This window comes from Onychostruthus taczanowskii, unplaced genomic scaffold (genome assembly GCF_017590055.1).
Source record: "Onychostruthus taczanowskii isolate IOZ18803 unplaced genomic scaffold, ASM1759005v1 scaffold49, whole genome shotgun sequence".
Taxonomy (NCBI): domain Eukaryota; kingdom Metazoa; phylum Chordata; class Aves; order Passeriformes; family Passeridae; genus Onychostruthus; species Onychostruthus taczanowskii.
In genome coordinates, this window is record NW_024502458.1 from 1,767,369 (window position 1) to 2,044,037 (window position 276,669).

The 276,669-nt window shown below is 42.2% G+C and overlaps 4 protein-coding genes and 2 non-coding genes across 19 annotated transcripts; all 6 read right to left on the bottom strand.

The window, feature by feature from the left end:
- Positions 1–10,781: 10,781 nt before the first annotated feature.
- NAP1L4 (nucleosome assembly protein 1 like 4) lies at positions 10,782–38,817 on the bottom strand. 8 transcript variants are annotated; one of them, XR_005953434.1, is made up of 16 exons: positions 38,695–38,817; positions 34,843–34,874; positions 33,760–33,821; positions 32,196–32,295; positions 31,126–31,267; positions 30,933–31,019; positions 29,294–29,413; positions 28,603–28,674; positions 24,730–24,869; positions 22,684–22,829; positions 20,841–20,863; positions 20,105–20,224; positions 19,788–19,817; positions 18,496–18,573; positions 17,325–17,362; positions 10,782–12,064 (listed from the first exon to the last, which is right to left on the bottom strand). XR_005953434.1 is itself a non-coding variant. In XM_041415019.1 (15 exons), exons 2-15 carry the CDS (start codon positions 34,854–34,856, stop codon positions 12,026–12,028), a joined length of 1,152 nt encoding a protein of 383 aa, XP_041270953.1. In that variant the 5' UTR covers positions 34,857–34,874; positions 38,695–38,817; the 3' UTR covers positions 10,782–12,025. The 8 variants fall into 8 exon arrangements, 4 of the variants coding, with proteins under 4 accessions (XP_041270953.1, XP_041270952.1, XP_041270956.1 ...); XR_005953431.1 differs by lacking the exon at positions 34,843–34,874 and having other exon boundaries at positions 32,196–32,297; positions 33,761–33,821; positions 38,695–38,803; XM_041415019.1 differs by lacking the exon at positions 17,325–17,362 and having other exon boundaries at positions 18,496–18,552.
- Positions 27,222–27,342, bottom strand: LOC121341594. Its single transcript, XR_005953454.1, has one exon. It is a non-coding gene; the product is annotated as a small nucleolar RNA SNORA54 (small nucleolar RNA).
- Positions 30,611–30,738, bottom strand: LOC121341595. Its single transcript, XR_005953455.1, has one exon. It is a non-coding gene; the product is annotated as a small nucleolar RNA SNORA54 (small nucleolar RNA).
- Positions 38,818–42,957: 4,140 nt separating the features above from the next.
- Positions 42,958–76,148, bottom strand: CARS1 (cysteinyl-tRNA synthetase 1). Of its 2 annotated transcripts, XM_041415026.1 has the most exons (23): positions 76,046–76,148; positions 71,107–71,352; positions 68,156–68,247; positions 67,236–67,324; positions 66,841–66,937; positions 66,284–66,382; positions 65,183–65,332; positions 63,823–63,963; positions 63,037–63,125; positions 62,318–62,439; positions 61,049–61,161; positions 60,413–60,541; positions 60,077–60,206; positions 59,676–59,779; positions 58,667–58,764; positions 57,014–57,203; positions 56,413–56,481; positions 52,790–52,871; positions 48,820–48,900; positions 48,298–48,365; positions 46,871–46,930; positions 45,572–45,655; positions 42,958–44,471 (listed from the first exon to the last, which is right to left on the bottom strand). In XM_041415026.1, exons 1-23 carry the CDS (start codon positions 76,071–76,073, stop codon positions 44,337–44,339), a joined length of 2,496 nt encoding a protein of 831 aa, XP_041270960.1. In that variant the 5' UTR covers positions 76,074–76,148; the 3' UTR covers positions 42,958–44,336. The 2 variants fall into 2 exon arrangements, with proteins under 2 accessions (XP_041270960.1, XP_041270961.1); XM_041415027.1 differs by lacking the exon at positions 71,107–71,352 and having other exon boundaries at positions 76,046–76,143.
- A 270-nt stretch (positions 76,149–76,418) lies between these two features.
- Positions 76,419–87,147, bottom strand: LOC121341503 (tumor necrosis factor receptor superfamily member 26-like). The gene is made up of 9 exons (XM_041415028.1): positions 87,113–87,147; positions 85,820–85,910; positions 84,924–85,055; positions 84,675–84,786; positions 84,016–84,083; positions 83,284–83,388; positions 82,284–82,318; positions 77,877–77,913; positions 76,419–77,089 (listed from the first exon to the last, which is right to left on the bottom strand). The coding sequence occupies exons 1-9, from the start codon at positions 87,143–87,145 to the stop codon at positions 76,953–76,955; spliced, it is 750 nt and encodes a 249-aa protein (XP_041270962.1). The 5' UTR covers positions 87,146–87,147; the 3' UTR covers positions 76,419–76,952.
- Positions 87,148–88,774: 1,627 nt separating this feature from the next.
- Positions 88,775–224,629, bottom strand: OSBPL5 (oxysterol binding protein like 5). 6 transcript variants are annotated; one of them, XM_041415034.1, is made up of 23 exons: positions 224,443–224,629; positions 149,871–150,027; positions 144,137–144,210; positions 143,024–143,086; positions 134,714–134,794; positions 133,956–134,057; positions 132,128–132,331; positions 126,278–126,362; positions 117,373–117,544; positions 112,061–112,280; positions 108,275–108,459; positions 106,778–106,859; positions 106,052–106,150; positions 105,077–105,173; positions 103,438–103,536; positions 102,165–102,262; positions 100,093–100,182; positions 97,878–98,014; positions 93,739–93,924; positions 93,073–93,211; positions 91,786–91,903; positions 91,105–91,207; positions 88,775–90,112 (listed from the first exon to the last, which is right to left on the bottom strand). In XM_041415034.1, exons 2-23 carry the CDS (start codon positions 150,004–150,006, stop codon positions 89,977–89,979), a joined length of 2,706 nt encoding a protein of 901 aa, XP_041270968.1. In that variant the 5' UTR covers positions 150,007–150,027; positions 224,443–224,629; the 3' UTR covers positions 88,775–89,976. The 6 variants fall into 6 exon arrangements, with proteins under 6 accessions (XP_041270968.1, XP_041270967.1, XP_041270963.1 ...); XM_041415033.1 differs by lacking the exon at positions 224,443–224,629 and adding an exon at positions 223,808–223,964; XM_041415029.1 differs by lacking the exon at positions 224,443–224,629 and adding an exon at positions 223,305–223,441.
- Positions 224,630–276,669: the final 52,040 nt, after the last annotated feature.

The window sequence follows — 276,669 nt, forward strand, 5'->3', positions numbered from 1 at the left end:
CAGTGCTGACAAGTGGCAGGATGTCCTGTGTCACACAGGCCAGTGTGACCCGTGTCCTCACCTGGCTGTCCTCACAGCACTGCATTGAGCTCCCTGGTGGCGCATCCTCCTGCCCCTGCATTCTGAATTTTGCCTGTGGTTTTTTTTAACAGTGTATAAACATTTAGAGTAAACACTGAAAAGGATCACAGGACTGCCTAACCACAACATCAGCAAACTTTAGGGAGTCGGGGGGAATATAAGGTCATGGTACTGTCCAGCTTTGGGATGTTTCCTGTCTCCAGGAGGGCTGGGAAGACATCAAAAAGAAACTCCTCCAGTGCATCATTCCCAGAAATGGCCAGGCTGTGGGAAGTAGCTGGAGGGGAAAGAGCATCCTTTCCCTCCTGGACAGCTGGGGTGTGTGTGGCAGGCCAGGTGGTAGAGCTGATATTGTGTTTCACATTGTGCTTTGGCTGCCAATTTTTCTTTTGAAGCTGGGACACTGCGCTGTGGCAGGTGTGAAGGGAAGCAGTGAAATGAGGGTTGAAGATTTTTTTTCTGTCTATCCTCTCCTGAGGCTTTTACCTCCTTGCCAGTGTTTCCACTGCTGTGATCTTTACCTGCTACCATTATCCTTCTTTTCCCTCACTAAACCTGTACCCATGGCCAGATTTCTGCTGGTGCAGGCAGCGGGAGCTGAGGATGCTCTGCTGCCTGGCTGGCAGTGCTCAGGAAGGCTGGAGGGAAACAGGGGTCTCATAGTGGATTAAAATGCAAAAAATACTCTCTAGGCATAAACTTCAGGTCATTCAGTGACATCTGAAAGCCACAGGGGAGAAAAAAAATCCTGAAAACATTAGATGAAATGGAAAATGGAAAACATCAATGTGTATTTTTTCCGGTTCTGATTGGTTTTTCCAGATCTCACCTATTGCTAATTTGTCTCCCCATTCCGACCACCAAATAAATGAAAGGGTTTGGGGTGAGTCCAGTAGTCCTGAGCTGTGGATGTCAGTGTTCATAAGCTCCACGTGCCTCCCAATTTGTACCTGTCCTTTGCCTCGTGGCTCGTGTGGCGGGGAATAGCAGGAGTCCACTTGCTCCTCGAGTTAATATTTGCTAATGGGGCTAAAATGTAAAATCAAACTTTCTTCTTTCCTGCTGGTTACTCAGCCCACCTCATACTCAAACACCTGGCCCCACCTGGGCAAATATTTGCAATGAGTAGCACAGGGCATGTCCCACCAGGCTGAGGGCTGGGGCTGGGCAAGCATCAGTGATGCTCTTATTCTCCTCCTGGTGGTCCCTGTGCTGCTTGGCTGAGCCAGAAGGTGTGAAAGGGAAATCCTAGGCCATAAAAAGCAGATGATTTCTTTTATTTTTTTTTTCCTGCTCTGTTAGAGAAACTACAATTTGATGGCATGGAGAAGTGGGTTTGAGGAGACCTCTGTGTCCTTTGTGGAGGGAGCAAAAAGCCAGTGTTTTAGGAGATGGGTTTGAGCCTGGTGGCTTGGTGGCCCTGGGCAGTGTGGGAGCCCAGTGACTGCAGCAATTTACGAGTGGAAAAAAAGATGAAGGGAGAAAGTTTGTGATAAAGCAGGGAGGCAGTTAAGAGGAGGAAATGAGGGTGCTTGGCACGTAACCTTGGCCAGCTCTGCTCCCCCGGACAAGCCAAAAATAGATTTCCCTGGAGGCAGGGCAGCCCAGGTTAAAGTGGAATGATGAACAGGGGATGCAGCCACGGCATAGAGGAGCAGGGGGAGCAGGACAGAGATGGGCTCAGCCAAGGGTGTCCTGCTGCTTTATTTGGGGCAGTTTTGTTCCCAGGGGTCTCCCCTGGAACCTGGCTCCCGTACTTTCCCCATTGCATGTCCTCTGTCAGTGGGGCTCCATCCCAGCCTCTGGTACCGCTGCAGGGGTGGGGAGGAAGTTATTTGCATTGATCTGAAAACTCAGGACCTCTCTTACACTGATAATACTGTGACAGCTTAAAACACAGAAACCCCTTTCCTGTGGGGTAATTGCTGAGAGCAGGCTGGGACAAATATCACAAAATCTTAGCAATTAGTCCCAAATTACTGGTGTCCTTTAGAAGAGGGATCTTTTCTTCAGCCGAGGACAGGCGGCACTGACTGGCATTTACCACCCAGGATGGGTTTAGCTGAGCTTCTCTGGAGGTGTTGTAACCAGGGTTGCTACATCAGGGATAAACTGCTTTAAATTCCTTGTTTCCTCATTATCGGCTATCAGACATTTGAAGTGTGGAGCCCTGCTGGCCTTTGGAGCCCGGAAATAACCTCCAACTGGAGCAAAACGAGTTAAATGGCTTGGCAGGCAGCCAGGATGACTAAGTCATTCTTCCAGCCTTACTGGAGCAGGAGTCAGGCATGGAACCGGACACATTTCCCATAATTGGAAACCCCTGGTCAGAACTGCGGGATCCGGGGCTGCAGCAAAAGCCCTCGTGGGCTGTGAGCGGCCGGGGAGGCCACGGGCAGGGCACTCCAGAGGGGACACGCATGTCCATGACTGTGCCTGTTTGCAGGAGCAGTAACCCAAGGACACAAATAGCAAATCACACATTTGGCCAAAATACTGGAAAACGAGGCTGGAGTTTCCTACACAGATGCTGCCAGCCTCCTTTCACTGCCAAGGCTTTTCTAAAAGCCTTTCTGGACTCCCACAGGCACATGGGAGTGTGCACATGGCACATCTCCAGCTTTGACTTTCCTCATGAGACCTTGAAGTGAGAACGGAGTCTGTCTATGTGAGAGCAGGAGGAAAAACATTTGATTTCAGTGAGAACACCTCTTTTCTTCCTGCCATGGAGGACAGGACTTATCTGTGGGCACTGCAGCAACATGTGACAACAGCCAAGCACCCCGTGGGAGCTGTGTGGGTGCTCCAGCACCCACAGCTCACTGCACCACCCATTCAGCCACCCTGTCGGTGCCACTTAGCCCATGGCACCGCTGAAACCCATCATCACCACCGGATGCTGCTGGGAAATGGGCAGTGGAAGAAGAAAACCAGCACCCCTGGGCTGCTCCCCTGGGCGGAGGTGTCCATGGCACTGGGATTTTTGGCTCTGGCTGGCCTCTGAGCACATTTCTTTGCAGCACACCCAGCCACAGCCTCTCCCATGGCTGATAACGAGCTTGACCTTTATCTTTGGTGACTCACGGCTGCTCCTGTTTCACTTGCCTGTCAAGGGCCGGTTGTCTCCTCCATGGGAAAACTCTCTTGAGTGTTGACCAGGGGCAAGAGAAGCACAACCACACCTGCAGCCAGGAATCCCCTTTAGCCACAGCCATTCCACCACTTGTCATCCTTTGGTGCCTCACTCACTGCTTCTGCTTCTGGTGTGAAGCCAGGCTCTAACAGTGATGGCTGCTCACAGATGGATGAGGATGAGGATGAGGATGGAGGATGATCATGAGCATGAGCATGAGGATGAGGATGAGGATGAGGCTGCCCCAAGGGAAGGGCGCTCTGTTCCCCAGCCTGAACTGCAGGAAGGCGGTTTTCATTCTCTGTGAGCAGTTGCTGCATGTCATCTTGGATCAAGTGATTTCTCATCCAGCAGTAATGAGGGAAGAAAGGGGGAAAAGGCCTTCATCTCGTGAGAAAGCTGGGTACTGGGATGGAGAAGCAGCTGTCTCTGTGGGAGCAGACCACATTTCTCTGGGAGATGACAGGTTGTGGGTCACTGTAAAGCAGTCCCCTCCACAAACCATGCTGTGATCGATGATTGCTGCGGGTAGTGAGGGCGACGAGCTTTTGTGGAGCATCTGGGACCCCAGGGCAAAGGAAGTGGGAAGGCAGGGAGGAGGTTTGTGCTTGCAGGGGGCTGGCACGGAGCCTGCAGCGGAATCTCAGCCCCAACCTTCAAAGGGAGGAGGCTGCTGGCTCAGTGCTGACTGTCCCAGATCCCACCTGGGTGTTTAAAAAGGCAGGTTTCACTTCTCCCTGCTTAAAGGCGACCTTGTTCTCCCATCTGGCGCGGGGCTGGGGCGGCTGGCCGGCAGCAGGGGTGACTCAGCCTGCCCACGCAGAGCCGCCAGCCAGCTCCAGCTCTATTTGACGAGCAGGTGAACTGATCGTAGCTCACAAGGCCCTTGGACCTTGCCCTCTTTCCCTTTTCTCCCCTTTTCTCTGGCGCTTGCCCTCCCTGGGGCTGCTGTCACAGCGCGGGCCTGGCCACCTTCCTGCCTGTGCCCGCTGCTCGGGGGCAGCGCTGCCCTTGGCCATCCCGGCCGTGCCTGGCAGCAGCTCCGTGGTCCCGGGGCCACCTGGCCCTGCAAGCCAAGGCAGGGGTGGCCGGGCAGAAGGAGCGCCCGGGGCACAGGGCAGCCCCAGAGCCGCCAGCTTTGCTTCTTAATGATTTTTTATCTCTGCCGAGAGGAAGTCGTAAAGTGATTACCTTTTATTGAAACAAGATGAGGGAGGACATCCCAGCACATGGAACCAAGTCAAGGCCAAAGCTCCGGCTGCCTGGCTGCCAGAGAGAGCAATAAAGCAGAGAGACTCAGCCAGCAGCTCGGGCCCTGCAATTATCACTGCTTCCCAAGGGACATTTCTACCACATGACCCCATTTTTCCCTCTCCAGTCATTCTTTAGCATAGGTGGTGTCTTTAGACAAGGTGGTGTCTACAGGAAAAATGAACACATGAGCTGGGTGGGTCAGTCCCACCTTGGTGCTCACTGTGCGGGGTCATAGGGAAGGTGTTTCTACCACAGGCCAGCTGCCTTCTGCTTGGCATAAAAAATGGGAAGGGAAGGGAAGGGAAGGGAAGGGAAGGGAAGGGATAAAATATAAAATAAAAATACATTAAAAAAAATTCAGCTGCCTGTTGTGGCTCTGCTTTAGCTTTCCCACCCCAGCAGCTCCTCCTGCCAACATGCACCCAGTACTTTATCCAGGAGGTGTTTCTGGCTGGTGCAGTGTGTGGGGAGAGCTTGGTTTGGCTTGAGAGGGTTTTTTTGGGTTTCGTTGTTTGGGTTTTTTTTTGGTTTTTGCTTTGTTTTTGGTTTTTTTAAAGCTATTTACCCCTTTGATCTGCTGGCTCTGGCACAAAAAGAAAAAAAGAAAGAAAGGAAAAAAAAGAGAAAAAGAGCTGATTGCAGCGGGCCTGGGGGTGCTGGGGCCAGATCTACAATTGCCAGCGGTGTGGCTGGGAGGCATCTGGCTTCCATCTGCTCCTGCCAGTCAGCCCAGAGCCCCCAGAGCCCGCCCAGCCCAGGGGGTGAGGGAGGAGCCCCCCGAAAACCCCACTGCACCATACCCTGATATCTCCCTTTGTGCCACTGACAAGCTCGAAGGGGGTCGCCCCCCCTCCCCTGCACCAACGCCCCCTTTAATTAAAAATTGAAATCATGTAATTGCCTCTTCATTAAAGCCAATTAAAGCCCGGCTGACAAGGGAGGAGGCGGCACATTTTGCAACTCGCCGCGGAGATGAGAAAGCGCGCACCGCAATTACGGTGTCTGTTTGCTCTGCCTTCCCCATCGTCTTCATCAGGGCTGCCTTTGAAATCGGAGCCGCGCTGGGACGGGGCTGCCTCGCACCCGGCACACCCCGCGCACTGCTGGGAATGCTGCCGCACACCGCGCTGGGGAAGGGAGGCCGGGCTGCCTCCCCTTCTTCCTCTGCCTCCCCTCCTTCCTCTGCCTCCCCTCCTTCCTCTGCCTCCCCTCCTTCCTCTGCCTCCTCTCCTTCCTCTGCCTCCCCTCCTTCCTCTGCCTGGTGAAGCCAGGTGTGGAGGAAGGATGCTCAGGGGGATGAGGGGCTGAGAACAAGACAGGGGGCAGCATTCCTTGTGCCAGGCTGTGCCAGGGGTTTGCTGGAGCTGGGCGCCTACTGCAGCTTTGCAGTTTGGTCTCCATCTCCTAGGGATGCTGCAAAGGTCATGGATGGCTCTTTTCCAGGCCAGGAGCACCAACAGGGGTGATCCTCACCCCTGCTTGGATTCGGTGCTGACCTCACACTGTGAGGTGGGGTGAATGTTCAGAGCGCTGCCGGTTTGCTGTCCCCAGCCGAAACAGAATCACTTCCCAGGGGTTCAGCCCAGGGTATTTATGTACAGCCTCTTTGGCCTCATTGGGCAAAAGGGACTGAAACACCTGCTCCCCAGAAGGCACAAGATGAAGCTGGGGGTGGAGGGAAAGAGGGCTCCATCCCCTCTTCTCCTTGGCCAGGAGATCCCCAAACCAGCCAGGCCATCTGTGTGACCGCAGGAGTTTCCAGCCGAAGCAGCTCCCGCGAGTCTGAGTCTGCACTCCGAGCGCGGAGCGGAGCACGCGTGGAATGCCGCGCTGCTGCTGCTGCTGCTCCAGATGCCGGCTCCGTGATTTCCCCTCCCGCTGCCCGGCTTGGAAACGCCTGAGCAAGCAGCCCTTGCAAACGCTTTATTGCACACACGCACTTGCCTACGTTTTGACCTGAACTGCGCTTATTAACCTCTTTTTTTTTTTAATGTAATAACAGTCCGGTGTTCTTTGTAGGCAATCTGTCTTCAAAGATCTCCTTTTTGATCTTTTCATACGCTAAGCAACAATTCAGCCTATATAAATCTCAGATTGAAAGTACATAATTTGTTTTTCCCTGATTTTTTGAAGCGGTAAGAGATGAAACGGCTCAGGGGAATGTCAGCAGCAGTTGTATCTTAATTGTTTTTTCTCTGCTTCAAAACGCCTTGAACTATTTAGTCGTGTGCAGGAGCTCTGCATGACCTCTGCAGCAAGCGCTGTAACTCCCCTAACAAGTTGTGTCCCATCGCTGACTCCAGCAGTTGGCTTTGGTAGGAGCTCCAATACTCATTTTTCACCCAACCTTCATTCTCTCATGCTCTTTCTGTTCAGGCAAATCAAAGAGTTTGGAATGTGCCTTAAGTCAGGAGCATGAAAAGGAAGGAGGAAGACCAGATAATTGGGTTAAGTAAAAGAACAATATTAAAAAAAAAAAAAAAAAAGAAAAAAGAAAAAAAAAACCCCAATCTCCTTCCTAAGTGTGGCCTTACAGTTTTTATCAAATAGACATTAATTAACTAAGCAAGTTCTTATTTATCCCTAAAAGGTGGACTCAAAAACCAGAGTGAATTTGCTGTGTAAAAAAAAACCCCAACAATTTAACAGCTCACAAGGAATATTTGCACAGTGCAAAAACTTTCATTAGTGATAGATCAGACCATCCTGTGCTGTTTGGTTTCTGTGCCAAACAGGGGCAAATTATTATTTTTTTGTTCCACCCTTTAGGTCGTGATGAATGATGAGTAAATTCCTTTCCCTAGTGTTACCCTTCTCTTCAGCCCTTTTTCTCAAGCTGGGTTGGGTCTGGTGCAGGTTATGTCCACCCTGCAGATGCTGAGGGCAAGCAAGGAGGCAGGGGCGAGCCAGCAAGAGGCCACAGCATCACTGCTGATTTTTGGGGAAAGGAAACTTTACTGGGAGGGATCTTTTTTGCAGTGGGGGACTGTTTCCAGGGAGGCTCACAGGAGCCATGAGGCTTCTCTGTGGAGCAGAGCTGGCAGCTGCAGCACAAGCTCACTGGGTTGTGTTAACCTGCTCTGGCATCCCCACACGGTGTCCAAATTCCCACGGTAAAATCTGGAGGGTAAGGCAGCTTGTGCAAGAGGCGAGTGCTGCTGGGTGGAGCCAGCGTTCTCGCTTGTGTAATGGAGAGGTGAACCAGCAGAGAGCAAAGCCAGTCTGGAAACAAAAGCTGGCACTTGACAAACTGCTCAGTCTTCATTCACATGATGCCTCATTAACAGCGCACAGGCTTGGATTTTTTAAATGTTTTTTTTCCCTTTTCTTTTTCTTGGATGCTTTTCAAACCAGAGTGACTTAGGGCATCTATTGTTTAGGATTCATGGCCCTGGCCCGTGAGAGGCTGGTGGGATTTAGGACATCAATATGAGCAAATGGAAAAAAAAAATTTTTCTTCCTGCTATTAGTGTGATAAACCATTTGGGAAAGGGAGGATGTAAGTTTTTCCATGCATAGGTCACAGCTACTGCAACAGAGTTGTTTGCACACTGATTTGCAGTGAAAAACGTGGACAGCAAAGGTAAAAACTGTGAGGACTTCAGCTTCAGGGAAGGAGTCCTGAACAGATATTGACAGAAAATCAATTTCCTGTGGATTTTAGTTGGGGAATGATATAGGTATTTGTCCTTGGGAAAAGGCAAGAGAATAAAGAAACATTAATGCAGAACTCCTACTTTTTGTATACATTGCCATTTGTCATGGACTCAGAATTGTTTGTGTGGGAAGGGACCTTAAAGCACATCTCGTTCCAACCCCCCTGCTATGAGCAGGGGCACCTTTCACTAGACCGGGTTATTCAGAGCCCCATCCAACCTAGTCTTAAACACTGCCAGGGATGGGACATCCACAGTTTCTCTGGGCAACCCGTGCCAGTGCCACACCACTCTCATAATAAAGAATTTCTTCCTAATATCTAATCTAAACCTGCTGTGGTTCAGTTTGGAGCCTCCTTGTCCTGTGAGTATATGTCCTCTAAATAGTCTCTCTGCATCTTTCCTGTCAGCTCAGGTGGGAAAGATGTTTCCTGAGCTAGAGTTGTTTCCAGCAGGGCTGGAGCAAAGATGCTTCAGAAGAAGGTGCACATTTCAAGCCCAAGTTCCTAAGGTGGTGCTATCTCAATGCAACGTCAGGCAGCGGGGCCATGTCTCACATCTTGAACTCACCTCTGCATGCTGAGCTCGCAGGGAGCGAGCGATTTCCTCGTGCTGAACTAGCCTGACCTCTTCTTACGTGTCCCTCTGCAGCGTGGGGCTCCTCCGGCCTGTGCTGAGCTGAGCTGAGCTGGCTTCCCAGCCAGACCTCATTTGCTTGAGGAACTGCCAGCAAGGCAGCATTTAACTGAGCATGAATCTATTACCAGTCTCCTTTATTCTAAAACAGGAAAAGCTCGTTTAATGAGGAGTGGAAACACACAGAGACCATCTTAATTTTTCCAGGTACCACAGATCCTAACCAAACAGCAAACCCCAAATAACTGAACATACTGGAACTGAACCGAAAGCTCTGTTATCCCAAACACCAAATTTCCAGGAAGGTACCCTGATGCTGTGCTGGACTCCTGAGAAACCACAGGCTCTCCTGAGTTTCAGCTGGCAGCAGAGCATTTGCCCTTTGTTCCTGTATCAGATAGGGCAGCAGGGCAGTACCTCCAAGGCTCTCTTCCTAGACAACCCAGGCACTGAGAGGCTGTTAATCATGATGCATCTCAAACAGGTGACATGCCAGATGAATTCCTCTTGGAGTGCTTCCAGCTGCTTCAACTTTCAGGCCCAGAACTGGAGTTTTTTCCTCCCTCAGATGAGAAGCCACAAACATAAAGGCTGCATCACCAAAGTGCATTCCCACACACTAAACTTCTTTTGCTGAGATGACAATCAGGCATGGATGCACACAGACTTTTCGCTATCACCTCACCATTTAAAAAACTTTCAACTAGCTTTACATAGTGCATTCCTTTGTTTGTCTCAGGGCCCAGTCTTCAAAACACAGGAATATTAAAAAAGGAAATAAATTCATTCAAACAATAACTTGTGGGTTTTTGCACACCCACACTCCATCAAGCCTGGATTTACAATTCAGCCTGGATTTATCTGGCCATGACATTCTGCCTACCACCTCATCAGTTCTTCATACTGTTAGAGAAAGGAGGTGCACAGGTACCAGTTCATTTCCTGTAGACAAAAGTCTGTAAGTGAAAACAGAGAAGTGTAAGAACTGCTCATCTCTGCCATTATTGGTGAGATCTGCAATGGCAAGAGCACAGCTGGGCTTTGACAAGATCTGTTTTCTATTAGGCTGTGTCAACCGGCATTAACTCCACTTGAATGAATCCCAGGTCAGCTTTCCCATCGCTTTCCCTAGGATGAGCATCTTGCTAGGCAGCTTCATTACCACCCATCTCATTTGGCTCCCTAGGTGCTGGCACATTTGCTCCACATGTTCTGGAATTTCCCGTTTTCTCAAAATTAAAGTCAGCCTTTCAGGATCCATGCACATAAATTACTTTGGTGTGCTAATTTGCAGATGTTTATCTCCAGGTAGCAGCACTCCCGTTTAACCATGTAGTGGAAAGTACTGCTAGAGGATGGGGAACTATTTCTCTAACTAAAGAGAAACAAACCAGGTCAAATCTCTCTATTTGATGTACCTTGCACTGTGCTGAGCCAGTCTGCACACGGGCATGCTCCCTTTGTTATTCCTGTCCTTGTCAGAAATGCCTTCACACTGCTCTCCATGCCTGCTGGAGTGCACTGCAGTCAGACTAGGTGACAAAACCTAATTTTTTAAAATAAAGGCCAGAACCCATCCCTGTTCCTGCCTTCTTTCCTCATTCCTGCCTTAACACTACGGCACCTGAGCAGCAGCGTTACATTTTCTGACTGCGAGGTCAGCTGTGGGAGCACCTTAACATTCATAAACCAGTTTGGCCCCCAGCACCTCATTCAGCCCGTGACCAAAGTGCACGGATCATGCAGAATCTTGTAATGACTCTGCCTCCCTAAAAACCCCAACTCCTACAAGATTCCAGACTGTTTGCTTGCAAATTGAGCAAGTTTGTTCTGATTTACATCAAAGAACTGTACACTGCTATATTTACAAGGGCTCCCGTTTTGGCTTCTGGCAAAGGCACATGTTGAGCCAGGAGCTCTTTGGCCAAACAGCTGGAAGGTGCTGTGTTTAACACTCCACCATTCACAAGGGGATGCTCATTTCTCCTAGGAAGCATTAGGGACCAGACAGGCACCACCAATCATGTTTCACAACTTTAATAGAATATTCTATCTATTCTGTACAAATTGAAAACACCGTATTAAGTTACAAATGTGTAAGGTAAGGCTGGAGCACTCTACATGCCTGGTCACAGTGTTGATACAGCTGCTATTCAACTGCTGCCAGAGGTTGGTAATGGATGCTGAAACTGGAAACGTGTACTTTAAGTGCCACACAACAACAAAACGTAGTTTTGCAGACTTCAGAACTTGAAATAAAACAAATTGTGGAATGGAATAATTTCAGTGTTGCAAGTAAGACACCCAAACTTCAGATTTATTGAACTGACTCATTTTGATAGATTTCTGTGTTCATAGTGAAAGGTCCTTTCATGCTGGACACTAAGCAAGAAGACTACTGGAAATTGTCTGGTTCTTTGGCTGCAACCCACTTCCACCAACAGCAACAGTTTGGCCTTTGCATTTTGATCTTCATCCAGAAGAGTTGTCATTTTGATGCGAGTTTGTTTCTTCTGTCTAGACTACTACATTGAGACCACTTTGAATTACCTGTTTTACAAGTACCCATAGTGTATGCAAAAGAGGAAGAAGAGTTTTCAAGTATATTAAAAACTATTAAAAAGCACTAATTCTGTCAAAGTACTTACAAACAAGAATAAATAAATAGTAAGGTGAACAACTAAGTCTCAAATATGACACCCTCTTCAATGAAGTAAAATTACTTCAACTCAACTGGTTGTACTGAGATAATAAATATGACATTTAAAGCTGCTCAAGCACTAGTTCAATTTGTAGGTTGCAAGAAACATTAAAAAAGGGGGGAGGGAACTAGCAAAAAAGTCATATTGCTCTATCTGTTTCAGCTACCATACATGTAATCCATTTACTTTAGCTTCTCTGCACATTGCTATTCCACGATTTTCAATGTTGAGCAAGAAAATGGATAATCCTCACATGGTAGTCTGGACTATTCCCCTATGCATAGGGCAAAAGGCTCTAAAGGCCTATTGACATACTTAGCTACAGTGTACCAACGGCTGTAGAGTGTGCTTTATTTAAACCTCATATTTCCCAAATGCATTGAAGTTGCCACTGTACATGTTAAGCAATAAAGTTAGTGAAAATCATGCATTTTAAAACAAATTAATTTTAAGCATTGTTAATAAGATTGTGCTGCAGCGATAGAATATCCTGAACTGCAGGCCAGGTATCCAACTATTTGTTACAAGTTGTTCAAATATCACTTCCAAGTGGTATTTCCTTATTACTGTTGTTTGCATTCAGCAGGTTGGCTGGACTCTTTCTGCATAAAGGGAAAAAGAGAAAATAAAAAGTTAAAAATCAAATTGGCATAAAAGAAAACAATTCAACAAATACAGACAAACTGGCTATGCAGTTCTGAATTAACTAGTTATCACTAGCATGTACAAAAATGCTACATAAAAACTTAAGCTACATCATAAAGGTCCAACAGAGTCACCACATTTACTGGGTTTCCCCTTGTCCCCAGCTGCTTGGTATCCCATAATTTTTATCTATTTTTGTGCTCTTAACACTGCATCCTGTAGGCCAAGGTTCACACAACCAAGAAAGCAAACCATCACCTACTCCCCTCAACCACAGGCTCTATTTGACTTCCAGCCCTATTAAGCAATTTTAACAATAAACTGCCACCTCCTCCAGCTCTGAGGAGGGAGGAAGGCAGGGCAGGCTGCTTATTCTGCAGCACGTCTGAGTTTTTCCTTAGGAGCCTTTCCCTTTCTGCTAAGGTGATAAAAATGTAATTAATGTGTTGATTTCTTCTAGGTTCTGCATCACCAGCAGGTAACTATTCAACAATTTAACACTGGGCAAGAAGTCCATATGTAAATCTGAATATGTAAAAGCAGAAACACCTCATTACATTAGGTAGTTAAACAACTTCCCCTTTGGCAAAAGGAAGTGTATTTGGGAATGAGAACAAGTACTCAAACACCTAAGAACTTCAGCTTTACACTGCACTTCTTGCCTTTTTTCCATTGTAAAATAGCATTCGTAGAAAGCAGAATTTATTCAGTGAATTTCCACTTTGCTTCTCCCCTTACCATTCTTAATATAGTTTATTATACACAAACAGCAGTCACAGAAACCTGCTGCAGTCTAGTAAAGAAAAATACAGGTATAAAGCACAACACCCTGAACCTCACTGATGCAAAGTAAAATGCTTCTTAGTTACTATCCTAAAGAGGTTTATGTGTTACAAAATATGTACCCATGCCAAGTTCAGTGTACATCAAGAGCTAAGACAACTGAAGCATTTTGCCTCTAGTAAGGAAGAATAGGTGCAACTAATTTAAGCCTACTTATCATTAAGTTTTGCCCCCGATAACTTAAAACTGCTTTACAGTCACAGTGGTCACTAATTCTCACAGCAATTCAGCATGAGAGCCAAATGCACAGATGTGCCAGAGATCTTTAAGACTTCTTCCTTGTGGTATTCCTCACCCAGCACACCTTTGTTCCCCCTCATCTGCCTGAAGTTCCAAGTAACACTGATGTGAATTAAATTGCACTGACTGGGGACTAAATACAGGAAAAGGGGTATGTTTACACAAAACACAAAATTAGCATTCTTGCTCTTAAAATAAAAATGTAACTGCCACTGGTAGTATATTGCATGCTACTCCTTTTTATTGAGGGGCAGCCAAAATGCAGCAGCATTTTTATCTTAAGTTTTCTAAAGTTTGCATTCTCCTTTAAACTGTTTGGTATGTGAACATGGCCAGAGTAGTGTGCAGGCAGCATCACTTCCTCTCCTCTTTGACTTCTGGATAAGAGCCATGATAAAATAACAAATCTGCTATTTAAAAAGTACTTAAAAAAAATCTTCCCATCTCCCTCCTTCCTTCCTTCCTAGTCACCTGCTGTATTTAGATCAAGACACACCTAGGTTGACCGCTGCAACCATTTCCGCCAAATTTTAATGATCAACCAAAACACTTTTATATTTTCTAATAAACTCCATTATCTTTTCCTTATTTCTGTAAACACTTAAATCATATTTACTGCATATAACTGTTTATCCTGTAAAAAATGAGTCAGAGATCACAAAGTTCTTTTTAAAGAACCTTTCAGTGTTGATTACTGCTCTCAGACAAAAAAAAAAAAAAAGAGAAATAAATACAGTTTGAGGGGTTCCTGGATCTGAGTCAGTTGTTGGAGGATTCTGAGACAAATACTGCTATTTTTAGGTTACACTTGAGGATGTACCGGTGTTGGCCCTATAAACAGAATGTTTAAGCAGGCCCTAAGTATCAAGGCAGTATTTCAGATCCAGACTCCAACATAATCCATGCTCTCCCACCACTTTAACACACAACACTGCCCTTGCTGAGGAAGCCAGCATGTGAGCTCCACGCTGCCCTCAGCTACCCTCAGCCTCATGCAAGGCATCTCACAGCCTAATCCCAGAGGACACCAGCACAGGGACCACAATTCCCTTGCAGTTACAGCTGCTCCAGCAGGCACATGCACATTGAAACTCCTCTCTGGCCTTTGCTGGCTCCTGTAAGATCAGGGTGCAGACTCCAAGCTGTGAGTGGGATGGAGAGCCAACATCCACACTCCCTCAGGCTGGGCTTTAAAGGCTGAGCCTGCTCTTCCTGCAGAGCCCAGACCTGGTGACACTGGGTCAGCCAACCACTACCACTGATCTGCCTTGGCCCCTGTGCTGTTTATCACCCCATTCTGGCAAGGTTTCCATTCATGCTCTATTTCCCTAAATTAACTTCCCATGGCATCTTAGAAAGGTAGTGAAGTGCACTGGCCAGGCAATAAAGACCAGAGAGATTTGAACTGGCAAACATAAGGAGGAATTACGTTGTATTTAAAAATAAATTTAGCAGTAAACACACTTACTCAAGATCACTACCAGGGCTACAGAGACAAGAGTTCTTCTGGTTGTAAACAGATTCTTTACAGTAACCATAAGCAGACTTAAGTTCATCTAAGAATTGGTAAGATTTAAATTTTTTTGTATCTTAAAAGTATTTAATATTCACTTATTCTGCAAGGAGTTTAAACTGCTCTGGGCCTTTAATTTCAGTTTGAAATACCATTCCAATGGATATGACCAAGCTGAGTGAGATTCCCACCTATTTTTTCCTCTTTTGCTAACAAAGATCAATACCTAGCTTTTTGTTACTGCCACTCACTTACTGCACCACTTTCTCAGAATTAAAAATTGCACCTAAAATATGCAGGAACATAGAGCTAAAACAGAGAAGAAAGTAGGTCTGAGTTAATGCAGCTTTCTTGACTTTCCTACACAAACCCCACTGTGTCTGCCCGTCCAGTTCAACTGGTGCCCTAGGGGCTGGGGACATAAGCCCAAAATTTCCATGCTTTTTATTTTAGCAAAAGACATCCTCAAGGAAACACTGAATTTCTGTTAGTCTTCAGTGTTTAAACACACTAGGCAAGATACATTCCTAGGTGATTCAAAGAGCAATCAAGTCTTTATCTCCTTACTTTTCCAATTCACTTTTTGGGAAGCTTCCCATCTGCTAAGGTGGCCATGCAGGAACAGGCAGATCAACAAGATCTCACCTGACTCCCCATGAACTCTGCTGCCAACAGCACTATCAAGGCAGGCAGCAGCCACTAAATATGATGTCCTTTCCAATGGAGAAGGTAGAAAGCCTTTCTGAAACATCTTCAATGGAGTAGTCCAATTATGGGTCCTAAAGCTGAATCTTGTATTTATTTCCTACTCTACATTACTGAAGGAGAAAAAGCAAGGATATCAGAATGCAAACCCAGAGCTAGCTGGAGTTAAAGAAGCAACCCTAACCCAAACTGCCTGCCTCTGCAACAGGTTCTGGAAATGGATTTGCTGCTGACAGGTGCTGCCACTATAACCCAAAAGACAAAGCATCTTGAAGCCCATGCAGTCTCTCACACACAGAGCAGCTCTTTTGCTCATGATTCAAACCAGTACTCTGCATTGCCCTGTCAGCTACTTCTCAATTCAAGCACAGCCTCAGCAAGGTGAAATAAGGCAGCTAAAGGAATGGGACATAAAAGCACACAGAAAAATGCACTAGACACAACCAGCTACATTATCCAGTTTTGTAGCATCTTCTGCAGCTACCTTCAATCATCTCACTGCTCAGTCTTCCAAAGCCACAACTTATACATGGCACAAGTACTTTGTGTAAGAGATAATAATGATGTGGTTGTATCTGAACAACTCAAATGTACTTAAAACTCACAGGAAGGAAGGAGGAAAAGTTTACAAAGCAGAAAGTGTTGACATGCAGCAGATGTACGACAACAATAAAGGAGGAGGTAATAGGGAAATGACTGAAAAGGAGAAACTGGATTTGAAAGGAAAACAGACCAATTATTTTTGTGTACATGGAAAAGAAAACTATTCTAGATAAGAAAAGCAGGGAGTGGGAACTGGAAGGCAAAGAAAGGCAAGAAACAGGGAAAAAAGAGGACCAGAAAAGGTATGAACAGGAGAAAGAATGGAAAACAGGACAGAACTGGGGTATCAGTGTCAGAAAACAAAATAATTCCAAGCTGACTTGAAAAATTGGAGCCAGTGGCTGACAATTTTAACTAACTGTAGGGAGGGAACACAGCTGTGTAACAGACTGCAACAGGACAAGTGACAACAGATGTTCTACTGCTGCAGGTGAACCACCAGTGCATGTATGCTGAGGCCAAAAACCAACACAGAAGCACAGCTCAATTTTGAGTTTAAGAAAGGCAAGGAAGGGCATTATCTATGCAGAGGGAGTGAGCTGGAAGGATTATAGCTTCCTCTAAATAATTAAAATAAAAAACCACAAGCCTAAAATACAGGGAGGGAAGAAGTATGGAGGCTGTTGCAGGCATTGTTCTCTGTGAGGAATGGGATGAAAGGTGAAAGATGACAGTATACAACAGAAGGAAATTTTTCTTTCTTCTTTTAAGTAGAGAGACAGATGAGCAGAAGAACAATACCTGTGCAGAATCATGAGAGATCAAGAAAAGGCTTCTAAGAGTGACAGCCTGCCTTTGTCAGGCAGCATAAATAAGATGCTGGAAAAGGCATACTAAGTAAGCTGATGACTTAGAAGAGTTTAGGAAGAGCAGAAAAGATATTTAAGAAAGAATTTGCAAGTGCATTAGAAACAGTAAAGAGATGTAACATCAAACCAGAAACAAGGAAAAATATTCTGACAAGTCTCAGTATCTTTTATTGTGTGTATATGAAATGCAGCTTGATTGCTACAAAGGCAAAGCAGGAAGTGTGCCAGGAAGGCAGAGTCATTCTGAAAAATCTACTTTAATTACAAGGATTTAAAGGCACTCATCCCTACACCCATTTCTTTCTATTTTTTACTAATAAAACCTAAACTCTGAAATTACCATTCCCCCATTTATTCCCCATACAAGGAAAAAAAAAGAAAAAAGAAAAAAAACAAACAAACAAACAAAAAAAAACCAAAACAGAAAACCCTAGAAAACAAACCACATTGCATGACTACAAATGGGATTCTTGGAAGTTAGGTATGAATGGAATTCCACCTTACCTAGAAATGTATGAATGAATAACAGACTTATATTACACCTAAATGGGAAAAAATTGAAAGGAACTGTCAGCATGGATGAAAAGTGAAATGTACAAAATAATACAGGAGGCAACAACCATAACCTTCCAAGATAACTTCAGCTTTTTTTCCCCTACAGAATACCAAATCCTCTAGAAGGATACTTCACACAAACATGTGTTGATGTAGAACTAGAACTGTTTCTCAGCTGTCCAACTTTTTCCCATTACAGGTACACCACTGCATCTGAATCCACAGAGCAGTCAGAATACTGATTTTTGCCACTCTTACCCTGTTTGATTGATCTTTGTACAAGACAGACTTTCTTTATACAGAATTTCTCATTAAAGAAAAACAAACTTGACTCTTGATAGCAACAAAAACCATTTACTAATGATAGGATGATGTATAAACTATACCAGAAGAGTGACATGTCAAGCTGCTGTTAACACTTTTATCCAAAGATCAAGCAGTTTTGCATGCCTTTCACTTTTTTATCTGTCTTTTAAAAAACTGAAAGCTTTTATGATGTTTTAAGAACTACATGAACACAAGTCTGTCATCACTGCCCCAGCTTCACTAAATATAAGCATTTACCATGACTGAAGAACTGAAAAATACCTATCAGAAGGAACACTAACCCTCAAGGCTGAATTTTAAGCCAGGTATCATAAAGTGTAAAATTCAAAGTTGAGGACTGACTTTTTTTTTGATTTCTAACCAAGTACAGACATGTAGAGTCTAACCTGCAGCCATCAGGACAATGATAAAGAACAATTCTAAGGAAAATAACATAAACAAACAAGCTAGTTGAGATTTGTCAGACTAATTCTAGCTTGAAGTCCAGCCAAAGAACATGTGAATATGACCCTTCTGAAGGAAAACTATATCAGCATTACACAGAGATGATTAAGAATCAAAGGCACACAGATTGGAAATCATCTTAGTGCATGCTGGAAACAAAAACCTGCATCTTCTCAACTGATGGAAACATTAACTTCTCTTCGAAGAGCAATTTGAGTGCTGGAGATAATAAAAACATTGCAGTCAGAAGCTAGGGTGTTTTTGTGATTGATCTTTTCACAAACTATCATACATTTAACTACATTGCTCATGATTACAACCTTTTATGACTAAGCACACAAGTCCTTACCTTAGGATCAGTCTCTGCATCTTCCTCCTCTTCTCCCTCCTCTTCCCCCTCCAACTCCTATGACAAAATAGAGATAAACTAACAGAAATTAAAATAGGTTAAAAGTGCAACTTTTTGTAATGGAGAAAAAGCAAACTAGCAAATTAAATTACCACTGTATTCCAGAGTGTTCCAGATGTCAGCATTGGGCTGATTTAAAAGAATTCAGCATCTTACAATTTTTAAATACAAAATCTTTAAAACATGATATAAAGGTCTTAGTACGGCTTAAGGTAACCTTCCTATGTACACTGCTGCTGCAGTCCCACAGCAATTTTTCAACTTCTGCCTAACAAATTACTTGGAATTTTAGTTCTGGGAATAGGTATACATGCCTGATTTTGTTCTTTAGTTCAGTCTCCCTCCAAAGTGCCACTTTATTTAGATTACTGTGGACAGGCTATGCATTCCTGTACAGGATTTTTGCACTCAGTTTTACACACAACTACATCCAAGTGATAACATCTGGCACTGGAAACCAATTAAAAATACACATCCACACTTCTATCAATACCCAGCTTAAAAAAAGAAAAATATGAAAATGTTTAGCCACTCAACTGCCTAAGCACAGAGATAAAAAAAAGACTGCATGCTGAAGGCTGCCAGCTCACATCAGATCAGCTTGATAGCCTCTGATGTACTCTGCTATGCTGAAGCTGACAACAATCAGGGATGCACCTTCGACAAATTAGCAAGAACAGCACAGTAAAAGAAATAAAGCAAAAATGTAAAGGATATATTAAGTGTGGTAACATTTAGTGGTTTTGTGCAAAGCCTTTTTAGTGTGTTTGTGTTCATACAACATTATTGCAAATAGACCAGAGCCAGCCTAAATTATTTATGGTGAGCAGTTGCATACTTCCCCTTTTTCACTTTGCATTTGGTAAGACCCAGTCTTAAAGCTTATGACAACTAAAAGCTGACAGCTGAAATTCCACTACCACCTAAGGAACAGATATTTACCATGCAGCACTCTAGAAAAATAAAAAGCTTGTCTTTAATTTTTGACTCATGTCAGAAAACAGCTTTCAAAATACTAGATAAAAAAAGGATATATGCTCTTGCAGAAAGTACTTTTATGAAAAGAAAAAACAGGCACAATTTTGCAAGTCATGAATGCTGAACTCTTCTTGAAAGAAATACCATGCACAAGAGCATTTATGAACAACTGTTTTCTGCTCCACATAAAATTATTCCTGGCACTGGAATGAAATAGGTAATCAGTAATCTATAAAAAATAGTGTGCATCTCACCTCCTCTTCACCTTCTTCATCTTCTTCAAACTGAAAAACAAACCCAAGGTTTAATTAGCTCTGCTAGTAACTGCTTAAAAACTTCTGCAGTAATAGGTGTAGCATATTCAAACACTGTAAGTGAAACTAAACCCCTTCCAGAACAGATTAACAACTTATAGCAAGCCAAATAACCCTTCCCTATCCCCAAGTAGCAGGAATCTCTTCAGGGCTTTTTTTATTCTCATGTAATTAATACTTCACCCTAGTCTAATCAGAAAAGGAGAAGTGTATTTCTATGTGCTGACTAATAAACAAATTGCTAATTGCATACATACATTATCATCATCCTCTATAGCTTCCCCAGTGAAATACAGCACAGCACGAGGGACTATCCTTTCACGGAAGAAGTGTCCAATTTCAAAATCTGCTGCTAAAGTGAATTCTGAATCTTCATCCTGTAAGACAAATCAGTCTGAGCTTTCTATTGCAAATGTGATGTGATACACAGATAAAAATATTTCAATTAACAGGTTTGGGAAAACATCACACTGTCATCACCAATCTTCAGGTCACAGGTACTTTCAGTATACTTAACTTAGTAACAATAAAATCTAAATCTAGATTTGCAGAATTGAGATTTTCTGTACAAGCTTCCCACTTTCTACACACAGGTCAGCGTTCTGCTGAGGCACCTTTTATTAAAAAGGTCATACAGACTTGGCTGGCTCTGGCATCTGACATTGCAGCACTGCTCAGAATGTTCCAGACTGATTTTTCAAGTCAGGTACCAGCCACACAGTACTGCTGAGTGGGCAGGGAAAATAATGGCTTCCCCAACAGCGACCACTGGAGATGTCTTGGATCAGCAAGCTGTGTAACAGTGAACTGTCAGTGGATTACTTGGAGAAGTCGACAGTATCTTTCACTTTATCAAGGTGAAGCCCAGCTTTGTCAAAAGCAAAAGTAACAATCAAAATACACAGTACTGAATAAAAGAACCCTATAGTCACTGTACAGTGACTTGGCAAAAAGGATGTGGCAAAGAGCAACTGTGCTGTTTCAGAAACTTACCAGTGACTCTCCATCACCAGATACTGCAAAAAGAAAAGACAACAGATTTAAGAAATGCCTGTATAGTCTCACCCACCTCAATATTCAAGATGACAAAACACAGTATAAAGACGTTCTCAGACCAAAAAACACTGAAGTTATAAAGGCTTCACAAGGTAGCTATTAAAACTATGACAATTCAAAATAGTATTAAGTTAAACCTACAGAAATCATAAGAATTTCATGTGTTGAGTTAAAGCATCAAAGCTGCCATTTGGATGTCAAAGATTTTTGCACAGGAAATACTCTTTCTACAAGGATGGGTTCAGAGGACATGTGGATCAACATATTTGGTTTCTCTATTAATGCTGTAATTACAGTAACTTCATTTGGCTGGAACACTACAAATCACCTCCTCTCCCCCAAAACAACTGGAACTAAACAGATGAACATTTTGACACCAATCTGCAAAGCACTGTTGAGAAGAGGCCCAGTACTGTAACCAGCATGGAACAGGGTGGGTTTTTGTTTGTTTAAAGAAAGAAACAACCAACTAACCAATGACAAAAAAGTAAAAAAAAAAAATAAAAATCAAATCAATGCAGAAAACCCCAACACAAATCAAAACGTATTTCCCTTCTCTATGTGACCATGTGATCTACTGTGACAGTGATAATTTGGCTCAGTTCTCAAGTTGAGAATGCAAGAATCCATTGCCAGCAGATTGTCTTATCTTATACCTCCAATTCCGAAGTGTACCCTTTGAGTATTCAAAAGAAAAGGAGACCAATCTCCATGCTTTCCTCAAAGTAGCCACAAAAATTAAAGGACATTTCTGTACCAAACTATCCCCAACTTTAGAAACATATCCCATGTTGCTTAACCCACATATATGGGCATTTGCAGTAGTAATTAGGAGGGACAGGTGGTTCATAAAGGCCCACAACAGAATCAAGAACCATTTTGTTCAGTACACCTCTGGACTCACAGAACAGTTTGGGCTGGAAGGGGCCTTGAATATCACTAAGTTTCAACCCCTCTGCCCTGGGCAGGGACACCTTTCACGAGAAAGGTGCTGAAAACCCCATCCAGTCTGGCCATGAACACTTCCAAGAATGCCCAGAGAAGTTAAGGATGCCCCAAACTGTTCCACTGTCCCATCACTTTCACATTCAAAAATTTCTTCCCAATATCTAACGTAAACCTTCCTCTTTTGGCCTAAAGCTGTTCCACTTGTCCTGTCACTACACACCCTTCCAAAAAGTCCCTCAACACCTTTCTTGTAGGACCCCTTTAGTCCCCAAAATAAACCACTTCCCTCATCTATGTTTGCAGAAGAGGACAATGAAAGATGGACCAAGAAAAAAATAATGGTTTGGGAATCCATCTGAATTGTTTAAAATGTGGGTACACATCTAACATTAGACTAGGAAAATGAGAAAATTATGTATGGAGCATCAGGGATCACTAATTAATCCCAGAAGAAACGACAGAGTTCTGTCACTTGACAGAGGGGCTTCAATGAAACCGCTATGCTGTAACTTGACCAACAATGAAACACAGTTCTTTTGCATGTTAGAAACAAACTGATGCATGGAGCCATCCTGTGGTAAAACATGTCAATTTCTTTAAGAGAGTCTACAAGAGACTCTTTCCATACTATGAATCCTGTTTATGCTGGTCAGTTTCTACAGAATAACAACAGAACAAAATCATCTGTTTGGATGGGCAAGACTTTGCAATCTTCCTCTAGTAAGCACTTCACAATGCAGCAGCATAACCAGTTTGAATGTTTAAATCACATAAATATAAATATATATAAACATATTTTAAGGATCCTAAATTCTTCAATTTCCAAGCTTACCCTTTATTGGGCTGAAGAAGTTAAAAAATGAATCATTAGGTACTTGTTTAGTAATTGTCCGAACTGTGCCTCGGCCCTTGTGTTTCTGTTTCTTCTTGATTGTTTTAACTGTAACATTTTTTCCTTTCTTCCAGTCAATGGTACACCTAGAGACAGCAGGTGAGAAACAGCATTTTAACACAGGCACCAGGGAAAAGAAGGAACTGAGCAGCAGAGCAGCAACATCAAGGCCAAGATGGTTTATCACTCTCTAAAGCTGCTTGACAAGATATGAAGTGGATCATAGTTCTAGAGATGATGTGTATGTTGGACAGGTCAAGTATTTTCCTAAATGAAAAAGCTACACAAGTTTGTCTTGGCAGAGTAATCACTGCCCTCACTCCACCTGTAATTCAATACCTCTAGCCCAACAACTGGACTTCTGTAACCAAGGACAGGATTAAGCTATTCCAGAAAAAAACTCAGCAGTCAGACTGTTAGAAAACATGATATCCTTTAACTACAGGTCAAGGCAGAGTCCATATACCCTAAAAATGCATGTCCAAAGAGTGGCCAGGGAGAGGGATGCTTGAGCTGTCCAAAGAGCAGTGCTCAGACTGACCTGGCAGCCCAGCACATCAAGCTGAAAAGAGACTCATTTCCAGTTCCATTCTGCTGCTGTACAAAACGACACTCAATGAAAAGTTTCTTTCCATTCAAACAGGTTTTACCCAAAGCTGCACATGGCAAATAGTGAGGGGCAAACACAGCTAATTCTCCTATAATGGAAGTAATGGTGTCACAGTAACCCTTAAATGCCTCAAAAGCACCTTGTCCTATAGACAGATGACCAAAGTCACCAGTTTTATACTTAAGCTGTATAACAAGGCACAGACACATCTTCCTGCTCTACTTGTACCATATCCAACACCTTCCTCAGGAAACATCAACTGAAATCAAAGTTTTGACAAATCAGCAATCGAGGAAAGCATTCCTTTATAATACTTAAACAAAAAAATATTTTGCTGTAATGAACTAAAGTTTTCTTCAAAAAGGAGTAGTCTGTCACTTAGGCACAACTTTCACTCAATATCCAAGAAGACATTTTGCCTCACTGCAGGTGAATGCTGGATTCAACAACATGTAGAACTAAAAGTCAAGAGGCTTTGAGGTTGTCAGCATGCCTTCACAAAACCAAGTATTTGGCATATCTTAAATGTGAGTTAAAAAAACCCCAAAACCAAATCACCAAAATGTATCCTTGAAGGGGTAGAAAAAAAACCCTAAAAACCAAATAATCACCAACAGAAAAAAATACTTAGACACTAAGCAAAATAGGGTAAAAAAGTCACTTTTCATTTGTGTCAGCTCTGCTCTGGTACTGGAATTTGGTTATAGAGCAGAGATCATGGATAGTAAGACAAAGGGTTCACTTAGATGGAATGATCCTTTTACCCCCAAGAAACTCTAATGTGCTGTTGAACTCAACAGACTTCCAGAACAGACATGGGAATTCACGATCCACAGCTGTTTTCTGAACATGTGTTGCAAACACAATAAAAATAAAATTTAAAAAAATTGCTGCATTAGCCACAGCTGCCAGGATCAATCTGCTTAACCTTTATGTTCCAGCCTCAAAACAGGCTCAAAGAACACCTGATAAACATCACCTATTCCTGCTGGCATTAAAATTGCTGAGGAGATGACAAGAATCCAAGAGAGTCCAAGGCTACTTATCAGACTGAGGAGGGGGGGTAGTCTGTGAGAAGTAATGACTAAAAATAATTTATCCAGTTATCTGGAAATAAAAGGTTTGTTACCTCAATTAGAGAACTATTAAATTCGAATGGTGTTCAATTTAAAATGTACACAGTGTTAAAATATATCTCCATCTATGCATCTGTTACTTTTGCATGCTCAGACTAACGTCATCATCATCATCCCTACAAACATTCCCAGTTCTGAAATCAGTAACAATTTTATCTTTACTAATTATTATCACAATAAGCAAAAAAAAAAAAAAGCATTTTTACTTCAGAAGCTTTTTTGAATTTCAGTTTTCCTTACCCCTCACAATCAACTATTTCAGGTCCTTCAAATGAAAAGGGATCTGTCTTGTCTGGCTCCGACTTCATCTTGTATGTTTTTGTCAGGACTGAATTAGAAAAGTAGTCATTGGGCCCAAAGTGGAACTCTAATGAGAAAGACTGGAAGAAATTTTATGTTACCACTAACTTTCATGTATGAAATAGTGCATAAACATAATTATCATTAATTAAACTCTGAAAATAGGAAAAAAATAATTTGATGGCAAACATATTTGAAACTACAGCAGAAGCAGGAAATTATGAATGACAATGAATTTCAAATGTGCAAGAAGCTACAACAACCTTGGCTTGGATTCAAATTATAAACTGGTAATTAGTGCATTTCATTCACCTTCACATAAAGCACTGCTGTCTTGAAAGCAACCTTAGAAGTATTTTGAGAAAAGTCTTGACTTCATTTCCTATGGAAGCCTCTTATCATCCTTGCTCTAGTGGTGAAGTTGTTATTCTGAAGTAATTTTAACATTGTAACAACACCATGTGGTTCTATTGCTCCCCCAAGTCTGATCAAGATCATGATGTTAAGAGAGGAATCAGACTTTATTTCCAATTAAAGTACAATTTACATTGCAAGAGTCTATGTAAATAGCACAGTCCCCCAGGAACCAGAGGGTGTTTCCCATTTGATAACAGAAAATCCTGCAAAGGAACACTGATTTCATAAACTGAGTCCTGCAACCAACATGTTTCAACAGCCTGAAGCAGGTGTTTCTGGTTATGTTTGAACCTCCTCTGGCACCCAAAAATTGTTTGCAGAGGTTCAGTTTCTTACATGGAGAACAAAAGACTCATTATAGAAAACCACAGCATCCATGATACATCAATTTTCAGTGAAGGTTTCTAAACTGCCTGCACAACTTTGCACCCAGGAACAGCTATGAACATTTTAAAGTACACTAAAACTCAAGCTGTCTTGGAAAGGGGAAACAAAGAATTAAGGTTTTTGGCAGCATTGATTTAGTGGCTTGAAGGGGGAAAAAGTCTGCAAATCAGTTCAGCACAACAGAAGGACTGAAAGCCAAAGCTCCCAACACCACTGCCCAGCCACAGCATGTGTAATAGTTACCTTAAATATCTGATTTACTCTCCCAGTAATATGCATTACGAATTAGCCCTAATCTGCATACAAAACAGATTACATAACTGCCAAAAAACTGGCCCTGAATGCACTTCCCCAGGCATTCTTCAGACTGAGGCCAGAAGAGTGCCTGTTATCACCAAGTCTGCCTTGCCATCCTTTTTCTCAAGGCTATTCATGCATGGACAAGAGAAATAACTTGGGACAGTTATTTAATAATAGCCTGTTCATGGCAGATATTTATCCCTCCCTCATCTCCCAAAGGCCCCTAATCTTCCTAAGACCCCACGAATCTCCTCACATGACTCATGCCGGCTGAGAGAGTGGCCAGGGAGTGATGGAGACCAATGGCAACAGCAGCCTTCCCAACCCCCGTGCTCCCTGTTTAAGGACAGGAAGCCACTGGGACCCAGCAGTACACTGGAATATCACACTGGCTATTTCAGCTTTACTTCCCTTTAAAGCACTTCAAGACAGCTGCATGGTTTGGAGCTGTCTTCAGCTAAGGCTAATCTCTCTCTGGCAAACATCCTCAGGGGAAGAGTTACAAACTTAGCTTATCCACTACCAGTGACGAACACTCATACCCAAATAATCCCATAAACCATCACTGGGGCTATAAATAACCAACCAGTGGCACTATTTAGCATGCAGGATCCCAAGGGCTAGCAAGACAAAAATATCTGCATAGACTGCATTTCAGCATCTCAGTGTATACCTGCTAATCAGGAGACAAGAAGCTCCAAGCTCCACCTAATATTTCAAGTGTTGTAATAACCTTTCCAATACTCTTTATGTGGACATCTCTGGGTTTTTTTTATCAAATATGTGCTCATGAAGTTCAAAAAAAAGAAACTGCCTTTTTTTAAGCTACTTCAGTTATACCTAGAAGCATCATCTAGGTCTGAATATGCTAGCTAAGGATCCTGACGTCCAAATAAATATGTAAATATAAACTATAACTATAAAATACATACAAATTTATCCATATGGTTATAAATAAGTGAAAGTAAATAGCAATGGAGTCACTTATGCTTCATGCAGATAAAAGTTTCTATGTGCAGGCCATAACAAACAGGACTTTGAAGCACTTTAATTGCAGTCACGTAAATTCACTTTTGGAGTGCCATAACTATGATTAATTGTTTTGGATCAACAGTAAATCAGAAAATTCCTAATTATCATGTATTTCTTGATCAGCAAAACCTAATCCCCAGCAGAATTAGTGTATCTATGACACTGGTTATGTGAAGTTCATACAGTACAAAGCTACCACTGCTGCACCAATTCTCAACAAAGAACAGCAGATTTTGTTGAAAGACAGTCACACACAGCTGCAGAACAGGTTTCACTGAAGCAGTCAGGAACACATCCTTTGTCTCCAAATACAGAAGGGACATGGAGTTTGTCAGCCTTCCATTACTGGATTTAATGTAGCACTGGAATGGAACCTATTTGCAGAAAAACGCTGTCAAAAGGTTACGAACAGTGCGAGACCAGATAAATCCAGTGTGTAAAGAGCTCTCCAGCTTGAAGTACTATAAAACAAAGCTGAATGAGAACACAAAAATGATGTAGGCAAAAAAACCCTATTCCCATCTCATCCAAATGCCACTGACTAGATATGCTTCAAGACAAAACAGGCAACTTGTTAGAATACCTTACTTTGTGCTTAGACAATTCATTTTCTTCCCAAAACCCATATCCTCTCCCTAAGCCCTATCAATCTTTAGGAACTTAATTCTCAGTTTTTCTCTGCCATACTCCTTTCTTGGCAATTCTCAGCTTGAGTGTTTCAGTACTAGTAGAATGAAGACAACAAGGAATTAAAAAAACCCCAAAGAGCCCCAAACCAACTTGCTATTAACCATTAAAAGCTATTCTGAGAAAGTCCTTCCACCTTTCTTATGTGAATCTTCAATGATGGCTGTCTTGCATTTCTTACAGGCATTATCAGAAGACCATGGCTCCATAAGGCAAAACAAAAAATACCAAATATAAGAAAAAAGCCAGAATGACAAAATTTGAAGAAAGTATGTATAGGCTCAAATTCCATCCTTCTCCCTGCCTCCCCTTCAAAGGGAGTTCAAGGAATAAGTGTAGTGTGCATAAAGTGAATAAGCAGCAGAGCAACTTCTTTTCAACAGAGCAACTTCTTTTCAACAAACACAGTACCTGTTTCTGTACATCAAATGTAAACAAAAAAAAATTTCCAAAATTAAAAAAACATGAAGCAGTACTTTAAAAAATACTCATGAGGTACCCTCTTAAAATACTATCTAATATATTTTCTATTCTTTTCAACAGGCACTGTATCTAAAATCATTGTCTTTGATTAGTATTACCAAGTCATATCACTTTTGATATAATATTTGACACCCAGAATTTTTCCCACAATTGAATTTCAAATCAAAAGCAGCGATGCAATTGTATTACTAAGAGCAGCTACACTTGAATTTGAGAGAGAAAAAGAAAGGAAAAAGTAGACAGATCTCAGCCAGAATTTTAATCTGGAAACTACAATAATTAGTAGTTTCCTGATTACTAGGAAATCAGTCCTAATCCAGGCTAAGAATGAAAGAGCAAAGAGACAGGAAAGCTGAAGATAAATATTTCAAAGGCAATGCATGAAAATAACAACTGAGAAAGAAACCTCCCCCACACACAACAGCCAAAGAGAGCTGAATGAGTATTTTGGAATGCTGCTCACTTCATTACTACAATCTTCATGAGAAACAAGCAGAGAAAACTCACCATAGGCTGTCCTGGTTCAGAAAACTTAACTTTAATATCCTGCAGATGTTTCAAGATAGGTTCATCATATTCCTAAGCAGAAAAAAGTAAAATCCAATTCAGCAGGCAATACTCAGCAAAACAGTCTCTCCTTAATGCAGAAGCAAACCTTGTAACAAACTCAACTATTTCAGTTAAAGTAAAGATCTGGATGCAAATTTCTTAATCATAGTTGTAAATTCTATATGCCAAATTCCCAGTCATTTTAGGGCTGACCTTCAATAAACAAAGCTGCTGGGCTGTATTACTGAACATCTATGTATTACAGTAACATTCATCTTATCTTAGAGATAAGATAAATCCTCCAGGGTATTTATTACCAGTGAGATTCAGAGGCAGACACACTCCAGGGAACAATTCTTTAACAGCATTAAAAGCCACCAATACAAGTGCAGGCATACTACCTAAGCTATTTAACATGAATTCAACCAATCCAAGGTATTCTTATAACCTTGCAAAAGTAATCCTTTATGGATTAAACTAAAAATGCTTGTTCATCATCTTAAGCATCTTCAGGGATTCCAAAGACTCAAAAGATTTGGTGTCTTACACCAAAGGATTGACTCACAATCCACAAGGACTGACTATTAACAGGAAAAGCAGCAATTCATTTAACACAGCAGAAGTTGTTCATTTCAGAGTAAAAACTTACTTGTACTAATTCACTTAGCATATCTACATTCCTAAAGATAGTAAACCAGAAGTCTGGAATTCCTTTGACATTTGTCTCTTCTGCTTTTTCATCTATTACCACTGCATTTTTCAGGTCTCCCTGGGAAAGAAATACAGAAACAGCTGAGAAATTAAATTGTGATTTCTTTGTATATTTAATAAACAAGAGACAGAAGAACAAAGCAATTGCCATCTCTGAAGCTGTGTTTAAGGAACACTTGAAATCTGCTTTTTTTTCTCTGCAAATTAAGTTAAGAAATACAAGGTTTATTTACACAATTGAACACATACACAATTCAGATTTACTTTCAACTCATTTACAATTCTTTTACATGAAGACTAAAATAGACCAAGTGTCTGCTTCATTGATTTGACACAACAGAAATAATTAAAACACTACCTTTCTAGAAACAGAAAAAAATATAAATGCATTTCTGTTTTTCTATTAATCTCATTTTTGTACCTCCATAAGCCACCTACAGCGTTTCATCTAAAAATGTAAAATTTAACTTTGTCCTCTGAAATGCTGTTTTAGCTTGCCCATTTTTCAGAATACTTGTAAAGTTGTTTTTTACAGTTGTTTTTTCATTATTATGCTGTGTGTAATTATTACTATTTTGGCAATCAGGATGCCCTCCACATAACTGATGTGAAATGTTATAAAAAAGAAGAATGAGGAAGTCATTTCTCAATCCTAAACAACCCTGGGAATTCAGCCTGAATTAGCTGCACCTTTCCTTTTACACCACTAGATAGCAGCAGATATTTGAGATGTTTCTGGCAGTTACTTGGGTTATGGCGTGCTAAGAATCCAGAGCTGCAATTTATTTCCCATGTAGACACGTTTCTGATTTTATTGTGTGGAATATGGCCTGTCAATGCTGTATTTACACAGAGCCCAAGGAACGGTTTTTGCTCATGCAAATGGAGCACTGTGTCATGCTAAATCTCAGGAGATCAGTAAAAACAAAGAGAACAATTCACTTTGAATACAGAAAAAAAAAAAACAAGAAGAAGTCAGGCTAAGGGGAAAATGCAAAGAAAACCTGACAGAATGGCAAACAGAGTTTTCTAAGTAGGTCACTTTTCTGAGACAAAGCCTGAGCACACATCTCCAGAAATGATGCTGGGAAAGTAACAGGCAGCCCACAGACTATATTATGCCTCCTAAATCTAGACAGCTCCTACTCAACAGGCAAGTAGGAATCCAGCAGCCGAGCAGACATTTTATGAGCTCGATTCTGTTTTACGACTGTATGACAAGTGTCTCACCTGTATTTATGAAAATGAAAGCTAAAGATGTCCCCCAAAATAATGGAGCCAGGCAGAGAACCAACCAGTCCTTTATTATCTTAGGGTTTCATGTAGCACTGGAATGGAACCCATCAGCAGGAAGGTGCTGTTAACAGGTTACGAACAGTGCCAAAGGCAACTCCTCAATTCCTCCAGTCACAAATTCAAAAAAGGCTAAACTAACGGTGTAGAAGCTTTCACTGGCCATAACAGTGTATTCATCACAAGAACACATCACTGACACTCAAGTCCTTTCAATGGCAAGAATGAGAATTTAACTCTGACAATCCAATATATCCACAGTAGAAGACCCAGCTTATACTCACAGCCAGTTTTTCTTCATCCTCATTTTCACTGTGCCATTCTGACTCTGCATCTGTGGGTTCAGCTTCTCCATTAATAAACTCTCTTCTCTGTGATAAAATAATCCAAAAACGTAATTGAAGATGTAAAATTATATATATGTAACCAAAACTGACAGGAACAAATAAATAAAAATTATATACATAATTTTCCTACCTTATCAAAAAGAGGTTGATAGAGTGCTGCATATTTTCTCTCTAAGTCATGTACTTCTTCATAGAATTTAGCTTCTATATGAGCACATTTCACCTGGAGCTTTTTCAAGGCATCAATTCTTCTTATCACTGCTTTTGGAAAGCTAAAAATCAAAATTATTTAAGGTTAAAAGTTAGTTGCCTCAGCATTATTTCACATATTACTGACAAATAGGTTGCTTATAACTACATGCAATTTTAAAATAAAAGGCTTATGTCAAACATATATGTTTCTCCAAAACCTATTTCAAAGAGTTGAAAGAATCCTCTCCTACCCAAGTTGTTCTCAAAGGTGTTATCTTCTGTTCCATTCCCTGGGGCCACTACCCTCCCCGTGTAGTTCAGAGATCTGAAATTAATACCTTTGTTTACACCTAAACTTTGAGACTAGATTTGTGTTGATCCATCTATGAAAAATAAGAACTGTGCATTCCACAGGAGAAAGCTCTGATTCATGGGTCATACAAGGCACACACTGCCCATCTGCACTTTAAATTGTTAAACATTTAGACATAGTCATGTAAAGTGATCTCTTTAGAGAACTTAGGTTTTTTTTCTAAAAAGATGTCTACAACCTGCTATTCTCAGTCAAGAAATAAAAGCACAAGTATTTACTAAAGGCAGCATTTAAATCTATTTACAGTCAATATAAAACTAAGCTTCAAACTAGGGATATACAGGTCCTGAACTTCCCATTACATCCAGGACAGCAATCTTATAGAAATTATGAGTCAGTGTAGCACATACCCTGTCAGAATAAGGGTCACAGAAGGAAACAAAGAAGGGAGGGATTTATTTCTATCCAAAACAAGAAATGGCCATGGCAAATACTGAACTGGACAAAATTCTGTTTGCAAGTTTGCATGAGGTAAAACTTCACTTTTTTTCCAGAAGTAAGATACTATGAATCACAGGTTAAGTAAACCATTTTTCTTAGTGAATAATTTATTCTAATTTTCTATCTTAATGACACAGTAATAATATTCTTTTATGCCTTCAGTCTTTCAGTGTTTTATCATGCCCAGTACTTACGTTTCAATGTAACTTGAAGGAGTAACTGATGTGTTGTCAAGACGTTCCTGAAGAGCTGCCAGGACCTGTGGATTTTGCATCACTTGGTCTGCCAGCTTTTCTATGAAGACAGAAAACCCCTTTTAAACAAATTTGCATTGATTTATAGTGCTTTTGTCACACGGTGTCTTACAGCAGTCACAGTAAAAACACTACTTTCACATCTCAAATAACACCACTGTTATTTGAGGTGTGAATATAGTGAGTATTTTACTACTAACACAGTTACTTCAGAACCACATTTCAGGAATATAAAATTGGATAATGATAGAAAAAGCACTCTTCTCTTTGCACATCTATCAGTTGCTTTTAGAAGCAAGTAGTACATTGACAACATAAGTAAATTTCCTGTTTTCCCCTCATGTAAGAAAGTGCATACAGAAGTCTCTATCCTTCTGTACTAGCTGTACCTTAAAAGCCACATATAAATTTTCAGGAGAACCACTGAACTTTACTTTCAAGACACCTATTTTCCAGTTAGTGTGACTCCTGCAAAAACCCTTCCAACTCTGTGTACTGTACAATAAGCAGCATAGCACTGTGACCTTGACAACTACTTATTTTTTACTTCAAGAAGATTTTACAATCTGTAAGATTCCTCAACCATCACAACACTTCCCAGAAGACTACTTTTACAGGAGATCAGATCTAAAATGCTTCTGGTTAGGTGTTAAAAACCCTTACTAATAACCATGCACCGTGTCATGGTGTGAAGGCTTTTGCTTTTCACATCTTTCCACTCTTTCTCAGTGCTCTTTTCCCCAGACATTAAAACCCAATAAATTGCACAGCACACACTAACATGGTGAAGCTTTTATGTGCTTGCATTTGTGTGCTGCTTTGTTTTTCTTATTTATTTGAAATTGTTTTTTCTCAAGCAACTTGGCTTTAAAAGTTATTCAGTATCTACCAGTTCTCATGAGATTTTCAACTGCCAGTCACAAAGGACTTACTAAAAAAAAAAAAAAGGTAATGAGGGAGACCTAAAGAACATTCATGTATATGAAACAAATTTCCAAATTTCACTACAACTTACAAATTTGAGTATCTGAAGAAGTAATGGAACTGTAGCTTTTCTGCACTCACAAACAATTTGAAAAACACTACTCAGCAGTTATCTGTACACCTTACTAATGGAGAATAAAAACTTCAGAGACATTTTCTGAAGATGCACTTTCTGAGAAACAAGACAGTAAAGAACTAGCACACAAACAGAACTGCCCATTTTAGTAATTATGCTGACAAAGAATACATGTTGTTAGAAGCCAGTCTTTGCAGGCCTTATTGCAAGGGTCTAGAGGGTCATTTCAGGCAATGGTAAAGCACCACAGTCACAACACATACAAAAATACAGCCTTCACTCTGGCTTTGGCTGCAATAAACATGGAATACATCAGAAAGTGAACAGTTATCCTAATAACCATTGTTTTCATTGTTTTGCTTTCAGCTGTGAACACATCTTCAGTTTTGAATGTAAAGGCTTGTTACACTCCTGTAACCTCACCTACTACTATGTATTTCATACCTTTTTTGTTGCTTGCATTTTTAGCAGCCTCCAGAGACTCTGAAGCAGTATCTTCTGTTTTACTGAAAGAATTCAAAGGGTAACATATTAAAGTAGCATCACATTACACAAATGTCAGCATTTAAGCACTTTGGTTTACTACAGACATGTTTTACAAACAAGTATGCCAATAAAAGACATATTTATGTCTTCAAGCTTGTGAAAACTAAAAAGAAACAAACCAACCTCAAAAGAAAACATAACAAGTCCAAAACAAAAACCTCAGACAGATAAATTCATCTCATTAAATGAATGGCTGGCCGTTCATGTGTATGATTCAGTCTGCAAATCACATGGCCATTCACTCTGCACAGGAAGGTGTTATTACTCACAGATGAAAATATGAGACACTTGTAGTGTAAGTGGTGAAGAAAAACATGAGAAAGGATGCAGGTATGAAAGGAAGATGAACAAGAGATAAAAGCTCCGTTTCCAACTTCTCTAACAAGCTGTTTTGATAAAAACATTCACTTCCTATTCCAAAAGACATGTCCCTGGCCTCCCCACCTCCTGCTGCAAGGTTTTCCATCTCACTTCCCGTGCTGGAGAAGGAGAGGGCTCAGCATGAGTCAACATCCAGCCAGGAGCCCCGTGCTCCCTGCCAGTTTAGAGGTCACAAAACGCACACTGGACAGCGCTGACACTAACCCTAACTCACACACAAAACCAGACGAGATATCACACGTGCACATGGGTGTTATCAGGCACAGGACAGACCAGCTCAGCCAGCACTGCAAGCCTCAGAAGAGCAGCAGCACATATGGATTTGCAACAGTTCCATAAAAGTAATGTATGGTCAAAAAACACTACATAAGCTAGAAAAAAAAAGGTGCCTTTTGCATGCTTAAATTACACAGATTAGAGAAACACTAAGGCTCTTCAGTTCTTTAGAGCATTTAGAAAAATATTATCATTTTATGCTTATCTAAGTCTGGTAATCCACTCTCCACAGGTCAAAAAACCCAAAACCTCTCCTGTAGAACACCAGATATACACTTGGCTCTAACTACCTTGATTTAATTTCAGGAAAACATCCCAACATACCTGTTATCTGCCATCTGTGTGCCTGTGTCCACCTGCAAGTTGAAAAGTAGTGTTTAAAAATACTTGAACAGTAATTTGTTTACCTCAACAGAAGATGAAAATAGAACAGGTCATTGTTTAAAACCTCAATGCAAATTAACAGCTACTGTTTTTTTCTGTGAAATTCATCATGCGTAATCCCTCCCAGTAAACTAAACAGCTACCACAATACCCAAGTCAAAATGAAACTTGCTCAGGTTTTGAAGTCTGTCAGGTAGTTTAACACTCCTAGAACTTATTTGCTCTGTTACATACTCCAGATACTAGTGAATTTCTACCCAACCATGGGTCTTCAGTCTGAAGGTAAGTGCCACAGTTTCTTAGATTAGCTCAGGATTCTATTAAAAAAAAAAAAAAGCCAAAGAATGCAACATAAAAGTATTATTTTCTAATTCCTTGACAGCATCATAGTAAATAATGAAGCTTAATCTCTGCCTATATAGCATACTTGAGCAAAAAACAATGAAAGTTCAACCAAATTAATTACAATAACTTCCGAATCACTTTTTTCTTTTATCACCCAAGCAGAAAAATATGTTTCACATGTCTGTCTAATCAGGATTATTTTTGTGAGTAGCTGCTTCTGCTGCTCTACAATGTCCCTAAAACTGTTGCTAGATAAAAAGAACGCCAAAGAGAAGAAAATTATGTAGCAAGAGAAGGGGTTTTGACCCGTTTTTTATACAGAATCCCCTGTATAAAGATTTGCTCCTTATTTATCAAGTGTCAGAAAATGAAGAGGCAGGAGAGAATTTAAAGTCTTGTTATTGACAATGACTGGAACCAAGTTTAGCACAGCTACCCCAGCCCCCAGTATCTAAATCAGCTCTCCTGAGAAACCAGAGGAAGCCAGATTGTCCAACTTATTCTGCTGTCCTTTCTTTTCTGGGGTGAAATAGCCCAGCCTGCACGTGTATTTCAGCAACAGAGATTGGGGTTACTATTGGGGTTTTTTACCCCCACTTAAAAAGCTGATGATGAATTCCAGTAATCACTACCTGCCACAGAGAAGCACAGGGGGTGTTTTCCACCACCAAGCTTTCACAAAAGCAGACACTGGCCTGTGAGTCAAATTCAAAACAAAAAGCAGCTTCAATCATTCATCAGAGTTGACAGGTCTGCTTTCTCCAGCTCCATGAAGGCCAAACAGGCTGACCTCAGGCCCAGCTTCCAACAGAGGGCTACCAAAGAAGAACCTGAGCGCTCATGCCAACTTGAGCGGCAGCCCAGAGATTGCACGCACTCTTCCATCTGGAAAATGCTGAATCCTGCTCTCAGCTGCAAAAGCAACACTTGCACAACCATTCCAAACAGAACTGAAAAGCTCTGTTAGTTTTCAGCAGTACTAACAGCGTACTTCACATTATTCCACAGCAAGTTGTCCACATCTCCCATATAAGCCTGGAAGCCCACCCTACAGATTAGGCCCAGGAACAAAACAGAGGGGCTTCTGGCAGAGCAGGTGTTCCACCAGCTCAGGCTGATTTACTCCCAAACGCTCCCTCTTGCCTTACACGTAACAGGAGAAAGTGGCAATGGCAGCAAGCACCTGCTAGAGCAAAACAGATTTTTACAACCTCACAGCTGAAGAAATAAAGGAGCATAAATGTATATTTCCTTCCACAGCAACAGAAGGCAGGGGATAAAAATACACAATTAAAAAGGTAAAGCAGAGCAAACTGACCTAATACCAGAGTTCAGCCTGCAAGTTATATGATGCCAGTCACTATTAGAGGAGGCAATAGTAGGCAACTAAAAATGCAGACTGGCAGTACTTAAAAATTACCCTCCGAGACTTGTGGCTTCCAGCCTCGGCCCAGCAACCGAGCTAATGGAACAGACCCTACTCCACATGAAATTCCTCTGCTCAGCTGTTTGTGCTGTATTTCCTGCAGGGAACCGCTTCCCAAGGGAAAACCAGATCCTCACCTGTGTTTAGGAAACACGGAATAATGTTTGAATAGCAGTGGCAAGCAGTTCTTGCCACTGGAACAGGCAAGAATTGGGCATGTTCTGACAAAAGCCACTCACCAAGGAACATGCAAGAACAAAAAAAGGAAAAAAGGAGAAAGACACCATTCCCTGGTGCAAATACATACTTCAAGCCTTATTTCACCCCTAGAGTTGTGCCTTTGGCAAATGGAAAATAAAAAGAAGTATATAAATAAATAATTAGATGCATCTTTCTTAGAAGACAGCTTGTGATTCCCAGTTCCATTCCAGCTGCCTTGCACGGACTTGGCTGCCACAGCAACAGTTTGGGACAAGCTGGTGAGGGCAGTGGAGGGGAGGGAAAGGTAATTTTAGAGACAGAGTTCAGCACTCACCAGTTGAAAAAACCAGAACCAAAGCACTGAGCCCTCATGACCCCTGTCTTCATTGCTTTCCAAGCAACGTGACAGGCAATGAAGGCACGAAAAAGCAACCAGAACCCGAGGAAATAACAAGAGAAGGAATCATTATTATTGCTGCCACCGCCATGAAGAGGCCAAATGAGTGCCTCGTTTCTCCTGGAGTTCCCTGCTTCCACATGACTCTGGGCAGATGAAGCTCTGGGGATGGAGATCAGATGGAGGCCCTGTCCTACAAGGCAGGCTATTGTCTGGCACCAATGTCACACACCAGCAATCCCTTAAAGCTGCAGGAAACTGTAAACTGCACGCACACCATGATAGGAAGAGTTCATTACAGAGACAATATCCTCAAGGATGCAAATTCAAGGAAAAAAAAGCTACACGCTGGCGAGATGTACTCATAAATAGAGGTGCACACAGAATAAATCTTCTCTGCCTTGCAGAAACCTTCTAAACATAACTGAAGGACAAAACAGGAAACTGAAGGGCTCCTGAACTCACAGGAAGACTCCTGCCCACAGCTGCTAAGTGTTTTCCGTAACTACAACAAATCAGAAGAGAAAGTACAGCTTCCGTTTCAGAGGCACTGAGCTGTAACCCCGCGGGAAGCCACAAACAAACAGTCGGACGCTTTCTGTAAGGATAATAAGGGATCATGAAAAATTATTTGAGGAACAAACTCATTCACCTGTTCCACAAGTCCCGAATAGCAGCAATACTTAGATCACCTATGAAGTTTTGTGAAAGGAACACTATTTTGTTTGGAGATGACCTCATAGAACGTTTCCTAGTAATTCTGGTTCCACCTGTAACTCCCACACACGCGCCCCTACCTTTATATTTGAAAGCCTCGTGTGCAGATGCTACAGGAAAGGAACCTGACAAATCCTACGGGCACCGGCATTGTGTGCAGTAAACAATCGCAGCACCAAAGAAAATCTCAAACAGGCCCTTGACTGGCAGACAAGGAACCCGAAATGCAAAACCGAGCCGCGACACCGTGGCTGAGACCAGGCGAAAGCATCGCACCGCAGCCCAGCAGCGCAGGCCTTGACTCAACCGGAGCGCGGCGGCGTGCGAGCGCCGGGGGCAGCGCTCACCGCCGGCAGCCCCGCCGCCCTCCTCCGCCCCGCTCCCGCGGGAGGCGGGGACAGGGCGGGCGCGCTGCCAGCCAGCGCGGCCATACATGCGGCCGGAACCGCCGCGTTCCCCGCCGCCAGGCGCGGAGCAACGCGGGACCCGTTCCGCGGGCCCCAACTTCTGGAACCGCCCTTAAAATGGAACCGCGGCAGGCCGGGCGCAAACCCCTCCGCGCCGGGCGGCTGCGGTCGCCGCCGTGCTCCGCCCCTGAGCGGGCCCAGAGAGAATCGCCGGTCCCGATCCCGGCTCCGCTCGGCCCGTCCGCGGTCCCCGCCGGGTGCCCGGGGCGCGGAGCCCGGGGCCGCCCGCCCTCACCTACCCGCGCCCCTCACGCCGCAGAGGCCGCAGCGCCGCCGGGCTCCTCGCAGCCTCCTCGCTCGGGCAGCGCCGCCGTTAACAAAGACGCGTCCCATTGGCCGCGGCGCGGGCCCCTCCCTCAGCAAGGGCGCCGCCGATTGGCCCCGGCGGCGCCGCGGCCGCCACGCCGCACGCGGGCCATGTTGACTGTTCGGCGGTGCGGCGCTCGGCCAATCAGGGCGGAGGCGAGCGCGTGATGCGGGGCGGGGCGGGGCCGAAGGGGACGGCGCGTGCCCGCGCCCTTAAAGTGACAGCAGCACGCCTTTGCTGCTCGGCTCCTCCGGCGAAGTTCTCGTCGGTAACCTGCAGGAGCCTCCCGGCTGTGTGCGCCGGGCCGTCCGGCAAATACCAGGGGCTTGGAGAACCGGGGCCTGTGGGCCTGAGGCTGTGGGCCTGTCCTAAGCGCCCACAACGGTGTCACAGTCTCGGCCCTTAATTCCGATCAGAAACCCTCAGCTCGTTCTTGGCCCCCGGGCAGAATTAGAGCAACTCCACCACCTCGCCTCGCTGACCTGTCCTCAGAAGGACGCAGCCATCCATGGCAGCATTCCAGTTGGGTGGGCTCTCCCGCCATGTCAGCAATGGCATCCATCTCAGGAACTGCCGTTTGCCATTAAGACGATCCGGGCAGTTTCTGAGGCACCGTGCCTGGCCTGAGGAATGTGCTGCTGCTGCTGCTGCGGCCTTACAGCTCCTCCGCAGCAGAGGGGCCGTGGCAGTGCCCATCTCCGCTCGGACACAATTCCCTGCTAGGGCAAGCCAGGAAAAGCCCACTGTCGGCCCAGTCTGCGTGCACGGCAGCCTGAAAGCACGGGGCAATTTCAGCACCTGGAGCCACTTCCAGAGTTTTAGTCATCTTTCACTCAATTGGAAAAAAAACTCTAATCCTTTTCTCCTGTCAGGGAGTTCCTTTCTTCTAAAAAGTTTTCTCCAGGTCTGCAGCTTGGATTTCTGTAACAACTAGTGTTTGGAAGCAATGAGATCAATACTTAATAAAAACTAGTCAATATATTAATGTTGGATTATATAATTTACAGTAGGAATTTAAGTTACAGGAAAAACCAATGAATCATTGATTAGATACCAATATTGTAATTAAAAAATGAGATGATTTTGAAAGAACTGCAGGCATGTTATAGCCAGTTGCACAAACAAGCAGATTTGGTGGGCCAGAGGACATGTTCAGTGGAATGCTCCCCTTCTTTACATTGCTTCCAGCTCCCTTTCCCTGCTTCTGCAAACCAGACCTTTTTCTAACATGAGCAGATTAACAGCCTCTTCATATTCCCATTAATCCTTAATTTTGGGACAACCTTATTCATGGTAGTGACTTTTTAAGGTCATGTATGCATGTATGCATTCATGGTAGTGATTTTGCTTGATTCTCAGTGTTCCAAAGAAGAGCATTATGAACTCAGAGAAGGGCTTATCTGAAGGCATTCCTACTCCACACTTCTGTGCTTGCTGCTGGCTCACAGCTATCAAGTATTCTTTTAAGATTTTTCTGTCAATCTCCATTTTGCTAGAAGCCACTCAGATGCTGAGTACAAACTCCAAATTTTGTCTCCTACGAAGATGCAAGACGGGTGTGAGATCTAGCTGCACCTTTCTATGCTTGTATACCAAGGCAGACACACATTTCAATCACCTTACACCTCTGGATTTTTAGTGCCTGTCTCCAAAGGCATTAAATCTCCCATGGTCAGTGAGGGATTTTTGCTGACTGCTGTCTAATCTCTCGTAGCACAGTGCTAGGCTCCATGACTGTGGATAAAGCACAATCTGTGGAGTCATCTTGCTGTCAGGTGCTGCTCCCCTGCAGGGAGCTGCAAAGGGAGGGATATCTGCTGCATCACCCTGGCTCGATTTAAGCACCCAGCCTCACATGCAAGAGCTTGGAGAACCGAGGAGGGAAGGGATTGTGCCAGAGCTGCCAAACAGATGCACTTGACACTGGAGAGCAAGCTTAGGCTGAGATCTGTAAGTGGCATTAAAACTGTCTGTGTCTTCTGCCCTTGGGTGGGTATTAATGGAAACTGCTCTCACTGGCTGAGATGCCAGACATTCACAGCCTCATCTGAGATATAAGATTTCCTCTGTCAATGACTTTTCCTGCAGGGGAGGAAGAAGTTTGATCATTGCTAAGCAGAGTCTTGGCACTAAATAGCTGACGTGCTTCTTAATTAATGTGTTCTGTCTCGAGGCATGTTAAGTACTATGCGTGTGGTACATATAGAAATTGCTTTGTGAAATCAGAGCGGAGCAAAATTCCTTCCCATATTTGTGTGGTAGAAGTTGTGTAACAAAGAGGTAGCTAAAGCTGGTCCAACAGCTACCACCAGCTGAGAATGCTCAAACTTACCTTCAACTTCTTTCTCTACATTTCAAGCTATGCACTGTATGTGGCAGTGAATTCCTTATTGGCACACTTAAAATGTACCAGAGCCCCTGTGCAACAGGAGACAGCAAATAAAAATGTTAGGATAAACAGGTCAAAGAGAATGTCATAAATGGAATCAGCACTCATCAGTTGTAGGTCTTTGGAAAGATTGGTGGCATCAAGTTCACTCTGAACAATTCACAGATTTTTCTACCAGTATCTGAGCAAACTGAGTGATGGGAGGAATTTGTTCTCCTGAGTGGAGCAGTATTCACATTTGACGTTAATGGGAATTTTCACATCAGAAATGCTGAAAGGCACACTCTGAGCAAGAGACAAACAAAATTTGCTGCTGCCAAGTTTAGGCTTCAGCCAAGGGTGCAATTTAAAACAGAAACACCACTCTTTTATCTTCCCTTGCCATCTCTGAATAAATTCTTTGATAAGTGGGAAATGAAAAGCTCCATGTTGTCTGAGCAAGATGAAGTCTCTGTACCATAAAATTAAAATATTTTAAAATGCTAAGATTTTGCTATAAGGATTTTCATAATTTTTCATAATTTTCATAATGCTTAGAAAATAATATTTCAGACTGGCTTCCTTGAGAATGTGTATGCATACATGACCTTAAAAAAAAAAGCACATACAAAAAACCCACCCCCCCAAAAAAAACCCACTAAAAAATTAAAATACTGTGTAGTCTATCCTCTTCCTTTTTCTGGCCGAGTGAGACAGATGACTAAGACACTGCAGACCATTGCTGTTGCATTCCCTTCTGCTTGCCAGGTCTCTCTCACAAAGCAAGTGCAGTGGAATTCATTTAAGTGCCACCTTGAGGGATTGCCAGGGAATAGGTATTGTCTGTGCAATTTAGTAATCCCACAGATCAACTGGCACACCCACACTGAAAAAGTCATCTTAAGCAGTGTGCCTCCAAGCCTGGCTGCAGCATTCTTTGTTTGCCACCAAGTTTTCCTTCAGCAGGATTTTACAAGTACTGAATTTAAAAAATCATACTGAGGGAGGAAGCAGTGTGTGCATGTGGGAAGCATACAGAAAGACCGGAAAATAACCTTTGGAAAAAGTGAGTCTGAAATGCTCCCAAGATCCCTGCAAGGAGAGTTGTCCCAGAAACAAAATGAAGCATTTAGGAAAGAAAAAAGGCATTTAAAAAAACCCCATTCTTCTACATTGATATAATAATGGAATTGGATTAGGTTCTATTAAAAACATAGGAGGAAGAGAAAAAACAAAATGTGGGGGCAAAAGCCACAATTTTATCATGGCGATGTCATAAACTACAGCCCAGGACAGCCACGGATCAACAGCATTTTCTCCACAGTTAAATACTAACTCACTTCAAGTAAGTGCTAACTCAGATCACCAAAAACAGTTTCTGTATTCAAATTCCTGGCACTATCTGACATTAAGTTGCAACTTCAGAAACAGCATAGGCATGTCCCATCCTTTCAAAAATGTCCTGAGTGCACGTGCATCTTCAGGGAGCATGCTGGGAAGAAAATGATGAGCTGATAATGCCAAAGGGAGTTGGGATCTAAAATGCTGCCCAAAATGTAATTGAACCTTTCTTCTTCCCATACCAAAGGATGGAGAAGTTGCCCTAATGGCCATGGCTCGCTATTTAAAGTATCATTGTGCAGTTTAAACATGCATTTATAAAATTGATTAGAAATCAGCAGAATAATCAAATATTGAATGCAAAATTAATTAAATTAGTAATAGCAAGCTAAAGAAAAAGCTCTGTAAACCACATTTCAAGAAGATAGTTGTGGAATAAAGATAAGCTCAATAGTCCCCTCACTACACAAAGTTCACATACAAGTATTTCACAACAGATTTTATTTTCTGCACACAAGATGCGCCTGCTTTACTGACCTTAACATTATGTATATTTCCAAAGGCAAATACAGACAAATTAGAAAAAACCCTACTAGACCTTTCTGTGGCTCCAAATAATGTGTTCATTTCTCAGAAGGAGGAATATAAATATAAAAATATCAAGGAAAAGCAAAGATGTTTAAAGTCTTAATTAAGAAAAGGAACATAGCCTGATCACTGTAGCATGAACCTAGGAGCTGAGAAAACAGAGGTGTCACAGTATGACTTTCTGCAAGTCACCTTGAGAATACTGAATGAATATAGTTCTGCAAATCAGACACTTGGCTGTTCTGTGCAGCTGTGAAGTAGGTGAGATATTTTTTAGGATTTCATGAACTTTAGTTCATTTAGTAGCTTCTGCCAGTGAAATGCATTGTTAGACAACAAAGAACTCTCCCTGAAGTATAGTGTGACCATACTACATCAGAAAGCCTTTTATCTCAGGGTTAAATCATCATGTTAAAAACATCAGTCTTGACTACAGGGCAATGTCTAGCTGTATTCCTTAACTGCAAATCAATCCACAAACTGTGTATCAATAGGAAACCCTCTGTTAATTCTCCATGGCTCTGAACTGGTAATTAGGTACTGAGTACTTTGGGCAATCAGGTACTTTGGCATGGCTTCTGTTTCCTTGAAGGAATAGCTCCAAGAACACACCACCTCTGCCATCAGCCCTTCATGTCTTTCCCACCTGTTTGTTCAGTGCAGGTACATTTGCCTTGTACTTACCCACTTGACTGCAATTGCAGGCTGATGATCTGTTCCCTTTTGCAACAAAGGGACTGTTAACTTCTAGTATGCAAAGTGTTCTGGGTATACTTACCAGAGTTTTTAATAACAGCAGCTAGAATAAGTATCATAGTGGAACTACCCACTTTTCCTGCTTATGTAAAGATACTAAAGTCATCTGGAAAATACTGTTCTTACTGTGGGGCAAATTACTCAGCTCCCTTTTAGCAATAAATTTTTCTGACTGTAACATTGGGTATTAGATAGAGATCAGTATGCAGAACAAATTAACCAAAGCCTGAACAGCTAGAATTAACAAGAATCCTTATGTGGATTTGCTGACTGAGCAGCACCTTCACAAACAGAACTGGCAACCACATTTGCTATCATTGAGAAGAAACTTCTTACATGTTGGCTTTTTTTTTAAATGATGGATTTTTATTACATTTCCAGATGACATTATTAACCCACGTAAACAGGAATTTTTCTTTGCACATAACAGAAAGTGTAAACAGAAATTTGAGCATCAGTATATGCTCACTTCTTCAATGGGAACCCAGCACTCGCCTTCTAAATAAAAAGTCCTGTTGTTTTCAATTTGCACTTCCATTCTGAACCATTTGTAGATACTCCTTGTGTAGCTTCTCTTGGGTTTCATAAAGTTTCTTTAGCTTCTTAATTTGTCCTTTGCTAAGTTCTTTGCCTTCTGTATCATGGGTGGGAAATCCCTGAAATATATTTAAAAAAAAGAGAGTATTTAAGATAAGTTCTTGGATTGCTTTTGTTCTTTATGGAATCATGTTTTAATAAGATAGGGAGATAATGTCATAATGACAGGCTGTCAGGAAGGGGTGTATCTTGGCTAATTTTAGTCACCTAGAAGTTTGACAGCTAACTTTGCCTATTTCTGAATGTTCCTTTCCTAGCAAATCAAGAGGCATAAGGGTGTATTTATCTTCTGTCCTGAACCACATAAGGCAAGCTTAGACTACTAACTTCTACATGGTTTTAGTTAAGAGAATAATGACTAATTCCTGAACAGATGGTTAAAATAATCTTTTAATCATACTAGCAGATTGAATTCAAGGCTTAAAGCAAAAGCAGTAAGATATTTATATTCTTGATGGAGCAAGTATGATCAGCATTTTTATGGACATTCTCCTTGGCTTGCAGGGTTATTTTCCAGTATTTATCCTCTCCATTCTGACTTGTCCCCAGGACTTGAATTTGTGTAGGTGAAGGGCAGAGGCAGAAGCAGGATCAATGACCCAAATCAAGTATAAGTGAAGAAACAATGCTTTATGTTTTCCAGGTAACCCTTTTATCCCCAAGGGGAGCAATCAAGAGCAAAGTTATGCACACAGCCCCTTCAGGAAGCCTTTGCCACGAGACAGCAAAACAGTGGGCATAAGGGAATGGGAAACACAGGACCTCTCAAACAAACATAAGTTCTGGAAGAGTTGGGGAGTTTGTACTTGCAAATGAATACCCTGCCTTGCACCAGATAATAAATATGTGAATGAACATCATACACATTCCTACCCACAATATATATTTTGCTTTGCAGTAAGGGGAGCCAAAAGAAATGTACAATCAACGTACAAAGGAACGTAGAAGGAAAATACCCTTGAAATGATGGCTAACAGAGACCTTGCTCCCCCGTGCACAATAAAATTCATGTATCACCTCTTCCTTGTCTCCTTCCCTCCTCTTGCTGCATTAATAGCACCGCCCTGGAGGTTTGGGACAATATTGCTATAAACATATACAAGTAAGTATGCACAACTGGGGAAGAAACCCCCTCCCTGTATGAAGAGAAGTCGCTTACATTTTCATCAAACATGGAATATTTGTCAAGTTCCAATTTAAACATTTCATGTGGTGGAATCTTCATTTTTTCCAGTTTTGCTGCCTGTAATATAAAACACGCATATCACAGTTAATTACTGACAACCTGTCACATATGTAAAAGTACATTATAATTTCAAAATCAAGGAGCATTCAATTCATAATTGTTTATTAAGTGAAAAGAAACTTGAAATGAGAAACAACTCAGTAGGGTCTTAGCTGTGCTTGTCTGGAGGAAAAACTGGTTTAAACCTGTAGAGAAGCACTTTCTAAAAGAGATGCATTGCAGAAACTCAAAATAATTTGCTTATATACTACAAAAACTGTATCTGACTCTTGCTAACTTGTTCTTTAGTCAAGACAAAGTGAAGAGCTGCTACCATAAAGCATATTTGGCAATTAACTCACTGCAAAGGTAACCACCTTTACCAAGTTTCTTGCTGACAAGCTAAGGTTTCTATGCAGGTCACAGAAGAATCAGATGCAGTAATTGCACTGAAAACAAACTGAACTCTCCCTTATCTGTAAACAAGCACATCTCAGAATCTTTTCCATGTAATTTTTGCCCTATGCAAGGGAATCACCTTTTTAAAGAAATGAAAAAAGGTACTTGAATTTGTGGATGATAAGTGCTATTTATCTTGTTTTGTGTCTGTACCTGGTGCTCTCTAAAAGTTTTCTTCCTCTTTTAACACAGGAATGTATTTCCTGTACTGTTAAAGTCATCAGCATAGCAAACAATATTTTTTCTTATGAGTTCATCTCCTCTGTTTACTCCCCATCCAAAGCCCAAAACCTTTGAGCTATCTGAATTTCAATCACAGACATAAAACATTTCTCTGCTCAGTTATAAGGAACAGGGGATTTCTTACAGAGAAAAAGAAAAGAAGGAGAAAAATAAACCCTTTCACATGTACCTATGATATTAGAAAGGAAATCACATAACAAACAACACAAGCGAAATCTCTAACACTAACAAGCATGTAAGATACTACTTTGTCAATTAGGTAATACTGTTTATAGACTGAAATTTAAGTGCTACAAGTTCTTCTGTAGTAAGTTTTTGCAGGCTTTAATTGTGTTTTCAGAAATGGCTTCTCTATCAGAATTGAAATTCCAAGCCTGAACTGCAAGCCAAAGGCATTCTGAGCAGGAAATTGTAAACAAAAAAAAGAAATGGAGACCTGGTTAAGGCTGGGCAGAGAGCCTGTGTTCTAATGGTCTTTCCTGCACGTGACTACTGCTGCCTACACTTTTCCTTCAAAATGAGGTTACTTACTTCCTGCTGTTGTTTTTTCCTGGCTGCTTCTTCTTTCTTCCTTTTTTTCTCTTCTTCTATCTGTGAGAGGCAGTTTTAGTGAGTAAAAGGTAATGCACGATTTTCATTTGGTTGTTTTCTACAAACCTGAGCCAGCTCTCCTGGATATCTAATTACAGACAGAACTGGCAGCATGACCTGCAGCAAACCCACCATGCCTTATAATTAGGATTGTCTGATACTTCCCACTCCATGACTTTGATTTAATTTGCTTTTATTCACAGTTAAACAAGTTGTAAATGTTCAGAATGCATTTTGCATGCAAAATGGATACCTATAATAGAATACCTAAAATAAATTGTCCTATCATTTTAGGGGGAAAAAAACTGTTTTGCAAATGACTTTTAAAAAAGACTGTATTTCAATGATATTTTAAGCTCTTGCCTCAAACTGCAAAGATATCACAGTTCCTCAAGCAGCAGTTGTATCACTTGATGTTCCTAGGGAAACAACCATCCAAATTTAGCCAACTTGCTAAAAATCCCTTCTTGCACTTGCCTGGGAGAGACCTGTCAGTTCTCTAAGGGTTCTGCCAGTACTGAACATAATGCTGTTTCCAGGGAAAAGGGACTCTGGCTGCAGATCCTACCCAGCAGCTATAAACAAACTGCCTTCAAATGCCACTCTGACAAAAACATCTGGAATTGACTAAAATGACTTCTCCCTTTTCTAAAAAACATCAGCATGGAAGGAGAAATGTTGCAAAGTCTTTCAAAGATTTCTAGTCATGACAGAATTTTATTATTTGGTAAAACTGGAGACGGACAAGTTGAATTGTTAATTATGTTAATTGAAGCGTTAATTTAAATATTACAAAGTCAAATATTAATGCTAGGAAGTGCCAAAAGCAGGGTTCCTTGTGCATGTGAATTCAAATTCAAAAGCTTTATAATGTATCATGAATTCTTGCCCCACGTCCTGAATATCTCGCTAATCCATACTATATTAATTAAGACTTAGCCAGTAAATTTTTTCCTCATGTATCAGATGAATACAGACTAGTTCTATGGAAAATGTTGACTTCATTTGTAAAAACAAAAGAAGTCCAAATTAGATTCTCATTGGAATTGTTCTTCCAGAGAGATAATACAGTTTGAATGCAATACTGAACATCCCTTAGTTATATAAAGATCTTAAAAAGCAAACAAATAAAAAATCTTTGAGGTATTCACTAGGTCCCATACAAAGTTTCAAGTTTTCAAGAAGCTGTTTCGAAAAATTTTTTTTTTTCAAACATACTTAAATTTTCTGTATCAATTCTCTTATGTCATCTTCCGTGTTGCTAGTCTGCTATGATTTTTCTTATGAATTATGAAAGAAATGCAAAAATATCCATAGCTTACACATTACTTTAAATTTTAGAAGCATAGGATGGTTAAAATAATTACCCTTTTCTTTTCTTCTCTTTCTTTCAATAATGTGTCCTTATCCACTAATTTAACCACAGTTGGAAGTCCTAAAGAAGCAAAAAAAAAAAAAAAGGATTAATTTCTTGATTAGTCTAAGATAAATGTATTCACCCTGTGATAACTGTTTTATTTTTGCATGCTAAATGCAAATACAACTCAGTGGCTACTCAAAAGTGACTAAGAAATTAGGTGCTATACAAAAAGGTGAAAAATATTGCAATGTATGGGTTTTTTTAATTCTGTACATATATTGTAATATACAGTTCTATAATATATATTTATATATATATATATATATACACACCATTATATATAATACATATTATGTGCCATTATATACAGTACATATGAAATATATATATTTATGGTGCACATATGATATGCTATAGCTCTGCAATACTTGAGTTTACTGAATTATTCTAAATTTGTTTTCCCACTTCTTAGGAAAACATCAGGATTATAAAAACAGCTGCTACAAAATTTCAAGAGATAACTGGGTACCTTCATGATCTTCAAATCGAACTCCAAGTTCAGGCAGGATGTCATCCCGAAGAGCATCACTCAACTGCAGCACTTCAGTTACTACAGAGCATGAAAAATACTTTCAGTGAAGTAAAATTTGGCCAAAGTATAGTTTTATACAGCTACCTAGTTACTTAAGTACAATTAAGAAATTGCCACTCTCTCATCGAGAGAGAAAGTTATCACTTGACAAGACAAGACCTAAGTCCTGCCTTATTTCAGCCACATAGAGAAGCAGCACGTTTCTTTGCAGGGACTTGAAAATTATGATTTTCTTCCAAGATACCCTCACTGTTCCTGAAGGGGAACAGAAAGAAAATCCAATGCAATTTGGAAATGATGCAACAATTCTGCCAGAGTATGGTGAAAGGGTGTATGACTCAGGAAGATCCTAATGGTTTCTATAGGATGTGCAATAAGAAAGGTTAAAAACTAATTTTAGAAAATCACAAATTAACATATCATGTCCTAAATCTAACAGTGCCCTTTGAAGGACTATGATTTTGTTGATTTGATAACTACACATACATTTGTCAGAGGAACTGTAATCCCAACACCCTCTTTTTATTTCAAGCAATCTATTTACAGCAGAACAGAGAATTTTCGTTTGGCTTTCTGCACAGTGACCAGGACATCATGGCTAATATTTTTTTCCCTTGCAAACTTACCAAAGAGCCTTTGATGACAGCAAGGAGTTAAGAACTTAGGATTTAGCTGAAATATATGCTATTTTAAGGGGAAAACAAATCTTCATACAAGATAATTTTTTGGATAAGAAATTGTATCAATTGAGATACAGCAGAACAGTTAAGAGGGACTAAATTCATCAAAGAGACCCAGTATGCTGCTGTTGTGAAGTCAGTGGCATTTTTTATAGGCAGTCTGGTATTTGGGAGGAACACTTAGCAAGTATAACAAGACAGATACTTGGGTTAGATGTGCTTATAATTAACAGGTGTTCTCCCTTTCAGCAATTCTTAGCTGGTTAAACCTAAGAAGTACTCAGGGTCTCAAAGTTATTATTTCAGGCAGTGGAAGCTTCCATCCAGGCAGTTTCCTAAACACTGCACATTGTGGTAGATAGAAGTACCATCCCTGAGCCTTCATCTCTTCCACAGCTCTCAGAGAGCTGCAAGTGAACAGCACTGAGTATCCTAAAAGCATAAGAAGGAACACCCTGTTTCAGTGCATGGCTGTGTTCTGTGGCTCTCTTTGCACAGGAAACCACTGCAGTGTACAGAACCTCTTTTGTCTGCTGTAAACAGAGTGGCTGTTTCTCCTGATCCACAGCAGTCACACACAGTGAACCACAGTCATGTTTGATGCAACTCTAAATCAGCCATTAAGATAAACCAGGGATCAGATTCCCTCACTGGCTGTTGACACTAAAAGGTGTTGGCTCTATCAAGACTTCACCAGAAACACCTACTGCTTATTCACCAAAACAGCATCTGCACAGTTATAGATGTTCACTTATCTAAAATCATGAATAGTTGAAAGCTGAAGAAGAAATCAAGGAGAAACATATAATGAAACATACTATTTGTGAGAGGACACATCCTCTGATCAATCCTGTCATGCAGAGGAGTTAGCACCACACTTCTTAGGGCTGAGATGTGCCTGCTCTTTGCATGTGGCACCTCCAGAGCAAATATGTTTAGGACTGGGTAGGGGGTTGTTTGTGGCCTGCCGCAGGACATAAGGAGGCTTTCACTGAGGACAGTGACCAGGAAACCAGAGGGACAATGCCTTATCAGCAGTGCCCATCAACACCCCAGCAGATGGACACTCCTTGGGCCTGTGACTACTCCCCAGACCTCTTCACGTTTTCTGTCAGTTTCAAGCCAAAGAGTATCAGATGTGAAACAGATGCTGAGATGTTGTGAATCAGAACACTGCGATGGGAAGGAAAAAGAGGAGCTTGAAAAGCATCTAGAGAATGCTGGATATAAAGACTGGCAGCAAAAGACAAGAGCAGGCAATGCTACCATGAGAGAGTTTGCCCCAGTTCTGGTCAACTCCTGACATATTTGGAAGAGGGCAGAAGGTGCAGAGGGCACTGTGGGAATTATTAAGTCCACATTTGAATGCTACCCATTCTGGATGATGGTAACATTTTTGCAGAGTACATATATTTTGATTATTACTAAAAACCGTAGCTTTAGAAACGGCTATTCTGTGAAATGCTTTGTATATACATTTTGAAAGTGCATGTGTGTGGATGGGGGATATTTGTAATAGTCTGCAGGTTTTACAGAGCCACATGCTTTTTATTTAACATCTGAGAATACTTAAAGCAATACTGATTGTTTTAAATAATATTTAACACAACCCTGCCAGCAACAGGCTATGATGGGGAAACTCCCTTTGCCTACAGCCATGCAGAGGCACTATCTCCAGCCACTAATCAGAATAACTTTTACAGTAATTTAATGCTTCCTGCAAGCAACAATTTAATGGGTAAAGGGAAAGAAATCTGCAGTATGTCAGTGCAGGTCCTGCCAACCACCACTCAGCTTCCATATATCAAATAGTTTAAAAGAAAGGTGCCTCCCTGGTCAAATTGCAGAGTGCTCCATACCCCAACCAAGCAGCAACTAGATCCAGTCTGACTCTCACTGTCCAGTGTATTTCAGGCAAAAAAAATCACTGCCTTCCAAGCAGGAAATTCAAGTGCCAGTAAGCGCTTGAGCCAAGTGTGTTCTAAAAATGATCCCTCTGATATTTAAACCTTACCACTGCTAAAAGCAATGATCAATTTAGCTCAACCATCATAAAGCAAGGGGAAAAAAAAGCTTCATATAAACAAGTTTGTTAAATACCAAAAGACTAAAGCTCACATTTTTGGCTGCGGATAAACACTCTTTAATTAATTCAAGTTAGAGAAAATATTTACTATTGGAACTGTTGGAACTTATTACTAAGCCTGTTTCTCAGCATCAATTAGTCCTATAAGAGTTTGACAATAATAGCAAATAGCAAACAGAGTAGTCACAATAGCAAATACAGTTTAGTGCTTTTAATGTAGACTTCTCAGTTTTAGAAGAACTCCAAAGAGTAGCAGAATGAGAGTTCAGAGTCTTTTCCAGCTGAATAGGTTACCAGACACAACAAGTAATTTTATGTTTCTGTGTAATATATGGGTTACTTGTATGTTTTTTGCATTAAAAAATGCTCTGTTTTGCCTTCAAGTACAAATCCCAGTGTCAAAGTTTTAAGAAAACAAGAATCAAACACATGTTGAAGACATGCAAAATTCCACAGGGAACAGCAGAAAATAGTAAGAGCTCCTCCATTAGGAAATATTAGTAAAATCAAAGAATGCCTAATGTAACAACCTTTTTAACACTCTATAGTTCTGCTGCCAACACACAGAGCATGATCAAAGCTTTTCAGAGGGATTAAAAAAGGCACCTGAAACTTCTAGCAAACTCCCAGATGAATTCTCCAAATAGAGCACTCAATTACCATCAGGGGAGCTACAACTCCAGCTATTCTAACAAATAAGAGTGAACATCTCAGGCTATTTAAATGCAGACACTATTATTGTGTAGCAATCTACACTTTTAAGAAAATGCAAGCTCCCCAGGGAAGAGATCATGGGTACTTTCATACCTAGAAAAAAGGGAGCACCCTAACCTAGAAAACAGCAGCCACACCTCATCATTCCAGAACTATTAGATGCTTTAGGAAACAAAATTTAGTTTAGCAGCCTAAAAAGATTCCCAAATTAAAGAGACAGGCAGAGGAGATGCAAAAATTCAAAGCAGCTCTCATTTAAAGATGCCTTACTTTTATTCTCTAGACAAGGAGTGACTATCAGCTGCCTCACACCCACACCTCCAACCTGTCCCCCAGTTTCATTCCTCTGACCTCCAAGTCTCATGTGCAGGAAAAAGTACAGGAAAGTACAGAAAAGTCTCATGTACAGGAAAAAGCGAACTCTCACCTTTCTTCTCTCTGGCGATTTGTCGCACTCCTTCTCTGAACTCAGAAAGAACTTGGAGGTATGGCATCACTGTAGACTCAATCTGCAGGATCATTATTTCCACAGTTAGCTAATCATCATTTAGATATAAAATATGTCCCTACCCACTTCATATTTATGTGCTGTTGGATGGAACCTGACCCTCAGAGCAGATCTGTATCAATAAAAATTGTCATTGCTCTATTGATGTCAAAGGATAGATGAAAATTTGCATTAGCTATCAATTTTACTCTTGTGCAGATAAAATCATCCTGTCAAGTTCAACCTCTCCCCATTCCTTTTTCACCTCCTTTCAGTTAGATCCATCACTTCCACAGGGTTATGCCACAATCCAGCTAACTATAATGCAGTGCAGGGATAAGAACAGCAATCAGATGAATTTGCTCCTTGATGTACTGTGTTGTCTTAGGCCCAGCCATTTATCAGATAATGATACCATATCAAACAGTTATTAGGACTAATTTTCATTAGAACCCAGATCTGTTGCTTAGATTTTAGCTTATGCTAATTGTATAGACAGTGCAATTCTCTATATTCCTCATACAATTCCCTCTCCCATAAAAAGTGGGAAAGATTACTGTTGAATTATTTCAGGTGTAAGTAAACACTAGCTACGAAATCTCAGAGAAAAGGTCCTGTGAGTCTGGTCTCAATAGCAGTGAATAGCAGCAGCAAGCAGTTAGTGAACAGCTACAAGAACACCTACAGATCAGCTACAAAAACAACTACAGATCAGTGTCTGCAAACACTTCTCCAGAATCCCGAGAGGAAAAGCCAGGCCCCTGGGGGAAAGCCTAAATTAAAAGTTTAATTACTTTGGAGGGTGGGAAAGAGAAAAAAAAATTGCAAACTTTTGTCTCTTCTACAATTTCCACGTCTTTCCTGTCTGTTTAATCTTCGTGACAAATTTCTGCACAATTAAGGGCCAAGACAGTCTGTCATGATGTAAAAGTGCCCCTACGAAAAGAACCGAGGAGTTCTGTTAAAACCTTTTATAAATGTGAATATTGTAATCGGCTTCATGAACCAGTGCTGACAAGTTTGGCCCAAGGAACAGACTGGAAAGTAAGGAAGAGTCACATCTCCACTCCCTCACTGCACTGCAAATACCTCTTCATGGAAACCAAGTGGTATGGGGAAACAGGCACTGTCACTACTTTATCAGTCATTTCAAGATGAAAGATTTTTGTTTCCACAACAACTAACTTGAGAGAAATGCTGAATTCACTTTGAAAACGATATTACGGAACAGAGGTTTTCTGACTTCAAATCTCTTGTATCCACTTCTCAAATAAATTACTGACCCATGGTAATTAAGCTAGTTTTTCTTTCAGTACTTTTGAACTGGATTATGCTTTTTTTGGAGATATTGACTCAATTGGTTCTTTCATCTCTAATTTAAACAGGGGAACAATTGGCCTTACCCAAAGCCTTTTGTAATTAATGAGCAGTTTTTGAACCTTGAAAGTTCCCCTCCTTTAATTTGTGTTAAAATAAATAAGAATTTGCATGGAGGACTGAAAGTATGATATTTAGTGAAACAGCCAAAATATTTGTGATATTATGCATTTTTATATTATAATGCTTAACACTAGGAATGATCTAGGTGATAAAAACAAAAGCTTCTTGAATGTAAGAAATGTTAGCACAAGATTCTTCTGACCACTGTGCTAACAGTGTTGCAAAATGTGGAATGTGTCAAACTTTCTTTAGAAAGGATATTCTTTAATGTTTACTTTTTGTATCCTTTCAAGCCAAATCAACAAGAAGGGAGATGTAATTCCTGAAACAGACAGCAGCTAACAAGCAAGCTCTAAGTGATGCCCAGGCCTTAGAAAAACAAACCACTTGTTGGTAGAATTTCCTCGTTAAGGTTTAGGGCTGGACATGCTACAATGGTCTCAGACCTTAGGGGAGGTTAACAAAACTTGGGCAGAAGGATGGACCACTGATAGTGGACACAAAGAATACCACGAAGAATTTACAGGCCACAGGGACACTTGGCAGAACTCCCAAGATAAGGAGGAAACTCATGAAGCCAACTCAGCAACTGTGCTGAATCAGCTCCCACTGGGTAAAAGGTAATTTCAAACACCAACTCAGGGACCAACAACTCAAAAGAACAGAAGGACTGAGCATGCAGACTAATTAGCATGGGAAGCAAGAAATTATTAACCAAGAGAAGCTAGAATACACATTAATAAGAGAATTACATAACTTGTAGCCAATGAACACTAGCTGCTTTTTTGCTAAAATGCATAAAATAATAAAAAGTTTTGATAGTTTGTGTGCTTGATTTGTGGAATACCACTGAGCACCCAGGTTTGCACAACTCTGAAACAAATAATCAATGCTGCTCTTGAGGGTGTAATTACTGGCTTGCACATGGGTAACAAATCCAATTTTTTTGGACATGTGTTAGCACAGGATTTTTGTTTTTTTTTTGCACAAGATTCTTCTCACTCTACTACCCTTGGCAGTGCTATTTTAAAAGAGTGAAAGGACTTAGCTTCAAGCTATCACCAATCCTTCCATAAAGCATATTTATTGGAAACACTGCCTAAAGTGTTAAATACAAATTTAATTTTCATTTTCCCTTAAAAGGTAAGTGTTAAAGTTTTACCTTTCTTCTGAAATTCAAAAGAATTCTGAGCTAAATTTAAAAATCACTATTGATGGGCTTTGTAGGCAATACAGAACATCTTCCTTATTATATCATTAATGGAAATTTCCACAGCACGCAAATGTAAGTATTAAATTGGGAATGAACACTCATCCCATAATTGCCATTCTTCCAACCACAAGCAAGCTTGCCAACTCCTTTGATGAATAAGAAGTTAAGCTTTTTTTTATACCAGAAATGTTTCATTTATTCCTCCTAAGGAGGAACAGAAAGGTGCATGGTCGCACTTTTAATGCAGAAAAATACGTGAAAAACAGCACTGATGTGTCCACAAGAGATTTTTGGCACAAACAAAGTGTTGATAGCTCTCACACAGAGTTATTTCTCCTGCCTGCACCAGCACTTTCATCAGGTACCCCTCAGGTATTTCCAGAAAAATTCTGCATCGCAGCAAAACTGCTGGGTGACTAAAGCAAAACAGCCTTTGAAAGCCACATAAAAACTGTGGCTGCAAATGAGATCAGAAGAAAAGATTGAAATGTGGATAGAACTCCAGCTGCCTCCAGGCTGGTTTCTGGTGTACCACAAAGAAGTTTAATCAGTATAATTACATTTTTGAAACTACTTAGCATACAAATACTTGTAATGAGTCTTCAGACTGTAACATGTGCTGCCTGTAGTTCACATGTGGTTTAGGAAACAGACTCATCATTCAGAAGACAAGATAATTCTTCTTCTGGTTGCTATACAATTTGTCTGTCATTAAATCAAACAAACCTATAAAAACCCCAGCTCTTGTAAAAGAAAAATCCTGCTTCCTAAGCCAATTAATTACATCAGATTCAAAAGCTAAAAGCAAAAAGAATGTAATTCAGCTACATATCAGTAATGTCATCACTTTAACCTAAGCTCTCAAAGGATACAGAGTAATTTTGTTTAGTGCATTTTGTCCTTCACTTACATTTATGTTTTGACTAGTCCCTCCAACAGGAAAACCAATTGCATCATCACTTTCTATGGCACCAAAAATCTGGTAAAGGAAAAAGAAAGATTGTACACATTAACTCACAGGTATGTGCAAACTAAGCAAAATCACATATACTAGGCTTTTGAATAGCTCTCATTCAACCCAGAATTCACACCTTTATTAAGATGATGTTCTGATTTGTAATTGATACATACCAATTGATGTTCTATGGATGATCTGTAATCGATACATACGTACACCATACAAAGCATTGGCTTTCAGATTTAGCTTTAAACATGTCAGATTTGTCATTCTGACTTCATATTTTTTCTACTATCTAATTTTTCTTGAATGTATTAGTGGCACTCCACTATTCAACAAAACATTAGCTGAAAACATAATGCAATATGGAGGACTGAGAATTGTTCCTGCTGCAGCACACACTGCAGTTTGGGCTGTTTTGGCTGCGGGATGTGTGGAAGATCTCTAGTTTCCTGTAAAATTTAAACAAAGACTGTACAGATCCTTCCATACTTGAAAATACAAGTTATAACTGCACAGTGCAATAGCAACATTACTCCTTGCTGTTACATACCTTTAGCATTTGAGTGAGATAGGAGCTGATGTTTTCTAAAAGAAGTCTGTTTGGCATCTGTCTGGAGGATTTCTTTGCAGCAATATAGGAGTTACTCTGGCTGACCAACGAGCGCATTTCTTCTAAGACCGAGCGGGTGTCAACATTGTCACACAGTGCTTCATGAATTGCTGCTTTCTTCTCGTAAAAGCTGAGACAAAAAAGATTCTTTTTAACTACTCATGCCAAAAACCCTGCATTGTACTCTGAAGAGTCTCTGGTAGAAGAGAGTAAGGGGACCTAAAAGTAAGGGAACTATTTGCTGGTTGTAGTTTATGTTTGAAGGAAAAACAGATGAGCAAGATAAAAGGCACTATCATGATGCTGCTGTTTTACTGCTTGGAAAAAGGCAGGCAGGATAATCTAATTGGCAACAACTACCCAAACAAACTATCAAACAATTTTTCAGCAACTGGCCTCTTCATGCAAGTTTTTTTAAATTTTTTTTTAAAGCAGTACAAATTGCTTATTTAAGATCTTCTTTTTATTATTTTTTTTTTCATAGTATTGCTCTCCTATCCCTGTGTACCAGCCAGGTTCTGTTTAGTATCTTTCCAGGAAGGAGCACCAATTTGGAAGTTAATTTAACAGAAAGTGAATTGTTATGAAGATATTACAAGTAGACAAAAGGAATGAATTCATGCAAACCTTTGTCACGTTAGTGAGATGTTAGTAGGTCTAATAAATAATACAATATTTTACAATACTAGTTCATCACATGAAGGTTTTATGGTTTCAAACAGTGTACTTTTTCCAAGAAAAAAGAAGTGGTAGAAGAAAGAGGACAAAACCAAATATCTATGAAGCGTATCTTCTATTCCTCCCACTTCTTTATCCCTTCATTTTGACCTCTCTATTACTTTTTATCTCCCACCTTTTTAAATAAAGGAACCTCAAGTTGAAGATCAAATTTTCAGAGCATATCACTACACAGAAACATCTGCACTCAATCCTTCAATAGTAACATTAGTGACCACAACAGTGAACTGAACTATGAAACAATTTTAGCACTGCCATGCAAGATACTTCTATTTAAAATTTCAGACAAAAAAAGGAAGTCATTTAGGAAGCTATCTGCATAACAAATAATAATGGTAGTTTTGTTCTAAAAGTCAAAATACTGCAAAATTGGTATCACTGCCTCGGCAACGTATTTTCAAACACTGGCAGTGATCTTTCGTGGTTTTAGTCAGGTCATTTAACTTCTGTTTGCCTCAGATAGCCTACCATACTTTGAAATATGTAAAATACTGGTTTTCCAGTATAATATTTCTAGTTTGTAGACACTATGAATCATTGGTCGCTTCTCAGAGAGAAGACAAGATTTCACATAGTGAAGAAAATGACAGTTAACAAGTAAGTTCTCTTTCCCTTCACAAACATGGCAATGAGGCATGCCAGTGTACTTAACATAAACAAAAAGGAAATTAACAATTTCATCTATCCTTCATAAAGCTGTCCCAAGATTAAAATGATTGCTTGTGAAGAATTGGGATGTTAAGTGGGAATGCTACAGACATAAATATCACTGTTCACATTGTAAGTGATGTTGTAAGGAAAAAAGAATCAAAGATGAAGCGACACAATTCAGAGAAGTAGGAATGCTCCACTCACTTTTTGTTCAGCTCTACTTCTTGATTTTCCCATTTCTGAAACTGGCCTGTCACATCAGTGGGAGCTCGAAGAATATCCTTCACATTCAAAAAAAACTCCTGTAAAAGAAGAATGTAACTAGAAGTTGGTTTCAATTACACATAACCGATACTTACTATGAAAGGGGGCATTATTTTTTAATGAGACTCCTAAACTTTATGGGTTCAACACTGCTTCAGCCAGAATCTAATGATGTTTCTCAAGACAATAAAACCCAATAAAATAATTTTGCATAACTCTGTCAATCACAGTTGGACTGCAATTCATTTTTATCTCTTGCTCTGTTACTACATGGTACCCTATGATATTCTATTCTAACACCAAGCTGCTCACACAAAAAGTCTTTTAAAAATGTTTAGGCAACAGTTCTTATGGCAGATTTTTAAGCGTGTTGCTAGCAATGGAAGCTGAAGAATAAAATGGCTTTATAACAAGGATCTGTTTTAAATGGGCATCCAGCTTAGCAAAAAGTCATTTTAACCTAATCCGTGGCCCAAACCAAACATTTTACATAAAAAGCAGAACACCTTCAGTTAGAGAGACCAAGATCAACAATCTCAAACTGCTGTACAGGGTCCTTGTGGGAAATGTGAGTTTAAATTGTAGCTCCAAACTGACCAGGGACAGGAGCTGTGCCTAACCTCTCACACACCTGCAAGGCACAGAGGCAAAGGCTCCATGTTTGTGGTGAGGATACAAAAGGGGAACAATATTCCTTCTTCCCCTTTGGCTACATTTGTGTAGAGCCTGACATGGTAGAAATGTTAGAGTGTGTCTGCTGGACTGAGTTCTATAAGCAAATGAGAAATTGATCTTGTGTGTAAGTGCCAAGCTGCTCAGAGATGTCAAAACTTGGAGAGAGCACCCAGCTGCAGAATATGGCCTACATATCCTTGGAGTTCTGTTCCTTGAAACATGCATGGCAACACAAAGATTAGAGAGCTGGAGAAGAATTGGAAAACTTACTTACATTCATAAACTTCTCATATTGAATAGCTGACTCCATGGTATTACTTGAATAATCCAGTGTATCCTTCCAAGAGTGCATGAGGAAAGCCAGCCGTAACTGTCGTGCTAGTAGGAGGTTTAAAATAAACAAGGAAAGTTTTTATAAGCTGAAACATTTTCATGGACTCCAATACTACAGTGGCTAAGAACATAATCTTTAAATTTCTTACTATCACTACATCCACCAAACAAGCAAAACCACTATCATCCATACTGATAAAAACCAACAAGAATGAGAAGAAAAGGAAGCTGTTCCAAAGTTAGCAAAGAAGAAAGCACCTGAAGTTACCCTGAATACAAAAAATTATCACCGTCACCACTCAAAGTACATCAAAAACATTCCCATTCCAAAATAATTTTTACCTGTGTGTTTCTTCAGTGCATCTTTTATGGTAATGAAATTCTTCAAAGATTTGGACATTTTACAGCCAGCAATTGTTAAGTGACCAGTATGCAGAAAATACCGAACCCAGTGATCATTTTCGAAATATGCCTGCAGGAGAAAAACAAAACTCAAAGACCCAATGCTGTTTACATACAAATGAAGTAGGAAAACTTAGAGAATAAAATCCTGAGAACCAAAACTAATTTTTACACAAAACACACATCAAGCTGAAAAAACTGAATTACGGATTTGTGTAAGCTGCACTCAAAGCAAAGCATGTTGCTCTATCATTGCAGGAAGGTCAGTTCATTCACCTCAGACTGGGCCAGTTCATTGTCATGGTGAGGAAATCTGAGATCAAAGCCTCCTCCATGAATGTCCATGGACTCTCCTAGAACGGATCCACCCATGGCAGAACATTCAATGTGCCAACCTGGACGACCCTGTTAACAAAAAGGCATTACTTGGTTACTAGTGACCGTCTTCCTCTTCTGCCCCTGTCTCATTTCCTCATGCTGTTACTAAGAGTGATCCTCAATCTCAGTTTCACAAAAGGAAACTGATTTAAAGATCTAAGCTGGCAATACATCTGTAATGTTCTGATTATCTTGCTTACTGTTCTTTTAAAAACTACATTAATATCTTTTATCACAAGGGGGGAAAAAAGGAAACAGAATTTACTACAGATAAAGTTTGTCAATTAACAGAGGACAAATGACAAGTAACAGCCATGCTGAGCCTGCTTGCAAACTTCTGCTTAAAATGTATCAAACAGACTGATGCACATTCCAGATTATTAAATGAACATTAACCACAGAATCTTATGACTGAATACATAATCTCCACAATTTATGCAGTGTTAATATGAGGTGAAGCAAAAGAACGTGTGTAACTGTGCTACTTAAATAAGTGAAGAAAATCCAAATCCTGATTATAATGTCCTTCCTTACCTTTCCCCATGGAGAGTCCCATGAGGGCTCTCCTGGCTTGGAGGACTTCCACAAAGCAAAATCATTTGGAGAACGCTTCTCACTTAAGCGATCAGCTGAGATGCTCAGGTCACCTTTCAAAAGAGAAAATGTAAATGCATACATCTTATACCAGCATTACTGATTTTTGGCCTTGCTGTATCTCACAAAAAGATAACCTTAAAAAAAATTTTAAAAACTCCAAAACACAAACCCCTAAATAACTGAACCCTCAAAAATCCTCATTATTAACCTTGATAATCCTTTGGGGTTTTGGTTAACGTTTGGCTGACAAGTATCTGACAAGTATCAGCTGCACTGGTTTCTAAGTTTTGATATGAGATTCATCTACATTCTCTTACCAGGCACAACTCCTATATTGCAGTTATAGAAAAAGAAATACAGAAAGAAAAAAACCCATACTCAGAGACAAGTAAGACTGCAGAATCAATTTATTCCAAAGCTAGATGGATCTAAATTGAGACTATGATTGTCTTAATCTGCACATACAATGTGATCATAGAATATTTCTTCCCTAATCTCAGCTGCTGCACAGAATGATTGGTATTTGTTCCATAGCTACATTTACTCCTCTGTTACCTACTGCTCTATGAGTGTCCTGATTTCACCTGGTATGAGGATTATATTAAAACCTTTTAATATTCTTTTTATAGACTTTCTGCATGATTTGCAAAAACTATACAACTTTAGAAGCAGATAACTAATGAGTCCCATTTACTGAGCATTTTAAGTTACTCCTCTATTATAGCTCTATTCAAAAAAATCTATATTTGGATTTGGTTCAACACAACAAAGTTAAAGTAAGAGCTCTCGGTAGGAAAGAGGAACCCAAATATTTGTCATGAAATAAGCCCAGCCTGATATGGAAAACTTGTACCTGGCATGTGGAAGATCCAGGTTCAAGTCTTTGCTCCTACTCTGAGCCAGACAAATGGACAAATAACTGAGCTATGGCCAAAAGACTGAATTATTCACAATTCTGACCAAAAAACCCCTCACAAACAAACAAAAAGCAACCCAAACCATCCTAGGATTATTAAAATTTCTTGGTATTTTCCAATTAAATCTTAAAGTACTGTCTCAAGCTACGGAACTTTGGCAAAGAAACTGGTAAAGGGAGTGCAGCAGGTAAATCATTAAACTCTGACTGTGACTGATCCAAATGTCAGTAAAACCAGTTGAAGAGAGCAATACATCATCAGTTTCTTCAGCAACTGAGCAAATCTTTACCTTCCCCCTCTTGAAGAGCTTTCTGATCACCTACAGCTTCAGGCACCAACTTAGCATAGGAGTGTTTTTCACTGGCATCAAACTTCATAGTATCAAAGTATACAGATCCATTGGACACATACCTGAAAAGTTAAAGATAATTATTTAGCTAACTTTCTATCACAACTGAATTTTTATCCCCAAAATCACTCCCATAAGTTTTCTAGTAACTCCAGTCGCATGATGATACTGCTCAGTATTGTAAATATGACTTAGGTGAGCCTAAGTTATAAGGCCTTACCATATGAAGATTTGGGACAAATCATTGGAAGTTATAATAAAATTAACTGAAGAGAAAATAGAAGCAAGCTATTGTTAAACTTTTGAGAGGTATCAGGAAACAGTCACAAGAACTACCATTTTTTAAAATTTATGTTATTTGCAACTGATTTCTAACTGTCACATGTCAATTTTTGATGATTTTTGATGAAGACCAGGAATCAAACACAGTTCAAGTGAATGGGACTTTGACTTTATCTTAATGAACAAGGATTTCACCCTACAGTATATCATAAAAAGTATATCAGGTGAAAAATAACAGCTCTTTTGCAAACAAACCTAAAATTTCTTTATTTGATGAAAAACTGCTACTGACAACTACTGTTGCAGATGAAAACAGAGAAAACAGCTCACAGCTAAATGCTGAAAGCAATCATTCTGACATCCAGTAGCAAACTTACCCATAACCATTATCCACAATCTTCTTCACAAAATCCACAATTTCTGGCACATATTCACTAACCCGTGTCAAAACATCTGGAGGTAATACCTAGAGATAAAAAGTAGAATTATATATATGGAAATATGCACTAAACATATATCTCATGTATTGGTTACAATTTTGCTCAAAAGCAAGTGATAATAAAATCTAACACTCCTATTTCAAGCTTTCTGCTCTGAACCAATGTGCTATGGCCACTTTTTCCTCAGTCTTAAAGGGGATTCCAGATTTTCTGACAGAAGAGGCAGCAAGTCCCTCTGATTTGCAGATAAATAAATCAGCCTTCACAGATCTGAACCACTACCTCACACAGCATTTCATCTGTAACAGACAAATCTCTTCTTGATGATTACCATCACATAATTTCTTAATGGCTGAAGACTCTTAAGTAGGTAGTCTAAATGCTGAGGTTGGCAGGGATCTCTGCAGCCAACTGGTTCCAGCTCAAACTTTTTTGGACCAGTTTATGGTTATTTGCCCATGTTACAGCAGGGGGATGGCAAAGAGAGCACACATCAAACCTGATCACCAATTAAGTTATGTGCAACAACAACAACAGATTTAAGATTGCTGGGATGGAAACAGAGCAAGTGCTAATTTAACACCTATCTATTAATATTAATTACTTTATTGATAAGGTTGAAATATGAGATTCTTGAAAGCTAATAAGGAGCTAAACTGTCTTCTGGGTACCATAAGGCATGGCACATATATTTTTAGAAGAGAAAACAGTTCATTTACTTACGTTGAGTGCTTCCATATCTTTATGAAATTCCCCTTCCCAGAATTTGGGGAGCTTTGAGAATATAGAATTGTCAGTCACCCGACTGCCAAATCTTGTGTCCAGCCAGTCAGACAGCAAATCTTTGGCTTCTTCCAACAGTGTCTAGAAAACAATAATCATAACAGCAACTGATCCAAGACTTACTCCGTTTAAATTTTACAGAAAGATCTTGTTCTGAACAGAGACAGAGAAATAAGGAATAAGACATTTGTAATGAGACACTTAATTGTGAATACAGAGTAATCCAGGTTTCTACCATATTTTTATTATATTGCTCTTCATAGATATAGATGAAACAACAAGAGCAAGGAAGATAAACTGTTAAATGGTATCTGTTTTGATACTGATCTTGATACTTCGATAGGCATCTGGAGCTTATGCTGTAAACACCAGATGGGACCTGCAGTTGCATTACATTTTCTGTTCCCCCATTGCTACTGAACAATCTAACAGAAGCCTTACTGTGCACATTGCTAAAAAGTGTCTGAAAGACTAATTTGGACATCAGCAAGGACACCTTTTAGTCTTATATTAAAGGATTTCTATTTCTGACACTAGGATATAATGCAGAAAGCATGATTGCTTAGATTTTAAGGGTTTTTAAATGCCATTAGGTTAGTATACACTTCTATAAAAGCTCTTGATATTAGAATATCTGGGCTTTAAAAAAAAAAAAAAAAACATAACTTAGAGACAGGGTCTTCTCAAGAATGGAGCACATAACCATGTGTACCCCACAGTACTTATCACAAATAATCTGAAAGCAAGAGAAGATGAAAATGGAAAATTTACAAAAAGACAGTAACTACTAAAAATAGTTATACTGACTGACTTGATTACTGGACAGAACCAATGAAGTCAATATGAATATTTGTCACTAAATGTAATTGTTTTTAATAAAAATAATCCTGAGCACAATTTTGGGGGAGGTATTTTCCTCTCTGATCAGAGACAGAAACACTTGTGTGGAAAACTACCACCAGTATTGGAACATCATTATAGTAACCTATAATGAAATTAATTGATCAAGACAAAAAAGTCAAAGAAAAAGTCTAAATACAAACAAGAGGAAAATCCTCATTGGAAAGGTTAAAAAAAATTATTGACAAAAACAGCATCCAAAAACTCTGTAGCTGAACTGAAGAATCAAAGTCCCTGTATTAAATGCAAAGTACTAAAAAATTCTCAGTCCCACAATTTCTCTTCTTATGAATTAAAGGTTCCATACTGTCTCAGGGCATTACTATGAGCTACACATTCTTTTTAAATGTCCTAACAATTATAAACCAAATATAAAATATAAAAAGGAGCTGAAACTTACCTCACGGCGTCTGTTGATCTCTTCAGCAGGGAGCTTGGCTTGGAGAGCTTCTTGTAGAGGGTCAAAAGCAGACTTCACTGCATTTTGAATTCTTTCCAACATTTGCTTCTTATCTGGGTCTGTTGTTTCATTTAGTTTAACTGAAAAGAGCTACAATTAAAAATAAAAAAAAAAATTAGAAAGCCAGCTGCAGTACAGCAGCACCATGTTCCATACACAGAATATTATCTTAGCCACATAGTACCTTGCTAGTGATGAGTAAGACATTATGCCACAGAAAAAGCTTTGACATCAACTACTGAAACATGAAATATGCTCCTCATCAGAAATAATGGTGCAATCACAAGACTTTAGTTTGCATCCAAATTCATTTTTCCAGAAAGACTTCATAAATCACTAAATCATCATCATCATTACTGCTGCTTTCATTTTCTGTGCAGCTGATCGCCTTAATTGCGCAGTTGATTACCACGAATTTGAAAAGGACAAGCTTTAATGTTAAACAGGGAGAGAATAAATGCAAAGTTAAGGCAGTATGTCAGGCAAAGACAGTTGGGCAAAATTTCCAGGCCTCCTATTTCCTGTATTCAATTCATTAGAATGATAATCTCTTTGTGATCTGTAGTTCTAAAAACTACCAGAGAATCACCTTCCCCACCTTCAGTCCTGAATACACAATTTATTAAATCCTTAAAGCTTTCCAGCCTTTTCCTTCCAAGGTCATCAACGGTACAAAGGAGAAACCTCCCAAGCTTTAGAGAATTATGGAGAGACCACTGTCCAAAAAGTCTTTTAAGGGATTATTTTAAAAGTTTGAATTCTAACACACAAACATTCAAATGCTGCTTGAGCAATACATGCACTCACAAATAAGTGCTAAGATCACAGAAATCAGGAATGCCTTTTAAAGAATTTGTCAGCTCTAAAACAATGTAAAAACCAAAGTGATGTGCAGTTCAAGTAACATTTCTAACATGTGCAGTACCAGAACGAAAAGAAGCAGAAAGTTTAAGGAGGCAGCAAAGTCTGAAGCATTCTTTAGATGCTTTCCTACATTATTGAGTGAGAACCTAAAACACAAGCAGAGATTACCACACCCACCTCTGAGGCAGTTCTAACATCTTCAAGCAGCAGATCTGGTGTTGATTTGCTCTCTCTATATCGTTCAAAAAGGTGATTTTGCCTTGCTCTCTTGATGATCTAAAAATCAAAACATGAAAATATTCCTGTGAAGTGACACATAGTTATACAAGGTGCAGATAAAATCTGTTATGTACCAAAAGCATTTCCCTATAAATTTAACAAGCTACAAGAATAATGTGCAATAATACAAATCAATCACACCATACACAGTTAATGGACTACCTCAACAGAGCAAATTAATTACTTCATCAGGCAAATAAAATATATTATCTATTTAAAATACTGAGTCTCCTTTTTTTGTGACACCATTCATTATTATACAACACTAAAGGGTTTGCTACCATAGGAGTGCTACAAAACGGAGAAAATCAATGCTTTTGTGCACAAAATATACATCTCAGTTACCAAGTATATGATTTAGCTTGCCTTATCAAGTGGCAATTATGTGTGACTGACTTCCATTCTAAAAGTTGAGCACTTTAGATTGCAATTAAAAAAAAAACAACAAACCTTACCTTGTCATCAATATCTGTAATATTCATACAATAGAAAACGTCATACTTAAAATAATCCCTCAAGACTCTTCTCAGGATATCAAATGAGATGTAAGACCTAAAACCAAAAAGATACAGTGGTGTTTTTAGTGAACACCTTTACCTATTCTGTGCACAAACTATTTTAACCTCAATCAATAACTGTGCAGCAGTTTTACTTCGCCCCAATCTATTAGAAAGTTTTTAATCCCACAATGATAAAATATGATAAGGTGCTTTTAATCTTAAATTGCAAACATTAAGTTGAAAGAGACCATTTTCTAGCAATACACTCATCTGAATAATACCTTCTTCTAATAGCCTTTTGCTTCCACTAGGCACTGTTATCACCTATATCAAAGTAAGGAATGCAGTACCTGGCATGTCCCATGTGAGAAGCATCATAAACTGTTGGACCACAGCAATACCACAAGACCTTTTTTCCATTCTGAGGCTGAAAGACTTCCTTAATTGAAAGGGAAGGTGCAATGGTCAGAAGAAATTGAAGACATGACCTCAGAGCAGTAACACTCCATTTGGAGATTAGAACATGAAAACGTGGATTATAATTACAAAAACCAAGTAGTGATTCCATTCCCAGCTTTACCATAACTAAACATCACCACTAGCTTTATCCTGTGAGAGAGATGGTGTGGCTGCTTATGTTCTATGCATTCTAATCAATCAAGATATCAGGTTACAACAACTTGGACTAAGCAGGGTACTATTCAAACTGTTTATAAAAGTTTTCTTTTGCATTGAAAAAGGTTACACCCTATAATCAGTTCACAGATACTTGAATACTACATCCCATGTAAAATAAATATTTTTAATATTTCCTCGTTCCCAAAGGACTTTCAAACAAGACCACAAGAAGTTTTATAAAAGTTACACTTTTTATATTGCAACTATATAATTTGTGAGACTGTTTTTACACAGACAACGTCTGAATAAAGAAACTGTGATTTTATTCTGCTCACACTGCCTACACTTCTGTGTCTTACAGTTGAATGCCTGGCTACTTTGCATGACAGCTTAAAACTGGGAACTGAATATTATGCAATATGCACAAAAAGACACACACTTGTAGTGTATATATATTAATGTATACAGTATTACACTTGCCCAGCAAATGCAATTGACTGGCACAGAGCTCCTGGCCCGTGCTTTTTAATATTCTACAAAATACAACCCAGAGACCTGACTATTGACAGGGCAAACACTTCAGAAACAAGGACTTGATGACTGCTCTATTTGTGTTTTTAGGGAAATCCCCACTTCCCTTTCATTTACTCACCTTACTGCGGGTCAGGCTGTTGTAGAGGCAGAGCCTGGAATGTTTTGTCCCTTCAGGGGGAGACCAGGGGGGCTGCACACGTTTGCCTTTACCTAGGAGAAAAGGTAGTTCAAAGAAAGTTTAAAAGACACTTTCCACAAACAGATTTGCAATATAACATTTTCTCCTTATCACATCATCATTTCAGAAGGAAAAAAGCCCCACATCTAAATGGAGAAAAGAGCTTCAATCCTAGTAATGCAGCTACTTCTGTTAGAGACTCCTACAAAGCCACCAAAACCAAAGTAAATTATTGCAATCTAGTTTATTTTCTACACTCTAAATTGCCATTTCTATTAGTTTTTGATCCAAGTAGCAGTGAGGAAGAGGGTGCAAAAGCAAGAGCGTGCAATTCAGGTAAAAGTATTACCATGAGTTTTGAAACTCAATGAATCATTAATGAAGTGTTATGGCAGTCCTGGGCTATTTGCAACGCCGGTGATTTTACTGTGATGGCACATCACAGATCTCACACAGAATTTGCAAAATATCTCCAGAGTCCAGAGGTGGTCTCTAGAGCCAATATTGACAGAGTTTGTGCACTCAGGGTGAGAGGGAGAGCTGACAGAAAGGCTTAGACAGAACCCCAGCTTTTTATCATGCATTGTTGCTAAGTACACAAGGCGTTTCTAAACACACTCATTTACCACAAATATACTCCAGTTCAGCAAGAGGCTACATTTTGCCATTAAAGAGAGCAGATAAAACCCAGGATAACATTAATGACAATATTCTTGCATCTGTTTTCTTCTGAATTTGTAAGAAGCAACATAGCTGTTAAACTCATGGGGTTTTTTCAAAGAGAAGTATGGGCATGTGATTTGTCAAAGAGTTGCAGTTTGCTGTGTACTGGGCTGCTTACAACTGTAATGATGTTAAACCAATTATCACATTAACTAGGAATGAAAGCAAACCAAGACATTCAAAAATACAGCAAGTTTGCCAGCTTAATATACACAGCACTATGCTTAGGAATTCTCATGGTATGCATTTTAACTGCAAGTAAAATATTATACAAAATATTTGTTTTGACAACAAAATTGGTTTTTTTTTATACTGTGTCTCAGGGTGCTCTTCATTAACTCTGTTTCTCTCAGTATCTTCATATGCATATTTTGGCTGAAAACCTTCAAGTAACATAAACATTCATAGTATAAAAAATGTAATCTCTTCATCTTGATTTTTTGAGTAATTGCCCAAATAAGAAAAAAATATGTTAAGTGTAGTATTCTGCTTCACTTCATGGAACTTCATTTAACTTCCATGCTATGAATCCATGGAAATATGTGTCCATCCTAAATATTTCATTGCATGAAATTCTCCTGAACAGAACACCTCAAGTTCAAGAGCAGTCTCTCCATAACATAGGTCATACACCAAGGTATGGATTTGTTTACTCTCTGATTTACAAAGATTACTCTGGCATGCTTAATTGTGGCCAACGCTTCCCTCAGGGAAAGAAGCCTATGTGGGTTAGCCTAATAAAAGATAAATCTGTAAAGCTTTCTTCAGTTACAACCACATGAACATAAGGAAAAACCCAGATACTGCACCCCATATTCTCAGCTTGCGAGTTAGGTGTCACATTTTACCCACTACATAGAGGCCAAGGGCAAAGTAAAAGGCTGGTAAAATATTGGTTAGTCTGGTCAAATACACCTCTGCCAGACTACAGCCTTTCCCCTGGTGGAACTGAAGTTCACTTGCTCTAATCCACCATGGAATTTTCTGCCACACCAAAAAAACAAAAAGGAAGTATTGAAGGTCTAAGAAGCATGGCAGATTTGCGTGTTATTTTCATGGTGAACACTGCAGAACATCATTCTAGGATTCCTGAAACACATAGTGAAGATATAACCCTTCAGAAAGAGAGGTTTAACAGTAAAGATTTCATGGTCAGGAAAATGGAAACCTTTTCTGTTTCTGCTCCACCCTGATCCATGGAAGTCTACAGACAATCTGACGTTAGTGGACAGATCTGCTATCAGAGCCAGGGGTGCAGCTGAGATCCCTTCTCTGCTGGAAGGAAATAATAACCAGCACAAACACTTGCAGGCACACACAACACGCAGAATTTACTCACAGCAGTTTGATTTTAACTGCTGCTCTGTTAGGAATTGAGAACACAAATGGGGAGAGGTTGTGAGAAGATGGCATTGGAGCAATACTAGTTAACAACCATCAGCAAGAATGACAGACATGCATTCATTTGTAGGTATTGCAAGCACTACACGACAGCTCTGCGTTGTTATTTTTCATTATTTCATGACTCCCTGAGCAAGGATCTCACTATAAAGCAGTTAAATTAGACTAGCTCATTGGGAAACAACTCAGGAGAGTGATACAGCTCCCAAAAATGCCTGCCCATGCTTACACAATGACCTAGATTAACCAGTTAATACTTCCTCAAATCATCAGCATGCCTAAATTACCTAGGTTAAAAAAGAACCCCAGACATTCTTTGTGAAGTTCAGTGTCAATAAAGAGTAAGTATTCAGTTTATTTTATTGTGGATTTGTATATTACACAACTATTTGGTAAACCTTGCAAGGAAATAAGTAGACTGAGCAAATCTTGGTATTTCCAGGAAAAAGCCCAAACCCACACATTCTTTTACAAACCAGAAGATAGCCAGCTTTTTAAAGAAAATACACATAATCAAATTCTGTATGCTGAGGAATTTTAACTTAAAAAAAAAAAAGTAACAGCTTTTACATCCAAATAGGTCAGGATCTATCAACTGCACAGTAATTGTATGCAAGAATAATGTTATGACTTTGAATACAAACTGATACTGTAAATCTTAAGGCCTGCAAGAGAGTATGAAAGGGAACTTCTCAGAATTCTCAGCAATAACAACCAATACAATGTCAGCTAGTCTATAACCTGCCCACCAGTTTCATATTACTCACTTGTTTGAAGTTTACAAGGCTCATTTTTGTCACTGCTGCCATCATAGATTGCTTCTATGTGTCTGTACCACCGGACAACATGGATATACTGGTCCACAGGTGGCCCCGAAAACTTTCTGAACACCTCCACATCTGCATGTGAAAATGTGAACCCCTGGATATAACTACGAGTGCTCAGGTACTCGTTCAGAGCCTTCACCCTGGCTTCCTCTTCACTAATGCTCAGAATAAAACTGTAGCTGGAAGCTGTAAAGAGAGGCACAGGACATTTGGTCAGCATTAAAAGAAGGAGATCCCATGACCAAAATATATCCTTATAATACACATCTCCCCCTGTAAATTAGCTCTGGCAACTGGTAAAAAATTTGAGAAAATTAGATTTAATACAAGCTACTAAATAACTGTGCATTTCCTGTTAACAGGATTATGTTCATGCTGCCATAAGTTTTTGAAGACATCCTTCAAAGAGTAGTATGAACAAGAACACAGGTTTTTTCATTAAGAATATAATCTACTGAAATTGGAGAAAATCCTTCACACAGAGCAAACCTAATCAGTCACTCTTTCCATGCTGCTAAAACACTCATCCTGCCAATATTTAAATATGATTCATTTTATGCACTGTGGAAAGGCTGTGAATATGTCTGCTGAACTTGAGCATGTAGTTACATCTTTGCAGCGGTGTTGCCTGCACACAGACTCCCAGCACCATGCTCAGTACTTCCTAATTGCTCCAGAAACTCAGAACTTCAGCTGCTCTTGTATATTCCCATACTTCCCCCATACCCCTTTCTCTCCTCAGGCACATGAATAAGATTTAAAATGAGTAAGACCTATACAAACGAGCAGAAAGGATATCAGATCATGCTCCTCTCTCACAATTTTTTAATTCTGTGACTTCTTTGGTACATAGGCAAAGCAGGTTCAGTTATGTCTCCTCTGGACAAACGCAGGGACACAGAGGAAAGCTCTGTGTGTTGGTGGGGATGCTCACTGGCAGAGCAATCCCTGTGCAGGCCAGAGGGCACAAAGCACTCTGAGGTTATGCTAGCACTGCCATTAGGCAAACCCAGCATCCACATTTCCCAGCAATGATTCAATGTTTGTAGCTCTGTTCGTGTTCAAAGTACCGTCCAAACACGAAGGCAATATCCTGTCTAGGTAGTCAGCCAGCAAGGCAATTTAAGCCAAGGTCACGTGCAGTGAAATGAGAGAGGCAGCAGGAGAGCACCTGTCCCTGCTCCCAAACCCAACAGAGACCACAGCCACAAGTGTCACTTCTCCCACTGGCAGGAATATCTCCTGCACGAGGAGTTCCCAAAGCATGGAGGTGCTCACAGAACTCTTGGAAAGGCAGGAATGACAGGAGATGGGAAAGTGGTGGCTAGGAGAGATGGGAGGGATGGAACAATTGAAGATCTTCTAAATATCATCAGTTAAAACTTTACAAACCATTTTCTATATGGAAATCAATATCCAACAGCAACTCAGGATGACAGGGAAGTGGCAACCAGATATCAAGCATGTTTGTATTCAACTCTTTGGGGTATAAATGAAATATAGTGACACATTGGGAGAACTAATAAAAAAGGCCAATGACTTTAAATATCTTTTGTGAATTTTGATTTTTTAAATTTTTTTAATATCTATGAATAAAAGAAGACAGATCCATGTAAAGTATAAATCCTTCTCAAGGCCTATCCATGTAATTGCTCAGTACAAATAAGGAATACCAAGGAAATAATGACCTTTTAGGCTTGCCTTAGCCAGCTGAATGGATTCAGCTTTGGCTCACACAGTTCATTTTACTATAATCTTTTCATGCTCCTAAATATTTACTGATGTTTATCAGCACAGAACTTCACATGTTTGTACACATTAAATAGTTTGAAACAGTTAGGTTTCCACTGTTAATAAACCTAAGTCATAAGTCTTCCTTGAACATAAATGCTGTATACATGAAAAATATGAGGGAGAAGGCAAAAAAAAAGGTAGTACAAGAATGACCTAGGTAGAAATGAAACTATATCTCAAAGAAAAGATCTTTTGCAAGGAAAAAGCAACACTCAATTTGCAAAGTATTATTATGGTTATTATGACCATTATTCACACATCAGGCTGCTAATGGGAAGCAAGTCAGTGTATCTGAAACAATGTAAGTGCTTTCCAACCACATCTGTAAACCAATCTAAACGGGAGCTTGCCCAAACTTACACACAAATACAACAAATACGACAGCACTCATACAAGCTAATTTTGGCTAGGAGAGGTAGTAAATACTGCCTGTGAATGTCAGGACCAGCTCAGCACTGATAAGCTTAACAACCGAAATTTTTTTGGATCAATCTTGGCACAGACATTAACACTTCAAGTTAAAATGTTTGGCAGGTTCACTGTCCCATTCCCAGTGCCCCACATCAGTTTCACAGGCTGTGCTGAGCAGATGACTATGATAACACTGCCTTGGAAGGCAGTGTAGCAGTGGATCACTTTTTTCAAGCAAAAGGAATCAGTGACAGCTGTCTATGTAAAAGTCTCTTCTGGTTTAACTGATATCATGGCTAAAAGAAGAATAGTAAGTCTACAGAACCTGGCTTTCTGTGATTTCCATCCTGCATCCTCAGTTCCCCCCATCTTGCAATTCCTTCAATTCATTAAACAGTCCCACTGAAATATTTCCTGGTACCTCCTAAGTGCTGCATCCTATTTTCCCATACACTTCAGTAGCCCCATCACTGCTAAGTCTGCCAATGGTGTGCAAGAGGCAGCTGCCCACTGTCAAACTGATTAATTAATACCAATCAATGGATTCAAAAAGTATCGAGGGAGGAGGCCCAATGGAGATATGTACATCTGACCTGTTTTCCTTGTTGCTTTAGGAAAACAGGCTAAGGAATTGCCCCTCTCTCTAACTGCAATTTTTTCCATCCCCAAAACAGAACAGATGCAGTTGTTACTACTCAATTGCATCAGGAAGTGTCTCCTTGACAGCAGAAACACGAGAGTACTACAGAGGTGAACACTGCATAACACTGAACATTGCATAACACTGAATTTTAACTCATGTGAACAGAATGATCCATAGATATCATATCACACAAGAGGAAACAAGCACTGTGCACGAGTATTGGAGAGGTAGCAAAATTACCTTGAAAAATCAGAAGAATTAATGTTAACAACGCAACAGTAAAAAGTTGTTGCAAAAAAATTTTCCACCGCAGACATCAATTAATGCAGTTCTCACACCAAAACCACTGATGTACAATCCCAAAGGGTGATGTAATTGTCACACATTCTTCTTTCCATGCATGGAATGCTTCAGAGACTATTGAAGGACACTGGGAATTTGTCCGAGAGACTGCAGCAACACACAGACTCAAAGCACAGGACAGCTTCTACATTTTATCTGGACATAAGATAACTTTTGAGATTTAAACAAGACATATAATTCCCACAATATCAAATTTAATTGAAAATTTTCACTTTTATGAACTTGAGCATGAAAACTTCTGCTCCTTGAAGGAGTGGATGGCAAAGTAAATACAGAAAAGCCATAAAGAAGGCGGTAAGCTAGATGACACAAAACCAGGTAGTTACTTCACTTCAGGGAAAAAAATGTGTTTCCTGGGCTTCCCTGAACCTGCTAACCTTGTCAGTCATAATTAGATGACAATGTAAATGCTCTGGGAATTCTGCAGAGGCATTCTCCAAAAAGAAATCTTACCCGTTTCTGAACATTTTGAAATGTAACTTCTCATCCGACTTGACTTTCACAAATTTAAGACAACCCAAAAAAGGCAAATGCAACATTATTAATTCAATAATTATTAATTCATAATTAATTCAAACTGGCCATTTATCATCCTGGCCAGCCACTCTGGTACCTCTGAAAAGAATTCCAAGCATCTGCTCAGACAAGATGAATTCTCCTTTTCCATTAACATCACACAAGAAACAAACCAGTGCAGTGATTCCAGCTAACGCCAGACACAGCATGCACAGAGACAGAAAAACAAAGGACTTATCAAGATTCACACATAAAGAGCAAGAGGCTTTTAGACGAGCAGGAGTTTTTAAGACTAGAATATCCCACACCAAGGAAGAGCTTGTCAATCCTAGTCTTTCGAGTCCTGTAAGTTTCACTTCCACTTTTCCTGAACTGAAACTAAATGTAACAATTGCAGCTTCAGTTTAAAAAAAACCCTCACCCTAACAAATAGTAACAAAGAGTTTCTCAAAGTGCACCTGAACAGAGCCTTTCTTGGGCTCCCCTTCCCCCCCCAAGATACTGCAAAGACTTCTGAAAAAGCTGATCCCTTCATGACAAGAAACGTTGCACTTTCGTGGGAATATTACATGAGATGAAAAAAGATCAAAGTAACTTTCGGTTACTTTGTTAAGGAAAAAGGGGCCAAAATATTTGTATTTACAGATCCTCAACAGGAATGACAGAAATTTCCAACCCTTTACATACCATAATGGTATTTCATACTTGCATGACTGGTATTCCAAGTTTCCATTTGCTACAGTAGTGCCAAAAATTATAGTACTACCCTAGCCCTCCTTCCATATGGAAGCGAAGAGTACAACCCATCATTAAAACACGACCACAAAAAATGTCCGTAAAAGTCCAAAAGTTCAGGCGTGAGTTCAGGGGAGAACACCGATGTTTTGGGAAGGAGTCCGGGAGGCACGGAGACAGGTGAGGAGCAGGGGCGGCAGCGCACGGACCGAGCGCACCCAGCACCTCCCGGCACGCACCGAGCCGGGGGACAGCCGCTCCCCCACGGGGGTGACGAGGAGCTCCGCATTCCCTCCGCAAATCGCTGGATCCAGCATTAACCTTACACCGCGGCGGGGCGCGAGGCGAGCCGCAGCCCGCGGGACCGCCCCTCGGCCCGGCCCCGCCGGGGGCCCGCGGCGCCGCTCGCCCACCTACCGTGCTCGGCGCTGGCGGCTGCTGCCATCCCGGAGCTGGAGCTGCTGCTGCTGCCTCCGCCTGCCCTCGCTCCGAGCTGATGCAACAGCGCGTCCGGAAGCCTCGCCCCGCCCGCCCTACGCTACTTCCGACGGGCAACCCGGCGTCACCCGGGCAACGGGCAGCGCCTCACGGCCCGGTCCGGCCTGGCCCGGCACCGCCCGGCCCCACACGGCACGGCCCGGCCAGGAAATGAGCACCCAGGGCACCGCGGTCACCCAACAGCACCGTGCCAACCGAGCCCCCCTCGCCTTTCCTTAAACAGCCCCAAAGATGGAGGCGCCGCCGCCACAACAAAGTCCCAGAGCCAGGTTCTGTCTGAGCCAGGCTTTTATTGCTGTGCTTCAAACATAGCGGTGCTGAGCGGTCCGATACAAAACAAATTGGTTTCGGAAACTAAAGCATCACAGTACAGAAGAACAGCAGTCCCCGTCCCCAGGCTGGGACAGCACTTCACAAACTAAGGGATGCCCGAGCTCCTGGCTCCGAAGTGGGCGTCCAGCACCTGTGTTTAATATTTTATGACTCAGAGGTAGGAAGGTCATGTAAACATGAAAACAACATAGCTATTACATCCCTTCCAGCTCTCTCCATGAGGTGAGGAGGCTGTCAACTCCGTTTCTACTAGCAGTTTCTGACACCCTCATTTAAAGAAAGTCTGAAGACACACATATGTATGCAGGAACATTTCTGCAGTTCCTCATAAACATTCATCTTCAGCTTCTACTTTACTTATAATGTTATTACTTTTTAAAGGGTTTGATACACTGTAACAAGTCTTGGTATCTATATGCATCAATGCATCCAGTAAATTAATAATACAGTGTTTCTTTCCCAGTCTGTTTTTCCAGATGAGAAGCATCTGATGTTATTGTTCTTCTCTATCATTAGTAAATTTAGAAATAATTTTATCAATATCATTTTTCTGTAGAAGAGTTCTCATAAGCTGCTTCCACTGTTGTGGTGGCTCTTCCTTTGTAAAGACATCAAAGGTCTCTCTCCGTTCTGCAAGAAGAAACACACATCAGCTTGTTTTAAAACACAGGGGTTTTTTCCCCATAGCTCACATACATGCTTTCCCCTTAATTTTCAGCCAATACCTGCTCAGACCGAACAGCAGCAGCAAGGCAGGGTTTGGCACCGAAGAAGCAGCAGGACAAATAAGTTTTCTACTAAGTGAAAGTAGCTAAAGGTATCAGTGCACTTCTCAGAAGTGGTCTCCTAAGGCAGGACACCATCGAGTAAAGGTGGTTTTGAGGAAGGCTTCATTGGCTGGCATGTTCCCTTGGCAGGGCTACTGGAGAGGAAGTTTTAACCACTTCACTATGCTGCTGCCATAGGTTTGCCCCACCAAGACCACCACGAGCAAAACCCAGCACAACAATTTGCTGGGTACAGGTGGGTGTATGGAGGTTTGATGTGCTCTTCCACAAGAGGGGACATTTGACTGAGAGATCTCTCACTCTGACCTACGCCTCACTCAGTAAAGCAGAGTACACTGCTGCAATGCAGACTCGTTTTAAAACATTTTCCAAAAATCTGTACCATTCTTACTCTTAAACTCATGACTGTGCTATACTCCCATGCAGAAAAGTCATGCTCCAAAGTAGAACAGCTCACCACGGGGATTAAAAATACAGCAATAATCCTGTTTCAGCATATTTTACAATAAACTGGAAGTGTTATAGCTCTATGCAAAATTTATTAGCCTCTTTATACTACTCCTTAAGGAGACTAAAGTCAACAGGAATAAAAATCAAATCCAAGTACAGCCAATTTATGGAACACTTACCATGCTGAGAGAGATCTTCAACAATTGGTTCTTGTACCTGTAATACAAAGTTGGACCATTACTCCAACAAATCAGGGCGCTTCACTCACTATTATTTTTTACCCATTTGACAGCTGGCTTTTACATCACACACAGGAAAGAGGGGACGGGCAGCAGATTTCAGAGCAGGCCTGAATGTACTGGGGTAAAGAAAATTGCATGGTGAAACAAGCACACTACTGGCTCCAAGGCAACATTTGCTGCTATCACAAAAGAGTAGCTTCTGTCAGGGAGATGAAAGAGGCAGAGTAAATTAAATGAGGGATTGAAGGTTTTTTTCCCTCAAACTATCACTTCCCCTACTTCCTATTACATCTTTAAAGCAAAGTTTCCACTATTGTTTTGCTGAAAGCTCTAGGAATAGTTACGAGCTCAACTAAAGGGATACCAATATTAGAGAAAATACAATGATCATTTCACACACGTACACTTATCTTACAATTTGCTGGAGTTCCATTTGGAACATTAGATAGCACAGTCTGCTGAAAAGCAGAATTCTGAACAAGTTTTGCTGCCAATGAGAACTTAGCAATCCTCCTCAACCACACTGCCATACGGCACTCCCAACTCCTGCACTGGACAGTGCCTGGCTCAGAAACCACACTAGGCTCCATTTGTAACATTAGATAGGACAGTCTGCTGAAAAAGCAGAATTCTGAACAGGTTTTGCTGCCAATGAGAACTTAGAAATCCTCCTCAACCACACGGCACTCCCAACTCCTGCACTGGACAGTGCCTGGCTCAGAAACCACACTATCTTCCACTATTTTCTTCTGGGAGAAGAAAAGGAAATACTTCAAGTTACCAGATGTCAGAGACATAACAGGAGAGCTGATAATCTGGCAAAGTAACAGCCTTTACAGAATTAGACTTGTAAGGTGTGAAGTTTCCCTCACTTGCCTCACAACCGTCACAAGGACAGAGACTGAGACCCTGAAGACCCTGCCTGGAGTTCTGGCCTGGCTGAGGGGGATGCTCGCCAGGTGATTGTCTGCAGGTGTGCCTGCTGTGTCACCACAGCACACTGCCTAGGGCAGGGGCTGGCAAGGAGCAGCTCGCTCTGTGTGCTTACACCTGCTTCACAACATCCGCTCAGCACAATAGCCCGTGGACCTCCCCACCTCCTGGCCAGATGCCACCCGCTTCAGACAAAGACGAACTTTCTGAGGTAACTTTGGTGATCCCCCAGAACATCCCTCACCTGCCTCACAATCACCATCAAGGATGGAGATTGAAGCCCCCCCCAAGGACTGAGACCCTTAAAATTCTAACATAGGGGTGCTGGGCTGGCTGAAATGGGATGTCTACCAAGTGTTGCCTGCAGGTGTGTTTGCTGGACCAAGACTGGTTTCCCATGGGAATCAGTCCCGAAACAATGGATCCTGCTCACTGCTGGGACTGAATTGTCCTATTCAGAACTGGACTGTCTGTACTTGTTCTCAATGGACTTATTCTCCACTGTCCTGTACCTGTTCCCTCAACATAAGACTGCAAAAGACCCCTGAGTTCACCAAAGACTTCGAGATTCTCCCCACTGTGACAAGACAGATCTATTGGCCAGAGCACGAGGATTTTGTATCTCCATTGGTAGCTAGTCCCCCCCACCTTGTCTCTCTCTATCCTTTATCTCCTTTCTAATCCTTCTATCACATTTGCTGAGGGCACTCAAGAAAAGGGGCATTTGTTTTGATTAATACTGCAAGGCCCCTGCTGTGTGTCTTTTGCACTCCGAGATCGGTGAAACGAACGACCACAGCCCCCACTAGTACTAGCAGATTGTGACAAAGTAGTTTCAGAGCCTGACTCTCCACCTTCCTGGCTGTTCTACACCCACCAGACTGCAGGGTAAGGCACACAAGTTACCTCCACAACAACCACAGGAAACTTTTCCTAATGTTCTTACTGATGTGGATTGCTGCTTGCTCCTCTCTAGGTACAGAAGGTAGGTACCCCTCCTAAGGCAGGAGGCAATTATACTGCCTTGCTGCACCTGAGATGACTAAACAGCACCAGGGGCCCCAAGCCTATTGCTGTGCCAAGGCTGATGCTCAGAGCTGTTACCAAGTAGCCTGTCAGCTCCATGGCAGTGCACTGCCTTGGGCTGGCTGTGGCTGAATTAACTTTCCTGGTGGGTTCACAAACTATAATCAGTTGAACGAAGCCAGTGAGCACCCATGTACATTGCATGGTTTTTGTGAAAGGGGAGAAAGAGGGAAGTCAGCAAGAAACACTCTTCATTTTTGGCATTACCAATTCATTAAACAAGCATAGCCAGGATGTACAGCACCAGATCAGTGTGAACAGTACAAGCACAAAGCAGAGTAGCATGTCTCACAGGATAGGTAGTGCTAAAGCTGGCAATAGGAATATTTTTTTGTGTGGAAAATGAGGATTAAGCATTCTGCCCCTGAGACTTGTGTTTATTAAGGTACAAGCCCTTTGTAAGCATAAGCCAGCATGTTTTCTGCTTGCACAGTGACAGTGATCCACAGGTGACACCACCCCAAGACCAACATGCATAAGTGGGGATGTGAGGAGGAACCCCCCTACATATGACAAAGGTAGTTGTACACCATTCTCACTGAAAACACTTGCTGTTTAAGGGTATAAACACATGAAAGAAGTTGATCTTATTTATACAGGATAATTCTTAAGCAGGAAAACAAATGACTGAAAGAGGACTGCCGTGGCTGACACTTTTGTTTCAAAACCCAGCATCAGCAATTCAAGTATCAGCAGTTGTTGGGGGCATTAGAGCAGTATGAATTCACTGGTTCTTTGGAAGGGAAGGTGTGTAGATGCCAAAATAGCCTCAGAACTGCATCAGTGTAACTCTCCTTAGCAAATAAGCTCTTACGGCAGGATCAGCACTCCAAGTGCAGACTTTGCATCTGCCTGTGACAGCTCTTAGATGAGAGACAAGTGCACCATGCACCAATTTGTAAATGCATCATTCTGCAACTATTTTATTGAAATTAAAGACATGCTATATTTGCTATTCCTATGCTACAGCATTTTGACCAGGATTTTTGTAATGTTTCTTCATCAGCTTCTACAAATAGATGAGGTGCTGCAAATCTGGCCAGGGTGTGAGGGGAGACACAACCCAACAAAAAACCTGGGGTGTTTCACATATTTGAGCCACTTATGGACCTTAAAAAAGAAAAAGAGCAGAGTTTAGGGTGAGCCTTCAAACATCTCTTTCAATTCTGTTTCTTCAGTCTTCAAGTATTTTTGGCATAATTAAGATGCATTTAATTACTCAAAATGTCTAATAAACAACATTAGACAAGAGCACATACTCTGGGTGGGTAATGCTCTGGTGAGGGTCAAGAGAAGCTCCAGGAAGAAAAGAAGTGCTGTACACACACTGAGAACAGTCTGGATATTTTTCCTAATTGCTCATCAAGACTAACATTTGTTGTTTAAAACTAAGACTGAGCTAATTTTTCCCTTTCCAGTGCTGGTAACAATGTAGTTTCTAACTAGAGAAGTTAAAAGCCAGCTTTAACTGGCTTTTACTTCATCCAGCTTTGTATTTATCTTGCAGAATGCTGGGAGTTTCTAACTAGAGAAGTTAAAGCCAGCTTGTATTTACTTCATCCAGCTTTGTATTTATCTTGCAGAATGCTGGACTAGCAATAGTTTTCAGACTCAAACAGTAAGTTCTGAAATAGTGTATGGCTACAGGATGCCAGGGTATACCCATCTTCAAGTCACAACATATGCCAGCCTCAGCTGGATAAACACTTTTAGGGATGCACTTTGAGACTGGCATGCTCTGAGCCCTGAACCTCTCCTCTTTTGGGACTGCTTAGGACCAAGAATTCAGACTGTCAGGTCCTGGTCTGTAGCTTGTGACACAAGCCCCAAGGCAGGAAGACTCAATCACTTCACTGCAACAGGAGTGGTTAAGTCTTATGAACAAATAATTTGTAGTCACATTGCAATGAGAGCTGGAACACCACCATGCTGCAACACCAACCAATAGCTGCCATCAGTTGGGGAATACACATGTGAAACAGCAAAAAATAAATTAATTGGATCAAGGTATCCCCTGGAGACAGTCTGAAGTGAAAACTTGCAGCTGGTCCAAGTTTTCTCCCCACTTCCAAAGCATCCTGGTCACAGACCCTCAAGTGTTTTCCATATTAACAAGGCCAACTGCAGCAGACACACGCAGCTATTGAATGCATCAGACACTTGCTAGTTAATTTTTGACCTTGTATGAGTCACAACTTGTTGCATCACAGGAACACATCCTATCAGAGATCTACAGTGAGACAAACATGGAGGGCTGTGTGTCAGGTACAATTAGGCTGTGAGCAATCAGACTGAGATAAAACACTTGGTCCATCGCATACTTACCAGATGTCCCTCTACATCTTCAACAGTTGAGACAGCTGAAAAACAAAATAAGTGTCTGAGAAACTTATAGGAATTGCAGAAACTTAAACATGGCTGAAATAACACAAGACTTACACACAATAGAAACTTTTGTAACATAGCCAAAGCTTTTAAAAGCCATTTAGTTCCTCTGACCTGTCATACATTTCACCCCAGTACTACCCTTAGCTTCCACCAACAGCACACTGTGCCTTAATCCTGCTTAGTAAAATGCAGACCACAAGATGCTGTCTGACTTTTAAGCCACTCTTGCAACCTCCCCTACTCCAGCTTTTGTTTCTCAGCATTTTTGTAGGCTATTGCAATACAGAAGGCAGAAACTGTCTTTACTGCAATACAATCAGTAAGACATGATTTCAACCAACTTAGCACTTAAGATTCACAATAGCTTTTAGTATTATTTTAACCACGCTAGTAGCAAAAATACTTTAAAACACAGTAGTGGAAATAGAAGTCTCCAAGGAAAACAGCTTAGTTTCCACTAAAAAATAAGTCCTGTGTGAATTTATCAACCTAACATTCACATTAAGAGGTTCAAATTACTAAAGGGAACCAATTTGCACCAAAAAAATCTCTACAACCAAACACAGTGAAAGCAATTAGTGATCTAATTAGTTGCTACTTTTTGCCTCATGCATGGGATCCCCCACACAGGTTTTTCCTCTTTGCCAATACAAGGCAAGTTGACTGGAGAAGTCCTTTTTTAAGGACCTTAAGATCTTGCTTTGAAGCAGAGGCATCTGCCAGCAAGATAAGAAAGCTTACAGTTAAGGATCATGCATTTTATTTACCAAGCAAAACTACTCTTCACTTTACTAATTTGCTAATTTCAATCACATGCAAAATGAACTAGAGCTTAAACAGGTCCCCTGTAAGGCAGCACAAGAACCAGGGACAGCCCTAGTGCATACTTTGCCTAACTCTAGAAAGCACATTTCATAGATAATAATCAAGCAGTTACCTTTATCACACTTCAGCTTTTTAACAGCAACAACAACAACACCAACTACTAGCAAAAACAAACTAAACAGAAGCACTGGAATAACCCAAACATGAGCTTCATTCCCTGCAAAGTAAGACAAAAAAAAATTAGTACTGAAACAGTCCCCCAAAAAGATATTCCTTGCTGTCCTAGAGAAAAATCTAAGCCCAGAACTAATACAATAACCCAGATAGTTCGTCCTGGGACTCTCATGGACACGTTGCCCTGAACACGTGGGCTCTTGTTTGCACTGCACATCATGCTCCCAAAGGCATCAGGGAACTCTGCAGAGAGCTGCAATACAACTTCCACAAGGTTTTATGGAGAGACACTTAAGGGGAAACAAGTGTGCAAATGATGATAGCAAGCTCTGGGTGCTGTAGCACAGACAGGGTGCATTCCTGGCAGAAGAGGAAGCTACTCCAGGCACAGTAAACACCTTCACACTACCCATACCTTTCAACTGTGTCACTCTTGGAACTTTAAGAACCCTGGCAACACATGTAGCTTTCCACCAAGTGAAACTCAAGGGGGTTTGCGGCATCGACCCCTTTGAGAACTTGTCTTTAGCAAAGTACTTCCAGACTAAAATGCAGCTGCTCTTAAATACATCACAGGAGTTGAAACCACTGTTTTACAGACTACTCTGGTGTTACTAGCCTGAAGCCACGGACCCAAGAAACCAAGGTGAGGGGGATTTATGTACCAGACCTTGATTGGTTAAGCCTAGTTCTGTAGTATCAGTGGAATTCAGCACAATTTCTTTCCCATCCGGATGCCTGAAGTGGACAGTAACAGAACATTGTATGAACATTTCCAGATCAGTCCATAGCTCTGTCCAGGCCTGATACTTTTTCAGACAGAGCTCAGAACCATGAATGGAACATAGATAAACTTTTATAGAGGTGTACCTTCAAACAATCCAAGATAAGACTACAAGATAAAATAAAAGCAAAGCAGATAAAATTAATGTACGTTAGCTTCTAAGTGGATGGGGGAAAAAAAAACCTCAGAGTATGAGCATTATTCATGCACAGTTAGTTTCCTTCAACAGGTAGGTCTGCATACTAAAATTTTAAGCTGGGTGCTAGAAAGTTCATTCAAGTGTGTTTCTGTGGAAATACCAACCTGAAGACATGAAAAATGTGGGTTTACATCCATAAGCAACAAGCACAATGATACCCAAGTCCACATCTTTCTAGGTCTCAACATCACAGGTTTTGACACCTAAAATTTAAATGCATGAATAATGCCATTTGGCTTCAGGACAATTATTTACAGCCCGATGACATGTGTTAACTATTGGCACAGATTGGGCCACAGCTCTAACATTCCCTAGAAGGAAAATAGCAACTTATTCTCAAACTTACTTTTGACTGCTTCTCTGACACATTTCACAGTCCTCATCATCACAGAAATACCCTTGTTTGCACTGACATTCAGCATCCTGTGTCAGATTACAGGGTCTCAGAGTTATCTGATCTAAAAATAAAATATAAGTTAGCAAGTGCAAAGATTATACTCAGGCAATAATAGCAACTTACTTTTAAGTTCAATATGCTCAATGAAGATCACATTAAAAAAGGGGGAAATTGTTAAGGTTTCATAAGGTTTGGTACCCTCTTTGCACTTTTTGCAAGGCAAGCATTCCTCTAAGCCGTTCTCATGGGCAGTAAAGCCTTTTCCTTCCTTGCAAGGTTCACATCTTCCTTTCAAATGCGAAGCACTGCAGTGATCAGCAACAAAGGTACCTGTGAGAAGTGACAGCAGAGCAATCTCAGGGGATCTTTTGACAGACACAGGGCCAAACTCAGATATTACAACAGACTTAGATATTATAACACAGATTTCTGGGAGAAGTTAAATTCTTCCTTGCGAATCAATCACATGCCACACAAACCAAGAGGCACAGGAGAGTCAGGAGGCACATGTGCAACCTGCTGCTCAGACAAGGGAGAGGTGCAAAATATCCTTGAGGTTATTTTGAGGTGTCTAGCAAGGCATCTGCTGGAAGGATGAGTCACCGCACAGGAGCCTGTGGATGGTACCACTGCTGAAGGAATGGGGCAAGCCCAGGGAGAACTGCTTTCAATAAACTTTTTTCTCCTTTGTCTGAACCCCACCTAAATGCACCAGTAAGCTCCTGATAATAACGAGAGGTTTCTTCCTGATGCAAAACTTGTTAGCACTGCACACATTGACCAAACAGAGGAGAGCAAAACCATACTGAAGCTTTGCCTACAGATACAGAAATATCAGAATTCCCCTAGGGCTGTTCTTGAACTAAATCACTTAACTTCAAAAACTTTATCCTCAACCACAAGCAAAGGCTTCCTGGTTTGATGCCAAAGCACCTCTCCCAGTCATCGCCTGTTGCGTTAAGGGGCTCTCACTTCAAAATGGAGCCCAGCCTCTACAGCACCAAGGAGTCCTCACAGCTCCAATCAGGCTCACACTTTCATAGCACGCAATGTAAGAAGCAATTGCCATCAGCTGTAACTGCTCAAAGTCTTACCTGCTTCACAAAACACACAGCAGAGATCTTGATGGGAGTACTCTCCCTCCCCACAGTTCGCTCGGGCTCTAGGCATCGTCAGGAGCACAGCCTACAGCGGAGGCAAGCAGGCCACTTGAGTGATTCATCCTCTGTGCACACGATAACTATCTTGGGGAGATTAACTTGTAAAGACTTGGAAACTCATTCAGAAGTTTATGGGAAGCCACAGAGGAAACCCAAACTAATTTCTGCTAAGTGGTGCTCACAGCAATAATTGCCATCACAAAGCTGGGGTTAAGGCAGCACCATGCAGCGGCTGATGGGCTTTAGGCAACTATTGCAACACATTCTCCATATAAACTTCTGGGTTTTTTCCACTATCTCACGGCAGTTGAGCTGCAGACGCCAAAGTTTCTGCGGAGTGCAAGGGATTAGTTTCTCCCTTCCCCCATCCTTTTAATTCATCAGAATCAGTGCTAGTCTCACTCCCGCAAAATTGAGGAAACGCCCCACAGACTCATCCAACATGTCTCACTGGCTCGAATCTTAAGCAGAAGACAAGTCGACTCATTAGCAATACTACAGGAGCATTGGGAATGACTTTTTTTTTTAAGAGGAAGAAAGGTGCAGACCGCGCACTCCCGGGCAGGGCTCCCCCTCAGCCTCCCAGTCCCGGTAGGTGCAAGCGCTTCCAGGGAGGGGCAGCTGAGTCACAGCCCTCCCGCTAGAGCAAAAGCAGCTGGAAGGGAAGGGACCGCCATCGAGCTCCCGATGCAACTTCTAAGCTAAAATCAAGAGAGTCCCGCTCTTTAAACTCTCTCCCCGGTAGAATGAAAATCTTCCCCGTAACTGTGGGGAGGTGAGAAAACTTCCAGTTTCACACTTAAATAACCCGAGGACTATTAAAGAACTCACTCCTGACTTGTAACGTTTTTTCCTCCGAGGAGAGGGGGAAGAGCGAGAGCGGTAGGAAGAGATGCAGAGACAGCATTCCCTGCGAGCGCTGCTTCGCGGCAGCGCCAGTGCCGCACGTTTCCCGAGACATCAAACACGAACAAAAAGTTCGGGAAAGTTACCAAAGTCTCTTGAAGAAGAAAAGGACAGAAAAACCCACAAGGCTCCTTCACGCTAGAGTTAGAGGAAGACTTTTTCCGCCTCAAAAGCCAGGATTTGGGTTCTGGCTGCGGACGGCCGGCAGCCGCCACTCGCGGCGGACAGGTGGAGGGTGAGCCCGCACCCTGCGGGCCGGACAGCCCCAGCCGGCACTTACCAGCAGCAGCAGCGGGCCGGACAGCCCCAGCCCGCACTTACCAGCAGCAGCCCCACCGCTCGCCCGGCTCCCATGACGGCCCGCATCACTCTGGGCCTGCCCCGCACCGCCGCCGCTCTTATTGCCGCAGGGCGGGGGCGGGAGCGCATCGCTGCCCCGCCTGTGCCCCGCCTCTGCCCGCGGACTCCCGGGCTCCCGGGCCGTCCCGCCTCAGAAAGTGCAGAAACCGCAGTTAATTACCGCAGGTGCCGAAGGGCTGTCCACCCTGACCACAAAGAGCGGCGGGAAAGGCTGTGAGGAGAAATCCCCCAACATTGCGCAAACGAAGGGCCTATAACTGGGTTTTCTGAAGCCCTAAAAGAGTTCTCACGTTTCTCCTCAGCAGTTATTCCTCCCAGAGAAATAACGTTTCTGGCCATGATTTTCCTCAAGAATACTTTTCGTTTCCCATGTGAATGTAACTGGCATGTAGGAACATTCACCTCCAGATTGTTGAAATTGGATTAAAATTAATGACACGAGGATTCATAGGCTGTTCCCTTTTGGATTATTTTTTAATCCTCCGTGGCAGCAGCCCTAAATGTTGGAAACTCTTCTGATCTGAATTAACTTGTTGGTAGTTTCTTTCACTGAACTGCTGCTCTTGTGGTAACTGTTTATTTTACTCAACCGCAGTTACAAGTCCCAGTGCAATCCCTGTGGGTGCATAGCTTGGTAAAATGGAAATAATTCAAACAATTTCCAGCACTCACATTTACACCTACTGAAGGCTTCCTGCCCAGCACTGCTTCTCTTTGGTTCAGGGGGCTTGGGTTGCTTGGGTTTTTTCCTGTTGTTGTTTGGTAACCACTTCCCAAAGCTGGGATACAATTGTATCCAAGGGATATAAACAGCCCTACTGATGTGAAGAGGCTCCTATCCATAACTCAAAACACAGGCTCCAAAACCAGGATGACAGTGATGAGGAAGGCTGTGCTGATAGGCCAGAGATGTGCTGACTTGCTGAAGCATTCCCAGGAGATTAGTGGATGTGTTTGCACAGCTTTACATCCATACTCTTGCATACATCCAAAGAGCAGCAAACACTTTGAAAACTCTCACTGAGTATTACACCACATGTGGCACAGGTCAGACTTCCTCAGAAAGAGTGACTAGGATGACGTCCTTCAGAAAGGCACCCAGTCTGTGTCAGTAATGTTGATATTCTCCAAGGATGTTTCCTCAAGGATGAAGAATGCTTTGGTTTTCTGGAGACTTGCTAATAACAAAGCCACTCTCACCCTTTAGCATTTGTGATCAGTTTCCTGAATGTCAGCTTCTGGATGCTGGCTCTTACCCTGCCTGTTCATATCAGAGAGCTGCAGTTCTCTCTGTGGAACAATCTATTCGTGATCCTCAAGTCCTTGATATAAAGGTTTCCCAAGTCCCAGATAAGTTTGTACATTTGCATGTACAAAAGTGAAAATCAAGGGAACCACTTCTCTTTCTGTGGAAGTTGCTACAATAAGAAGACAATTTCTGACAATTTCTGACAATTTCAGCCAGAGCAGTATCAAACTGCTATTGCTGTTCTAATTTATGGCCCAGATCTGACATTCTTAGAGGCAATTTCCTATAGATTTTCCTCTAGAAAGTCATTTACTTTTAAAACACTATCAAACACAAACCCAAAAATAATTTGTCAGATAGACTGCCACTGAAAGTTGTGTGTAGTTTTATTTCAACATATCAAGCACAAACAGGTTTCCCCTAACTGGGGAATATGACGAGGAATGTACTTAAAAATTTGGAAACATTTACATTGAAAGATAGCCCAGACTGGCACCACCACTAAGTATTTTAAGGCTGTATATATAGCAGTACTTACCACTTGGAACTACTTCAGGCCAGAAAAGAAAGGCTTAGTATTGTCTGCAGTCTACAGAAAATATTGCAAATCTTTAAAAAATGGTGTAAAATAGGAAGACTATTAACAGGGTTGAACAATGCAGTGGCAAAACCCTCCCTCTTTCCTGACCTTTGACAATAAATGTGCCTAAGACCGAACACACGTACACCTACGTCGCTCCCATCCTTCTCACCTATGCTGGGGCAGTGGATTTCTCTCTACAATGCTAGTGTGTGATATTATAAAACAGCCATATAGCAAATAATAACAATAATAGTAAGTGACCAGGTTTTACAAAGAGGCGTGCGTGTCTGACATCACACTCGATGGGCCAGACCCAGGACACCAGTCAGCTCCGTAACCAGACGAGGAGCTTTCACTGAATACCTCCCATTTCCTAAAGCAGGATGGCTCTAGGAAATTGTGTATATTTACAGTTTCTGTGGAATGGAAAATAAAACACATCCTGAGGTCCCATTCTGCATGGGCTGACTAAACAGATCATGACTTAATATCCCAGGGCTGGATTTTTTGGACCAAGTGTTCTCCCTCCTGTAATTAAAGGCAGCCGGACAGGCACCGTGGACATCAGTTCTTTACAGCTCCCCAACTGCTCTGCCTCACTCCTGGAGCTATGACCCAGGCCACCGTGAGTTTTCCAAAATGTTGAGGTGATTACCATTTTGGGGTTACCAATACTGCTGGGTAATTATTAATTGCATCAGAAAATGACAAAACATAGAAAACAAATTGCACAATTAAAGCTACATTTGGCTTCAGCATTAAGGCCCATACAGGTTAAGAGGTCCTTGAAGATGTACATGTAAAAGGCAAAAATGACATAATCTGCAGGAACAAAGTTTTGCAGGTTCCTAGGTCCCTTTTTAACCTCGTTTTTCCACTTCCTTCCACCTCTGCTGTGTTGGTTCTAAAGTGCTTTGGTGCCTCGCTGGGCTCCTTGCGCGAGTGGCCCCCTCCTGCAGCCAGTGATCATTATTGCTGCCAAACGTAGTGATTTTATTTGAAGACATAATTAATGAAGAGTTGACACGTAAGAAAGATGCAGAGGAGAAACCAACAGCGAGAGTCCAGGAGGAAGCTTTCAGAAGAGGCCTTCCTGTGGAAGGACTTTTTGTTCAGAGCGCTGAGGTTTCTGCAAAAGAAAGCAATAGGATTACTTGTGTGTTGGAGACAGGCGTGCCTTCACATGTGTGCATACCGAGAACTTCCACACCAGGAGGGAACCCTGTACTTTGGTGACACCCTCAGGGGTAGAGCAGTGTGCCCCCCCTGACTTTGCCTCCCTCTTTTTAACAGGAAGATTAGTGCTTCTGGCTGCAGCTGGTTGGCATAGGAAAGGCACAAACCCCAAGAAATCTCTTCATCCAGCACTCACTCACAGTCCTGTGAGTTTAACCGGTGCTCTAAGCTTCCCAAACCTGCCCCAGACACTCCCAGGAGCTACAGTGGAGCTAAAACCATATCACCAATGACTCTGGCATCCAGAAAGGGTAGGCTTAATGTGTGATCCCACCTCACGGAAGCCTTGGCAGGGCTGGATAATACTCTTCACACAGAAGGGAATCAGTAGGGCTCCCTGGAGCAGAAGCAGCAGTTAATACCTCCCCACAGGAGTCTGCAGGGCAAATCCCTCTATCAGCAGCAGATGTGGTTACTGCCCCCCAGATGGCAACCAGCAATTTGTACAAAAACCTGGAGTTTAGTGCTTTTCTCCATGCAGCCCAGTTTTTCAGACCACACCCTTGCATCTCTGTGGCAAACTGAAGAAATTCCTAACATGCTGGACCAGAAGGGAGATATCACACATTCTTGCCTGGCAGAGATTTATTTTTAGCCGGGGCGTGGCCCAGTCCTTCTCAGTCAGGAGTACCTTGAACTGAGTAACATCCTGAGGTGATGCTTTTTGCCCAGAAACAGAGTGTTAAGAGGAAGTAAACTGTTTCAAGCAGAGTGTGGATTTGTCTTTCTGGTGTGATAAGCGGTTACTTTACCTGCAACAACTTGAACGGCACTCCTGCAGCTCTCTCCTGCTCAGAGACACTCTCAAGACCACAGTAAGGAGTTAAATGCCACAAGTTATCTTTAGCCCATTAAAATCATTGATTCATGACAGAAAATGGTTACCTGTGTATGTCCTGTTGGGCTTTCTGTAGGGATAAGACAGCTGAGTGAATTTCCTTCAGGTGATTCATTTCTTTCCCACACTGAGCGCACAGGCTTTCAAACCCTGTGGCAAAGCATTGAAGGACAATTATGTTTTGCATCACCATTCTGGTGGTAGTGAAACACAACACAGCAAGTGGGTGGCTGTGAACTAATTGTCTTTGCTAGGGGGGACATTTTCAGGAGGAAACATAGGAAGAAGGAGACAGGGAACAGAATCTTCCACCCAGAAGATCCAAGCCATTGTAAGAGGTTCTGTGACTCTGGGTCAGGGTGCTTCTCAGTCAGCTCTAAAGAAACAATGCTCCTCAGCTGAGGGGAGGAGAAGGGAGTGCTCACACCTGCTCACTCTCTCAAACATTCAAGGTCACCTCTAACAAAGGCAAAGAAAAGAGAGAGCAACACAGCCTGTTTGCTATGTGTTGATTGTATTTTTCCAATTTTGCCAGGAGTTGGGAAATCCTTGTTGTAAGGCAGAAAGAGCACATACAGAGAACAGAAAAGCAGAACATTCTCTGTGCTGCCTGTGGGCTGTTGGCCCATGGTATTAACTGGGCTGGGAAATGTCCTAGGGCTGGCACAAGAATTAAAGTACCAAGGCAAGAACATTAAAGCCTAACCCAGTGACACCAAAATACTTGCCATCATCATCTGAGAGCTCCTGCACTGACTCTGGCGTTGAACAGCTGCTCTCTGTGTTCTGGCTGTGGTTGGATGGCTGATCACTGGTTTTGCGGCGCCTGCAGTCTTTGGCAGACCTCTGGATAAAACAGATTAGAAGTTGACTCAGTCTTTATCACATTGAAGAAGTGTGTGATTGCTTTAAACAAAGTAATTTGGGGTGCTGGGAAATATGTGTGAGATTGTGAAGTTTGATTGCTTTCTCAGCAACTCCTAGTAGTTGGACTCTGGCAGCTACTTAAGCATATTATACATGTGCCCCATACAGAAGCATTTCCCCAAGTGACAACATTCTTAAGACACCTATCCAAATTATGCTTCTTGTAGCTTTAACTAAAACACACTACAGATGAACCTTATAGTTCCTTTGCTGAGCTGTGTACCTAACTCAGCCAGGTACATAAGGGAAAGCGGGAAAATAAGAAAAAATTAGAATCAAATTCCCCAGCAATGATTTTTCAGAAGGTGCACGAAGGATCTAAACATCATGGAATTTTTATGCCTAGTTTCTTGATGCACTTTGGAAAGTTTCTCCCTCTCTCAGATAAGTACACCAAACACATTGATTCAAACTTCTCACTACAGGGTCTGAAAAGCAGTTATGGACACCAATTTCCCCACTGAATCAGAGACATTCAGATGTGGGGCACTACAAAAGAAAAGTCTATGTTCATAATAAGATACAAGTTTTTCAGTGTGATATGGGTTATACTTAGCTCGTTTAGTAGTTCTACATTTGCAAAGTGTGTTATGAATGACAGGTATTGCTTCAAAGATGGAAGCACTGAAATAGGGGAGTATTATCTCTGTTGAAGGGAAAGGATGGAAAGATGTTTCTTGTCTTGTCTGAGAGAGAGTGAGTGATAAAGGCTCATGGCAAAGACTGAAACTGAAGTCAGGGGGTCTTAGTTGTGTACTCCAAAACCCACAGGAAGTTTTCTGCTTTGGAAACACTGAACAGTGTTTCCAAAGTTCAGCTCAGTCATATGCAAAATTCAGTGTAAGAGTCACTGCCACTAGCATCAGGTGAAAAAAATAAATGCCAAAATTGATAGAATGAGTTGATCAGTAATTACAATTCTTTGGAGCCAATAATGGTATAATACTCGAGGTCTATAGTCACAAGCTATATTTACCCAAAACAAAACTTTCAGCTTATGCTGTGCTTACATGAAAATGCTGTAGAAAAAGAGCTGTGTATCCAAACAATCACAAAGAATATGATAATCCCCAGAACAGGGTTTTTACCTTGTGCCGTGTAATTTGATTGTTTATGCATGTTGCTTTGTGGTTTGACATCCTTGTGGATAAGTGTCTTTCCATTGTCTGAAGTATTCCATCCTTCTCAAATTGGGCAATGTCGTTCAGTGGATCCCAAGGTCTTAGACTTTAGAGACCAAATGAAAAAAATTCATCAGAAAAGCAAGAATCCCACATTAGCCCAATACAATAATTCCACATGCATCAGGGCAGGCAATCATTCCTGGCAGATGACAGACTTTCCAGATGCAGTGACAGGACTAACAGAAAGTTCCCGGCACATTCACAGCTCCTTGCAATAAGTGAGGGGCTTCAGTCTCCAGAGGCTTTGCCCTGGTTGCCCAGGGGAGGAGAGCACAGTTGTTAACTCTGAACAGTGCAGAAAAGCTCTGCTCAATGACTCTGCACTTGATTGCAGCAATAGGAGTTTGTATCAATGACACAGTGGATTTTCCATTGCCGTGCCCTCATTTCCAGCTATTCCCAATTAGTATCAAGAATATGTATTCTAATATGACATGGAACTCAGAAAGGGCAAGCTCTGGACACAGTTTTGGGGAATGGCAGGGCCCCAATGACAGGTCTGTAGCCCTGCTTGCCTCCCTGGGAACTCAGGCAGCGAGATGTGTTGGGAACCCCAAGCCCAGCACTCACTCCTCGTATTTGTAGCGCCACTCGTTGGTCCCGGCATCGTGCCGGAACAGCAGCGGTTTCCATTCCGTGCCGCTCTCCCTCCGCTCCCGAGCAGCGTTCCTCTGCTCCTCTTCCAGCACAAACTTTTCCTGTGTTGCCTTGTGCTGATCCCCTTTGTTTATTGCACTGGTAACATGCTGCCAAAGCCTAGGAATAATCAGGGAAGGAAGTTAAACCACCTTAGAACCAGCAATGTATTTTGCCAGCTGGAACTTTAGAGCAGAAAGTTGTTGGGTCTATTGATACACCAGCAGAACTGTACCAGGATTGCCCAGCCTCTGTTTTAGCTCGTAAGTTAAAGAAACTGAGAAAGGCAACACTGAATGCTGTATGACTGACCTGCTGAAGGAACTTTCTCTTAGAAAACATCACCTACAACAATTATTGAATTCTTTAGTGCTGTCTGTGTGAGTCATAAGGAAGTTATGTTCAACTCACTGGGATCCGTGGCCACTTTAGAGGTGACTGATGGAGAATCTGTTCTGTTCCTCATCCTTTCAGGCATTTCTGTTTAGAAGCCTTTGTGTCAATGTCTGTCCCCAAAACAAGTATTTATATTTAAAGTTTAGAAGCACTGGAAAACGAATTTATGTGCACATCTTGTAGCTGCACGTGCACCTCCTATACAGGATTTACAACCAGATTTGTAGGAAGCTGATTCAATCCACAAGCAACAAGCAGGTCCTTGTGCTCACAAGCTGCAAGCATGAACACAGGTTTTCACCCACACTTGTTTGCAGCTGCCAAAGAATAAGTGATCTGTCATATGAGCTGTTCTCATTGAGCATTTGCCCTGGGGAGAGGATCTGCCTTCTACCAGAGAAAAATCAATACTTTTTTTTTTTCTTACTATAGCCAAGCTGTGATCAGCCTCTCCACAGTCCTCTAATCAGAGCACTTTTATCTTCATTTCAGATTGGAAATACTTCTGAGACTAGCAGCTAGCCCTCCCAAAATATTACTGTATGCTTCAGTGTTTAGAATGTGCACAGGAGATCCAAGCTGCTCCATTATTCCCAGCTCCACAAAACACCCGCCCGCCATTTAGAAGATGAATTCATTACTGCATTTAATTTGGAGCTTGCTGTGAAGCTCTTAATTTAAAAGTGATCCTGAAGCTTTCATCATATTTCTATCACCATACATTAACATAGCACTTCCAAAAATGCAACCTCTTAGATAAGTAACTAGATGCAGAGCAATGCCTTCTTTTCATTTTTAATGAACTGAATGAATAATTTCTCCCAGAAACAAAGGAAGGAAACTCAGTGATGGGGATGGGGCAGGGAGGAGTGAAATAACAGCCTGAGAATATACTGTGGTGGTGTAAAACCTGTCCTAAGGAATGCAGTGGTGTAGAGAGTCCCCTAATTCTATAAACCTTAGAGGGACAGCACAAAATTGTTTGACAAAGACAAATTACTCCATCAAGAGCTGCATGTGTCAGACAATGAGACCCTCCATGGTGAGCTGCACAACAGCATGAGCTTCAGAGATTCCCCAAAAATTGTGAAAATAGGTGATTTTCAGCACTGCAGGGAAGACTAAGCAATTTAGGGAGACTATAACCTGGATTAGATGGCAATTTATTCATGCAACTGTCAGCATAATAAGGAGTTTGCTGGAATGTGTGTTAGGGAACTCTGTAACTTTTCCTTTCTCCTCCTTCCCTTGGACACATGTAACATTATTAATGTCTCATGTAGCAAAGGGAGCCAGCTCTAGCCATAAACTCTGGTAAACAGAGAACTGGAGATTCTTTGCCCACAAGAGCAAGATTCTCCTTTAAAAGAATCTTCTTCTGAAGATTAAAAATGTACTGCAGTCTGCCCTGCTCTGCAGAGTTAACATGTCTGCTCTGTAAGTTACAAATACAGACTTTATTGATCATAATGCCCACTGTTGCTGACGCCTTGTGAAGGCTGACCTAGAACAGAGGCTAGATGGAGTTAAAGAATAAAGTAGGGATTTATTAAAAGGTCTCAATGGATGCACCTTGGGCAGCACAAGAGCCCAGCCAGGGCTGCACCCCAGATGAACCCAAAATGGTCACAAAATGGACAACAGGTCACGGGGTCTCACACATTTATAAGTTCTGGTCCATTTGCATATTGAAGCTAATTGTCCAATTATAAGTTTAGCTTATGAAGTCCCATCCTTCTTGTTTTCCTCTCTTCAGTCCACTGTTGATTATGCTCTTGGGCCTGAAATTTGGATAATTTGTCCTTGGTCCCCAGCTAGAGAAGGAATTGCTTTGTCTACCTACTCCGTGAAGAGAGCTTACTATCACCTAATATGAAGATCAGAAGTACTACACTAAAGCAGTACAGAATCTGAAAAATATAAAAGCTAAAACCTGAGGCATCACTGTCCAAACTAAATTTTTGTGTGTTTTTATTTTCATGCAATCCCTTTCTTTACCTACAAAAAGGGGAATCTTTTTAGGGTGATGTGATGCAATGCCAAAATCAGAAGTCCACAGAGAACTGCACAATGTAATGCAGAGCCAGGCAGCAACTGCATGTGCTGGCTTGGGATGTTGGCTGGTGCTGGCTGACTGTAGTGGAGAGGAAGCACAACTAATTTGATTAAAGCCAGCCAGCTCCACATAACTTTGCTCAACTCTTGCTCAACAAATGTACAGTGTGCATTATTCACTTCTTCCGTTTCCTAAGTGTATTGGGTTTGCATGGCCTGGTTTTTGGCAACAGGGGTGCTACAGAGGTGGCTTCTGTGAAAAGCTCCAGAAGCTTCCACAACATCTGGCAGAGTCCTGATGGCTCCAAACATGGACGTGCTGCTGGCCAACACTGGGGTGTGGTAATGCCTCTGTGATGACATACTGAGGAAGAAATCAAAAGAAAGGTTGTGGCACAGTTTTAATTGTGACTAGAGAAGAGTGGGGTGAGAACATGGGAGAGGAACAGCCCTGCAGACACCAAGGTCAGTGCAGAAGGAGGGGGAGGAGGTGCTCCAGGTGCCAGAGGCCAGATTCCTCTGCAGCCTGTGGAGCAGCATGCCCATGAAGGACCCTGTGGAAAAGTGACCCATACTGCAGCAGTTTGGAGAGGACTGTTGCCCATGGGATGGACTCGCACTGCAGCAGTTTGCAGGGAGGTGCTGCTCCTGAGATGGAGCCATGTTGGAGCAGTTAATGGAGAACTGAATCCTGTGGGAGGGACTCCACAGTGCAGCAGTGATGGACTCCTCTTCCTGAGCAGCTGGAGAAGCCACGGGTGATGAGCTAACTGAAACCCCCACCCTCCCACCTCCTTGTGCTACTGGGGGAGGAGTCAGACCCGTGAAGGAGGGAGGGGTGGGGGGAAGGTGGTTTTAGGGGCTCATTTTACTTCTCATTATCCTGGTCTGATTTTTTCAGCAATAAATTTATTTTATTGTTGAGCCTGTTTTGCCCTCAATGGTAACTGACAATTTATTTTCTCACAGTCTTTAACTCATGAACCCTTCATTAAATTATCTCTCCTCTGTCCAGCTGCAGAGAAGAGTGAGTGACTTGGGTACCTGGCATCCAGCCAGGGTCAAACTCAACACTAAGTTATGTGTCTGTTTATGTAACCTAGATCATCCTACAAAGCCTGGTGCAGACTGCATTGGAGATCTCAGCTGAGATTACGAGGCAGGGTTAAACATAAGTTTAATTACATTCATTCATAAAATCCTGTTATGTGGTTCAAGTACTGCTCTACGGATGCCAGGACTTCCCACAATTCCTACAGCTACTTTAAGAGCTTGTGGTTGAAATAACCCTTCTTAACAAGGCATCCAACCTCAGGATGGCATCCTGCCCTTCTATAAAATGCTCCAGCAGTTAAAAAAATCTCTGGAGTCCAAGCAGAATTGTTATTTTAAGCAGATAGCCTCTGCTATTTCTCAGACCAGGTTAATTTCAGAGCAGTACTTCATGGAAACACTCCAGAGTTAATAGTCTGGAAAGAAACAGGTAAATGGCTGGGTAATATGTGCCAACAAAGCAGGTCACTGCCTTTCCAGGACTGTGCTGAGGAATTGGAGGAGCCCTGCTGATGAGAAGCCTGCTCCCAGGAGAGAAGCAGCAGCGAGATGTTCCCCGAGCTCCCCACCTCTCTGACTCGAAGTCCGTCTGCTCCTCAAACAGCACAATGTGGCGCTTCAGTCTCTGCCTGCGCACTTCGCTGGTCGGGTTCCAGAACATCTCTGTGCTCCCATTTTTCAGCTCATTTATATGCACTTCTCCATCCTGAAAAGGAAAATTAAATGAATTCACGAGTTAGAAAACAAAGGACAGAAATTAATCCTGACAAATCAAAGCTGTTCCTGGAGGATGATAAGGGATACCTGTTGCTTAGGAGGCTTCTTTCCTCCTCTATCCCATAAAATCTCACTGAACACTTCCTGAAAGTTTCTGAAATGAATGAGGCAAGGCATTGCCAGAAACAGAGGCTGCATTTATCATTAATCAGAGTAAAAAGGGATCTGGTTCCTTCTATTAAGTCTTGTCCCCAGACCTGAGTGCCCACAGAAGCCCTAAGATATTCTTCCTTCATCACTGTCCTCCCACCTCCCACCCAGCACATATAAACAAGATCCCCAGCTCCTTTTTCCAAAGTCTCCCTCAGTACTTCCTCTCCCATGTTCCCATATGCTAGTTCCAAGACTGATCCCAGGTCCCCAAGAGACCCCCAGTGTGGAAAGGAGGAGGTAGGCAGGCATTATTAAGCACCACTGCGTGCATCTCTAACAAGCATATATACAAGCACTCAGCTGCTGCTGTGACCCTAGGACTGAGAAGCATTGGGATTTACTTCCCTTCTTTATTCAGGTGGGTTTTCAGGTCCTGGGGCAGAGAATGTACCATTCAGATGCAAGGATTTCTGTCAGGAAACTGGATGGTGTCAGAGAAAAGTCAGGAGAGCAGGCCAGTAGTCCCAGCGGGGAAGGAGGAGAACCAACACCATCTCTACCCCACTGCATGGCAGCTCCTCTGTTCACAGAGCCACCATTCCAAAGCCATTTAACTTCTTTTATACATCACTGCAGTTTGTGCACCACAAACAACCAGGACAAAGATTATGGGAGGAGGGTAAAAGCAGAAGGCTGGGAGCTGAGCAGCACTCAACCTTGTGGCTCAGGAGAGCTCCTGGATGATGGGCTCTCATGGGTGGTTTTGGCAGGACCCACCATAGACAAGGTACTCCACAGCCCAGCACAACTCACCACTGACAGGGCTAATCCTGCAGGACAGGCAGCTCAGAATGGAGCAAGTCCCTTGTACATGCTTAGAAAGGGAAAATCTCCCAATTTCAAAATGGTCATTAGCTTTTTATGTAAAAAAGACAGTTTGCCTGACAGGACAAGTCCAGTACCAAAGGCTACACTGTGGTTAGGACCTTACTATAGTAAGGCCTTTATCCAGGCACATTTCACCTGGCTTTCTTTAGATACCTCCTTCAGATGAGACAAATTTTGTCTCATAAATGGCAATTTCTACAGACTGGCAAGGGAGCACAGATCAATTTTAATGATCATGTAAATGCCCAAATGTTGCTCAGAGAGATACCCAGATGTCCAGCCCAAAGCCAAGGCTCACTGCTTTTGTTTCAGGTACCAGGAGTTCCAATCAAAATTAGACTACAACATTCACTATGCAACTTTATTCTTGCTGGATTTTGGCTTGAGGTTGTCTCTGAGTGAATCACTTGTGTACAAGTGAGAGACAACCTCAAGTACAAGCTCTGCTGACTGTTCTGAGCTGGCCATAGAGATAACACCCTCTTTGAATCAATGTCTCTGTCCCTCAGCTGATGAACAGGGTAGTAACTGTCTTCTACCATAAGGGTTTGCTGTAAAAATAATGAATTCAAAACCCTCTAAGTTCTTCCCTGAATCCCAGCCTAACTGGGGAAGTACTGAACACAGCAGACAAAAGACAGCCTCAAGGTCTTTGCAATCACACCTCATACACACTACCTCCTGCCATCAGTGCTTGCCCTAAGCTCAGACCCTAAATACAGACCCATTGCCTTTGATAGAGAACCCCCCTACTGTTGCCAGCTTCCTCAGGCTCTGGCAGTGCAGTGCTCCTTTCACTGCAGATGGATGGAACTATTGAAGTGTAAATGACCTCCTGAGGTACCTTAAGAGGTGTGGCCCAGGCTGTGATTGCCTGCATGCCCTGGGGCTGGGGGGAAGAGGCAGGACAGGGCTCTCCCAGTGCCCATTCCAGTGCAGGGAGCCCGCCAAGGGCTGCCAGCCCTCCCTGGAACCCTGCAGCCACGGGCTCATAACCTGCCAGCAACTTCGAATAGCAAATGTTACCCAGTGTCCAGTGAGACTCGCTAGCACTTCTTCTCCACATTTAATCTTCCCCGAGATTTGATTAATGCTCGTGCTGCCACCGAAGAAGGGCTGTCAGGGGAGAAGAGAAACAGCAAACGTGGTCAGTCTGGTGAGGACTGGAAGGGAGCCAACACAGAGATGCAACAGGAGGGAAGCAAAGTGCAACTGGCTGACTTACAGTATTTCTGGGGAAAGGCAGAATGAATTCTAACATGGATTTTGACTGTCTCACATTGTGCCCCCTTCCTTTTTTTTGTAATACCACAAACACTGCAGTTGCAGGTAGGGAGATAAGCATTAAGGTGCATTAACATCCAGGAGTGCAGGGTCTCATCTTTATTGGAAATACACTTATTTATTGTCAGCCAGACATCAGGATAAGTGTACGTGCACAACTCTTTCCCACTGTCCAGAATCACAGCCTTTGCACCCTTGTCCAAAGAAAAGAAGCAGCACTAGTGGGGACTCTTCCTGCTTATGGGACAGCAACAGCAGTGTAGCACTGCTGGTGACATCATGTGTGGCAAGTCTCCAGAGTGAATAAGCTCTGGTCAACAGCAAAGAAAACCCCCACAAACCAAAGAAAAAGGATATTTCCAGTCAAGGAAAAAAAAAATCGCAGAACAATGGAAAATTCCACTCATCTCCTGGCTGCCAAACACAGAAAATGCCAGTGAAATTGTGAGCAGCTCTTCCGTTCACACAATACACCCCTTCAAATGTTTTAGTAGGCACTTTCTGAAAACATTTGTGCAGACAAACTTGTATGTGTGTGTGTGTGCTAAATAACAATATAAACCCAAACTTTACACAACACCCATGGATATAATAATCACATGTATCTTAAACATCAATCTCTGGTACATATCCAAATTAAAAACAAAGTTAAGGGGTTTACCTGCAACTTCCCACAGTTCTACTAGAATTAACAGCTAGGAAATGCTCAAAGCAGAGCATGTGATTACATCATTGGACCTTTCAGAAACATGTTTGGATGAATCACACTGTTTTCAAGCCAGAAAAGAAGCACTTTAGGCCCTAAAGTGTTTGTAGGTTTGAGATGACACCCAAGTCAGGGAAATATCCCAATGGCCTCAACACAGTACACCAGGCCACCAGGGAAAAACAGGCTTTAAAGCCAAGTATGTGCAAAAGTCACAGAACACAGGAGCAAGAACTCCCTTTGTAGGTGAAATAAAGACAGAAAAATATTATTGCCCTCAAGCAACTAATAGTTAACAAAAGATTCCTCTAACTCCAGTGATCTATCACATTTATATTGGCTAAGGCTGCAACTCTGAAGTCCTGCAGTCTCTCAGTTCTCCTTTCATTTTATGCTCAGGCAAGAAATTGTTTGTTGGAGCAGAAGAGAAAAGGATGCTGCTTAAAAATCAAGTTAACTGCCCAATGAAAGTTACAGGTTATCACTTTCCCTCCTAAATTTTAACCCATGTAATAACAGAAATGCTCGAAGATGTCTCCATTTTGTCTGCATGCCATGAATTTGCATCACCAGGCTTTCCAGGGGAGGGACTAGCTACATGAACAAGTCAGTGCAGGGCTTTTCAGTGTGTCAGCCACTCAGAATTACCTGCCTGACAAGGGGTTCTCACCTTGCCATCAGGGCAAGGTCCTGTAGCCCTGAGAAACACAAGGTGCAGCTCACCACACCACCTGCAAGGTACAACTACAGATGTGATGGCTGCTGGAGAGCTACCCCAAAGATCCACATCCTAATTTGTCTTCAAGTTCTTTGTACACTCACTATGTTTTGCAAGCAAAACTAATTATCCCTGCTCAAACAGAAGCCACACTGTCATTGCCAAACTTTCAGAACAAAATTTAGGCAGTAGTCAGAAAAAGTCACGTAAAACTAAGGCTTCCTGGGGTCAGTTGGGGTTGCATGAGGCAAAACCAGCAGCAGGGTGACACCATCTCTCCAGGCAGGCCCCACTCTGGTGCTCACATATATTGCTGGTACTAACCCTGCCTGGGGCACAGGGGCAAGCCCGAGACCCACTCAAAACGGGGCCACTTTCAATGTATCTTACCTTTAGCTTGAATTCCAGTTCTGCCCTGTGGTTTGTTTTGTCACAGTCAATGGTAACTTTCCCTCCAAGCTCCATTGTCATGGTACCATATAAAAGTCCTAAAAGGAAAAAAAGAGGCTTAAGAGTGGCCCCAGCGGAAGCAACCTGCTTTCTCAAGTAAACCTGGCTCTTGCTGACACACTGTGAAAGCCATCACTTGGCTTAAAGTTTTGAAAAGACAGAACTGGAGTTTTTAGGAAATGGCTGTTTACTATAAGCATGAAGAATCTCCCCCTGAGTCCACATTCCCCGTTTCTAACACCAGCCAGGAAATAGCTTGACTCACAGATGCACCTGTGGCAAGCTGACAGGGGGACAGGAAAAATAAAGAAAGTTGTGCCCAGCAACCTCATTCATACTTGTGCTTAAACAGACCCAGTCAGGTCTCTCAGGGTGATTGAAGAAGAGAGGAGCTGTAACAGGATTCACCAGAATCTGGGAGACTAGAGGTAATGCAGGGAACTTTTTACACGTTTACCATTTGCTGAAGGTCTTTTGCAGAAAAAGAAAAATTGGTAAGAAGAAAATTTATGCACAGGAATACTTCACAGAGAGCATGATTTTATGAGGTTACTGTTTTCAGGTACCCGGGCTCATCTAAATACACACTTACAAGTCAGTGAGCCAAATTAAAAAATACTTAACCCCCAAAATTGGATTTGACTGCTGATTTTAACTCTATGGTGGAAACAATGCAGACAGAGCTTCCTGAGCAGCAGTGAATCAGCAGCCATGCCCCAGCCTCAGCACACACTGGCTCCACAGAGCAAAGCCTCACCAGCAGCAGCAGCCAGCCCCACTGAGGCAGCTCATACTCTGAGAAATACAATGATTAGAGTAACAAACAAATGGCAAGAGAAGTCAGGAATTTCCTTCATCCTCAAAAAGCCAGAACATATATCAAGCAATTTCAGTGTTAACATAATAAAAACTTCTCTTAAGAAGCTCAGAAATGTAGTCTTGTTCTTTTCATCTTATCTGCAGTGCACATATGGAGTATTTTTCTGCGCTTGCATAGTGTGAAAACTAACATTGATGGGCTGTGTACAGGTAAATCAGAAAGACTTCAGTGAGGATTACTGAAGGTCTCCCGCTGTGACTCGTGGCAGGGCTCTCTGGTGTTAACAGGCCCTGTGATGTCAGCTCCTTGACAGGGGAGAGCCAGTGCAAAGTCAGTCAGTGAGACACCATTTTGTTACTCTGTTTGCTTCCTATTTGAAGAGTCATACATTACCTTTACAGTGGGCATACGGCATCGTGATTATATACTCTTCCCCTCTGTTTAGAAACATAAGCTTTGCTTTCCCATCCAACAGTGCAGAAAGTGAGTTGCCTAGAATTTAAAAAAAAAAAAATACACGTTAAAAAATCATGTTATATTTTGCCCCTCCTCCTACATTAGAAAAAGCATTTCCATTTAAATGTAGATCACTAATGAAAGAAGAGATGAAATGCTCAAAATTTAGGACCCTGCAAATCTTGCACAGCTGGAAGCAGGCAGTTCTAACAAACTCTGCTGCTCTTATTTGCTCTGGCAGTTAGCCCCTTTTGGAGAAAGAGCAGCAGATTTAACAGGTCATAGCGGGAGCTTAGAAGTTTCTCAGGTCCTCCAGTTCTCACAACTTTTCTGATTGTGGATTGTAGGTGCAGAAGTAACCTTGTAGCAACAAGTAACTTTGCCCCTGATAAGTTGTACTAATGTACAAATTACACGAAGTTTAGGAATGTGTATGAAGTTTAACTAATTACCAAAGAAGAACAGCCTTGCCCTTAATGGGTCTCAGCTGTGACTAACAAAGATAAGTGTGATAAAGGGGTTGAGTTGGCTCCTTAGGGGGATCCTTGAGGAAGAAGGCCCAGGGGAAGACGACCTTGAGATAGAGGAGCCCCGAGCAAGAACAAAACAAGGAAGAGAGTTACTGCTACAAAAGATCTGGTGTAAGGTGGGTCTGGGTCTGACAGAGTTAGAGCCTGCTGTTGGAGCCTGCGGTCACAGCTGAGCTGGGTAAAAGCCTGCAGTCACAGGCAGCAAGGAAATACTTGCAGTCATATTCCAGCAGGAATAGCCACCAGTCAAAGTCTGTCAGAGAAGCCAACAGTATGAACTTGCTGTAGTCAGAGTCAAGATGGCTAAGTTATAAAGAAGAATAAACCAGGACGCTTTCCACATTTTTAAATGACAATCTGTGTCTCGGCTCATTTCTACCCCTAAAGAGAAGTCTGCTGCAACAGGGGATAATCCCAAATAACAAATGAAATTGCCAGAAGGACAGCAAAGACTATCTTAAAGTGTTTTGGCAAATGCACTCAGCAGAGGACAGCAATTACAAAATGTTTGTCTAAACAAAAAACCGATTTCCAAGAGCAACAGTGTTTCAGAGGCCGGAGTTGTGCTGTGTCCATTGATATTAAATGACTGGAGGACATTTTGAAGGTCTGGGGACCTTCAAAACCCCACAGGAATCTGGGAGCCAGATAAAGGTTTAAATCTATTCAGAGACTTTTGTGTTTGTTGGCTGAATGCCAGAGAGCTGAAATGTAACTCATCCATAAGCACGTATCACGTGCATACAAGCAATCCCATACGTTATTGTGAGCCTTTACCTTCTGAAAACCAGATTTTTAAAGCTCTCAATCTTTCTCTCTGAGTGTTTTTTCTTTTTTTTTCTTTTAACATCAGAGTGGTGTCACACTGAAATGGTGGAAATGGGAAAGACCCAGGAGAGCCAAGACAAGGACTTAGGCTGTGCTGGTGATAGAATTGTCAACCATTTCTTTGTTCTCAACTCTTAACACGCTCAGGGACGATTGAAAAACAAACCAAAACTGATGCCACAACATTACCTGAGAGAGGCCTAGACTTAATGCCTTACCATAAAACTTGGACCTAGCTAGAATGCTGCCAGAAATGCAGAATCCATCCTTCCTATTGCTGACGTGGAAAGCTGACACTGGTGGGTGATGGGACACCTAGGATAAAAACAGGCAGGGGTCATTTGCAGCAGTCTGTACAGGCCAAGCAGAGGGGGGTGCTGAATAAAGGAACACAATACATGACAACATAATGTATGACAGCATTATACATCTAATCTTTTTCCCCCACCCTGTATTTTCTTGAGCTTGGGCACGTGAGATCACTTTCAGGCCAATAGGTAGAGTGTAATGTTTTCAAGACAATAAATAAACAGTGCAGAACTTTAGTGCAGCATTTGAATAACGTCCATGAAATGCATGCAGTAGTTGAAATAAAAATTTTAACAAAGCTAAAATTATTTAATCAAATACGGGAAAAATGCATGTGAAACTGGGAGTCCCTTTACCAAAGACCACACAGTTCTCAGATTCCTTTATTAACACAATAAATCTCAAACTACACTTTGTTAGGCCAGTTAACTTATGAGCTCTGCCCTTCATTTAATCACAAAGACATAGAGATAAGCCCTCAATTTACTCATATTAGAATCACCAAAGAAAGTTTAGAAATAAAGAGATGGAAGGATTTGGTTGTGTGTTGTATGCCCCTTTAGACAGAGACAACACAACCCCCATTTTATTAACAATAAGAAAACAGTAGGGCAGAATCCCATGGAAAAGGTACTTATTGAAGAAACTGATGTTATATATGGGAGACCTGCTGTTATAGTCTTGAGTGCGCACTAAGCCTCACACAATTTCTGTAAATCTGCAAAGAAAAAAGATCAGCAGCCAGTTTACCCCAGGTTCTGCTCTGCCAGTTTACACAGAGCTCCAGGTTCCTCTCCTAGGGTGAGACGAGCAGTGTGTTTCTGTGCATGGAGGTGCAAGCAGGCTGGTGTTTGCAACAGCTGAGCATCCAAACAGCAACTCACCTGTTCTGCTATGTAAAATGTGTGACTGTTCGTCTGGGGGTGAAACCAACAGCAGCGAAATGTCTCTCCCAGAATAGGGTTGTATGGCTTTTTTATTCCCTGAAAAACCAAGTAATCAAAACCTGCTACAAATGAAGATTTGCAATCCAATGCTACAGATGGCCACAAAGCAATACAGTAATTTTTTTCTTGGATCTTTTCCACAAAGTCAATCACAAGAATAAAAACTGAAGAAGTAGTTACATATCCATCTAATCTAATCTTTTCATCCCAGCCATGGATTAATCTGCTATTCTCATGATTTTAATATTTAATATTGCCCAATCAAAGCCTTACAAGATGATCAAACTTTACTATTATTGCTACTATACACAGCAAGGGCCTGCTGATGTGGGGACATCAGGCACAGTGGTACTAATTGGCCTGAAAAGAGAAAAGAAGACCTGCTTTCAGCAAAGGGAAAAACCTTGCATCCCAGGGCATGTTACTTGTTGATGACCAGTTTTACTTTCTAACTGTCCAGTGCAAAGACTCTGAGGTTGACTGCCCCTATTTTGCATTCACTGTCTACTCTGAAACCAAATACAACCCAGTTTTAAAAGTAATGGTCAAAGTCTTCCGAGCAGTAAAATAGGTAAAGTCTCAAAGGAGAGCCAACAGAGAAATTAAATCCACAGCAGAAGATTCCAATGCCCATTACAACCCCAATTTCATGCCTCATTTTACCTTTGGCTTCTTATAGAAGCCGGACAGATACCACCTCAGAACTTGCTTCATTCGCGTGTACGGATCATCTTCAAGGACGGCCCTGCAGAACAGAACACAAAATGTTCTTTATACTGGTCACATATCACATTAGCTTCTTAGCAGTATAATAACATCAATTTAATTCTATTTCCCCACAACTAAGGGGAAGTAACTTCTGTGCTGCTGCCACTGAAAAAAATGTCTCCCAGCAGAAATATACATATTTTTAGTAATGTACGTCATACAACACAAATTGTTAAAAAGTGGCACCCCTTGCCCTGCATTTCTGCAAAAAGACCAACACAATTTCTGGAGTGTATCAGGTTTGATTGGACATTGGAGTAGGTTAATGTCCTGTCACTCACACTAGCACTGAGTCACAGCTAGTAGAACAGTGTGAGTCATTAAAATAAAACTACGTCATCAAGATCAAAGACTTTTTTTTGGTCTCTTTTTCTTTGTTTTCCTCATTCATGAAAGATCTTTAAAGCTGATGTGCTCCATGAGCTCTATCAGTACTTTGAGATTTCATGAAATGCTTCAGGTTGGAAGGGGCTTCAAAAAGTTATCTCAGCCAGCACCTCCAAACAATGCTCAAAGATTAAGCAGGAAGTAAACCAAACCAAAGGCATTCCTGGTATTTCCAACCATTTAGTCAGATTTAAAAATCAACTTGGGTAAATTATTGCAAAATTCATTTAGAAAGATCACCCGAACCACAAATTAAACAATTTTTTATCAACACCTCCAAACCTCTTGAAGTCTTCTTACATATCAGCACTGAGGAGAACTATTTCTTTAACTTCAGATGGTACAAATACCACAAACAAGGCTTGAAAATACCATGATTCTGTAATTACCCAGAGAAAGTGGAATTAAAATGAGTAACTAGTGCTGCTATTAGAATATTGCACATCCTGGTTTTACAATCCACTAGGCATATCTCACTCAGAAGGCAGGTCCAATCTGGAAGCAGAACATTTAGTATTTTCTCTGTTGCTCCCGGCAGGCTGCTCCCATCAGTGGTTTTAAAAGATGTTTCTTATTTGTTTATCAACCACCATAATAATATTGCTGAACAGAATTATACTGGGGAACAGAAGTGCTTGACAATTTTGGTTGCTCTGTCCCATTTCCCTATTCGTGTACGTGCACGAGCACACCAGGAGGTGGCACAGCTCTGCTGTGCACGACTCCACGGCATTGGCTGAATTCCCATCAGTTCCACCCAACAGTGGCACAACACATCCATGCGCAGACGTGCAGATGTGCGTTTGTCTGGAGTTTAACTTTTCCTCCCTTGCCCCTCACTGGCAGCAGTCTATCTGTAAAAAGTCACTGCAGCTGCTGCCTGGCTTGATCTATGTTGAAGCCAGCGACCTCAGTACTATTTGGGAGCCTTTCCGGCACACACAGAGGTATTTCCACAAACTCAGGAAAAGAGCCCAGGTCAGGCCCAGCCTGTGTGCTGCTTACTGGGAGAGCAGGTCGGCATGGTAGTAGTAGTCGGAGAGTTTGTTCAGGAACGAGCGCGGCTCCAGGATGAAGGTGGGCAGCACCACCCGGGACAGGTCCATGCCAGGCCGCAGCTGCTTCAGCAGGATCCACATCAGGCTCTTGTTCTCCTCAGAGACGGTTTCTGTCTGAGAGGACTCCCCTATCTACAGAGGCAAAGGGAACTTCAGGGCAGGAACAGGAAAACCATTCCCTGTGGGTGCATTTCTCTGGGGTCCAAGCTGAGCCATGCACGCCAGGCCCTGGCACAAGGGTGACTGCTCACCAACACCACTGCAGAGACATCAGCCACGTCCCAGTAGAAATGAATCCCCAAAGCAATCAAGTGAGTGGTGCAGGATGCCCTGGGCGTCTGGCAAGGCTGGCACGAGGCAGGGAGCACAGCTCTGTTGTGCTCCCTCCTGTGGCACTGCCTTCGCACACCTCAGGGCTGTCAGGGACCAGCTGCACCAACATTAGCCAAGGGGACTCTGCACTGCAGTCCTCAGGAGGGGTGGACATGCCCAGAGCTGTTACAGCATCCCTGAGGCCTGGGGAATGCACAGAGGAGCTCCTCTCAGTCCCATGCTCCACAAACGAGAGATTATAAGATTCACTAGGATAGATGTAGAAAAATGTAGGCGGTAAACAAGTAATCATCAGAGAGTAGAAGCAGTCCTGCAACTTCTAAACATGACAAACTGGTGTGTCAATGTGGCAAGGGCCCCACTGCCAGGTGAGAGGCACAAAAACTCCAGCACCTGCCAATGCTGCTCAGAGCCCTTTGCAGCAGATGTGTAGGTAAAAAGAGCCAGGGGTTATGCTGTGCTTTCAGTCCTGTGTAGTTCCCGTGCTTTCAATGGGTCTATGATATGTGCAACAGGCTTTTCACACCACTATACAAGGTAAATTAAATTTTCAAACTAAATTCCACTTTAATGGATCCTAGGCATCATAATTTAACAGTGAAAGAGAATACTTAGGCTTTCTACTGATTTTAGGCAAGAGATTTCTATGAGAAAAAGGCAGAGATTTACTTTTGGAATGGACTTTGGTTTGAGAGAGGGCATAGCACAACAGGATTTTCAGGTGGTATAAATCACTAAACATTCTTTTTCACCACCTGAGCATTGCCTCCATGTTGCCTCCCAATCAGCCCTATGTCACAGCAAGTTGACCATTCCTGCAGAGCTTGCAGGCTGAGGGAATTTCAAAGTGAGGAACAACAAAGCTCTGTTACTCTGTTGCTTTTCAATTTTTGTACAATTCTTCTTTTGACAGTCTGATGCAATGCACACCTTGCACCTCCAAGGAAAAATGGAATACCACAGCATCACCTAGGGCTCACAGTGCAGAGGTCTGTCAGAACCCTCATTATTTATCTGGGTTCTCAAGTGTGCATATACTGTCAATATAAATTAATGCCATGTTGAAATTTCTGGACAAAGTGTTACTCAGAATGAATCACTGCACAAAGGATGGACATAAATAGAAAGAGAAAAAGATGCAGGAAGGTGTGAACAACCTCAAATAATAACCCTTTTAATAACTTGTTTAAACTACAAGCCTGGAAAAAATTGGGGGTTTTTTTCTGTTATCAATCTACCTACCAAAGTGTCTATGTTGTGTTCTAGACCAACTTTTGCAATCTCAAAGTTCTTCTGACACCTGTCTCTGCCTTCACATTCCATCTGCACACACGGCAAAACTGCCAAATGCTCAAACACCTTCCAAGAGCACAGCGACGCACCTGCCCACGTGCACACCTTTAAAATGAGCCCTCAAAGCCAAGCTGAAAATGTAACAGTGCCAGTTTGTGACCTTTGTGCTGCCACACCCGAACTGCACACACAGGCTGAGGGCAGTTTTAGTTTAACACGATGACTGACATTACCTCTGGCACGTGTTTACCTTGCTACATCTCCACCCAGGAGAGTTACATCATTGCACAAAACCTATTTTTCTCTACATTCCTTTCATCAGTGAGTTCAGACTCAACAACCAGTCCTACCTGCATGGCCCAGGTGATGACAACCCCACCTCCTGAAGAAATCTTACAAAACGCCCACTGGCCAAGGTCACATGACAATTCTTTTTGGAAGCCCACTGGATGCTACCTGTGCCTGAGCAGACACACTACAGAGAGACTTATTTAATGCTACACAAAGTGTCACTCTCCAACAGAAATGCAATATTTTTCACTTGGTTTGTAGTGCATTTTTTTCTTATTTTAATGTAAAACTGCAGAGATCTCTCTTTCTCTCACACACCCACATACACACATCAGTGTAGCCTGTAATGTTTGTTCAAACACCAAAATATTAGCCTGCCCTACCACCACTTCTAGGACAAGTTTGTCATGTGAAGAAAGGTCATTTCAGAATAAGCAGCTGACAGAAATTAAGTTTGCTTTCATTTTGCTGCTGCGTAGTTATTAATCTATGTTCAAAATCTCCTGAACCCAGCTGCCTGCAAGAGGATTTGAGGGGAAAAAAAATGCACTGAAGAGAAGCTAGGTGTAATTAGGATATATTTGACTATATTTTTTGGTCAATATTACTAGTAAACTTTCAGGAGAATGTTGAAAGAAAAACATAAGAGGCTGGTGAAGGATCTGGAGCATGAGTCCTGTGAGGAGCAGCTGAGGGTACATGGGTGGTTGAGCCTGAAGAAAACAAGGCTGAGGGAAGACTTTATCACTCTAGAACCCCCTGAAAGGAGGTTGCAGGCTGGTGAGTGTTGGTGTCTTCTCCAGGTAACAAGTGATAGAAGAGGAACTGGACTCAAGCTATGTCAGGGGAAGTTTAAATTGGATATTAGCCAAATTTTTTCACTAAAAGGGTTGTCTGGCTTTGGAAAAGGCCTGGAACAGATGATGATGGAGTCACCATCCCTGGAGGCACTTAAAAGCCCAGCAGACGTGGTGCTGAGGGACACGGTTTAGTGGTGGACTTGGCAGTGCTGAGTTAACAACTGGACTTGATCTTAAGGATCTTTTCCAATGTAAATTGCTCTCCAATTCTGTGACTCTAAGAAAAAAACATCTTCCCAGCAGTGTGTTTCTTTGAAGCACCAACAAGACCTCAGCTTCCTTATTCAAAGCAGCAGGCAAGTGAGTGCTCAGAGCAGAGGTCCTCTGCTGCCTGCTCGGACTGATTCTCACACAGCACACTTGGCTGCCCCAGCTCTCTACCACTGCCTTCCTCAGAGGTGTCACAGTGACATCAGCTAGCAAGGCTCTTATGTGGAATAGAAATGCATCCTCCTGCTGTTAAATGTCATGAGAAATGGCTTTCAGATAGGCAAGTGGCATTTAGCAATCAAGTGGCTCAAATGCTTCAGACACAGAAAAAAAGGGTGTTCCATGCATAATAATAAAAGGGAAGTGTCATATTTTGTATCACACAAGGACTGAGTGCCCTAATTGGCCAGGACACATGCCCAGGATGATAATCCCCCCTCCTGCTGGTTCCATGAATGTGCCAATGCTGTGCAGCTCTTTAATGCAATAAGTGGTTAAAGCAATCACTCATGCTGGAAACACACCGAAGCAGAGTAGCAAAGCTGCCGTTCATAATGCAGAATTATTAAAGCACATGATAACACCACGTAATTTAGCAGAAAACTGTGCTTTGCTTTATCTGTAAAACACTGGAACTCATCAAGTTGCCTGTCACCTGCCACACAGCTAAAAGGCTGAAGGACAAATACTATGACCAGATACATTTTAACAGGAACAGGCAGCAATCAAGAGTTTTGTTTTCTTACCTCTCCAAATTCTTCATAGACTTGTTCAATATAAGTGGTCCCCTTTCCTCCTGGAGAGACCTCTCCCTGTATTTCTGACTGATCACTCTCGCTTTCATTTGTCTTCCGGCTGTTCTCATGTGCTTCATTCTCTGACTCCTCTATGTTGTCTCTCTCGGACTTGTCTGAAAAAGCATCATTTTCCAAGTGGTGGTTGTTCTCCAGAGTTGATTCATTCAATCTGCAACACACAGTTCATTGCTTGCTTCGGTTTGATTTACAAAGCCACATTGCTTAAGGCTTTTAGAACACAGTAAAAACACTCCCAGGACTCAGAATAGGGTGTGCAGACCAGGACAGTCTCAGACATTGATTTCCTGAATAACAAGGGTTTTATCACAGAAAGAGAGATTTTCCATCATCATTTTCCCCTCCAAACTGCATTTTTCAAAATGTGCCAGCTCCATTTACCCACCCTTACACAGCCCTGCTGCTGGCTCTGGATGGGAGCCCACAGACCAGAGGGATACAGAGCAAGTGCACTCCAACAACTCTACACTGCTGAGAAGAGAACTGAAGTATCCATCAGGAGAGATTTTTCCCTTTACAGAAATCAGTGGAATGCAGCACATACAAAAAATATGACATTACTGGATACATTTTCTTTTCAGTGCTATTGGTGCTTTATTTCAACAGAGGGTGGTCCTAAGTCAGCCCTACACTAGAAACGATAAATTTAAAAACTAATAGAAGCAAATATTTTCTCACATACATACCCATCCCTCATCCACCAGATTAACCTGGGGAATATGCTTCCCCTAAATGATGCTGTGTGGAAGAACAGACTTGAAAGCATGGAGTGGGCAACTGCATGTGAGAAGAACCCCCAAATTGTAACAGCACCTAAGGGAAAGCATGGAAGGTGTGACAAGCTTCATGCTCAGTGATCCAGACTTTAGAGAATGCCAAAAATTCTCTCTCAGGTAACCTATAGCATCTCCACTTGAAAAAGCAGATGTAGTTCATATGACTGTTGGCAAACCTGATTGCACAGGCCAGAAGTCAGGTGCTGAAAAGTATTCATTAAATTCACTTTTTTCAAGTGGTATCTATCATGAGAAACAGTTTTCCTCATTCATACATGTCTGCAGACACATTACCTCTTCCATGGCCTGGCTTAACTCCCATTTGCTGAGCTTCTCAGCTGTTCCTTCCTCTGAAAATTTCTTGACTGAGACCTCATGAAAAATTGCTCTTGGATAGAGCAATAAAAAAAAAAGATTTCCAGCTATACAAAGGGTTTCAGAGGATCTAAACAGGCCCTGGATCTTGAAGAGTTTTGTAACTTCCTGTAGACTGTCTTCCTCTCCAAGATTTCTCAGTACATGGGAATGTTCTGTCAAGCATCAAGCTTCTCCATGATGGGCATTTTCCCAGGCCATTCCGGCCACGTTCCAATTTTTACTAAGGATGAATGCTGAAAGTTCTCACCCTTGCTCTTTCCCCCGTTCTTGTTATTTTCTATTTTAAAAAAGATAATTAGGCATTGCTAGGTAGAGCCCTATTAAATTAAAAAAAAAAAGCAACAGGAGAATCAGAACACAGAACTGGCATCAGCTTTTTCAGAAGATCTCAACTTCCAACTATGCACTGAAGTAAGCTCATGATTTTTAACTTGCCAAGCAAGCCACATTGTGACAGCCACAGCTCAGTTTCTGGCAGAGCTCAGTTTCTAGAGCTCTTTTGGAAGTGTCATCTTACAGCTTTCTGTGCCTTTAGAAAATCTTTCTTTTAATTCCTTTTGTAAATGTATGTATGTCTGCATACATATACACATATACAGTGTTTATATATACGAACCATAAGGTTTTTTAATTGACAGTTGCACTGTATAATAAAACTAAGATAATTAATTAGAGTCAATGATCAGCACTAATAATTTGCTATCAGACATTATGTGTCTTCATTGTTCTAGTGCCAGGATGTTAGTTCTCTTTTTTAGCCAGCAGGCAGCAAATGTAATGACTGATAACCAAATACACTGGAGACACAAATTACACACACATGAATTTAAAATAATAAAGCAGAAGAAAGATGAGGAGAACTGTCTGGAGACATTATCCCATGATTCCTCACCACAGTTGTTTCCTGAATGGTATGTCCAGGAAAATATTAGGTTTTGATCATTTAAATACCTAATTTATTTCTTAATTTTTCAATGGTCAGGTAAACATGTGAGTGTTGTCTGTGGTTGCTTTACTTCCTAGACCTAGTGAAAGTCTTCTCCACAGGGGAAAAATACTTGAAAGTATTTTTAAAATACAGTTCATTATAAGGCTTTTAGTTCATGCTGAGAAGTAGCACTCATTTCTATTTCACATTTGTAAGAAGAGCAAGTTTTCCAGTGTCACCTGCCTCACATTTGGGAAGTATTTGAAGTTTAATTGAGTAAATTACTCTACTCTTTTCTTAGTTTTCTGTCACCACCACTACCACCACCCCCCACCCTAGTATTTTTTAAGGATTTCAGATTTAGTCCAAGAGAGAAATCAGATTCATATGAAATTCCACTTAAGTGTGCACTGATTAACCACTACCACAAACCAGGCAAGATTTAATACATCCAGAGCCATGGAGCCACTCGAGGGAACCAAAGAGAAATCAGATGCTTCTCATTCTGAGGATCAAATACAAGATGCTGAAGTGCACCCAGGTTCTTCCTCCAAAGAGAATCACCACTGAATGTGCGTGATATGCTATAAATAAATGTCATGCTGTGAGCTTGGCCAACCAATCAATGTCAAGACTTCCCAGGGGCTTCCAATGAGACTTGGACCAGACTCCAAAAGCTGCGGGGGGAAATGACTATGCTAAAAGTCAGCACTGGATTTCCACTGTGAACACAGGTAACCTGGCACTTTTCATGGCTTATTTACTGTTTCAGCATATTAGAGTTCTCTTACAGCAGTGCTTTATTCTCTAAGTGGCATTCCTGGAAACATCAGTTGGTGACCAGGACTTCTTTGGGTTTGATTCTGCTCTTCTACACAAAGCAAATAAAAAAACTATGGCTTTTGCAAACAAGTAACCAGCCACATTCCTGGGGCTGCTGGAGATAAGACATGGAATCCACAAGAAATACAACTTCATATTGAAAGGAAGAGTGCCTGGTGCCGTAAAAGTCTCTTGTCTAAAATCACTGATTTACACAATGCTTAAGCATTTGATTCACTCCCAGAGTTCTCCCTCTCATTTTTATATGCTACTAAAGACATGGATTTTGAAATCACTGTATAATCTTGATTTGTTTCCCAGCAGGAAAGGAGCAAAGCAGCCAGAAGACAAATGCAACTTTGGCTCAACAGAAAATCTGCTTCTGCCAGCTCCCAAGGGGGTTTTGTTCTCCCTATAATATCCATCATCTTCCCTTTCTTTTTCTGTTCTTGACAGAGTAGTTTGGCTAATTTGAAGAGAGAGTTAAATGTAATTAACTGCCCCCCTAACAACTGCATGCCAATTTAATTGGTAAGATTCCCTGTAGGGAAAGCATTTAATTAGAATGATTGAATCCCTGTGAGGAAGCCACTGTCACTGGCAAACCAAAACCACTTTGCTCAGCACTTGCACAGTTTGGGTTTTGCATTCTCCCTTATTTAAATGTTCTTCATTCCTTCAGGGATGACAGCAAGTCATCCTCCAGTCCTGCAACCCTTAAACTCCCCGGGGCTATAAGCACTGGGGAGTTTGGGTACACATTCCCAACAGAGGTAGGACTCAGAAAGGAGAGTATACTGTCCAGATGACCACATGCTGAATGCCCAGCTTGAACCAGACTCAGCTAAAATTTGAGCCTGTAAGAAATATCTGATTGCAGTTGTGGGTACTCTGTCCTGCTGAAAACTCTGCCATGTGTGCTGCTACTACTGACTCCCATATTTCAAGGGGGCTTTTAATGTTGGACACCTAAGAGGTGAAATAGAGGCATCACTTAATCATGTTCTGAAGAAATACTTTACTGCAGTTTTAACCCTATCTTCTGCATCAGCTTACAGTAGCCACAGGTTTGCCTGAATGTTCTCTGTGCCACAGGCTCCATTTTAATGTTAGGTATATTTCTGTACGCACATCCATGAGCCAAAAAACAAGCCTACTGCATTCTTGAATTCATTATCCCAGTGAGCACGAGACTCCCAGGCATAAGGAAAGTATTATGAAAGAAGCCCACAAGCACAAGTACTATGGTACATGATGTGATATGATATTAGATTTCCTTTCCTTCTCGCACTGCTTTTCAGTAAAGCTCCCTTCAAACTCTAGATAAAAACCTGAACAGCAGGACTGGAGAACACATTCTGGGATTACCAGTACCTATCAGGGCAAAGGGCAGGCTGAAATGCTGCCACCCCTTAGGTCCCATGGGGCCAGAGACACCTTCACACTCTGAACAGGACTCAGAGACCAAGAAAACCTCTTAAGAGTGAGGTCCTGCTCTGCAAGGCATCATCTTTGCAGACTGCAAGAATTGCTACCCTAGAAACTGCATAAGTGATGGTGCATTGCTGTGAGCTCTGAAAGTCAAATTCCAATCAGCAGAGCTAGAAATAGACACTACCTCTCCCAGTTCTCACTCCAAAGGCCAAATGTCTATACCAGGAGGAGTCTTGAAGTTGCTTATTCAGCTATAAGCAACAGAAAGGCCTGGGGCTTTTTAATGTGTACAGAGCTTTGATGTTCCAAAATGCTGCAGTAATACCAGGAATATGAATAGAAAGGAGGCTGTGGGGACTTCTTTCCCCTTACATAAAAATTTATCTGATTCATCGAGGAAGAAATTGGACACTCCTCAAAACCCCTGCAGAGAGAGAAAGTAATTATAAAACTAAGGATGTAATGTGTGCACTCTGCTGACTATAACACAGTATTACTAGGGAAGAGTACACATTATTAAAAAATAGATCAGACTCAGAGCCATATGTGCTAGCAACACACAGACATTGTTAGTGACTGTGTCTGTGTAACTACAGCAGCTAGATTCTACAATCTTTACTCAAGCAAGCCATTTTTCATGCTGGCATCCCCAGACACCATTTTGGCCTAAGCAGGGACAGAAGAAAGTTGTTTATGTACAAACAAACACAGATGAGATTTCCCCCAGCCCGTGTGTTCAAGCACTAGGTGGCAACACCCAGCCCATATATTAGTGAGGGATGCAGCAGCAGAACACACAGGTTGGTTTTCAAACAGATTTCCTCAGTGGACTCTGGCTAGATTACACTCAAGTTTGAGCCATATGCCACCTCTCTGTGCATTAAGGAGTAACAGCCCCATCTTACTGGAAGAACTCCTGGTCTGACATAGCACTGGTGTGCAAGAGGTGGTTGAGCCCCGCATGCGCAGAATCACTCGAGCAGTTCATGTCTCCATCCTTTCCCTGCTTGGAGGCACTGAGCCTGAAGAGGCTGGAGCAACGCAGGGCAAGTTCCAGAGCATCCAGCCAGCATCGGCCTGTGAAAACAAAAGGAATTATTTCAGCATAGCAGAGTAAATAACACAATTCATGCACTGCTTCTCAAAAGCTTCTTGCCTGGGAGTAAAGCTCATTATCATTATAATTCAGGAAGTCACTGGGTAGAATGTATTTTTCATACATATAATCCTTAAGTTATCTTGCCAGGAATGGTGAGTTTTAGTGGCTGCATGAATAATACATCTGCATGGGTGATACAGTGGGAAGCTCACCCTAACTCCCTCTTCCCTAATAACATCCCCTTCTGATCTCCTACAACTTGTTCACTTCCCATTGCCCCTTTCTGATTTAGTCTGAGATGCAGGGAATCTGCGCAGGTATGGTACTTCCACACCACCCAGCATCTCATGTCTGCAAGTAATACACTCCCCAAAACACATTCACTCCTTGGCACCCCCACCTCATGCACTTCCCAATGGCAGGGAGATGCCAGGGCACTGAGCTGTGTGGGAGAGACCCCTGCTTACTCTGGGATCACTGAACCACAGCCTGCTCAGGGGTTCCATGCTGGCTGTAGTGCTGCAGTAACAACCATTCCAACCAAAATCCAAGATGGTCATTATGTGACAGAGTGATTGAGACTAGACAAAGTTGTCAGGCTGTTCTTTTTCCCTCTTTCTCTGCATTTTAATTTTTTTCCATTCCTTCTCTTTGCCTGGTCCATCAGATAATCTCTGCAGGGCATAATTTTTTCTTCTCTTGCTGCAAAAAAAATCTTTACCTGAAGGGTCCATTTTGGAGAAATTGTAAGCATGGCACAAACTGCACAAGGCAAACTGCAGCTCCTATGCACAGCCACACTGGATTTCCTTATGGCCTGCACAGGTTCCACAGACAGACAGCAAATGAAAAGCACAGGAATCCAAGCTGACCCTTGGCTTCTTTTGCAATGATCCACACAAGGCTACAAAGCTGTGTGTTAAAGCCCAACCACCATAGTGCTGGAGCTGCTGTACTCCTGGAAACACCTGAAAATAGCCTGCTTCTGTAGTGCAGTCATTAATGAGGCCAGGGCACCTGCAAATTAACTGAACATTCGAGAATTGAAGTATCAAGGGAGTTATCCTCTAATTTCAAGCTTGTAAAACAGAGCTCTTCATTACACTTCTCAGAATACATTTCACAATAATTAGAGGAGTGATTGAGTGGCAGTGAAGGAAACAAAGGACAAAGGATTTTGCTCTAGTAATGGCAAGTACTGCAAACAGGGTTTCCCTGGACCACAGTCATTCCTGGTCCCATTTGGCAAAATTTTCATTAAATTCTTTTCTATCACACAGCATCAAGCACATGCATAAATCTCACTGGGACCCTGCTGCTCTCCTGGGCAGAATTCCCATCAACTTCAGCATTACCAAAATTTGGCTCCGTAAGACAAATGACAGCTTAAAAAAACTCTAGAACATGCATATAAAGAAATATTTACAAATTTGAGTGGCTTTCAGTGCTTGCTTTGATACAAAGCTGCAAACAGTAAAACAAAAACATCTCAAATCTTTGAAGAATTGCACTTGAACATTTAGCCACAAACACTGCCAAGCCCCAGTCATTTATTCTAATTTTATCCAATAAATTCCTTCAGCATCAGCTTATGATTTAATAATAACATCACAAATAATAGTTAATAAAAGATTAGAAAGGTTGAATGCTGTTGAAATTGATTTCACACTATTTTGTATTTAACAAATATTCTTGCATTAAGGCTTTACAGGCAGAGATTTATGCCGTTCTCACTACGTGGAAGATTTGCATGGATAACCCATTAGAGCTAATGGCTGCACTGAGCACAAATCCACCTCCTCCCACATATACCTTGTCCCCCAAACCCACCACTATGCAAAGCTGTTTCAGGCTGTGCCTCACAAGGGAGCATACTCCTGCTCAGGCTCCCCGCCTTGACTCTCCTCTGCTTTTAAAATTGCTTTTCTTTTCCAGTTCCGCAGAGTGAGAACTGTGTGATTTGACATTTGGAAATGCCGCATATGTCAAGATATTTTTGTATTAAATAGGCTGTTAAAATCAGGTGCTTTGACAGGTAGGTTGATTTGTAGCAGCATGAGCCCTTTAAGGCAGCACCAAGGTCATCTCCTCAGTGCTCTGCAGCTCTCAGGTACACTCATTATCCTGTGATGGCTAAGACAAGGGTGGCCCCAAGTCTCCCTCAGACATCTCCCTCCCTGGGGATGTAGACAGAGCAGCCCATGCTGGCCATGACCCATGGGCAGCTCTTTCACCCCCACCCCACTGCCAGAGGTGTTCACCAGTGCTGCCATGACCTTACAGGCTCGGTCAAAAATTTGGGGTTCACCATATCACCAGAGGAAATTTCTACACAATATACTTAGGGTACCCAACTCTTCAGATAACATCCTGGGAGGTGTTATGAGAAATCTGAATCTTTTCTGAAGCCTTATTCAAGGAGCTTAATTAAAAAAAATAACAAAAAAAAAAAAAAACCCCCACAAAAAAACCCCCAAAACCAAACAAAAAACAAAAACCAAACCAAAACAAAAAACCCCCAAAATATTAAATATTCATTTTAATAGTCCTGGGCAGATACACAAAGCTTTAGAAGAACTTGCTGTGCACCAGCAGTCAGAATTCTTTGTGCCCTGCAGCAAACAGAAATGGCATCAGTGTACACCCTTGTTTTCATTTCTAACAGAAACCGAACCGAAGGGATGCAGAGCATCCCCAAGCTCTGAAATGGGCCTTCAGCCATCAGGTGGTGCTGTGAATCCAAACAAACAGATGTCACTAACCCAGATGGAAAACACGGGCTTACCTCTGCAGATAAAAAGGTTATGTTCTCTGAAAGTCAATGGTGTGTTAATTGCAGCATAAACCCATAAAATTATACTCTCTCAGTTACAGGGATTGCACACAAGATAAACCTGTTTCCTTGCTAAAGGCCTATATGAAATGTTTTTACATCTGAGTGACCTTTCTATTGAGCTGTATTCTTCTGGATTGTGAAGATAATACAAAAATGCTAGCATTTGGATTACTTAATTGCTTACCTGACAAGTCTACTCACTCTCTCAGAAACTGCAGAAGGGGAGAAATGAATGTGGTCACATAATTAAAGGCTGTCACCTACAGTGATGGTACTGCATGAAGGTTTCATGGCTACCTCAATTCTCACATCTTCTAATTTTGAGTGGGTGACTCAAACAGGGTTTTTTATATACAGGGTAATTAGATCAGAAAATAATGTAAGATGTGGGTTCCTTCAGAGAGGAATGGCAGCCCAAAAGGGTGCATATAAAGGAAGCAAAAAAAAAAGAATTACAATACTATTATTTTAGGAGGTTTGAAGTGGCAATGTAGAAACTATAATCAATTATCAGTTATAATTTTTCACAAACTGTGGTTTAAACTCAGCATATGTTCAAATTCTGAAGAAAATCCCAGAAGTATATTGTCAGCTTGTGGCAGAATCTTCCCACAAGCTTTTAAACTCTTCTCAAATAAAATTATATAGAAACAGAGAGTTGTTTACATTGGAAAATACCCCTAAGATCATCAAGTCCAACTGTTAACCCAGGTGCCAAGTCCACCATTAACCATGTCCCAGAGTGCCACATCTGCGTGTCTTCTAAATCCCTGCAGGGATGGTGACTCAGCCACTTCCCTGGGCAGCCTGTTCCAGGGCTCATCCACTAAGCAGGTTACCTTGCCACAGAAGGAGATCAGGTTGGTCAAGCAGGACCAGGCTGGCTGGTCCTGATCCCTTGGTTGTCCTGCACATGCTTTGAGATGCGAACAGGAATCGCTATGGCTCCTTGCAGACACCTCCTGGGTCATGCTGGCACCATGAAGAAACCTGAAGGCTGCAAGGCTGAATAGCAGCAGGCATATGCTTGCAGAAACTCTTTTTTTTTTTTTTCACATACAAAAGGAACTACTAAAACCAAGAGACAAAAATAATTTCTTCTCCCTCTTGGGAAAAAAAAAAATCAAAACAACAGAAGGTGCTTATGCTGCTAACCTAGGTTCAGTTCAAAGAAAAACTTGAGTCTGTCCTAGTCTTTGAAAAGATCTAAAATTACAAAAATATCTCACAGGACAAAAACAGGCAGCACTGAAAACACTAAGCTATTCAGTTTTGAAATTCTTTGCACTCACCTAGAAGAACTCATAATCTGATGTGCCAAGTCTATCTGCCACATTTTGCAGCAGCTGGTCATGGAGGACACAGCCAATGTTCTCTCAGCACTCACCAGAAAGAAAAATCTGTTCTAGATGGAATCACACCCTTACACACAGAAATATCAGTCTGGGACAATACTTCTTTTCCACTGCATTCCTGTAGCTACAGAACACCTGGGATGAATCTCTTGCCAATTAAGACTTCAAAAGGCTCACACTGAGCAACCACACATTCCTCCAGAGAGGCACCACTAAGGGAATATTATTCTTCTTGAATTATTAAAGTCCTCCAGCTTTGGCCTCATGCCTCACACTTACAAGATAGATGCTTTTAAAAATCAACCTGAAGTAGACTGTCACCTGGAAACGATGAATTCTTGCTCAAGTGCACACAAATCACGAATGGTGAGAAGGAGGCTGATTTGCTTCAGTCAGTGAACATTAAGGTCATCGTGTTCAGCTGACTGCTTATTTTGCTGTACCACTTGGGTGCCTGCGTGCATGATTTCTCCCACTTTGGCTGTCAAGATGCAAGGATGTGAGCTCTCAATTAGCTGCAGGTGCAATTTATGCAGTGAACTTAATGAAGTCTTGTTGCAAAAGCCTGGATTTTAAACCTCTGTGAAAGGTCTAAGGAATATGAAACACAGACATAAAGCTAAAAAGATATTCTCTTTTCTCCAGAGCTGCCAAGACCCAGAAATGTATTTCATTATTAAATTGGTTTCAAATTGCAATCTTCCCTGTGGTTTTTTGCTTCTGTGCGTGACCCTTATTTCAATAACCTAATTTCCTCCCCAGATGAGAGCATCAGTTTGGGGGGAAGGACCAGATGCCTAGGAAAGAAACAACAACACTGTAAGCCAGACCATCAGGATTTCCACACAATTGCATCCACATCAGGCAATGAAGGCTACCCAAACCACACCTGAAGGAGAGGGCTGACAGAAGGAATAAAATGTAAATGTGGTTTACAATTCCACTGTTAAGATGTTAACCCCTGGTAATCTGCTACTTTGAATTCCATTAGTAGGAATACGCCCTGTGGCAGCAGTGCCCATGGCACAGTGGAGATCCTCACTGTGAGACCTAAGCAGGTGACTTAAGATGCTTAGGACACACCAGTTAGATCTCAGGGGCAGCTCCAGAATGGTTTGGGCAGGAAGCTTGGGACAGATTTAAGCTACTAATTCTAAGTCACTCCTCAACACAAATCTGAAATATAGACATAGTCACTGGTTCAAAAAAAAGCAGTCTTATTTTTTGAAACTGCTAAGAAAGAAAGACTGTGCACTTGTACAGGTTGAGCCCTGTAGGCTGACATGACCTTTCCAGAGGTTGATGTTTAAAACACATCAAAAAGCAAACTGCAGCTAGGGTCTGTGAATGTGAAATTTGCTGTAGCCAGGCAGTGGTTCTGCAGATTGTCCAGAAGTCATGATCTTAAATCCTACCAACAGTCTGTCACAGATGGTACAGCAGAGGGGAAAATGGGGATTCTGAAATGCTGAGAGAAAAAGTAGGCCATGTAGCTGCTGATCATGATAGAGTTGCCTGGATGGCTGAACTGTACATCTAACATATGCAGCAACTCAGTAATTCCCAGCAAGTCAGAGGCCTCCACGAGTTAGTTATATTTGCCAAATGTTTTGTTGTTCATTTTCCACTACTGACTTGGGAGACTGTGTTAAGAAGAACACGACAAGGACACCTCTTCAGAGATGCTGTAGATTCATTCAGTATTGCCCTGCGGGGGAGATGTGAACACACTTCAAACATACACAAGGGCCCAGATCCGACCTGCCCCGTTTGTCTCAGCTGGCTTAGCTCATTTTACCTCAATCTCCTGTCTCTCCTGCATCCTCTAGGTTTGTCCAGTGTGTTAAAAAAATGAAACAAACTCATTGACACCCTTCTGGAGATGCCTCTTTACAACAGGTGAAGCAATGTAACAGTCTAAAACCATTTCAGTCCTGTTTTATGAGCTTAAAATCAAACCATATAAATTGCAAAGTACAAGCCTTAATTTCCTGCAGTTTATACAGAATTCTTTACATGTATCAGTTTCTGCTCCTTGTGTCTTTGAAAACATTTTACATGACCTACTGACATTAATGCTGTCTCCAACTCACTCATCTCTCAATATGACACTCGTATGTTTGGCCATTTGTCAGGACATGTGTTTGGGAGGAAGGTGTTCTTCCCTCTTGTCTGGAGATTGACATCCTGCCCTTCCTACACAAAGTATGCCCACTTTCCGCAGCTCACTGACCTCAGCTGTGAAGTCAAATATTCTCATTCAGCTGAAAATTACACCACTTTTCATGCTAATATTTCTGGTGCAATTCAGGTATAATTTTTTTTGTGAAGTCCACTGCTAAATGGACAGATCCCAAAGCTTTGGCTTTCATGATCACCTCATCAGACTCAGAAGCTACCAGGCATAATGTGGGTGCTCCTAGAGCAGGTGGCTCTAGGGCACTGGTGGTGCTGTTCAAGTGCTTGTATTTTGTCTTGAACCAAAAGCCCTAGTTACTTTATACATACACATTTAGGATATTTGATTGAGAAGTACCTCAGTTCCTCCTCCTTCCCTTGATCGCATTAGCTTTCCATCTAATGTTAAGACCCTACTGGAGAGAAGCAGCAAAGTAAAGGAAAATCACACCAAACTGAAAGTAACTCTATTTTGATCTGCCTTGCCTCTGCAGGCTTCCCAAGGATCTTGGCCTTCAAAATGTGTTCCAGTAACTCACTATTTAGAGCTCTTTTGACACTGGAGACACATAATAATTCACTGGGCAGAAAACTTCCCACAGGCATTTCAACACTGACAATTCTGACATGCCAGATATGGTCCCTTTTGTGTTTTTCCACCACGTGTTGTATGACCCAGACTGAGAGATCACAGATAGAAAAGTCTTACCTCTGATGATCTCTTGGGAGCTATTGCTACCTTAGGAGCCTTTATGGGTAAGGTTAGTTAGAACAAATCTAAAGCTCTTCCACTCCACGTAACTGGCCTATGGCAGACATCATAAAAAGTGAGAGTAGAAGCTCACACAGCTTTCTTTGCCAGGCTGCCTCTATGGTTTAATCATTAATAATTAAAATAGTGGAAAGACAAGTGCATGGGTCTCTAAGGAAATACTATTTTATAAAATCTGGATTGACAAGACTGAAGCTATTGTTGAAGCTATCTGGTTGCCTAAGAACTCTGTGGGGCTCTTCTGTATATCTGTTCTGTGGGCTGTGTGTATAACCAGGGTTTGAAAGGCCTCTAATTTAGCAGCTCTACCCTACAGCACTATTTTTCCCCACACGAGATTATTGCATCAATCTATCTCTTTCTAGGCACATGATATTTGGAGCCAGGTTAGAATCCTGTATTCCTTTACACAAATAAGCTACAAAAGCATACTATTTTAGGAAATAGATGTGTTTCTATAGGTCTATATAATTTCTGCTTATTTTCATATAATTTCACTACACTGACATCTGCAAGCAGTTTCCAGTGTCAAGATATTGTCCCTCACCATGAACAGTCCTCCTTAACACTGTAGGAGGAAAATAGCACATAAGTCTGTAATGAAGGAAGGTTTCCTCCTATTCTAAGTGTCAGGTCAAAGGTGCATTTGCATTGTCTCATTTCCATCCCTTAGGAAAATGTAAAACCTAATCACTGGACCAGAAGGACACTACTTTCAAAGCCCATTTCTCTCCATTAGAAGCCCTTATGTCCCTAAAGTTACTCTAGATAAGACCCAAAGGAGCATATGGGATAGATGAGCCCCCTTGGTGGGATAGGTGAAAAATATTTTTAAAATGAACAGCCTGGGTTAATTTGCTATGAAAAAAAATAATAGAGTAGTCTGAAGGTCAAATGGAATGAAAACATGGTTTTAATCTTCTTATCTACTTATAAATCATTGATATTTTATGTCCTCTGAAGTAATTTACAGAGATTTTCCCATAGTAAGCTGGCATGTCTGTTATATACTGACCTAAATTTAGCTTCCATAATTTTGCAAATTCCCAGAATGGTATTTTACATGTGGAGTCACCAGCATCTGGGCCTGCTATACTGCAAGCCACAGCACAAATAGTTTACAGCAAAATTCAGGTGGCTGAAAGGCATCTACTGACAGTTCTTCAATATTACCACTCCATTTTCCTCCAACAGATCCCTCCCCAGAGTAAGACACAGGCAGATAAGACAATGAAGTCTCTGCTGAACTGAGGATACAGAGCCCTTTTCATATCAGTTCTGGGACCAACTCCTTCCACCCTTTAGTTTACACTGACTTAGTGGTTTTCCTCAGTTAGAAGCCTAAGTCCTTCTTCCATACACAAGGCAAGAGAGGTAGCTGTTCTGTGAGGGCAATGAAATGTGCCAGAAGTCTGCTTGACTTATTCTGGCCATTGCTAAGAGCAGTCTGTCAGCCTGGGTGAGTCACCCTTTTTTCCTTTATACTTTTTTTTTTTTTGTTAATCAACCTATTTTCTTAACTAGCAGGAAGTATGCTATCTGGAGAAAGCAATCATACCCCCAGACTTACCATCTGATTCGGAGGCTGCTCTGAAAATCAAGTAGCTGCTGGGAAGAGGCTGAGTGATCGAACCGACATTTTCTCCCTTTGGTCCCTGGAAATGCACACAGAAAGAAAGATGTAAGGCATGGAAGTTGCAATGGACTGTTGAATGTCTTTCCACCCTTCCCAGGCAGTGTGTGCATGTTTGTGATAGGAAAGAAGGCAGGAGCAGATGGAGTAATTTGGAGAGACTCATTAGTAATCACGATATTGCTGCTGCAGCTCCAAGGCAGTAATGAGCTCCTATGAAAATGGGGCTTGGTCTAACCTATGCTCAGCCCAAAACCTGCTATGTTTATTCTGATATGCAGGAGTGGAAAGATCTTACTGCTGTCACTTGGGACAAAATCAGTCAAACCTTTGTGCGATACCAGAAGGAACTGCTCCATGAGGTGCACATGGAGTCTGCTTGCAGCCAGACACACTCACAGTGAAACACCTTTCACTTGCCACCACAAAAGCAGCAGGGCTACACCTTGTTCAGTGAGTGCCTCCAGCAGAGAGGCAACAGCAGCTCTCGTGGAAGCAAACAAAGAGGAAACTCCATCCTGAGTCTGTGGGAAAGGTGAAAATGGGAAAACCACAGATTGAGGACCAAAGGTCCCCAGCATGGGCACATTCTACTGGGTTGCAGTCCTTCACTTTTAAATCCAGAGCACCCTTACACTGTGGTGCCTGCGGTGACAGCCACTTCAGGCTTTGCTCATTTTATGCTGCCTTTAGTTTATAAGCTGTGGCAAAAAAACCAGAAAGTGTCCTGTAAACATCCTGTCACCATGCTTTCAGCATCACCCTAAAGAAATGATGCCCAGGGAAGCAACATTGATCCTGGATGAGACACTTCTTTGAGCAGAACCACAGGCTCCCTCCTTGATCTACTCTCTGCTTTCTTCTCTTCTGAACTGCAGAAGATGCTAAGAAAAAGCAGTTCCTGTATGCAGTGAACACAGCTTCATACTCCTCATGGTATGGACTTTGTTCCATAACCTGACAGAAATAAATAGAAATCTCTCCTCCTCCGTTGCATTTTCAAAGTGACCCAGCCTCCTCCAGCTCATTCTCTTCCTACTTTGTAACAAATAACACAAAAGCAAATATTTTTTCAAATATGCAGACGTGTCAGAAATAAATGCAGGGCAGGAAACATCACCAATACTTGGTGACCACTATGTCACCTGCAGGGGGGAGCAAGAGGATGCTCCAGGATGCTCCAATACAGATTTACTCTACTTTCTAGAGAATACCACACAATGCTGAAAAATTGTAGGCAGATTTTTGCAGTTTGAGTATTACTTTCCTCCCTTACATGGGCCTTTATGGTATGCAACCATATTCCTTGAAAGAAGGATTCCTCCCTCCTAGCTGGTAAGCATGGAACTGTGACGGCTACTGAAAACTGCTCCTGTACACAAGTGCTTCAAAATTAAATAGTCATTTTATCTGGATTTTTGTTTTTAAGTTATACTCAGAAAACCAACATTTGGAAAGAATTTAAAGTAGGAAAAGCACCAAATTGTATCTGAGTGCATGAAGATGTAGTGTTGAGAAGACGACAGTCTCTAGTCTCCAGTCAAACTTTTTGCCTTCACATCTGTGGGGTTCCTCTGCTGCCAAGAGAAACTGCATTCCTTGTTACTTTCTTTTTCTCCTCCCCTCTCCCACTGGAGTTTCACAAAATTAAGACTGTTTAAAGGCCTAATAATCAGGACTGGCAAAGTTGAGATTTGATTTGTAAACCAGAGCAGAGCAGCTTAAGACATTACTAGTGACATTAATGCAATCAGGCATCATTCCCCACAGCATTTTTCCTTTCAGCTGCTTGCAGCTGAGCAGGGTGTAGGACAACTATTGATAACACTATTACTTGTGTTTTTAGTGCAGAGGTGGATATTTGCTCTGTTTGAGGAAAAAACCCACAACCTAACAGTACAGATACAAAGAAACAGTATTTTAAAAAAGGGGGAAATGGGAAGGAAGGGATAACACAAGGTTCTAGCAGGAATTTAGGCACATGGATTAACTCAAGAAGCAGCCAGGTCACTCTGTCAAGGAAACATATTCAACAGTAAGGCATGTTCATGCATGGAGAGATCCATTTCCAACAGAAAAAGGAAAGAGAGGAGGCCATGAAAATAAAGTCAACATCTGCACAGATTAAATGATGTTCTGTATCTGCACAGCAGAGATAATGATGCTTTCTGTCTCCCAACCTTTGAGCACCATGCCAATGACCATCTCCCACTCAAAGTATTATCCCAGCTGCACCAGCACCCAGAGCACAGCTGCAGCCTCTGTGCAGTACAACTAAGAAAGGACCACCTTCACATCATTCCTGTCTTTACATCTGATTTGAGACTCAAAAGGCATTATGAAACAGGGGGTGACTGGGCTTTGAAAAATGGAGAGGACTGACAGTATACTGGATAGTATGACAAGACATCTTAGAGAGTCATAAAACAAAGCTTAAAAAAGGGGGAAACATTTCCTTAACAGTATTGTGGATAACCACAAGGATGAAGATGAAACTGCTGTGTTTTGGAATAGAATAACAACTAGAAAAGCAGCAGAGCAAGACAATTACTAGAACTTTTTCTATAAAGGAATGACTCAAATTCTTACAAATCAACAAAATTAAAATTAAACATTTTCCCAGATGCAGTGAGTCTGACTCCAACTTACTTATTGTTCTAAATAAATGTCAGAACAGGCTGCAGATAATGAAAGCCTTCCCACACCACGCTGTTCAGCCAGCTTCTGAGCAAGCTTGAAAGGAAATACAACTTATTCCAGGACATCTTTTGGGACAGGCAGGCAAACCCTGCCAGCTGATAGCTCTACACTCTCCCTGTGCAGCAAGAGGACAGACACCCACAAACTCACACGAATTGCTAATTTGGCACCCCCCCAGTCTCCTGCAGCAACCTCAGCAAAATGTCTCTTCCCAGGAGTAGTGTGGGATCACACTGCCCTCACACCCTGGACAAAGTGCCTCTGCAGCAGCATTTGGAGCATATGGGGGAAGCTTTTCTTACTGCTGCTTGCACTGCTGGCTGATTTTGGGATCTTGACAGTTTTGGCCTTGAATTTACAAAGGCCTGGATGGAACAGATAGATAAAAGGTCTAATCCCTGTGCACTGCAAAGGAGTTTCAGGCTGAAAGTCTCAAAAAGCCAGGGAAGCAGTATAGAATAAAGAACTCTTTCCCTTAGCAATATGCTTCTAAGAGAGCTCTAGACCTCAGAGAGCTTTATAGGAAAAACAGTAACCTGGTGCATGTATTTAGCTTTCAACTACAAGCCATGGCCTTTACATTTTATCTTGAAAGGTGCCCTAAAATCTCACCCTGCTCTAATTAAAGCTAAAGGCCTGCACATCAAATTTATTTGCTCAGTACTCCCATAAAGGCCTATGGCAGTGCCTGACCCAGACATTTGTTCCAGAGCTGAACCCCAGAGTTAGCTCCAAACATCTGCTGGGCAGCCAGGCCAATATGTACAAAGATATTCAGTAATTGCCCGGAGTAAACTGCAAATCAACTGATGAGAGTCAAAGCTGGACCATCAACTCTAACCTGGATAACCCCTGAAAATTTCATGAGCCATTTTGGCCAAGAATGAAAGGTGTTCATCCAGATCTTATTTCTATTGTGATGGACAGTAACTTGGGCTTTTTGCTTAAGCTTGAGTGAATCTATACTTAATGAGAAACAGAATTTCTTTGATTAGTTATACACAACCAATGTCGGTCAGTCAATTCTGCTCCAGTTGCTTTAAAAAGAGGCTGTGAAATGATATAAAAGAAAACAGTATTTTTAGCAGTTTCAGCCTTAAACTGTTGACAGAGTGCAGACAGCCTCTTTGACATCAAGCAGCTCACTGGTGGATTTCTTCCTGAAGTGTAGTTTGGTATTTACCTCATGGCTGAAAGCATCTATCACACACAACAATCCAGGCTGAACTCAGGTTTCAGGGAGTATCCTACTATGCAGCTCAAATGTGGCTTTCTAAATATGTCTCAAGAGATGCAGAATATTACTTTGACTTTAACATTTAAACCTCTTTGGACTTCCTCTAGTCCACAAACATTTTCAGATATATACTCCCTTCACACTTAATATACTAATTCTTATTTCTATATTAGGTTTTCTCAAGAGACACAAGAATTAGATACACATATTTAAATGCATACACACATAGATAAAACCTCCTCTCTCTTTGGGATGCCTCATATCAAAGGAGGGGCATCCTAGTGCAACATTTCAGATCTGTCAGCAACTCTGCCTTTCAGTATTTGACTGCACTTTTGATTCTATTTTTCACTACCTCCTCTGACTGTGCTTCTCAGAGAATCCAGTTGACCTGTCAAGTCACAAGGAAGGTTTTTGTTGACAGACAGTAAATCATCAACAACCTTCTTGGTTGCATGTTCTGAATTTAAAAAAGCATCAAAACTCTCAAAACTGAGTAAGAAGCAAGGTAGCAACGAAACCTTTGGTACTTTAAGGAAAAGCAATGCATTTAGGCACATATCAGAGCATCTGGCAGAAATAAGCAGCTCTCACCCCTGGTTACTGAGGTTAATTTTAATTCTCTCCTCCTACCTTATTAAAAATGGAAAGGCTTTTTATAGCAATTGTATAGCTGTGTTTAAAACTGTTCAATTAACTGCACGGATGAGCAGGAGTGTGTCTGCTTGATCTGCTCCCACAGGGCTTCTCCCTTTTGTTAGAACTCCTGATGCCATGACAAGTGCTTTCACTGCACTCCCGTGAGTCTTTCCATTTCCATTCCCTCTGCTGACTACCTTGTAGCAAGGCATCAGCTCATAATGCCTTATTTACACTTGTGATGTCTCCTAGAGAATTTATATCTGCAATAACTCTGGGTTTTTCACTGTTTTTGACAGGGAAACAAATACAAGAACATTTAAGTTTTGTCTTCAGGGTATCCAAAAGATGTGGCTCTCAGTGCCTCTCAGGAGCCTCTTAGTGCCTCTTTGCTCATGTGCATTACATAATTTTTTTCTATTTTTTGCCTATTCTTAAAGGAAAGAAGAAAAAGGAATACAGCTCTTTAAGATTTGCAGGGACTTATTTCAAGAAGTGTGAAAAACTATTAATCATTTTTGTTACAGGGAGATCCAAAGGTCACTGCAGGAGCCACTGTGTGTACAGGAAGGGATTGTCTCAGCCTGAAGAATAAGTCAAAATGAAGTGGAGAAAATCCTGCTATTTCCATTTCAAAGAAGAGACAATAACAGCTATCTCAAGTCATACTTTTGTGCAACAGTCAAGGCTTGAGCTGAACACTGAGTTCCAAGCCCACTGCAAACAAATCCAAACTTCAGGGGCATTAGAAAAAAAGAAGTCAAATTATAAACCTGCTTTTTTGCCACTTTGCCAACCATCTCCCTGTCTTGTGCAAAGCACATGGTGCTTTCTGTGTCCTTGTTTTGGGGACTTTAGTTAACTGTGTCTATGCCCAACTCCTTTTAAAGATGTAGGTCATGGCTTGATATAGGCTAGGTATTGAACTTCTTTTCATGCAGAAAACACATTTCCTTTTTCTTCAGTTCCTTTTTCTTCAGCCTATGCAGACAGTACACCGAGAATGATACATCTGTGGAACTAATCACAAGGATTGTGTCTCTTTGATATCATTCAGTGATCAAGCTTTGGTATCTTTAATCTTTTTTAGGCAGTCAATTCACCACTGCTGACAGCAACTGAATAACTAAATAATATCAGTGCTAGGCAACACCAGTGCTCAGAAACTTTGGTGACCAAGAAGAGGTTGTTTGACTCATCAGGATTGTTACCTTTACAGCCCAGATGGATTGGTCCAAAGGATGGAAGAGTTTAAAGCAGAAGCCATCCTTTTTGGAGGGTCTCTCGATCAGCTCACAAGAATGGAGCAGAATTGTCCCAACCCACTGTCCGATCTTTGGCGTCTTATAAATGAGCAGCACTCCTGGTTTCAGGACACACCATAGTTTGGTCCAGCTCTTCAGAGTCCCACGAATCTGAAGGAAAAAAAAATTGCATCTACATTGTTCCTTAGAAGAAACACAGCATTTATTCAGTATTCATACAGTATTTCCAGTATGATTATTCCAAGGCTGCACCATCATACATTTCCTAAGGAAAATACATGGTGTTCCCTGAATAGTCCTAGGGACCTCACAGCAAAATCCCAGAACTTGGAAATCTGGCTATCAGAATCTTGTCTTCATATTTTTATTACTGGCTTACTATTCTTCCAATTTTTATTACTAGCTCAGTGTTAGCAGCTTGGTTAATTTTTTAGGCAATCATCACTGCTGGCCCATGTGAGAGTGATCTGTTAATAATCACAGAGGACATGCCAATTAGAACACTGCATATAAAAATGTTATAGCTAGTCTAACTCGACTTATAAGTCATTTTAATAGTGTTCTGCAGAACACTGCTATTAATGGGTTTTGTCAAATACCCCATTTTTAACAGTACTGTCTCCAGCTGGTTTACTTCTCTGTCGAGCTCAATGCAGCTCTCTCTTGTATAGAAAATATTAAATCTGATAAGAGTACATTAAAGATAACAGCTTTAAGAATGTAGAAGTTTCTCAGTAAGGTTAGATTTTGCCTAAGGTCTTCCTGCCTTCAGTGTGCATAGGCCAAACCTCAAGTCTTTTCTGTGTTCTGTTTTTGTGGCCCAGCATTATTTGCAGCTCACCAGAAATTTCCAGCCACAGCAAACATGTAACAGGTATTTTGTGTTTTAAAAAGTCTAAATATTTATTTTTCATTAACAGTAAACACTACCGGAAGACTGTGTTGCCAATCTAACTTCTCAAATAAATCATAAGCATGTCACTTTTTTGACCTCTAATAATAATTGCAGAACAATGTTGGAGGTTTTTATCACTAACCAAATGCAACTGTATTGTTTCATGAGATCCTTAAGTTACTTTGTTTTTCTTAAGAGCTATGTGTTGGAAATTGGCAATGTTTGGAAATTAGGTTTTGCTAATATAAAAGGTTCAACCATTCACTATTATTTGAGAAGACTAAATGGCCCCAAAAGAGGAGAAAACCAGCGCTCATCTCTCAATGTCAATCCAGATTTACTTTGCCACACAGAAGTTTCAGGACTTCAATGAGAAACTGTCACTACCCGAGCCTGTGCACAAGGAGAAATTGCAGTTGTCATCAGGTACAATATGTTTCATTCTGTGCTGTGACAACAGAGAATCCAATTGTCAATAGAACAAGCTGTATCTGCCCATTTTCAGGCTGTTACTCAGTCTATTCCCTCTTCAGTACAAAACCACATTTATGGGAAGAGGCCAACAGAGTCTTTCAGAGAGGAACAAAGAGAGAAACATCACTTCCCTTTGTACCATGCCCTTTTTGAGCCCTTGTTGCTGCTTAAGGACATGGAATAGACCAATTAAGTTAAGGTGGAAAGTAAATACTCACAGTTCCATTTTTATAGCAGTTATTTAAATAAAGCTTGAGTTGAAGTTACTTTACAGTAACTTCATCTCAAAACTATTTGGTCTTCTTTCACTTACAAAAGTGCTAGTGTATACATCTCAGACACAACTACTTCACATCCCACTTATTTTTTCCCACAGTGCTAGAAGAAATGGTCTGTATCAAGTACCTTCAGCCAGTCCGCTGTGATCACCACACTGGGATCTTTCAGAGCACTGAAGAGTTGCTTGGTAGCTCTTTTCTTTTCCTGCCTGTAATTTTTTTTTTGTACCTGGTTGAGAACAGAGAAAATATAGTAGCTGTAATCGTGGCCTCTTTTGTGGAGGAAAGAACATAATGCATTAAGGACAGTTATGTATAGCACAGCAAGAACTTGACCCAGCACAGGTTCCCCAGAAATGAGCACAAGGAGGAATAAAAGCATAACGAGAGAACAAGCATTTTCTTTGCTCCCGAAGTTTCATTAAACACAATCTAGCTTGTCTTTTCTTTGGGGGAAACAGAAAGAGGATGGATACCCAGCCTTCCTCACCCCTCAAATTCAAGAAACTATATCTAATTTCATCCATTATACTTTTGGTTTGGTAGACAAGCAAGTGTTCAAGCTACAATTAGCTCAGATTGCCTAGGCAAGTCTGTCCTAACAAGAGCAGTGAAGGATTACAATCCTCTTGAGGTGCCCAATGGCTCCAGAACATACAAACACAGTGAAATAATTACACTGATCTGTTCTGCTTGCAGTATATAACCTAATCCTGTATACAAAGCCTGTAAATGTCCTTGGCCTCTAATGACTCCAAGAAGATTCAGAGGCTTCTCTGGGTCTTGGGAAATGACTCTGACTTGTTTCCAGTGGTTTGTTTGGAAGGTACCACTTCTTTTTTAAAAGTAAGTCAGCTGATCATGACCTGGCTACTTTGAACATACCTTCAGTGTTTCCTTCTTCATGAATTTGGCTGTTGGAGACACACACTCTTTGTCAGACCCATTGCAAAGCTTATACTCGATCTAAAAGAAATGGGGAGTGAAGAAAATAGGAATGTGTTAACATGAAGATGGCCAAGCTATGCTCAGATAAAGTGTTTTTTACAACTTTCAGGAATCCATGAAAGAGCTGATTGCAGACTTCAGCAGTGGAACACTAAGGAGGTGTACAAAATGCATATTTAGAGTGCAGTCCAAACTTCCTTTTTATACCCATTGCCAGTTGGAAAATTCCCCACCAAATTGTCTTTGTACTTCTCCCATGCAGACATTAATCTTGGTTAAAAAATAAAGGAAAAAACCCAACAAAACAATAAAACAAAACAGAAAGCCAAAAAAATATTTCTAATTTTGAAAACTGTCCAACTCTGTTCAGATCTAAAATAATTTCAATTACTAGAAAAGAACTTATGGGGAATTTGTTACAGATTTTTCAGAACTAGACTTGATACTGGCAATGACTGTTGCACTGACTGAAATGTCCAAAACATGGATGGGCAAGAAATGACCTAATCATGTTACAGATAATACAGGAAATCACCTTCATCTTGGCCTTGCAAAGTGAAGCACAAAATACACACAGTTGCTTCAAATGGTGCTTGACAGTGTCAGTGCTGCTTAAATTCACTTTCAGAAGCTACAGACTGATGTCACGACTGTGCTGATGGGCTGCAGAAATGCTTTACTTTCATTAGGCATAATGGCAGCATTACTGTTACCAAAATAAAGCATGCTTAGAAAGTGCAGCTCTCCAGAGCCCAGCTCACAATGAGGATCCCCACGTGGAAAGGTTCTGTCAGCAAATTGTACAAACCTGGGCAGGGTTAGTGGTGAAAGAATTATGGTACAGTCTGGACTCTGCTGCTTTTTATGTGACCTTGGGGAAGTTACTTTCTCTCTCTGTACCTCTCTTCCTTCCAACCTTTCACGTGTCTGATGCACTCAGACAGTGATCTTTTGGGGTCAGGCACTGTCTCTCCCACTCACACATGACAGTTTTGTAAGAAAGCTCAGCCCTCAGCCACCTTGATTTAATGAGTGTGACACAAAAATGAGGTGTACTAAGGAAAAAATGCATCACATATTTCCTATTTATAAATTCTCTGCTATGATGTGAAACAAACCCACGGGGCTCTCAGAACTTCTCTCCTTTATGTCACAAATTGATGTAATAATTTTACAGAACCTTCAGTTTGAAGAGACCCACTTCCTTTTTTCCTCCCAGTGACACAGAAACCTCTCAGGCTGCTACAGCCACGAACTATGCTGTACATTAGTGTGAGCAGGAAAATGCCTAATGACAGCCAGATCAGTCTTTTTCACATGACTCAGAGAAAAACACAGAAATGCATGACCAGATCACAGCAAACAAGCCAACAACTATGCCTTGGAGACAGGGCCAGGAGCAAAAATAATAAAGATAAGAGCAAAAAAAAATAAAAAATAAAGGTGCCTGCTCAACTGAGCAAAACTCCTTGTAGACGATGCAGAGTTAGAAATCAGGGGCTGAAGGTGCAATTTGCAACAGAGACACAGTCACTGTAGAACCTATTACTTGTTCTCACATCCCCTTGTAGTACTCTTTCACTAAAACCACGACTACACGGTACTTTAAAAACAGAGAAATGAAAACTCTATGATGGCACACAAAGGCCAGGGAGAGCCCTGATCTGACTGTTTAGCTCACAAGTCAACTTGGATCCACTCAAAGAAAAGGCCATCTCCTGGACTCCTGAAAACTATTCAGTGTTTACTGGTTTTGTTTTCACAGAAAGCTAAGCCTGCCTCCTCTGCCTGCAATGCAGTCTCTGATGCATATTTTGTGCTTTGGACTTTACTATAAAACCACAAGATTTATGGTGGGGACCACTGTACAGATGTGACAAATGAGCAGTGAGCTGTGCCCACAGGGTCTTTGTCACATTTCAAAGGGCAGTAGTAGACATTTGGGAGATCAGCTATAAACCTTTCTCTATAAAGAAACATTTCCAAGTGCCTAAATATCTCTGAGCAAAAATCCTTCAAAATTATTAGGAGGTTATGCTTTCATGACTTGATACGTGTGTCCTCTGAAATCGGTCAAAAGAATTCTCCCCCTTTCTCCCAATTAGCAGGAGGAATGTCCTGTCCTTGAGACACAACTATGAGCCAATTGTTTATTAGCAATTTCACTCCCTCTGGCCTGAGAGATCAGACACAGAGAGAAACACTGTGTACTAGTCCTTATTAGCCAGTGTGAGAGGCAGCAAAAGCACAGATGTTCCCAAGATTCTAGGAAGTACTGCTCAGGTGCCTGCAAAGCATCAGGATACAAAGAATGCTTTTTGCTTAACTAATTAAAACAATCACAGTTGCTTGTTATATAGACAATTACACCTTAGTAACTACATAAAGAATGAAATTTTGGCCCCTTGGCCAAAATCATTCTTCGTGTAAGCTCACTTGGCTTGGGGAGATCTGCTTGCAGCTGAATTCAGAAAGGCTTCCAACAGCCACAGCAAACCTGAGCCTAGACCTGCTGCTCATGGGGAACTGGCATTGACACAGACACTTCCACTGCTCCACCAGCCCCACCCTGCCTCCTCCTTGGAGTCTCTCTGGGTCACGCTAAAAATAGAGTTGAACATGCACAAGGCTTTAAACCTGGGATGTTCACACAGACAGACACTGATTCTGACTCTTTGGGAGAGCTGACTCCATGACCAAGGACACTGGTGCCCAATTCCAGCCAATACTGCTGTGCACACCATCAAACCACAGCACGCAACAGCTGATGAAAGGATAATCTCCCCTGACACCACCACAGCCTTCAGGAGCTCAATAAATACAGTGGAACTTGTCTGAAATAATTTCAAACTGGTCCTTCACTTGGTTAAAGCAGCTGGATGAAGAGCTTTGGAGGATGCTCTGGTGGCTTCTGAACCACTGGGCTGCTTCCTTCAGGCACTCTCTCTCCCAGGTTTGGGCTACACTTGGACATGCTGAATCTGGCCTGTAAAGGGAATCAGGGATACAGGGATGGTGGTCACCAAGACAGGCTTGAGAGTGGATGAGAAAGAAGCAGTGGCATACTCACTGCCCATATAAGAATTTCTAGGCATGGGAAAATAAGTTTCTGTGCTTTTATGTCCCAAAAGCTGTGATGTACCTACCAGCTGTGTGACCAATACCACAGCTCCCCAAGATGGTTGAAAAATGCTCCTTGAAGAGAGGAAAAAACGTTACTATAACTAAGCCATGGTTTTAACTAGGAGCCTGGAGAAGCTTTCAGATGTGCCTGACCTGGGACTTTTGACAGCTCCCCAGTTAGTTTTTAAGGAGGCAGACTGATTGCTTCACCCTCCCAACGTTGCCTCTTGTTATGCATATGAGGATGTATCATCACTGATCCTAAACAGCAGCTTGCTGGCAAGGAAACTGGTGATCTCCAGCTCTACAGAGCAAAAAAACACTGTTTCTGGGTTTAAAGTCCCGGCTTTCTCACAGGACAGGTGGGATCTAACTCCCCAGGACAGCATACCATAGGTTTCCATGCTGCTGATAATAATGATAGTTCCTCTAGGATTAAATAATATGATTTCCTATTTTTATATTAATCTGTCCTAATGATTTTGATTGTACCTTGTGGCATTCAGTAAATTTGAGCCATCAGCTCTAAAGCTTCCCAAGACACAGCAGGGTCTCATATTGCTAAGACACATCAAGAGCATTTAAAGGCAGTCTTTCTACTGCCCTGCCTTTCTCAGCCTGGCAGAAAACTAAGAGAAGCTGTTTGTCATCACAGCAAGTCTTCCAAGGACACTGGGATAATGCTTGTGCAGGGTATCAGAATCTGGCTCCTTTGCAGCAACATGTGAACAATATTGGCCACAGATGAGACTTTGTACAGTGGGAGAGTAAGGAATTTTTCTAAAGAAAGAAAAAACACACTGGAGTATTCCAATAAGAAAGCAGTAAGGAGGCTTTCCATATACTGGTTCCCATAAAGAGGAAAGTCTGTTAATCTGCCAAAAACTTTCACCAGAGCATTCTGCAGCACTCACAGGGAGAAGGAATTGTTCTTTTTCAGTTCTCTAATCAAACCTGTCCTTTTCAGGACTGAGTGATGACCTTGCCACTGACAATGGGCTGTTCTGTACTCAAAAATATACTTTTTATCCCAGTTAAGTTTCTGTTCCCTTTCATCTCAGTCCTGGAGCTCTGGAGATTCACTGCTGATTGTCAGCAGTCATCACAATACCCTAACACTTCTGCCAGGCTTTTTAAGAGAGCATGCAGAGTCCTCACAATAGCGCTATTCTGATCCAATGTCTTTTGGTGACTTCATTTCCAAAAGGAATCAAATAATTTCACAGAAAAGCAGCCTGTGATCAGCTCTGGTGTGAGGGATGCCAGCCCATCAGCATGCCAGCCGTGCCCAGGACAACAGCAAGAGGAATATCCTGTTACTTAGCTCAAGCAATCCTTGCTGCACAACAGCTAGAATTATTCCAAATCAGAAAGATTTTAAATAAAGTCATTCTCAAGCTGTGCTCTGCATGGTAACAGCAGTGACATCTTACAAGTCACCCTTTTGTCTTCTTTGCATCCAAGAGAGAGAAAGAAAAGATCAGATGGGAATTTGAAGGCAGAACAAAAGGAGCTGGGGTCATAAGTTATGCTTCACAAAATCAGTGACATGTCCTTGGTCAGATGTAATTTCTCCAGTATCTTTTCCACATATAATTGCTACAAATCATGATCACACAGAAACAAAATAAATGAAAGAAAAGTTGTTTAAGTAGTATAAAAACTATGGAAAGAACTGGGTTTGACATTACAACTGAGAAACTCCTTGTTACTCACATGAATATTCACAGATATCTCAACCAAATGCAAGCAATTTTGGTTTCATTATATTACAAGCATCTCTTTTTGAAAACTTTTTTACTTTTGTTGTGAATGAACAGCTCATCCAAAGCACAGTAGAGTCAGTGAAACTAATCTTACTGACAAACAACCTTTGCAGTAGGAAATATTAACCTTCAACTGATATACTGCTTTATAGCAAGCTGAATAATTTTCAACTGAAACTTTCCAGTTGGGAAAAAACCCAACATAATGATCTCTCTCATTTCAACAATGTTACAAAGATACAGTGACTGTTTACAACTCTGAAAAAACACAATAATTAGCACAAACTGAAAAGCCTGTACAAATAAACAGCTGACATGACAGCAGCATCTGGGGAAAATAACTGGTAAAATTCAGCCATCCAAGCAACTTCAAATATCTAGTTATACCAGTGTTCCGTGGAATCCTTGACTCCATTGCATCAATTTATGGTAAATAAAGAAAAACTCACAGACCTCACAGGATTTCCATTTGATCACTGAAGTGTGCCTTGCATGGGAAGTTCATTCTGCAAGGTCAGAATATCTAAAGAGAACATTTGAGGCGAGATGGGAAGTTGGACACTGAGAAAGATGCTGTTTCACATGACTGTCCTACACTTAGTGCAGGCAGAAAGCTGAAGCAGTTTTGATTTCCCCTCCAGCTATAGGCACAGCTTTTCTCCCTAGTTGAGATTAAACAAAGTGAGCAATGAAAAACAATGGGACCTGCAGTTCTGCTAAATTTTTTAATAAATAATTTCAATTTCAGCACTTCCATCTGCCCTCACCTTCCTTATCAGAAACACTAGACTAAAGAATTACAATCACAAGTGACCTATGCTGACGTGATTGCACTGCAGTGGCTTACCCAAAGTTATCAGCTTTGAGTTACTACTGTCCACATTCACCTCTGTGAGGCACCTGGGTGTTTTCAGGGCTTGTATGTACCTACAGAAGTTAGAGCTGCTCCATGTTTTCCACTTCACATGCAAAATTCCACGTCCTCCTCAACCTGATTCTCCCAGGATACTCCAGGCTATGCCTCTGCTCAGTTGAAATCAGCTGCAAAGCTCTCTGTGGACAACTGTGACTACCCTAAAGTGCTGCCCTTGGAACTGAGGAAGCCACGTGTGCTGAGCCAGGGCACAGGAACTGAGTGGAAGTGTTCCTAGACACAACAGGCTCCAAAATAATGCCATCCACAACACGGAGGCCATGAAGTATGGTAAAGAAAAGACAGCAAGGGTTCAGTTGAGCATAACCACCACCTGGAAGGGCCAGAGTCTCCCATTAAGCTGAGCTTAACACACAGGGGATATTTCACTCCTGACTCTCTCCAAGGTGATTCCTGCAATATCTGGGTCTGTCTGCCAAACAATTCCTTGGTTTGCTGGCTAAGGGAGAACAGAGGAAAAGGCACCCTTGTAAACTGCCACATTTGTGAATGATATTCTATGTTAGTCCTGAGTGTAACCATGACTGGAATTACCTCAGAGGTCAGGAGCATGATTCATAGATCAAGCAGGGTGAGCTTAAGAGAGTATGGGAACTGTAGCTTAAATCTCAAGTGATGAGTGTGTGCAGTTTCAAACCAATGTGCAGCTAAAATAAATTCCCAGGAAAGAAAGCAAGAGAACATGCAGCACTGCATACTGCAATAAAAGCTGTCTCAGCGGACTGTAACAGCATCAAATGAAGCACAAACCAAAACAAAGGCACCTACTGTCACTATCAGGTATGTGCTAACTATACTGCCCGGTGGCAGAGACAAGCTTGAGGCTTAGAGACAGTTTGGTGATACTTTCACATCCCACCTACAAGCCCTCATCCCAGAAAACAAAGATAAAGGACTCTAAAACAGAGAGAAACTAATAGGAGAAACAATCTGAGATAAGTAAGCTAACATTTTTTTCCCTTTGAAAAAGGAGATGAAAGAGACCCCACTTTAAAAATTAAATAGGAGACAACACGCTGCAGAAAGTTACCAATGTAAAATGTAGCTCAACTGTGCCTTATATATGTTCCAATAAAATGTGGGTCAGGAAGCCACAGCTGAAATTACAAATACATATATATAGTGCCAAGAACCACACAAACACATTGAAATCAAATGTTCCAGTATCAAATATTTGACTGTCTGTACAGACAGGACTGGGATGTGTTCACACCTCAGCGAGAGCAGCCCACCCATGAGCACAGGGCAGTGTGGCTGCAGGTAAGTCTTCACAGCTCACAAGTTCACAGACATTTATAGGGCTTTTATGCCACATTCTCTCTGCTAACTTGGGCAACCTGCAGCCTTCTCCATCATGAAGTGTGGGTATGGCCTGGGTGAACGAAATGCAGAACTGTTTCCACCTCGCTAATGAAGACATGAAACAGAAACACAATGAAAATGCCTTGGCAATGCAGGGAATCCAAGGCAGAGTTGAGGTTCCCCAAGCCCCAGTCCAGGGAAAGAATCACTTGACTGGCTTTCCTTTCCTTCTTACTACTGAGTGAAAGTAGTTAATATGCTGTGGTACCTCAAAATAGTGCTGTTGAAAGAACACTGATTTCCAACAAAGTTCTTCATACCCACCGTACCAAAAGAAGGGCAAATATCCATGGCATGGATCTGTAACCTATAACATTCACTTTTTAATCCATTAATTAAACTAGCACACTCTACAGTCCAGTCTCTAGCAATTATTTCTCCCCCCTGCTATCAGGAATCTAAATATGACCCCATTAGGGCACACTTCTCCCTTTGGCTCAAGTAGGTGGAATCACTTTATTTTTAAACTGAAATAGTATGACAGATCACTACTCACAGTTGTGAAAGCTGTCAGTAAGGCTTTATTTTATGGCATTAGATGTGAAAAATTATTTATTAAACAAACTGACCACGAGTTTGCCTGAATTTTTAAGCAACAAAACATTTCACAATAAGGACTCCCTACTGTCATTGCAAAGCATGACAGAAGGCAAGGAACATGGCTAGAAGAGAGCAAGGTACTGCACAACACAGCAAGGTTAAGAAGAGTGAAGTGAATTTAATCTCGAAGTGAAATCTAGGTAGGCACCCAAATCTGCCATGGGTGCTTCTCCTTTCAAAATCATACCTGCAGGAGACTGAATGTCAAGGAAGGCCTGGAGGCTGGGGAAACACAGCTGAGCCAAGCTCTCACCCAGAAACCTCACATAAATACATTCCTATTCCTATGTTCATCCTGCATCTCGGAAATCAAACTCCCTTTTGGACAGCATTTCAGTGCTCTGAGCTGTCTTGTCCAGACTAAGTCCTTCTTTACATTCCTAAGCCATTGGAAATTCAACACCACTCCATGTAAGGCGTGCAGAACATCTAGCTTTAACACACAGCCCTGGATGCAGTTACCTGGTCCTTGGGTTTCTCCACTGCCAGGATAAGTGGGAGGCTGATTTTCCTTGAGGAACCTGCCTGAAAAAGCAAAACCAAGATTGGTTTGCAGCTTGCCAGGCTCCAGCAATAGCAGAGGACATGTACACAAGTCCTTGTTGCATACTCCCAAAGCTCTTCTCATCATCATCTGCCTGGGCTGACTTCTGCCAGGGCATCCCAGCACAACAACCTGCAAGCTCCAGGCAAGCACAGAAAAACGTACTGGAAGATGCACAGATTATTTTCATGTCTCACAAGAAATCACTTGTATGCAGCTGTTTCTTTCATGCTATATTTTCATTTCAGCTGGTGCCACTTGCATTTTACAGCTTCATAGTTTAAAATAAATTTAGTTAAAAATTTATTAACTGGCCTCGCTTCTATTTCTAGTTACCCTCCAGAAACATGTTAGGGAGCTGCAGCCAAAAAAGCTGTACATGAATCTCAAAGCCAGATCTCGTTATAAGGTTGATTCCATCTCTACAGGAAATCAAACCCTGGCACTCTGTAACTCTTGATCTAGAGGCAGGTTTTGAGCAGTGAGATCCAGGGACTTTAGATTCAGTTTTACCTCTCCCTACCAGGCTGGATGGAAAAGTTATGTTCAGGAAATGTTGATTAGTTTGTCTTCCTCTCCTGTTACACCAATTCCCAGAGCTCTCTCCCAGGCTCTCCACTCACTGTTCCAGATGCTGTGCACTACACTAAATATTACAGTTTTCTTTTGCAAAACAATTAAGATTTATGATTGCCTTGCTGATCAGGAACAGCAGGAGACATCTCTGCTGACAAAATCAACCTTCCAACCATAATTGTCCATATCTAATTACACTGCCAAATGAGGCCCAAATAAACCAGGTTCTTCTGTGGGAGGTGAAATCAAGCCAGAGGAAAGTGCAGGCTTCCTTGTCATCCCAACCATGCAAAAACACTAATTTTCTTTCCCTCAAAATATGCACACACAGTTCCTGCAGAAACAGAGGGAGAGGCTTTCTCAATGACTTTTAAAAAAAGAAGGGTAAGAATGATTAATAACATCCTGAGAAGAAATGAAAGCAAGACTGGGAATGGTTCCCTATCCCCAAGTACCTTGCTAATGGAGTTTGGAGTCTGTGGTGTTTCATCCTTCAGTGACGATGGGCTGTTTCCTTCCACATCTTTTCCTGCAACAAAAAAAATGTGGTTCAAAACCAGCAAGATTCTGTGCAAAACCATGGCTCATCATGGCCTGAGAAGGGTTACTGTTATCAGCACACAAAGGAAGTTATCATGAGCAAGAGCAAGCACACCATGATCCCAGAGAGGGATGGTGTCAAATTTGAAATAGCCTCAATCCTCATGCTTGGATAAAAAAACTGCTCAAAAGTAAGGTCTCAAAACACCATGGAAAACCAGCATGATGGTTGCAAAGTCCAGCATTTGAAAGCTGGAAAAAAAACCAGAAATAAGGTTGCTTATGCATCCTTAATCAGCTCCCTTCTGTGTCCGCATTATGATGCAGGCTTTAATTACATTACCACAGTCTGTTCTTTCCTTACATACCCCATGCCTTGTTCAGTGCAAATAATAAATGCAATTCAGTTAATAAGCAGCTATTCAATCCTCCTTGGTCAGTATCTGGCAACTATACACTGATGCACTTGATAGCATGCTTTGTTGGACAAATAATAACCATGATCACAAAATGATCACAGAAGACAGAAGAGTATCTAGGCATAATTAGTAAAACAAAATTATAAAAAAACCAACAGACTTGCAAAAGATCAATGTCTTCTGACCAAGTTATTTCTTAAAATAAGAAATATTTTAAATTTACAAGCAGTAAATTAGTACTATGACATTTTCCAATCACTGTAGAAATATGTAGTCACTACCCAAACATCTTAAACTTGCATACATTATATACTGGCATGAGTGTGTAGTTCCAGTCCAAGCAATAAAATGTAATGATAAATACTGTTCTTTTGGCCAAATATAATCATGGTCTTAGAGTAAAAGAAAGCATAGAGCTTTTATTAAAAAAAAAAAAGCCAAAAAATAGAATCTGATGAGACTAGATTTTTAGTGCCAAGACAGTCATTGTTAACCAATTACAATGTCATTTTCTTAGAATCACTGGCAATCAGAGCTTCAGAATACAGGAGGCAGTAAAGAACTACCAAGACAGTTAAACACTGTCCATTTGTGGCACACTGCAAACATGGGAACTGTTGAAAATATTTCTAACACTGTGTGGGCCAGCCTTGGAAATAGCATCAAACCCAAAACTGGCAAGGGAAAACCCCGATTCTCCTGAAGTCAGCAGAAACTGTCATAGATGTGTCAGAACCATAATTTCTCCTGGAATTATCAGAGCAGCCCTTTAAGAAGCCAAGCACTGTTAGGGAAGTCAGCCACAGGAGCCCATGCTGACACAGGAGGCCTGGGAGAAGAGGGACAGCAGGTATGCTGTTCATGTTGGGGCGTGGAGTGGAGGAAGGAGCCATCCAGACACACAGGAAAGTGGTGCCACAACACAGGACCCATATCTCAACCTACTTTCTTAGCTGTCACTCCACCTCTGGCAACCCTGAGCCCTAAATAAAGCACTCAGAATCCTGATGTTTGTGGGCAGGAGAACATTTAAAAAAAATTTTAAAAAGTCACCTGTGGCCAGAGATTTGACAGTGACTTTGGGCTACCATGACAAGTGGGGTGGCCATAAGCGCTGCTGTGCATGGAATAGAACATGGATCTCCATACTTTTTTTTTCTCTTATGTCATTTTCATCTCTATAATCCCCATTCTCCCTAAAAGAGACAGAGAAGGATGGAAAAAACCTCATAAAACCATGTAGCTGTTGCACTTTTTTCTCCATGAAGAGTTTTTTCTGCACATCTATGGGAAAGTAACATATGGTCTAAAAGTTCACGTAAAGTTAATGGGAATCAGCTGCTGCCTGCTCCAAGGGAATGTTGTCTATTAGCACAACAGAATTCGTATCCATTCTTCATTATGTCTCATTTCTTAAAAAAAGCTTAACTCCAGGCTTGTAGCTGTAAAAAAGCCTGGATGTGAGACATTTCTGCCTTCTCTCAGTAATGCACTTAAAAGGATTGGCACCTGAACAATGAAATTTTCCCCGTTCTTGAGGTTCTGGACAATCCTGCTCAGAGAGCATTATGGGAAAAAAAAAGGAACATGCAACTGCCCATTCTTACTGTATCATTTACAAGGCTTCATTACATGTGTTCATTAAGCAAAACCTACTAGTTTCTTATGCCAAATGCATTAAGTCTACTGGAAATTGTGAGGGAAAGGCTGTTTCTCAGAGAGAATCCCTCTGAATCCCTGATCTTTCCTGTCTGTCGCAAGGAACCCTGCTGCAGCCATGCAGAAGAAGTGGGCCAGCCCTTGTTTGGAAAGCAAACTTCACAGGAACAATACAGAAGTTTCTCAGAAACCCATGCATACAGTTAAGTGCACAGAAAGCTCAAAAGTGAGAGTCTCACCCAGAGCACAACAGACACAGCCACCTCGAGAAAATAAATAGGAAACCACAGAAAAACATAAGAGGAGCTAAACATGAACTGGCTATAGAACGTGAAACACTTATCTCCCTGATCAAGAAAACATAATGCCCACAATAGAAAGAGTGATGAGCCTTGCAATTTAAAGTGCTGGTTGCCACCAGGGCACACAAAGAAGGGTCCTCCACAAAGTAGCCCAAAAATTCTGCACCAAATAACAAAAAACATTTTGGGAAGAGAATCAGTAGTGCTTATGGAAACAGCCTTCATCACATTGTGAAAAAAACTGCCAACCCTCCAGTCTTGTGGCTAGAGAGTAGAATTGCTGACACTTTCTTTTTATCCATTATTATCATGCACAGGGGAACTAAATATTTAGTTCCTTTTCAGAACAGTAACCATTCCTTTTCTTTGGTTTTCTGCTAGGCATCAATCCTAGCAGGATTTTGCCACAGGTGCATTTGCCTTTCCCCTTTATAAAGAATGATACAGCAAGCATGACTGATAAACTACAAGAGGAAATACAAGCTCTGATGTGTGACAAAACTATTGTGAATAAAACCCATTTCTGCTGTAAATATCAGCCATGTGACCCAATGTGAACACCTGAAATGTAGTTCTGTGTATCTCTCACAGGAGAATTCCCATATTCATGAAAGTACATCTCTTAGGATTCAGATAAGCCAATCTAAATTTTTATTTAAAGACCCTGTGCAATCTTGCAGCCTAATCAAAAAGAGAGATTCGGTAAAAATTCTTATACCAATAAATTTCCTGTCCTCTGAAATAGAAAACAGAGAAAGGTTCTCTCTCCTCATGGCTAAGTGAAAGACAGACATGAACAAGGAACAAGAATTCATGTCCCTCTGATTTGTGAGCTCCCTATAAAAAGAAATATCTTACTCAATTTTCTCTCAGTTACAAGAATCATTAGCACTTTTGCATGCAAGCAAAAATCAAGAAGTCCAAAGTGCTATTTCAGATAGTGCCCTCTGCATTTTCCATATGTTTCCTTAAAATAAAATTAATTCTCTTGCTGAACTGCATCTCCACAGTGCAGCTCTCCTGGGGTGTAAAGTCTGTCACTCCCTTCTCTCTGAAATATTTACTTGCACATCTTCATTGTTGGAGGGTGAATCCTAGGTGATGGTGCAGTAAGAGCTACAGCTCCAGCACATCACAACACACTGAATTTCAGACAGAAAATCACTGGGCTTTGCTGCCCACTGCACCCACTCAACACAACCAGCCCAGTGCTCAGGTAAGGGGAACTTGCTGGGCTCAGACAGCAAAACACAGACCACTGGAAAAGCCTCAAGAACTGAAAGCTCATGTAAAACAACAGAGAAAAATAGAGAACAGAGAAATATGGGATGCAGCTTATGGACACAGAGCTGTGGTTTATCTGTGGTGACAGCAGCATTGTTCAGAGGAACAGGAGAAGGTAGGGAGACACACACAAGGCTCAGAGGAGAACAAGGCAGAGGCAGCAGCAAAGGAGTGAAAGCAGAGCCTGCCATAGGAAATGGCAGCTGAACATGAAGAATAACAGGCCCTTCTTGCAGGAAATATGAGGAAAACAAAGAGACAAGGCAGCTCCACGGGGACAGAAAACAAATGAAAGAGGAGTAAGGATAGACAAAACCCCAGACTCCCTGCAAGAAATCCCCTGACTGAAGCAGTAAATTCTGTCTGTTTAAAAGGGATATTCTCTCCTTTACAAATCCTTTAGCCTATCTCTTCCTTTGCAATACTGAGGGCTACAGTCCTCACTGGCACCAGCGCTGGGAGAACTGTGCAGCAGAACAGAAGATCCATCGTGGCTCAAGGCACTTGTTCTGCTGAGCCCTGCCAGCAGGGATCAAGGAGCAACAAGGTGATGAGGGAAGCTGAGGAAGAGAAAAATTCTTCCAGCCACCTCCTCCACATTGAAACTCTCAACTTTCCCTGGTTTCTAAAATATTACAGCACTGAAATATAACTGTGAGGGAGTCAGTAACTTTTTTAGTATTGAAAATGCTGGTAAGGACTGAAGAAAGAACTGGGAAAACTCTAAAGATATGGCTCTCCATCACCTCAAACAAGGGGAAGTAAAAACAAGCTGGAAAATCAGGCCTTCAGCTCCCAAGGATAGCAGAAGCAAGCTATTTATTTGCCACAAGTTTGTACAGACTGTACTTATGGGCAGTCAGCTGTTCAGAAGTCCCTCCTGGTTTGAAATGTATGAGATTTTAGGTGTCCCATTTTAAATTGTTTTCAATTTGATTACTGAAAGGTTGTTGAAGCTTCCAGCTGCCTCAGTGACAGCCAGGATTAGTCAGCACTGCTGAAAATAGGCTCCCCACTGCCTTACAGCACACACAAACAAAATTCCTGCACAATCAGAGGCCCTTGAAACCTTTGCGCTTAAAGACAATTAGCTCAGGAAACCCAGACCTGATTCTGGGCTACACCTGCAAAGCCCAGAGAGTCTGTTGGGTGCTACATCTATGTGAGCACTGAAACCTTTTGACAGATGCTGTGTTCTTTCTCCAGATATCAGTGTTTTGAGACCTCACAGGTGCTCTGAGATTATTTACAACTGACATGGCAGATGCAGATGACAGCTCTACAAACTTGTGACTGCCCCCTGAAGCACTTGTTTACAGACTGGAACAGAAGCATTGTCTGCAGACTGCAATCAAGGGAAGATTTCCATGTTTACTGTGAGCAACAAATTCTGAAACAATAAAATGAGCTCTTTTTCCTTCAAGAAAGGTGCTAGGAAATTCAAAGCTAAAAAAAAAATAATGTAAAGAGAATGCTTAAAGCTAGTTTGCCATTCATTGCAACATGTCAAGATTCCTGGTACTTATAGTGCTTGTAGATATTTACAGAACATTAACCACAGAAATTTTGCTCTTGTTATATTTATTCTGGGCTCTAAATCTGAACAGGGAAACCTGCCATTAAACATCTGCAAATGGGGACAGTAAATTTTAAGCAAGCGCAACGCTTAGGGTGAAACACATCAAGTGACTTAAAGTGGATGTGCCTGAAAACATTATAGTAATTTTTAAAATGTAAGGCCATGCAGCATTCAATCAGTTCCAAACCCCAATTCTCATGCCCTCCATTCCCACTTAATGGCATGGCAATGAAAACCAGCAGCATCATGGAAGCAGCACTGTCTGGGATCCAGTACTGCTGTGTTGCAGCACCTTCTCTCACTTTCTCTTTCACATTCTTGTTTCTCTGGCAGCATGCTGAGATATCTACCTGCATTCAAGCACCTGAGGCATGCTGCTTTCTGCACTGACACCCCAGAAACCCACCTGGGCTGAGCGGGTAGATGTCGTTGTCGGCCCCGAAGAACAGGTTGCGCGTCAGCTTGCGAGGATCGACCTTCTGAGGGGTGGACGAGGCCGGACAGAGGGAGAACCTGCGACGAAGAAAGTTCTCCTCCTTCATGGCATGAGCTGTGGGGGTTTTCTGAAACAGAAAGATTGATTACAGTTAATTTCAAGACACAGGAAATCAAAGTTTTCACACCTAGATGGCTCCGCTGCTTCAAAGCCACCTAATCCTATGCAGTGTGCCAGATCTTTTTATAGAGTGCCAGAAGGCCATGCAGGGAAAAAAAACAACTATGTTAGTTTGAAGCTACAATTACTGATTTGCTGACTCGCAGTATTTGTAAACTGTAGGGAAGCAGGACACTGCTCCTCAGTGAATCCAGGCAGTATAACAACTTCCTGCCTACAAGGATCTATCAGGATAACAGCTACTCACTAGTTCCATTCAGTGCCTAACATCCAGTACACAGTGCCTGAAATGGTTCTTTTTTTTTTTTTCTTTTTTTCTTTTTTAAAGCTTTTGAGTCTCATAAATGCAACTCCATTGGCGTCTGCAGAGTTACACCATCTCCACACAAATCAGCATTAATCTGAGCTGTGTGGAGGAAGACCAGCTGCACTGGCTGCAGGGAACAGCAAGAGATCACACCAGTCACTCCCACCCTTATTTCCTATTACAGCACATATATGTGATTTTGGTTTTTTAAAATGGCATTAAGATCAGCCTTGCAGTTTGATCAGTAAGATACCCATTGCTGCTCTGTGAAGGTAAAGACCAGCATTTGTGTCCCCAAAAGCCTCTCTGCATCTCTGTACTGGTGGTACTTTGCTCTTTACCACAGCTTGGCTAATTAGACCATCCTGGCTGGAATTAAAGGGTTTTTTATACCCATCCAACAAGCAGTTCTTTCTTACCCTTTACAAACAGATATTATGACTGTCTCCTACCAGAGTTACAGGCTTTATTCTCTCCCCACGTGCAGCCAGAGGCAGGGCTCTGGATAGCACTAAGAAGTGTTAACCCAACCTTTGGGTGGGCATCCCTCACCACAAGGTCTGCTGCTTCTCTGGTGAGCAGTTACTGAGGTAAGGAAAACCCCTTAAGGATAGTACACATTTCCTGAAAAGCATCTCCAAGTTTTCCTATCTCTTTCAGGTTACTGGGAAAACAAAGAAAAGGTTGCCCAGAGTCACAGTGCAGTTTGGAAGGGCAGGACCAACAAGCTCCTAAGGTCACCTTCATGGCACAGGGCGAAAATGGGCTGATAATAGGCTAGAAGACCCTGCCCTATCCTTCCTGCTCCCAGGACAACCCCTGTGCTTGCACTGCCCAAATGCCCAATTCCATGGGAAACCTTCAACAGCCTCTTGGAACTCAGCCTTCACAGCTAAGTCACCACACGAGGGGATGCCATGAATGCGTCCCAGCGTGAGGAACTCCCCTCCTCTGTATTATCTGGGCTCTCTAACTCCACCTTCCCCGCCAATCCCTGTAGATGACAGGCCGAATGTTTCAGGTTTTGCAATTTTTAAACATTTATTTGCCCAGCAGACTGCATCAGCTTTATAAATTAGCTTCTGTGTAGCAGGCAAGAGACAATCTGCTCCTTCTTTCCTGCAAGAGACAGTCTCAGTGCCCAAGAGCTTTATCTGATTTAAACCAGGCTGGACTCCAGCAAAGTGTATGGGTTACCAAAACCACTCTGAGCAGCAGGTCTTTCTGAACCCAGCTCACCATGGGACGTATGAGACATCAGGGTCTGTAACATCCAACAGGCTGATGGGTAGCAGGTGGGGCTAGCCCAAAAATGGGACTCCCCTGGGCTGTGCAGCTGCCATTTGAAGGGGACGTGTGTCCCCTGTTGGGCCTGCATCATCCTTGGAGGATGGGCCAAGGTCTGTGCAGTGACTGCTAAGAACTCCAAAAGCCATGTGTGCCAGCATGAAGTAATGTAAGACAGCACACACAGCAGCAGAACTTCACCACAACCCCTTCAGAGAGCTCTTGGTGAAAGGCTTTCTGTTTGAGCTCCAGGACACACACACTGCAGGGGGCTGCCATGGGCTGAGCCTTGCCTGGCACCCCATGCAGGGCCATGTTTCAGGCTGATGATGTGTGATGGCAGCCAGGTGAAATGAGGGGACTGCAGCTTTCCCCTTGCTGCTGCCCTGCCTCCTGCCAATTCAATGGCCCAGGAAACTGCTCTGCAAACATATCCAGGCTCAAAAGGTCCCCAGGCTGCCACTGTGGCCAACAGCATCTCTGAGGCAGCAGGTAACATAGCTAACTTAGCAATGTAAATAAACCTCTGTTTGCTTAGAAACTCCTGACTGCATATGGCTGGGTGGGGAGAGATGTAAAACTTGACTGCTAACTTTAAAAAAAGAAAGGAAAGAGGGGAGGAAAACACAGCCAGCTACATGTCTGAAAGCAAAGTATTTAAAAATAATCCAGGTCTAAATAGCTGGGTTTGGAATGCTAACAGTGAGCTATTTTTTGTCCTTGTTCCCAGAAAGGCAGTCTCAACTCTCCACCTCTGGAGCTGCTCCTAAGTGGCTTGGAACAAAAGTAGATGAGTGGGATATTTTCCCCAAAAAGCAGGGACCTGGTGAGGCCTGATTGCCTGGTGCCAGTCAGGCAGGAAGGTGTTCAGAAATTCCAGACTCACCCAGTAGAAGGAGGCTGGAGAACAGGTTACAAACTTAAAGCATCCATCCATCAGCTCTTACATCCTAACAGGGTGACAGAAAGGCTATGTCCATCATCATTTTGTCTCAGCAATACCATGAGCTGTGTCAGTGAAGAACTGCCAGCCAGCTCACACTGATGTCAGCAGCAAAACCCCAAAACACAATTTTTTTTCCAATTGTTGCTCTATTTACTAAGCAGAGAGACCAATACACTGATGTTTTACTCGCTTACTATTTCCCACCATTTAACCACAGGATAATTGTCAGAATTGCTGTGCTGATGCTCCCTCATTCCCACAGTTATTTAAGCCACCAGCTTGATGGCACAAAAAAATCTGGATGCCTTGTTCAACTGGGAACAGCCCGTAACAAAGGAAAAAGACTTTTCTCAGTTCTGGCTCTTTTCTTACGTATCTTCATACAAACTTGTGGCAGCAGCTCATCTCTTTTTGACCACATAGATTAATTTGAGTAAGTTTCTCTTGACTGGTGCTTTTTTGCAGAAGATCCCCAGTGACTGAAGCTCCCTAAGAAGCAGCAGCAGAGATATGTCTGTCTGTCAGTCACACACACACAACCATGCAACACACCATGCCACCAGCATATTTTCTGTCTTGTTTTTCCAATATGCCTACATAAGATATATTTGACCCTCATCCAGACAGGCTCTTAGGTAGCACAATATCACAAAACCAGACATTTTCTGTTATACTCTGGGTTTTCTTAATACATCAGAGACTTTTTTCCATGTCTGGAGAAAATGTAGTTCACATTATTAAGACTGTACAATAAACCTTGGTTTTCAAAAGACATCACTGTGTGTGTCTGCATCTGTATCTACCCTGTTTCATCCTCCTTCCCAACCCCACTAGTACCATTTGAAAATGTCACAGAACTCCAGCAGACATTAGAAAACTTGAAAATATTAGTTTCTTAAAAGTTCTATCTTAAAAGATCATGGCTAAAGAAAGGAGTGAAACTGTAAAGCTGTCCTCCAAACCCAGCTATTACCAAATATCAGTGAATCCAACATAAGCTACAAATTCATAAGAAACTGAGGCCTCATTAACTCACTTACCCAGAGAACTACTTCTTTTATCCGTCCATAAAGGTCTGACTGCTCAAGCTGGCTTCAAATAACATAAAGCTCATGAGAGCTGTAGGGGAAGATGAGCAGTAGATGCCAGGGACAATTTTCCAAAGGGGTGTAACAGGGAAAGTGTGAGGTGTGTTCATTGCTTTTCACAAGAGGACTCTTTTAGACATGTAAATAATCCAGAAAACATACAGAATTCAGTGCTGATGAAGTATCTGGTAAGAAATAAGCAACAACAGAAGATAGGCTTCTAGACATGAGTGATTTAGAGCCTCAGATCTTTCATGGTTGATTTGAAGACAACACTGTTGTTCTGAAATCCAAACCTACTTCTAAATCAGCATTTTGGAGATTGCTTCAGGATATGGCAGATGCTTCAGGGAAACCAGTTCTGTGGGGGCTCACAGAATAGAGAGAAGGTAAAGATCAAAATTAGGCCAAAATTGCAGAAGGCCAAAAATTGCCATTCTGTCACCAAACCACTTATGAAACACAAGGCAAGAAATGTCACCCCCTGCTACAGCATTCCCTCCCAATCCAGCAGACGAGATGAAGAATTGTCCTAGAAGGACAACATGTCTTAATTTGAAGATGCCAACTAGTGCAGAATCCTACACTTAGAAAAATAACCTCATAGCGAAAAACCTTCATTCTAGTTCCTGCATTCATTTACTTGGTTGTTAGTGTTGGTAGATTAAAGTGCCCTGAAGTTTGCAGCTCAGGTCATTTCTGTCCTTCCTATCTGTCCTCTTGATCATAAAAATGAAGGAAAGGTGGTACAGAGAGTATTGACAGAGCCACTAAACACAGTCCTTTTCAGGATTGCTCCTTTTGTGTTGACAGCTTTCTAAGCAGTAATGGACTATTAAATACGAGCTGTTCACTAGAGCTTAAAAAGGAATAAATAATTCAGCAGGAAGAAATAAATTTCTTACTGACTCTGTCTTTGAGACCTCTTTATCTTTTAAAAATGCAAAATACAGCAGAAGTCTATGGCAAACCCCCATGAAGCACAGGACAAATGACAGTAGTGAACTTAACGGGGTGCAACAGCATAGTGGGACCTTCCCTCCCAGGTGGCTTCAGGAACAGCCAACGAAGAGCAATGGGGCAAGAATAAAAGTTACTTTATCAGCAAACCTCGTGGCTACTATTAAAGCAAATGGGAACTGCCAGGGCTCTTTCTCTTCTGGGACTTCATCCATTTTGGATGAAGGCAGTGACTACAACACCTAAAGATGATCACTGTTGGTGCAGAGATGCCTTTCACACACACCTGTTCTGCATCCTGGGCCTTTTGTGCTTGCTGGGAAGTAGTGGAAGCTTTCAGCATCAGGCTTGAAGCTTCTGGGAAAGGAATTTTCCTGGCTCCTTCTTTAAATTTTCAAAGTTCCTGATATATAATTACCACACAGCTAAACATTGTGCAGATATTACGTTGTCCGTACCCTCTGCAAACTTGTGGGTAGGTTGGTTTGCTTACTCTCATTTCCAGCATTTTAAAATAGATTGGAAATATGTACTTCTCTATAAATAGTTAATTAGGGGTTTTATATAGTCAAGGAGGCTGTGCTAGTTAGAGGGGGCTCTTAATTATTCAAAGCTTGTTTCCAACAACCTTCTCTTTTTCTGGTCACTAAGTATTTCTCAGAAATTAAACTAAATTGTATTTTGTATTCAAAGCAGTCATTCACTCCAAAACCTGCATCAATAGGGAAAATTAGATCTAAAGATACTGACATTTCCTGATCCAATTAACCCTGAGGAGGTAAAAAATTCATGAATTAAATGACAAAGAAAATTGTTAGCAGATACATATCTAGTGATTACAGTTCTAAGTATTAATAAGGAAAAACAGCAACACAGATCCTCAATAAGAGTAAATTATTAGTTCAATGGTGTGCTGGTGATTTACAACAGCTGAAGAACCACAATCAATTCAGGAAGTCTGTGAAATCTGTTTCTGAAAGCTATTCCCAAAAATGCCTATTAATAAGATAGATAATTGGACAACCAACCCTCCTAGTAACAGTTAAACAAAACCTGATACAGTGCAAAGTGACTGTGCAGGCAAGGTTTTTCTCTACCAAATTCATGTTTGTTGATTAGAGAAATGACAAAATACACATTTTGCAGCTGACACTGAATGTTTTGGGCTCTTGGGCTGTTAGTTGGAACCTGAAGCAATGGAGCTTCAGAGCAGGGGTCAGCTGTTCACTATTCCCGTAATTATTTAGGGTCAACTATTTCTCTGTGGTGCAGGCAAGAGCACCTTTCCTCACCAGCGGTACTGCAGGAGTGCTCTGATTTTATGCATTGCCATATCCTCTGCTGCATGCCACACTACTCAGCTTGACAATCAGCCCAGGCTGGAAAATCAAGAAACGTGGGTTGCTGAAGACACCCATCTGCAACCAAGGGATGGACTTTGTTAAGATTATATGCAACAGATTTCTCTCAGCTGCTTTGGCAAGCTCAGGAGCATGGCTAGTTTTTCCCTACAATCTAGCTCAAAGCTCACATGTCCTGCAGAGTCCTTAGAGCTGCTTGCCTTGTGCTGTTTTTGTGGAAGTTGCCTGCCACAGCCAGCCCAGCTATCTGCCCTTGCTTTCTCTGACAATGGAAGAACAACCTCTTTCTATCACTCCCTGCCTTTTCCTGCACTGGGCAGTGAAATTCACGTAGTAATCAGGAGACAGAATTATTTCCTCCCTTAATTCTCTGTAAGATGTCTTGATTAATGTTTCCTTTGTATACACAGAACATTTCCAGCTTCAGGCACACCAGCAGCACTCAGATGCATAATCTTCTTACAACTAATCTCTCTCTATGGTGAGCATTATGTACAAAGACTACAAACAGAACAACTGCAGGCAAAACCAGGCCCTGAATGCCTACACTGAGGAAAAAAAAACATCCCAGGTCATCCCTCTGGGGATCCCTATCTAACACAGGACTTAGAAATTTCAAGGTAGGGTCACACAGGGCAGAACATTTTTATTTGACATGTAGGAAAACTTCATCTTCAGAATCACCTCTGGTTTGGATAAAACATCTGTGAGCAAACACCAGCCCATCACTAAAGCCACATTGTGCTGGGCAAAGTGATTGCTGCAGCCTCATGGCTCAGAAAAGGGCACTGCAATAAGCACTACCTACACAATCCTTGTGTGGTTTGCTTCTTTCTTAAAACAGCTGCAACTGACTCAGTAAATATTGCACTGCTGATTTCTTCTAGCTAAGAATATCAAGTAGGTTGCTGAAATGAATGCTTAATGATTTTCACATCCACCTCTTCTGACCTTTAAACTGTAAATTGATTGTTATGCAAAGGCTATTAATTTAACAAAGCATATTAAATTTCTCACTAGCACTGAGGAGCTTCTCCTGACTTACCATCTCACTGGTCTTTCCCCTTGTTAACTGCATAGATCATACCTCACTTGCTGTAATTACAAGTAGTACATCAAAATTAATTATTTCCTTGGCAATGGCAGGTGAATACAGAATTGAAGGTCTAACCCACACTACCAGAAGGATGAGAAAGTCTCCAGAACTCAGTGAAAAACAGGAGTGAGAACCTTTCCTGCAGATCTTTTTATCTCAGTCCCTCACTTTATTTTCATTAAATCATACTCTGCATAATCTCCTTTAGCCCCCAGTTCCTGAATGCATCTCAATTCAATATAACTCATGCAAAGGCATTTTCTTGAAGCACCAATCTATGCAGGAAGGTGAGGTGCTTGCTTGGAATCCTCTTCAGCCCTTTAATCCCATGTTCTAATATTTTCAACTGAAGAGATAAATCACACCTGTTAAGTATATACCAAGCACCTTATCCATCTTACTGAACTTTTATTTAAAGCTTACCATTATTTGTTACTGATATCTCTTCACCAGCATTCTTCCAAGTAGGAAAAGTCAAAACTCAGATTAGCAAAGACTCCTCACCAAAATATAATGTACAGCCAAGCATGTGTGCAGCACATAGGAAGAAATGTGCAATCCCAGATCAAAACTCATCTCCTGATGCAGTTTTCATAACAAACTAGCCAAAAAATTCCAGTAAGGATCCACCTCGAGATAAGCTCAGGAAACCAGATCTCTGCCTCTAAATTTCAGTTAATCTAGAAACACTTCAATACATCTTTAATTGAAAGTTTCACAGAGGTGACACAAGCATTCTCAGCTGCTTCTCAGCAGTGAACTCAGGAGGCTCTTAGAGATACAGTTAACACAAAATCAAGGTATAAGCACAACTTGGGCACATACACACAAATTACCCTTGAGAGCTAGACAGCTGGAGTAGGGCTTACAGCATGGGCTACAAGGAAGGCATGCAAGGCAGGCTAGAAATGATATCTGAGAAATCAACTGAGCACAACATGGCCAGTTCATTCTGAAATCTATGCTGGTGCCTGCTACTAATTCAAACTTGTTCAGGTAAGCAGATATAAGCCACCACCACACTCACACTGCAGTACAGATGACTCTTGAATCCCTATTGCTTGTGCTGGAAGTGTGGGCACAGCTCCTGGGCAGCACACAGTGGTTTGGCAGTGCCAAACCACAATGTCCAAGCCAAAAGGCAAGATTCCCTTTGACTTCCATGGGCACGAGGCTCAGGCACAGAGACATGGTATAAGGTTAGCCACTAAAAAACAGTGTTTAAAGTTTTGTACTAGTTAGGGAAATAAGCTCTCACTTATTAATTTAAATATAAATAATATTAGGCCTAAAGATGAAAATACTGGACATATAACTCAAAAGCAGATTTGAAGTGCTCTGCTTCCTTTTTTGTTGTGGTTATTGACATAGACAGCTCATGTACCCGTTAAAGTTTTCATTTGAGGCCTGCTCTGAACACATCTCCAAGGGCATTTCAGGGAGCAAGTCTCATGAACAGAATTAATGAATTATATAATGGTGAACCACATCCACCTTTGACACATTGACTTTTCCAGTAATTATCCATAACTCACACAGTACATGTTGCTTGAGGAATGGCTATCCCACATCCTCCCATGCCCTGAAGTTTTCATGTGTGCTGTTAGCACTACCCTCCAACAACCTCCTACACAATCCTTTTAAACTGTAGCTGTTCTAAGAGAACAGCTTTCTAATTACCCTTTTTTTCTAGAGTTACCTCAGGCGTAAGAGACCTTAGGCTATGGTAAGGGCCACCCTGATGGATTCACCACAACAGGCTTTGGGAAGAGGGAGCTTGGTCCCACATGGGACTCTGTCATCCCCACTCCTGCAGGGGCTGACAGGATTTGGTATAAACTCAGGGCAGTGAGAGCTGGTATCAGGTGCACAGAAACATAAATAAGACAGTAACTTAGTTGCTTTAGCTAAACCTATTGGAAATTTAAAGCCATGACAAAATCACTTTGGTTTGGACAGGGGCACAGTTATATCATTTGCAAGCAGGCCACGTCTTCAAGGCCAGTTCTTGCCTTGATATTTTTCTTTGAAAAGAACATATTAAAGAGCATCATTACTGCCTCATCCTGCTAAATCACATAATAAGAACATATTCCCTTTTAATGGAAGGATTCTACTTTTAATGACATTTTTAAAAACCCAGATGACTGCAAGCCTCACTGATGGTTTTCTGTGATATCCACCTCAGCCTTTATACAATTAAGACTGGAAAAGATTGTGCCTTGGGGCTACATTGCCACCACACAATGGCTAGGAAATAGGAAGTTAATTTGAAGACCTGCTTTCATGCTTGAGAGGGTCCTTCTGACATTATTCCCTTGTTTGTGAAATACTGCCCCCATGTAACAAAGTAAACCAGAATCAATTTCTAGCTCAAGTCTGTTGAGCCATTCCCAGACTTGGGCTCCAAGGGGAACTTTGCCACAGCAGTAAGGCAAGGGTAATGGCAGGAAAGGATGTTTACAGACCATCTTACAAGACAGAAAACAAATGCTGTTCAATACCACAAAGATTCAGTTCCAGATTATGCTACGAGCATCCAGGGTCCCAAAGAATTTTAGATTAGAAGTGTATTTCTACCTTGACATATTGTATGAGCACAAACTATATTTCCACCCAATGGCTCTAAAAACCCCAAGCTTACTAAATTATGGCTGACCTGGCTCACCTGCTTCTGCAGAACAGGTAAATGATGGGGAAATGACCACATCCTGTGGGGCTCTAATCATGCTGAATTTTCCACTCTATTTTTTTGTTTCTCCTATCAGATTCAGACAGGATCTGTAAATCTCAGGGGCCTTCATAAGGAGGGCTGAATAAACATGACAAAATAAATTTTAAGGAAGTGCATCTATTTTTGAAGAGATCCTTATATGTCCCTGTTCAGCTTCTCAGACTTTTGGGCACTGTAATATACTAGGATCTGTTGTACAGTGGTTGAAATTTAGAATTCACCTATACTTCCTCTAATATAGCCACTCTCCCTGAAATTCTTCAGGAAATGAATATACTGAGTATCTCTGCATAAACCTCACTATTTCTCAGAGACGAAGGCATCCAGCTCCTCCTTCAACATTAGTTAAAAGTCAGTACTGCAGTTATTTTGGTCCTAGATTTTTAATTAAAAATCTCTGCAGGAGGAGGGGAACTAGACAACTCACAAAGAGTGTGCAGAGTGGGATTTATGCTGTGTTAAATGAGCCCAAAGGACTCAAACTGTGCAAAGGCTGATTGAGCATCCATGATGAAACCCACTCTCAGCTTCAGCTCTCAAGATGAAAACCCTCCTGTGCCTACCCCAGTCTCTCCTTCTCTCCCAGTTTACCTCACACAATAAAAAAAAGCAGATAGGATGAACTCTTTACATTGTGGCTTTCCTTCAACTCAGCCAGCGGGAGTTTTAGGCACACAGGTGGATGAGCACACCCATGTCATACATATCTAACTGTGTATTTGCCTTTTCCCATCTCCTTCCACTTGTTCAACTAAAATTATCCCAGTATTTTTGCCAGTGACTACTCTGTACTCATACAATTGTCCCACTATCAGGTGCAGCATGCTGGACATAAGCAAGACTGAAACTGAGTTATCAGCCATAAGTTAAAGCCCTGGAGAATCAGGATTCCCAGGCTTATGGGCAGCAAACCTAACAATACAGCTCTTGATACAAGACAACAAATCTGAAAGCTGTGGAATTCAGGAACAGGACTCTTCTTATCACTTTAAAGCTAACCTATACTGACACCAGCTTTTTTTGTCACTGAATGGAAACATGCAGGCAAAAGAATCTAACTGAAACAATAGTATAGCTTGGCTACAAACCCTCCTGGCTATAAGCACTGGCAACTGGAAATACAAGGGAGGTCAAAATCAGCCCTGCCTGGAGAGCTCCCAGCTGGGGAGGGTAGGGAAGGCCTCACCACGCAGCATAACACCAACACAAGGATGTCCATGCCACAGGAGAGCTCAAAGGAGAATATGGAGAACAAGGGGCACCTGCAGACCCCGCTTCTATAGATTTATAGATCACACTGGCCTTCAGCAGCTCCATGCCAAAAGCAAAAATGTGGCTTTAAGCAAACATAAATCCCTGACTCCCACACAAATGTGAGCTGAGGTCTGACCCAAAAGGAAGATCAGGTCCTCAGCATCCAGACTGGCCTTGTCTGAAAGGAAGCCAAACACAATACAGCCAGTTCACAGCATTTTCTTTATCACAGTGCTAAGAGCAGTTATACAATGCTTTCCAATAAAGGACACAGCAATTTATCACAGAGACAGCAGTTAGCAGGAAACACTTCCATTATCTCTGCTATGGAAAGGAAGTGACAAAGAGAATGGCTAAAAGGTGACAGTTTTTATGAGGCCAGACTTCAGGCCCTCTCAGGGTGAAGAAGAAGGCTGACCAGCTCTTCTTTTCCATACCAGGAAAAAAGGGATAGGCTTCAGCTGTGTGGTCTCACACAACAGGAGGGAGCTGCCACACTGATTTCTCAAGACAAACAAACCCAAATGAATGAAAATATCTGTGCTCTGTCAGATCCTCAGGGTGTGTAAATCAGGGAAGTTTTGTGGCCTCCTTAGCAGGGTGATGTTGATGCTGACTGGTAGTGCATGGCTGAGCATCCAACTGGTAGAAGAGAGGCAATCTCAGAGACCTGCAGTGCTGTAAAGAGAGGACAGAGGAGAGCAAGAGCCCATGATGCTTCCTGGCAACTATTTGGTTTGTATTAGAAAAGCAGACTTCAAAGTGGTTGCTGCCTACAAGCTCCAAATACGGAAGAATTTATAAACAAAAGAGCCCAGATGGGAAAGATTTGAAAAGTTTGGGAGGGCATAAGGGGAAAGAATAAACAAATATCTCTTAAGTGAAGTAAGGAAGCACTTAAAATGGCAGAAGGCTAGATGGTCTGTGCAGACTTCGTGGTGCCTCTAAAAGGTACAATATCTTTAACATCCCATGGCTGTGCACATGTACCAAATTCCCCTACAGGGCACAGACACAGGCTGCTATTACCAACTACCAGTAACAAATACTATTGCTCAGCCATTAGCAATCAGGAGGCACAGCAACCCACAGTGTTAGGAGCTGTACAAACACATAACAAATAATTGCCTCTGCCTCTAAAAGCATATTGGGTTTCTATCATCTCAAGCAGCACTTGGACCCGAATGTATTTGCTAAACAGCATCAGACCACAGCAGCTAATGTCTGAGTGAAGCAGAGAAAACTAAAAAGCGTAACATTTTAATGTCTTCCCCTTGATCGGGTCAGCTCATTCACTGCCTTTTGCAGCAAAACTAATCTTCCACTGCACTCATCTCTTCATCTTTAGAGAAATGTGTAAACACAGATATTAACAGCTTCACTTCTCAGACAGCAGTGATGAGATTGCTGTAAGGACAACTGGGCCTTTTATAATGAACAATTTCCTATCTGGTTAAAAGTGGAGGCAAGCAGACTAATAAAAGGGAGCTTTCCAAAACTGCTCAGCAGTAGAGTTTGCAGAAACTCCTGTGGGAGTGGGGCCAAGCTGAGACTGCCTCTGTCTGTTAATCTCACATAAACTGTCCTGACTGCAAACCATGCTGCCAAGAGATGCAGGCAAGGAGCTGTCTGATATCTCTGACTCTCCTTCCAGGACTGCCAGTGTTGCTGGACTTTTAAGGTGGAAGATCAGCTGTTGACAGCTTGCAGTTCCCACCCGATGCAAACAGAACAGACAAAACCCATGAGGCAACTCAGGGAAAGAAGTAATGTAACCCAGCAAAAGGACTCCCACAGATCACTTTCCTCCTAGAAAGAGGCAGCAAAGACCAGGGCAAGCTGGACACTTGGCTGGGTTACAACCCAGCTGCAGATTTGCTCAGGGTCAGCTGCTTGCTCTTGACGACCATACAGCAGTTTTACCACCTGCTGTGAGCCTGTGCCACCCCAGCAGCCCCAGCTGCAGCCCCAGCCTGCAGGCAGAGACCCGGCCTGCTCACGGGAGTCACCTCTGCCACCATCACTGCAGTCGTGGGGAGTCAGCGAGCTCAGGGAAAAAAACAGCACAGGAGATTTGCACCTCACTCTGCAAAACAAGCCCCTTGCAGTTTGGAAAGCTGCTCCCGAAGCAGTGCTCAGTCTGGAGGTAATGAAGTTGAGAAACGCAGCAGGGAAATGGCACTCACAACAAGCAAAGGTGGGAATTAAATGAGACAGAGGTGACACTAACTCATAGGAGGAAACTATTAGGTTCTGTGACAATTTACTTCCCTCAACAACCTGTAATTGTGCCAACACGCAGCAAAACAAAGAATGTTCCTTCTAACAAACCTTTGTAGTCCCCTAATGGCACCAGCTTCTCTCCTCTCTATCAATTCCTTCATGTCACTATCACCTTGAAATAACTTAAAATACCTTAAAATAACCTCTTACCTTGCAGAAGAAAAGGAGTCTACCCTGCTTATTTTCTCTGGTAGAAGAGAACCTAAAAGCTTTAGTTGGGTCCCATGTTTCCAGACACCTGTCATCAGTCATGTACAATTAAGACAGTTCTTCCCAAAACAACATTTCTGCTGGTGGCACTGCCTTCCCAAAAAGCTCTGAATATAAAGTGATTTCTATACCAAATGTATTTCTCCTTTGCCTGCAAACACCAAGAGTCTTCCCTACACATTCCTTGCTACAAGACACATACTGACCATCTAGATTAACCCCACTGATAAACCATGATGTTTAGGATTATAGTGTCTGCTTGGAATTTTCCAAAGTTTCACTATGTACTGCTGGTCTTTAGACTGCCCTGCCCTACTGATGACTGACATAGATGACCACAGATAAGTGTTTCACACCCACCAGGCAGTCACATTTCCCTGGTGCAAGTGGATTTTCAGGACTCATTTTTGTGACATTGCTAAAATACCTCTCTATTTCCCTGACAGCTCAAAGGCACTTCTAAGCAAGCGTTACTGGAATTTACATCTCTGCCAATACATTGCTAACTGGCTGCACATAAAAGCAATGGTCAGTAATCAGTCTGAAAGTGACTAAAATCTTAGGTACTTTATTTATAAATAAACAACAACCACGACTTACATGACTCACAGCCGTGACTTTATAGCCGACACACTGGCCAGTTCTTAGTTTCTTAACTGTGAATACATAATGGCAGAAACACCAAATCTTTCCACTGTACCTCTGGTCACAAAGACAAGATTATAAATGCACAGCATATTCAACACTTCTTCTCAAAGAGTTATTGAGGCAGTCTGCAGACCAAGACTTGCTCTATACATGATTTTGTACCAGTTCACCCTTGTTCAATTACAAGTATTATTTGCTGCTATATTTCTGATGATACAACAAAAGTGTGGATGTAATCAGAGCAAAAAAAATGTGCTGTATACCAGAAGAGCTGGTTCTTCTTTCCCACAGGGGAACAAGCCACACTGGTATAAGCATGTTCATACTGGCATAGCTGAATTCACACTAGGGGAGGGTTGTATCAATATTACAGAACAGCAGTTAAAAAGTAGTGCAAGTTGTTTACATAGGCAGACCTAATTTTGAGAGGATTTCCTCCTGATCTTGAAAACACTGCTAAAACTCCTAATTCTACAAGCAATCTAGACACAGAGAAGGATTGGGCTGATCGTGGGTTTAGCTGAATAAAATACACCACAAATCAATACAGACAGCTGGATAGTAATAATAACAGCAACAAAAACATATGGAGGGGGCACACTTTCATGTGGGCTCTCACTAATAAAGCCAGTTATACCTACCCTTTATGCAGGTGAGAAGGTACCCAAGCTGTTTAGCAGCAGAGGGCAGTAAGATGGCCAACCTTGTTATATCAGTCCAAATTCCTTGAAATGTCAACTGATGAAGCAAATCACAGGATTCCACTGCCACAGCTGCTGCTATCAGAATTCAAGCCTCAAGGGAGCTGAGTGTCCGTGTGGTTTTGAGCAGACACGCAGAAATGCAAATAGGGTGTTCAGATACTTTTAAATCCATCAGATACAATTCCTGCCAGTCAAAGGTTCCCAAAGCATAAGGCTATAAATGTTCCAAGAACCCGCTGCAATTGCTTAAGACTGTCCAGCCTCTGAGGCACGGGATGGAAACAAAGAAGAGGAGACTCAAAGGAGAGGAATAAGAGATGAAGAGAGAAGAGGAGGTGAGGTAAAAAAAAAAAAAAAAAAAAAAAAAAAGGAGAGACTGAAAGGCATAAAGAAAGAGCCTACACAAAGGGAGGATTTTAGAGAGTGTTAAGAAAGTAGGAAGGTTGGGATCAGTCTTGGGGAAGGGGAAAAGGACACTCACCGCAATGCTCGCAGCCTCAGAGGGCAATGACTCTTCTCTCGCACATAACACCTGCATTCAGAGCCACCATCCCTTCCCCAGTTTGTCACAGGGGACGATCCTTTCTGGTCCCCCCCCGGATGCTACACACCTGCAGGCTGCAGATCAGCACGGGAGGCAGAGAAGACACCGGCACGCAGAGCCTGTGCTCCAGGGGCACATGGCTCTCAAACACACCTCCCACACGCTGCCAGCACCCTGCCTGCGAGCCCAGCTCTCGCTCAGAAAACCAGGGCGACTCTCTAACCACGGTGACTGTGGAAGAAAATCCCGAGAAGAAGCACAAAGTGATTCAGCCCAGCGATATGTCCAAAGAAAGCCTTAAACAATAGCCCAGACCGGGTGTGATCTGCCACTGTTTGGCAGGGGAAGTTCAAGCTGCAATGCCCATGGACAGTAATTAATTGTCAGCACTGTTAACAGTTTCGCTGCTGATCAAAGCAGCGGGGCGGCACCGGGAGAATTACAGCCAGTTGCTGTCACTTATCAAAGCACGGCAGCAATAAACAATCTGCAACTCTGTAACAGACTCTATTCCTGTCGTGCATAATCTCTCAGTCTCATTCTGTTCCTTTTTAGTGGCTTCTTAACCCACAGAATTCCTGTGTAATCAAAAGCAAAAAAAAAAACCCCAAACCGAAAGAAACAACCCTCCCCAATTCACTCTTTTCTGAAATGAAACCGAAAGGAATAAAGTAAATCCTTGCAACTGTGGAATCAGTCAGTGCACTCTGCACAGGACTCAGATACAAACGAGTTTGACAAAGATTTCTCAGCTGATGCAACTGAGCAGTAAAAGCATCATTTCTTAAGCTGTACAGAACCTAAACCTGCCATACAGAGGCAGGTTTGTCAAGCACTGGTGCAGACTTCAGGTACACTAGCACAGCATTACTGCTTTAGATTTAAAAACAATCCAATGGATGTTGCTAGTTACAGTATCCCATGGCAATTGTACAAATATTTCAGTAGGCGAGCATTGGTAATTACAGCCCTGAATCACTCTGCATCTGGAAAATATCCACATTTTTTCCTTCGTGGGTTTTCCCGATACTCCTAAATTAAGAGACAAACACAGAACACACATCTCAGCCAAAGCTTGCTCCCAAGGCTATTTGTGTTGCTCTTCTCTCCAGGATGTGCTCTTCCCTGGCCCTCATCATGAAGAAAGAGTTTGGCAAAAATATCTTTATCTGCTGGTGTCACCCACTGCAGTGTATCAGTCAGTATCTTTTTGTACAGTTTTACACTGACTTCGTAGAATCAGAATTGTGCAATGCCTTGGGTTGGAAGGGACCTTAAAGATCATCTTCTTCTGAGCCCACAGATACACCTTCTGCCAGATCAGGCTGCCTAGAGCCCCATCCAGCCTGGCCATGAACACTTCTGGGGATGGGGCATCCACAGCCTCTCCAGGCAACCTGTGCCAGTGCTTTATCATCCTCACAGCAAAGAATTTATTTCTAATGTGTGATCTAAATCTGCCATCTTTCAGTTTACAACCATTCTCCCTTGTCCCATCACTATCTGCCCATGCAAAAAGTTGCTCTCCCTCTTTTTTATAACCCAGTTTAAGTACTGGAAGGCCACAATGAAGTCTCCCTGGAGCATTCTCTTTTCCAGGCTGAACAACTCCAGCTCTTTCAGCCTATCCTCATACGAGAGGTGGTCAATGCCTCTGACCGTGTTCATGGCTCTCCTTTGGACTCATTCCAACAGATCCACCTCTTTCTTGTGTTGAGGGCCCCAGAGCTGGATGCAGCACTCCAGGTGGGGTCTCACGAGAGAAGAAGGGCAGGATCCTCTCCCTTGACACCATCTCTCCTTCTCCTTTATTGGAGGGGGTGGGGGCATGGTACACTCTCTTTGGACTTTCTTTTCTGACCACTGTACTCGCAGAATGCCTCCCAGTTATTCTTCACATCCCTTGCCAAGTCACATTTTATCTGTGCCTTACCTTTCCTGATCCCATCCCAACCCATCCAAATGGTATTCCTGTACCTCCCCCAGTCATCTGACCCTGGTTCCACTAGCTGTGCGTTTTCTTCTTGTTCATCAGCTTGAGAGGAAGGTCCCTGCTCAGCCATGCTGTTTCTGGCCTGCCTTACTTGACTTCTTACACATTGGGAGGGAGAGGTCATGTGCTCTAAGAAAAGTGGCCTTAAAGAGTTGCCAGCTCTGGTCAGCTAAGGACAGCATTTGGGATGAACTCAGGGCAGTGAGTTTCCCAGAGAATCATCCACTAATTCTTTAAACAGCTGGAAGTTCACTGTTTTAAAGTTCAGGGTCCTGACTTTGCTCTTTGCCACACCCATGTTTCTTGAGATCACAAACTCAGCCAGGGCATGCTCACTACAGCCCAGGCGACCTCCAATCTTAACCCCTGGAGTGAGTTCATTTGCACTGGTGAGCACCAGGTCCACTAACATATCTTCCCTCATTGGTTTATGTAACACTTGGATCTGAAATTTACCCTTGATGCACACCAGGAGTCTCCTGGATTGCCTACAGCCAGCTGCATTGCTTTTCTAGCAGATATCTGGATGGTTGAAATCCCCCACCAGGATGAGAGCTTGTGAGCACGATGCTTCCTGCAGCTGAGCCAAGAGGCCCTGGCAAGAGGTTCCCCCGGTCAGAAACCTGTAGTAGACCCCACCCATGAGGCGTCCTTTGTTGGTGTGGTCCTTGACTTTTACCCACAAACTCAACCTGTTTGTAGCTGTTTCTCAGAGACAGCCCTTCACAAACCACCCATTCCCTAACAGGGAGTGCAATACTCCTGCTCCTTCCCAGTCTATCTCTTCTGTAAAGTTTGTAGCCCTCCACTGCAGTTTTCCAGTTGTGTGACTCATTCCAACATGTTTCCATGATACCAATTCTAGCTGAAACATGGTTTCCAACTCCTCTTGCTTCATGCACTGGGATCTTGGGGCACACTTGTGTCAGACCAGATTCCTCCAAGACATCTGGAATGGTGTGACTAAAGAATTTTGGAAGAACTCCCACTTGTTGCACTAGTTTGTCATGAATAAATTAAGATGCAGTGGTAATAGTAACAATGAGAAGCCAGCATTTTAGAGATATTTTACACCTTAAAAGTACTGAACAAACAAGGATTAAAACGTATGCATAAACACCACCTTCTACACTTGACAGACCTTTGTTTGCTGAAGCCGCAGCACCTGCTGAGACATGATCTTTTATTGGATCAGATACTTCAACTCTCAGAGACACTGCAGCAGGAGGAAACTATTGAAATCCTTGTGGGAGGCAATGCTCATGTGTCAGCCAGCACAAACACTGCCAGGATTCTAAAGCTGCCACCTTGGAGGAAGTGATAAATTCCAGTGGGGTGTCAGGCAAGGAGTGATGCCAAGGCCAGGGGTCCACAGACCCTCTACCACGAGGGACTGGGAGAACCAGGGCACCCACAGAAACTGGGGTTACCAAGCAGGGGAGGAAACATGCAAGGTGCACAGTACCCCAGCAATATCCAGCCTCAATTAAGAGGGCAGAGGAACCCTGCAGTAAATTCTGGAAGTAATTAACTGAGAGTCAAAAGTAAAATTTTTTTACTGCATGTCCCAGAGTCTCAGGGACTCTTCAGGCAAAAGTGTTTCTCCTGCTTTCAGGCAGTTTTTAAAGGAGCCCTCCGTGGCTGGGTATTACAAGCCAAAAATAAAAGCTGGGATGAATTTAAAGAGAAGGGTTCACAAGCAACTAGCACTGCAAAGGGCCCGAGATCCCCACTGAGATGAGAGGATAGATGCAGGGCTTCTGTCTGAGAAGGACACCCTGGCTGAGAAAACAGAAGGGATTTTTCAGGGCACATGAGACATGGAGGTGATAGGAACAGTTTTGTCCAGGAAAAAGATTCGATGGTCTCTGCAGCCCTATGTTTCCCTTGGTTCACAATTTCACCATTTCTCATTGCCTCTTAAAGAGTGGAGAATTTTAGAATGGGTACAAGCAGAGGCAGCAACTCCTCTCTGTAATGAATCACTAAGTGTCACAGCAGCCCGATGGCTCCCCACAGTTTTAGACTGTGGTCTGCCCTTGGCAGCCTTGAGACTCACTGGCTCCAGGCAAGGCATGACAGTCTAGAGCAGGGAACTGTCACAGCATCATTTGTGAACAATGGCACATCTACCTCTACCATCCATCTCAGCCACAGAAAAACAATGGCAAATCATCAAATTTCTTCCCAGAAGGAAGCTATTATAACTGCTTCCAAGATGCCCTACCTCTTTACCTACTAGTTCAGGATGAATATCATAACAAAACTAATTTCTGCAAACTGGTATGTGTTTGCCCTCTTGCCAGCTCATACCCTTAGCTGGGTTTGGGTCAGTGGTGACCTGCTTGGGGTCAGTGTGGACAGGATCTGTCTTAACACTTCTTGATCTCAAAGAGACTTGCTTGAAAGTAATTTTCCACGTGCCTAGTAATCACGTTCTCACTGTTTCTTTCTTTGTTTATGCTCCATTTCTGCCAAGTAACTGTATCCTTCCTGTAAATGGAAAAGCATGTCTAGGTCCCCAAGCTTACACCACCAGGTGTTTTTTTCTGTAAGTTGGGCAGAATTGGTTGCTTTCTTAAAAAGCAGGCAAAACACTTTGATCTTCAAAAAAGAGGACAACATTCAGAAAGACCACTATTAAATGCTGTTAGAGAAAGGCCAAGCAGCACACACAGCTTTGTATTACTAAATTAACAACGCAAAACCAGACCTTAGAACAGACTGTCCAACTTAAAATACTTCCAAATTCTGATGCTTGCAACAAATCAATGACCTGATCAATTCATAACTAGAAAACAACTGAGCTGACACATGGATTATGCAAGTAGGTTCAACTCCCACACAGGTCCAGTAGCAAGGCTGCTTCCAAAGACACTATGACTTTGGAAAAGTTTGTTAACCTGTCTAGGGAAATCTCAGCATGCTCCTACCTCAAAGGCTACACTGGCCCTTTTCCCCTGGGCATTTCTTACTCAGTCAAAGACAATGCCCAAGTAACACAAGACACAGCTTCTTCCTACAGCTGAAGTAGCAAAGGCATCTCCCTTTGTGTCTTCTGATTTCCTGCAAGAAAAGGCACACTTTCTTCCTTGGAATCTCTCTGAATCACAGAGCAGGCAGGCAGTCCTTAACCCCCTTCTGGCCAGGCAGCAGGACATAGGCATTGCTGAGGAAGACTCCCTACAACCCTGCTCAGCCCTCCAGCCCCAGGAGCCTTTGGCCATCCCAGTGTGGGGACGAGGACTCCAGTGCTTCTGGCAAGGAGGGCTTAGCACAGCTGAGGTTCCCAGGCCCTTCCCCGATTGTACAATCTTCACGATGTATTTCTAGCCTCAAAAGAAAACAGCAAAACAAAGCAAATAAATAAGAAACAACTTGTTTTTCTTTCTCCTTTTAGACCTGAAATCCTCTTGAAATATCATTGACATGAAAGAGATTTGTGCTTTGCATTTTTTGTGATTGCAGAGCAACAGAAAAGAAACATACCAGGCTTACAGTGTTGCTTTTCCATCAAGCAAAATGAGGAGGAGATGGAGGAAGAATTGCTTTCTGATGTACGCCTGGCCATGATTTCGCACCACTTCCAGACTCCCCATTAACTACTCATTTCCACAACTGCACATTTTGGAATGACATAGGCAAGTCCTTCATTTCTAGTAAGCAACAGATTAAACCATTTTATATCCAAAATTTTGATAAAGAAAAACCTTTTGGTTCTAAATTGCTGTAAGACAGTTCTCAAACAGTCCTACAACATTCTTCTTGCTACACCTTCTCATGCTATTTGCAAACTAAACCTATTTTTTAAGCAAATAGATTTAATTCATCTTAAACTGCTTCCAAGATGCTCTATGAACAGGGCCAAGTCTTTACCAGCTCTCTAAATTGCCATATTAAAAAAAAAAAAAAAGTATATATAAAGGTGTAGAAACTAACATCTCCATTTTTTCAGAAAAGACATGCTTTATTTCCATGGTTTAACCAATTCTATAGGTTGTGCCAGTGGCTTTACCAAAACAGCAGTTAAACCAATTTCCTGCCTTTTCCTTAATTCCACTCATCTCAAGCCCCTGCAATATTTAAAATAACTGCTACAGTTTTAATTTTACATTCATATATGTCAAGGCAACATTTAGTATAAAACAGAGGCCATTGGGAACAAATAAAGTTCTGCCAGTTCTACCTGCTAAAAAGAATCTTTTGCCTAAATCAATCTTTTCTGTCTGCAAACTAACAGTGCCATAGGAAGAGGGTTACTGATCATACTGAAGCATTCTCACTGCTTTATGCAAAGGACAGCTTTGACAGGATGCTGCTTTTCCCCAGCAGTGCTGCCACTGACAGCAACTCATTGCTCATGCTGAAGAAAGTAACTTTTCTAAATCACAGCACTTTAATTCCTGAAGAATAATAGATTTAGCACTGATCCCATAGCCTGGTCTGCAGGCTTTTCTATGCTGGCAGTCCCCTGAAAGAACACTAATTCAGAACTTGGCCAATTTCTAGCATTAACATCTATTAACCGACACAGATCTTCCCTGCTGCTACCACCATCAATGAATGTGATGCTGTGTAGCTGATTTTCAGAAGAGCTGGATCTTCCTGCCCTCACTGTACCTGGGCTCCACTGTACCTGACACGTAAAATACTGTAGTATTTTAGTAGGTAGAAGAATGGAAAAAAATGCAAGGCATTACAGGATCAGATGAAAGAGATATCATTTTGGACGTTTACACAGAGACACTTGAATGAACTACAGCCAGTTTGCCTTGCAGTTCAAAGAACCCAGGTTCCCAGGTATCAAAGAGATGTGTAAGAAAACCCAGGCAGAAAAGCATCAGAAAATAAAAGCTGTTAGAAACTAATAAAGAAGCCTCAAACAGCAGGAAGGGGGAGCCACAAACAGCAGCAAGAGTATGTTCAGCACCCATCCCTCTAGGCAGATTACTCAGGATGTTTCTGGCTAGCAGGCTAATCTTGGGAATACTTTTGTTACATTCTCTGGGCCTGTTTCTGGGAACACAGCTATGAGAAATAAATACGGATAGGTCTGGGCTTTGAGTCCTAGTTAAGGAAAAATGTAAACCTTTCTCCAAATCTATGATTAGGTCCTGTGATTCAGGAAGAAGCAAGAAGATAGCTAATATGTGTTTATAAATCTTGCCACATCTGCTTCCAAACTTTCCATTAACAACTTGGTGAGTATCCAGTAACAGGAGGTTTTCCAGGGCCAGGACACTGAGGAAATACTGCTGTGTGAAACGTGCACTATTGTAATAATAGTCCCAAATGACACAGTAAGGTGGTGACAGGATTTGTGCCTGCCCGAATCGCTCTCACGCTGCCAATAAATGTCAGGGCTTTGAGTTCAGGGCATTGTTCTTTTTCTCAGTTTAATAAACAAAAGCTGCAAAGAGAAGTCCTTTTCTTGAAGGCAGACTGCAAATGTGCAGAGGAGAAGAACAGGAGAGAGTTTGTCTTGCTGCTTCCAGAAGGTCAGAGACAAGGAGGACTGGCAGCCTCAAGAGCTGCCCAGTCGAGAACTAGAGGAAAAGGCCATGGCTGAGCGAGTTCAGCAAGCCATGGGCAAACAGGTCAATGCTCCAGGCAAACTGGGTGCTCTGTCTGTTGAAAATCAGGACAAAGGCTGCTGGGGCCAGGCTTGGAGCCCACTTGTCCCAGTACAGAGTGAAGGCAGGACAAGGGTGCACCTCACCCACCCAAGTGTCCTCTGCTTCCAGCAGCTACAGAGCACAAGAGACTGAAAAATCCCATATGGAAAAACATGTGCTGGCTGCTACACACCAAAGTAAACTTTCTAAACAGACTGAGCCATCGTGATTATGTGCAATCCTGAATTGTTTGTTGTGACTTTAGTTACTAAAATTGGTAGAAAAAAAATCACCCCTTGGTTTCATACATACAGTGAGAAAAAGCCAGCATAAGGGATGACGAGGAAGTTGTTCTTCCTCGTGGCCCAACATGAAGGAGATGAACTCTGATTTCTGCAATTAAAAAGGGAAAATGAGAGAGTGTTGTTTGTTAAATCATGAACTTGACTTCTCAGCAGTGGCAGCTTGCTTCCATGAACCAGCATGTCACCCCATCTTTGGAAGGATTTTTTTCCAAATCAAATCACTCATCTGCAAAAGCTGTAGCTGCAACCACAGCTCTAGTCCATTTTCAGAGTCACACATTTTCATACCCCCACTTAGTGCTTGGTGCCAACATGTTTTGTCCTAAGTACTTCTTTATATTAGCACATGGCAGACAACCTCTGATAAGAAACACAGCCATTGAGGATGAAGTGACACAAAAAAGGCTTTTCTTGGTAAGGGTTATTCAGATTTTAAAAATTCCAGAAAAAGGCAAATTTATCCAAACCTTCAGAAACCCAGATTTCAAAAGCTTGTGCTTTTGTGTCAGAGAATTAGGCAATCTGAAGAAATTTTGATGCCTCCTAACATGACTTTGATACTGCTTTATGCAGTAAGACCCACATACTTCAGACTATGCCAGTAACTTGTTCAGTGGCCATTTTTTTCTGTAGTCTGTGCTGGTAAGTTGAATGTGTGGGGCTCTTACATTAAACTGCTCATTAGGCCTAATTTACATTAACTGCAACTACTTAAAGATGAGTCTATTGTCTGGAGCTACATAAACCAGGAAGGAAGGAACACCCATAAAAAGTAAATTACCTTATTTCTTCCAACACTCTTGTTTTCATTATGGCCTTTTACACAGACAAACATTGTGTACTCTAGCTTAAAATTAAGGTAGAACCATGAACTGGACATGAGCTGACTGATGTGTCAGCTTCCTTTGAATCCAGCTATGAGCAACCAGAGTCAGAAACAGCGTGCTCTGCTCCCTCTTCAAGAACCCTTTGGCTTTAATGCTTTCAGCTGTACAAAATTCTGCTTTTACAATAGCTCCCAAAATTAAAAAGATGTTATGGGAATGCTAAGAAAGCCAGTAATGCAGCCAGATGCAGTAAAAAACACCAAAGAGTCAAAAACCTTAGTAAAAGTCACTTTAAATACTATTATCTCTGCTGGTAAAGAACACACCAGACACGTGGAGCCAGATCCACAGCTGGTGACCTTGATGCAAGCGAGGCTATTTACATGATGTCCTTTTATGTTTAGCAGAGAGCAGGGTCTGCTTGAGAGGACAACCACGAGGCTCTGGGCTGCCTTTGAAGTGGCAACACACCATTTCATGCCACAGATAGCTGGGTATCATGTGTTGCATTGGCTTCTGGTTTAAACTGTGCTGCACAGCAGCTGCACAGCAAGGAGGGAACAACTCACGACCCAGCAGAACAGCCAGTGCCTGCACTCCCCCCAGGAGGTGCTGTATGTGCTGGAGGCACAGGAGGACATGCAGCAGCTAACTCTGATAAAGACATTCAGACTTGAGTGCTGTGATCTAGAAAATAGCCTTTGCCATGAAGGGGTGGACACCCAAAGGAAGAACTTCTGGCCCCAAGTCTGCTTTCCCCATCAAAGAGCATGTTTCTAAATCCAAAGCAAGCAAGAAGGGTTGGAAGCAGGGTTTCTGACAGAACATGCCATTTTGAAAATGGCAACATAAAGTGGCTGCCAAAGGATTTTTTTTTTCTCTGAAACCACGCCTGTTTTAGTCTCTCCTGCCAAGAAAATCCATTTCTGCAGCTGTGTCATCAGTGAGTCAGAGATTCCCTGATGCTGAGTCTCCAGACCTGTCCCACTGGTGGTTCAGTAGCAGCATGGGCAAGAAGAGATCAGCACAAGAGGACAGGGAACCAAGACTAACATGTCAGAGCCAGGTTAGCTTCTGGAATATTTTTGCTTATATTAAACAGAGTGAATACACCAGTAATAGAAAAACAGATAAAAACAGACATTCAGCTGTGATCCCATACCTGGAACATAGCAGTAGAGCAATGGCCACACAAATGACCTTTCTCTGCAGCTCCCTGCACTGAACAGCAGTTGACCACAACAAGCAGAATACAAGACCTCAAGCCTGCTACTTCTGGTCAGGCATTTTACAGCTTTTCCAGCAAGACTGAGGTGACAGACTGCCATTATTCAGTTTAGGAGAGAGAACCAAAGTGCTTCCCTGTGGGAACAGGCAAGAAGGTGGGTAACTGAGGACCTGATGGTGGAAAAAAAACCCCAAAAAACAAGCCAAGTGTACATTTAATCCCTTGAAATCTGGCTTCAAATACTGAGTTCAAAGCTGGTCTACCTCAGGATTTCCAGGGATGTTAGATGGGCCTGGGATAGCTCAACATGACCTAGGAGGGTCACATCTCCCTCCTGAGCACTGTAGGTAACAGCTGACACTGACAGCACGGAGTGTTACAGTATGGGTGAAGGTGGATAAAAAAGAAGGCAGAGATTGTTTTTTGCATTGTACCATCCATCACACCTGAATAGTTCAGGGACAGAAGGATCCAACAGCATTAAATATCCACAGCTGCACACACAGTACACATATGTACATACACACACATGTATGGGTTCAATACAACACGCCCTCACAGAAAGCCAGCAAAATCTGATCTGCAATATAACACTGCAGTGATGATATCTTGACTGATTGCTATTTCAAGACACTGTCACTGGAAGAGATTTATATCTCTATCACTGTGCCCGCCCATGCAATTAGTCTATCTTTGTGCCAAATTATATTAATGGACAATGAGTGGAAAATTTCTATTTAAAAAAACATTCACAGGGAAAAAGAAATATCTATTTAGATACATTACCTTTAACAAAAGAGAAAGTTCAAGACTGAGAAAGCTTAGTGCTACAGTTCCCCGCTGAAAAAGCACTGGAAAATTCCAATTACTGCCTCTCAACTATTATATATCACTTTTTTTTTTTTGCTTATAAACAAAACAGATCACTGCAATTTAATCAGCAAGATAATAGTGAAGATGAGCTTATAGTGTGTGGAGAGACATAATTAAGCTTGTGAACCCTAACTCTAAACCTAACCCTGATTAAGCCTAACCCAACCCTTAATCCTAACCCCTAGCCCCAACTATTAATCTTAAACTATACTTAAACCTTGGCAATGAATAATGCCACCCAGAGCAGCCAGGACTGAGGAAACAACACCCACACAGGGGAAAAAAATCCCCCACTTGTTTTTTGTTTTTTTATTGTAAGTTGAAAAAAGATAATTAACAATTCTACATCAAAGGCAACCTGCAAGACTAAATGCACATGTACATGGTGAGACACATTCAGTCCCTAACACTCATTCAACATCCACTCAATTCCACCCCTCACTTGGAGCACTCAGTTGAAGTATACCACTCCCTTTATCTGTCCTGGTCTTAAATTCTTCCCAAGGATTTCCATCAGGAGAAAAGGGCTCACCTCTTCTTCCCTGAACTCACAGGGCTCACAGTCCTTACATGACATTCACACAAAACAGAGCTTAGGCTTCAGAAAAACATGTCTCTTCGGCATCTCATCAACTCTGTGTACCAAACTGACTTTTACCAAACCGACTTTTACCAAAGCAGAAGAAAATTTCACAGCAACCTTCCTTGATCAGACCACTCAGCTCAGTCAAACACTGCAGGACTTAACAAGCCCAGGCATCTCCATCAAAGCAAATAAAACAGTAATTATAAATGGAGCTTTTCCCAAAGAGAGACAGATTGGCATGTAGCATTTATCTCTTTACCAAATGCAAGGTAGGTACAACATTTCAACAGAAGCAGAAAAACATGTCTCAATGAATATACCAATGTCTTCCCAAAGCAATAGGGTTTAGATCCTGCCTTGGTGAAAGCTGGAATCACACTGCACTGTCAAATCTACCCAGTTTCCTCTCCCAGGGCACCCTGACTCCATGCACATGAGTTTAGGGTAGAACTGTTCCTAAATTGCCACAAGTGCTCCACTGAAATCACAAGTCATTTAGCAGGGAATAATTTTTAGTAATTTTCCCTGAGTAAATGAGTTGATCCCATTGGAAACATTCTAATGCACAAATTAAATGAGGCGATCCCATTGAAAACATTCTAGTGCAAGAGAAAACTGGTTGGTTTTTTAATAGAGACCAGCCTCTGACAATCTCCCACACAGTGAATAACACTGCAGTGCACAAATAGCCTGACTGATCCCCATGGGTGGTTATCATGAGTAAGGCACTACTCACAGTGACCAAAGGTGATAAAAACATCTGTTCCTTCCTGGTTACCACAAAGAGGTGGCCTTCTACTATGGCATGTATGAGACTAATGGCATGTAGGGAACTGACTCATGTATTAGGTGTGTCCTATCTTTAGAAATAATGTTACACCAGAGAAAATGAAAAAGTGGATTTCTACCTTGTGTACAACACGGATTCAGTGTCTTTAGGTAAGCTAGGAATAGAATTCCTGTGTCCTCTCCTTTGCACAATTTAAATGACACACACACAAGCAGGTTGAACAATGTCAGACTGTCGTGCTTGTGGTGAACACACCAAGTCAGTTTCAAACATCTGAGATGGGCACTAGGCATGGTAATAACCCATCCTGGAGTTGATACTTCTGCTGTCCTCACATGAAACAACAGCCTGGGTCCTGCCCTAAGCAGCCACTTACCCATTCCCCAGCACCGTTCCCTAAAATGTCTGAGAGAAGAACAAGCCCACAAAAGCTTTTAGAGGACACTGAGGTGTGGAACACCATCACTGTGCAGAAAAGCAACATTTTTGCACATATTGTCTTAAGTATATCTATTATGAACCTATTACTATGCAATACAAAAGTAAGGATTTGAATTAAATTAACTCCTGCAATATTCCCCAGATTTCTCTCCAGCATGAAAGTACTGATATTTCCAGAAACTGCATGGAGTAGAAAAATTAAACCAAACATTTTGCTTTAACTTTCTAATACTAGGGAAAAAATCTCTCGCACTTCTGCTTCTCTCAGATGTCCATTCTGAGCACTTCATCTTTGCTCCAGAATAGTTTAAAGTGTAAGGACACTTGGGATGGGTCAGCTCTCCACCAGTCACCACTGATGCTGAATATTCCCTTGATCATGAAGCAACTTGTCACAAAAATCTGGTGGTCTTGTGGATATAACATGGGACTGGAAGATAAAAATAAAACCCCAAACCATCTGCATTTCATTTTCTAGTTCACATTTAACTGTACAAACATGTAGGGTGTGGACTTTCACTCTTCCTGTTGGACAATGTATGAACACGTTGGGTTTCTGATCTCACCCAGGAAAGAGAAAAAACCCTTAAACTGGAAAAAGAGTGGAAACTATTTGCAGGTGGAACAGAGAGACTCAGGATGCACCTTATACCTGGAGGAATAGCATTACAACTGATGGAAAACAAGCAGCAGCCCAAATCCTGCCCACTTTTCTTCTCTGGCTCTTTGCTCTGCAAATCCCTGACATTCAGCTCCAGCAGCAGGGGAGCTGAGGAGTAAAAAAACACTATTGTTCTGGCCTGCAGAGAGACCACAATATCAACAAAAATGACACCCAGGCTTTCCAAGCAGACATCTGCTAGAAGGACCTTGGAAAGATAAGCAGTACTAATAAACAGAAACTGACAGTAATAGCTATACAAAATATAGATAATAAGTTATACACCAGAAGACAGGAGTCCATTTTTGATAATAAGTAACAGCAAATCCAACCCCAGAGTAACTACTTTCACAAGTCATGCCCCACCTACAGCAGATTCCAGGGAACTGTACATCCAGCAGACAGGTATTCCAGCAGTGCTCTTCTCTTTCAGGAGGATCTTTGTTGCTGGTATTTACATTGCTCAACTTCTCATAAGAAATTGTGTCTACTAAATCAGGAAATTAGTCTCTGTTTTCAGTTGAAGGGGAGAGGCTCCTGCCAAGAGTGACTTGAAGCAGCAGCCTCTCTCAACAGGAGACTGGTATTCCTATGCTCTTAGGTTAGACATTGAAGTCAGACAGCTCCAAGCAGCAAGTCAAAATACCCACTGAAGCTCCTTTCCATTCCACTCACATATATCCTTTTTCAGGAAGTAAGTCACAATTTTGGTCCCGGAACAACTATTCAAACTACCCTTGTAACTTTTTTCTACCACTGAAGTACCTTACAGGGATGCACCTGGGGCAAGGCTGTATTACTCTCCTCCCCAAGTCTGGCTACAGCTGCATGTGGATAATACTGGAAGGAAAGGGGAGAATTCCAAGTCTGAGGTTTTCCAAATTTGCAATTCATTACTTGGAGCAAAATTTGGAGCAGCAGGCAACACTGCCATTTATGCAATGGCACTGCATTGAGTCTTGATACATTCTTGCAGCATAATTAATGGCAGCTATGGTGTATTTTTGATAAGGGGCTGCAAAAGAGATCAAATTATCACTTAAGGCCACATTCAGCACGGAGAAGAGAGAGACACATACCAAAATTATGTGAAATGGTTAACTCAGGAGTGTGTTATCCTTCCACTCCAGGCTGAAAGAGATTGCAAACAGTCCTGTACTGTAATTCTTCCCCATGCCTCTACGTGAATTAAGTCTGAGTGCATTTAGGTCATGCACTAGCAGGTACTTCTCTACTATGCTCTCAATAACTTCCAGTGAGGAAAACTCCACAGCTTTTCCTCTGCAGCCTCTTCCAACAATCCATCATCTTTATAGTACATGGGTTTTCCTAATGCTTGATCTGACTAATTTATTTACACCAAGAATGAGAGTACCATAGGCACTGGTAGACATGCTTATTATCATCACTGCAGTGGCTTGTAATTAAACTTACTCAACACTTCCCAGTAGAGGACTTATACTCAATTGAATTTAGACTATTTGTGTTGAAATTCAGCATCTCAGTCTACTGCCTCAGGGCTGGTTTGAAGAACGTTTCAACCAGAGATAATCAGTGATTTCTATGAATGAATGGAGATACAATGTAAATTGCATGCTAGCCAGAGACCTTCCCTTGGAAAAACTCGGTATTGAAACCCTCCCCTGAGACCGCCCCCTCCCCCACACACACACTCTTGGAACTTGCAAATACATCCTAGCACCACTTCTATGTTAAAGTACTGAAATTTGGCCAAGCTGTGTGTTTTCATTCCAGCCTTTCATACCACCACTGCTGCTGCAGCCATTTTACACGTGAAGGAAGGTAAAATCCATGGCAGCTGAACCCAGCTCCCATGGCAGCAGATCCTCACAAGGCACAACAGCTCAGAAACACACACCAGGTTGGAGCAGGGATGCATGGAACAACACTGAGCCCTTCCAGCTGCCAGCCACAGCCCTGGTCGTGGAACACTGAGAACTGACAATGGAGTGAGACACAGGGGAAGATGCAGCCAGAACAAAGTCTCCAAGATCACAGTCTAGGGCCTGATACTTTTCACTCTGAGCAAACCCCCAGTATTTCAGCGGAACACAGCTGGTTCCTGGTGCCTGACTCACAATCTGCCCTTCCACCTCTCCTGTAATGCCTCCAGTTCAAGGACAAAGTACAGTGGCAAGGCAAGGCAGTGAAAAAGCCCATGTCCCTGCTTTGAGTATGGGAATCTACCTGCAAATAAATGGGGGACTGAGTCCAGAGTGCTGTCTCTTCGTGGGTATAAAGGTTTTTAAATTAATAGATAATCAATCTGAAGCACTCCAATCTGAAGTTATAAACTCAGTCTCACAGATGCCTGATATACCATCTTAAACTCTAATTTCCATCTCAATGTATAGAATGGATTCTCACTGGCACGGTGCCTGTAGGGTCATTCCACAAGCAGCAGTGAGCTTTTCACAGCTGGAGCATGGGTAGGGCAAAAATCACATCAGCATTTTCCAAAGGGACCACTTAGGAAGAAGTTCTCAATTTGCAGTCACCCATTGAAAGGGAAACAAACAAAACCTTAAGTGGGCTAGCAGCAGCCTTGGGGACAGATAAAAAGATTTAGGGAAAAAAACCACTTTTGATCTCTTATGGTGTAATTAACCATACTATAACAACACACAAGTAAAGAGATGGAGATAAGCAAGGGCAGAACCCCTACAGAAACCCAGTATTTGGAGATACCATCATCTGTCTTGCCTATATGAAATGATGTATGACAGTTTGTACCTTAGGGGGGTTCTAGCAAGGATGCAGCATTTCAAGAGAGCATAAAGTGATTATTTGATTAAATTTACATTAATCTCCAAATATTTTCTTCATTCCAGGTTTTACACTGGTGAGTAATTTCATTTTTATGATCATACCTCAGTTCCATCTACACATATCTCTGAATCTAGCACATTATTTACATATACAGGTCTCTGCATGTATTAAACTCTCATTTTTCACTTCACTCCTGTCAGAATAGTATTAAATAACGGCAAAATATCTTATTCAGACTGTGTCCAAGACAAAGGAGGGGCTCCCCTCAGTCTGTCTTTGAAATCAAAACTACCCCAAGTTAAAAAAAATAAAAAGCCTCTAGTGCTTTCCTGCCTAACAGGCCTCTTTACACTGGTGAAATTATTCAGTTGTGCAAATGTTTGCAAAAGAGGGGCCTATGACTGTAAGTTTCCCACATGCACCTGATTGCACAGTATGAGCCAATGAGTGTGTCTATCTAACAGCTCTCACATACACACAACAGCACATCCAGGGCATTTGAGTGAGGGCTGAAATAAGCACAGCTGTGTTTGGACTTTGGCATTTTCCTGGAGAAACTGGCTGCTCACGGCTTGCACAGGTGAACTCTTCGCTGTGAAAAAAATCTGGCTGGGTGTCTGGGCCCAAAGAGTGCTAGTGAATGGAGAGAAATCCATCTGGCAGCCAGTCCAAAGTGATGCTCTGCATGGCTCAGAACTGGGGCCAGTCCTGTTTAGTACCTTTATTGACAATCTGGATGAGAAGATCAAGGGCTCCCTCAGTCAGGCAAGCATAGGAGGTTCAACAAGGCTCAGTGCTGGATGCTGCCCTTGGGTCACAACAACCTCAGATGGTGCCCAGGCTGGGCCAGAGGGGCTGGGACCCTGCTGGGCAGAAAACAACCTGGGGGTGCTGCTGACAGCAGCTGAACATGAGCCAGCAGTGCCCAGGGGGCCAAGAAGGCCAAGGGTATCCTGGCCTGGATCAGCCATAGTGCGGCCAGCAGGACCAGGGCAGGGATTGTCCCTCTGCACTCTGAGGCCACACCTCGAGTGCTGTGTCCATCAGGACAAGCAGGACATTGAGACGCTGGAGTGTGTCCAGAGAATGGCACAGAGATGAGGAAAGGTCTGGGACACAAGTCCTGTGTGGAGCAGCTCGCAGAGCTGGACTTGCTTGACCTGGAGAAAAGGAGGCTCAGGGGGGTCCTTATCACTCTATACACATACCTGAAAGGAGGCTGTAGCCAGCTGGGTCTCCTCTCTCAAGTAACAAGGGATAGAACAAGGAAGCAACTGTCTCAAGTTGTACCAGGGGAGGCTTATATTGGATGTTAGAAAAAAAATTATTCTCCAAAAGGGATGTTAAGCACTGGAACAGGCTGTCCAGGGTAGTGGTTGAATCACCACCCCTGGAGGTATTTAAAAAACATGCAGATGTCATACTTTGGGACATGGTTGAGTGGTGGACTTGGCAGTGCTGGGTTAATAGTTGCATTTGATGTTTTTAAAAGTCTTTTCCAATCTAAAGGGTTCGATAAATCTGCTATGTGCATGTTCCTGTTCATACCATGCAGGATTCAAACCTCTGCCATCTGCAACAGTCTTGTCAATGTGCAGAGAACAAGAACATACTGCACTCCTGGGGATGTAGCTCTCTTAAAAGTCACACCACTTGAACATCTTTCTACCAAACAGTTCCAGGAACCTTATCCTTGCTAAAGGCCATGCAAACTTTTACAGACAGGTGTTCTGTATTACTCCCTTAATTATTCTAAACACAACCAGGGGCAAAGCATCATTTGGTCACTTCAAAAATCCCCAAACGGTCAACCATTTTACTTATTTCATAATGTTTTCTTCAATACCAAAATTATTTGTGCGAGCAAGCATGTGAAAAGCTGGAAGAAAAGCTTTTTGGTTCTAATCACTGCAATGTCACTTTAATGGTGGGGAACAACTCTTATTGAAATCTGTCACATCTTTGTAAGGAAATGGACTTAATCATGTACAAGTTCTTACATTTTTCAACTCTTTTAGTATATGCTCCCTATTATAGCACTGGCATTTTGAGAACAGCCAGATATTCAAGCTCTCAGTTTCACAAACAAGCATCTTGTCAGCTTGGAACTACAGAGAGAGGAAGCTGCAAAACCAAAACCGCACTCTGTACTACGCTATTTTAAGACTCAAAAATCAGAACCAACATTTCTTCATGAGAGGAATTTCTCTGTGTTCAGAAGACACCAGGACTGACCACTCTTACAGTGAAGCACAGAGCTATTTTCTACAATTTTAACATATTTAGGCAAACATGAATTGTACCTTTCATGTAGATAATGAAAGCTGGTCTTTAATAAGTGAGACAAAAAATATACAAAAATTATGCAAAGTAGCAATTTTTTTGTAAACAGCTGTTAGGTAGGTATTTATGCAAAAATAATCCAAGCTAGGAGGCATCCCTCAGATGCGTCAGCAGCTCTGAACGTACAGCAAAGGGAGAGCCCTTGGCTGAAAAGGCTGGCATTTCAGAAAACAAGCTCATTCCCTTAGCCCTGCCTCCCATAGAATGAGTAAGCTAAACAAACAGTATCTGTGTGCTGTCAGTGTGAAAAATCACTGCTGGTTTATGCACCGTGGCTCACCCACAATGGTAACATGAAATCAAAAGCCTAAACTTTTCCAATGTACTGCCTCAGACAGAAGTTCCTGGCAGTGATGGAAGACACTGAGAAGAAAAGAGCAGCTGAAACAAAAGTTAATCTACATCATATTGTGCTTGTTGGGGTTTTTTTCCTAGTGACTGCAGAGTAGCAGAAATAGCCCTAAAAATCAAATGGTGATATATATCTGAGGGTTGTAACTTACACACAACAATGCCAGTTTGGGCAGGACCAGCCAAACAAAACTTCCTTGGACTCCTCTGGGTTTTAAACCACTTTTCTCAGGAAGCAGCACAAAAAACAACCAACTAAGAAGCTCAGTGCAGCACACAAGGTGGCTGATCACGTGAACCAAGTTCATAAATAGGTAGCACAGAGGTAAGATACACATGACCCCATGTCTTGTACCTTTTGGTACCTTGAGTCAGGCCTAAGGAGGCTGTTACCAAGCAGAGGAAAATATTAGATTTCCTTTATGTTTCAAATGACCAAAACAATTCTGCTGGGACTGGTGCAAACAATGTCATTTGCTAACAAAAACCCACTACCAAGTGACCTGGAGCCTAGGAGTGGTTTTGCTGCCACACAGCTGGGAAAATTAGTCTGTGAGCTGACAAATGAGAAATGTGAACACCAGACATCCACAGCAGTATGTGGTACATATTACATTCTAAAATAATCACAGGATGTTCAAAACTGCCAATATACTTCAAATGTAAGTTCCAGTCCAGGATTTCCACATTTCCATCACAGACACTGTTATGAGGAGAGTCTTTGGCCATGGAGCTCTCCAGGTGACTAACTGATTTTATGAACCAGTTATCTTCAGCAGTCTGACACGGCTCCTCAGATATATCTGGCTGCAAGATGTGATTGTTCCCTCCCTACTGTCACCCCCAAGTCTCCAGATTGTATTTTCTGCTCTGTCCTTTTAACCTTCTGCTGCCTATGTTATATTAAGTCCGGACTATGACATGAAACTCCCTGTGGCAAGAGCTCTCACTACATCTCCTAGGGACGGACTGCAATTTCTCTGCAGGACAGTCACCAGTAAAAGTTATGACACCAATTACTGGGCAGTAATACTCACACAGCATTAAAAACCTCTTAAGTCTTAAAAGTGCCTGCTACAGCAAATGACTTGCTTTATGTATTTTCCCATTAGCAACACAAGAAATGATTAAACAGACCCCTTTTGGTGCCCTGCTTACTTTGTGGCTGCAAGCGTTTTCTTTCCAGTGGATGATGTGGCTTTTTGATTTGGTTTGGATGAAGTGCCAAAGGAAGGCATCATTCATTCAGCATAACAGAATATTTGTTTCACATTCCTCATGCCAAATGGAAAGCAGCCTCATTTTGGTCCTGCATCAGGACCAACTTTCCACTTGCCAACAGCCATGAACTGACAGTACTCTGGGATTGCTTTTCTCTACACGCTCATCTGCAAGAAAAAAGTCTAAAACTAGTAAGAGCACTCACCAGCAATCTCATGGACTCTGCTGTCAAGGCATACAATGAAAAGACAGACAAACCCGGTGATCTTCCCAGAAGTAGTAAAAATACATTTGACAATTTTCAACAGCCTGAAATGGTTTGCATCTAACTGTGCATCCCCTAGCTCCAAGTGCTACCAGCTCTGTCTTCCTGTTCCTTCTAACATGCAACTCTTTCAAAAACATTCAAATATGAACTCTCCTAATTGACATATACTGCATCCCTTCCCTTTTTCCAAACATACACACGTAGATACATGTCCACATATGTATCTGGCTACACACACACCTAAATGGAAGAAGAGATGAAGATAGGTACCAGCACTTACTCAAGTTCAGGAGGGTGTATTGTCCCACAGCAGCTGTTTGTTTCCAAGGTAGCTATGAGCACGTGCCTTCAGGACTTGTGACTCTCAGCTTTAGTGAGCCAGACCTCCAGCTTACATCATTTGGCATGGCTCACAATGCCTGGCTCCTGCAGAACTGCCCTTCCATCAACACCAGCTGAGCAGTTTTAAGCACCTTACAGAAGCTTACAGAGATAAATGTCAAATATTCTTCAACTGCGGTTTGGTCTGTGTCTTATGTCTCCCACTCAATTTCTCATTCCACAGGAATTAAACTGAATTCAAGTATCCATGGAGCTGAGCTATCTACAGACATTCCAAGAGGTGGCTTACATTCCAGATGAGCAGAACTGGCAAAGAAAAGCCTGATTTGCTGAGTACTTGCACTTATTTCATGACAGGTTTTGTCCATTAAAACCAGGAACAGTGAGCAAAGTAAATGTATTTGAATAGCTGCTTTTGCAACAGCCCCATCAATTAAACTGATGGAAATTATTTATGTCCTCATCCTGCAAAGACTGATGGATAGTGTCAATGCAGGACACCTGCTCCTCAAAAGGAGGTGCTCAACAAATGCAAAGATGCTCAAAGTAACAGGACTCTCAAATTTGCAACAAAATGCCAAGCACATCATCTTCACCCATTCGTCAGAAGCCAAAGCAATGCTGCAAGAGACAGCTGCCTATTAGGCTGCAACCAGAAATACCTTCTGCTAAAGCTCAAAATGTACTGTTTATATTTATCTTTGGCTGAAATTCATCTTCTCTCCCATAGCTCACACTGTATTTCAATGTACACAGAAGATGTTTGTCTCAGCTAAGATCACATCCACATAAATTTTGAGACAAGCTATTTACATAAAAAGAAGGCCTTTTAGTATTCTCCTGGTTACAACTATTTGGAAAGATCAAAAAGACTTTGGTAGTCAAATTAAAACTAATATTTCCTAAAAGTGGCTCAATATCAGAGAGCTGCACATCTTTGGAGGTCTCCTTCTTTTTGTGAATGTGATTAAAGATTTAATATCTCTGCTTCTGCCAGTTGTAGTTCATCTAATGCAGACCACTGGGACTGTTTAAACATATTTGGGTTTGTTTTTTTCATTAATGTGTTATTTATAAAACTGTACTTAGCATTGCATCAGCATTTCAATGCTAAGAACTCATTTTCTGGACTCTGGAATGTGTTTTTACCTGGTGCAAATAACATTCTTCCCTGCCTGAAACTTAGCAAAGAAATTCCCAGTAACAAAAATACAGTTTGTGTCCTGCTTGCTTTTGCTCAGAAGAGAAAGTAATTTTTTTGCTTCCAATTTGCTCAGTTCATTTTCACATATTTATTTTTGTTACCACAATAAGGACATGTTTTGACAGGAGAACTTTGTCTTCTGTTTTCCTTGTGTATCACAGTAGGGACCATATTCAACAAGCTATTTACATTCCTTATTTACCATTGGTTTCATTAGAACAGGTCTGTGTTTTATTGGCTTTCCCATTTATTCCAAGAATTAAGAACCAAAATAGTCTCTTGTACCTGGCCTGAACTATCTGCTCCATTACCTCTTCTTAAATCACAGCCAGAAAATTCTTCTCCCAGCTCTTAATTGTTCTCCTCTCCTATTCCAAGTTAGCAGATTTAACTCTGAACTCAACATGGCTGTCTCTGTGAAGAGAAGGAGAGATCGATCTACATTAACCATGTTTTACAAGCACATTTAGAGATTCTTCTCCTGGGATCTGCCAGTCTAAGACAAAGAGTTAATTTGAAACACATTATCTCATTATTCATGGCATAGGAATGGGAACTACTGGCAAGATGCCAAGTCATTACCTATTTCGTGTCTGGATTGACAAACAGGCAGCTGTTTTAAACCTTAAACTGGTCTTTCCACTGAGGGTTTTTAGGTTAGGTTTTTTAAAAAATAGTTGTTCTGAGAGTGAAACTTCTTGGCTGGTATGTGAAAGGGGCTTCCAGCAACCAAAATAACACAAACAACACATGAAAATGTTGACTGGGAGATAATCAGCATAATAGAGGGGTAGCACAGGTGTCAGACAAAAGCCATGTCCGTGACACAGAGAATGCTGCTGATAGAAATAATAAGGGAATAATTTAGCTACAATTACTGTCCTTGAGGTCATGATTTGTGCTGCTGTCATGGTCTGTGCAGGCCACAGAGTCCAGCTCATCTGCCAACACTGCCCTGGAAAGACAGCAGTTGGACAGTTTGTCCTGATTTAAGAGGAGAGATGATGCCTGGTTTATTACACTACAAATTCTTAGCATGGAGCCCTGAAACCACTCTTCACCACCAGAACCCTACAGGCAGCAAATGATAAACAGCAAATTACAGGTGTTGCTACTGACCTCCCCCTCAAAGAGACAGTGTCTGGGTAAGACCACAGCAGAGAGAAAGCTTGTCAAGGCCAAGCCAAGGAAGAGAGCCCCACAACCTGAGGTACAGGACACAAGGGAAGTCTGCAGAAGAGCTGCTCTGTGTCAGGAAACTCCATATCACTGCACAGCAAGCCCAGGCTTGACAATTCTTTGTTGAGATCCTTGGCCACAACTCTGCTTTCTGAAGTAACAAGAACTGCAGGATCAAGCTAAGCATCCTATTCCAGATGAGCAAAATTGTTCAGAGCTCTGTGCTAAAAACACAGCTCCTGCTTCCTCTACAAGTTCTTCCTCAAAAGAAGTTTTTCTTACCTTGAAGCACCACCAGCGTGCCGAGGACAAAGGACACGTGTGTCAGCAGTGCTTTTGAAACAGATACCACAGTACCACAGCACTAAGCAAGAACAACCTGCCCAGAATATGTAGCTGGTTGACCAACATAATTTGCTGTGTACCTGTTGGAGAAGTCACAAGACAAGAGGGGGAGCATCCCAGAAGCTTAGAAACTATGTTGTGTCAGACACTAAGGCATTTTCCTTATTCAGAATAACTATAAGGATGCATTTGTCCTTCCTCATGACTCCCCGTGATTGCCAAGACTCCTGCATGTTCACAGAACTGCTGCATACTGAGCTGTCAAACCATGAAACTCATGAGGCCAACTTGAAAAAAATGACCTAACAAAAGCCAACAAAACACCACCCTAGTTTAAAATATGATTTTTCTGCTCTTTTATTTCCTTCCTGGTTCTCAAATAGGAGATGGAAAATATGCAGTGCTTCAGCAGTTTCAGGTCACATTTCTGGGCAATCCCCTGGTTCCCAGAACTGGCACCTAAAAGAAAGTATCATCTACCCCAGGTCTAATATGACAGAGAAAGGAAAGCAAAAACTCAGCAAGACAACTACCAACCAAGAGCATGAGGTTGGTTCTGGGTCTGTTTAAATCAGCTAGAATTGTACTGAGGATTGCAAGAGAAGCCTCCAGGTCCTGTGCTCCCAAAAACCCAAGGGAGGGAAAGCAAATACCATTTTGGCTTTTCTCCAGTCCTTGTCAAAACAGAAAAAAGCATCTTAAGAAAAATCCATCAGCTTTACAGTACTGTATCTGAGAATGTCACAATAACAGAGGAACTGTGCCCCTGTCTTAAACAGTAGCCCTGGCTGTGCCCTGGCTTTGAAGAATTTCCTTGGAGCAGCTAAGGAACTATTTTTAGGTTGAAATACTGGATTTTTTACTGCAGCTACCAATGCACGGTACCTTCTGCTGTTTCTGTTACGGGTCCATTACCCCCAGGAAAATACAGGGCAGGGAGTAGCAACTTTTACAACTGCAGCAGCAAGATTGTCCAGAGCTCATCCATCAATGCCCAGAATATACAGCTCAGTAAAACACTCAGGAAGATGACTGGACTGTGTAAGAGAAGACACCAATCACTATTTTAAACACCCCAGGGGAGTTCAAAGGGTCAAAGGTGTTTCATTCTCGCACACATCCTCATTTAATAGTATTTTCAAGGGCTCATTTCAGAACCACCTACACTGAAATTCCAAACTATATGTAGAATGATTTGCAGCAATGACTGAACTTCCATGAAAGAGAAGCTGGGGTGGATTTTTTACCTCTAAAGATTGAATGCCAAAACAGCTAGGATGGTCTCAAAAGCTGGTGAGTAAATGCTTGTGGTTCAGACAGCAAGACTTAGCAGCATACTTATGAAAATTGGCTTCATACACTCCTTATATGGGAATATACTCACTTTGGTCCCTTCTTTCTGAATCACCTCCTGCAGACAATGGCTCAGAAGCACCTGCCAGTCACTGATCTGAATTACCTTCCACCCAACTGACTGCAGAGATTGTTACAGTGCACCTGATGCACCCTCCCCAGCTTCAAGCCATCCATGGAGCCCCTATACAAAGCATCCCAAGGTGGGAATGCAAGCCCAGGACACAGGCTTTGGCACTGTGATGCAAGCATCATCACCCAAAGCAAAGCTTCAACAGTCTGCTGCTCCCAAGAGGGGAAATGTTTGCTTATCCCTGGGAGGGAAGACAGCTCTGACCTCTTGTGTCATCATTGACAGGCACAGTGTGCTGATCCAGGAAGTTTAACCTCCCAAAATAAATAGACAGTTTTGTAGGACCTGTTCTAATGTGCATGGCACCAGTTCAGAAAAGTTCAACAGAGGTGCAACTGGACCTCCCATCATGTGAGTGTGGTATGAACCTACACCCCAAGTATTGATGTTATTTGGCATCTCTCCACAACAGATGGCATGGATGGATGTACAACAGACAAAGAAGTTTTATTTCTTTGCCTATGAGCAACAGCTCTGCTACACAGCCACCAGTGCAATGCACACGTCTCCTTCTTTAGAAGATGGGTAAGACAGATCCCACCTGAGCTTACAGATATACAGAAGTGCTTAGGGGTTTCAATAATTAGTTTTAAATAAAACAAAAAGTTGAAACAGAAACAGACCTCACACTTCTCAGAATACAGCTAACAGCTTGTCCTAGTATTTAAGAGCCAGTTACACTCCTCAGTTTGAGGAAAAAAAGAAGGAGTAATTTTTGTTGGAAAAGTGATGAAAAACACCTAGCAACTTGGATGTCCTAGAGAAAAGGATGCAAGGGATTTCACTTTCAAAGAGCTCAGCAGACACATTTGGCAAGCCAGCATCTACTCCAGCACTTTCAAGTGGCATATCAAAGACATAACCTGAAATCAGGACTGGCATTTGAAAAACTTTGACCACTCCATGCCCTGAAATCAATTTACTCGTTGGCAACCTGAAATCAGGACTGACATTTGAAAAACTTTGACCACTCCACCACATCTGTGAAATCTTTTCAGTTCATGCCCTGAAATCAATTTACTCGTTGGATTTCCTAGGAGAATATACTCTGTGAAAGAAAACCATATATCTGGAGGTGGATTACAAGGCAGTATTTCTGATATAGCTGTAATTAAACTGAAACCAAGAAGAGGGAACATTGAAGGCTTGGGACTAGTGATCATGATCATGACTTGGGACTACTGATCTTGACTACATTTAAACCTGATGAAAAGGGGAAAATAAATCTTAAGACCAGTAGTTCAAAACAAAATGTCCTCAGCTGCAAATAAATATGCCATTGTCAGAAATGTCTAAGGATAGTTTTGTTTCATTTTACAGAAGCATGCAGTATCCAAAAATGTCTCTGAATTAAAAACTAAAATAATTAAGGCTATCTGTTAATACTATATATTCAATAAACATTTTTGAATATTCAATATATGATGAATATTCTTATATTAAGAATAACAAGCATCTTCCTTGGAAGCATTCACTTCAGTGTTTTAGAATTACATGGACTCAATTTATACTACCTTTCTAGGACAGCAGTTCAGTGATGCCAATCCAGCCTACAGAGACTAAACTGTTCACCAGGGGTTTGTAGAGCAGGGCTGCTTGCTTGAATCAGGATGTAGAACTGACAGCAGCCATAGCCTTTGGCATGTGAAGAGTTCTGGGATATCATTATTGCTACACACATAGTTTGGGGCTCTTGTATTCAGTGTATTCTGTCATGAGGTATAAAACACTGCATCAGCCAGGAAACTTGGAGAATTTAAATTAGCTTTGATTTTCTCTCTGTTTATATGCTCAAGTCAGAACACCTACCTTTCTTCCTAGTACCTCCTGCCAAATTTTAAAAACACAAGCATGTAACAAAAAAAGCACTTTAGTAACCTTTGCTGCACTAATCAACATCAAGGCTAATAACTCTCAGTTAACACCACACTTATGTTGCTGTTGGCCTGATTACTATAATGTGATGATGTTTAAAAGCAAAGGGGATTTTAGGAAAGTTATCAGGAATTGCCTGTTCACATAATTTTCCCCAGGTGATAAGAGAGAATCATGCAAGCATCTGGCACAGCTCAATCACACAATATGGAAAAATAAAAGGAGGTTCTGTCAGTGGCTTCAGCAGCTGTGAGACCAAGGAGCAGGTGAACTCAAATAATGTGGAAAGGCAGACTGGGCAATAAAGATGACCCTGCACCTAAACCCAGAATGTGATGGTCAGATATCCATATCCAACTCCACAGCTGCAAACCTGAACAAAACCAGCCTGGCTTTCCAGGGTCTGAGCAGCCACAGGTTTCACCAGCTCCAGCAGCAATTGCAACAGTCCTCACTTCTGAAAGCCAACAGCTTTCACCCATTTGTCTAAAGGACATCTCAGCTCAGGCACTGAGCATCCTGAATTTCCTTTTTCCTACTGAAAAATTCAGAGACTAGAGTTATATAATAATAAATACATTCATAAAATAATAAGGTGTCTCTATTGTACTATTTACTTCATTGTGAAAACTTGCCTTTTCATTTTCCATTTAAAGGGTTGCAGCATATTTTCCCATGTGAAACATGAACACAAGTCACATCAGCTTTTATTTCAGTAAATACAGGCTTCTAGCTCTCATAATAACAAAAACATAAGACGTGAACATTTATCAAAAAGCCCAACAACAAACTAGGAGAGCTGATTGACAAAGCAGCTCAGGTGTTGAGGAAGCCTCGAGCATGTTTTTCTGACTAGTGGTGGCAATTCAATAGGTATGCTGCTGGAACCTGTAAAAAATACCAACCAAAATGTTGCAACTAGAAATAAGAACAGAGGCAAAAAATTGCCCTGTGTGCTGAAATGCCATTTACCTGCCTGTTAACTGCCCAATTTGGGTACCATTTCAGAGACTCTATGTTACAACAGTTGAGATGAAAAGACATTTAGTTCCTTACAGCATTCATTGGTTTCAGATACTTCTAAAAATTGAGAGAACTAGGTTAGCATTTGCATTTCTGCATACCTCCAAGGGATAAAAACAAGCTGATAAATGGTAACAGCACAGAGAAATCGATGAAAAGCCATGAACTGTCCTCACAGTGCCAATGTGAGCTATGCACACAGTTCAAGCACATCATGACCAAAAGATAGATGGTATTATCAGATGGAACTGGGTAAACACAGGAAAGAAATAAGTTATACCTAGAGAAGCTGAGTCGAATGAGGAAACAGCAGCACTGGATTTTTCTTTACATGTGACCACTGAGATTCAGAGCAATGAAGAGACTTTTATGAACATTTTAAGTTCTACATAAAGTATTTTTGTCTTGGTAGAAGAAAACTAGCAAAGGGTGTAATTCTTGTTTACAGCAGCAACTGCTTTCCACTAATCTATGCAAAGAGACAGAAACGTAATTTTCCAAATATGAAGATCCTTTTGCCTTGCCAGAACAACAAAAAACATTACAAGTGTGAGATGTTTGTCTGAGTGGTTTTTCTCCTTTTAAAGAGAATTGATGTTAAAATAAAATGTGTAAATAGGGGAAAGACACACAGCTAGTCTCTTGATATTCTTCATAGCAGGAATTAATCTGAAAGCTGTTTCAAGTAACTAACAAAACCCATACCCATTAAAACCTACACAGATCTCATTGCAAGTGAAACACAGAAACTGGGGAGGTTCTCATAGCAGAGCCTTTTCAGAGTCTATCTGAAATTTCAATAATCACAGGAGGACTTCTGGCACAAATAGGAAAAAAAGACCGATAACAAATCCCGATTAGATGGTGTTCACTTCCAAATTTAAGGACACAGAGTTGAGATAGCTTGGCCACTGAAAAATTAAAAACATGCAGATTTTAGAAAATATTTTGCAAGGATATGGGGAGTCACAGGTCTCTATGACTAATGCTTGTTTCTGGCAACTTTGTGAAGCCTTTAATAAAAGTCAACAGATACCCAGATAAATACAAGATCCTTGCAGAGTCAGTACAGCTGCTGTAAGGGGAGCCCTGCCTTTCCAGCCTCTGACACAAAATGTCAGCAGCCAGGTGAATAAAAGGGATTTATCTCACATAATGTGGGATTTCAAGAAGACTTGTGATAAAGACCTTAAGTTCTTGAAAGCTAAAGGCATCAGGATAGGAAGGGATGTTTCTGAATGGAAAAATAATAGTTTAAAAGTTAGGAAACATAGGATAGAACTAAGAACTCAGCTCCCAGTGAAAGGTTATCAGCGAAGTTAATTAGGAACCCACACTGGAGTAGGGAAGACAGCATTATAAATCCACAGCTAATTCACACATTGAATTCTGCATGAAGCCCTGGCCCTCTCACCTCAGACAAGATAAATTAGAACTGGAATATGCCCATGGAAAGGCAGCAAGAATGATTAAAAATCAGTCTAAGGAATGACTGAATAGTCTGGGGCCCATTAGTCTGGAAAACACCTGACCTAGGGGGAAAAGGTCTGTAACAGGACAACTGAGGATGACTGGCATCAATGTGGATAGTGACTGACTGCTTGGTGTCTTCTCCAAAGCAGGACCTTGAATCTACTAAATGAGGTAACAGCACTTCTGGTCTTCACTCAGGCAGGGTCACCCGTTGAAAGGACACTGTGAGCTCAAGGAGCTTACATAGGCTCAGAGGAGACTGAATCAGAAAATGGAGTTTTCTTGTAAGCAGAACACAGGATACAAAAATTGGTCCCTGAGTTTCAGTCAAAGGCTTTTAATTTTATCATCTTGCAGCTGGGTAGGTGAAGCTATTCAGGGGTTACTGCAATATACAGACATGCCAATAATGTCTCCTGCAGCAAAGTAAAAAGACACCTACACTGAAGCTTCTGCATTCATTTTCACCTTCAATTTAAATCTCTTCCTTGCACCTATGAATCCAGAATCAGAATGTACACAGAATCCAATCAGAAATCTTTCTACAACACTGCATTAGGGAACCACCTGATGTTCATCCTGCAGTCACTACCTGTAAGATGAGCAAACAGCTCAACAGAACAGCAGATGTTGCAGAATTATTGCTCATCTCCTGGTTTATCACATTTCCACTACGAGGAAATCACACCTTTCCTCGTCCAGTGTAATTTCAAAGCTGAAGCAGGCGCTTGCCACAAATGCTGGTCACATTTCTCCAGCTTCATTACAGGCTCCTTGCTGGGCTGGAAGCAGAAAGCTCATTAAACATGACTTGTAGGTCTAATAGTTAACTTACAGACCAATGAGAGAAGTCTACATTAGCTCTGTCCAGAAGGTGGCTGCACTTAATTGCTTCTTTCAAAGACCCGTTCCTTTGTGAAGAATGGTGGAGAATTGCTGATCATTATTACCAATTTGCTGGGACACTTAAAACATCAATCTCCTCACACAGAAAGCATTTGCTGAAATTATCACCATTTACACTGCCTGATGAGCTTTTGCTCCTCTTTGCAATTTGGAAGTAGGCCACCCCATTAATAGATTCTCAGACAGGTTTAAGCAGGAAGGCATTAGTATGTCCCTGCTAGTAATAACAGTGTCATGGCAGAAGTACCAGTGAGCCTGCTGAAAGGCAATCACAGAAGTACCTATAATCTTCGTGCAAAATTAAATTGCAGCCATGGAAATTAAAATTAGCACTGTTTTTTTGGTTAACGAATGGCTGAGGTCTTACAGAGTAGTTCTAATTTTAATGAATTGAGAATAGAAATGCCAGTCAAGTAGATATTTAACCCTAAAATAGAAAAAAAAATATGGTTCTCTGGTTGCTGCTGAATTAGGCTGGGGATGGAGCTAATGGCATAAAGATGACATATTTTGGTCCATATCTATGCAATCTTATGCCAGGTATCTCTGCAAAGAACTACTCTTAAGGGATGCTTGGAGACCAGCAACATCCCCCTCCCTACCCTTCACACCTCCCTAAAAAGCCTGAGGTTTAGGGGAAGAGCTCTGGTCCTCTGTTTCTTTACCTGACCTAGTCCAAATCCCCCTCATCAAGGCAGTTTCTGATAACAACAAACCAGCCACACTCCCAGCTCCTCCTCACAGCTGCATCCTCAACAGCAATCCTTGCAGCACAGAGCCACTGGTATCAAACAAAAGGGAGAGATTCTTCATGAAGGGCAGTTCAGGAGTCACTTCTGCCACTCATCATTGCACTGAAATGCCTCAGAGTCCTAAAGGTAATCTTAGCTCCCTCCCATGTCCCAGTCTCTGATGTTATGGCTGTAAGCAGGAACACCATGATACAGAAAAAAGGAATGAAGACACAGGAAATAATGGTTTGGGTGGCTATTCTCCCAAATCCTGACTAAGCATTCTTTGGCACCCTGAAATCATTAGTACCTTGTTCCCATGGCAGCAGCTCATTTTTGAGCAGTTTAATTCCACCCAAGACTATCATGCAATGTTGGAAATTATTCAAGTACCTACTACCAACTTCCTCCCACAGATCCACACCACATGAGGCAAGATTCAAAGCTTATTTCACCATTTTTTAAGCTAAACTTTTGCATTCAAAAAGCAGCATAAAACCCCATCACAAGAACTGTACCAGGTCAAAATGAAGACAATTCCATTAAAATGAAGACTATTTTGGAAAAGGAAGGTGCAGCATGCAGTTGGCAGCTGTGGCACAGGGCGCTGCTCACCTGGCACAGCTCTTGCGCAACACAGCAGATTGTGAAGGCTCAAAACCTTTTAATGAGAGAGTGAAGGAGGCTTGAGTAATCAATAAAGCAACCAATGATAACACAATACCTTTGATCTGCTTTTGCTTACTCAAATACCAGCTCCTTAAAAATCTAGGAATAAAGAAATACAGTAAGCAGACACACCTACAAGTAGACTCCTGCAGTTATACATTTACTACTGCTCTACTACTGAACAACACAGGGCAAATTAAGTAACTGCTAAGTTGCAGGCACCTTTTAAAATGTGCTTCTAGCCAGCTGTAGAGAGCTGTGAACTCCCTTACAGTTTAGATGTTAAACCTGAAGACATAAAGGACTTCAAATACTACCTACTTAACTGCCAGCCAATTTTAAAACAAAATAATTAACACACACACAAGACAATATTTGTCTTGCAACTAGTTATATGCCACATTGTTTCTCACCAGCTTGTTTGTTTCCAACTCCCTCTTACCCAAACAAGCCAGAAATAACTCTCTGGTTCCTAAAATGTCCCAGCTCCAACCATTCAGTTACTCAAAGCAGTCTAAGAGCTAAGACAGCCCTGCCAGCTACAGTCCTTACAAAGGTATGCTTGCATCAGGGAAATTATCTCTGCTCCACCCTTTTTTGCCATCTTCTGCTCAGGAAATATGTCTCCCTGCCAGGCAGCACTAGCACGTCACTAGAAATATGAAGAAGAGACAAAATGAATCAGGAAACCAGCAAGTTAAGCAAGGAAACAGGCTTGGGTGGGATGAAGTGACACAGGCTTGAGAAGTAAAATTAAGTCTAGTCCCACATCAAGCCTGGCTGGAGGCTTCTGGTCCCAACTTTTCCCTGGGACTGCTGTCACCTAGGGCCATCACCATGGCAAGTAATGAAGGCATAAAAGAAAAGTCAAGTGCCCAGCACGACCGGGTCCAAAGATGCTGTGCACTCTCATGCAGAGCCAACAATTCAATTACCTATTCTGAACAGTCACACTAAAAAATGACTTCTGTAGACTCTCTGTTCAGTTTGAAGGCAGAGAGACCTAAATTTGGATCTGCATGCCAAGCCTGGCACATCTCTGAAATAGTCTCACCAGCAGCAGCAGCAACAGAAAGCCAAGCGTAGGAGCCAGCAAAAAAAACCAGAAGTGCAAGCTGTACAGTTCCAAGGTGGAAGAGACATCTTGCTGGCAGGAGAAATACACTGTTGTTCCAAAAAAGGGGGGAAAAAAGGGAAAAAATACAGCCCAAAGCAAGACAACAAACAAAATAAACCTGACCTTGCAAGCTTGAGGCACCCTCCTATTGAAACTGATTATGCAAAGGCTGGTTTTCTTCCAAAGACACCACCAGACGTAGGTGGACAAATCCCACTGGTACAGGCAGGGTTCTTGAAGAAGGCATTTAAGATCAAGAAGATAACATTTAAACCCTCCATTCCCACAGGAGGGGAAATTCCCATACTTTGTGCTTGCTGGTACACATTCAGTTTTCCCTCTGCTGTATTCTGAAAGTGTCTCAAACTCACTGCTAGCAGTTTTCCTCACACACTGAATGTGCTCAGCACGTTTGGGCCCCACCAGTTACTCCACAACCTCCTTGAACTGAGAGGACACTAAAGGGTAGAAGAAAATATCAATCTGCTGTCAAAGCTCCTTAAAGTGCATTCCTGCAGACAGTTTGCTGTGCTCACAATGTCAGCTCACCTTTAACATTTTGTCCACAGTAACTCTATGGTCCTTCCCAGTAGGGCTCCACAAAAACCAGCCTGGCTAATGCTACCATCCAGTTCAGCCTATGACAAATACTCAGATTTACCCAAAAATGATACCCATTTAATTTCTTTAAGGTTGGTAATGCTGCCTCCTGTAACACAATTGCAGCAGACTTAAGGCAAGTGGAGTAACACGAGCTGCACCAACTGTTGCAGACGTGCTGGAAGATGCAGAAGTTTGCAGGGTCTAAATCAAGCCAAGGACTTACAAGAGTCTCAGGCCAGGTCTTAATTCAAAGGAGTGCATATTTGACTAATATTTGTCATGCAAACTTCTTACCCAGGATTTCCCAATTTCTGTTTAAAGAAACCTCTTATGCCCAGTGATTGGAGAAATTGGCTGTAGTCCTGCAAATAGTAGCAAAAAACCCCATTCTATGCTGCGAAAGTACTGCAAATACTTCTCAGAGGCAACAAATATGAAAACACTTTGATAATTTGTTTTACTGGGGAAAACAACATTTTCTAGCCGTTACAGTTTTTTCCCCCACGGGCTCAAACCTTTGCCATTTCAAAACAAGCTGGTGTGATTGTCACTTGATATATTGCATGTGAATGCTTCCCTGCTACCTTGTTCTGTCCTTTCTTGCTATCATAGAGTAAGCCCATACATTCTTAAGACAACAAATACCCATCTTTAATAAACTAATGGTCTGTGTAACATCCATCACAATGAAGCTTTGATGCTAGATTAGAAGCTCTAGATATTACCATATGAGTAAATAACAATTTTTTAGCCAGGATAATAACAAGAAGCCTAGATAAGCAAGTCCTAACAAATAGCTGCAGCAGGCAATTGCTTGGCAGAAAAAGAAGCACACAAAAATGAAAAATAAACCCAAAAGAACTAGACTGAAATAAAGAACTTCCTCTTGAATATTCTATTAGAACTGACAAAAGACTCAAAACTCTGAACAGAGTCTCATTGTAAATTACATTTCCTAATATCATCTTCTAATAGCTGATTAAGCCCTGCAGCTCAGCAAGCCAAGGCAGCCCCACTATCTGATCTCTGTTCTCAGACTGTTCTCTCGGGTACGTAGGCTGCCTTGCCGGATAAACCAGAGCATAAATCACAGAAAAGAACTGAGCACCACATTCCCTGTCACTTGGCTTTTCACTTATATTTGTATAAAACCACACAGGACAGCAAAATATTTTCATAGGTAGGAGGCATTTATCCATTGTAGGACAAGTGAAGTCAAAGGCCAGAAAACCACCACCCAGCCATCCTTGCTGCAGAGTGCTTTTTGGGGCAAAATCATCTGACCCTGTCTCCTTCATCTGTAGCAGGAGTTCTGTTACTGATTTTCAAGGGAGGCATCTCAGTGTCTCATTTAACATACCCAGAAGTCCACATTAAATAGCTAAATCTACAGCAGATTACCTGAAATCAGGATTGCTACAGGTGGGTTTTGCTGAGGTAGCAGGAGTCCATGAGCAGAAAGGGTCACAGAATCAACTCGGTTGGAAGAGATCTTTGAGATTATCCATGAACAAACACCACCTTGTCAACCAGACCATGGCACTAAGTGCCACACTCAGTCTTTTCTTAACCACCTCGAGGGACAGTGACTCCACCACCTTCCTGGGCAGACCATTCCAATGTCCAACCACTCTTTCTGTGAAGAACTTCTTCCTAATGTCCAACTTAAACTTCCCTTGGAGCAGCTTAAGACGGTGTCCTCTCATCCTATTGTTGGTTGCCTGGGAGAAGAGACTGACCCTCACCTGGTTACAACTTCCTTTCAGGCAGTAATTCTGCCAGCTGCCCCTCCAATGAGAAAAGGAAATACCAAACTTGAACAGATTTCTTGGAGCAGCACAGTAAGACACAGTAGTCTGTGAACTAGCAGGCTAAGTGTTCAACAAAATGAAGAGTAGCAGGAGAGAGGTATTTTGGTCTGGAAGCATATGGACTGCTTGGAATTAATATGCTGGCTGGCACTCACCAACAACTATCAAAGGTGTATCTTAAAGCTCACCATAGCAACCCCATGATCCAACCACTCACTGCCTATTTCTGAGAACAACAGAGGAGGAAAAGAAATAAAGAAGCTACATCATTACTAAATGCATTTCTATATTTCTGCTCCTCATTTAATACAGCTGCTGCAGATATGAGAGAAGGATGCAGGGAAGTACATCGTGCACTCAGAAATTTCCCTAATACAACTAGTATTTGTATTTTGGATCCATCTTGAGATTGGATTGAGCTGCAAAGGAGCAGGAAGATTACAGAGGAGAGGCCAAAACAGCAATGCTATCTCACGCTTCCTTCTTGCTTGCAGTTGTAGAAACATCAGAGCTTTCAGCTCGTACACTTGACAGACTCAGTGGTGCAGGTCTAGATTTCCAAGGTCCCCATTTTTCATTTCCCCTTGAGCTCCATGGTAGACATCTTCATATTGTGTGACCTCAAGAGAGAGGGAATTCAATTTTTATTGTGTATCTTCCTGGGGGACTTTTCCCATTGACACACCGGTAGGTGCCTTGGCAGCTGACCAAAAACCCTGTCACTGCAACAGATCTGTCTCAGCTTGGAGAAGCAGATTGGGTCAACTCAGAGATGAACCTTTGGGCTCCTGGGGGAGTGTCCACACTCAGGACATTAGTGTGACTGGGCAAAGGGCTGACAGCTTCACTTTATTTTGTTTAAACCCATAAATCTGCTAAAATAGCACTTTGTTTCCCAAACTCTTCCATCTTCAAGGCTTAGGAGAGGCAGTTTTTATTGCCAGTACCTGGCCCTGACACCAGCTTAGGGTTGCCCCATCCCATACCTATCTTGGAGCTGTTTACTAGGTAGATATCCTGGCAAAATTCAGACTCAGATTTTCTACACTGTAATTCTGGAAAGTCAACCAAGATCTCCAAGAATCCTGCTGCCAATAGGAAGACACCTGACTAACATGTAAAAGTATTTATCACCAACCAAGTCTGCCTGGAACAATAGGGCATGTTCATATTCCAAATCTGGCACTGACAATGGCAAAAATCAGTACCATTTTCAACACTTAGCTACAAAGATATTGCTTTCTAGCACCTATTTGTACTTAACATGAAATTGACTTTGGGATCCATGTTTAAAATGGATTCTTAACAGTGTCTGACTGAGTAGCAAGAGCCAGACTGTAGAAAACAGCTTTGTTTCTTAATTCAATTTGTGCCTCACAGAGGACGGGGCATTTAGCCAGATGGAGCAAAGCTTGCAGTACATTTTCCTGGGAGTTGTGCAAGGATAAGTCAACAAGCAACAACTTAGACTACACTAGCCTGCTTTAGCTCAACAGCAACAACTTTCTGCTTGCTAGCTGCCAAAATTTAAAAAAAATTAAAACTATTTACAAGAAAAAAAACAGATGAGCATATTAAAGAAAAAAGGATCAGAAAGTGTCCTCACAGCACCCTATTACTTGCAGTATTATTTGCATAATACATAGAGTGCTGAAGAGGAGCTCCATCTTTACCCCTCAGGAGGTCAGTGACAAGACTTTCTGCGTAAATTTGCTCATGTAGATTCAGTTACAGGATGCTCTGAGGTTATCAGTCAGTGTCCCTGGTTGCCCTACTGAAATTTAAAACAGCTTCATTCAACATTATGGAAACAAAGAAACTCAAGCTGCTGGTAAAACACAACCTTTTCAGATGACAGCTGTGAGCTGCCTCTGGTCCATACGACATTTTACAATAAGGACTCTATCAGCAGACAGCTGCAGCACAAAAAGATTTTGGAATTGAGGTCAGCTAGAGCTGTTCCACTAACACCTACACAGCTCTCTGCCACAAAAAAAAACCCCTTATCCCACAGGTCCCATGAAATGTGGGACAGTAACACCCTTCCCCATGTCCTGGGGGTCTGACTGTCCAGTTTCTGTGCAACCAGAAATGGCAATAGACGAAGAGCAGAGGGAGAGAAGCACTTGCAGAGGATGTCCCTGCAAAAGAGGGATGGAATAGCGAGCCACTGAGCTCTTGCCCTCCTTCTGAGCCCATTAAAGGTTTCAGGAGTGTTCAGAGCCAACTCAAACAATGGTATTTTTTATATTTAAAACTTCCTGGTATTAGAAAGGTATAAACAAATGGTTCACATGACAAACAATTCCCATCCAAGACCAAGCAGAAAACACAATATAAATGCTGATGGTACTGACAGTCAAGCAGTACACTTGCTGCTGGTCCTCTTCCCCTTGAACAGAAGTCAAACACTCTGGTTACAATCTTTTCTTTTGGGCTGAGAGGAGAATTTTGCTCAAACCTTTGAACACAGTGACTTCATCCTACAAACCAATCCATGGGAGCAGATTTTCCAACCCTGATTTACACAGAGTTTTGGAAAGGCACGATATGTGATAGTGTTGGGACAGGGGGAGAAATATCATGAGTGGGCTCCCACATGAGAATTCTTAGGGATATCACTCTGGGTTTTTGTATGTCTCAGAAATAAGGCCCTAATTTCACTGGCATGCCTTCTGACACAATGTTAGGATGCATAAGTAAATACTACAGGATGATTAAACTGATCAAATTCAACTCCGATCATCCTAACAAGACTCTAAGTAGACTTTCAATCTTTACACATGACATAGTCGATCAATTACAACCTACATTAATGGGGCTGGGGGACAATATCCTCTTTTCTTCCGCTGAAGTTACACTTGATGTGGGGATTTTATCTAATACATTCCCAGAAATACACTATTTCCTTCACATGTCTCAGGCTGGAAATGAGAGCTGCTGGGTTTCCTCAATTCACATGAAAGAGATGGTGGCATATGAAAAAGGGACTTACATGACAGTGCTAAGAAACTTGGGCAAACTTGTCCAAGAAAAGCTACTCTTATGTGCTCTTCATGCTGAATAGGGACACATCCACTCTCCACATCCACTTCCCACATCCACTTTCCTCTGCTACTCACTCACTGTCATACAGTTCTCATGCCCTGCCTCCTGGTAAAAGGGGGCATTTATGTTCATACCTTAAAGAAAACCAACAAAGTGGAGCATGGAGGTGAATAGGTTTGTACACCTCCTTCCACAGAATGAACTTGTGCATGTGAAGCCAACCCAGGAAGCATAGAAGAGTGGTGAGGTAAGAACAAAACCAAAAAATGAAACCTTTGTCAAACGACCTTTTCTTACCTTAAATTAAATTAAATTATACAGGAAATAGACCAAATCTGAAAGGGGAAAAGCATATTTAGACATTACATTTAAAAATTGAAGTGTGATCTTCATGTATTTAGCTGCCAAGATAATTCTCAGAATGCTGGGCTTCTTCTGTGATATTTGTAAGTAATAATTACAGTGGAAGAGCTCAAGAGTACCATCTTCTAGAAGATTAAGTGTAGCGACAAGAAAAAGCACTAATAGTGAACTTCAGTTTTGAGAAGGCCAAAAGCCCCCAGCTTGCCCTGGAGCATAGAAGACTCATGAAAATGAAACCGAGCTCTGACAGTCATTGGTCAAATCTCAACAGCATCAGAAACCACATGAAAAAAAATGTGTTTCACTGTGCTGGGGCTAATCTTAGGAGCAACGTGATAACCCACAATACTTCAGCCCTTTTAATCTTCCACCACACTTGTGAAAGGTCCTCAGACAACACGTCTCCTCCAGGCTCCCACACAGCACATGGACCTGATTTCTCCAAGGCTGCTGATAGGTTGATGCCCTTCCCAAACATGAAGCTCCAAACTCACGAACTGTAATTACCAACACTGCAGATGCATCCAGATTAAGGAATCAAGTCACAGGACAGGTTTCACTTTGGACTATCTCTTCTGGTTATCATAAACACAATTTGGTTTCATCTGAAGGCAATGCAGTTTGCATACTCCAAAACTGCTCCACAACATGAAACAGAGCACAGGAAGTGGAAGCTACTCCACAAGTGGAAAATGTATCTGCAAAGCACAATCCTTATCTCAAAATAAAAATGCTACTGGGAACACCCCACAGCCCCTCCCACTGCTCACAGCGCGGCACAGTCCTCAAAACCAGATGAGAGTTTAAGCGTGTACTACACTTCAGGAGGTGCTTTGATTCTGGTGGTACAAACGTGTGTAAAAATAGAAACTTGCTTTTTCTTCCCTTCTGAGACTGGAACTCACATATGGACCACACCTAATTTAATCAAGACACAGAAAATCACCACAGCTGAGGAACTGAGGGGGATCACAGCTCCCTCTTGCTAACACCACATACTGTGTTTTCACAGAGGATCCACACATGCCTGATTCATGCAGGTAAGCAGGAGGGGGAGAGATCACTCTCACAATCCTGTCATTGAAAGTGCCAATCTGACAGTCTGGGCCATGACTCCAGCCACTAAAAAGGTGAAGTTTGGTTTGGGGCTCTCCTAGACCCTACAGACACAGCACTGCAGGGCAGAGCATCACAACACTCTACCAGGTGTCCCAAGAGCTGCCTCTTGGTTTCCTGCCTTGACCACAGCTCAGCTGTGCCTGCATCTCTTTGGTCAACAAGCAATCAGGAAAGAGCCTTTCTGCCTAGTTGAGCTTCTCAGTGTGAACTGCACAGGCTCTTTTCCAACTACACTGTAAGACACAAAGCAAAAGAGAAAAAATTCCATGTATCACGCATGGAAAAAGAAGACAAAAGACTATTTTGGGTGACAAAGGCCTGACATTTCAAAGTGATGGATCTGTGGTCTGCGCAAGGAGTCAGCCTCACAATTCGCAGCCCACATTACAGTGCTCCAAAGCTATTCACGCGGATTTGCCAATGACGGTACTGTGTCTGCATGCCTGGAGTATTCCAGAATTTCCCCCAGTGCTGACTAGACACATTCTTCACCATGCTAAGGAGAGCGTGACCCATTGCTTCAGGCTGGGGGGAAATGCAGATAATTGCTTTTGCGAAGCAAAACCTCAATATTGCTCCATCTTCCAGGCTCATGGAGGAACAGCTCGACTCTGCTTTCCCACCAATCACACCAGAACAGCGATGCCAGGTCAGTGCAGCTGTGCACTGCCTGGTATTTATAAGGAATTTGACATTTTTGTTCTGATTTAGAAAAGCATAGAGCTCAATCTGTTCAAGAACTGGCTTTATCTGATTTGAATTGCCCTCCTGCCCAGTTGGCTTTGGTGCATGCTCACAGCACTGGTGCTTGTCTTGGTGTGACTGTTCAGCAGCAGCAAAGGGAGCCCCAAGCTCCATTCCCAAAACTGCCTCAGCTTATCTCTTCTCAGGAATTGCACAGGGACTTCTCAGAGAAATGGCAGCTTTTCTGTTCACAAACAACTCAGAAAGCCACCAAACCTCAAAGCATTAACAGCAATCCTACCTTCCAAAACAAAACTTCAATAGACTTTGTCCCCCTTAGATTCATTCTGATTTATGCAATTACAGGGTGTGTCTGTACTCACAGCTCTCCAGTGTGCAAGTGAGACGCTCTGGAAAAGCCTGGAAAAGGTTTCAATTATATGTGAGCAGTGGGGTATTCCCTCTGAAAAAATCCTACTGTCTGACAATGGTATTTTACTCCTGACCAAATACAGCCCTCCAGACATACTTTGGGACGTACTAATTAAGCTTACAGTGCCTCAGTGACAGAAGGGAGTATCACCACAAACATGTAAGGAAAAACAACCCAAGACAGAGAAAAAAATGCTAAATCATTTATGGGTAACAGAAAAGAGTCAAATGGTAACAACTTTCCCCAGATGGATCAGCAATAAGGAAAGAAGTTACAGGCAGCCATTTGCTAATGAATTCAGGTCCTCAGTGTTTATTTTCTCACTGCACTTGAGGTACTGATGGTGCAAGGACCAATATCCATCCAACTTGGTTCTTTCAGTGAACAAGCCCTTAATGCTCACAGGTATTGTTAAGGCCCAACAACTGCCTTCCATATACACACTTCCCAGGAGAGGCACGTGTAAATTACATTATGTCATTTTATTTACTGGGGACTTGTTTGCTCAAGCACAGCAATGTAAGTGGATAATGAAGTCAATGAGATTCCAAATCCAAGGCCTTACATGTTCATTTGTACAGGCAGATAGCAATCTCTGCATGAAAATAGTGCCACTTCTAAAAATTGCTACATTAAAGAAAAAAAGCTATGTACAGAAAGTACTATATTCTGCTATGCATACATGGCACTAGTACATACTGCAATGGGTGTGATTACATGTCAGCAAGGTCAGTGTAATGAGATAAAGGGGCACCTCCTTGCTCGGCATCACAGATCACACGTCCTACAAACTGCAGTCCATCATGGAACAAATAGCATCATTTTTCAGAGACTAAAATGAAATGTCAATCTCTGGATAGCCTACAGAACATATCCACTAACAATGAGGGGGTGGGGAGGTGCGCAGAGGGACACGGACAAGCAGATATAACCCACATATGAAGTGAACCGAAAATGATGTCACAGATATTGAACAAAATGTTTACTAGATAGTGTCTGGTTAAATAAACAGAAGGCAGACAGAAAGGAAAATGACCTTATTCTGCACAATAGAGGGATTCATATGGATGAACCAGATACCCCAAATTACCAGCTGCTAGAACTGTATTCCAAATGTAGCTCAACCTCCATCATATTAAGTCCTGACTCAATCCTGTTTGCAATATGAGAAAACACAGACAAAATCATGTCAGTCACCTTTCCGAATCTGACCACCTTCCACCTGCTAAAAATGTGCATAAGCAGCATACAGCATAAGCTGCATAAGCAGCATACAGAACAGAAGCTCCAGGAGGTATAAGTCAGTTCAGCTCTGTCGACACCAGGGATGGCAAAGGATAATGTATCTTTGCAGTAGTTGTTCTCCTGCAAAATGAAGTGTACACAGTGGTTGATCTCCTCTGGCAGCCTGCATGCAAAGGCATAAATATGGACATACTCGGATGAGGCAAGTTTCACAAACCCACTGTGTCACACCCCTGAGTTGTGGAACAACTCATATAAGGGGGTCTTAACTCTACTCTGCCATTATCCTTTTCTGGTCATCAAAAAGAAAAGACTACATGGATGACACAGTGGGAAAAGCTTGCTTCATTTTTTTCAAGAGATGTTTTCTCTTAAGGAGCTCTAATCCGCAAGACTGTAACTTTCGCTCTTCAAACGGAGCTCAAATTCCTGACCTTGGCACTCCATCACAGCAGACTTGTTTTCACTCACATGGATTAACTGTCACTGAACAACTCATCCAGGATAATTGGCACAACCACTCCTCTTCTTCAAAGCTACCATTTCCTCACCTATTTTCCCTTCCTCCTCCATAGAATACACAACGCACAGCATTATAACAGTGACTTTAATTACCACCACACCAACTGGTGGGAGCGTTATCCTGAATAAAGCCTGCCAATTACAGCCAGCAAAGGAAGGCACAGCACAGAGCTGGATAAAAAGCACCTTTGGGTGTCCTGCTCCAAGCACCAGGGGCAGTTTATGTACATGGCTACAAACTCTGCCTGCCCCTGGGAACACAGCAATGCAGGAGGAGCACCTGGCACACGCAGCTACCTTGCCTCCACGTTACAAGTAAGCATGCCAGTCCTATTCCTATGGACAAGCCTATACCCAATGCTCTTATCTACACATATCCACACAGTGCATATGCCAGTGGGGAGGCCTATGACCCACCCAAGGCATTATCTTGGAGTTAAGTCCAATATAATTTGTTCTGTGCTGGAACAAACACCTTCCTCTGGCATTAGTTGGGAGTGCAAAAGAGGATACTAAAGAGATATAGCCTCTGTTGTGTGTTTCAACTAGGGCTGCCATGATTTGACATTCTGTAATCAATTTCATGATATTTTTTTTCGTGTCAAACCTCAGAGGACTGCTTTGAAAAAATGTTTGTTTGTAGTAAAACCTGAAAAAAGTCCAACCTTTTCCTTGGAGAAAGAAAAGCTTGGATGTGTGTGTGGAACAGGAGCTAGAACTTTAAAAATTTAGCAGTAAAGAAGGTTTCTTAACCCCCCTCCCCAAAGTTCCTATTTTTAAACTGAGTTTCACAATTTCCAACATCCTCGAGATCTCCAAAACTGACAAAATTTTCCTGAATATTTAATATTATCACTAACAAATGGATGAGCAAGGTACTTTTTGAGAAGCATCATCACAGCTATTTTGACTATACCCACACATTAGAGCTTTAATTTTGAACACCTAGTCAATGTGCAATCTGTCTCTCCAGCCTTGAACTGGTCTCTGTCTCATTTAAATTTAGAAAAAGAAAGCTGGAAAAACAGCTAGCAGCCCCAAAATAGGGCACTATTTTGCCCACTCTCCCATCAGCAATTTTTAAAGGGTTCAGTGCCCCACTGAACTGCACATCCCTCCAGCTGTGCACTTGCTCCTCTTCCCTTACATCCAGCAATCACAGAGCATCTCAGGATGTTCCTCAGTTTATGAAACACACAGAAGATGGACCAGCTTCCTCTCACATCAGCTCAACTAGTCCCTGGATTTTATATGTGGGACACAGTGGTCTTGCACAAACAGATGTGCAGAAGAGCCCAATTATCCTGGCTTAGAGGGAACATCAAGTCACCTCCAAGAGAGCTAAGAACCCAGTGCCCACACTCTTTCAAGGGATTTACAGAGCTCACGAAACCTCCCTTGAGAAATCCCAGCCCAGATCAACTAAAATTAAAGCAGATGACAAGAAGTTGTTAAATGCTGCTATTGTAAAGCACCTTCTTAATTTACAGCACACCTCTGAAGCAGGAAGCAGCAATTCAACACCAGCCTTTGTAATTATAGCACAGGAGCCTGCCTCCACCCTCACAGCCAGCTGGAACTGCTCCCACTTCTGGAGAACTCTTCAGCAGCCATGCTCACCCACAGTGATGCTGCAGCTCTGCATCCAGCTTAATACTGCCCCACACCACCAGCTCTGGGACCTGTCTGAGCAGCTCCTTGCCCTGACTGGACAGGATAGGGACTTGGGGACACTGCTGCAATGCCAAATCTCAACAGTAGCGAAACAGGACCAGCATCTTATTTCTCTTGAACTGAGGCAGCTGTAAGAGAAAGACAAGAAGCTGGGGGGAACAAACATCAGTCATCACACAGTGAAATCTTCCTCGACTTCACCCACCAGAGAAAAAAAAGTAACAGGGCCTGTCCAGGGCCTACAGTCATTTAGATGCCAACCTGATTTATCTGCAGTGATTTCTGCTCCTACACCAGCTGTTCAACTCTCTCCTGGGCAACTTGATTGGGAATTTTATATCCTGAATGGACCATTTCAACCACAGTATATTACTAGTTTCTCACAAATGTTCCTCTCTGCTTGGGGGAGGAACACTCATCCATCAAATACCTTGGTGCCTTCTCTGCTTGCCACTTGCTGCAATTATTTGCTTTGGCACAGCAGATCTCTGGACAGTGAGCAGGCACACTGTTATTTTCCCTAGTGACAGCACTGAAAAAGGAAAGCATATAAATTATAGCAGTCTTGGGGCTGCCTTCATTTATCCAGCAAGGAATGGGATTTTTTTTGTGTGTGTCTCTATTTCTTTTTTAAAGATGCTGTAGAACTGCTCCCAGTTTTGCTTGCTCCAGAACAGACAGTGCTGAATATTTACCATTCTGGAGGGCTTAGCAAATATAACTTCAGGGAAGAAAACTTTTTCATCACAAGGCACCTGTGCTCTGCATGCTCTGGGAGACTCAGGGAAGGTCCTCTGCCTTGTTTTTACACACATTTTGTATATTTTACTCTTCTAGAGCAGCTGTTATGTAGAATACTGAAAAATTCATGAACACCTATTAAAGAGCATGTCCTGCTTGCACCTACAAACATGGCAAGTCCCCAGCATTGCATGACAGTCCATGAAAGCTGCAAGGCCCAGAGAAACTGGACTACAATGACAGCCCAAATGTATATGAAGATAATGCCATATTAATATATTCAAGCCATGAGTACCACCCACAGGCTTGATTTTCAACTTGTTCCCATCGTCCACCTTTGCTCATTCCCCAATGTCCCCCCACTTCTAACAAAACTTCAATGAGATTTAGATCAGGACTTAACTGGATATATAGAATCAAAAAGACAAAAATCTATTTCAAGCCAAGGAGAGACTGCAAACAATCAATCAGTGTCTTTGAAAGTATTTAGATCACTTCTCCTGGGAAGGACTGCAGCAAACAAAGTGAAGCAATGTGTCTACCTGAGTGGGGTGCCTGAAGCTGCAGGAAGATAGCTGTGGAAATAAAGCAAAGGCTCTGGGCTGCTGTAAGACTAATTAAACCCTGATTTAATTGGGGCTGCAATTTTTAATCTGAATTTTGGAGACTTGTTGGAGCATTTCTTAACATAATTTCATCCAGCAGCCCCTGAAATGTATTCAGTGTCAATTGGTATCTTTTTTTCTGGGACAAACATCTACACTGGCAGCTTCTACCACTGACACAACACATCAACTCACATAAAGGAAAAAAATCAGCATTAGCTAAAAATATCTGAATGAAAACAAAACAATGTTTCAAATGCCATTGTATTACCCTGCCTTTCTTTCCTTGGCTCCCTCTTTGTTTTCTATAGCCATTGACATAACCTCTGATAGCTGCAAAAAACTGCCTGATTTCATACTAGTTTTTAAATAGCAGTGGGAAACATCTTCTTGAATTACATTTATGAGAAAACGCAACCCGATAAATTTCTCTTGTAAACAACCCTTCCAAAGTCTATGAAGAACTACTGAATATACCAAGAAAAGGCCCAGTAAATGAGCTGTGAAAGGAAACAGTGGCAGGCATGACGTATTTTTCCCCCTCACTTTCCAGAAGCTGCTCATTAAGTCCAGTTTTAAGTGGGGTGGAGACAAGCCACAGAAATTCCCAGGATAACACTGGTGTCTGATTAACGAGGAATGTCACATCAATCCAACAGACTTGCAAGGAAGATGTGACTGTTGCATGCACACAGGCACTGACATTTCACTGTGTTTGCCCCAGAGCATCCTGCCCACCTGCTTGCTTCCCGTTCAACTCAAACCTTCCTAAAATTAGGACCACTTCTCCAGTCTTGTTCCAAGTTTCCACCTTTATCTCCCAGCCTGCCAACGCTGGTTAAACAAAGAATTTAGGAGCGGAAATGACTGTATTCTGTGAGAGGCACACTCTAGAGAGCAGGAGGATGAGCACACAAACCCAAACAGAGCAGCGCCGGATGCTTTCACAAGGGAAACCTTCTGCATCCTTTCTTACAGTAGAAATGAGCACAGAGAGGAAAGAATGACCTCCAGATGTAAGTCATCCTAGGAAAGTTACTTTAAAGGCAAAGCTCAGGATTTTGTACTTTTTGTGCTAAACACAAACCCTTAGGGGCTTTCTCTGAAGTCTGCTTAGGTACCCTGCACACATCTGCTGGGTGAAAAGGAGCAGCGTGTCTGTTTGATACAAAGCAAGTACAGAAACACACTACATTATCCTGCACAACCTTTTAAAACATTCAAATATGAAAGACTAGAAGAGGAGGCATGAAGGCAATTCCCCACATTCCTTGGGATGGCAGGAGGCTGGGAATGCTCCTTTGACTCCCCTCACAGCCAGCGGGTTGCTCCAGCACATTTCAGCATTTTACAAGGCATCAACCATGGCCAGGATCAACATATATAATGCTTTGTAAAAGGTAAAAACCACCAAGTTGCCCAGGAGTGCTTTGGCTGAAGTAATTCAAATGGCAAAACAGCATTTTTTTTTTTTTTAAATAAATCTATTTCAAGTGGATTTGGCTTGTTTCCAACACCAATTAATAGCAATATTTAATTCCTGGTAGATAAATGTGCAGCTTCTGCCTACTGGACTTTCATGTAATGACACTGTAAAAAACTAAAAAACCCCTGATTCTATCTGCCAGAGACTACAAAAGCTGTATTCTCCCAATACAGCTTTCTACACTCCCTTTTTTGAAAGGATTTACATTCAAATTAATTTTGAATTTGGCATTAAGAACTGCAGTACAATAATTCCTCTGTCCACCATAGCCATGTAATTGTTATAATTCAGCTTTTTTAGGCATACATTCTTAGATATCTACAGAAATGCTCTGGGGACGGGTGGCAGCAAATACCCTGCTGCAAGAGAAACAAGCCAGCACTCCTCTGCAAGACACTTTTGTTCATTTTCTGTAACAAAAATACACCAACTCTGCTGCTTCTTGTGCAAACTAACAAACTACCCTAATTGACAGCACTAACACTCATCAGCCTGCCCCCACGCAAAGTAACCTTTTCCCCCTGAGCTCCCTCACATCCACCCAAGCTCCCCACCATGGATGGTGTCTAAGCATCCCCAACTTTGCTGATGCTTATCCACTGCCCAGCCACTACTGTTACACTTAAACCAGAGCCTTGCCTCACACAGAGTGATCTCTGTATCAGAAAGCACCACTTGGGGTAACAAGGAAAACAGCACTGCAGTTGCAAGCTCAGGCACCTCAGAGACAAAAATCAGTAGGGAAGTTTGTAAAAAAAGGAGGGATAAAAAAAAAAAAAAAAAGAGGCTACAATGTTTTGTTTAACTGCATTATCATGCTTTGGACATAACAGCATTCTTCATAGGTGACACAGAAAGCCATTCCTAAAAACTGGGAATATGTAATATTTTGTGAACTCCAGACTATAGAGATTTTGGCCCTTTAAATCAACGTTTCATTTTTCAAGTATCACTTTGCATAATTTCTTTTTGCTACTGTATTTAACATCCAAGGGACACTTCTTTCTTGCATCTTTCCCACACCCTGCTTCAGGAAAGGACAAATCACTGGAATAGGGATCAGCAAATCAAAAGAAAGCTGCTTTTTCATTTTCATGCATTTGTACCAGCTGGTACTTTATCGTTTACAAAGCTGGGGATGGCTGAAATTTTGTTCCAAGGAAACCATGCTCTGTTTAATAATGAGAACAATCAAATGCCATGATTTGTAGGAAGCAACTTTTTTCCTTGACCTTTTTATTGCTGGCAAAATGTCAGCAGATTACTGAAGTGCAGAGAGCACAATCTATGACAAATAACTTTGTGTTGCCACATACCAGACCAAAACGCCCCCTCCTCCCTGTCCAGACAAACCTTAGCTTCCAAAACAGCTCAGATTTATAAAGAATTATAGATAACTAACAGAGTCTGAATGCCAAGTGCAATATCGTGGGTGAACAGGGCTTGCTCAATTCCCGGAAGCATAAACAAGGGGGAAGGAACAAAAAGAGCAAGAGCCAGAATGCAGCCTTACTTCTGTCTTTGACAGCTGCAAGATCACTGCTGACACAACACATGCAATCTTCATCCTTACCTGAAATGCAGCAGCATGAAAAATTGGAAAGGACCCAGCAAAAAACCACAAGGCTGTCTCCAAGTCTTAAATCAACTGCAATGGGACTTCAGATGTCCAACCTACTTAACTAATCAAAGACATTGAAGGGATCACCTGATCATAGCCTGCAATCACTTAGAGGGAAAAGATGTCAGAAAGCTGGAGGAAAGAAGGTAGCAAAATGCCAGATTAGAGAGAAAGCACATATCTTTCACTGTAAAGAAAACTACCATTTCCACACATTTCTGAAGAGCACAAAAGAATCACCACCAAAAATTAAAACCTGCCTAAAGAAAATGGTGTAATTCAACCAGAAATTATTAGATCTAAGAATCCCAGGCTAAAATCCTTGCAGATCCAAAGTCAAATGACATCAACAGGATTGATACAGCTGGCTTTAACACCCAAGATGCAAAGAAAAGCTACATTGTCCAGAAAGCAAACTCCAGCCTTCCTACCTGAGCCCACTTTCTCACCTTAAGCACCTTAGGCTCTGCAACACTTGGCATGGTGATCTCCTTTCTCCAGCTGCCCAAACCCTGCACCTCACTATGCTGCAATCAAGCAGCAGAGCAGCCAGCAATGGGCAGTTCACGCTGCTTGTTAAACACTTCTGGTCCCCAAACACTGCATTTCTTCTCCACTTAACTTTTCTAAGGTCCACTTCCAAAGCAGCCTGGAGAAAACATTGTTTCACTGACTTCAGTAAAATAAACCTTTTTATTATTTCCCACACCGTTTCATTTCCTGGTACTTAAAGCTAAATGGCACAGATATTTACAGTACTGGGAGTCTCATCTGTAGCTCATCTAAGACAGCCTCACTGAGCCAACAGCTCACAGTGCAGTAGGACTGCCCATTAAAAACACTACGGGATAATTCCAGGCTTCCTATGGGCACCATCTATGTGTACAGCTCAGCTCATTTTCTACACATTATTAAAAGCTACTCTGTTTAACTCACCATTTAATTTTGATGTTAAATGAAAGCAAAAAGCATAACAAAAGAATGGGACAGAATAAAAAAGAAAAAGATGCACCTGAAGACTTTCTAGTAGCTTTACCCAGAGAGCAAACAGGCATACTTTGGCTGGAGCTGGGCCAGCAGACAATGCCAAATAACCCCAAGAAGAGATCAGACCCTCTCCCTGCCCTCATAACAGAGCCCTGTAGGCCAACATAAGAAAATAAATAAAACCAATGCCAAAACTTACTTTGTTATTTTTCCGGTGCAGACAGAGGCACAGAGGTGCAATCTCCTCACAGCTACAGGAGACCTGTGATGGAAGCAGGAACTAACACTGATCTCCTGATTTCAAAGCCAAATGCCCTAACCACAAAATTATCCTACTTGCATTGCCTCAACCTGTCTCATCCAGAAGAACCAAATTACTGGAGAAGAGAAGGAGGGAGAGAAGGGAAGAAAACAGAAGGTTTATGAGGAATATTTCTGGTCCACCTGGGAGCAAACACTGCTCACATTGGTCCCCCATAACTGCACTCCAATCAATTTAGAACAACGGTATGAAGTTTAGTGCCCAAAATACACAACTTTCTGAGAGTTCAAGCAAGGCTGACACAGACCTTCTCCTAAAGCAAGAAAAAGCCCCATATTGCTTAATGCTTTTTATACAGGGGCCTGGAATGCTCAAGAGATGAATTAATTCACACACTGCCTTTCCCCAGCGGTTCACATCTAGCCCAGATCACAAGTATCAAGTACAATCACACGCACTCTTGATAGACTTTGAAAGGTAAGAGCATGGCATGAGTGCAACTCCCAGGAGATAAACACTTGTATGGGACAAGTCCCTGTAGATCAACTTGGCAGCAGTCCTAGCAGGACAGCAAGGGAAGCCAATGCAGGAAACACTGCACTGAAGTGGTGTCTTGGACCCCAGGGTACAGAGGTGAATAAACGAGGGAACATGCTTTGGTTTTCTCCTTAACAGCTTCAACTTCCAAGGACACAACGAAATACTGCCCCAGATAAAACACTTTTATCCACATGGAGAGGCAGGGTGTGCTTACAGCACTTCCATGTTACAAGTGGCATAAAAGATGCCATTCTCAATCACATCAAATATGCCCAGACAGTGAGCTGGTGTGTTTTTACATGGGGTACACAACTCTGCACACCTTGTGATTTGCTCAGGCTCTCAAACAAGGGCAGTGGAGGGAGGCAACAGCACAAGGTGCCGCAGCTCCAGCACGGGAAGAGCAGCAGAGTTGGGTGCTGGTGGATGGCACAGAGAGCTGGGTGTGCCCACTCAACCTGCCCGGGGACTTGAGATGTTGCAACTTGCTCCAAGCGGAAAAGAGCAGCAAACCACGGCTTTCTGGCTTTCTCTGCAGTGTGGGCAAAGCACAGAGGGAGCAGAGCCTCGGGGGAGCCATGCTACACTGCAGTGCCTTCAGAGCTGCAATGACATTTGCTGTGTGTGCCCCGGCCTGTGTAGCTCCAGGCTTGGCTGGAGGGTGCAATCTGGTTCTTCACTCTATTTCCACAGCCATTTTCACTTGCAGTGCCTGCTGATTCCTTTCATAAACTGCTGCATCGCTGAGGTACAAGGGCAGAAAACTCTTCTAGCAAAACCTGGGAGTCAGCGATAGAGATGGGAAAATAAATTATTAAGGAACACATTGGGGCAGGTTTTCTTTCTTTCTGTCTTGAGCAAAACTGAAATCACTTCTTCCTTCCCCCATTGTGGCTATGGTAATAACACACAACTATTCATTATCCTCATCTTAACTAGAAAAGCCTCTTTCAATTTAGCACTTAATATAATTACAGTAAATTAAACAGTGTCTAGAAAAAGTCTTCCCTTTTCAGAGCTATTACCTTACCTCTGTGAAACTTCATCAGTTAAAAGTGAAGATAGCTATTAAACAATAAGGGCTTGTAGCTATTCAGTGAGCAGAAAAGTGAGATGTTCAGTAGAAAATTGTTCAAAATCTATTTCTAAATTCAATACCACATCTCCAAGGGAAAATGGGAGAATCTCATTAATGGCATTGCAATGTCCCTCTTGCACTGCAGAGATAGTACTTGTGCACCAATTCTCTGTTCACTTTCCTTCACCTCAACAGTTTCCTTTTTTAATATGAGGGAAAAAAAGTCTGCCTTTTATAAAATCACAAGGTAAATTATTGCCTTTGTGTGCTTTCAGTAAAAGCTCTCTCTGGCTAGTGATACACCATTAATGTGATTTCTCCAAGAGACATACAGGATAAAAAGCACTTGGCTGTCATGAAGTCAATGGGAAAACACACAGACTTTGAGAGGGTCATGATAAACAAAAAATAAAAGCCATAAATTTCCACACTGGTACTCTAAAAAAAGAGAAAGACAAAGCATCTACAACAGGTACTCAAGAGAGGCATTTGGTAAATGGTCATTCTGTGTTCTCCTAAATAAATCAAATGCTGGCTTGGTAATACTCGGAGTGATATTAGAAGCATTATTTTTAACACAACATAAGCTTACCAGCCATCAGGAACAAAATATTAAGCGGGAAATATCTTTAATGTATTGTTTTTCAACAATTGGGAGAACATTAGCAATAATTAGCAGCCAGCACTGGAAGTGCTCTCTGCTAACTGTGCATCTTGTGGATAACAGCAAGTCTTATGTTAACACAATGATGTCAGCTGACAACAGCTTTATGGCAGAGAAAAGCATATTGTGCATTTCTGGGAAAAAGAACCTTTAGTGTTGTGGGGATTATTATGGTTAAATTGCTTCTGAGTCACAGTCTGTTATTGCTCAATGTTTCTCACTTGGTCCCTACCTACCTACCTCTTATTTCCTCATGGGGATGCACCTGTTCAAAGAGAATAAAACTGGCATTGTTGCACCCCCTGTCTTAGCTCTTTTAGAAAAGTTATTCAGTATCTTTCTTATATAATGAGATTGTTTTTATTTATATTACAGAACAGCCCAGCAAAATCCAAGACAATACTGCTCTAAATATTGTGTGAATTTCCAATAAGAGACCTTTACACCAAAGAACACAAGCCAGGCAGAGAGAGGATGAAAAAAACATGGAAAGCTGATATTGGCACACCCTGGCCATGTATCTTCTCAGGGAAATGAGAAATGAGAGACCCTGCACCACATTTCTCAGATACACTCATGGCTAGAAGATCCTCCCAGCTTCTCAGCACACCTCACCCTCTTGGAAAAGAAAGCTTTCAGCACCTACGCTGAGGGATTCCACAAGCCAGAACTTGAACACCAGCTTGGGAAAAACTAGGTTAGAAGCCTCACAGTCTAGGCTTGGTTTAAGCAGCCTCCAGCCTTGTCCACAAGTGAAGCTCCCCAATGTTCCCAGTGAAGCAATACACAGGTGTAGGAATAAATGACTGCAGGTGTGCCAAGGTGCCTCCCATGACCTGGAGTCCAGAGAGAAATTCAGGCAATAACAGCAGTTTGATTACAGGAACAAAGCCTGGGTGCTTCATCAGTCAAAAAAAAAAAAAACAACCCAAAACAACCAAACCAAACAAACAAAAAAAAACCTCCAAAAACCCACAACACCAAAAAACACACTCAACAGACAAGAAATAGGGCCTTGTTTGCATCCACTGAACCTGAATTAAAACAAAACAAATAAAAAATCTTACACATGGTTATATACATTCTATCTCCTTTTCAATGAGAAAGGTTACAAAGGCAGAGCGAGACAAGAAGGCTGGGGCAAATGACAGATGTCAAAATGGAAATAAGAAAATCTACTATAAATGAAACTGAAAAATACAAACACTTTGTATTTCATATCTAACACACCTGTGCCCTGCTCTAGATGACAATAATAGAGCTCCATTGAAGGCAGTTTAAATTACTGCCTTGCCCACTAATGCTGTAATTTGTACGGTGCATTCAGTGCTCACTGAAAGCCCTTACAGTCCAAGTAAGGATTTACAAATTTACAAAAAAAACAAAAACAAAACAAAACAAAAAAAAAAAAAAAAAAAGAAAAAAAAAAAAAAAAAAAGAAAAAAAAAAAAAAAAAAAGAAAAAAAAAAAAAAAAAAAGAAAAAAAAAAAAAAAAAAAGAAAAAAAAAAAAAAAAAAAGAAAAAAAAAAAAAAAAAAAGAAAAAAAAAAAAAAAAAAAGAAAAAAAAAAAAAAAAAAACCCCAAAAAACAACAACAACAAAACAAAAACAAACCACCAAAAACAACTGCTTAGACCTGAACTGTCTGACCCACACGTGAAAGAAAATTAAATTATCTGCAAATCCAGATTACTTTCCTTAGTAAGGTAAGGGAAAAAAATAACTCACAGCATCAGCAGCTGTCAGGCTTGCAGGAGTGTGCGAGGTTCTTTTTCAAGGCAACACAGCAAGAAAAGACAGAAAGATTCATCTTATAAAATGGATATCTCATTTATTTGCATCCATGCCAGGAGCTTGCCAGAATAACCACGCTGACAGAGCATTAATTCCAGTGGCAATTTCACATTCACATTTCAGGGATTTTACAGATGAGGCAGCAACAGCTCCCCGAATGAACTGTGCAATGTTTGATAAAGTGTATAAAAGCCTTGGTCACCTCCTACATAAAAGTGATTCTCTCCTGATGCTGAAGTCATAGCAAAAAGAGAAAGTGCAAAAATATCAAAAGAAATTAAAATTGTTCTTTTCATTCTGCAAAGATTATTCACAACGATCAACAGTTACCCACAGCATGCAACGGGGCAGAATTCCCTTCCTCTCCTCACTGGGACATGGCAATTTATTGCTGTGAGGAGAGAATTCCCAATCATTTTAACCTGAGAAAAGAGCAAATAAATTCAACAATGCAGTGCTAGCATAGGCTTTGCACTCTTAACTGGCATCAAACAACACAGGTAACAAAAGCCAAGCTGCCTCTGCAGCACTGAAGGTGGGAAGGAACAGTGACACTACAACAGCTGGATGCAACAAAATGCATTGACATGAAAATTAAAGTGCCTTTCAGAGCAATCTCATGATTTTGCTGAGAGAAAACGGAAGAACTATCAGGACACTGCTTTTGTGCCTGAAGTGCTGGGATGCAGAAGGACCAAGCTCACATTTAAGCCTTGCACTCAACACAGAACGAGGCATTTCATCCCTCGATGCCTCTCTGCCACATACAATAGATTAGCAGCAAGTCTGCTTTTGTCTTGGTTTCTGCTGATCGATTTAGACAGCACACCCTTCAGGACTCTACTACAGCAGCATTCCAGCTTGGGAATACACACAAAATAGCTATTACATTATTCCTTGGGGGTACAATTTCACATTGATTGATTCACTGACAGATTAGATAGGATGAAGCAGGAAAGCCCCATGTTGAGTTTCCCCCCTCCCCCCCACAAGGAGAGCTGCACGCATCCCAGTTTATTAAGGATTTCTCTTTTGCCTTTAAGTATTTCTCTTTTGCCTTTAGCTGGTTAATTTTTCACTGATGCTATAATCATGCAAATGGTAACCAGGTTGCCAAAACACTCAAACTCATACAGCCCTGCAGTCAATTCCCAGTAAGTTGAAGCTTGGCATGGAGTTTAACAAAACACATAGAAAAACTACTATCAAGAAAACTGCCAGCACAGTGAAGTTATTGATACTGGAACGGAGCACAGACCTCAGTGGCACACTGCAAAAGGAAAGCCCAGGTATACAGCTGGCTGTTTATTAAACAAAGACGAGAATTGAGCCTTTTCAATTCAGACTTTGATTTATACACCTATAAATCCTTCAATGTGAAAGGAACGCAAAGGAAAAAATGGCACAACTTCAAGCGTAGCTCTACAAACACTACAGAAAACTGAGACTAAAGAACAAGGGATATGCCCATGTTTTTTATGCAGCTTGAAATAAATTTAAAAACACCACCACACAAGCAGCTGGACTATTCTAACCTTCTAACCCTAATCCCCCTTTCACATCACTCTCCTTCTGTGATGGGCAGAAACCATTAACAGGTAACTCTTACTAGCCTGCTGTTAGCTGCTTCCAGTTTTGCAAAATACTCCCCTTTAGTCCCTTGATCCTTTTGTATTACACAGATGCATACACAGTACCTAGAGCCTGATGCAAGCCCAACACTCCCACGCCTTGAGCAGAGAAAGAGTATTCCAATAATGAAGAAATGTGGAAACCTGGGCAGGTTGTACACTGCTCCTAAGTCCTCCACAGAGGCCCAGCAGCTACTTATCAGAAGGGTGTTTTTCAGGATGGTTGTCTCCTTCCTCCCTCACTGCATGACCAGAAAGAGCCACAGTGGTGGGGAGGAGCTGGGATGAAGGCAGAATCTGTGATTTAGACACAGCCCTGTACAATTAAATGCACACAACCACACAGCTCCAAAATGAGGGCTGAGGAGCACCTGGGAGGAGTTTGCTCAGTCTCAAGATGCTTGATGCTCTAAAGCACAGCAGAAACACCAGCAGTGACAGTCAGGAGCCTGCATAAGGAGTGAGCAAGCCCAGACCCACACTGAGACATGCTGGCAGAGCAGGTCACTGTCATTCCTGCCCAAACCCGTGTGTATTTGGCATTTGGATTGCTCTCATTCCCTGAGCTGCTTCTTGTGTTTCCTTTACCTTAGTAACCACAGCAGGCATGCAGAAACACCTACAACATGCTGCCAGAGACACCTCATGTTGAGGAGTGGAGGCGTGAGGAGCAGCATTTCTGGCTGAGAAAACACTGTGCTGTTAATGCTCCAAAGGCAGGCAGGTCAGGAGAAAAACACTAAATGTAGCTTTTCCCCCAAATAAAACAGGAGATCAAATAGCACAAATCTGTGCAGTTGCAGAGGGAGGTCTGTGCTCTGCTGCTCAGAAGCAGCAGGGCCCTGCTGACACACTTCAGGGCAGTTTCATTTTTACCTCTTCAGCCCCAGATCCAGCAATAAAAGACCTTCAGCAGACAATCTCACAATTGCCTCCAGCAGATAACAGCTCCTGTGGACACGAAGTGAGTCTAACCCAATTCAGATTAGCTTAACTGAAATTTTTATGATCCATGAACATAATAAGAATTAGTTGAGTCTCAGTTTTGCTCTGAGCACGGCACACTGATTTCAAACACTGCACATAACAGATTATAGGAATGGCTTTCCCTAGAGATATCCTGGATTCCAAACCACAGCACTGTATCAGACACAGAGCCATTTTTCTTCTGCTGTAGCCAAGAAAGCACCTTGAGAAATATCTAATCCAGCAATGGAAACTGAACCACCTGTACTCTACAAGCCTCCCTCCCACTCACCTGATGAATCAGTGTTGCAATAGAGCACATGAAAATTAAATTAAGCACCATGAAAAGATTAGAGCAGTAAATCCGCCTTTCAGTTACTTTCATGCATCACCATGATTAAATCATTCCTTAGGTTCACATTGTCCTCTTCAATCCAAAACAGGCAGTGGGCAGGACTATGGCCTGCATTTTCTCCCTTGAATCAGAGAGCTGCTGTCTGTACCTGCATCAATAGTGCCACAAAGTAACCCCTGGAGCTGAACCTGACTCCCTTGCTGCCTCCAGGTCTTTTTGGCCCAGGTCTGTCCCCCTCCTTGCCTGGCAGGGGTGGGGATACTCCCAGCGTCATGACCATCCTACTGGGAACCATTCTCCTCTTTGGGGAAGAGAACTTACCACACACAGAGCTTAGCTAGAGGCTTCTGTCTCTCCCTCCCCACTCACACCTTTTTGGAAATTGCTGCCAAGGGGGAAAGGTGGCAGCTGGGGACATATCCAGTGCAATGGTTGTTCTCTGCTGCACAACACTGCTGAATACTGTTGCTATCTTCTACATCAGTGCAAAGAGGGAGAAGGAATATTTTGACAACAAAGATAGTGCTGCAGCTGGATGAAGTGAGGAGGTTGCTATGCAGTTTAAAGAACTTTCCCCTCACTTATGTTAAACTATTGTTTCACACTACAATGCTTTAGGTTTGCATAGCACTTGAAAAATACGGTTTCTGATCCAACTGATCCAGTCACATGTGCTTATGTGTTTATTTCTCCAGGAATGCTGCCTTGCTTCATACTCACTGCAAGCTACAAGCATTACCAAACTCAGGCTTCCAAAATCTGGTTTTTAGATAGTGATGCCTATCGTCTCCACTATGATATCTGTAAAAGCACCTATAGGAAAGGTAATTACTATTGTCAATTAAATGTAGCCAATTAGTAACAGTGCAGTCTCTTTACTAGTTCCTCACCATGCTGGAAGAAGTACATTAAAAATGCGTTCCACCTACCAGATATGCCCACATGCCTAAAGAAATCAGGTCCCCTTGACAGCACGCCATCCCACACGCCACACCGGCCGCTTGCTGGCCCCCCAGCCCTGCCATGTCGACAAGTCGGGGGGCAAGAGGATCCAACCCACGGCTCCCGTCGCCAAACCCCAAAAGGCACACGTAGAAACGGAGCCAAACAACCTGGGCACAAAGCAGGGGCACAGGCGGCAGGTTGCCCTCCCAGAGCTGCCAGCGCTCAGACCCTCGCTGAAATCCCGCCGCCCGCAAGCCGACTCGGGGGTACCACGCTATACTTAAAATAGGCAGCCTGGCAGCGCGGGGGACAGGAAGAACAGCTAGCATGGGAGGCGGGGGAATGGATTTATTGGAATAATTTAGGGCGGGGAGGGGGGGGGGGGGACGGCATTTGCTTTCATAGGGTATTTTGGGGAGGATGGCTTCAGGGATTCGGGGGAGGACGTGGCTTTTAGGAGGAGGTGGGGATGTCCGGTGCGTCTTACCTGGCCGGGGCGGCCGAGCCCCCGCGCGGTGCCGCGCTCAGCACTCCGCGCCCCGCCGCCGCATCGCCGGGACACGCGTGGGACGGGAGCGGGGACACGCGTGGGCCCCGCCGAGCCGCTCCCCCGGCGGCACGGAAAGCGCGCAGCGCCGGGCCGCGGCCGGACAGCTGCTCGGGGGAGGCGGCGGCAGGAAATACCAAAAGACTGATCCAACCACGCTAGGGAGAGAGGGAGGGAAGAGAGGGGGGGAATGGAGAAGAAAAATAGAGGGAGGAAAAAATAAAAACGGAGGAGAGGGGAGGAAAAAAAAAAGGGGGAAGGAAACGTGCAAAATCCGGGCGGGATCGGCGCGGAGCGGGCGCGGCGCTCGGCTCTCCGCGGGAGCGCCCCGGGGAGCGCTTCGACCTCTCCCGGCCGGAGCTCGGCTCCCTTCGGTTTGTTATCGCACCCCACACTCCCCGCAGTTTGTGTCTTTCTTCTCCTCGGCACAGGGAGAGCCTGAAGCCAAGGCAGAGTAAATAAAGCAAAACCACCAACCCCTTAAACAAGAATCAGGCGGACCCCCCGGCCAGCAAGCAGCAAGCCATCCCTGGGGTTCCCTGACGCCACGCGCAAGATAATGGAGAAAAGCCAACCTGGAGGAATCACCGCGCTGAAGCCCTGCAGCTGCAGGAGCACTTTGTCTCAGCATCCAGCCACACGCCTCCGCCGACGCCGCGGCTCAAAGGCGCCCATGCAATATGCAGCCCTGACACGCAGCTGGGCACGCTCCCAGCTTCGCCTGTGCATCCAGAGCAAAAAATCAATCCCATGGCAAGCACGGACCCCTAAGCTCCTCCAGACGAGGAGGACAGTCCAATCATCGCATCCCTGGTCTCAGCCTGCCTGCCCTTAGGGGGAGGCATGACTTTACAGGCAGCAGAGTATCTGGTAAAGCATCACGGCAGAAAACGACCCAGCCACATGCATTTAACTGATGCTTCCTCTCTCCTCCACTCTGCGGGTCCCACGGTTCAGCGCTGGACCGAGAACAGGAAGCCAAATAGGACTTCACACCTCCTTCATCTCCATAGGAAGAGGGGTAGCAAAGTTAAAAGGCGCCCAAACTTTCTGAAACCAAAAATCACATGAGGGGATAATGTGACCAACATGAGTCTGACTTGCATCACTGAAGTCTGAATCACCCATGTACAGCTGAAGCTTTGGTGCAAAATACAGCATGAAGCTCAGACTCACGCTTCTGAAACCAGAAGCATTAAATCATGTGCCTGAAATGCTTTACTACCCCACCCTTCAGAGAAAAAGCCAGATCCTTTTTCTCTTCAGTGTGTGCAGGGGCTGAACCAAGACAAAGATCACTAGCTCTGATGTTCCTCATACTACACAGGAAGCCAGCTTCCAGCACTGAAAAGCAGCAACTCATTACTTGAAAAGGTCTCCCAGATCTTAATGAAAAATCCTGAATTTATCCCAAGATGCAAGCTCAACTTGGATCAGGGCACAATTTCTCTCAGTTGGCCTCCAGCCAATTCCAGCCCAGGCATGGCCTACAAGGCTTCACCCTGCATCACAGATATCCACGTACCTAATGCCAGCAGAGGTAGCTGATTTTCTCCTAGTGACCTCAATGGGACATAGAGCAGAATGCACTGTACCTAGCTAAGAGTAGAGCATGGTGCTGGAAGGAGAAGTCATCATCCATTTTTGCTCTTTCCTGGAAAGAAGCATTATAAGCACAGCATAAATGATGAACAGCTCACACAGCCTAAGCTGTCCCTACTTTTCAAGGGTCACCACAACCCTTCTCTACCTGTTAAATAAGCCCCTGAATCACTTGCATAGGGCAGGTGATTCTAAGTTCACCTGTATTTGTTGTGATTTCTGCCATCATCTGCAAGGTGTGGAGAGTTGTCATGATTCCAGCTGCCTTCAAGTTGGTCGGGATTTTCACTTAATCCTCGCCAAAATTTTACCCTGAGGGCAAGCCTGTACTGTGCAATGGGGCAGGGCACGGCATGGAGATGCCAAGGCCTCTCATCACCCTGGCTCAGGGCACTGCCAGGTTGAGCCAACCTCTTAGAGCATGAACCAGCTCACCCGGCCTCACGCTGCCTTCTCACTCTCCCTGCTGCCTCCTGTCCTGTCTGTTCCAGGCCACACTGCGGTCCTTTCTGTGTCCTCCACTCCCTTCACCCTTCTGCTTTTAGAGCTAGAGCACTCAAATGCAACCAGGTAGTTTGCCAGCACCTTGTCTGGTACAAATGGCTTTTTAACTAAAGCATGGACTTGACATTGGTTCAGCTGTCTGTATCCAGACTGGCTTTGTCCCACCATGGCTTCTCAGCTACTTGGGTAGAGAGATGTACAGTTTTTAGCACCCTACATGAATCTCAGTGGGACTTAGAGCTCACTTCCCAGGGATTTCCATTTTGAACATTTAAAAAAACCTTTCTAAAAGTGTTTTGGCTAAAGATTTCTACTAAATTATTTTCTTATCAGGCAGTCATTCCATGATTACTAGGGTTTCATCTGTTCACTGCCACATTGCTACACAACACTCATTTGATAAAAAAAACCTGAACATCCAAAATTATTTCTGTCAAAACAGTTAGAGAACCTCATAAAAAATAATACATTAGGTTTTCCTATGTGCTCTAGGACAGTGCATGAGGCATTAGTGATGCACAGAACAGAATACTTGTCAGTTAAATTGTCAAAATTTTTTGCGTAAACTTGAGAAAATGAGAGAAAATTTACCTCAGACTGATGCTTTGCATCATGCAGCCATGGCAATTCTTATGGTCCAGAGACCCCTGAACTTGAATTTGCTGTGTCTTCAGACCTTGCACCAGATGGGTCCCCTGACTGGGTTAGAGCAATCCATCACTTCCCTGTCTGTCTGTCGAAGCTGGGACCTAGATCTGTTCTCCCCATTGTAAGTCCCCCACAGGAATGCGGGGAGTAAGCAATGCAAACACTAATGTTTTTGAAAAACCATTTCCCACAGCCCTCTAGTGTCTATTCTGTTAACAGCCATTGAGAAAACACATCTGCTGGTTATGTGCTCTCTGCAGTCCATGCAAATACACCTGAGGTGTGGATAAAACCCTCAGCGGGTAGATGTGGAGTACAGAGCTTGCAACCCAGCTGTGCATTTGGGGTGAGCTTTGCTGTGTCCTAACACCACCTGAGGTCCCTAGTTTAAAGCTAATTCATCAGTGTCCCCCAGATATCACATATCCCTTTGACAGAAGCTCTTTGATGGATGTACCTTGCAATTAGGGCTGCGGACCCTTCTGGTTTCAACTCTCCTTAGCAAGAAATCAGCATTCCTTTCAGGGGGTTTGCAGCTGTGGTATTTCCTTTGGGCATTTGCCAGTGTTTGCAGCACTAAACTTTCCTATCACAGAAACAAAATTCTGTCCTAAAAGGGCTTGTAAACTGGTGTGAGCTCTATCATAAACAGGGTAACAAGAGCAGCAAAGCACAATAAGCTTTAATTCTGGGAGAGTCTAGTCAGGCTGTTTCAGCTGTTGTTACTCCAGTCCTTACAATCCAGTAGTGCAACTTGAAGACCTTAATAGTCAGAATGCTGAAAAGCAGAGTCTCAGATATTTTTATGGCAACCCTTGGAGATGTGCAACAACACAATGTCAATGTTGTCTAGAAATTGTGGTAAATGCAGACAGGCCAGTGAGCAGCAGCAGCAACAGACAGAGCACTCAGTTCTCTCAGGTCAGCAGCCTGCCTAGGAAATCATTGCAGTGCTTTACCCTGCATCTTCCTTTTTAATCCTCCACCTCTCACAACTGCTGAACAAGCTCCTCTTCCCCCAGCATAGATCAGACTTCACCTATGTGAACTGTAAATGCAGAGTCCAGCAGACTTGCATTTTATGCTTTCCTATATCTCATAACATAGTTACAATAGTTCTACAAGCTCCCCTTCATGACTAGATAGTTAAATGCCATAAAAGCCATAAGATATATTTATTAGCCTCTATTAAAATGAAAATGGAGAGGATCATATTTCTATCATTATAATTACTACAATGGCTGTAAAGCCATAACCACTTTAATCATATGAATGGTTGTTAGTATTGTAAGATAGTTGCCCTTAAGCTCATGGCACACAGTGAGACAAGAAGCAGGAGCTTAAAACAAATGAGTGAAAAAATGTTATTAAACACAGGTCTTTATCATTAGTTGTAAGCTTCAACACAGCTGTGTACAATTAATGATAAGAAAAAGATCACTTTTGCCCGCAAGTGTTTTTCAGTGCAATGTTCCTTAGCAAAAATATTCAATGTCATAGCTGGATAGAGCAGGAGTTTCTTGTTAACAAATAGTAGTCTGTCTGTTTAGAGCTCTGAAAAAAAACGTTTGTTCATTTTACATTTTGAAAAACAGAACTGCTGCTAAACCAGGATCCTAATTGCTAGTTGCTGGAACAGGTCTCTAGAGAAGTTAGTTAGAAAAACCACAACCATCTCCCCAGGAGCCACTGGAGACTGGAGTCCTCTTGTGGCAAAAGGCAGAAGAAAATTTCCAGTGACTGATTACTGCTGAAAGCTGCGACCCAGTAAGAGGTACAGGGAGTATCTACTTGGTAAAGAGCTTCATGTCACATTGCAGAGCATAAAAGCAGCAGCGTGAAGACTTCGCAGCTGGCAGTGGGCAAGCATCAAAAGGAGCAGGATGCCACAGTGTTTTGATACTGCAGACTTCTGTTTGCTGTGGTAGCTCCTTTCTGTTAGTGTGTTCCCTGCTGAGGTGATGTTTCTGACTGGGGTTTTTTGTTTCGTTTTTTTTTCTGTCTCTCTTAGCAGAGGTAATTTTTCCTGAGTGGTTTGCTAGCAAGAATTTTTCTCCTGGCTAATATATTCACTGTACAGTATCAGAGGTCAGCTCCCATCCTTCTTTTCAGTCGCTGAGCTGGGCAGATAACACAATTCTAAGACCTTTTTTAGATCTTGCTGTTCTGTATTCCATCTCCTTTTCTGTTGTGTTGTCTCTATCTGCAGTAGACCCTATGGTCTGCCTCGAGCTCATCTTAGGAGACATTTCTATGAATCATGGATGTTGGCCATGTTAGTGCCATGATCCCTGCCTGGAACAGCACTGCAGAAGATGGAGTAAGTAAATAACCTGAAAATCTTTCTTTACTCACACACTGTGGTCAGCAAGTTTTCACATGTCCACGCTTGGGCTTGGGTTACAGCAAAGAGGTTATCTGGCTACCAATTTCATCCCATGGGCCAAACCTCCAAAGGGCTCATGAGCCTCTCACAGCTTTGGTGGTCCTGCCAACAAGATTTTGAGCTTTCAGGAAAAGTCTCCAGCAGGAGCATGTAGCACAGGCTTCATAGGCAGCTTTAAAGACCTGCCAGTAACAAAATACAATATCCCAGATGCTCTTACCTGGTTTATTTTCTCTATCCAACCCATCACATGCTTGGATGGTGCCCTGCTTTCTATAACCTTAGCCTCAAGGGTGTTTTTCAGGAATCTAAATACAAAGCCATTTCAACTACTTCACCCCAGACCTCATTCCAGAGAAACTGTTTGTGATCTTAGGTATCTTATATTAAACAAGACTTCTAGGCCAGACCTTACTTTCTCTACCTTGCACCCTCACCAATATAAACTTCTTTCTCAAGAGGACTCATTCAGGAATCCCAAACTAAAGTCTGTGTTGGGAAGTAAAACTGCTCCACATACATGGGTCTTGCTGCAGCTGGAGTCAAATGATGTTTAGTTGTGACTACCCAAGTTCCTAATTTCTTACTGTTCAGCTGAAGCCAGTTCATGTCAAGCACCATGGACCTGTTTTATTTTCCTCCAAATGTCTAAGCCAGCAAATTAAGCTGAATGCTGCCATTATGGCTTTAGTGTGAAAAATAGATCAAAGAATTTGGCTGCCATTGATTTGCTCCCACAGGCCCGGCCAGTAACTAAATGCAAGTATAATCTCAGAGAATAGCCCAAAATGCTGAGCTGATCTGGTGAGCAAGGTTCCTTCTGCAGAAGTCTGGAAAGCAGCCAAGATATCCAGGATCTGACAAATTGTCCAGTGAAATCTGGGCTAGATTTCAAAACCCTTGATAAGACATGACACAAAACCAATTTGGTATTCAAAAACATTCCAATAACCCTTGTTGCTGGTCAGATTTCAAGCTAATTACAAAGCAAGCTAGCTGTTACAAAGTCTCAAAGGACAAAACAAAAACATTCATGTATATGTAAACATATCCATAAGTAGAATCGTAGCATAGTTTGGGTTGGGAGGGATCTTTAAAGGTCAGCCAGTCCAACCTCCCTGCAGTGAACTGGGACATCCACAGCTATGTCAGGCTGATCAGAGTCCCATCCAATCTGACCATATAAATATGTGTATAAATGAAGTTCCAGCATGGCTGCAGTGTGAGTCCATCCCTTGGGCAACTGTCCTCCCTAAACTGCTGCAGCATAAGTCACTTCCATGGGGCTTCTTCACTATGGAGAGGCTGCTCCAGTGTGGGCTCCTCTTTGTGTGAGCCTCCCACAGGTCACAGCCTCCTCTCAGGCATCCGCTTGCTCTGGTTTGCAGTGGGATCTCTGCATCCCTGTGGATCTCCATGGCCTGCAGGGGCACAGCTGCTTCACCATGGGCTGCATCATGGGCTGCACCATGGGCTGCAGAGGAATCTCAGCTCCAGCACCTGCACACCTCCTCCCCATCCTTCTGCACTGACCCTGGTGCCTGCAGGGCTGTTCCTCTCCCATGTTCTCATCCTGTTCTTCTCTGGCCACAATTACAACTGTGCAATCACTTTTTTTTTCTCTTTCTCTAAAAATTCTATCACAGAGGCGTTACCACCATTTCTAGTTGGCCCAGCCTTGGCCAGTGACACTTCCATCTGTGGATTGCCAGGGACTGCCTCTGCTGGACAGGGAGGAAGCTGCCAGCAGCTTTTCCCAGAAGCCAACTCTGTAGCCTCCGTTCTTCCAAAAGCTTGGCCATGCAAACCACTCCAACACATGTGTCTCTATAAAAGAGTCCTCTATCAGACTTATGAGCATAGACACACAGGTCTTCATATGGGCCAGTACCAATCTCTGCACATAGTGATGTATTGACTGATCAATACTCTGTCCATGGATAGATCTGGATCTAGACAGACAGAAATCACAGCTTAATTCCTATTTGTTTACTACTTCATTCTCTCCAGAGAGGGGCATTTTGAATTACAGATGATTGAATCTAGTTCCTGACACTCGATGTATACTATTGATCTGGAGGTCCGGACAGTGAGTCACAAATCAGCTCTATTAGTAGCTTTGTAATAACATTGTATCATATTCCCAAGCTTGCAGCTGCTTCCCAGGATGTGTTTGTTCTCATTCTTGACCCTTTTTATTTTACCTGACTCTTGACTCACTCTTGTAGCCAGCTCATCTCTAATAAATTATGGAACTTTTCACAGCTTCTTCCCTGCTCTTCTCTCCGAAATTCATCTTCTGGCTCCATTTGTGATCAAGAAAAAAGTCTCCTTGGCTGTTACAATTCATTTTCAGGACTCTTTGTTATTGCTGATGCCTCCAGTGAACTCCCACAGGGGCTTGAAGGAGATCAGGAAGAAAAAGTACAATCATATTTTTTGCTGCTTCTGAAGGGCATCTGGTTTATCAGCACAGAAGGATGCCAGTATTTTTGTCATCCTTTTGCTTCAAACAGGAAGACCTGTCTGGTGTTAAAGTCACAAGTTACAATTATAGAAATAAACCACAAAATACTGAAGCCTGCATGAAAAATGCTTCCTGAGAACAGATCTAACACTATCAAAGACCATGCTCTGACTTATAACCCAAAAGGACGGCACACAAAGGTTTGTTCCAGAGCAAATTGTCTGTCCCTTTTATGACACAAAGGACCTGGTTTCATCCCAGAGTCACTGATTAGATCTGTGCTGTTGCAGTCCAAACAAAAAGGCACTCTTACAGAGGATGGCTTGATTTAGCTACTACTGGAGTCCTGAAATAGTGGGATAATACCTTGGGAACTATGACGTCCACATGGGTGACATGATGGTGGCCACAGAGAACTGTAGGTAGTTGCTCCATCATTTTGCAAATTAAATTATTTGTGTCCTAGCTGTTTTCAGCCCAGATGAACTGTATTGTTCCCCTGCCAGTGACTGTGTCTCCTGATCCCTTCATACAGTGAAACCAGGCTTGCTGTGGTGTGTGACTTTCTTGTGCTGACACTGCATTAGCAAGCAGGAGCACATCTGTAAGGCAAAGAAATTGGTAGTGAGGATGCAACATGCACACTATTTGCATTTCAGAGAGCTGGCTTTGGACTAGCTTTAGTCTGATTCCATCAAGTCAGCATCCATCAACAACTGCAACAAATTAGGCATGCTCCTAGAGTGCATCTTCCCATGCTGATTCACTGAAAGGGATTCCAGGTGCATGTACTCTGAGGCTGCTCTGGCTGTGAATCAAAGAGCAGTAAATAAAAACGATCTGGATATTTGCCTCAAAACCACATTGCTGATCTGTCTGAAAAAGAAAGAGAGTGACATCTGAGAAACTAAGAGGCTGCTGACTGAAAAAACAAAGGAGATACTGATAGCAAAAAAATACCCTGAATGCAAAGACACAGATTTTAGGATAACACATCATCTTATCTACTGACTGGTAATAGCTCCTTAGGTTTGCACAAGCCTTGGAGCATGTTGCTTAGCCCTTCTGAGTTATGCTCCCTCAATTATACCTGGCTGTAAAAGTCAGGATATTTGTCCCTGTTCACACCCAGGGGAAAACACCTGTGTGGAGCAGCTAACCCATGTGGGACATTGCTGGAAGCAGATCCCACAGATGGAACACCACAGCCCCACATTCCACCAGGCCTTCACTGGGTATGAGCCTTGCCATGAGGCCAAAGGCTGCTTTTTTCAATCACATATTGTCACATGGTGGTTTCATGCCACTGTTTTGAAGATGAGCTATGCTAAATGTAGCAGCCTTTCACTTTGAACTATCTGGTAAAGATACAGACATTAAAAGTAAGACCTACTTGTAAGAACAGGTGTCCTTTACAAGACAATCAGTGAAAAACATACCATAGGTTTGAACAACAAATGCTACCTGTGGTTATATTGATCAAGAAATTGCAAAAAATACACAAATATATGAAATATGTTAGTTAAAACTGTTATTACTTATATTTATATGTGTACAATTAAATGAGTAATGTTAATCAAGTATATAGGGATGAAACCAGAGTTCAAGACCATCAATGATCTCTTGCTACCCAGTACAGGAGACTCTCTGACATGCAATTAATCCTTGTCCTGCTTTCCAATGGCTACAAAGAAGAGAAAAGAATAATGGGTAGAATAAAATATTCTCTTTAGCTGATCTCAGAGTGAAAAAAATAATTACATTTGAATATGGTGAGCTAATTTGATAGTGCTTTTCAAAAGTACCTCAAGTAACCCTTGGGAAAAGAGTTTTTTTAAACAGAACAAAATCCAAATGAACCTTCACGGGGGTGGAGTCATATTACAACCTTCAAATTTATCCTATTTTCATCAGAGCTGTGCCAAGCATCTCAGCCAGCTTGTGCTTCTGCAGCAAAACTTCATGCTTCTCTCAGCTCTGTCAAACTGTCCAGTGAAAGCAGATGAAACTCAGCAGTTCTGGACGCAGTCAGAAAGCTCACAGGATGCCTGTATCAGCAATGGCAGTGATGCAAGGCTCTGCTGGTTAAAGCCAGAGGGAAGTCCAGCATATAGATTGGTTTTGAAAAATTGCAGTTGCCACTGACAGGAAATTCTTTTTGTCAGGCAGCAAAACCATAATGGAGTAGATCTGTAAAGGAGCAATATCACTTGGTGTCAGGTGGGAGTCTGGACATCATTACTTATTCTTTTTCTTTCCCTGGGAAGATTGCTCTAGGTCACTGGATTATGTTAAACAGGCCAGTAATTTTTAGGGAGATTTGAGCAAAATTGTTTCCTCTTCTCTGAAATACACGTCTTGGAAACCTGCTTATACATGTACACACAGTTTCTCCCTGAACAGATGTTACTTTTCACAAAATTACAAGGCTGATCTCTGTGGTGAATACAAAGTAGTTTCAAGAACTCTGTTCTCTGAGCTGCTTACAGAGCATAGAACCCAAAGGAAGGAAGGGAGGATCTGGTGAGGAAAAGAACATCTTCTCCAGACTATGTTCTGGTTCTGGCCTCAGATGCTGAATTTCTCTTTGCAAACTTTTATGCCTTCAAGTCTTCATGCGCAGAATGAAATATTTCTCACAGACTTTGCTTACATGCATTTTATACTCTTGATGTCTTATCTACCATGTCTAGAACTGCAGTTACTCCTGTTCTGATATAAATAACAATGTTTTATTACAGTTCACAGTATTGCACTTCAGCACTTGTACAGAAAGTCACTGACTCCTCCTCTATTGCTTTTCTGTGAGTTCATTAGATTTTCCCTTTAAAATTCATAAGAGGTTTCTAAAAGTACTAGTTTTCAGAATAGAAGAAATTTTCAAATCTAAAAAGACCTGCAAAGAAGAAAAGTTATGTTTATATAAGAAACAAATCAATCAGAGATGGTATTCTGTGTTTAGGCTTTTGCATGTGCAGAAGTAAAACCAAGTAAGAAATGTCTTTATATGTCTTTTTTTATAAGAAGGGCAGTAAGATATGCCTTAAACCTCATAACCCAAAAAGCATAAGGCAAATAATTTCTCTTTCCCTCTCCTCTCTACCTCTTTTTTTTTTTTTTTTTTTTTTTTTTTTTTTTTTTTTTAAATGGAACGAAAATCTTGCTTGATAGAGGGAAGCAGGGGATGGAAAGGTAGGAAAGGACTATCGGGGGATGTGGCAGACTCTCATTTCTTACTCAAAACACAGGTAAATGTCACCAGCTCCAGAAAACACAAAGGATTCAATGTCTGGCAGTTGCTTGGCATATTCTCACCTCACTTGTAAAAGCAAATTCTTAGCTGTTAGAATGGGAAAGGATCTTTCTAAACACAAAATAAATATAAATAGATATCTGTGAGCTTGTCTGTGCAGTTGTTTTTTTCCTGGTTATACTGGTCTAATGAGATGATTCATGTTAGACCAGGGTGGACACTCTGATTTTAGGTGAACACTGGATCTTGTCAGAATAGATTAAAGCATATGCAGCAATATACAGTAAAAAAGACAGGCCTTGATTTTTAGACACAAAGTGTCCTCCTGGGAACTACTGCTGGTTTAATTAGAGAGGTTCAAAGTCTCTTTCCCTTTCTATTGTCACTATCCCATGTTGATCAGCTGAGTCTGAGGAGAGACTGAACTGATCTCTCCTGCATGACATTCCCTTCACTTGGAAAGATACCAACTCAGCTGACAAGTATTGTGACTGTAATGAGTAAACATTAACTATTTCACTTCTTAACAAAGCACAGAAGGAAATGAAAGGACCAGAGGGCCTGCAGAAACACTTCCCAGAATACAGAGTGAGCTTGGCTGCTGCTATGCATAAAATAAATGTATTTAAACCTACCTACAGTTAAACTGCAAGAAAGTCAGAGGAAGGGCACCAAATGAAGTAATTTTTATGAAAAGGTTAAGGTTGGGCTCAGCTTTGAAATGCTAGAGAAATAATACTCTCATTAACAGATTTTTCTCTTCTCCCCAGAGAGACATCCTTCTCAGGATCTGGAAACAGGATGCTTCCAGAGCTATAGCACTGACCTGATGGATGGGCAAGGGTTGTTGGGATGTTTTTAATGAGCTGTGATGGCTTTCTTCAGGGACTTTGAGAGATCAAGATGCTGAGAACCATTTGTCTCAAAGTATGACAAGAGAAAAGAACGATAAAGGATACAGAGGCAGGTAATCTGCTGAATTCATTGCATTGCACAGAAATTATGCCTTGACAAACTCATTGTCCATGAAAAAGAGGTTTTAAAATGACAGAAGTAGGTAGTATTGACTGCTGTGGATGAACTATATTCTGTGGGTTTGGAGGAATTCTGGGAGAAGCCTTCTCTGAGAGGTTCAGAAGATAGTTACTGCCTGCTTTTTGAGCATACAGTGATGCAAGAAGCAAAGCTGGAAATATCCTCTGCAAAAGGGGATACATATTAAACATGTATCCTTAACTAGGTCTGAATATAGCCATCTTGCATCTCCAGCTTTCCAGAGCCACCATCCAACATAATCTCCAATGCAGAGAGGGTACCTGGCACATATAAATCCTCAAAAAAAGGAGCAAATCCAGCCTATTGTGCTGTAAACATTTCCCAAGCAACTGGCAGAGAAGTACACATGCTCAGAAACAACTCAAATAAACTCTGGTCACAGTATCTCATGCTTAATTGCTCCAATCAAGGCAGGGCTGATCATTATTCTTAGAGTCTAGCTCCCTGACATGTGCCAGACCAGTAGAAATCAACGCATTTTCTTACAGCATCTGTGAAAATCTAGATATGCAGGATGGAAAAGGCCTATTGAGTCAGCTTACTGTGTCTTGGTCCCAGATTGTTCTTAGTGCTTGTTATATATTCCTTAGCACCCCTGGACAGCATGGCCCCAGCTACCCATTTGCAGCATGAGGCTGCAACAGCTCAGGGCTCCAGGTATGAGCTGGAGCACAGAAAGCATGGAAAGAGAAGCTTTATTGATGACCACAACTAAATTAAGATGAACACATGCACTGTTTTTGGGATTAGTTGTTTTAAATAGTTCTTTTAAATTAGACAGGACAAGGTTTGTGGCTTTAAAATAAACTGAAATGAATAGAATTTCTATCAGATAATAACCAGCTTTTCATGTAAGATGCACTGGCAAACCCAGTTACAGTGCAGCGAAGTTCTCCCTCTGGTCATGTCCTGAAAGACATTTTCTCCAAGTCCATTCAGAATCAAATGTGCATTTAACTTTTCTTTCCATTTCACACTCCATTTCTAGTGATTAATGCTTGTGTTCTAGATGGGTGAAAGCTGAAACAGATGTTATCCACTCAGAATGCCACGTTGATAACCCTGAGCTAAAGGCTGAAATCCTTAGTAGATTAGCAGCTGAAATAAAAAATGGATCAGTAAAGTGGGAAGTACGGCTGAACAAATTCTTATAGGTTTTATTTCTGTGGATAACAATGCACAGAGGCTATGTAATCTCTGTGCTGATCTGCCAGAGGAAAGATTAAATGGCAAAATTCCAGCACTGAAATCTGCAAGTCTCCTCTGCTCTACTCCCTCCGTGTACAGGACACCAAACTTTTTAGCAGAATGCCACTGTGTACACTCTATTTCGTTGTTAAAAATGTGGGGTTTTGATCTCATTTTCCTCTCACTGAAATAAAATAAATTTTTCTTATACATTCCTATGAGCTTGTGGTGTTTCTGCCATTAAAAGTGCTTGCAGCCACTTTGTGGTTCATCTGGTGCTGAGCAGATTAGGAAAAATATTTGAATTTTCACTAAAGTGAAACTGTGAGTAGCTTTTATCAAACAAGAATAAATTTAGTGACTTTTTAGTGACTTTGGAACATTTTTTCATATTTCTTGATTCAAACCTTGGAAGTATGTTGGAGAAATTAACCTGACATGGCTTTGTCAGGGAAAAATGTATTCTCCCTCCTTTGTTCTTTTACCTCAGAGAGCTACAATATGTCAAAAAGCTGTGCTGTATTAATCTATAGACAAGACAAACCAATTCAGCTGAGATCATGCTATTGGAAACTAGAGGAAAGGAGGAGATCTGAAATATCAGTACTCTCAAGAGCAGAGAACTGGCTAGAAATCTACCAGCTATAGTGCTCAAGATCACCTAACCCACCCTTTTTTCCCCCTTCTTTTCTTTTTTTTCTTTTTTTAAGATCCCCCAATTACTTTCTTTTAAGCCCAGGAATGGGAACATGGAGGCAATAATCCAGTCCATTACCCTGCCTCAGACAGTAGCAGATGTTTCTGGGGAAGGAACCAACAATCAGCAGTAAACTGGTGTAGGATAATCTTACCCCCCACATCAGATCAGATCACAGCCTAGACTTCAGTAGTTAAAAGACTGGCTAAAAGCAGAGCATTTAATATCCTTTTGAGGGAGTTTTCTACTCTGGTCACATCAGTGATGAATTTCTTTCCAATACCCATCTTGGAGGCAAGTAGCCTTCATAAATCTGCTTTATGTATCTGATCAAGTCTCCTAAAATGCTTAACATTGGAGAAAAGACTTAAAACAGTAACTCAAACTACCTTTTCCAAATGGAGAGAAGGACACCCAGCTTGCTGTGTATAACTTGTTCTTTGTGGAATTCACAGTACAGGCTGCTTGAGGCCTCTTACATCATTGCCAGATCTGTGCTACTTCATGTCTACCAATAATGCCTAATAAATCATAGCAAAGCAATTGGAAATCCCAGCTCTTCCTCTTATTCTTAAGAAAAGGCCTAAAGACCTAGACAGTAAAATTCTTAAATTATATTATTTAAAATTATGTATTATTTATAGTATAACGTTGACAAAACAGATATAGAGCAAAGAGCAAGAAGATGAACACAATCCTTTAAAGGTATTTTTTTTAAACATACCTCCAAACTCCCACCACCACTCCCAAGAATGTTTTAGTTTTGTTACAGAATGTAGGATGACTTAGCTGAGGAATAACACAGCATTGCAACTTTCAGAGTATTTATTCTGTCATGCAAAATTCATGCCGATCTTCAGTCGGCAGCAGGCACAGGAATCTGTGCCTCCAAATTACTTCCAACCTCCAGGGACCACCTCCTGAGACTGCAGTTAAGATCCCAGTTAAAACTAATACTAAACTTGCACCTTTCCTGGCTCTTCAGTGACACCTTCTGGGACAAAAATAGATCAAACCAATCTTAGTTCTGCAGCTCTTTTTACCTGTAAGTAGAAGTGAGACTTTTGGAAGCTAGTTGTTGAGAAATGGTGAGCCCACAAAAACCACTATGCAAATACAGCTGCCTGGCCCAGAAAAGCACTTGGAGACTGGGCAGGAGATGAGTCCCAGATGGCCACAAATCTGTAAGCTTTCTCTTCTCCCAACAAGTATTTTGATTTCCTGAAATTGCTAACTGAGGAGAAAAAAAAAAAAATCACACTTGAACAGCTGGATCCGCCCTATAAGAGCAGTAAGGATGAAGGTGGAAGTTTATATGGAAATATCTTAATTTTAGTGACAACGATGTTATCTTTGCTTGAGGGCAGCTTTTAGATGCATCTGTCGTCAGACTCCAGGGCACAACTCTTGTATTTCACTCTGGCAGCACTATAAAGGGCTGCACTGCAATTCCCACTCCCTTGCAACCCCAGTCATAAAGGACAGGGGCACATATGGAGGTTCCTTCAGCTGCAGAGGAAAAGTCACCTTTTTATCCACTCTCAGGGAACATGCTGGGAAGACAAGTAGGCTTTGCTAGGTATGGCATTAACTCGATGAGTAGGATGAAGCTTAGCTGAGGAAATGAGCACATTTAGCAAAGAGGTCTGATCTTGAGCACTCGTACAACTCCAGAATTCAATGTTAACTGTGCAAATTTACTGCCACTCAGACAAGTAGAAATATCTCATTTTCTTCTGTGCATAGTCTCTTGCAAATAAATGTACCTTTGATCACACTGTGCTCCACTGATGCTCCATCTGCTACTTTTTGGTATTTCCATCCTGTCTGCCCCAGTCTATTTATTAATCTTTAGCTTTTTACTATCCAATCAGACATCTTGGACAACAGTTCCTAATATGTTTTGCAGCTACTGTTTCACAAAGAGAACACACAGTGAGTGAAAAAAAAATTATTTAAAATCTGAGATGATCTTCAAATTCAACACACAACATCCTTTTCTCTGACCTGAACATAAAGGAACAGAAAGGAAGCCAGAAGGGCATCCTCTCCACCCAGGGCAGCTGGCAGTGCTGCAGGGGTGGCATGGATGCTCTACTCTGTGCCCAAAGGCAGAGGGTCAGCAATTACATTAGTGTGACCTGCTCCAGGGTGTAAGTTAAGCTGCTCTGTGTAACTCCTCCTGGACACTGACTGCTTTCATCAGTGCACATTTTCCTGCAGTGGTAGGGTTTCTTTCTGCAGGAGGTGGTTTCCTTGTACATGGGGTGCATCTAACATGACACGATGGGGCACAGAGAATTTACTTGTAAATGGGGAGTGCTGAGAGCCACAGGTAAAGTTGGCTGTGTGCAAGGTGACACAGACAATGTGATTTGTAACAAAAGCAGAAAGAAGTCACGTATCCTGTGGACTTGTGCATTAATGATCCGTGGCCTTCAGCTGGAGGGATTCTAATGTAACCCATGAATCATGCATAGCTTAAAAAGAAAAGAGGACTAAAGAATTGCTTTGCTATTGGATCCCTTCATTTCTTCTCTGCAGGAGCCAAAGGGTGACCTCTTTGCCTCAGGGTTAAGTGCTCCTATGTGCACTGCCACAAAGCTGAAAAAAAGGAGAGAGTTCTCTCCATTTCTGTGCTCGCCCTGTGGCTCAGGAGTAGTCCACATCTCCATGTGCTTCTTTCGTGGCCTGGAGATCCAAGTGTCTAATTCCAAACGGTAGAGCTGTGTATCTGTTTTCACCACTGGATAAGTAAATTGCTACAGTCAGCATCAATTAATGCTTGCTCCTAAGCAGATGAGGTCTTGCTAAATTGATGGGACCAGTTCCGGGAATTGTCCTATTGCTCTGGTTCTTGGTTTGGACAGTGGAGAAAACATTGCCTTCAAAACTCCCCTACTTCTCTTTCAAACTAGAGTATTATCCCCCTCTTATAAATTCCTACATCCATATTATGGCATAAGTCTGGATTTTTTTCTTAGGCAAATCTATATATTGGAGCCCCCAGAGAGCTTTTTCTGTATATTAGAGCTTTTGTGCACATCTGAACACAATTTGCTGTCACCCCTTTTTTCAGGGTTAAAATACAAATACCACATAAATTATAAACCTCTGTGATAACAAGAAGGCTCAGCAAGAAGATTTTCTGGCTTTTCTAATTTAAAGAGACAGGATCTAATGATTACTGTTCACTCATGATATTGAGGCAGCCTGACCCAAACTGAGGCCCCAACACACTGCATTGTTTCTCTAAATACACAAATGAAAGCAACTTGTGAGAGTACAATGTTTCCAAGGCTAAACATTATGATTTACATTTGACCTCTTTTAAAAATTGCTCTCAGCTGGCCTCAAGAACCCTGCATGTTTTCTTTTTACAGCTCTTTTACTTGCAATTTTTGCCGCAGACTGCACCCTGCTTCATACTCCTGGAAGCACTGATTCACTGGGAGCTATGGGTCAGTGCTCCAGAGAGAGGTCTGGGGAGCACCTTCCAAACCCACCACATTCCAGCTCAGAGCTTCCTGTCCTGCACTTTGGTATCTCCACCCTCAAAACCAGGGTATGCCTTATTTTTGCATATGACTCAAAAGGGATCCCGTGTTTGCTGCCTTGCCAGACACGCAGGAAGGAAACTCTTCAGTCCCCAGGAGTAACTGTACTAAAGGGGAGCATCCTCTCTCCTGCACCCTGCACAGGCTGCTCAGGATGCCATGTGCCTCTCTGGCCCACTTGCAGGGATGTGTCAACCCTGGGAAGGCAGAATGTTGGCCCAGGCAAAGCCAAGCTGAGCTACCTATGCTCACTCAGGCCTCAGTGAAGCATGTTCCACTGTGCCCATAATTTGGCTATCAACAGGTTCTGGTGTGCTCACATTTTAGGCATGTCCATGTTTTAGGCACTCTTTGCACAAATATTAATGAGTAGCTCAAGGACATGGCAGCAAAGCACCGGGGTAGAATTATAACCACACTTGGCATGATGTGTGCAGCAGTGTGCCAGAGGGCCTATTATGGATTTTGGGTTAATATTTGTCATTGACTATCAACACTTATCAGGAAAAGCTGTGTGTTTTTAATAAACTTTGAAATAAGGAGTAGATTAATTGGCCTGACTGCAGCAATCCAGTCACTAAACTTCTTATTGGGCACAGGTTATCTTTTTTTTCTCAATAGTTGTAGATTGTGAGAGACTGTAAGTTTACCTGCCACATGGAAAGACTTCCCAACCTTATATATCAATGCCAAGGTGTTGTTTCCTAGGTTGGAGTAACCACCAAGTCAGATAAAGCCTCAGCAAAGCACCATGCCTGGAAATGAAGAGAAAAATTTTTCCCTGGACTTCATTCAGGTGCTCTACTGCAAGTGCCAGCAAGAGGGCCTCTTCTCTCCAACAGCAACGGTGGCTGCAGGGCTGGGATCCCAGGAACAAGAGTGTTAGGCAGGAGCAGGCTGGAAGCACCATCTAATGGTAAATGGTACCAGCCATGCCTAAACAAATTCCCACTGGGGGCTAACATCTGCCCATCCTGGGCTTTGGAAAACATTGGACCAGCGGAAAACAGGTAAAGTGCTCCAGTATCAGGGTGTGCTGTGAAAGCCCAGAAGATTTGGCCTTCCCTTGTTGCTCCACAGCTTTGAAACAGAGAATGAGGCTGCACTCCTAAAGGGGTGAGCAGAGTTCCCTGAGTTCTGGCAGGGAGCTCTGGTACACCCTGCACAGGCTCTGCAACTGCAGAGAGTGTCCCATCATCACTAAGTGGAAGGAACCCAAAGATTCAAAACTTAATAGTCTCTGTCAACATCAATCTTTCCAGAAGACATAACAACAACAACAAAAAAAGCTAAATAGAAGTTCTAAAACTTCTAGAACTTCTGTTCTTTAACAGTATCTCTTAAAGCAGCAAAACAACTTTAACAGATACTGTAGGCCTAGTGAGACTGCTAAGGAATGATAGAAAGCATATGGAAATTAAACTTACTGGCATAAATTTAGGGCCATCAGCATAGCTGCAGAAAACACCATTATTCAGTCTTTAAAAATAAAAAAAAAAGATAGTTTTTTATATAAAGATACGGAAAAAAAAAGAGGAGATAGGATATGGTATCTCAAAAGAAAGAGATACCTGCCTGATTTCATAGGTATTTTTGGACTCAATTTTCCCCTTGCACAAATCAGTAGGAAAGTCATCTTCAGCAGCATATATAAGTACATAATTAGCTTTAAGTAGATGCTTCATCCTGATTTAATCACATTGCTGCATTTGTCCCTAAACCAAAATGCTCTTAAGAATCTTAAAACCACAGTGGTATAAAAGACATGTAAGAGGTCAAAATCAGATACTCCAGGGTAGAAGGTAAATTGCTACTGCCAGTGAGCTGTTAGAAAAAATGGTGTTATCTTTTACCAAGAAATTACACTGTGCTATACTATGACAAAGAGAATTTGTCTTTTCACCCATTTCCTACTCTGTTTCCCATTAGCTAAAAATGACCCTGAAAGAGTCAGAGCCCAAAATACAGTAAAAATTCTTAGGAAAAAAGCTAAAATGCAGCAAACTTCTTGTGTTACATTTAAAGATACTTAATGCATTCCACAGATTGCTTCCACAAATAAATGAAGCAGCTAGTAATTGCCAGCCTGACCTGGCATTCTCAAACTGTCACTACTGTAACAGAGTGGATGTTGCATGCCTAAATAATAAATACTGCAATTCAGCAGAGTGGTTGTTTCACTCTCATTTAAGTGAAGCTGAGATAAGACAACAACCCATTATGGGGTGTGTTATGCCTTAACATTGCTTGTTTCAGTAACACACCAAATTCTTTTACATTCCTTTTCAAGTTACAAGAACTGGAGCAACATCTAAGAAATCCCCATTAAAAAATAAAAGAGGAATGCGATCTCACTAGTTTTATCTACTGCACAAAATAGCATACTAATTCATTCCAACATAATGGATATCAGAATTAATAATCAAGCAGTGCTTAAATTGCCCTATAAGGCAAGATTATAAAAAGATGTACAGTTTGTTTCAGAGCCAGTGTCTAATGGGATTCTTACAGAATCAGCAAGCCAGAAAGTTTCTTGGCAGCCCAGTGCTACATATCTTCACCTTATTTTCCCAGTGCCATTCTTCAGTCAACTTGTGATCTTTCAGCACAGAAAATCCTCTTGGAATTTTCTACAGGGGGAAAAAGCACTCAAACCCTTTCCTGTATTCAGGATCTACCTCTTTCTGAAAAGCTAAATAAAAGTCTCCTTACCCTTGACATCATTCAGGGAAGAAGGAAGAAAGGCTAATGTGAGCACCTCAGGCCTATATTATTTTAAAAGCAATGCCAGCTTCCCACATTTGGCTGATGCCACAGTGGCTGAAGACCCACATTGACCACAGTCTCTTCAAATCCCCTTGCACGCACTTTCTCATCTCCTGGGTCAAACTGGGCTCTGGGGAGTTCTTCCTTTTTATTCTCTCTCTGTGCTAGACTGAACACCATGGAGCTGCTCGTTGTTAATCAGCCCAGCACAAACACACCTCCCAGAGCAGCAAGCAACTCTTCCCAGAGCAGCAGCCCCTATTTCCCACTGCTGCCTGCAGTGGGAAGTACACAGGCACTCACAGCAGGGCCTAAGACTGAAATGCAGGATTAGGGGTGTGGAAGAAAAAGAGCCTTGGGAGATTAAAAGAAGTGAGAGATGCTGTGGGTGGAGGGAGCCACCTTGGGTGGGCAGGGAGGATGCGCACACCTTTGTGAGTTTGGGTGGTGTGCATGAATGGGTAATACTGGAAATATAATTGTTAACAATTTGCAGAAGTAAGATGGTGATTAGTCCATGGCATTTGTCATTAAACCTTGATGAAACTCAGTGTATGCAACCATTTGATTAATTGGGCACCATTAATAATGCATGACTAAAGCACTCCAAAACACCACTGAAATGGGAAAATTTCCCTTAGTTTTGTCCCACCCCTCATTTTGGGGAAGAAAAATTATGATAGGTATGGCATTGCACTGGAACTTTAGGAGTACAGATGGAAAGCCTGCCTCTTCCTAGGAGCTGTAAGCCTTCACATAGTAAAATCTTTGAAATAATCTCTGAGTACTTAGATATTCAGGGCCTTGGACAGGCTTGTTCTGCTCTGCTACATGAAGTCTTCTTTAACAACACTTGATCTCCAGCTAGCTGGAAAAAATCTACCTCAGGAGCATCAGTGCTTTGCATTGATTTATTCCACCTCACTTTCTTTCATAGGGAATGGGCCTATGGCTTGAGCTAATATGTTACAGTGCCAGTTGAAATAAATGGGGCACATGTGCAAACACTCAGGCACCTCATTTATCCACCTGTAAAAAATTCGTTTGGCACTTATTGTTCAGTACTGGCACATGTGGAGCTGTTGAAGCTGAAAGGTTTCAGTAATTATTAGGGGAAAGTGCCTGCTGCTGGCCTGTTTCCTCATCCCAAAAGGGGGGTAAAAAGAAGCAAAACCTTTTCTGGATCCTGTATAGTCCAGTACAAAGAGAAATAAAATAACAGTAGAGAAACAAAAAAACAGAAGACAAGCCATCAGAGACACTCCAGAAATGCCCAGCACAAAAACCTGGACAAAGCCTTGCTCTCTGAAGCCTGCAGTGCACCAGAGGATGCACTAGGAAGCCACACTGGGGGCTATTGCTCACCCTGAGCTCAGTGCTCACTTGGCAAAGTGGAAGGGAGAGTCCATCCCCCCTTGGGTACCAGCTGTAGGCTGGGCCAAATATGCAGGCAGGTGCTGGATATAAAAGAGAACAATGCTATATGTTTAAGATGCTACCTTCTACCTGCAAATTGTGTGCCTTTCTCATCTTTACTAGACATTTCTCTTGGGCATCAGCTCAGCATGGTCACCACCACTTGCTTATGTTAAGCCAGCTTCTTTACAGAGATTTTGGCTGCCTCCTGTTTGGAGATTTTGGGGCTGAGATTAAAAACCACAAGCAAACAAACAGGAAAGGTGCTACTTTTGTACATTAATTCTTCAGGCTTTTCTTCTAGGCACATCTAGAGATGCCTTGTGCAGTAAAACACAGCCCTGCATAAGGAACCCACACCTGGAAGCATTCAGAGTCAGGACTCTTCTGGGAAGGCTTAAAAGGAGGATTTAGGAGATTTGTAAGATTTGTGCCAGCCTTAGAACTGAGATAAACGTCTCTCCAGAACACAGAGCTCTCTCATTTTTCCTATAGCCCTTTTTGCCTTGAAAGAGCCTTTCAGAGAGGGAACATTTCTCCAGCCTAAATGAGATTGGCTGGTACAAATAGAAACTAATGTAACTAAACCTTGGAATTGAAAGAGAAGATAAACGAGACCCCAGTGCTACCAATGATACAATTAGATGGTTTTCACATGGGACTGTTAACAATAGATGCTTTTCTAGAATAAATCCTTATGCTTTCAAGACATATGTCTTTTCAATCACCAGCTCTTTTAAGAGGTTCACAATAAATGAGTGCAAAGCAAATTAATGGAGAATGCAACGTCATCACTTAAAATTCCTGATACTGATTCCATTTCATTAACTGGTAAGCACTTTATACTCTCACAGAGAGATTTTTGTCCCTCCTCGGCCACCTCATTACAAGAATAAAAATAAATTTAAAGACTCTTCCCCTTGAAGCCTACCTCTAGATATATTTCCAGAACTATACCTTTTTTCAGTCAGGATGATGTAGAAATTATAGTAGTGAGAAGGGGATGTGACTTTTTCTGCAGGCTTGAAGCATTTGATTTGCCTGTTAGAAACACCATCCATAAAACCTGCAGTCCTCATCCTCCAGAAAGAGTGGCAGAGAAAGCCAGCAGATGAGTCAGGATGATATTTACTGTGCCCAAATTAGCAGTGGGTGTGTGCACATCAGTGTGGCTCTTTGAGGGTTGGCTTCCTGTTTGTGGAAGCCATTCCAGGACAAATCTTGAGCCTTTCTGAGTCATGTTGGCCATTTCAGCAGGGTTATACCAGTACTGAGCTGTGTTTTAGCCAGAAGATGGTTGTCTTGCAGTACAACATAGACCATCAAGACAGCTTTTCTGCCAGTCCAGCTGGAAAGCAGGACACACTGGAATAATTCTCCATGGCTCTATTACTTCTCTGGTACCCAGGGTACCCTCTGCAGAACAATTTTGCTAACTCTGCATAGCCTTAGATTTCAGCCAAGCATAAGAAAGAAAGGCCAAAAAACATGTCCCTGGCTAGATAAAATTACTCAGGTCTACAGGTAACTTCATGCCTGATAAGAAAGGATATACTTTGGATATCCTCTCTTATAAAGGATATATGGTCAAGAGGACTTGAGGTATATTGTGATGAGACTTTTTTTTTCTCCTATTCCCTGAATTATTTGCAAAATCAACGCAAATTTTCAAAGTGTTTTGCTGATTTTCAATTGGCTTTTTTTCCTGAACAAGATTCATTCACTTATAACCCTGACAAAATAACTACAGGAAATTGCTTCTTTCTGCTGCTTCCACAGCAAGTGTTTATATGCACAGAAATTAGCACATTTTTCAGAAAGGGAAACCATCCAAGAAATTAAGGAAGTACAATATGTCTTAAAAGACTAAATCTGCTCCAGTATTTTCAAAACAATATGCAAGACCTGAGGTGTGTGACTCCTACTGGCACTAGGGAGAGTCATAACATTGCAGTGGAGGTCTTTGAGATGAACATGTCTGAGACCTGATTTCACTAAGCTTTAAACCTGATTTATTCAAGCACTGCCCTGCAAGAGCTTACAGCTCCCTGGGAGTACAGAGGAGAAAGCAAACAAACAAAACCAGTGAAGAGAAAAACCTCTGAATAGCAAAGGCAATATGTAAGGGAAAGTTAAGCAGAAATGACAGTATTATTTTATTCATTGCCTAGAAAATGAGCAGTAATCAAGGTGAGGCTTTTAAAAAAACGGCTAATCTGAGTTGTTTTAAATTAAATTCACCTCTGGTATGAGCTGCAACTATATCTACATGCATTTGACAGACAGACTAAGTTGAACCCTTTTTTATAAGCACCTAAGCATATGTGGTAAAGAATAAACACTTGGGGTGAACTACAGGTATCTATAGTTATATAGTCAATAGCATAAAAACCCAATTAATGCACAGCAACACAAACCTCCACAGAGTAGTTAATCCTGTTTTAAAAAGGATAGCACTGGTGGCTACAATGATTTGCCCTCTGGAAATTCTCACTCTTACTGACTTTGGAAGATTCCTACCAACCAGAAGTCAAACTAAAGTTAAATAAAACAGTGTCTCAGATAGTCTGACAAAGTAAAATAACTTTTGTAGAGTTAAAAATTTGTCTGGAAGGCTTTTCTCAGATGGCATTTTAGAATTATTTTCATTAAAATGTAGATCATTTCATGATTGACTTCAATGGGATTACATTCCCATTAATGCCAAACATTTCAAGAATGTTGTGGTTTTTATATTCAAGTGTAAAATCACTGATCCTTAAGGGAGTGCTATCAGAAAGAGAGCTGAACTTCCTCCAGTGATTTAATTTGGTCTGCAATAAATCTCACTAAGAGACAGTTATATCCTGGTTATTAAGGCTTTCATGCAGAGGTTCACCAGATTTCACATCCCTACAAGACGACCTTGTAAACTGAAGGGAATTTACAGCAAGTCCCCAAAAAGGGAGCATGCAGAAACTGGTTTGAGTGCCTTTTTTTTACCAGCAAGGCACTAGACAACACTGCCTGGCATGTTGCTGTACAGACTGATAGCCAGCTGAGAAAGAGCTGGGTATATGACCTGACTTTGTATTTAATTGGAAAATTGTCCTTCTTAGCCAAACGCGTCTTCAACATCCTAAAAACAATCACATAAAAGAGGTAAAGTTGGCTTTTCCTGTAACAGTGAAAAAAAAAAAAAGATAAATTAATTCTTGCCCCACTGTTGACTTATAAATGCAGCAAAATTCAGTCTCTAAAACAGTAATCTCAGAAGACACAAGGACTTCCCAAAGGGAGTCATGATAGCGCCTTCCTTCTTCCCCATCCTATCTGATCCAGAGCCAGCCCTTCAATCTTGGGCAAGTACTGAGAGCAAACAGTGATAAAACCTCCTTGGCAGGATCCTCTCTTCTGTGAATGGCCGATGTCTCAGTTGCAATCTCAGAATTGCTGTGAGTTGGGGCCAGCTATCCTTGCTTCCCACCACGCACTGTGCACGGGGCCATGGAGCACACCCGGTCACACCAGGGTTGAGATTATATTCTACCACAATGAGTTTTTACTTTGTCAAGTAAACTATGACACTGATAATTATCTAATAAAAACACTTCTAGTGTGGGGCCAAACAAGAGAGTTTCATGTTTAAAAGTCATGGCTAGGGGTGTACATTGTTCTTCAAGGCAGAGGGAATATGAGGTAAAAAGAAGCTAAAAATCAAGCTGCAAAAATATTAGTGCTTCTAGGCATGTCCAGAAACAACTAAAGAAAGGATTGTGTTTTGTTTGATAGAAGAGAAGGGCTCAGCTGCCAAATTAAAAATAACTGAACTCCATTTCTCTGAATTTACTTCACTACACTGCTGGCTTTATCTATGCCTGGCTTAAATCCTGAAGTAACTGGAAATCATTTAAGTAGAATAATTCATGTTTCTAGCACTTGAGAGTTCAGTTTGTTGAGTTTATAAGAGTTTTTGCAAAAAGCTTACAGTGGGCCTAAATTTACATATTTGGACCTTTGCTAGGACCAGTGTCTGAGCACAGAGTGGACACCCCAGGAAACCACAAGGCATAAAAATTAGTGTGTGAGAACTGATGTTTGACATTCCTAGGCCAGGGGCCAACCTGGCCCAACTTGCAAGGCCCAAGCAGAAAAGGTTTAAACTCTACCTTAGCTGCTGCAAGGGCTTTTGAAATCCTATCCTCCAGAATTCATAACCTATTTCTTCTCAGCTTCTGGCAGAGCACACACTCCTCTTGTTAACAAAGCAAAGCACCTCCAAGGAATTCACAGCCACTGGAAAAAAAGTATAATGTAATGTAGCAATTTAATTTACAGAACTCTTGATAAAGGCCTTTGACTTTGGGATATGACATAAGGCTGTCACTAACAAGACAACACACTTAACCATGAATAAGGTGTTTATAAAATTCCTTGACTAAAAATACAGCAGAGGCAAGGCCATGAATAATTGTGCTCCTGTCTGGGCATCTTGCCCAGTCCCAAAATTTGATGCCTTTGGCCCTCCTGCTCCTTTTGCAGGGTGTACTGGCACTGCAGACAGCCTTCCTTCCTGTCTCAGTCCCCTCCAAAGTGGAACCTGGTTCCAATCCCACGTTTGCTGAGGCATGTGGAAAGCAGCAGCTGCACACACCAAAAGGCCAAAAATCCCAGATCCAGCTACTCTGGGTAGTCCTGGTGAGCTGCCTCCTGGAAATCACTAGTAACCTACACAAAGATACATCCTAGAAAAATAAAGCCTGTCATTTTTAAAAACAGCCCTTGTCAGTGACTGCCACACCTGGGAGAAATGAGCAGGTGTGTGGAAAAGAAGCCAGAGACCCAAATGGGCCTGAAACATGGTGAAATGCTTTCTCAGGAAGATACTCCAGACTGTTCAGTGGATTTTGGATTCATATTCAAAGTCTGCTAATTTACAAAAATCCTGATCTTTCTGCAATTCATATTTGGTCATGCTCAACTCTGCTAATATGAAGGATACCATTTTTTTCACACTGGATCCTCAAGTCTGTAGCAGTTCTGGACTTCAAGACTTCCCTTCAGCTTTCCATTCTTAATTTTTTAAGACTGGAAGACTTGGAAATATACTAGTTGTTTTATGCCAGAATAAATGAAGGTCACTGACTAGGAGGAATCAACTTGTTACCAAATTTATTTGTGTATGAAAAGAAGGATCCAGACATAAAAGTATTAGGCATAAGACATATTTCAAGAGAAAATTAATAGTAAACTTCAAATATTTATTAGAACTCTATAAATTATGTATAGAGTCGTTTTTGTGAGGCCAGAAATCATCATTAGTCATAGTCTGGCTTTTTGTTTGAAACAAGGCAGAAAATGTCACTGAACTCATGTATATGTATTTTATATTTTAAAAAATCCATACATCATATTTACTTAGCAATTGTAAGAGGTGAAGTGTCCCCCACAAGCACTGATAAGTTGTTTCAGTGATTGATTCGACTTTTTCATGTAAAGATTACATTTATCTGCTTATCCTCCACCCCCAGTGCTGACTCTCAGGCAGCAGAGCCTCAGATGTGCTGTTGTCTCTGATAAGAGAACCCTCAGCAGGATGCACAGCTGGGCAGGGATGGGTGAGGTAAATTAAGCACTACCAGCAGCACAGCCTCCAGGTACTGTTCCCCTCCCTGACCACGTTGTTCTTGTAAGGCAAGCTAACTGGCCCACATTTGGGGATGATCTAAGGCAGTTGTACTGCTCCTGACACCCAGAAACAGCCAAGGGAAGCAATTTGGGTGTTCCTACATGGCATCCTCTCATGGCAACATACACTGCCAATATCCACAGACTGCAGTCAGGTGGCATGGGAAAGGAACTCCTCCCAGCACATTGGCAGGAGGCAAGACAGACAGCTCCCAAACTACAGTCTTTGGTGAGAATACTCTAGAAACCAGCTGCACCTGACTTCTTTCCCCATGGTACAGCTCAGCTGGTTCAAATGCTTGAGGAGAACTCCCTTCTCTTCTTACATTATAGCACAGAGAAGTGGCCATGTAGAAACAGCTCATTTTCTTCCTGCACCCACCTCCAACTGAGCCAGACAGCCCTGGCTCAGCAAGCGCCTTCTGCTCTGTGCTGCCTCTGACCCACATCTCATCTGCTGCCAGTGCTTTTGCTGCTTCCTTCCAGGTCACTGCCCTGCCTCTAAAAACATATTCCCTCCACCTTCAAAACCTTGACAGAGTCTGAGTTAAAACAGCCACTGTCAGCATTCACTGCTGGCAGCCTGACCCTCAGCTGACAGCAAAGTAGGCAGTGCTAAAGCTTTCCTTTCTCCTCCCACCTCCTGTCCTATGTATGTGTTTGCAGTAATCATAAAAGCTCAGGCACCTTCCCCATCACCATTCAAGATGTTACAGCAGGCACAGGAAAAAGCCTTTTCCTCTCTGAGGAAACTGCTCCCTGAACATCTGCTCCCTGCTCATCCCCACTGCTGCCCAAATAGCCTTCTGTAACAAAAGCCAATCAACCTCCTAGGTTGCTCCTAGAGAAGCTCCTAGAGGAGTCAAAGACGATATGATTTGGTTAGGTCACAGTCTGATTGCTGCTCTGGATCTGCCTAGATCCATCAGAACTCCTGATGAAATCTTGTTCCCATCTATTTAGTAGATTATAATAGCAAATGTGTTTCCAGCCAAGCATTTTTAGAGGAATGTTTCTCTGCAGACCCTTCCAAGGGAAGAACCCTCTGACATCTCTTTGCTCAGGAGGATCTGAACATACACTGCACCCTTTTGTGTTGCATCTGACTGATCCTTGTGCATGCAAAACCAGACATCCTTTCTTCAGAGGGGTGCCATTTTCTTCTCTTTCCCAGAGATTCTGGGGATGTGATCCAGCTAATACACACAATCAGTATATGGGACTCTCCCTGAAAATACAATAACATGTCTCCAGTCATTTCAGTTCTGGTAGCTTAGATAAATCTTACTCTGCATCCAGCCATGGCCAGGACAGAGACGCCTTTTTCAGAGGAAGCTGATGAGCTTGGCAAACCACATCCTCCTGCATCACGAGGGACAGGGGATGAACAAATTCCATGCTGGCAGAACAAGGAGCATCAAATTGTAGAAAGCTGCAGATATCCTGCCAATGATTTTTTGATGGGTGAACTCGGGGCCAAGCTGGACAGGTTTGTCTCAGCCTTGCACTGCAGTCTGGGCAGCCTGTCACACCTCCAGACTGGTGATATATTCTCAGCACTGGCCCTGGATCAAGCACTCCTGTCAATTCCCTGGGCCAGTACTCTTAACATCTGACCAGGAATGCCTCCTTTACCACATGGAAATGACTGCTAACATACATAGAGTTAGTCTTGCATATTTGCTAGTTATGGTAAAGGAAATGAGGCAAAAAGTGAAGGTGGTCAAATCAAAAATGTCTTTGGTTTCTTTTGGGGAGGTGAGGGACAATCCATATTTAATTGTTTCCTGTATGAAACTCTATTTTATTCTTGTGCAATTTTGTGAAAGAAAATTGGTTAAAGTTCCAAATGGCCCAATTCTCTGCTGCAGAAAAATGGTAACTAGCCTCTCTGCTAGCACCATGTATTTACTTACAATTGAATGAAGCCAAAATGGCATTTGTCCTTGCAAGTGACCAAGAGATGTCATTGGTACGTTCCATGGGGCTGGGTGCCCACCGGGTGGCGAAGTCAACTGGCTTTGGCAGCAGCCACCAAATGATGCCACGTGAAAGTCCTGCATCTCAGACTGAGGTACTTTTTTTTTTTTTCAAAGGTTTAGATATTCCTCTTATTTTGAGGACAAAGACAGCTTGCCTCAGCAGAGCTAACAGGTCAGGATGACCTACAGGATGCCCTTAAAGGTTTATTTTCATTTAAGTGAAATGGCCTTGCAAATGGCTTATTAAAGTGGCATCAATTTAGCAGTGGTTTTTAAAGTAGAATTTTGTATTTCAGTTTCCCATGTGGGGTTATGCATTTCTGGTTTGTGCTCAAGGAGGAGGAGAGGCAGTTAAAAAAAAAAAAAAAAAGTGAACTGAATATTCATGAGTAGGATAAAGTAACATCCTTCTCTTGAAGAAATGAAGCCAAACAAATTTTAATGGGATTTTACTTCATCTCATATAGTCTCAATAATCTATTATACAGTGATATTTTCTTTTAAAAGTGCAAGATATTTCATTTTTAAAACCCCTTTTCTTAGTTTTTCTTGAATTTGTTTTGCTCTTTCTGGTAGCCAAATAAATTATTTTCAATAAAGCAGTAATATACTAGGTCTCAGTAATAAAGATATTGGGGGAAAATTGTTTCATTTTTTTTAGAAGTTTGAGTTTTTAAAAAAGAGTTATTTCCTGAGAAATTTGACAACCTATTTTTGAGCAGAGGGATTACAGTATTATTAACAGATTATGTTTGTTTTGCTGGCCCCACTGATGATATCTCCACAAATTTGCTTTGTTGAAAGCAAATGTAAGATCCACAAAAGGGACCACACTCCTTTCCTGGTAAACTACCACAGCCACATCTGCATTCCCTTCTCTCTAAGCACTGCAGACAAGGTGTCTTGCCAGGAGAAGTGATCAAGTCTAGAGAGACCCTGTGCATTGACGCAGCACCTCCTTATCTCCCCACAGACCACCTAATAGTGGTCCACCACACATCTCTCCTCCAGTGTATTCTCTTACTCCCTTCTATATCCACCAACCACCAGAGGCTCTGGAGGATCATGAACTTGGTGATTCCAAGCCAACCACCCCACGCATGCCACAGCCTTCCTCTCAAACTTGTCATAACCTGTCTGCCTTTGATAGCTGTCCCCCTCTGCTGAATTTTGCTGAAATGTTAGTGCTTCATGGACAACAGAATCACAGAATGGTTGAGGACAGAAGGGACCTCTGGAGGTCACCCAGAGCCCCAGTCATACCCTGCCATGGTTCTGCAAGCAGATGGAGGGTCCCTGCAGCCACGGACAAAGAAAGCTCTGCACCAGCCACCTTCTTCTGTATGCAACTTAACATAAGTTTTCTGATTCATGAACCCATTGGCTAGTTTGTGCTGTCTTTTTAGGAAATTTTTCAGGGCTATTCCTTTTGCATAAGGATTGCATAAGCTTCAACTTCCTAGGAAACTGGGCTAAAAAAAATTCAAAGCATAATGAGTGTCACAGCCAAGATTAGAGCCTACAGGCAGGGATGTGTAAACCAAATGTGTGCTATGAAGGAAGCAACAGTGTAACTGGACCCAACTGGCTCCTTGTGAGCTCCTGAGAATCTTTCCAGATTTTAGACTTCTGATGGACTCTCTAGGATTCAGGAGGGAACAAATCTTAGGTTTAGAATCAGAATAAACAGAGCCTGGGCACAGAAGAACTGAAGGACTTGCTTTGATTTACAGGCACTGTCACATTCTATGATAATTAATTTCATTAACAGGCCTGATATGAATCTCTCATTACTAAAGGAAAGTGTCAGAAATAGCAGAAATTGCTCTCATTACACATCTGCTCTGCCTAGACTGATAAATACTCTGCTCTCATGCTGGCAGGACTTCCAGGGTCAGGAGAGCAGCTGCACCCCTCACTATGCTGGCAAAATGAGCTTCCTTACAGACCAGCAAAGGCAATGTACTGTGAAGTTGTGTGTGAGGACCTGTGCTTTTAAGGATAAGGAACACTCTGCACAGCAGCCAGCTGACCTACATTTACAGCTGAAGATGTAAAGCTGACCCACAGGGACTTCTGTCTAACCTACAAACACAGGAGGGCTACTCAAGCAGACAATGCCTTTTAAAACTATAAACTGAGCAGGAGCGGCAGCATGGGGACAGACTTGTCCTGCTCCCACGTGTAAGAAGCAGCCCAGCTCAATGTACCATGGTAAGCCACTGCCATCAGGGGAGCACATCCCAGGATAACTCCTGCCACCTCAACATGCCTTGCTGCAGGGAGAAAAGCACAGTTTTGCTATGTGGAGGCAAACAGAGTGAGAGGGAGATGGCAGCCTGGGCTAAGCTGGGCAAACCAGGCCCTGGGGTCTCATTGCAGGCAGTAAAGCTGCAGCAAAGCCAGTGCTGCTGTGCTGTCTCTGCTGCCAAGCTCATGGCAGCAAAGCTCACACAAGGAGCAACACTGAGCCACAGACACAGCTCGCCACGTGTGTGAGGGCAATGTTCAAAATACAAAGGGGACAAACAGTGCATTGTAGGGTTGCTAGGCCATAAGGAGAGAAGAGGAAGAGAGAGAGGCACCTCCCCAGGCACAGTGGTGATAGTTGCATCAGCAGAAGAGAATCACACACACTTCGGACAAGATTTTTAACCCCACCAAACAAAGCAGCTCTGTTGAGATCAGCATAGTGCTGCTCCACAGTGTATGAGGATCTTCCCATTGGCATGAATCAGCCTTTAGAAAAAACAGGCTCCCACTTAATTTGCTGAGTCCTTCCCCCAAAACACTGATTTTTCTTGAACAGAGCATTCCCTGTCCCACTGTGGAGCTCCAAGGTCACATGACAAGTAAAGAGTACATCAGCTCTTTTCCCACTGCTACAGTGGTAAAGGAAAGATGTAAAAGAAAAACTGACTGTTACTACAAGGCAAAATTCTGCATATCTTAAGCCCACCCATTAAAGACAAACTGCAAATGTTAATAAGCCTATAGTTAAATTACATCACACCATTTCATCCCTGAATTACAGTTCCATACTTTAGAATTTTATGAGACAAAACCAGAGCAAAGAATAGCTCTGCTGGGCTCTGTAAATGTATGTAAATAACCACAGAAGGAAAAAATCATTAATAAAGCCTGGATAGAAAGACATTTCCCAGATTACTCGGTATTAATTTCCTTTTCATTTCATTTTGCAGAAATCTAACCATCTTTTATGAAAACTTCAGACAGTCAAGACCTTTCCTGGGAGCATGCAAATGCCTGGTGCAGATGCAATAACCTGGGAGCCAATGCAGCTTAACTGCAGCCCAGAGCAGGGAGTGACTGCTGAGACACAGCCACGTGTCTTACTCGCGACTCAGAGCTTGTGTTGGTACAAGTTGCTGCAGTGGGTGTCTATATTTATCACACACTTGACTGGGTCATGTTTGTTAGCTTGGTTTCCATGTAGAAGTCACCTCCATATAGGATCTTCATGGCATTTCTGTGACATCCTGATGGAAAGTGTGATGCCCATGCATTGGAGCCAACACGGACATCAGCTCGAACACAAACCATTCATGTTTTCTTGCATCATATCTTTTTCCTTCCACCCAGCCAGAGCCTTGTACTATAAAAGGGGGTAAGAAGTTAAATAAATACTTCCTTTTTTTTTTTTAATATTAAACTTCGGTGTCCACCATATTAAATAAGGTCAAGAGGAATGAAGTCTGGTTTGTAGACCAAACAGGAACATTTAATATAAAAACCTAATCTGCTGTGATAAAACTCCCATTTCCTGTATCATGGATTCTGGAAAATAATTCAAGTCACAGAATCCTGGAATCATAGAATACCCTGAGTTGGACGGTATCCATAAAGACTATTGAGTCCAACTCCTGGCCCTGCACAGGGCAAGTGGTCACTGTTCATTTGCTGAGACAAGAGCATTTTCCTACCATGCACAACCTTTTCTATTACAAAGATTGAGGCAATTACCCATGACTGTCCCTGACAAATCTTATCAGTTCAGCAAGTCAATTCCAAATTTTACTCCTCACAGATTTCAGCAAGTTCATGATCAGCAATGCTTTTTGTCCAAAAGTAGGCCCTTTTTACTTGTAGGAAATAGACATTTCTATTCATTCAAGGAAGATGGACTAGAAAAACATTTCAAAAGTGATTACAGGATTCAACATCATAAGCCCCTAAACAACTTCTAAAAGCTAGAAGGCCAGAGGCTTTAAAGCTTCTTTTGACAACTTTTAAATATTTTACCCTAATCTTGAGCTACAGCAATTTACAAGAACCTGAGGAGATGACAGATCATTCCACAGTAAGGAACAGCCTGTCAGACATAATTTTTGTTAGTTACCATCTCCTCTAAGAACAGAGGTATTGACCAGTATATATTCCACGTGGTAAATTACATATTCACTAAAACCTATACACTCATCTGGATTTATGAAACATTGCAGAACTCTCTCAAGGGAAACCAAAATAACTGTTCTGTATTCTAGCCTGAAAATTACATGCCTGTAACACCACTTAGAGCGTTTTCCTCAAAAAAATATTTCTAAGAAGCCAGCTGAAAAGAGAAGCCAGATATGCTGGGGAAACATTTTCTATATTAGCACTAAAGCAGCAAATTGAATGATTATACAACCTTTAAAGTCATCCCATCCTCCCCCCACTCCCTTCAGTTACCTGTGTGGGGACCAATTTGTTCAACTTCGTGCCTTGTACTAGCTCTCTATTGTGAGACCCTATTTTAGCCTAGATTCCCACAAATGGCCACATTTAAATGGTTTCTTCACCAAAGGAGCAATGCCCATCTGGACACACTCAGCCAGCCGTGTTTCATCAATCACATGGCTTGATGGTACTGAAATGCACCATCTGCTTTAGGGCTTAAGCTTTCATATTGTGCCCATCTTTTGCAAAAGGTTGGAGGGGTACAAGTCTTTGCTTATGTGGAGTCCTTGGTGAGTGAGTCTGTGCAGTTCTGCCATTTGCTACTGCCAAAGCAAAAGCTGAAACTACTCTGGGGGTGCTGATAGTGTTGCAGTTACAAGTGGCTACAGGTTTCTGTCTTACTGATGAAACTTTCCCAAGAGGAATCCAACAGGCTTTCCCTTCCCCCTGCTTCCATCCTGCATCTCCTTATCCCTGGGAGGTTCACATGAGCACTGTGAGGGAGGAAACCTCTTGTACTTGGGGAAGTAGAAGTGTACATCCACACATGCTTTGTAAACACTTCAGTTTACATTAAAGGCACAAACTGTATATAACCATTATCATTTTGTGGTAGGAACACCCAGAAAGGCCCCAGACACTGTCTGCCCACTAGGATCAAAGTGACAGCAAGAACTACACCATTAAGGGAGGACATGAGCTGCTCTGCAGAGGTTCTGTCACCCATCCATCTGCTGCAACTGTGGGTGTAGGAAACAGGGTGTCACCTAGCTCCTGTTTTATTCCAGACTGCAGTGCTCTGCAGATAATAATGAGAAAACTTCAGCAAGCTTTGCTTTCCAAGATGGTATTTCCATGGAGATATTCCTGAATGTCTCCAGCTGGCTTCCTGGCTATGGATTTCAGTTTTGCTTCTAAAAGGTCTGAAAAATAATGTGATTAAAAGCAAATAGGTTGTCTTTATTCCAGGGGATGTGTGTATCAGGCTGGTGGGTTTTGTGGTGATACATATTTCTCACACACAAAAAAAATTCTAACTTTGCTTTGTGTTGTTTTCTCAATTTCTTCTCTGGTTAGTTTTTACCTATCCTTGCATGCCAGGCATCCTGGAATGTGGACTGTGCACTATGGAAAAGCCATCCTCACATAGTCTGTGAAAGAAGGGAGTTTGCAAATGGAGAAAGAGCCTTCCTGGTTTTATCCAGTGTGATTTGGGACATGAGGAGGTTGCTGGCTCTGCTGCTGAGGTGGGCACAGCATGCTCCAAGCCTTCAGACTGGAAAACTCCGAGCTTCCTTGGGTACCTTCTCCTGGTAGTGTCCATTCCCTTACTGAAGACAATATTTTGCTCAGAAAGCTGAGATCAATTGTTAGGTTCTGTATTCCTTGAAAATAAATGCCTTACTGTTGCAGAAGCTGCAGAGCATGTGATCAAAGGATGCCATATGGGCCATTTATTAACAATGAAAAATGAATGCACCATTTGTCAGGCTGTAGTTGAAACGGAAGAACAATTCCAGTTTTCACTCCCGCTGTTGATCTGGCTATCTGTATCAAAGAATATAAACAGCTTCTTGCCTTATTACTTCTAGCATGAATCCACAGCACATTAAGTTTACACATGGTACTGAGAGTAAATATTTCATGTTAAGACTCGGTAACTTGCTGGTATATATGTAAGCATATTGCCTACCAGCTTCCTACTTACATACATGTTAATGGGATTATGTTTATATACATATACAGAAATACAAATTTACATCCAAGCTAACCAACCAACCCAACAAAGACAAAAATAAAATCACTGAAGACAGTTTACATGTCATTCTGAATTTCAAGTGTTTTAAAATACTATTGCAATTTGCAGGTCCACATTCTAAATGAACATGCTGTAAGAGCATTGCATAGAAGCTATTTTAAACTGTCAAAATACAAATCAATGTATTTCCACTTCCTTAACTCAGGTCTTAAGCTAAAACCAAAAGATTTGCAGATAAATGCTTTCTTAAGTCAAAGAATCATAGTTTTTGCTTGGTTTCTTGCCTGCAGAATTGCCAAATACAATCATTAACAAAGATCACAAGCTTTATATTTTTAGTTGCCTCCTCTTTCTACTTTTCTCCATATTCTCCCCTCAAAGTTAAATGTCTAGAACTACCCTTATCTTTCATTTACTCCAACGAAACTGAGAAACTTGCAACATTTACAAGGCTGAGGGAGGCAGTTGGGGTGCAAAGCACCACACCAGACTGGGAGCAGAACAGGAAAAAATCTGCTGTTCTGTTTTGAGGTTGGCTGCAGTCATGGCCTTCCCTCTGGTTAGCTACAAGCTGAGGGCCAGGCCAGGAAAGGGCAATTCATCCCATGTGACTGATCCTCATTCCCTGCCCTACCACAGGGCCCTGGGTCACCCCTGCTTCCCTGGGACTGCTCACAGAGACCACCAACACAGCTCAGGCACAAGGAGCATTCCTTGGATATCCATTCCATGGTGCCCAAAGTGAGGCCACATCTACCTTTAGCTTGACAGTGACAGAAATCACCAACATTTTGCCTGTTGTAGCATGTAGAGGGATGGCAAAGGCTCAGAAGTAACTAAGCAGCCTGTATTCAGCTCTTTCAGGACTACTATTATGCTGGAACACACCAGCAGCACATCAGTAACAGGGTTTCAAAAAGCCCTTTGAATAATCAAGAGAATCACTCCTTCCCCTCCAAATAAATTGCATCCTACTTAGTGGCAAAGCTCCATTTCTACCAAGGGTTACCTGCAATGCATCTCATTTAAATCTTAAACCAGGCAAATTCACACCTTCACTCACTTTTCCTCCCTTTTTTCCCCCCTTTTCAGTATTACAGCTATAACAGCCACAGATTGCAACTTCACAGACGCATGTTTAACATTAATACAAAAATCTTCTCCAGGAGGACAAACAGGTACTGAGCTGGTATGCCAGTACAAAGCTTTTCACATTTGTTAAACTTAAATCTTAACCTAACTTCTAATTCAGATTCCACAAGAAAATCCCAGGAAATCACAAACATGTCTATAAAACTAGGTATAAAACAGCCTCATCTTCCATATAATGACAGAGCCTCTGATTTCTGGAAGGGATGTTTGGAATCCAGTGAGTATGAATGTCAGCTTCCCAGGGCTCCCTTGGAAGCCTCAGCCAGCAAGAACAGGAACAGGAATGGTGCAGAAACACAGGAATAAGCAAAAAACATAGTTTAGACTATTTACAGGGCCAAAAAATGTTTACAAGACATTTAGAACCAAAGTTTGTCAATGTTACCTGGCACAATTGCACAAAAGTCATACTAAACCATATTTGCTGTGTAATTTCTCATTAATACAAGGTCCTAATTCACTCTCATAACCACAGGTGGTAACAGGGCCACATAACTTCATGGACTGCCATTCCACTTGTCATGGGAGCCAGTTCAGAAGTTATTTACTTCTGAGCTGAAACAGAGATGGAATTCCACCAAATGAGGCCTCCCCTCTACCCCTCTTGGACATAATGGGGAGATTCCTCCTTACAACTACAGCTGCAAAGCAATGTTTATGTCTGTTCTGCACCTACAGACTTGGCCTTCCCACTCTGTCCTCTTCCCAGAGTACTCAAAATGTAACTTCAACACAGCTTGGAAAGGTAGCTATATTCCACGAGGCTATAAGCCAGCCCTATGCCATCCATTTCAGACTCCCCAAGGAACCCATTGCATCCCAGTATGGTACTGCAAAGCTATTCCAGCCAAGGGAAATCATGAAGCTGCTCAGGTTCCTCCTTGGCCCTCAGGAAGAAGAATGAAGAAAAGTATCATTGCTATCAACAGTTGGGCTACTCACAGCCCATGAGTATGGGAAGTTCTAGCTGGGGAAGTTTTTGGGGACTGTGTATAGATTTACTCAGCTTTAATTTAATACTTTGACTTAGCTCTGAGGAAGCTACATTGTCCCAGCACTATGTTCAGCAGGGATCTGTTTGCAGAAAACACTGACACCCCACTTTCTGCACCACCTCTCCTAAAAAACCCTTGTGAAATAATAGAGAGCGGTATTTTGAACAAGTACAGTGATAAAATGTTGTTTCCCAAAGCTGTCAAAAATACACATTTTCAAACTCCACTCCAAATATCAGGGGCACTGCAGGTTGTTAGAAACAAGGTTATTTAGTATCATTTTTGAAGCAGCAGGTATGATGCACTCAGGATTAACTGCATCTTTGTGTATTATAGGACTGCAGCAGTCTAAAAAGCTGCATTCCTTCATTTGGCTCCAGTGCTGCTGATCAGCTATCAGTTCCTTAGATAGCAATATTTTTGGGGGCTCTTCAGAAATGTTTATCTGTAGAGCTGTTTGCAACTGATGTCGGTGCAATGCAGTATCCTGCCACTTTGAGCACCACACACTTTGGGGGCTACATTAAAAACATTCCCTTCCTTTGCTCTGCCCTATTTTTGCTCTGTGGCAAATCACAACTTGCAAAACGATCCATAGCATCAAACTTCACAGAAGTTACCCTTAAAAAAGAAAGGGCAAGATTAATCAGCAATTTTTAAAAGACTTGAGCAAATATTAGCAAGCAGCTCTGGTATTTTGAGTTTCCACTAGCAAAATAACAAAACCAAAGAAAACATTTTAATATCAACATCTTGCAGCTGCATTTTGCTCTCTCATGTCTAAAAGCTTAAATCAATATGTTGCAGCCCAGGAAATAACCAGAGTAGGATACAAACACAGTGTTTTAACTCAGATCATTGCAACAGTTAATCGAGCATTTTGTGACAGCAAGCCATTTACCAAGTACATTTTCACATAATTAAGCAGCAAACGAGACACAGTCCACAGGAGCCGCACATTTAATTGTGTCAGCAATTAGATCATGAAGCACTTTACGCATATAGACGCGGCTGTACGGACCTGTGTTTCTATACTCACCGTGCAGCAAGGCATGGGTGTTATGTTGGTCTCCAAACAATTGCTTTAGAGCCCCAGGCAGAGCAACCTTCCTCTCACTCTCATCTCGGGCAAGTCAGTGTTTCTGGAAGGTGGCCAGGCAAGATCAGATTCATCAGCCAATAAAATTGTCTAAAGCTGCCGTTCCACAGGAGACCGTTCCTCCGGCTGCAGCCTCAGGAGCAGCCAATAAAGGAGAAAATCAGCATCTGAGAGCAGGCGAGCATTTTGCCCCATACTAAGGGTCTGCTTGCCAAAACTCCAGCTTTTCCCTGCCTGTGCTGCTGCATAGAATCATCCTGCATGAAAAACAACTTGCACTTGGCTTGCCTGGCTAAAATAGGTGCACAGCTATTCTAAACACTGACAAGGGTAAAGGGATCAGTCAGGCAGGTGCCTCATGAGCTGGGAAGCAATACAGTGGCATTTGGAACTGTGGATTCATGCTGCTGGAGGGATAGCCCAGCAGATCCAGCTTTTTGTGGGCACTGGGAATTACTGCTCACACAACATTGCTTCACTCAGAGGCAGACAGTTCATGGTGGGCAATGTGGAGACTGTGAAAACCTTACCCCTATTTTATCTTCCAGAGCTGGACCTGCTGCAGTGGCTGCGGGAAGCCGTCCTGTCCTCAGCCCCACGTGTTTGTCCTGGGCTTCATTGCCATTCAGAGGAGCCCTTGATTTCACCCTGCCAGTCCTACAGCAGCAGCAAAATATCCCAGTGTGCAACAACGCTTCACAGAGCAGCTATCTGACATCCCAGGATCCTTAGGACTTGCCTTGCCTTGGAAAAACCAAAAAAGCCAGTAAAAAATTAATCAGTCTTACTATGTGTTATCTAACAGTAAATCCTAAAGGTGACGAGACATTTGTGACAGTTATGCATGAAAGTAAGTCAAGAAAGACCTTTGGATGCCTTTACTTGTAAATTAACCATCTGCATAAGACCAGGCCTATGTGTTATCAGTCTGAGCACACATATTTTGACAGCAGAGGACATATTTTTGCCACAAAATCTTAGTAGAGAAAAAGCACAGGTGGTCTCTGCACACTATTATACCACCTTGCTGGCATTTACCTCCTCTAACCTCTCTGAGGTTAAAACTATTTGGATTTGTTTCTGCAGAAATCTTGCATCAAGGTGCTTTATCTGCAAAGCTGAGTTGCTACCTGGTCTGACAGCAGCCCTGGTGAAATCCCACATTCTCAACATTTTGTTCAGTTTCCTGACACAAATGAAAAGCAAATCCCATCCAGACTTCACCAGTAATGTTGCATGCCCTCACCTACATGTATTGGAGGACAAAATTGTCTGCAGTGCAGACAGCCCACTGGAAGGCTAAGACTTTGCAAAAAGCTACACTGCACCTTGAAATGGGAAGGGATTCTTAATGAAAAAGCAATTTATAAGGAAAAAATATTAGAATATGAAGATTGGACATTAGAATAACTTAGATATTAGAATAGGGTCAGCAAGACTGTCATTAACAATAACTGGTGTTTGTTTTCACGTGCCATTGCCTTTAATCTCCTGGTTAATATGGATGTATTTTTACATATTTATGTGAGACCTCTGCTCTCTTTCTACATATTTATGTGAAACCTCTCCTTTCATGCTGAGACTACAGCAATTTGAAGGACAACAAACCAAAGATGCGTCCCCCAGAGCTCTGAAGGCTGTATTACATTGGAGGAGCTGGAAAAGAGGCTCCTCAGAAGCCACAGTATGCTAAAATCAGGCAGCACAGAGGCACAGCCTGACTGAATTCAGCAGCCTGGACTTTGTACTCTGATCTTGAAAAGCTGCATGTGCAAGCATTTATGATCTGGATTTTCCTTTGATGTAAATTGGCATAGACCCATGTCAATTCACACAGGCCTTTCTTCCAGCTGGGGATCTTCTGCTATCTCTAAAACACAGGGCTCCATCTGGAGCCATGGTGTGCTGCCTCATTGTCCATTCAAGGACAGCACTGGGCAGGGAGCACACACCAACCTAAGCAAGTACATGCTGAGGGCTCCCTCAAGCAAGGCCTTTGGTCTTGGAAAGAGGCTTGCCAAGCAGTAACTTCAGAAAACAGTGCCTTGGCTGCAGAGAGGCAGCCGAGCTGGACACACACTTCCTCAGAGCAGCTGGCTTAAGGAAACCATGGGACACTTGACAGCAGGTGAGGAGCCTCCTTACCTCTGGGAGCAGGAGAGCACAAAGCCAGCAGCAGCCAGGACCCACACCAGTGACATACAAAAGAAAGGGATGCCAAGCAGGTTCCCAGAGCAGTCTGCCTCCAGGAACTTCATTTTCACACAGCTGAAAGGAAAAAAAACCAAAACATTCATCCAGGCAGCTGTGCTGGTGTCTCATCCCACTGGCAAGCATTGGGTTGGTTTAGGCTGGAAACTGTACATTGTGCTAAAAACATGGTGAACACATACATTTCCTTCTCTTCTGTGTTTGGAGTGAGGTCAAACACTCTCAAAGCAGACAAATGCTGCTGCAGGGTTTGGTTATCACTCATCATAAACTTCAGTTCCAGGACTTAAATTCAGTAATGGAGAACATTTTCTAAGCTGCTTTCTGCATATATTTGAGGTGGTTTGGGCTCTAATTAATTTGGAACAGGGCAGGGAGTTCAGAAATTTTCCTTTTCTCTCTCTCACATCCCTGTGTCCCACTTTAGTTTTAAAGTGGTAAGGCACATCTAGATTAAGGCACCAGGCGGGAGAAGGAAGAGAAAGAAAAGAAATCTAGCTGAATTAGAGATGGCTGACAGGGCATTTCATCAACCCAATTGTGTACTCAAAGCTTTTCAGAATCCATAACAAGAGTGGCCATGCAAATCAGTGAGTCATTGCAACAGCTGAAGGGGAAAAGCCCTACACAAAAAAAAAAAAAAAAAGAAAAAAAAAAAAAAAAAGGGGAAAAAAGAATAAAAAAGCAGAACTCTGTTTATCTGCTGGACCTGCTCAGTGAGGAGTTTCCATTGCATGCTTGTGGTTTGCCTGGCCATAGCCCATTTTTACTCTCTTTAGCACATTTATCCTTTGTGAACTAGGGTGTTCCTTCTGGGAAAGGTGCAACATTTTCTTACACTAGGATAGCCCAGCAGCATGCAGGAAGCCTATGACACTTCAAGGAACTGAAGTGTATATCTGTGGTTAGAACTAAGGCTGTTAAATCTGCATTGGGCTTCTCTGTAACACAAGATCAAAAGCTGCTTCCCTCTTCCCCAGCACCTGGATGTGCAGCTGGCAGGCATGTGTCCTCAGTGAGGGGGCTGGGCTGTCAACCTTTTAAAAGCAGTATTCTGCTTTTCTATGTTTTATGGGCTCAGTATTTGCACAGTTCCTTAATACTTTTTTTTTTTTTTAATAATATATAGATGACTTCAGTGTTAAAAGAGAATGTATTGATTTTTGGGAGAAAGCTGTTTTACACACAACCCTTCACACTTACTCTGACCACAAAGGACAGCAGGATGCTGTGACTTTCTGTAGTTTCATCTTTTCTGGCAAGAAGTGATGAAAGGCCATACATATGAGAAAACAGTAAAATAATCAGAAGAACTCAGACTGGTTTTGCACCCACCTCAGGTCTAAGCAGTCCCTGCTTGTCAGGACTCCAGAAATATGGAGAAATCCAAGTGCAACATGCACCAGAAAACAGGCATTGGTCCTAGAGTACAAAAAAAGCAGCCTGCAAGAAAGAAAAAATTATTTCCCTGTGAATTGTCTATGCTGTGAGAAGTGAGATACCCCCTCAGGTCTGCAGGCCAGCAGGCATGGCGTCCAGTGGCTCTTGCTTTGAGGGGGAAGGCTGCTTTGGAGCAAACAGAATGTGGAAGGAGAGACAAGATCAAAGAATTGATCAAGATTCAGTTGCAGTGCTCAGCTCTAGGTTGCTTCACACAGTCCTAATCCATGAGCAGCATGTGACGAGCAAAAGAGATGAAACCAGCTCTGTCAAAGCTGGGGGGTTTGCGTGGCAGGTACATGTGAAAAACAGCTTCAGTGTATGGTGGCCTGTAATCTCTCATGACAGATACCTGACTTATTCATTAACACAGGAAAGGAGACCTTAAGGGATTCACAGCTGAGGAAAGAAAAAACAAGTCATGTTGCTCAGAGCTCTGATTGAGATGAAGCAACTCTGCAAGTCTAATAATGCAACTTTTGGCCTTTAATGTTATTTATGGGAAAAGTGAATTTGAACAGATCTGCTGGGTTTGTTCAATAAAAGGAAGGGGCTGGGTTTTTATTTACACACACACCCCTCCTTAAATCAGTTTGACACTGCAGTAGAGTCAATGCCCTCTGCTTGGCAGCCTCATTACCATCTGTAACAAATGTAACATCTTATAAATAATTTATGTTGTAAGAGCAAATACAGTTTAGAAGAAAGAAAACATTTAGGAAATCTGGGATCAGAAAAGGCTAGAGTGAGTCAACACAGGCCTCTCTGTTTCCATGGAATTAAGAGCATTACCCTACCCGCCTTAGCTGCAGTGAAACAGCAGCCCAAGTGACCAGGCAGGAAATATTGCATCAGATTACCAGAAAGGGAGGAAGAGCACTAAGCAGGGAGGGAGATCTCCCAGGAAGGGAGTGTGCTGGACAGGGACCCAACAAGAGCCAAACTTGTTTTCCATCTCTGTTGCCGATTTCTGTCCCACTCTAGGCTGACCCCTAACTGTGAGGGGGAGGAAATCTATATAAATAAATGAAAAATTTTAGCGAACAGCTGTTCTGGTGTCAATACCTTGTCACATCCCATTTTCTGCTTGTTGAAACAAACTTTACCCATGCTTCCTCTGTTGCACTTGGACTAATTTATCATGCATTATGTATGTTCCTCTGTCTCAGAGTTTAATTATTCATTAATCCCTCCACCCTCACCTTCTTCCCCTTCCACGTGCACAAGGACCAATGGGCACAATTCATCGACTCAAGCTCTCCATCACCACCAGCTCTCCAAGGTGTGAGTCTGCAGCCCAGCCCAGCTGAGGACATTGCTGGCTCCTGCCAGAAATCCCCACATCCATGTGTTCACTGACCTGCCTCAGACCAGCGTAGGAGCACTGCCTTAGGCCTGGCGGCTGATGCGCAGAAACGTCACCTCCCCTGGGGCTCCTTAACAACCCTCCCGTCCCTCAAGCAGGTGCTGTAGGCAGGGGACAGCCCAGTGTAACCCCTAAAAATGTGGGGTGGCCACCAAGGTGTGTAGCAAAAACTCCAAAGTGAGGTTGGAAACAAATTCTCCTCGTCCCCCACAGTGGCGGGAATCCCGAGGAGCAGCCTCAGGGCCCTGAGGGCCCTCTCGCCTGGGACAGGACTCAGTATTTCTCCCAGCACCATTTTCACTCCATTTCTGCCTGGAGGGAAAGGTCTGAAGAAGGCAAACCTACCTACTGGGTGCCAGCTTGCACAGGGGCAGTGCCAGTCCTGTTCCCAGCAGTGCTGGGAGTGGAGTAGAGCGGATGCGGCCACTTCGGACTGGGCCTGATGGTGGCGGGGCGGGCAGGAGAAGATCCATGCCTGGTGAGCTGCCCGGGTGCTGGCAGCAGAGGAGGAGCCACTGTGAGGAGAGGGGCCAGGGGCTGCCCTGTGGCTCCCCAGCCACACCACCGTGCACTGCCTCTCCCTGAAACTGGAGCTTTCTCTGGGAAAAGGTTCTCCGGTGAGAGCACAACTCTCACCAACAGCAAGGGACAGCGTGAGGAACAGCCCTGGCAGCAGCCTGGGGCGGACGAGAGGTGAGGCAGCACAAGAAACATTTATAAACCCATGGAATGAGGAATTACATACAGCACAGAAGCTTTTTCTGAGAGCCAGAATCTAAAATATGTTCTCAACTGCCAGTGCCATGGGAATCTTGATTTGACTCAGGTGTGTTCTCAACAGGATCCTACATGGGACCCATGAAGCGTAAGAAAACACCTGATGCCAGCCAGTCCTTCCAAGTCAGCTCCCAGCACACAAGTCCAGCCAAACTGAGAAAAAGTACAAAATTATTACTGGTTTCTGTACCTTAAGTGCCAGATACCATTGCTTGGTATTATTCCAGCCCCCCTTTTCTAAACAGCCACAAATAGAGGGTTTTTTAAAAAAAACAGAGCACTTCTCTCCTGTTTTTAGTAGCAGTGATATCCCACAGTGTAGAAGAGATATAATCTGCTGTCAGCACTGCTGTCCTGGGCCAGTGCTCTCACCTGTGCTGCATTACTACATCATTTAGCACGGAATGCCTCAGTCAACACCACTGCCTAATGCACCTAGTATAATGTGCTTTTTTTAACTTTTAAGGCTTCCCCTCCAGCTTGTATAACATTGCTCAGCTGATCTCTTAATTTCCTACATGCAAAAATCAAGCTCTTTGTTCTGAAACCACACAGCTTTCATCTGCTGCCAAAGGGGAATCCATCTGGGTGCCGTAACTTCCACCCTTTGAAATGAGTCCTCCCCACACCCACTAGCAGACAGGAGGCCTGTGGCCACAATTCAGGATGCCTGCCTGGTTTTGGTTTACCAGGCAAGCAGGGAGGATGGGAGAGAGCAGGCATTCTCATCCTAGTCACAAATCCTTCCTCAAAGATAAACCTCACAGGATGAGGGAATTTTCCCAGGTGTAGCCCAACCCTAATTACCACTGTCCTTTCCATTGGCTTTCCACCTTTGCTGCGAATTTAGTTGGGCAAAAAGATGGCATTTTATTTAACTGTAGGAGTTGTTTTGGGTTTTTCCATCCCTTAGAGCACTGTGGAATTGGTTTCCTGTGTTGTGGCTCTGCTTGCTACAGAGAGCCTGGGGCTGCTGCTGGGGACTGGACCATGATGGAGATAAAGCCTTTGCAAGGCATGACAGAGAAACACTGCTCGCTCTGTCCATTGCAACTTCTTGGGCTGGCCCCTCTGCTGCTTTTGCATAGCAAAAACCAGATGATAAAGCCAGACACATCCCATGGCAACTGATCAACCCCAAATGTCTCGTCCCCCACCCACAGCCCTTGGCCCCAGCAGGTCCTGCTTGTCTGGCCACCCTCACACCTGCTGCCTGTACCTCAGACCTCCACCTTCTCTTTCAGTTTCATTATTGAGGCTATTTCTTGCTGTAATTAGTCATTGATTCCCCCATATGTGAACACTGAGGCATCCTGAGACTGTCACTTCAAAGGGCTTTTGTCACCAATAATTGAAGCATCTCCACCCAAGCAGACTGTGCTTTTGATCAAGGAAAAGCAGTTTGCTCCTGACTGTGGGCCAAGGAAAGCTATAATTTGATCACAGTTACTGGCAGATGTCCTAGTGAGCAGGGGAAACTCACTTTGTTATGCTTAGTAGCTCCTGCCTTTCAATCATGGGAAACCATAATTTGACTATTAGCATGTAAGAATTTTCCTAACACACCAGCAAAGTTAAAAGGCCACTGTCAGCTTGGAACATAACGCCTTTCCTATGGAGGCTGATGGGAGGCTTCACACTAATCTCTCCTGCTGTTTGCCTATCACTTTTTGGTACAGTCACAGGTTATTGAAATGTTAGATTTTTTTGCAATAGAAGTATTTAACTCTGCAGTATTCACTTTTCCCTTTTCTGTTGTGTGAAACAAGAAGCAGCACCTGGAAGTATTTAACTCTGCAGAAATTATTCACTTTTCCCTTTTCTGTTGTGTGAAACAAGAAGCAGCACCTAATCTTCACTTCTGCAAATATTTGCAGTATACACCTGCAATGAAAAACACAGGTTTTCCCCACCACATCCTCTCAGCAGAGCAAGAGTGCTTTCTGCTTCCCCCAGGCTTGGGAAAGCAATTCATCCCCACAAGCCAGCTGCTAGCGAAGGCATCAGTTCATTTTGCAAAATCTTTTTGGGGTATTTCAAAGATGATTGTCTTTGTTAATGATAGCAACATTGAATCGCCTACAAAGCCCTCTGATTTTATTCCTACTCCACCCATTTTGCTGAAAGGAACTACTGAGCTGTTTGCAAAACTGCCTTCAAATGTCTCCTAAAAATTTTGTATCTAAGAAGTCTGAAAAATGGTAGACAATTGCAAATGCTGCTCATTAAAATGACCATGGTCACCACACTGCTGTCTCGTGCCTCAGCTGCTGGTTGTGTTTATCTCCTGCCTCTGGCCATATCATAGATTGCAAACTAATCAGGAAATGGCCGTTCCCTCCTTGGCAGCTGTGTCCTCAGCCCAGAGGAAGCAGCCACCTGAGTCCTCCAGACCCATGCTGCTTTTTCTGAAATAAACTAAACAGCAAAGTCCTTGGAAGCTGAAATGTCTGCTGAGTGAAAGCTCAAACCCAAGAAAAACTGCAGTGTTGTGGTTTTTTTCTGGGTGCAGAAAGCAGTCTCTGCAGACTGTGATGCTGCTGGTTGTGTTTTCCCAGAGATTCTGGCTCTACCTTGTAAAGGCATTTACAACATATTGATCACTTCATGTAGTAAATTGCAACTACAACAATGTTTCATCTGGAACCAATTGACCGTAGTTCATAGACTAATACATCCATGTACTACTAATATCATTTAATGCCAATGACTTGGAGAGAGCTTTAAGGTAATAACATTGTGCCTTCAGGCTAACTTAGAAAATCTCATTGCAATAGAATGATGTAACCAGAGGGAAAAAAAAAAAAAATTAAAACAAGAAGTAAAAAGATATCTAATTTCTGCCTGTGAAATGGAAAGTGGATAACCTAAATATATGTGATGGATGGCTCAGTGCAATTCTCCCCAGAAAAGAGCATATACTTTCTACAGCTCTTTAGAATAAGATCCTAACTCAAATCTATAAATCAGATAAGAGAATACTGAGTAAAAAATACATCTTGAAATAGGTCAACAAATAAATACTCAAATCTACATATAGGAGAGCTGTTGGGGTTAGGGGAATTTGCCTTCAGTTCTAAGTGGCTCACAATACCATCTGCAGAAAGTTTAAAAGGATGTTACTGATTGACATCCATATACATTCAGATTACAAATTCTCTATCCCATCCTTTTCTGTGTGCTTAATATTGCTAAAAGAAAAGAAAGAAAAAGAAAAAAAAAAGAAGAAAAAAAAGTAAGCTTAGTTTACCAAACCCTGTGCAAACTGCCTGCTCTGTCTATGCCTACATTCCCTCTGTTATCTGACTTGCAAGAATAGGGGAGGACAGAGAAGGTCATGTTTCACATGTGACAGGAGCTAGAGCTTTCTTCAGATTTCTCAGTATTTCAGTCCCTTTCACTAAAAAACACATTTTAAGAAACAAACATGGACTATTTCCCTAAATCCTGATTGAAACAGCCATGTTCATCTTTACCTTCAATTGTTTTAAAAATATATCCAATTGGTGAATAAATAAAACAAAGAAATTCTCAAGAAATATTTTTTTCAGGTGTTCAAATCTTTCTTTAGGGGCATTTTTTAAAGGCAACACTTCCTAAAATTAAAAAAAAAAAAAGCTCATTTTCAAAACACCAAGTAGCAACATCAAGTGTCTTAACAGAAATGACATGACTGGTACTCAAGTGACACCAGTAGCTGGACACAAAAAAAAAATATCTATGAAATGTATTTTCTGGCATCTCAGTCATTTTTTAGGAGATCTTCATGCAGAGGAAAACCAATTCAGTAGCTTTAGACATGGCTTATAATTAAATTACAACAAGTTTAAAGGTTTGACTGATCCACACTGGTCACAAATTTTTCTCTGTATTTTGGTGAGTGGCCTGCAGAGCCCAGCTTTCATTCAGCACGTGACAGCTAGTCCTGTCACCCTCAGCATCACTCAGGCCAGGAGGCAGCATCTGAGAGCTGTTCAGCTCAGCCAAATCCTACTCAGAGCAGACCATCCACAGCACTGGTGCTGATACACGAGCACGGGAAGTTCTGATGTGAAATGTTATTTCCAGGTTTGATTTATTCCTTGCTCAAAGGCTAAAGGATTTGTAAGCAGCTAGGCAGTTGCAGATAGATCCAGAAGATTTAGAGCTCTCTCACCTATTTCCATTATTGCCTTGTTTGTAAAAAATGGATCTATCACTAGAGCTTTATATTGAAATCTCACCATATTTCAAATGGGAGACAGAGGAAGCCAAAGTAACTCAGCAGATGTTGCCAGATGCTTTAAAAGCTACATTTAAAGTCTCCCCAAGGATCTGTGTAAAAAAAAAAGGCAGGAAAAAGTCACGTTCAGCGTTACACACACACACACACACAAACAGATCCATTAAATGAAACAGCCTTTTAACTGTTATTCATATTGAGTAGTATGAGCAAGCACGTCATTGTTTGCTGTCTTTATTGATGTATCTGCACTGTGTTCAGCAATCCCATAAATCTGTTATTGCTGCGAACAGCTGTGGAGCACACTGATAAGCTGGGAAATGAGCACACAGCTGGTAATGCTGAGTAACCAGCTCCAGGCTGGTACCAACCAGAGCCCTTACACCTTGGAATACACACACCATCAGGAAGTGCCTAGGTATCAGCAACACTGAAGCGTGAGAGCACTTCCTGAGGTAGCAGAGGATTATTTGGCATTATTAGGCTATTACTGAGTTTAGGAGTTTCTGAAAAAAAGGCCACCTAATCAGATGTACAACACTCATACATATCCCTGCGGAGCAGGCAGACAGCTAAACACAGACACAGCGACCTGGGCTTAACCAGTGACCTGGGCCAGGGCAAGGCAGGGGAAACAGCACAAGGAGTGGAGGGAGGTTATCAGAATCTGGGAAGGAAGTGAAAAAGGAGCAGCTTGGCAGGGAAAGCTTTCCTTGGAAAGACCAGTGGTATCATGTGCCATCTGGAGGCTTAAACCAGAAGTGAACAGGATATATTTCCCTTCTGGAGTTACAACAATCACCTTTTAGGTAGATACGTACCTTAATCAGAGCTGACATTAGACCATTATCAAAAAGCCTGTTGTCCTTCTGACAGCATATTCCCGACCCTGGAAGCATCACATCAAAAATCTGCTAAACAAAAAAATAAAACAAGTGTAGAAATCCCTTAGAGAGGATCCTTGATTTCCTGTCCATTCTGCCCTGAGGTGAAACAAGGGCAACAACCTGGCACTGTATGTGAAGAGCACTCTGTCCCTCACACACAGCACACAGCTCTTGTGTGTCCCTAGAAATCCTGTCAGCATTACTAATATACCAGGAATGTCCATGAGACATCAGCACTACACTTGGAACATTGCTCCAAACAATCTGGCTTTTCTCTGATTACTTGGAAAGTTGGAGATAAAATGTGAATTCAAGTAATCAGTTGGGATCAAACTAGACACTTTCCTCAGGGATAATTTGCTAGCTTTGCTTCTGGCTGTCAGAAAATTATGTATATCAATTCAAAACGTAATAAACCCAGGGAAAGCAACTTGAATGAATAAATGGGATTCTGCTAACAGGGAAGAAGAAGAACAGGCCTGGATTTGTGATGTTCTTCTTCAGATCTAAGAAATAGCTTGAGAAGGGCTCCCAGCTTCTCCCCTACGCGAGATGTACTAACAGCTCCTTCCCTTCAGCCAACAATGCTGGCAGGAAGCAGCTCCTCCTGGTGCTTCCAACTCAGGTTTTCTGCTTCATTTGCTTCCTCCTCCCTCACAGGCAGGAGGCTGGCACAGGCAAGGGGTTTGCCAAGTCCAAGGGTAGCAAACATGGAATGAAACACAAGATTGGAGAGAGGCACTGTTTGGTGCCAAAATCAAAAACACTTCTGCAAAGTGCTGAAAACGGAACAGTTTGCAGGCAGAGGTTTTTCAACACCACAAGGTCTTACATGAGGAGCTGAAAGGGACTGCCTGAAGCAGTGCCACAGTAAAAGAAGAAAGTACAGTAACTTCTCTGATGACTACAGGAAGTGAAGAACACTGTACCTGCCCACCTCAGAAGCAAGTAGACTGTTAAATCTTTTCTTGCCCCTCATTCCAGCCCCTTGACCACAGTGATTGCATCTGCATTTTTAAATTAGTTTTTTCCCAGAAGACCCAGGAACTGTTAAGACCTTGGCTTTTTCTTTTTGCTTCAGAGTAGCACACTGTGCAAAGATTTCACGTAGGTTTCCCTCCCAAGCTTCCAAAAACATACCCACATGTTCATCTCCAAACTCCATCTGCTGCCTGATAAACACCCAGCCAGGAAGGGCATGCATGGGCAGCATCAATACATCCCATTTATCAAGCCAAGAACAGGACAGAAACATTTTACATCCTCTCCTCTCTGACCTGTATCTCTTTAATCTCCAAGGCAGTAAAACTAACACATGACAAGACCAGGTACAAACTCATTTCCAGATATTCAGTTCAGCTTTAGCCACATGAACAGACTAAGGCTCCAAATGGCAGCCAGAACAGCTGGCTTTCCTGAAGTTCTAATAGCACAAGGGTAGGACCAGGATGACGTGGCTGGCCCATGATCCCAGTGAACAATGACAAGACAATCACATTTGGCTTTTCCCATCTCACCATGCAGTCATTTCAGAAAACACAGCTGTTGCCACAGAAGATCAAAAAATGTTAGTTTAGTGTAAGCACCCTGTGATGAACTGGAGAGCTGCTGAGTGCAAGCATCACCCTCCAGGCATGTGATCCTCCTCAGGAGTGATTCAGATGGCAGCCAGGAATGGCAACTAAGAATTTTGGGAGAAAGACGCTTAACTGAGATAATTTTCTATGCAACTACAGACAGGTGGTCTGTAATCCAGCAACCAACTATTGCATCACAAAGCTATTCCTGCATCCCCTTCGATCACCATCTCCAGACAATGTGATTTCTTCAAGAGATTAAATAGTCCTCACTCTTGTTTCTCTGGAAGCAGTCAAGTCTTAGAAACACTGCTCCTCCCCAAGGCTATTTAGTGAATGGAAATCTTTGATGGACCTTAGATGATGGTCCTGTTTCCTTACCTTTCCTTATCAAGCTCTTCCTTTAGAGAAGCTACCAACTGCCAGGACACATTAACATCAGACCCAGGGCCTCCCAGGGAAGACTGAATGATGGATTAATACTGTCCCAAGGAGCTCCAGTGACTGCAGTACACAACTGACTCAAGTGTCACCTCAGAGGATGGGAGCCCACTTTCCATTTATAAAGCCCTTCTAAATGAAATAGGTATTTTAGCAAATGAATTTGATTCAAAGAGAATCCCAACAAAGGAAAAAGAAGACCAAAAGTGCTCTAGGATGATGCTTTTTAATTGTTATTTTCATATTTTTAAGAACAAATCAAACCATTAAAAATATTACAGACATGTACTGAAATTTCCTGTACAACAAATATGAAAACATAAAATTTGTACATCATTTCAAGATATTCAACAGTCACTTATTTGAAACACATCAACTTTTCCCTTCTTAAGCAGGCCCCAAGTGGGAAGAAAGAGTTAAACAGAAATGCAAGAGATGCAATTGTCCCACAGTGGAGCTTTCAGTGGACAGCTTTAAATAAGCAACAGTGAGAGAAAACACTGACCAAAGAGACAGATCTCAGCAACTATAACACAGAGAACATCAGAGGGCAGGGAGAAAACATTTGCAGGAATTCAAGTCATCTTGAGCAAGACAGATCCACAAGGTAGTGGAGCATTACCTGTAGTCCTTTTCCTGCAGAGACATCCTCTAAGGAATGTCCTACTTATTCACACTGACACTACACCAAACTTTATGTTTGCAACAGCTTAAGCCTTACCAACTTTTTCCACCCGTACACAGAATCAAAAGGTCATTTATGCCAACTTTCAGTCTCTTCTCACAATGTGTCAGTTTTGGAAAAACACCTGCATACAGTTCTTTAAAAATGGATGCTCATTAGTGAGAATTTGATGCCTGCTTCCAACACCAAAACAATGGGACAGATCCATCTGTTTTCTGCAAGAGGATCTGGGCAGTAGTTAGGCAGAAACACATACTGTCCTAGCTCATGTTCTCTGATGTTCTGCTGCAACAGAATAGAAACAACATGATCTAGCATGGAA

Excerpts from the sequence above, each read along its gene's own strand:
- LOC121341503 (XM_041415028.1), bottom strand. The coding sequence starts at position 87,145 with ATGGGAGCCGGGCGAGCGGTGGGGCTGCTGCTG. Across the intron at positions 84,787-84,923 it reads TTGCAAAAAGTGCAAAGAGG|ATCAGATAACTCTGAGACCC; the intron begins GTACCAAACCTT and ends TTTTATTTTTAG. Across the intron at positions 84,084-84,674 it reads TGTCAGAGAAGCAGTCAAAA|GCATCCGGATGGGAAAGAAA; the intron begins GTAAGTTTGAGA and ends TGTCCACTTCAG.
- CARS1 (XM_041415026.1), bottom strand. The coding sequence starts at position 76,073 with ATGGCAGCAGCCGCCAGCGCCGAGCACG. Across the intron at positions 68,248-71,106 it reads GCCTTGTAAACTTCAAACAA|GTAAAGGCAAACGTGTGCAG; the intron begins GTGAGTAATATG and ends CTTTTCTCCTAG. Across the intron at positions 67,325-68,155 it reads ACAGCCTGACCCGCAGTAAG|GAAGTCTTTCAGCCTCAGAA; the intron begins GTGAGTAAATGA and ends CTTTCAATTAAG.
- NAP1L4 (XM_041415018.1), bottom strand. The coding sequence starts at position 38,788 with ATGGGACGCGTCTTTGTTAACGGCGGCGCTGCCCGAGCGAGGAGGCTG. Across the intron at positions 29,414-30,932 it reads AGGATGAAGAAAAACTGGCT|GGAGACCTGAAAAATGCAGT; the intron begins GTGAGTATAAGC and ends TTTCTTTCCCAG. Across the intron at positions 18,553-19,787 it reads ATGAAGAAGGTGAAGAGGAG|GAGTTGGAGGGGGAAGAGGA; the intron begins GTGAGATGCACA and ends ATTTTGTCATAG.
- OSBPL5 (XM_041415029.1), bottom strand. The coding sequence starts at position 223,400 with ATGGCAGGGCTGGGGGGCCAGCAAGCGGCCGGTGTGGCGTGTGGGATG. Across the intron at positions 134,058-134,713 it reads TGAAGAAGGAAACACTGAAG|GTACAAAAAAAAAATTACAG; the intron begins GTATGTTCAAAG and ends GTTCTCAACCAG. Across the intron at positions 93,925-97,877 it reads ACGGACTTCGAGTCAGAGAG|GCTTTGGCAGCATGTTACCA; the intron begins GTGGGGAGCTCG and ends GATTATTCCTAG.